At 40.0% G+C, this 258,504-nt stretch overlaps 1 protein-coding gene across 2 annotated transcripts; it reads right to left on the bottom strand.

Annotated features, from left to right (window-relative positions):
* Positions 1 to 15,490: 15,490 nt before the first annotated feature.
* CDH6 (cadherin 6) lies at positions 15,491 to 157,297 on the bottom strand. 2 transcript variants are annotated; one of them, XM_056108955.1, is made up of 12 exons: positions 157,121 to 157,297; positions 79,855 to 80,209; positions 48,378 to 48,672; positions 44,768 to 44,887; positions 42,601 to 42,768; positions 39,777 to 39,964; positions 36,084 to 36,337; positions 28,481 to 28,617; positions 25,472 to 25,593; positions 23,412 to 23,529; positions 23,064 to 23,315; positions 15,491 to 16,209 (listed from the first exon to the last, which is right to left on the bottom strand). In XM_056108955.1, the coding sequence occupies exons 2-12, from the start codon at positions 80,080 to 80,082 to the stop codon at positions 15,716 to 15,718; spliced, it is 2,376 nt and encodes a 791-aa protein (XP_055964930.1). In that variant the 5' UTR covers positions 80,083 to 80,209; positions 157,121 to 157,297; the 3' UTR covers positions 15,491 to 15,715. The 2 variants fall into 2 exon arrangements, with proteins under 2 accessions (XP_055964930.1, XP_055964931.1); XM_056108956.1 differs by lacking the exon at positions 157,121 to 157,297 and adding an exon at positions 156,780 to 156,883.
* Positions 157,298 to 258,504: the final 101,207 nt, after the last annotated feature.

Raw genomic sequence — 258,504 nt, 5'->3', positions numbered from 1 at the left:
ACAACTTGAGGCCTGTCTTTCAAATATGGGCACATTTTAGTCTACTCAATATAATTTAGGGGAGACCTCTTAAGTTTTGAATGCCGGGAAAGAAAGATGGCGGCCGCATGGGAGCCTGGTGGAGAGCAGGTCTGAGCCGGGGGTGGGGCGCGACTGAAACCTCATGGGACGGGGGGGGGGGGGGGGGGTCCATGGCTTTCCTATACGCAAACAGTGAGAGAGAAGAAAGCTACATGAAAAAACAATCCCATTCACAATTGTGCCCCAGAAAATCAAGTACCTAGGAATCAGCTTAACTAAGGAAGTAAAGGACCTGTACAAAGAAAACTACAAAACGCTACTTCAGGAAATAAAAGAGGACATGAGGAAATGGAAAGATATCCCCTGCTCATGGGTCGGGAGACTTAACATTGTCAAAATGGCAATACTACCGAAAGCATTGTATAAATTCAATGCAATCCCTATAAGGATACCCATGACATTCTTCAAAGAAATGGAGCAAACACTCCTGAAATTTATATGGAACAATAAGCCCCCACGAATAGCTAAAGCAATTCTTGGGAAAAAGAAAATGGGAGGAATCAACCTCCCTAACTTTAAACTCTACTACAAAGCAGTAATAATTAAAACAGCATGGTACTGGAACAAAGGCAGAACTGCAGACCAATGGAACAGGGTTGAATACACTGACATCTCTCCTAAATCATATGCTCATCTAATCTTTGATAAAGGTGCAAGTAATGTGAAGTGGAGTAAGGAAAGCCTCTTTAACAAATTGTGCTGGCATCACTGGACGGCTACATGCAAAAAAATGGGCTCAGAACTCTGCCTAACACCATGTACAAAAGTAACATCAAAATGGATTAAAGACCTCAACATCAGACCAGAAACCATAAGGTACATTGAAGACAAAGTTGGCAAAACCCTCCATGACATTGAAACTAATGGTATCTTCAAAGATGCCACGCCACTGGCCGAGCAAGTGAAAACAGAGATAGATAAATGGGACTATCTTAAACTAAGAAGCTTCTGCACCTCCAAAGAAACAGTGACCAAAATACAAAGACAGTCTACAGAATGGGAAAGGATATTCGCTGAATACACATCCGACAAGGGGTTGATACCAAGGATATACAAAATACTGGTTGAACTCCACAAGAAGAAAACATCTAACCCCATAAAAAAATGGGGCAATGAAATGAACAGAAACTTTCTCAAAGAAGAAATCTGAATGGCAAAAAGCACATGAGAAAATGCTCTACATCATTAATCATCAGGGAGATGCAGATGAAAACCACAATGAGATACCATCTCACACCTCAGAGACTGGCCCACATTCAAAAGAACAAAAGCAACCGATGCTGGCGTGGATGTGGCAAGAAAGGGACATTCCTTCACTGTTGGTGGGAATGTTGACTGGTTCAGCCCTTCTGGAAAACAGTATAAATGATTCTCAAAAAATTAGAAATTGAGCTCCTATTTGACCCAGCAGTACCACTCCTGGGAATATATTCCAGAGAGGCAAAAATGTATAGTCGAAGTGACATCTGCACTTGTTTGTTCATTGCAGCCCTCTTTACAATAGCCAGAAACTGGAAGAAACCTGAATGCCCAAGAACAGATGACTGGTTAAAGAAACTTTGGTACATCTACACAATGGAGTACTATGTAGCTCTTAGAAAAGATGAAGTCATGAAATTTACATACAAGTGGTACAACATGGAAAGTATCATGCTAAGCGATATGATTCAGAAAGAGAGGGATAGACATAGAAAGATTGCATTCATTTGGGGGATATAAAGTAACAAAGTATGAGATTAATACCCAAGAATAGCTGAGATCAGCACCAGGAGGATTATTCCATAGCTTAGAGGTCAGCCGGGCATCTTAGGGGAAAGGGCAGCTCAGATCGAGAAGGGAGCACCAAATAAAGGGTGTTTGGAGGATCCTCCCAGGAGGGGAGATGCATGTCGAAAGTAGACTATGGACTGAACATGTTTGCCACTCAAAGCCTCTTTTGCAGACCACAACACCCAAAAGGAGAGAGAGAACACAAGGGATTGCCCTGCCACAGAGGCAGGGTGGTAAGCGGGGGATGGGGGTGGGGGGATATTATCCATGGTGGTGGAAAATGGGCACTGGTGGAGGGATGGGTATTTGATCATTGTATAATCGAAACCCAAGCACAAGAAATTGTAAATCTACAACTGTACCTCATTGTGTTTCACTAATAAAAAAAGGTAAATGTAAAAGGTAAAGGCCCTCCCGTTGATCGTCGATTTGCTCGAGCGGGCCCAGTAACGTCTCCATTAGAGACTTTGTTGTTACTGTGTTTGGCATATCGAATACTCTTGGTAGCTTGCCGGGCTCTCCGAGAGGGGCAGAGGAATCGAACTCGGATCGGCCATGTTGGCCACTTGTAAGGCGAACGCCCTACCGCTGTGCTATTGCTCCAGCCCTGACTAATAATAATAATAATAAAGAATGCCTTGCAGTGTGGCAGTTCATAAAATAGTCCTGATTAGTTCAGAATGGGACAAGAAATTTGCACTTCAGAGAAGAATCCCAGTGAGGTTTCAGAGTTTGTTGGGGTGGAGAGTCCTGCTCAGGAAATCATGCCTTAGACAACTTGTCCCCTTACCTTCTCTCATTCAAGAACTGTGAAAATTTCGCTACCATTTGATGAATGACTTTTTTCCCCCCATTTTTTAATAATTTTATTTATCGAATCACTGTGAGAGCAGTTACAACGCTTTCGGGTTTAAGTCTTGGTCATTACAATGAAATAGCTGTACCTTCACCAGTGCCCATTCTCCACCACCCAAAACCCCAGTATACCCCCATCCCACACCCTCCCCCTACCTGTGGGGCAGACGATTTCCACATTACTCTCTCTCTACTTCGATTACAGTCAATATTTTGACACCAGATCCACCATTATTATTTGAGATTTTACCCCAACATTCAGATCTGCTGAAAAGGCAACAGTAGACAATTTGTTTTCTATTCCTGGTTAAGAATAACATATGATGTCGCATGGCTGCAGTAGTGGCTGCGTGATTTTGAAATTCCAAAATTTTAACACTTAAATTTGGAGGGATTTCTGCCAAAACCTGCTGAGTTCTGAGATTTGTTCCTGAGTCTCTGGGATCATGACCGTTCAGCAGCTTGATCAGGATCCAGAGAGGCTGTTTGTGGGCGGTGACTTGAGGTCTCATTGGGATGGGGAGGTAAGGGCCGGCTCCACCTCCATCCCATGAGGCCCCATGCGTCTCATTACTGCGGGCCCAAACCTGACTGTCCAATGGCCTCTTGTGGATGGCAGCCACCGAGCTGCCAAGGGGGAGCAGGCAGAGGGATACCACCCTTTCCCCCCTGGGGTAGCCGGGCAACAGTAACCTACTGTGGGGTCTGGATGCATTTCTGCCAAAAGCCACTGGGTTTCAAGATTTGTTTCTGAGTCTCTGGGATCATGGCCATTAAGCAGCTTGATCAGGAGCCATAGAGGCCATTCATGAGATGTGACTCGGGGTCTCATTGGGGTGGGGAGGAAAGGGCTGACTCCACCCCCATCCCTTGAGGCCCCACATGTCTCGTCACTGGGGGCCCAAACCTGACTGTCCAGTGGCCTCTGGAGGATGGTGACCACCGGACCGCCAGGGGGAACAGCCAAGGCACAAAACCTATTCTTACCTGGGTTGTCCCAGTGCCGGTAACCTACTGCAGGGACTGGAAGCATTTCTGCCAAAAGCCATTGGGTTTCGAGATTTGTTTCTGAGTCTCTGGGATCATGGCCGTTAAGCAGTTTGATCAGGAACCAAAGAGGCCATGCCTCCCATTATATAGATGAGCCTGAGGTGGTTTGTGGGTGTGTCTCCCACATACCTAACTTTTGGCTGTTTACGTTCCTTGGTCAACTTTGCCCCAAGTTTTTGGGGTCTGGCCAAAGGCACACCAGCAATTTTGAGGTATCTGGACATCTGAAGGCGCCATCAAGCTGCTGATGCACTTGCCTCACAGGTACAGATTGGCCTGCTGGCGGCACCATACCCCTTTAATGAGTTTTAAGGTCGATAGATTTACTGGGGTTAAAAGGTAGTCAAACTGTCTCGATTTAACATTTTTGTTGTTTAGTATTTATTAAACATATATTCAATTTGGATTTTCTGGCAGTTGAAATAGGAGGCGCAGGCAAACTTGATGCATGAGTGCTTGATGGTTCAGGTTGAAGAGTGCTTCGGAGGCCATCTTTTCCTCCATCATCTTTAGACTCCTCCAGGCTTCCTCTTGTCTCTGGTCTCTGCCGTTGTCTTCTCTTCGGTCTCTGGCTCTCTCTGTCTCCTGGTCTCTAGCCTGTTGTTATCTTCTGCTTCAGTCTCCTGCCTCTATCTTCCTCCTGTTCTTTTTCTTTCTCTGCCCCTATATCAATTTAGACATGTAACTAGATGGTCGCTATTAAGAGGGGAAGGTGAGACACAATCTCAGCCTCAACACAAGATCCCTCTATCTCTTTAAACTCCCCATCTCCACTAATATGGCAGGAAGGCAACTCTAATCGTCATCGACCGGGCCAAATGCTCAAATGCTCATGGGTGGGACTGAAGGGAGTACCCTGTTCAGATGCTTGGTGACTGTGTTTTAGAATGCCTCTAGTTCATGAGGCGAACCCGGTGTCTTGAACAGCAGGAGAACCCACACTTGCCTGATCATCACTGCTCTCATTCAAGCCATATCATGGCCAACTGCCAAGTCCTTCAGTCTGAGCTCAGATCATCAAGCAGAGATAACCTCCCTTGCATGCCTTCCATGCCTGGGCTGGAGTGATAGCACAGTGGGTAGGGTGTTTGCCTTGCAAGCTGCTGATCTGGGTTTGATTCCTCAGGCAAGCTACCAAGAGTATCCCACCTGCATTGCAGAGCCTGGCAAGCTCCTTGTGGCGTATTCAATATGCCAACAGGTCTCACAATGGAGATGTTACTGGTGCCTGCTTGAGCAAATTAATGAACAACGGCAGGACAGTGCTACAGTGCTATATTCAATTTGAATTCCTTTTTTTTGGTTTTTTTTGGGATTTTCAAGTTTTTCACATAAATATAGTCCCAGTCCAGAAAACACTTTGTCATGATCTTGATTTACGGTGAAGGCAAAGTATTTTACACATAAAGTAAGGAATAACATACTCATGCCATGGAGATGTTCAGAATTCACTGAAGGCTGACACAACCTGATATATGTTTGACATGTTTTAATGACATAAATAAATACTTTTTATAATGCTCAAGATAGTAAAGTATAAGAAAATTATAAGTTGGCATTGAGTTTGAAATAGTGACATTGTGAGGTAAGCTCTTTTAGCTCTTTTTGAATATGCCCAAGCCATAAAACAGGAAAGAATTGGGTATCTTAAGATTTTAACCCTGATCTTCTGAGAATGAAAGATAACAGACATGAAATATTCACACTGAAAAACTTTAGTGTCTTTTTTTCAGGAGGGCAGGGAGCAGAGAGGAGGGTGGGTGAAGGTAGTTACCTGATATTTTCTGGAATCTGTCTTCTCCTTCCTCCCTCAGCAGGTTAGCTCTGAGCTTCCAGAACTTCATCCTCATCCTAACTTTGATGTGCCCTTAGTAAGGGAGTTAGATGGGACTTCAGTGAAAAGTGGGAGAAGAAACATTCAAGTTGACCATTTGTGGTTCACGGGAGGAGTCAGAATTCAAGACAGAAATTCAGTTTAGTTGCAGGAAATATGGAAGACACTTCTAGTTTGTATAACAAGATCTGTTAAGTGACTTTATATAACAAGATCTGTTATACAACTCTCCAGTCTGTCTGGCAGTTTTGTTTCCCAGAAAGTCAGACATGGTATTATTGGATGGGGCACTTAAGAGGGTGTAAGTCTCCCTTCTTCCTCTCAGACCTGGAGTCTGAGTCATGACGAGAAATCCTGCTTTTCCTTCTCCTCCACCTATGAGAGCCCTCTCACCCTCTTCATTGTACACATATGCTCTTAGCAGGAAAGGATAAAACTTACCTATGACAGGATGTTTAAGGTATTGAGGTCTAGGTGGTTATTATAATGAGAGTTTTTGCAATCTTGGGTGGAATTTTGTGTATCTGGCAATGGTTTTTCTTTGGGATCATTGCTCCCAATTCATAATAGAAATCTGTTGGGTAATTGGGGTTAATAGGAAGGATTTTATTTTTCAGGCTCTTTTTTCCCTTCACTGAACATTAGCTAGTGATTTTAGAGAAAGGTACATCTCTGACATCTTTGGAGGAGTCTAACTCCATCTCAATTGGTATCAAGGGGGAAAACAATAATTCCCCCCCCCCCCCATAATTCTCTCAAATGATGAGCTTGGACTCTGAACACAAAGGGAGAAAATGTGGGTTCAGCAGTAGGATTTTAGAGCTTATGTTGAAAGAAAGTTTAATTTTAATTCCTGTGTTGTGGACCTAAGAACAAATGACCCTACTTTCCTTGTGAAATGGGAACAATACATCCTATTGTACAGGGATTTTCTGGGAGTGATAGTAAGTCATATAAGTGATAGTTCTAAAGTGCTATATAAAAGTAAGGTATTATTATCAGGCAGCAAAGCAAAGTTAAAAGCTTTAATAAAATCTATCCCTTACCAACTATATGGAGACATTTTCTAACCAATGTGCAAACAAGACATATTTGCCGTTAAAAGTTAAGTTTTTGAGACTAAATGGCTCAGGAAGCAATAAAGATGATCTAATATGTCAAGGGAGACATTTTTTAAAAGAATAAGTATATTATAGGGGGAGGTAGGAGACAATATCGTTTTTTAAAGAGCCATATCTATTCATTGCATATTTGGAGAATTGAATTCAGGAATATGAGACCCAGAGAAGTGCTCTTAGACCTATAAAAGAATTGGGTTCAGTACAAAACGTTTAGCCAAGCAAACTAAGGTTAAAAATGGGAGATTCAATTGCAGAAGTCTTTTAGGGAATGGAATGAACACAGCAAGATTTCTGTCTCCTTTATTTCTGTGTCCCCATCTCCTTCCTGCTCCATAGTAGGCTTTCAAATGAGTAAGTCAGACTGAATTGTAAAGATTCAAGAATATCTCTGAAGGGGGAGACATCTGCCACCCTAGACTTAATATTGGAATTGTTCAAACCAAGTGATACGTGTTTGCTGGTTTAGATTTAGGAAATGAAGATGTAAGTTAATTATAATGGTAGGCGGAGGCCCGTTGTTTCCTTAATTCGACTTCTCATTTGTTTTTGTGCTAGATCCAGTGGTACTCTGGGCTTACTCCTGGTTCTGTGCTCAGGGGTCACTATTGGTGGAACTTGGGGATATATGTGGTGCTGGGGATCAAATTTGGGTTGGCTACTTGCAAAGCAAGTGTCTTAATCCCTTTACTATCTCTTTGCACCAATTATTCCGTTTTTTAAAATGATCTCAAGACTGTAGTGTTCTCCCCCAAATGCCCACAGTGAGCGGTGTATGAAATTTAGAATGAAAGCCGATCTTTCCCTAGAGAACTTTATTTCAGGTTTGGGATGGAAAAATTTGGGAGGACAACATTTTTCTGTGTTTGGTGACTGTTGGAGTATTTTTTGTTAGGGATTTTATTGTGACGTACAGGAACTCCATGAGACAATTGATCAACATGTCTTATGGTGTTGGGTTTGGGGAAGGTAGACACACACTTCTTAGAGAGATTTTCAACTTGAACTTAAATTTCCTTCCTTCCTTCCTTCCTTCCTTCCTTCCTTCCTTCCTTCCTTCCTTCCTTTCTTCCTTCTTTCCCCCTCTCTTTCTTTCTCGGTTTCTCTCTCTCTTTCTTTCTTTCTTTCTTTCTTTCTTTGGTGTTGGGGATCAAACCTGGGTTGACGTTATGCAAGGCAAACACACTACCCCCTCTACTATCACACCAGCCTCTAAATGACTTCTTACCTCCTCTTTTGATTCACATTCTCATGATTATTATGATACAAGACTCAATAGGGTCACTGATATTGAGGAGAATTGGGAAAGACACTGTAAGATTCACTGAACCTTTATGATGTAGTTACGTTTGCTATATTTTGATATTCATGGACTTGTCCATCTGTATCTCCCATCCTCTGTGCCCATAGAGTTGCGTTCTGAACCTTAGGAATTCCTCCTAAGAGGAACTGGAGAGATAGTAGAGGGGTTATACTTGCCTTGCAAGTGACTCACCATGGCTGAATCCCCAACACCATATATAGTCTTCTGAGCTCACACAGATGTAATATCTGATCATAGAGCCCGGAGTAAACCCTGAGCACCTCTGGGTGTGGTCCACAGATCCCCCTTCCCTCGCCCCCAACCCAGAAAGGAATTTCTCATAAGATCATCCACTTGTTCTTTTCCTCTGCTGCTTTAGAACCTGGAGCCCCCAGAATGTACCACAAGAGAGAAAGATCATGACATACTGAACTTGAAAAGAATTTTGGATTTTTTTTTCTGTTGCAGCAGCTAGAGTGAATTGTGCTAATCCATATCAACAATTATTATGGGATATGGATTATTATGGTGATGGGAAAGGGCTTGACCTATCTAAACACAGAAGGCAGTTTTCTGAACTTATTTCTGACACAGTACATAGGTTTTCTGCACTCCTTTAGGGCAGGAGGTTGCAGCATTTTTCTGTGTAATCATTGCAGATTTTAATTCCTTTTTTCCTTTTTTTTTCTTTTGCACAAAAGTAGCATGTGACTAATATGTGACATTTTCTTTTAAAACAGTGTGGTATTACTTACACAATGGTGTGCCGATTGTGTGGTGAAACCAGGTGGTTACTGCAGACCATTTGCCCGGGGGTGGTACAGAGCTGGCCCTGGGCTGCGGAGTGCAGGGGGGTGGGAAGGTCTGGTGGGGAGAGCGCACCGTGGACATGGTTGCACAATGAATAGATTTTTCCAAGGGTGCATTGCTATGGGTTGATATTCCATATTTTTCTGTTTCCAACCAAGTGAACTTCAATCCACAGGGCAAAAACCATAAACAGAGTAGCAAGAAGAACCAGGCTTCTTTTGGGCATTGGTGATGTACTTTTCCAAGTGTAGCCACTTGCAAGGAACCTCAACTGGGACCTGGGCCACTGCTTATGTATCTGTCTTTTCTCTCTTTCCCTGACTACTCTTTTGGATCTCCCTCTCTCACCACCCCAATGATGTCTAAATGCACAGCCCATGCAGACAGAAATGCCTCCTTTTTCTGAGCACTTGCATCTGTCCTTCTCTGCTGCAGCTTTTCTGACTCTGGAGCATTTGCAGAGGAGGAAAATACATCAGTCTGGCTTTTGGATGACTATGGCATAGCACACAGCTGAGCACCTGATGTGCACTGAACAAGTGGATGAAAAAAGGAAATCCACTTTGTGAGGCCATGAATTATCCTAGCTAAAAAACAAACAAGCAAACAAACAAACAAACAAACAAAAAAACAACAAAAAACCAAATGGCTGCCACTATAGAAATAGGAGGCAGCTTAGGAAGGAACATGTAGGTAAAATTTTAGAGCTCAGGAAAGACAGCAAACATTCTCATAGTATCCAGAATGTTGGGTGGGTTTTATTCTTTCTTCGTCTGGTCTGGCTCTCATATGTTTTTGTTCTTTTGATTCTCAAGTCAGAGATACATAAATAATTGCCTTTGTGAAAGCAAAATCAAGAAAGGAGATTTGGGCTGGGCAAAAATATAGAGCTATCCTTCGTTTCTAGTCTAAAGCAATTACAGTGAGGATGAACAGCTTTTTTCTCCATATAGCAAGTCCAGAAATAATAGCTGTATTCTGAAGGTCCCAGTTAAAAGTATGCAGGGAAGATTCCGATGATTTATATTACGGCTGGGAAGTATTGTGCTCAAGCTAATTATTGCAGAGTAAGTTGGCTTTCATGAACTGAGAAGCTAAAATAGAAGATCCAAAAAGACAAAGTGTATGAACACGTTATTTCATTCTTTGTTTTTGGGTCACACTTGGTGGTGTGGTGCTCAGGGCTTACTCCTGACTTGGTGCTCAGGGGTCACCACTGGTGGTGCTCAGGGACCGTATGTGGTACTGGGGATCTAACCCGAATTAGCCACAGCCTTATCTGCTGTACTATCTCTCTAGTCCCTCAACATGTATATATATTTTAGATCTCTGATTATAAACAAGAGTTTGAGAAAATTGGAAAAAAAAACAAGTTAGAAAAAAAAGTTTATTAAGTAATATCATATAAATAACTTGTTACAAAAATTGATTTGCAAAAGGCATATTGACTCTTGGTGAGAAATCACTTTTTTAAATTGCATTCTTTTTTTATTTTTCCAAATGTATACGTCTAAGAAAACAAAAGAAAGAAAAAGAAGCCATTTCAAAGAGTGTATTTGCCATTTGACTACAACCAGGAGCTGAAAGATAATTGGGTCAACACTGTTCTTGCAATACAGAAAACTTGTTTGTGGAAACTGTGAAATGATGAAAACCTCCTTCACTACACATATATGGGATGGAAGGTGGGTGGTGATCATTTCCGGCAGATGTTCTCCATGCCAAAGATGCCAGTGAGATGGAGTAAACTGCTCTCTCATCTGAGCACTCCAGCCAGTAAATCTTCAAGAGATGGCATCCACTTCAATTTGTACTTGGGAGTATTTTTAATTAAAAACAATCAATACCCCAAAGCTTTTATTTTCTGGGTTTCAAATCACAAATCACAGTAGAAGAATGTCAAACTGCCTTCGCCTGGTACTACTGAAGACACATGTAGCACTATGAGAAGGCCTTTTCTTATAATGCAGTTTACTTTCAGAGCCATGAACGTCATCATGAATGAAACAGTACAGTGGTCTGGAAGTGGTCCTTGGTTTCTTCTGAACAGTTTTACTTAATGCTACGCAGCACTCCTCCCAAATGCCCAGTAAGCCTCTGCATTGAATTCCTTAATAAACACTAAACTAAAAGATCATAGAAAACAAAAAGTGTAAAGAAGGTGCCTCTAAGACATATTTACACAAATAGCATAGTCTCCCAAGAAAGACCAGGATCTCATTATAGTGGAATGTTTTTTTCCACAACGCTGGGTCCATGCCTCATTTGTCAAATTAACCCCATTTGAGGAAAAACTTGAGTTTGTGGTCCATGGATTTAAAAAAAAAAGAATTAAGCAACTTGTAAAAGCTCTTTAGGAATTAATCTAATAACCCATTGGCTTCTTGGCTAAGTGCTTCAGTCCTGTCTGAAACCCAGTGGGTAATAGGTTTTGTTTCCATCTGACCTCCTCTCGCACTTTCATCTGCCGGCTCACGTTCGCCCCAAATTAAAAAATGAAAATGCATCATCAATAAGGAATTACAAAATGGGGAGTAGATTAAAGATGGCAATGCTTAAATTAAATTGACGATGCGGAGACCATAAACTTCTGGCTTTAAAAATGAGCTATTTCTCTATTAACTTTTAGCAAGTGTGTGAACCAAGGCATTTTCTTTCCAAGGAGGTATCGCTCCACGTATTATATAGGGTCGAGGCTATGGGATTTTCAGTCAAGTTCCCCATCCTCCATGGAGATGCCAAAGGCAGATTTAAAATGCTGTAATAGCTACTGAAATTTGGAGGAGACCACAATTCTATATTTTCTAAGAAAAGAAAACTGCTTTTCAGACCTTAGGAAATTGTTCATCTTCCTAAAGATTTACACTCTAAATCTTAACCTTTCTGCTCTCTTAATCTGATATAGAAGGCTGGATTGTCACATTATCATAAATAGGGAAGGGTGCTTGGATTTTTTTTATCTGCTGTCACAATTCAAAAAATATTTTATCTAAATAAACCCCCCAAAATAAAATTATACTAAAGCAATCCTTTTCAAGAGGCTACTTTTCCAAAATAGTAGAGATCATGGCTTTTAAGAGAGTTCTTTCAACATAATCACAGTACTTTAAAACTAGTGACTATCGTTAAAAAAATTATTTGGTGTTTTGGTTCCTGGGCAAAATGCACTTAGAAGTACCTGATTTCAAAAGTTACTTTAGGCTCAGAAATCAACTCTGTTCTTTCCTTTCATCTGCTTACATTTTACAGTCTTCAAGAGAAGAGAATCAAAGACCATCCAGCCGTTATCTGTACATTACTATATCTCCAAGGAAGTATTCATTTCAAGGCAAAACATTTTACATAAGGTATTATTAAACAAATCAGGACAACTAAAATTTATGTACTTAAAAATGAAATTAATGAAAACAACCTAAAGTTAATTTGCTCCTAAAACAGAATAAACTCTTTAAAACTTTATGTACAATTCTTTGGGAGCTGAAGATGAATACTAAACCACAAATTTTAACACCAAGTTAAAATTGAATCAGCAGGTTTGTTCCATCTGAAAATGGAGTCAATTTGAATCAAAGTCTCCCTTCATACACTTCAACTATAATTTGCTTAGCAAATTATGGTAATAAATGCTAAGAAAGCTCTGAAACAATATATATTTACTATTCCCAGGTCTCCTCTCTTGTGGTTCTGTGGAACCACCTTCACTTCTTCCCCGATTTGATTAAGATATGTATATATATATATACATATATTTTATTTGGCAACAGATTTTTCCAGGTCTTTCAAGGAGAATGTGGCCATGAAAGAAAGGGCTTTCAATTTATGTGCAATTTAGGTTAGTGTTTGAAAGTGTTTCAGCTTATTTAAGGGAACATCTTGCAAAAAGTACCTCCCTAGAATAGAGGGCTAAACATATCAGAAATGCTCCCGAAATTCTTGAAATAACTCACAAAAGCAGTCTGCTTATACCTGATAAATTTTAGTTTCTTAGCAAACACTAAAGTTTTACCTCTTCCAAATTTCCTTTCATTTTTCTCATCACTGACATCTAATATTAGGACAGAGCTATATGAAAGCTGAAAGAAAACTGATTTTCTTTTCCAGGAGTCATTCATGTTGACCTGGATCCTTGGCCTCATATCTTACTGGTGGAATGATATGAGACCAGACAGATGATGGATTTGTGGCTCTAATTATTTCCATGAGGTCAGAGTCTTAGTTGCAGGAAAATATTACTATGCCTTCAAATTTAGAAGATCCTAGTGCTAAATATTCCAGCTATAGTCAGAAATGATTTAATTTCTTAGATTCACTTCATCAGATTTTGTGGTAAGAGATTAAACAGTTATTTCAACATTTAATCATATCAACCTGTTCTTAGTACACTGAACCATCTTCAAGTTGGGATAAAATACCGTGCCAATTATAGTTCAAATAGCCCACTACAGAATCACTGGCTTTCGCTTATGAGGAGAGAGTAAACCTTACCCTTAACATTGGAAATTGCTAGCACCAACCCTCAGACATTCCAATTAGTGCCTGCAGTTCAAAGGGAAGATTTCTGATGATACCCTTCTTTTACAGGACTATCTTTCTTGATTAAACTTGTTACATGACTTGAAACATAAGGATAGAGAGCTCCTTAATTTTACAGTAAACCATGTGGTTAAGGTGCTGTTCTATTGCTCTACATACTATTTCTTATGAACTTTACTAAGCTATCTTTTCTCAATACCTATCCGTGACTATGGTATCATGAACTCATTACAGTGACACCTTTCTGCATTTTTTTCTTGATGATGTGTGTGCGTGTGTGCATGCATGTGTGCGTGTGTGTGTGTGTGTGTGTGTGTGTGTGTAAAACCAGCAAAGAAAACCCTGAAAACAGGAATTGATCCAAACACAAAATACTTGTTGGTTTATAGGGAAATCCATTACAAGATAGGAGACCATTCAGGAAACACATGGAATAATAGAATTGTAAAATTTTTTCACTCTAATTCAGGAATCCAAAAAAACTACACTTCTTTTATTTGAAAGGTGCTGTCATTACTTCTTGGGTATAGGCCTACTGAATACACCACTAAACAATAGTATATTTCCAGATAGAAAATATGTGCTGATGTGACAGTACCCCCCAAATGGAAATGACACTAAGATTATCTGTAGAAAATTAACATTGATTGAAAATAAATCCCTAAGACTAATAATTGAAGTCAGCATATTCTTAAGTACATATTGTATATACACCAAGACTGCTTTTTTTCTTTTTTTCTTTTTTTTTGACGTTTCAAAAAACAAGGATGTTTTTATAACAGTACTTTGGAAAATTCTGATGACTGTACAATGTAAGATTCTAATGATAAAAATCATTAGAACAGTCATATGAAATAAATGCTTTCAACTTGCCAAAAGGATTAGCTCAGTTCAGTTGGGTCCTCTGGATAATAACTATGAGGCTAATTGCATAATTAGAGAAAGAACAGATTGGATGGGTTGTACATTACTTTTCTGTCATAGTTTGAGATCATTACTTTTTCAGTAGTTCAGAGATAAGGATAGTGGGGATGTCAAGGAAACAGTTAAAGCAATGAAAAATGATGCTGCTTTGGAAAGTCAACCATCATTTTAATTACAATCTTGTTGAGGGGATTTCCTTTTCCCTGTTTAAACATCTTCTGAACACCTAACACATAGACTTTCATCATTTCTATCCTAGCATGTTATATCAATTTAGGAATGTTTCCGAATGTGAAGGTTAGGGTATCAAGTTCAAATGGTTGGCTCTTTCTTACCTTCCCATCAATTCCCAGGGTGGGATTTGAATTTTACTTAAAATCAACTTTTGCTAATGCAACTTAATGTGTAGGAAGGATCTGAAGAATATGTATGATTGTACTCCATATTGCTATTTTCAAGTATATTAGAATAATATTGACAACTAGAGACAAAGGACTTAAATTTTTGTCTTGGTATAGTTACTTCAAGAACTTTTAAAGAATTAAGACTTATTTGTAATTTGCCCCTGAATGGCAGGCATCATTTCAAATAATCCATCCATTTGTTGGCTCAAACTTAGAAATGTCAATATCTTTATAAAAACATAATTAGTTGTTTTCCCTTTTCCTATATACAGTACAAGGGACAACTGTGACATGTCTAATAAAGAATCAATTATGAGTTGGTGGCAAGGAATGATATCCTTTTATGGGGGTGAGTGTTTAAAGCCCCCAGTTAATTATCTTTTAAACAGGAAACGTGGATGAATCTGATATCATTTTGAGTAGTCCTGGGAGCAGAAAAAGTTCTTGAAGAACAATCAGCCTGGGCAAATGTTACTCTTAATCCTTCGTGACAGAAACACACACCCATACACAGGGTTCATTATCTCTTGGTAAGTTCATATGCCACGAATACCTTCCCAGGGCTCCTTCCCTCCTCTCTTTAACTAGGAACTCGATAATTTCCCCCCTCCCCCCGCAAATTCTGGAAGCACAATCCCTCATCCATGAGCTAGTGAAATGTACAGCCAGAGCCCAATGCATCAACGGGGAGGAAAAAAAAAAAAAGACCGGTCGGGTGGGATGGAGCCTGAGAACCAGGGGAAAGAAAGGTTGATGCTCCCGGCCACCTCCCCACTCCACACACACACGGGGGTTGGGGGGCGGGGGGACACCAGGGGACTGTGACATGGGTCAACAGGATGCACTAAAAAATAAACCTTTGCCTCTTGGAAGCTCATAAAAGTGTACTAGAAAAAAGTCTCTAACATCGACTCCACACGACGGCAGCCAGGGACTTCTGCGATGGGGCGGCACAGCGCACCCAGTGGGTAAATAGAGTCACAGAGGTCAGCGTCGAATCGGAATTGGGGTGGGGGTCGGCGAAGGCCACCGATTAGGACTCCTTGTCGCTGTCCCCGCCGCCGTACATGTCGGCGAGCTTCTTGAAGCGCGGGCCCCAGTCGCTCAGGTAGTCGTAGTCTTGGTCGCCGTCGGTGGTGACCGAGTCCAGCGAGCTCAGGGACTCGGCCACCGAGCCGGTGCCCTCGTAGGCGTAGGTGGCCAAGGAGTCGTAGGGCGGCGCCGTGGGGTCCGCGTCGTTCTCCTTGAGCCGCTGGGTGATGAAGTCTCGCACGTCGGTGTTTTCGCGGGTGCCGGCGGGAGTCCGGCGTGGCAGGAAAAGGGTCTCGGGGACAATGTCCCGGCGCAGTTTGCCGTCCTCGATGGCCTCGGGGTTGCGCAGGGTGCCGATGTCGAAGGCCTGCGTGTCCTCCTCGCCGCCGCCCTCGTCGTTGTAGCTGACGATGTTGTCGCGGATGTCCTCTTTGGAGATGATCAGGGGCTCCTTCTTGCGCTGCCGCCGGAGCGCGGCGAACAGCACCACGGTCACTGCGGGGACACGGAGCACGGGACGGGGACGTGAGCGTGCGACGCGGAGCACGGGAAGGGGATGCGCGACAGGGAGGACGGGAAGGGGATGCGCGACAGGGAAGACAGGAAGGGGATGCGGGACACGGAGCATGGGAAGAGGATGCGACACAGAGGGTGGGAAGAGGATGCATGACACGAGGACGGGAAGGGACGTGAGCACCTGACGCTGAGCATGGGAAGGGGACGTGAGCGCACGACGCGGAGCACGGGATGGGGACGTGAGCACGCGACGCGGAGCACGGGAAGGGGATGCGTGACATGGAGGACGGGAAGGGGACGTGAGCGCGCGACACGGACCACGGGAAGAAGATGCGTGACAGGGAGGATGGGAAGGGGATGCGCGACAGGGAAGACAGGAAGGGGATGCGGGACACGGAGCATGGGAAGAGGATGCGACACAGAGGGCGGGAAGAGGATGCATGACACGAGGACGGGAAGGGGACGTGAGCGCGCGACGCGGAGCACGGGAAGGGGATGCGCGACCGGGAGGACGGGAAGGGGTTGCGCGACAGGGAAGACAGGAAGGGGATGCGGGACACGGAGCATGGGAAGAGGATGCGACACAGAGGGCGGGAAGAGGATGCATGACACGAGGACGGGAAGGGGACGTGAGCGCGCGACGCGGAGCATGGGAAGGGGATGCGCGACACGGAGCACGGGACGGGGACGTGAGCGCGCTACGCGGAGCACGGGAAGGGGATGCGGGACACGGAACATGGGAAGAGGATGCGACACAGAGGGCGGGAAGAGGATGCATGACACGAGGACGGGAAGGGGACGTGAGCACGTGACGCTGAGCATGGGAAGGGGACGTGAGCGTGCGTCGCGGAGCATGGAAAGGGATGCGCAACACAGAGGACGGGAAGGGGACATGAACACGCAACACGGATGGAGCACGGGAAGGGGATGCCTGACACGAGGATGGGAAGGGGACGTGAACGTGCATGGCTCAGCTCCTGGGAGCAGCCGGCAATGCTGGCTCAGGTTTGATTTTTTTGGGGGGTCAGGTCACACCCTGCCAGTGCTCAGAGCTTAGTCCTAGAAGGGGGAGGGGACCTTAAGCAGTGCAGGGGACTAGACCCAGTGTGCCTGCAAGCAGGGAGACAGCCTTCACCCCAATGCAATTTTCCAAGCTCACTAAGTCTTCTAAGTTCAAGAAGTTCAACTAAATTACTCAGTCTTCCAAGTTCACTAAGGCTTTCAAGTTCACTAAGGCTCCCAAGTTCACTAAGGCTCTCAAGTTCACTAAGGCTCCCAAGTTCACTAAGGCTTTCAATTTACTAAGGCTCCCAAGTTCACTAAGGTTTCCAAGTTCACCAAGCAAACTGCAGACTCAACAGGGTTGCTTTCAGGATGCTCAGGATCAAACCTGGATCCCCAAGACTGAAAAGTTACCAGTTAAAGGGAGGATAAAACATCCTTCTACTTTGTCACTAGTTTTGTTTTCTTCCTTCCTTCCTTCCTTCCTTCCTTCCTTCCTTCCTTCCTTCCTTCCTTCCTTCCTTCCTTCCTTCCCTCCCTCCCTCCCTCCCTCCCTCCCTCCCTCCCTCCCTCCCTCCCTCTCTCTCTCTCTCTCTCTCTCTCTCTTTCTTTCTTTCTTTCTTTCTTTCTTTCTTTCTTTCTTTCTTTCTTTCTTTCTCTCTCTCTCCCTCCCACCCACCTCTTCACTCCTTCCTTCACCTCCTTCCTTCCTTCCTTCCTTCCTTCCTTCCTTCCTTCCTTCCTTCCTTCCTTCCCTTTTTGGCTTTGAAATGGCAAACTAGTTTCAAGGTAAGGAAATATATAATACAGTCACCAAGAAAAAAAAGTTTCGCCACCGTGAGGTAGGCAGCAAGAGTGCCAATTATGCTGAACACCTAAAATGCTCCGAATCTGCTTATAAGCACAAGGCTGGCACCTTCGGGGATGTGTTGAAGGCTTTGCATAACTTCACATCTAAAATAACTTTTGCACTATGCTTTCTTTTTTCCCTGAGAGAAGTGTAAAAGTTTAAAACCCAAAGTAGAGACGTTTGCATACCTTTCTTACGCTTAAGGAAATGGCAGTGCAGTTAATACCCAGAGAGGCTCTGTTAGCATTCAGAAAGTCATTTGGACTTCAAGATCAGCCAGTTTGAAGGCTATGCAAGAATGCACATGTAGAAATTATTTATGATAAAAAACCCCTTTTTTGCGGGGGGGGGGGGGTTGAGCCAAACAAGCACAGATAACTGGGAACTTAAAAATTAAAGGTTCACATTTTGTAAGTTTGTTTCCAGGTTTATTTATTTATTTTGCCCTTCAAACTGAAATTAGAGGGAAAACAGGAATTATGTCTAAATAGCTCCGGAAGTTTCTCACAACTCATTGTATGGAACATGCCTGGCTACCTGTGGAGAAAAACACCTATAAATATGGATATATGGCTGGGAAAATATAAATATAGCCACAGCTTGGAGAAAAACCCAGCCATCCAAGGAAAAAAGTACTTTATTAAAACGGTTTTGTCCAGGAGTTTATTACAGAAAGCACTAGTAATAGCACTATGGTCTCTCGTCTATAAATAACATGGTCCCATTTTTATGAGCCATAAAACTTGAATTGTTGCAATAATAATTACAGAATAATAGCTGTTGGTGGCTATCTCTACCTGTATAATAGTGGACATGCACCCTCACATGCCTATATATTATAGTAAACATTTAAATATTAATAGTATTGATAATACTGAAAATAAACGCCTGGTCAAGATCCTTGGTGGTAGGATGGTGGTGATGGTGGTGATGGTAAAGAGAGACAGAGAAGAAACAATATGTAATAATCAGGAAATGATTAAAAGGATATATTATATTATTTAATCATTTAATTAAAATGATTAAAAAGTGCAATGAAAGCAAGCAAAAGTAAAGCAGAGTGAGAATGCCTCTCATGTTTGAGGGGAATTTTTTATTAGGGGAGAATGCTTCACAGAGAAACAAGAAGTGATCTGGATGGGGGAGGGAGAGAGAGAGCAAGAGAGAGAGACTGAGAGAGATTGAGAGGGAGAGAGAAAGACTGAGAGAGAGGTTGAGAGAGGGAAGAGAGAGGAGAGAGAGAGAATGAGAATGGAGAGAGGTTGAGAGAGGGAAGAGAGAGGAGAGAGAGAGAATGAGAATGGAGAGAGGTTGAGAGAGGGAAGAGAGAGGAGAGAGAGAATGAGAATGGAGAGAGATAGAGAGAGAGAGAGAGAGAGAGAGAGAGAGAGAGAGAGAGAGAGAGAGAGAATGAGAATGCCTGGAGCTTCTGTGAGGCTCCGTGAATAGATCACCTGGAGGAGAAGAGTGGGGAGGGTGAAGGCTTGTGGGCTGAAGAATTTTGTCCACCTTCACTCACTATGGGGTGTGGTGTGGCTGGGTGGAAGATGACAAAACTTTGAGCAAAGGGATGCTTATAGTCTATCTTTTACGCCACTGGTTCCTGGTGTGACCCATGATAGATCTGTCTGATACTGAGACAAATTTAAGGACAGCCTTTGGGAATTTGAAACCATATTGAAGCCTCTACTTCTCAAAAAAAAAATAATGCTGATGCATATGGGATTTTTTGCATCCTTTAAGACAAGAGCACAGGTTTTTACGCTTTACAACTCTTCCTGTAGGTTACCGATGTCTTTTGGTTTTAGTTCTGTCATATACGGAAGTGCAACTGAGAGAGTGCGTGTTCAGCAATGGAAAGGCATTTCATCACCCCTTGATACTACAGTTATCACCTCCATACCTTATTAGCATAATGCACGCATATCTGTTTTTTTTTCTTTTTGGGTCACACCCGGCCATGCACAGGGGTTACTCCTGGCTCTGCACTCAGGAGTTAGTCCTGGTGGTGCTCAGGGGACCATATGGGATCGCTGGGAATAGAACCCGGGTCGGCCACGTGCAAGGCAAACACCCTACCTGCTGTGCTATCTCTCCAGCTCTAATGCACACATATCTGAACAGAATGTTTCAGTCCACTTTTTGGGAGGGCAGGTTGGGCCATACCTGGCAGTGCTCAGGAGTTACTCCTGGCTCTGCACTCATGAATTACTCCTGGTAGTGCTTGGCAGACCATACGAGATGCCTGGGATTGAATCTGAGATGGCTCCTGCGAAGCAAACGCACTTCCCACTGTACTGTCTCTCTGCCCCTGAACGGAATTTCTTGAGAGTTTCGCAGGCAATAGAGTTTGTCAGCGAGATCTTTCCCTGAAGTTGAGAAAACTGAAAATGTGAGTCCCCTGAGAAAGGAATGTACTGATGAGATTAATGTTCTTAGTACCTGAACCAATCCTACTCCCTACCTTGGGAGGTGGGTGCCCAAGGACAGTAGCAACAATTTTTTTGTGATAATAGTGGTGGTAATAGTATGGACAAATTGTGCTAAAATCTTTCATAAAACTAGAAAATAACAAGGCATCTAAGATCAGCAGACAAGAGTTCATGTAAATAATTTCACCTTTTGAAGTCTTCTATGAAAGACAAGTAATCCTAGCATGCCCGGTGTTCTGGTTGTGAAAGTTTTGTGAACTTTCTTGTGCACAGACACACAAGAGATAGTTGTTTATTCTTTTTTCTTAATTTTTGTTATTTTTGCAGGTTTTTTTTTTTTTGGTAAATAAATCGGCAACACAAAACAATAGAGACCTCCGTTACACTTTTCACACTCTAGACTTCTTTCTATTTTGACAGGGTTTGCCTCAAGCTTTATTCCCACTTTCTTTGTTGTCTCATTTTTGTCATGTTTATTTTTTGGGCCACACCTGGTAGTTCTCAGGACTTACTCCTAGCACTGTGCTCAGGGATTAATCCTAGCAGTGCTTAGGAGATCATATGTGGTGCCGGATATCAAACTGGGGTCAGTTATGTGCAAGGCCTTACTGGTTGTACTATCTTACCAACAACCTATGTTCTCTCATAATCATCTCAGATTCTCTTTGAGCCTGCAAGCTACCTTGCATCAAATGGGCTTGAAAGCACTGAGGCTGGGGAAAGAAGACCTGGGCTGAGGATGTCATTCTACCATTTTAAACAGTGGGATTTGGCTCTGTGATCTCACATCTTGGAGTCCCAGTTTTACATTGAACCAGCTGATAAACATAAACCAGATGGTTCTGAGGATTAAGTGAGAATGACATGTACAAAATATTTTGCCCTGTGTCTAGCCCATGAGGCAGGCCTAAAAAAAGGTTAAATACCATTTCTTCCTTTTAAAAAAATTAGACATGGAGTTCTGAAGAGATTAGATGTGGGAGGAACTCAGCCAAGTGAACTCTCTGCAGGAGGTCATGGAGAGGGAAGGTGAAGGGAGGCAGCTGGAAGGAAGAATGGGGAGGAAAAATGGAGATTCCAAGAGAAAGAAAGAGGCTTCTGGGAGAGGAGGGTTGATTCTCCTAGGGAGCTCAGGGAATTCTACCTGAACGAAGCACTTGCAATCCACCCCTTCTAAAAATATAATCTTTTCTGATGGAAAAGAATACTCATATCCTTCTCTTCCCAATTTTTTTTACAGACTCACACTGTTGGAGACACTGATTTGTATTTGCATACTGTCAGTTTTTATTTTTCTGCCTCTCCTAAAATACTTGCTCCACATCTTAGTTGACAAAGAGAATTACAGTTCTGTGGTGGCGCTTCAACGCTTCTGTTATAATTAGCAAAGTTGGTCCAGATTGTGAAGCTCTGGAGCAGGGATCCCAAGGCATTCTCCTCTTGGAGGAATGTGGGTTTTCCATTCAATGTCACTCTCCCTCAAGTCACTCTATTGTCAGTATTTGAAGAGAAGCTTGCCACTATAGTATAATCAAGGTTCATTTTACCTTTCTTTCTCTTCCTCCCCAACAAAATGTTTAAGTTGGGTACAAACTTAATACCTTAAGTTAAACTTTAAGTAAAAGTACAGACTTTGCTTTGATTGTTGGAAGGGTTGCATTAGTTAACATCTGGTTTCTTAGTTCACAATATGGGGCAGGAGTAGTTGTTGAGTTCACACCCTGGACCTGATTGGTTGGGAGTCAAAATTCTCATGGGACTCACTGTAGACCTGGATTTTTTTTTCTTTTACTACAGGAATGCCTTCTAGGTTTGATAGATTTTCTTTGTCACAGCAGTTATTGAGAGTCTGAGAAATAATAGGGTAATCTGATAGCAATGCTAAAAAGATGCTTATTTAAATGGTCAGATAAAAATATGTTTGCTGGGCTCAAGAAAACTTCATAGCTTTTGATTTTACTACAGGAGAGAGAAAATGAAATCTACTAGCTGGGACTCTTTAACCTTGACCTTTGTCCAAAGGGCCTTCACCATCTACTCCAGCTAGAATGACTTCCACTCTTTAAAATTTAACAGCATTTGCCCAGTTAAATATTAATGCAGGAAATGAAAAGGGCATATTGACAGGACCCTCGAATTCCCCCAAGGGTCACTCCCAGTGTGATAGACAAAAGACTCTGGGTCAAAGGATTTCCCCCTAGTATGGGCAAGTTTCACACCAGTTTGCTTTCCAAAGCCAGTTTTTTTTTTCTTTTTGTGTCACACCCATTGATGCTCAGGGGTACTCCTGGCTCTAAGCTCAGGAGTGCTGTACTCCTGGCGGTACTTGTGGAACCATATGGGATACTGGGGACTGACCCGGGGTCGGCTGTGTGCCAAGGCAAACACCCTCCTCGCTGTACTCTGGTCCCCAAACCAATTTTGAGCCCAGGGGAGTTCATGGTTGACTAACCTTGACTCTCAACCCTGGAAACTCAGCTCCCCTCGCTCCAGCTGTCTGCTTTAAGTAATGGGGGAAGGGAAGGCGAGAGCGATGGGGCAGCAGTTACCTAGTAAGGTGATGATGCACAGGAGGATGGCCACCAGAGCTCCTGTGCTCAGCCCTGTGGGGTGCACGAGGGCCTCAGCATGGCAGGACTGCATGTTGCCATGGTGGTCGCATGCGCACACCCTGACGGTCACTGTCCCTGTGCTGCTTTGGACGGGGTAGTCATTGTCTGAAATGACCACGGGCAGCAGATAGGTGCTCATCTCGTGTCTGTTGTAGCCATTCCTGCGGGTCAAGATGCCGGCTGTGTTGTCTGAAATGGGAAAGCAGAGGGGTGTGTCAGTTGTGATGGGGACAGAAAGCCAGAGCAGGGGGGAGGTGATGAGGGAGGAAGATGATGGTCCTTTACCTTTGTTATCTCGAATGGTAAAGTTGGTGCCACTGGCAGCTTCGGGGGCCAGAGAGAAGGAGAACTGGTGTCCACTGTAAGGATCATCCTTGTCAACAGCTCTCAGGGTCTGAATCAGCTGCAAGCAAAATCATAAAGTCTTGCTCACTCACAAGGGCACCTTCTAGTGTTGTAGGAAATTTCCAGACTCAATTGGATGCAAGGGATTGAACCTGGGTTGGCCACATGCAAGGAAGGTGCCCTACACACTGAACTATCTCTCTAGCCCTGATGACTGCTCATTTTATTTATTTATTAAAAAATTGAGTCCTAGTGAGATACACAGTTACAAGGTTTTTCATGATTGAGTTTTAGTTATATAATGTTCCAACACTCATCCCTTCACAGTGTACATTTCCCACCACCAACGTCCCCAGTTGCCCGCCTCCCCACCCCTGCCACTCACCTCTGGCAGACACTATTCCTCTCTCTCTCTCTCTCTCTCTCCTCCCTCCCTTCCTCTCTCTCTACCTCTCTTCCTCTCTCTCTCTCTTCTTTTAGGTAGTATGGTTTGCAATACAGATACTGAAAGGTTATCACGTCTATCACTTTACCTACTTTCAATACTCAGTTCTTGTCCAGAGTGATCATTTCTAATTATTATTGTCATACTGATTCCTTCTCCTCCATCCTAACTGCCCTTTGCCCTCTACACACTGTGGCAAGATCCAACTAATGACCCGTTTTCCTGGCTTTGGGCATTATTCTCATATGACTTTTTTAAATATCCTGCAAATGAATCAATGATTTCTCATTTTAATCAAAAAGGCAAGGGAGCTTCTAAAGTACTTGCAGCAAATCCCTCTAGCAAGGGACTAACTGACTCATGCATGAGCTTGGCTCACACTTAGCGCTAGGAAGTGTCCTTTATTCTGTGGGAGAGTCAGCATGTCCCTGGCTTCTTTTCATTGGATGCCAGTAGCACCTTCTTTCTAATGGCACTCAAACATGTTCCAGGCATTGTCAAATGTCCTTTGGGTGGGGTCGGGAGCGGGTAGAGGGAGACAGTCCCAGGTGAGAAACACTGCCCTGGAGCAGAGTTCACAAATCTTGCAGTGATCTATGACAACACTGCAACAGAGAGACTTGTAGGCATGCCTTGGGGACAGCCTGTTTGGGAACGCAATCTTGGCATCTCCAGATGCCATATAGGAGCCAAAAAGCAGAAAAGAAAATCTGTTTATAAAACACATAACTCCAGCTTCCCACTTTAACATGTATTTGAATAGTGCACTTCTATTTTGATGAACTGTGACATACTGTTTATATCACTGGCAGAAAAGACCTATTTCAGGTGGGAGCAAATGTGTACAATGGGGGAAACATTCATGAATTTATAGAACTCGGACAGATGGGCAATGTAAATAAGCAGAACTATGAATTACAGGCAGTTGTAAAATAGCTGCTAGTTATTACTTTCCAGCATATTGGGTGATTGAAATGATCTGCTCACCAATAAGGAGGAGATTAATCTATTTGACCCCTGTTTGTTTGTTTGGGGGCCACACCTGGCTGTGTTCAGGGCTTACTCCTGGGCTCTGCACTCAGAGATGGCTGTTGATGGGCTCTGGGGACCCTGTGCAGTGCTGGGTCGGCTGTGGGAAAGCCTTAGCCATTGCAGTATCTCTCCAGCCCTAGGACTCGGTCACGGTCACGGTCCTCCCGTTGTTCATCGATTTGCTCGAGCGGGCCCAGTAACGTCTCCATCATGAGACTTGTTGTTACTGTGTTTGGCATATCGAATACGTCACAGGTAGCTTGCCAGGCTCTGCCGAGAACTCATCTATTTTAATGAAAACTTAAGACTGATTTTAAGTCAGATTGTCTAGGTTTTTTTTTTTTAAACTGTTCTCTTAAGCAAGTTTAACATTCATCCTGGTTCTAATTTATAGTGCTAATTTGCTTAGCATTCACTTCATTGATAACTGACAGCTAGCCCTCAGCTGTGTCCGTCATCGTCCCAATTACTGCAAGATCTAAATTAATCTGACTGAATTAATTTACTCTCTTATGAAACTCACCTGGTCTGCTTTTGCTTTTTCACAGACAAAAGTTTCATAGAATTCAGCAAATTCTGGGGCATTGTCATTGACATCAAGAACTTTAATATAGAGAGGTACTCGGCTGCTTTGCTTGGGGTTATCTGAAACATGCCACAAGAAAGGAAGACATTTGTATGTTGATCACCGATTTCCCCTTTTGACAATGCTCAGTCCTTTCCCATTCATCACAAATTCCCCAAGGCTGCTAACACCCAGCATGAAGTGCCCATGTAGTGACATACTGAAAAGCAGAGTTAGATTGTTTGGGGCTGCTGGGGTTGGATACACCAGATGGTAGTATCTAGGAAACCAAGCACCTTGTATTGGTAAAAGATTAGTATATAGTAAATCTCATTGTAACACAAAATAAGGAAAAGAAAGAGGCCTTTTAGGGTAATGATAGCAGGCAGATGGAAAGATAACGTTTAAAAGGGGAATGATGAATGATTGGAAATTGGTCTTAGTTCTTTCAGTGTGGAGCTGGGCACTGCATGCTAAGCATTTGGTTTATCTTCTTGATTAATGCTTATACACTTTGGTAATGTTGTTAACCCCCCCCTCCCCACCACCATTTTATGGATGAGGAAACAACCAAGGCCCAGAGAAGTTACACCATTTATTCATGTTCACAGAGAGGGTAAGGAGTGGAGCTTAGATTCAAACGTGGACCTGTCTGGCTCTAAAGCCCAGGCTATTCGTCTAGGGTAATGATGGAGATAAGTCATTGATGAAGACCTGAGATAAATCAAGTATTTGAGTTCTCTTCCATGATCATTTATTGCCTGTTGCTGTGAGGAAGACAGATATCTTGTCTAAGAATCAGGAGTAGGAATCTCTTTACTTCAGATTTCTTTATTTACTTTGTTCCTCTGTCTGTTCATTCACTCCATAAGTTCTTAGTGAGTGTGTAATATCTGAATAAACACTTGACACTCTTTGGGGTGCAGGGGATTTGGCAAAGATCTTGGTTTTTGGAGCAGGGGCCTAATAGGGAAGTGGCAAATTAATTCCATAAGTATCTGCCTGCTAGTGAATGCTAGGAAGAAATTAAATCAGGGAAAAAAGCTAGAAAGAGGGGGATATGATACTTAGAATGGTTGATCAGAGATGGCGTCTATGAGAAGGTTCCATTAGTATGGAGACACGCATCAAGAGCAGGATGAAACCATGTCAAGAGCACAGACTCTTGAGGAGAAAACAGCCTTGTGAGCACCCTGGGGGGAGGGAGAGCTGTTTGTACACAAGCTTTCAGTCTTCTTACAGCAATGGCCACTGAGAAATTTGGGCAGTGTTGTACCTAAGTTCCTTGTCATCAAATATTTGGCTCATGGAGCGATAGCACAGCGGTAGGGCGTTCGCCTTACAAGCGGCCAACATGGCCGACCCAAGTTCGATTCCTCCGCCCCTCTCGGAGAGCCCGGCAAGCTACCGAGAGTATTCGATATGCCAGACACAGTAACAACAAAGTCTCCAATGGAGACGTTACTGGGCCCGCTCGAGCAAATCGATGATCAACGGGAGGGCCTTTACCTTTTACCTTATTATTTTTCTACACTTAGAGCTGCTGCTGATGATGTTTTAGAAGGTCATTATCAGGAGCATTTTCAAACACAATCACAAAAACAGGAAAATTTGAAAACACGAATTTTTAGGCACAAAGTTGACGCTATTGATGAAATGTCTATTTCGTTAAAAATAAAATGTGAAGGCATTATAAAAATGTTTTCTGCCCAACCCCCCAGTGGGATATAATTTTGGAATTTTAAAGTAGTTAAGTATGCTCTGAAGTTGGTACCTATTGTATAGTTTTACTTTACATTCTGAAGAGCAAATTTTACCTAAATTATTAATAATGAGGAGTTTTTCTCATTACCAGAAAGTGACAGTTTGTTTTGCCCAGGTTGCTTTTTTATTAAAAGAAATTATTTCACTCAGTGTCTTCCAGATACTCTTGAGATATGGTGACAAAGAATATTACAGTAATATGGCATTCTACATGGAATATTTTATGCTAGATATTAAGATAAGCTGAAAATGTTTGAAATTTAAAATAAAAAACAAGAAACCTAAAACCTGCACTATACTTTATAAGCCTACTTTTCAACAATTAAATATTATTTAAAGATTCTTTGCCTTGAGATACTCAGGTCTACACGTTGCACTTACACTGCATAATTTCACTGTTTGAAATCACTGCATCTGAGATGGGCTTTGGACACTTTTTCCTTTGCCTTAAATTTCATGGGCTCACCATAAACATAATGTTTATATAATTTTTATAAAACAACAAACTTACATATCATATATAATTATTTTATATGTAACATTAAGGTAATGCTACAGATGATAATATAAGTACATATACTTATAAGTTGATTATATAAATATAATATGCATGATTTTTTGTAAAAATAGTGTTTATATTATCACAGAAAAGGTGAAATTCTAAAGTCATTAAAGTGTTTTTAACAGAATTTTCTGTAAAAGGCTTTTCGTCAAGTTTTTTTTTTCTGTAAAAATGTTAAAGTTCTAATTCTTTAATGCTTTTCAAAATAGAAATTCAATAGAAAGCTGCAAAATGAAGAGCCAAGATTTCTAAAGAACTTTACGTATTTGAATATACCTGGTCCCTCTCCCCCTACTTCAGTGTCTGAATCTGAGCCCACTTCTTTTCACAGTTTTTCTGTAATATTGTGATAAAAATGCTTTGGGGAATCAAATAAGTACCAACAAGTACCAGTTCAACCCTTGTTGTGAGAGGCATTTTTATTTCATTGTTTCTAAACTGTAGAATTTCTCCTCACTTAGGAAAGCCTCTGCATTTATGAATGAATCAATGCATGTCTAGAAGAAACATCGCTGCGGGAGCATTACAAGCCTCTTGCCCTCAATCTGTGTTGAGAGGCCTCATGAATGCATGGCGATGAGTTTTGGCTCTGGAGACTCCCCTGTCAGCTGGGAATAGCAGGGACATGAGGTTGCACTTACTGATCTCTGTTGCTATCACTGTAATATTGTGCCAGAGCACTGTTTCACGGTCAAGAAGTTTTGATGTGAAAATGGAACCATTTGCAGAATCTATGTTGAATATTCTGTCCATGTCTGTGTGTCGATCAACAGAATACCTGAAAAGGCAGGGGACAGTTTAGAAATGGGTGCTCTGGATTTTCTGTCCTCACATCCTCAAATTATTCCCAGAATATGTGTTTAATGAAATGTTTTTCTTACCTGGTTATGTATATTTGTGTATCTTTAACTTTATGTTAAACAAAACATTCAGAGAAATTTCTTTATTACCACTGTGGTCTTAACGGTAAACCGCCAGGGGCTGGAGAGATGGGCAGTGGGAAGGGCGCTTGCCTTGCATGGGGACAACCTGGGTTCAATCCCTGGCATCCCATACAGTCACCTGAGCACTGCCAGGAGTAATTCCTAAGTGCAGAACCAGGAGTAATCTCTGAGCACTACTGGATGTGCCCCCCGAACAAAACCAAAACAAAATAATAATAAACCCACTAGCCATGCTGAATAGTTTTGAACCTCAACACTAACGTCTGTTTAGTTTATTATGAAGGGCGTTTCTAGGCTACTCCCAGCCCAGTGCTTGGGTGTCACTCCTGGTGATGCTCAGGACACCATGTGGTGCTGGAAATCGAACCTGAATCCCCCACATGCAAAGCATGAGCTCATTCCTGTGAGTCATTTCCCTAGTTCACAAAGGGTTTTTTTTTTCATTTTGCTTTGTTTTTAATGTGCAAGTTGGATCAAATTATTTTAGCAGTTGTTATATTTTAATTCAGAAAATTTAGAACTTTTGCTTGTGTGTCATAAAGGAGTGTTGCAAGCTATTTTTTCTTTAGCTAGTGTTTCTTTCTATATTTTTAGGCCATACTAAGCAATGCTAACTCTTGTCTGTGTGCAAGGGAACATGTGGTACCGAAAATAGAAGGCACATGAAGGCAAATGTCTTAACTCCAGCACTATCTTTCTGGCCCTTGTCACACATTTTCTTTAAAATCAGTGTGTGTGTGTGTGTGTGTGTGTGCGTGTGTTAAATAAACCAAAAGGTGGCTGGTGTGGTTGAGGCAGGAGAAGAAGCTTGGAAACAAGCTTGGGGAGAGATACAGGGATGGGCTAGCCACCGTCAGGATTTAGTCTATGTGCACCATGATTCTTAGTAGGGGAGGATCCCTTTGTAATTCATACTGAACATTGTCACTGGTTGAATGGAAGAGAATGCTTGGATGATCCCAAATTGTTAAAGGAAAATAAAGAATAAGGTTTGAGGACAATCACAACTCTGGGTTTGATATGCTGAGACTCAGTTGCCTAAGGTATTTAGTTTGAAGTTCAAGATAAAGTTCTGGAGGACTAGGTGACCTCTGTTTCCTATTTGACTTCTAGGAGGAGAATGTCCCATAACGGAGAGTCATATACTTAGGGCAGATTCTTTTGAAAATCAATAGAACAGACCCCATAGGGACTAGATGAGACCCAGAACAGAATAGGAACGTGCTAAATATGTAAAATGGAGGGGTGGGAGAATGAAAGAAAAACCAAGAGAACAAGAGGCAGCTTAGAAACCAGAGAAGGGCAATGCCTCACACGCTGGAGTTAGTGACAGAAAATTAGACACTGAGAAATGTTATCTTCTCTTTAAAATTACGACTAGATTTTGGAATAGCTACATCGGGGAAAATGTGCACACTGTCTTGTGAGGTAGCAGTAAGGACAGTGGAGAGAAAACTCAGAAATTTACATATGAAAATCATTAGGAACAAAAAAGAGAAAACTCAGAAATTTACATATGAAGGTCATTAGGAACAACCCCCCCCTTGCCCCATTGTATTGGACTCCCCAATTTTTTTTTTATTATAGTAGGAAGTTTTTAAGATGTCACTTTAGTAGAAATATAATTTAAGTGAATGACCTAACTAGTCATATGCATGTGGAATTCTAATGGCTGCACTAATTAAAAATAAAATAAACCCTGGTTACTAACCTGCTATAAAGCACAATGCCTAAGATCCTATTGCAATTAATTACTGTTTCAAAATATGGCTAGTGAATTATAATAAGCAATGTATTTCATCTTCACAAAATCTATTTTTATCATCTAGTGGGGATCTATGTAAAATGGATACTTCATTATTGTAAGCTATTTAAACTGGACTTTAAAGAGATTTAGTGAAACTCACTATGGATATCAACTTGGGTTATATCAATTTCAATATCATTTTGAATTAGGAGTTTAGTTGCAACATTATGAAATCTAGTATCTTATTATCAAAAGGGTTGAAACAGATTAAACAGCTATTGTTTTTGTTGTTTATGTCAGGAATCCACATATATTAAGAACTTAGCTGCTTTAAGCTTTCTTGAACATTCTTTTTCATTCTTAATTTGTGAATGATAAATGTGTGTAGCTTACAATTTACCAAATCCAAAGCTTAATATTTATAGCCTCCATAATAAATTTACAAATATGAAAAAGTAATATTTTTCCTCATAAAATGTCATATTTATTTATTTATCAATTTACTCCTGGCTCTGAGCTCAGGGACCATTGCCGATGGCAACTGGGTGCTGGCAATTGAGTCCTGGTCAGCAACATGCAAGGCAGATGCCCTATCCACTGCACTATATCTTCAGTCCATGCTTTTGATAGAAAGCAGCTATTTAGAAAATAGCTAGATTGAACACATCTTATTTTTTGAATGGAGATCTTAAGCATTGATTGGAAAACCTAAGATTTCTGCACTATTTAAGAAAGATGCTTACATACAAAGTCTTACTGATTTGTTGTTAGTTAAAAATTTTTTTCAACTTGAGAGTGAGCAAGAGAGGGAAATGGAGAGAGCGACAAAGAGAGTGAAAGTGAGAGCAAGAGCGAGAGAGAGAGAGAGAGAGAGAGAGAGAGGGAGGGAGAGAGAGAGAGAAGAAAAGTGCCTGTTGTAGAGGCAGACTTGGGGTGGGGGGTGGCAGTGGAAGTAGGGAAACTGGGGATATTGGTGACGGGAAATGTACACTGGTGAAGAGACGGGTGTTGGAATATTGTATGACTGAAACCCAATCATGAATAACTTTGTAACTCCTTATCTCATGGTGATTTAATAAAAATATATTTTCAATTTGTAGAAGACTATTTGCCATCCAGACACAATAATTATAATCATAACTGATAAGGAACAAAATAATCAATCCCACTATGATTACAGCAAAGCATTCTACTATGTAGCTCTTTCTTTTTTGCTCCAAAATTTTTATTGTATTCCATGATTCAATAATTTGTCTTCTAATGTATCTTCAAGTCAAGAAGATTTGTTGCTCAGGAAAGAAGTGTGTTTGCAAGTAAATTTTTCACAATATGTACTCAGTGATATTTTACAAGACTGTTAGAAATCAAAAGTCATTTGTGATAAAGTTTTGGAAGGAATTTGTTTTACGTGATAAATGAGATAAAGATTTGTGTCTGCATAATAATAAATCAATGTTTTGTATGCACAGACTTTCTAGTTTTAATTGTGCACTTAGCATGCAATCTAACACCTCACTGGTATTTTTTTCTTTTTATTTATTTATTTAGGTTTTTGTTTTTTTTTCCCCTCACACTTTACTCAAACACTGTGATTTACAAAGTTGTTAATGATGATTAGTTACAAGCACTTAATATTCTAACAGCAATGCCACCACCATTGTTATCATCCCTCTAATGTCATAGTCCCCATTTTTCCAATCACCCCAATAGTAGGCCCCCAATAATTTATTTTAGATTTCTTTTTACCACTAAATGGCTAACAGAATGATCAAAAAGTATTTCCACAAGAGAAAATTTGTGAAAATTGTTGTATCTTACCATAGGGACATTAAGTCCTTGTCGGAGGGTTTCCTAAGCTATTATTTCAAGAAAAGCATTCTGTGTTAATTTTTTTTTAGTCAAGACTGGTTGGCTTCTATGTTACAATCCCATCCAATCTGGTGTGACACCTCATTATTGATATTTATGTCTTGAATAACAAAAAACTACATATGGAAGTATTTTCTTCATGTAAGTTCCATTTTATCATATAAAAGAATTCAGTGAAGGATGAATTCATATAATAATATGAATATATATTATTGTATATGTCTAATTCTCTAACCTATAGCAATTTCTGGAACCTGTACATGCCAAGGGAAAGTTGGCATAATAACATTTCAAAATTAGCTGACAGTAAACCCAATCTGTCAGCTAACGACTTCCTTTAATAAAACATGAAATTGTGCAATGGATAAAACTGATATTTGGTATAAAAAATGTAAAACAGACTTAATAAGGTATTCTAAGTTACCAGCAGATATGATTAGTCTCAGTTGAAAACACGTTGGCCCATCAAAGAGAAAACCGAAGCTATTATCGGTAAACTTTTAGCCTTAACAATTTTATGTATTTATTTGGGGGAGGTTTTGGCCTGCCTAGTTGGTCGTGCCCAGGGGCTACTCCTGGCTCTGTGTGCAGAAGTTGTCCTTGGCAGTACTAGGATGGTAGGGGATCATGTGGTGTTGGGAATCAAACTGAGGCAGGCCATTCACAAGGCAAGTGTCTTAATCCCTATTCTATCTGGCTGGCCCGCATTAACGTTTTTTTAAGTGTTTTATAGGGTTTTTTTTTTTCAGATAGAGCAAAATTTAAAGTGAGACAAGAGTTGTGACAATATTTAAAATTATTTGTGTTGGGCTGGAAAGAGGCTCAGGGGTTAAAGTGTTTGCTTTGCATGTGATGAATCCAAGTTTGATCCACAGCATATATGATCCCCCAAGCATTGTCAGGTTATTCCTGAGCACAGAACTGGGAGTACCCCTTGAGCAATACCAATTGTGGTCCCCAACCCCCGCCTCTCCCAAAATCATTTGTTATATACATGATGATCATAACTAATTTTCCTCATTCTTTTTTCCTAATTAAGAATATGAAACATATATGAAGTGACATATGATCCTTGGAACTCACATGTGGTTACTTTGGGTTGATCACTGTCTAGATTGAGACTGATAACACAACAGAGTCTCTAATCCTAGTGATTTAAAATTACTTCCCCAAAATAAGCCAGATAGTTTTGTGTTTTAGATGCGGGACTTGCTGGTTTCATATTAACAAAGGGTTTGATAACTTAAAAAGAAAATGACTACTTTGAATCCTCAAACTATTATAGTTTTTATTAAGGAGCCATGATATATGATATATGAAGTTATTCATAGCTGAGTCTCAGGCATATAATATTCTAATAAAATTCCACCAGCCATGTCAACTTCCCTCTGCCAGTGTCCCTGGGTTCTCCTATCCCCCAGCCTGCCTCCTTGACAGACACATTTTTAAATTTGGTTGTTGTAGTTTGGATATCCTACTTTCAAGTGTTGCTAGTTCTGTGGTTTAGACTATATACATATACTGTGTCTTTACCCCACCTATGTACCCAACGCCTCTGTCCTTGTCTCTTCTTACTTCCCCCCTTGATTCTTTTCCTTTCCTGTCCTTCTCTTCCTTGTATTATAAAGTTTCAAACTCTTTTAAAAAATTCCATTTAATTCTATTTAATTGACATATTAAAAATATATTTCTGGCAGAATATATATTTATAAAAATATATTCTGGTGGAATTTTATTAGAATATTGTATGCCTGAGACTCATCTATGAATAACTTCATATATCATATTATCATGGCTCCTTAATAAAAACTTTAATAGTCTGAGGATTCAAAGTAGCCATGTTTTTCATAATAGAGTGTCACCTAGACAATGTTCCAACACACACCTTCCATCAGAGTGTGCACCTCCCTCTGGGCATTTGCTTCAGAATTTCCTTCCATCCACATCCTTCCTGCTCCATCCCCCATCTTTAAACTCTTTTATCTGCTGTAGAAGTGTTTGTACTGCAAACTATTTGATTGGTTCTTGTCTACACTCTTATTACTACTCCCCCTCTTTTTTTTCCTTTTTGGGCTATACCAGGCAGTGCTCAGTGGTTACTCCTGGCTCTGCACTCAGGAATTACTCCTGGAAGTACACAAAGGACCCTAAGGGATGCTGGGATAGAACCTGGGTTGACTGCAAGCAAGGCAAGCACCTTACCCTGGTTATAGTTATAGTTTTTATAACTATTACTCTGGCCCCATTACTCCCACTCTTACTCTCCAAGCTTCCTTGCTCTGACTGCTTCCACATGGTAAGGAAGCTCGGCGATCAGATCTTACCTTTCTTTCCCTCTCTTCTTAGGACATTTTCCCCTCCTGGACATCTGCATGCTTCATCCCTCCATGTCCTTAAAATCCTTCCTACCAACAAAACCAAGTCTGACTACAAACAATTGCACAATGAATGCTCTGCTTCTACACTCTTACTGCTTACGGTTTATTTTCAGCTGACACCTTCAAAAGTGTTTGCTGGTTTCTGTGTGCCCCAATTAGAATGTAAGTGCCATGAGATCAGGACTTCTGCTGTAGCCCTGAAAGCCTTGGGCATGCTTCCACATGGTAAGTGTCCCCATGAGACGCTCCATGAATTTACATTTGTGGAACTATGTTTGGATTTATTTTGAATTTAAATATGAATTATATTTACATTTCAATGTGAATTTAAATGGGTAGATCGACTGGCAAGAATCCTGCCAGCTACTCAATTCGCCTACTTTAGACACGGAGAAGTCACATGATGCTGTTCTAGTTTGGCGTTTGGCTCATCTAGTCAATGAAACTGTGGGCTAAAAGCTGGAAACAGAGTCTAGAACAGGGAATCATTCTTGAGCTCAAAGAGTAATGAGGCTTTCTTGTGATATGATTTACCTCTGAAGAGTAAGGAGAGTCCCAGGGAAATAGAGCTTGCTTACACAGTATAAATTAAGGTTCAGCTTTATTAATTTCCCAGTACTATACAGGCATAGACCATAAAATAGTTCTTGTTTCTATCCTCATCTGCAAAAGAAAAAAATTTACTTATCCCAATAGAGCATAATTCTGCCTCTCACTGTTCTTGAAAAGTTCGTCTACACTTGAGAAACAGCCTCTCAAGCCCTGTGCCTTATTTGTTAAAAACCACAGTGCTTCCTCTGATAAATCTGAGTGTAAAACACTCATGGCCATTTGGTCTCAGAACATCCTATGCGAGTAGTAAACGCTCCAGCTTTTCCCACCGTGTTCCCTGTCTCCCCTCAACAGCAATTTGTGGTTTTTAGGTTTATGCTGCTGCTAAGCTAATGTTTATGCTGAGCAAGGAGAATAAAGGTGTTATATAGAGTAGCTTTTCAGGAAAACATAACTGTGTAATTGGAACAAAAGGACTCATTTTTTTTCTTTCCATTTTTGAGAGGTGTAGGGGCAGTTTGGGCCACACCCAGAGGTGTTTATGAGCTAGTCCTGGCTCTGTGCTCATGTGTGACCCCTGTCAGTACTGTGGGACCATACGTGGCCCCAGAAAATCAAACCAGGATTGCCTACATTGCTACAGCCTTAGCTCCTGTACTATCTCTCAGGACCCAAAGTATTCATTTTCTAATGTGCAGACAAAAATTTAAATGTCAAACTTCTGAAGTTTAACATGTCACTGAATTCCACTTACTTGACAGGGTTCCGGGCAGCATCTGGGTCTTGGGCGGCGACGGAGCCAACGGTTGTGTTGATCTGAGCATCTTCTCTTATCTGCAGGACGTAGACCAGTTTGCTGAAGATGGGCGGCTCATCCACATCCTCCACATTGATTCGAACAGTGGCGGAATCTTTGAATGGACCCAGGTAGAGGAAGCGGGGTTCCACGTGAGGGTTGGTGGCCTCCACTTTGAGGTTGTACACTTTCTTCTTTTCAAAGTCCAGGAGCTTGAAGGAGGGAGAAGAAATGGATGTATTTAAGGCAGTTGAGTTAGAAAAAACCAGAGATGAACTGTCTCTTGTGCAAATCACTGTGTGAGAAAGCTCTGCACAGCTTTGAGAACTCGCTGCACAGAAGCATGGTGTGGAAAGGCACGTTCAGATGCACATTCAGATCCAAGTTCAGATGCAACACAGTCCCGATGAAAATGTGGTTGAAATAAGCCCTTTGCTGCCTTGAAAGGGACAGAGGTGTCAGGTCTAAAAGACAGGACAGGGAACTGGGAATGCCTTCTGTTACAGACTCCTTCGTTAAAGAATCCTTTGAACTGATCACAGGGGACTGTGCAAATAGCTGAATATTTTCAGTGCTCCCCAAAGTGGGTGATACTGCCCCAAATTGGGGTAATAGAAGGGCCCAGAATGGCTGTTATTAACCTTGGGGTGCAACTGTGGAGAGCAGGGGGTGCTATCTGTATGTTAAGGCACTGTCCTCTCATTGTCCATCTATTTGCTTGAGCAGGCCCAGTAATGTCTCCATTTTGAGACTGGTTACTGTGTTTGGCATATTGAATACGTCACGGGTAGCTTGCCAGGCGTTGCTGTGTGAGTGAGATACTCTCAGTAGCTTGCCGGGCTCTCCAAGAGGGGCGGAGGAATCGAACCTAACTCAGCCAGGCCGGCCATGTGCAAGGCAAACGCCCTACCGCAGTGCTATCACTCCAGCCCTGTTTGTTAAAAGTGGTAGATGTTTCAGGGGGCACTATTTACTAATTTTTTTCTAAAACGAGTGGCTGACCAAATTTATTCTGAAACCTCTAACATAGATTACTCTGTCAGTTGTGGTTACCTTTTAACTGATCACTTCCAGGTGGGAAGAGCTAGAGGAATGAGCTCAAAGAACTGAAGCATCTCCCTGGCATGCCCAAGGCCCCAAGTTTGACCCCTGGTACTTCATATTCCTCTGAATTTTGCCATGTGTGGCCTTGGTGACCTCTCAGAACCACTGGTCCTGTGTAGCATCTCACTGCCAAGTCTGGCTTGGGTTGGGAAGCATTGTCAGGAGTAGTGCCTGGAACCCCTGCACAGGAGGAACTCACAAAAAATATGAGCACTTGGGTCATTCAAATTCATCAGTATCTGGACCCCAGTTGTATTATTAAGCCAGAATATCCAGGAATGGGGATAAGAAGCTCTATATCAACCACTGTCCCTGCACCAGCGATCCATGGTACAGCTGGAATCAAGAACCACAGAATTGCTTGGGGATATCCATTTCCTCATTCAGATAAAAATCAATGAAGACATTGTTTTTCTCTTTTGGACCTGGTGTGATAAAATATTCCAAATTAATATCTTGATGAAGGCACTGAGCTAATTAATTGCCAAAGAAAGTAGGAATGATCATTATTGTCAGAGGTCTTTAGGAAAAGGATCTCTATTTGTGACACACAGAGAACCCAAATGCTTCTTGCTGACTTGGAGTTTTAGATGATAATATGACAAGACTCACTAGAAACACAATTAATCAAGATGATAGTGAATGCGATTTTGTCGGTGAGGCAAAATTTCAGCTCGAATCTGATAAGGCACCAAGAAAATTAAAAAGGTTAATGCACTCTAATGGGCACCTTAATGATATTAGAGTATAAAGCATCAGTCTCAGTGTCACTCAGACAAGTTTTATGGTGATTCTAGATATTAAGACACGGAACCCAACACTGAAGAAAAATTTCTTGTCGTTTCTATCCACCTGTACTCATATTTACTGGCAAACCGCAGCATTCTGAGAGAGGAAATATTACACTGTACACGGGGAAAAGAAAATCATTTAAAACTCTAGCCAGAATGAATATATTGTTAGCTTTGATGCATGGAGATTATTGATTTTTATTGGCTTAGTGCTTTTCACACATTTGCATACTGATCTGTGGTATTTTATTTGAGGAGAATACAGAGTTAGTTAGCAATTAGGGGAAAATAGGAATTTAGAACATAAAAACTTTTTTATTACTATGTTCCAGTAACTAGTGAAGGAACTCATAACTCCTGAGTTTATTTTTTGTGTTGCCTCCCTAATTCAGGTCTTTTGTTTTTATTTTTGGGCCACACCTGGAAATACTCAGGGATTATTCCTGGCTTTGCGCTCTGGGCATTACTCAGGGGACCATATGGACTGCGGGTCAGCCAGGTGAAAGGAAAGCATGTTACCTGCTGTACTGTCTCTCTGATCCCTCTTATTCAGGTCTTTTAAACCACTGTTTGTATTATACTTTTCCTTCAAAGCTTTTATTTTTAAAATTTGTTGTCAGATTATACTGGTTTATTTGCTTCCTTGTCCCACTGTCTCTCCACTTTCCCAGAGTGGAAAACTTTTTTTATTTTTTGCTTTGGGTCACATCTAGTGGTGCTCAGGGCTTACTCCTGCTTAAGGGTTATTCTTGGCTGTGCTTGGGGGACCGTTTGTGGTACCTGACAGCAAATCAAGGTCCTCAGCATAAAAGGCGAGTGCCCTAACCCTACTATTATCTCTCTGGCCTCAAGATGAAAGTTTTATGAAAGCACAGAAATTCTGCTGAAGGTACCATTCTATCTCCAGAATAGAGTCAGATGTTATTTATTTTAAAATTTATATTATTTACTTTATGTGCTTCTTAAAGGTAAGGTAAAGGCCCTCCCGTTGATCGTCGATTTGCTCGAGCGGGCCCAGTAACGTCTCCATTGGAGACTTTGTTGTTACTGTGTCTGGCATATCGAATACTCTCGGTAGCTTGCCGGGCTCTCCGAGAGGGGCGGAGGAATCGAACTCGGGTCGGCCATGTTGGCCGCTTGTAAGGCGAACGCCCTACCTTACCCTACCGGAGTATTCATATAGGAGGCTCTTAATAAATTTTTTTGGAGGATTTCACATTATGTGGTGCTTGGGGCTTATCTTGGCTCTGTGGTCAGGGATGACTACTCTCAGTTGTTAGAAGGACCATATGCAGTGCCAGGAACTGAACAGGGGTCAGCCGCGTTTAAGGCAAGCTCCCCACGGCTGTACTATCTCTTTGCCTACTCCACCTCCCGACCGTAATAAATCTTTGTGGCAAGTAGCCCACGGATGAATGCATAAGAATATATAGCGTTACTAAAAGATAAAGGAGACCACACTGTAACGAGGGGATCTAAGAATAAGTGAGGACAAGAATCTAAAGCACCTATGAGGGCTCCAGGTTACTTGGGAAGCAGAGAAAAGTTCCCATGTTGGGGATGGGGCCTGGTACAGCAGGTAGGCTGGCAGCTGACCCCTGTGCAATCCTTGCAGATGGTCCCTCTGAGCACCACCAGAAGTGATCCCTAAGCACAGATCCAGGAGTAAGCCCAGAAACCATCCATCCAACCAACCAACCTATCAAAAAAAGAAAGTACACATGTTCATTCATTTGGCTTTAACAAGAGCTGTTACCTTTTTGACCCTTATGATGCCTTCCTGGGTATCCTGGTCAGTGACCACGTCGAACATGTCAAGCCCCTCGCCCTCAGTGATGCTGTACTCAATCTCAGCGTTCTCCCCGACGTCAGCATCGCTGGCTTTGATCCTGCCGATGGGCGTACCGGGTGCAGAGGATTCCGGGGTTTTAAACTGGTATGTGCCTAGGAATCAGCAGACAGAGGGGAGTCGCGCACAGACTCCAGTGCCCTCTATCACGATCAGAACAAAATGCATTTCCTAATGGATCCGGCAGACACTGACGCAAGCCCAGGCAGATTGATGGTTTCCTTCTTGTCACGCCCTGTGCGCCGGCCGCTAGTTGGCCGCTAGGCGCGTGATGGGTAAGAATATTTCTTTGTGACCTGTCCCTTTGCAAAACGAAAACACTTTTCTTGTCTTGTAAATAGGCTTTAAAGTTTATAGCGTGGTTGGGAGGAAGGCAGCCATAGAGGAGGGCACATGAGGTCTCAAAGCCCCTTGTTAACATAGTCTACCCGACAGACTAGGAAAGAATCTAATGTGAACTGTGACCTGCAGCCAATTACCAGGTATCTTTCAAAGAGTTCTTCCTGACATTGCTAGTTACAATGTCAGGAAGGGAAAATAAATTAGTGCAATTTGGAGAATGTATCCAAATAGACGTTCTGTCACTCACACTGAGTTCGCAGATCTACTAGTTTGGGAGGAACTAAGAAAACACATTGAAAGAGAGAAATCTCTTATTTCCCCCCCCCCCCTTTTGATAATTCTTCCTTTCAGATTTCATTACAGTATTTTTTTTTCTAAGCAGAGGTTTCTCCCACTCTTGTATTTATACTAGTAATTCAAACCTGTATTTCAGTAGATGAGAAACCATTATTAACATTTTTAGTGTAAGCCACGGAATCTCATTAATTTTTTTAATTTAAAAGAATCTATCTGTATTTCATAAATATACATTTTTAAGAAAAGTGTCTTCATGTTGCAAAACCGGTTGAAGGCAACTCCATGAGAGTTTCTATATAGATCTGCCAGATCAGCATGTCCTCAGCATAAAAAATAAAAGAGAGAGAGAGAGAGAGAGAGAGAGAGAGAGACAGAGACAGAGAGAGAGACAGAGAGTAGTGAAAGTAGCAAATAAGGCTGGTATGTGACTGACCCAAGTTTGATCCCTGGCACTGCATATGATCCCCCAGACCAAAGCAGGGAGATGATTTTTTTTTTAAAGAAATGAAAGAAAGGAAAAAAATGTGAAAAGGAAAACAAACTTATTGGTTTGGAAAAACAGTATGACACAGCTAAAGTCAAGTTCATTTAATAATATGAAGAAACCTCAGTTTTGGCTGCACACTTGATAAAATGATAAAACAGATCAAGTTTTTCGCTAGAGGTGCTCTTCCCCTCCTTTGCTTTTTCTACATAATTCAGTGAGAGTCACAGGCTACCCAAGGAGAGAGGAGAATAAGGAAGGTCCCAGAGGCACAGGAGTGATGAATCCTTTTCCTACCCTTCCCCAGCGCATCTGCAGACAGAAAAGGAGGTTCTGGGGTAAAGTGTTGGTGAGCTGATATTTTCATCTCAGGCCTCTGTGAGGGGAATTCTTGGGGGTCAGGAAACCTTCCTTTGATTCATTAAATCAGACCTCATTAGCTATTCTGTTTTGCATTTAGCTAACTGTGATTAAGTACTTGAAAAAATAAGGAAAATTGAATTATTTCCTGTAGCTTCATGTGTATCTCCATTATTAATTAAAGCACTCTATTAGCTGACTGCTTAAAAAAATAAAAAAAAAACCAACAATGCCATGATTGGTGTGTTTCCTGTTTACTGATGGACAGAAAGGATTGGGGGAATTTTATTTGAAGACCACGGCCAGAAAGGAATTCTGTTTCTGGAACTAAAATCACATCAAAACCAGTAATGCTATTGCAAGGGGCCAGCGCACTGCGTGATGCAAATGGGCATTTGAAAATGTTTTCCTTCTTTTTCCCTCCTATCTTATCATGAGAGTTAATTACTTTGGAGATGACTTTCGGTATCTCAATTAACCATAATGTATAAAACCATTTATACTACCAAATGGATTAAATACATAGTTATTTCCACAGTTGTATTTTTAGAAACAATAAAATGATAAATCCTCCCCTTACAAAGCTTTGTGAGGATTTAAAAGAGATTACATGCCTGATTAAATTCACAAAATATAAAGTTAAATTCTTCCTAACAAATAGCAGCAGACTTGTATACATATGTTCTGCACAAGCAAATTTATGCCTGTAGTAGTCATTTTAATAAAGGGAAATTAAACAAAGCTATTGCATTTATGGCAGTAACATTAGAATCGCTCAGCTAATTACCAGTATAGAAGCACAATATTCACATTTGTTGAATATAAATGTTAACATTATAATTATTATTATTATTATTTTGATGGAGCTAGGGGTGGAACTCAGGATGTACTCATGTAAGGCACGTGCTTTGCTGTTAAACCACATCTTCAGCCACAGTCCACTAATTTTTTTCAATGGGGAGGCCCATTTAGTAGTGCTTAAGGCTTACTCCTGGCTCTGTGCTCAAGGATCACTCCTGGAGGGGCACTGGGGACCTTAGGGGATTGAAGATGGAACCCTGGTTGGGCCATGTGCAAGGAAAACGCCCTCCCCACTGTACTATTGTGCTGATTCTATCCCACTCATTTTTAATAAAAGTGCTTATTTTTTTCCCTACGTTCATTGATTTTGACAATAAAGGAGGATATCATCATTCTTAATGTGCCAATTAGAGCCCAGAGAAAAGCCATTCAATTAGCTGTTCTTACTCTGGGGAAACCGAGGGGGGTTGTCATTGACATCTGTCAGCGTGATGTTCACGGTGGTGGTTCCGGATAAGCCTCCCATCTGGCCGCCCATGTCCTTGGCCTGGATCACCACTTGGTATTGCTCCCTGTTTTCTCGATCCATGCTGAGCAATGCTGTCTTGATGATACCTATGGATAACAAAATTCAGAAGTGGAAAGTGAGGACTTAAAAAGGTTTATGGTGTCATTTGTTTATGCAAACAGGTTATCACCCACAATAGGTGGGACATGAGGTTGATGTCATAAAGAACCTTTGTACTAGAAAAACTTTCAACCCTACTCGGGATAGAGAGAGTTAAACAACGCACCTATATTATCAGTCTTAATAAGTCCACATAAAAATCTGCTAGGGTATTGGGAATACCAAGTGTAGGAGATGACACAGCAGAATAGAATTTGGCATGTGGTACAGTGGATTGCTACTGTAACTGCTTAATAAAAGACATTGAGGCATACTATGGGGGAAATTGTTAGCTTGAATTGGCTCTTAAGCTTTACTTTACTGAAGTGACTAATTGCTCAGCAAATATACCCTTCATTATGAATGTTCTGAGAGTTTTCTTAACCATAAAATGATATGGTCTTAAGAAAACATGGGATCAGTTCCCTCATAATTAGCGCTTTTTATATCATTCTAGAGAAGTCTTTTTCCTCCAGTTGATGTGAATGTTAGTTCAATTGGCCTCATCAGTGACCAACATTTTTTAAATTAGGTTAACTTCTTTATTTAGCAAGTTATAAATAATGAGTTAAAGGAAGTATTAAAAGTTTGCCTAATCTCTATGTCAGATTTATGCTTAAAGTTCTTTTATACTTAACATTCTTTCAAAAATCACTGAGAAGTATTTCTAACTTTATCTGGTAGCACATTCCAGTGCTTAATAATAATGAAGCTGAAAATATCTTTTGATTTTTAACAAGAATACCTGAAACAACAGGTCATTTTTATTCTCATAGTTCTGACTTCAGTGCAAGAACTGCTGCTTTCTGTTCTTCAAATAACAGTATTTTTCTATTCCAACACAGGAAATCACCTTAACCTTTTGTCTTTTAAGCTGAATAATTCTAATTTTTCAATCTCATTGTGTTTTCAACTTAACATTTTCATTCTCCTTGGGATCTTTTCCAAGTTCATTGGCTTCAACATACCAATTTTCAACTGAAGATAGTGACTTAGAAGGGTTTCTGTTTCTACTAGCAGTAATGGGATATTAAAAAAATGTATTGAAGAAACTTACTCCGATATGATTGCTACAATATGTATAGAATTTACTATACAGTGTAAACAATACCTACTAAAAATTCATCATTAGATACTCTATAACTTTTTGGAGAGAGTATAAAAATGAGATATTGAAAAAGACAATTAAGACAATTAATTTTAAGGTTGTATCAGTTAGGAGGGATTTCACAATGAAGTGATAATAAACACTATACATCTCTGACTTATTATAGCCATCTACTGGAAACTCATATCAACTTTTGTTTTCATTCATGATCATTTTGGCAAAAGGATGGGAACATGACAGATTATGGACCAGGCCTGAAGGTTCTGCTTGGAAGTGAGCCATATCAATATTACATTGACCAATACAAGTCCCACTGCCACCACCTTGTTTCAGAACAGAGTAGAGAGCTGCAATCTTGTTAATTATACTAAAAAATAATAAAAATATTCATAAACAATACTGCTGGTTTCAGAAGGGCTTGGTCTTTTAAATTTAGCTCAAACTAAAAGAAAAAATAAAGTTCATGCATAATCTTTCTGAGTGTAAAGGTAAAGGTAAAGGCCCTCCCGTTGATCGTCGATTTGCTCGAGCGGGCCCAGTAACGTCTCCATTGGAGACTTTGTTGTTACTGTGTCTGGCATATCGAGTACTCTCGGTAGCTTGCCAGGCTCTCCGATTCTGAGTGTACCCTTCATAAACATGGTGGATGAAAGAACCACAGTCTGATTTCTTGATTAAAATGATCTGGATGTCATGTTTACAAATATATCATAGTGTTTGGCAGACAACTCTGAAAAATTTCAATCACACTAATTGTTTTTCCTTAGAAAATATGCTAGCTCAGTTGAGCATGTCTATTAAAATTACAAATTGAAAAAAGATTAAAAAGGAATTCTAACCAGTTTCTGATTCAACTGAAAAATAGGGTTGCCCCTGTAGGATGCTATAGACAACTTTAGCACTGTTTCCGTAGGTTGGATCATCAGCATCAGTTGCAGTGACTTGGACCACAAAGGTGCCTGTAATGACAGAAACATGAAAACAAATTAAGGGTCTACCGTGGATCTTTGCTATCATATTTAAAGAAAAAGCATGATGTTACTTGTATACAATTTTATCAAGGTAAGGGAAGAAGAACTTGAGTAAGATACCAGGTTACTTTGGGTTCCTCACTCTGAAAGAAAAAATATGATCAATACTGGTAAATTATAGAAAAGATAAAGGAGGAACAAGGGTACGGGCATGGTTCTGTAATCTCCAAGAGAGATTTGACTAAACTCTTCCTAATACGATTCTTTCAAGTGATATGGTCTCAATCGGTTGGATCGATTTGGGGGAGGTTGTCAAATTAGCATTTTGCTGGAAATTATAGATTATAGATTTTCTTTCTCCGGACCTATAATGTGCTGATGTGTAAACTGTGGAAGCAGCAGTAACACTATCACCTCAGTTATGCCAACTTGAGAACAAAGAGAAATAGGAAATAAAGCTAGGGAGAACTAGTTTCTGTAGACTTTTCCATAGACTTTTTGATTAATGTGGCCAATAAGTACGTAGATTTTTTTAAACTAATTTGAGCTGGGTTTTTGTTGCTTAAAAAAAAAAGCATTAGCAATAGAAACATTTATATGATAATTAGAAGAGGTTGAAAGATCTTTAAAAAGGCAATTTTGAATTAAATAATCATTTGGAAGAGGAGAACATATATATCTGGAATCTATAATTCCAAAGATTATTAAAATTATGTATAATAAAGGTTATGATGGTCTGGGTCAGCTTTTTTTGGTTTGGGTTTGGTTTGGGGGCTCTACCTGGCTGTGCTCAGGGATTACATCTGGCTCTGTGCCCAGAGATCTCTCCTAGAGGTGCCTGGGAGACCATATCCTGTACAGGGATCAAACTGGGGTTTGTCTCATGCAAGACATGGACTTATCCTCTGTACTATCTCTCTGGACCCTACATCAGCATTCCTAGCTTAAGGACCATAGTCATGAAGTGAACTTCAAAGTATTTTTAACTTCATTAATTCTATAGAAATCTTATGCCTGTGTTATCATGTATATCTCATAGATGTGTCATAAATTTTATCTGATTCCCAAAGGATTCAGACCCTAACATTAAGATCATTTTGGGGGCTGACTTATGATATTCAGATCAGGTCAACACTAAGAATACTGCCAGAGTTTTCTCTCTATGAAAACAGTAGGGAAATTATATTTAGCAAACATTAAGAATTTTTAAATTGCTTTTGAATTGCTAATCTCTTCCATTTTATTTAAAAAATACTTTGTGGGGCTTGGATGCTTTCATTGTACCATTTTAATATATAAGATTGAACATCTTATAATTTGACAAAGAAGTGGGAGAATGAAATTATCATATTATAGAAAAGCGATTGCTAACAGTAGACGTCTCATTTGACACCTGTACAAAATTGGAATGTTTTTTAGAGTATGATGACCTAAAGGTTTTGAGCACTTCTTTGTTACCCAATAGTATACACTGGGAGTCTGTTTCTGGTTTCTCACCTCAACTCTGTGTTCACTCTTGGATATGGACATCTATTTATTTATTTATTTATTTATAGATATGGAACTAGAGGAGCAGAGATATGAAGTCATTTACCAAGGGCAATCTTGCTCCATATTAATTGAGCTAATTACAAATTCAGGTCAGTGTGACACTAAAGTCCATTTATATCACACTGTTATTGTCCTACTCCCTTTAATTTGTTTAAGATATCTTTGTGTACCATTATAATGCTATGTTAATAAAAAAAATAATGATTAATAGGAACATAATTGTGCCTGTGTTCCTCTCTTCAAGACTTGTCAGTTAGCAATTCCTCGACACTGACATTTAGATTTTAATTCTATAATGGCTTCAAAAGTGTACGGCCCCATTCATTGAGGGTACAGTGACAATTTTCACATGTAGTTAGTTCTGGTAATACCTTCCTTCCTTCATTCTTTTCCCTTTAAACACCTACTGGAAAAAATCCTAATACATTTTTACCTTAAGAGAATTCTAATCTGGGGGGCTGAAAGGACAGCACAGAGGTTGTCTTACATGCAACAGGGATCCCAGTTTGATCCCTGGCATCATGTGTTTCAATTCCCTGATGCCCTCACCTTTGCACTCCCCCCAACCCTGCCCACCACACACACACACACACACACACACACACACACACACAATTCAGTCAGAGACTGGAGAGCTCAAACTCAGTGGACTGGAGTACATGCTGTGCATGCAGGAGACCAGGGTTCAATTTCCATACCTCACGGTTACCAAGCACAGAACAGGGGTAGCTCTTGAGCACCACCAGGTATGATCCCCAAATTGAAATTGAAAACAAAGAAGGACCTTTTCTTTGGTGATGGTTTATGATTTTTCAAATATAACTTGAAAAGCCTAAATTAAAAAGTGACCTCAAGTAATAAAGTGAGCAACTTCAAGGGAGAAGTTCCAATGTTTGACAATCATTGCTTTCATTATTTTCTAAGTCTTGGAAGTGTGCACTGAAATGTCTCTAATTCACAGGAGATTTTTTTTTATTATGCCATTTAACTTTTAAATTTGATATAGGTAAAAATAAAAATAAACCCTTAAATAGTGGTTTTAAACTTGTCATGAAAGCCTTTAAATGTGTCTAAGAGTGATGCCAGTGGAAGTTTTTTTTCTTAATTTAAATTCTTCTTACCTTCTCCCAATCTAAACAAATTAAATGCACATATATTACTTTTAAAATTGGAAGAAAATTATGCACAGAACACCATATTAATGTCATGAAAGCCTCTTAATTCCTGCCAATTAGTAAAAGATATATCCCCTAGGCCAGTGGGTTTCAACCTTTGCACACCTGCGGCTTCAATCCAAGGACAAACTGTTGAAAACCACTTCCCTAGATGTCATTTGCATATTATTTATGGATTTTGGAAAAAAACTTTTCTCTGACTCTTTCCCCCTAAATTAAACAAATAATTAAAGCAAGTGTTAACTGTTATTACTTATAGTCTGGACCATAAATTCAGACTTATCTTCTACTGGGAAGCGCCTGATCATGACTCAATAAGAATATGGCGGAGAGAAGCACAAAAGACTTTTAACCCAAGCATCATGGGCAGTCAGATCAGGAACAGACATAGATGGCCTTCTTCTCACTCTCACTGACTAATCATTATTCGAGAAAATACTGCTTTAGTTTTCTATTGCAGGCTGGGTACTGAGTGTGAATCTAGAGACTCTCACATGTGTGGTTGTGCTCTATGATTGGGCCACATCCCCGGTCTGGATGGTGTCTTCTTAAAAATTGTAAGAATGGATAACATTGGGAGATATGCATGCATTCCCCCCAAAAGGTGCCCATGTGCAGTTCAAAATATGATTCAGCAATTTGCATCTAAATTCATTAAGTTCGGTACGTTTCATTTATAGAACATTTAAAAAAATTATTCATTTTCAGTATTAGAGAAGAAACCCAAGTGGCTGAAACCCTCGGTCACTCACCCACATCAGACATCTCGGGGACCGTGGCTGTGTAAACCTCCTTGGTGAATATAGGCTCATTGTCATTGATGTCATGGATCTTGATGATGAATTCAGATTCAGGCTCCACGGGTTTTCCTGTTCGTCTGTTTATAGCTTGAGCTCGAAGGATATAAACAGGTTTTTCTTCCCTGTCCAGTCTCTTAGTGGCCTGTATGTCCCCTGTGTTTTCATTGATAATGAAGAGATCTCCTGCTCCATCTCCTGAAAGGATATATTTAAGTGATCCATCTCCTCTATCTTGGTCTGAATGTAACTAGTGTAGAAAAAAAAATTAAAAAGGTAAAAGTCAAGCATGTGATCCTAAACTGCTTTTGTCTTTATGATGCACGGTACTTTAACTTTCATTCAATCTTTTCTAAGGAGTACAAGTACTTGTTTGTTTCACTACTTGCTTAAATCCTCAACAGAAAACGCCGTTCATTAATAAATGTTTCTTATGATTAGAGAGCATTTCAAAACCAAAACGGAGTTTGGAGAAAATGCAGTATTCCCTATTTTGAAAAAGGGAAGAATGGAAAACCAGACTAGAGCAATAGGAAGCTGCACAAAGATTTTTTTTGGGGGGAGGGTTCTTTTTTGGCCCACACTCAGAAGTTGCTTATGGTTTATTTCAGGCTCTGTGCTCAGGAGTGAGCCCTGACCCTACTTTGTGGAGCACATATAGTGTTAGGGATTCAAGCACAGGTTGGTTGCAATGGAAACCAAGTGCTTTATCTCCTGTGCCATCCTTCTGACCCAGCCGGTGGATATTTTCACTTGACTGGAATGAAACTATTTTCCCCTACTGATAAATCCTTGTCATCACTTTTGTATACACAGACATTGTAGAGAGTTTATGTTACTGAGATGCAGATTTTGGTGTTTGAGTCAGACTTAAATCCAGTCTGCTATTAAACTTCAGAGTCTTGATAAAGATTCTTAGGAAAGCTAGTCCTTGAGTCCAATATAAAGGAGCTCATACTTTTTTGAGGGAAAAGGGTAAATCTGATATTTTTAATTTATTTATGAAAATCAATGAGGAGCATTTGCAAAACAGCTTATGTATTGTTATGGAAAATGCCTTGAAACTCTCCCCAACCCCCATTCCCACCCCAAACACACACACACACACACACACACACACACACACACACACACACACACTCACACACTCCTTGGGATTAGATAATTTATAAAGTGACTTGGAATAAGAACATTCGACTTGCTTTCGCCTCAGCTGCTTGGAGCTCCTTCCCTAAAAACTATAAGCAGTGTCTCTGTTGGTCTTGAGCCACCAAACTATGGAACTACTGGGAAAGACTGGCCTTGGAATTTCACACATCACTAGCAAGCTGTATGCTTGGGTATCAGGTATCAAACCTATTGGAGTGGATCAGCGTACTATACTTTCTATAAAGTTTGGACAGAATAGAAAGCAGTGAAGGGCTGGGCCAAGATCAGGTGTGTGAGATTTTTGCCCTGATTGACTGATTGCAGCCAAGTGTGACTTTCATTTTGAAAGGGAATGTAGGTTTAGGTGGACAGGATGTTTGCAAGCTCATTACAATTTATATGAGAGAAATGTAGGAGGCTAAGCAGAAGAAAGAGTGACCAGCCTGGTTGATGGAGGCAAACAAAGAGGAGACATTAAGGGGCCATCTATTTCTCTCTCCATCACTCTAGTCTCCTGTCAGCCAGGGAGGACTCAGTTACCACACTCTTCTCACCACCTGCGGGCCTCCAGGAACACTACTGGCTGCTTCCCTGTTCTGGTAAGAAGGGACAGTTATAGACATCGCTGCTACTTTGTACAGGCGGAATTTATCACAATATGTTTGCATCTGCTGTATGTTTGTATAGTTTCAGGTTTTATATGTTATTGATTACAATTTGGTAGATTATCTTGGGGGTGGGCTGGAGCAATAGCACAGCGGGTAGGGCGTTTGCCTTGCACGCAGCCAACATGACCGACCCGAGTTTGATTCCTCCGCCCCTCTCGGAGAGCCCGGCAAGCTACCGAGAGTATCTCACCCGCACGGCAGAGCCTGGCAAGCTCCCCGTGACGTATTCAATATGCCAAACACAGTAACAACAAGTCTCATGATGGAGACATTACTGGGCCCGCTCAAGCAAGTCAAAGAACAATGGGAGGACTGTAATTTTGGGGGTCTGGGAATGCTACAAAATTTACATATATATTAATGGTACTATCTTCTTTGATTTACCCCATTTCAGTTTCTGAAAAGGTTTCATAAGGATGCTGTACATTCAGAGAGCCGGGAAACCTGTAGTGGGATCCCCACTCTTGACATTCGTTAGCAGAAGCCCTGATGAATGAAATTAACCGTCAGACACCAGGTCAAGGATTGAATTCAGTGAAGACAACATTGAAACAGGTGAGCCTAATGGGAAAACTTGACCACGTTTTATTACTTGGAAAATCTAAAGATGACTTTCATGGACTCCTGCTGTTTCTTTGTTCTATTTCCCCCACTGCAGTCACGTTTTTGAAGGCATCACATAGGTCTTTGGATAAGCTATTAAACCACCTTCTTAAGGCATGTTTTTAATTGAGGAGACTTCCTTACGCCTATTGTATCAGCCACATAGTTTTAGAAAGGAGACTGTTAATCTTTTCCTTATCAAAACTCGATCTAAACAGAGTATGGGCTTTGTTAGGAGGACTGCCACATAGCAAACAAAAACAACTGAGGTCAGTAAGTCAACTTTGGTGTCCTCTTGATTGATACTGTGTGGAATGCTCACTGTCTATAAACTCTTTTGATAATAGAATTTGGGCAAAGGGTAACTTCAAAAGCCATTTGACCCAGCCTTTCTAAAAGTGTTTAGCTTAGAATTTAATATCTATATAAAATTTCACATCCTACTTCTTCCTATAGAAAGAATGATAATATATAGAAAAGATCTATATCGCTGGAGCGATAGCACAGCAGGTAGGGCGTTCGCCTTACAAGCGGCCAACATGGCCGACCCGAGTTCGATTCCTCCGCCCCTCTCGGAGAGCCCGGCAAGCTACCGAGAGTATTGGATATGCCAGACACAGTAACAACAAAGTCTCCAATGGAGACGTTACTGGGCCCGCTCGAGCTCGAGCATATATTATCATTTTATCATTATCATTTTTATATATATCGTTTTATATAGAAAAGAATGTTTTCTATATATTATATACATATGTACATATATATGATACCTCTCTACCGATGAGTGTATTGAAAGTTTTGAGTGCTTAGAGTTCTACATTTTACTTAATTTTGGTGTAGCTTTCTTGTGGCTTTCCTGCACTTGCTTGTATAAAGAATATTTTGGGGTGTGGCCTATATTGATATTCCCCAGAACAGTTTCATGAGACACTCACTTTGGGTAACATGAGTTGTTTGGCTTCATCTTAAGTGAGTCTAGAAAATAAAAATTCCAGTGTATGTACAGTTTGCAAAATCACAATGTTTATATGAAGCAGTCAGACCTAAGAATTCTTTGAGCTTAACAAAAGACTTCCTAGATGATGTGGTACAGTGCCCTGGGCTTCAAAGACAGGGAAACTGTGTCCAATATCCCACCACTAATACTAGGTACCAGCAGAGTCTGAGGAAGGGAATATTATTCACACAATTAGTAGTCTTGAAAGCAATTTGGCAGAAATAATGGAAGATGAATGGGAACAGGGAGGAAATTGCTTAGAAGTGAGACAAATGCAATAAGAAATGTCAAACAAGAGCACTCCATGATTTGTGTAATATGATATGCTAAGGAAACGTTGAAACCATGATTACATGGAAAGAGCCACTGGGGAAAGTTTAACTCTCCATCGTCAGATTCTAATGACCGAGGAGAGCTCTTAAAAAGCTATTTCATTAACTCATGAGGAAAGGAACCAAAGTCTCTGCCCATCAGACCCGAGCTCCGGGGCAGCCATGGGTAGGGGCCTGGCACAGGGCCGAGTGCAGCACACCGATAAGTCCTCAGAATGCATTGGGCTGGGTCTCTTTCACCAAAGGTAAGATCAGAGTCAATTAACCTCCTCAACACCGGATCCTTATCAGTGAAATAGGACCAGAGAGTGGCAGGATGATATGAAAGCTGTCATGAAAATCTTATCAGATTCCAAATACACACATCTCTATGGAAATGGGCAGGAGGAGCATGCTGTGTGTTTTATAAATGATAAAGTGCCTTCCACCTTCAAGACACTGTTACTCAGATCAGTTCTTTGATCATCATAAGCTTGTTTTTTTTTTCCCTCTTGTTTTGACTTTGAGAACTTTGTTGCGAGGACTCAGAAAACCCAATTTTCCAAACACCCGGTATCTCTAAGGTAAAATCTGTTATCAAAAGCTAGTATTCTTCTACAGGGTGGCAAGTGCTGTCACCCCACGTGATTTATTATATTCTGTATTCCACTAGATTATAGACTCCCCTTGGCCAGTTCCTTCATCACTTTCAATACGTAATTGTTGCACACTTAGTAGGTGAATACCACAGCTGGTCACAAGATTTATTCAGGTAAAAGTAATCAGAAACTTATTTTTAGCTGTCAGGCGAGACCATTTTGATGACTTATAGAGCAAAAACCCGAGACAATATAAAAGGGCAGCAGAGACGCCCACTAAAAGTGTGAACAGGGATTGCTGTGCCCATCCCTATTCTGATCTATCAGTATTTGAAAACAAGTGGGAGAATGCATCTCCTCACTCGGGTATTGTCTGATAATAAAACAATTTAACCTCATCCTGCTGAAGTGCAGTGTCTGCTGATAAAAGTATGGCGCAGAACTCTCTAGGAACCTTTGTGGGGTTTTTCTTACGCTCCTGTCCTCCATTAAAACTCCCCTGGGGCCAATTTTTTTCTCTTTCTCTTTTTGGGGAAAAGAGGAAACATAAGACATCGTTGCTAGAGAAAGTTGTGACAGTCAGACATTAGGGGTTTATTGAGCACTTAGATTTTAATTGGATTTTTTCTTTTGTGATGTCATTCATCATGGCCACTGTAAAAGGCAGAAGTTAAACAACAACAAATCAAAGGTTGTAGGCAGCCCCAGGCTTGTTTTTACTAATTTCAGTTTAATGTCGCTGTTCCATTAAGTGTAATCATCTGCTTCACTTTTAATGATTCACCATCAAGTAAAAATTAGCCTCTTCCCTCTGAAAGTCACATCTTTTTTGTTTTTGTTTTGTTTTTTGTTTTGTTGGGGTGGCTCAGTGCTCCTGGCTCTGTGCTTAGAATTCACTTTTGGTGGGGCCCTGGGGACTATAGTGTGGTGCCAGGGATTGAATCCTGGTCTGTCATGTGTAAGACAAGGCCCTTACCTGCTACTTATTCTCTCTACAGCTTCTTGAAAATTACATTTTATCTGGGGCAGGCAGAACTTTTCAAATTACAGAACCTGTAGCATTTTGTTCCAAAAGAAGTGTTTGGTCTTTGTTGGCTTTTCTGTTATTATTTTTCTGTTTTAAATTTTGTTAAGTTTTTTTTTTTTATTTGAATGAAGTCCATTGGTGAGAAGGGAGATTTGGGATTGTAGACAAGGATCCATGGAAGTTGTTATCTAAAGAATGCCAGAATCTTTTCATTCCCCTTGCCAATTCTTTGTGCACAGGGATAGCTCTTGGAGGGGTTCAAAAATACTATACTATATAGGGTGCCAAGGATTGAACTCAGAGGGCCACATGCAAGACAGGCAAACACCCCTGCCACTTGCTGCTGCTGCTTCTCCTTCTTCTCCTTCTTCTCCTTCTTCTCCTCCTTCTCCTTCTCCTTCTCCTTCTCCTTCTTCTTCTTCTTTCTTCTTTTTTTTTGGCTATTTGGGTCACACCTGGTGATGCTCAGGGCTTACTCCTGGCTCTACACTGAGGAATTACTCCAGGTAGTGCTCAGGGGGACCACATGGGATGCTGGGGATCAAACACGGGATGCAAGAAAAACACCCTGCCCACTGTACTATCCGTCCAGCTCACTTGCCAATTCTTGACTTTGATTCTAATGAAAAAGTTAATACCAACTGTACATTTTTCTAGTGATTTGTGAGGCTGCCCTGTTCCTCCTGTGACCTACATATGACAGACTCACTATCTGAGCCAGTAATCCAACTGAATTTGAGCATATGCTTCATTGTGTTACAGGCTAAACAAAAACGTAGCTGTATGGCACAAACTAGAAATTACCACAAAAATCCAAAAGGAGCTCAGGGAGAGGATCGTGTTGCTATAGATACTCATAGAGTATCTCATAGAGTAGAGCACACATTGTAAATACTCATAGAGTAGAGCACACATTGTAACATGGGCCATTAAGAAGTGTACTTGTGTCCTCCCCCAAAACAAAATAAATGCTCTCCCCCACCCCACAAGTGGGGCTGAGTACAGTGAGTAGAGCATCTGCTTTGCACGTGGTTGCAATGTGGTTTCAATTCCCATGTGGTCTCCTGAGCCTTGCCAGGCATGGTTCTTGAACACAGAGCCAAAAGTGAAGCCTGAGCACTGCTGGGTGTGGCAAAAACTAGGAAACAAACAAGAATTATACTTGTATGACTTCAAGGCATCATAGGGAGATGATAGGACAGCTGTGGGGGAAAGAGGTTGACTGGCTGGCATTGAAGGAGAAAGACTAGAGTTACTGCAGAGAGCAGGGACACGTTTCCCATGAGGAAAGCAAACCTGCAATCAGGCGAGGGTGAATGGAGAATGCACTGAATTTAATACATATGTATTTAAATCTGTATCTATCCACATATATTATGTATGTATTAGCATTATGTATACATAATGCTAATAAATAACTTAAAGATTGTGAAGACGGAAGAGGTTATTGAGTCAAGTTTGTGCAGACTTGCTTGAAGCATGTGGCAAATGCCAGAAGTAGATTCTTTTGGCGGTGTTAGGGTCAGACAAATAAAATTTCTTTTAATACAATTTTATGTGATTTAGTATGCAGTTTTAAAATGTTAATAATATAGCGAAAGTTAGCTAATTTATAGCTGATGGCTTGTTTTAGAAATGAAAACACAGATGGCAGAATATTTGAGTGGGAAGTTATTACCTGTTTCTTTGATTCCTCTATCATAGAAATGTCTGCCTGGGCATGCCACTCCTCAGCCATGTGATCAAGTTTCAAGTTTTCACCAAGGAACATGTGTGATTGTGAGAAGAGCAACTTGAATGTTATTGGCTTAGAGGGAATGACTCCTCTCTCTTTTTTTTCCAGAGTTTTTTTTTCTTTGGGTTTATTTATTTATTTTTTCTTTTTGGGTCACACTCAGTGATGCTCAGATTACTCCTGGCTTTGCACTCAGGAATCACTTTTGGTGGTGCTCAGGGGACCATATGGGATGCCGAGAATCAAACCTGAGTTGGCTGCATGCAAGGCAAATATCCTACCAGCTGTACTATTGCTCTGGCCTAATTTTTTATTAATTAATGAACAAATTAATTAACTTTTGCTGTTTTAAGCATGCCTGGTGATGCTCAGGGGTTACTCCTGGCACAGCACTCAGGAATGACTCCTGTAGTGCTTAGGGGACCATATGGGATGCCGGGGATTGAACCCTGGTCAGCCATGTGCAAGGTAAATGCCCTCCTCACTGTAATATAGCTCCCCATACTTTCTTAAAAATGCTTTCTATCTGGTTTTTATTTTATTATTTATCTATTGATTTTCTTTTTGAGTCACACCCAGTGATGCTCAGGGGTTTCTCCTAGCTTTGTACTCAGGAATTACTCTTGGCAGTTCTTTTGGTAGCATCTAGGATGCCAGGGATTGAATCCTGGTTGACTGTGCACAAGGTGAGTGCCCTCCCCACTGTACTATCACTCAGGCCCCGAATTGGCTTGCTCTTGATGAGTGGTTTTCAGCTGTCAATCCACAGGTAAATATATGTTGAAAAATAGTGCTTGAGGTGATTTTCACTATCTCTTTCTCTATTTTGTTTGTTGGGAGGGGCCACACCTGATGGTGCTCAAGACATACTCTTGGCTCTGCGCTCAGGGGATCATATAAGCACCAGGATTTGAACCAGAGTAGACCATATGTTAACATTTAACCCCTGTACTGTCTCCTCAGATTTTTTCTTTCCTTTGTTGGGAAAGCTGTGATGTAAGGAAAGAAGTGAGCTGGTTTCACCAGCTGAGGAAGACAGGCTTTCTTTCAGAGAGAAGGCAGAACCACTGGGTTCCACAATAAATTCATATCTGACATGTGCTGGGAAAGACAAAATAGAAGTACCTTATCATAGTCATTGTGTTTGTGAGCTTTCTCTCTCATAGCATTTCTGCTTTTACCCTAACTCAGTGGTTCTCCAACTATAGATAGTCCCTGCATCAGCAGCATTGTACCATCTAGGAACAAGTTAGAAGTATTAATTACTTAACTCCAGAGTAAGAAGTTCAATTTTTTTTTTTTTTTGCTTTTGGGACAGACCTGGCGATGCACAAGGGTTACTCCTGGCCTGCACTCAGGAGTTACTCCTGGCGGTGTTCAGGGGACCATATGGGATGCTGGGAATCGAACCCGGGTCGGCCGCGTGCAAGGCAAATGCCCTACCTGCTGTGCTATCTCTCCAGCCCCAAGAAGTTCAAATTTTGTCCAGTGATTTTTGTTTCAAAAAGTCCTTTGGGATAGAGACAGTGAGTAAGGAGGAAACTGCCTGCCGCAGAGGCAGGGGTTGGGATGAGGTGGGGGTGCTGGAGAGATACTGGGGACATTGGTGGTGGAGAATATATACTGGTAGAGGGATGGGTGTTTGATCATTGTATGACTGAAACTCGATCATGAAAGCTTTGTAACTGTATCTCATGGTGATTCAGTAAAAAAAAAAATTAAAAAGAAAGAATTAGAAAACAATTTGAGGAGCAATCAAAGAGCATTTGTAGTTTTAGCATTGACGCTAAGGTTAAGGTAGGACACAAAACCATTTCTGTGTGGGCATATTTACTGCCAATAAGCAAACATGTTAATGATGCAAAACTCATTATTTAACAGACCTTTGTAAATAGGATAAAAAAAAATTAGAACAAATATTCTGGCTGATCCTGGAGTCTTCAGCCTGAAACTAATTTACTAAATGTGTGTAAGACAAAACTAAAGTTTTCTAAACCTTGATTTTTAAATTGATGATTATAGTACATTTATTGAAAACAAGAAGTCCTTTGGGTCATTGTGATGAGAGCCTGAGTTTGGAACGCCTGATACAACTACAACCCTAATGCTTATCTAATACAACCCTAATGGTTACTAATACAACCCTAATGGTTACTAATACAACCCTAATGCTTAACTAATATAACCCTAATGGTTAAGCACATGGACTTGGTCAAAGGAAAGAATTGTGCACCAACGCAGGTCATGTATTACTACTGTATAACTTTGGAAAGCTTTGCTAATTTCTCCTAAGTGTTAGATTACCCATTCATAGAGTTAGGATAATAATACTAGTTTATAGGTACTTTGTTCCAAAAATTTAAATAATGTATGCAAAGTACTTATCAAAAAAGCTTAGCTCAGAGAAACACTTCAATAAGTAATTCTTGCTCATAAACATGAAATATTCAGAAGGCGGATTTGGAATGTGGAAAGATTTGGGTTTGAATTCTGACTTTCCTGTTCATCAGCTAAGTTAATTAAATTCTTATCATTTCATTCCATTATCTATAAGATAGATGTCACAGTGAGTAACCTTGCGGATCATTTCTCCCTATTTGCCCACAAATGTACCCCTGAGACCTTAGCTTCTTGTGTGTTCCCTGAATGAGATCATCTAGCTATTTGCAGGGATTCCACTATTACCTACATGCCAGGATGCCCAGATCTATATGAACCTCAGGGTGAATCATTTTCTTGAGAGCCAGAGTCAAAGGTACTATTATTTCCAGGCAAGTCTCTAAAAATCTTACACTCAATATTTCCCTTAATGACCTTGTCATTTTTTCTCCTCTGCTAATGCCCCTTCACTGTAAAGACCATCAGAGAATCATTCCAGAGGTTCCCAAACTTATTGGCATGTAAGGCTGCTCCCCCAAGATCACTCAGCACCTCTGGAAGGTTATCGCTCACTTTGGGAGCCTCCCCTCCACCGTTACCCCCCAATTCTACCTCTTACGTATATCTAGTCCTATCTTTCTTCCTCCCTGTTTCAAGCCCCACCATATTTGGTTAAGTCTATTAGGAAATCTTCCTAGAAACACTTCAACTTTATTTTCAGGCTATTTATTTTTCATAGCTAGACCAATTCAAGACCAATACTGACTTGGAAAAGTCATTCTCTTCTAATGAAATGCCTCAGCGTCTTCTCTGTAGTCCTGGGATTGAAGCCCCATCCCTCTTCTTTCAAGAAGTCCACCCATCTCTGTCCCTCTCTCTTCATCCACCACCATTCTCTCCTTACACTGCTTGTCCTACTGGGTTTTACTAGCACATGTTCTTGAAGGTACAAAGACAGTTTCAAAGTGAGTCCTTCTCTGGTGAGTTTTCCTTGTCACAAAATCTTCACAAACATCTTCACCTGATTAATTTATCTTTTCTGGCAAGTAAATCTTCCATAAAGTCTAAGTCTAGATTGCCTCTGTTAGCCATCAGAGCATTCTATTTTACATTTTTGATCACTCTTTTATAGATTTTTTCCAAACTACATTGAAAATTTCTAAGGCACTGAACAGGTCTGGTTTCCTTCTGTATTCTCAGGACCTGACATAGAGGCACATTTTAGATTCTTTAATCATTAATAATTGAAGGGAATGTTGCAAAGACAAAGCTGGGTAAAAATAGTAATAGTCAATGAGGCTTATGGCAATTAGAAGACTACAATTTGGTGGTCTCCATCCCCATTCTCGCTTGACTTTAGGATAACTTTACACATCAAAGATAAGCTCTTAATGTTGCCAGGCCAGTTAGCAATTACTCCCGGACACCAGACCCCTGGTCTACTCTGAGCCATCAGAAGGAAAAATTTAAGTTATGATAAAAAGTTTTTCCTTAGTAACCCACTTATCCTGATACTGTAAAGTAGCCAAATGGGTTTATTAAAAAGACCAGTAAAGTCATTGGTAGATTGACTTCAAAAGATCATTATAAGTATAGTTGATACTGGGTTAGAAGTTACCTGTTAAGAGTGCAGAAGTTGCAAGATTTTTTTTTCAAATATTCGATTACAGAAACAAATGGAAAAATGAATGGAAAACACTCCATTTCACAGAAACACTGTTCCATAAATAAAAATAATTTAACTGTCAGCCAAGACCATTTTAAAACACTTATTGGCCTGCAAAGCTGTATAAGGCAATGAATAAAAAGCATCTAATATCTGCCTTCCACAAGCTTGCAATTTAAGTTTGGAAATACTGAGTCATATAAAAAAGATAAAGTAAAAGCAAAAATTAGGTACGTGAGTTAGTGTTTTTTTTTGTTTGATTGTTTTTTTTTTTAATAACAAAGACAAGAAAAACTAAAGATAGCACAGAAGGAATGTTTGAATTAGATGAGGTAGAACCAGGCAGGGTGCTAGCTCTGCTGGTGCAGGAAGACTTCTTGGAGAAGTTTAGGTCACGATGGGAGAAAAGCAACTTAGGAAGCAGTGTGAGTGAGTGGCTTGGTGTCAAGTCTCTGTGTGGGAGAGACCAGAGGAGGCCTTGAGTATGTGCCTGGGGTAATAAAAGCAATAAAGTCAGCTGAAATAGAAACACTCCTCCCCTGTGGTTGGAGGGTCACATATTTTTTTTTAAAAGCTGCACTTAAATGCTCAAGGGAATTCGTTCCCTTCCTTATTATTACTGCTTGAATGTAGCATATCCCTCTAGCTTTAATCCCATTGAGTCATAGGAACTCAATATTAGGTTGACTAGAGAGTCAATAATTTAGTACAATCCAATGAACCCTGCCTGATGCAATGCTACACTTGCTTTAGGTAACTCTTTTAGATAGTTCCGGTCTTTCTGGCTTTTGTTTTTGCTCCCCTAATCCAGTGCAGTATGACACCTTGGTGTACAAAGGGGCAAAATTTCTCTGTGCCATATGGTCTAACAAAGGAAATTCAGGAGCTTATGTAGCCAAAGACAGTCCTTGTCCTGCCCTTTGGTCTGCTGGCATATCGCTCTCATCTATTTCTATCCTCTGTGGCATCTGTGGTTTTGGCAGGGAATTATGGTCTTAGTTCTCCAGGGGCCAAGTGATTCCCTATGTCCAGTTCCTGCTGCTCTCCCATCCCCCTGGATAAATCACCATGACTCAATTGTCTTTGGCACATGTGGTGCCAGTTATAGGACTGCTTCGTCCTTGATAGGAACTATCCATCCTTTTCTTGCTTGAAGAACACAAGGGGTTCCTGGGAGCTGAGAGGGGCTTCTCCCTCATCCCAGGATTGCCTCCAAGGGAAATGGGCCAAACTCCCTCTTTCACTCCACCTGCACACTTGTCATGGCTTCTCCTGGTACTTCAGATCCTGTGTCAGGGCAGTAGAAATATTTGCAGAGATACACAAAGCTATGTGTATATTTGGGATTGCGGGGGGAGGGTGGCACGGAGGGGTTTGAGCCATATCTGGCAGTGCTCAAGGGTAGCTCCTAGCGATGACAGAAGGACCATGCCATGCTAGGAAAGGAACCTGGAGCCCCAGGTACAGCATGCGATTCGTCCTGTGAACCATCTCCCCAGCCCCGGTATGTATGTTTATTTATTTATTTATTTAAATTTAAAATTTTTTTTTATTGAGTCACAGTGAGATAAAGTTACAAAGATTCCATGTTTGAGTTTCAGTCTGTATGTATGTTTAATAGCTGGGGATATGCAGTTGCTCCCCTGGTTTCAGAAATACTCTCCCATTTTTGAGGGAGAAAGATCCAACTTCCACTATAAAACCAGACATAACAGCTTTGGGAACATAACCTGCATCCCAGAAGTTAGCATTCACAGTTTCTGACAACTTCATTTATAAAGGAGATCAAAGACTTCTCCCTAGTTGGCCAGTCTCCTTCTTGATCAGTCAGTTGACTCTAAAGAATCCAGAAAAATCACACTGACAAAACCTTGAATTTGGCTGCCTCTCTCAGATAATCTTTTCATGAGTCATTTGAAAAAGAGATCTATTTTAAGGGCTGGGGGGGCTATCTATCTTAAAAGGCTGGAACAATGCTTAGGCCTGAGTTCAGTCCCCATTACTGCGTGGCCCCCTTGAGCTCTGCTCGGATCCCTTATTGCTAGGCTGAGCACGGAGTCATCAGGTGTGCCAGTTTCACTGGGAGTCAACCCACAGCCCCCAGACTTCCTGAGTACTGGTTGGAAGCCATCTCAACTGCATTTTTTAAATTTGTTTTGTTTTATTAGTGAAGCACCATGAGGTACAGTTGTAGATTTACAAATCTTTGTGCTTGGGTTTCGGTCATACAATGATCAAATACCCATCCCTCCACCAGTGCCCATTTTCCACCGCCATGGATAATATCCCCCCCTCCCCCCTCCCACCCTGCCTCTGTGGCAGGGCATTCCCTTTTGTTCTCTCTCTCCTTTTGGGTGTTGTGGTCTGCAAAAGAGGCATTGAGTGGCAAACATGTTCAGTCCATAGTCTACTCTCAACATGCATCTCCCCTCCTGGGAGGATCCTCCAAACACCCTTTATTTGGTGCTCCCTTCTCTATCTGAACTGCCCTTTCCCCTAGAATACCCGGCTGGCCTCTAAGCTATGGAGTAATCCTCCTGGTTCAACTGCATTTATTTAATCCGATACAAATAATTCGATTTTTATAATGCTGCAATGTTTTGTATTTTAATTCTCTTATATGCGTCATCATTGGGCAACTGGTCTGGCTGGGATTTGGGAACATAATAGCAGATATTTATTAAGCCTCTGCTGTTAGTCAGGCCATGTGTGCCATGTGTGGGGCTATTTACATGGATTATATAGTTTGTTACTCATCCTGGCCTTTTCCCCATTGGCAATCTTTGAGGGGGAAACTGAGAGAAGGCGAGAGGTAAGTAACTCAGTATCACAACGTCAACAGGGGTAAAATTTGAATACAGGCAGTCTGTTTCCATTATTAGCTCTGCTAACCACAGCAGAAGTGTTTTGTTTTTAATGTGAAAAGCAAGATTCAATGTTTTCTATGAGGTATTATTTCTTCCTTTTAAAGATTTAAATTTAAAAAAATGCATATAACTTGATTAACGCATCATGGTTTACAAAGTTGTTCACAGTAGAGTTTCAGGCATACAATGTTCCAACACTAATCTCACACCCGGCTGTGTGACCTTCCCTCCACCAGCGTCCCAGGTTATCTCCTATCCCCCAGCCTGCTTCCTTGATAGGAACATTTTTAAGTAATTCATTGTAGTTTGGGTCTCATTCTTGCAGTGTTATTGCTCTCAAAATATTGACATTCAGCTCTGGGAGACTTCCTTAAAGAATTACTAATATTTAGCAACAATATCTTTTATTATATTTTTATTTTTTGGGGGGGGATGTAGACTATACCCAGAGATATTTAGGGTTTGTTCTTGATTCTGTGCTCAGGGATCACTCCTGGCAAGGCTTGGGGGCTATACAGGGTGCTGGTGATCAAGCCAGGTCAACCACATGCAAGGCAAACTCCCTACCCACTGTACTATTGCATTGGCCCCAATCTGCAACAATATTTTTAAATGTCAAGTTACAAGTTACAAAGCTATATCAAATCTGGGATTTTTCTACTCTCTAGGCATTTGGTACTGGATGACTCTTGCACTGTATTATGTCTCTGCATCTGTCTGTCTGTCTATATGTTTGTCTCTCTATTCCATTTTTAAGCCTTCTTTTTGCTAATTGTGTACCTTGTAAAATTTGAAATAATAGTCAAATAATGCCACAAAGGCATTTTCAGAGATCCCTTAAGACCCCGCCCAATCCCATCTCATAGCTTTTGTTCGATTTAATAACCACCGAAACAATCCTCCTGTTATGGGGAAGGGAATTTTTGACAAAGTGCTAAAAGCAAAAGAATTTTAAATCTAAACTCAGGAGAAAAGCATTAATTCCCTTGACATTTCTCTTTTACACTCAATACCTTGAAGTTACTGTCAAAAGTTCCAGAGGAAGTATTAAATGAACAAAACTTTAGTGCTTAATAGTTGTCGTTGGCAGAATCAAGGCTTTGCCAAAGAACTCAGTGTCCTAATTCCCAGATCTAGGGATTCTGTTACCTTACATGGCAAAAAAAGACTTTGTGGTATAGTTTTGATAAAGACTTTTGAGTAGAGATTAGCCTGGATTCTCCAGGTCAACCTAAATGTCATCACCATGAATCTTGATCCTTAGATGAGAAAGATGGGGTGAGTGAGAATCAGAGAGAGCAAATGCCGTGATGCAGTGGTGGGGCGTGGAGAGGAGGAGTAGATGATGCTGTGTTCTTTGCTGCCAACTTTGAAGATGGAGAACGGGGAGGTGCACAGGTGCTTAAGAAGCTGGAACAGCAAGGGTCGGACCATCCCCCTTATGCCCACAGAACAATATCTTACAGGTACCTAGATTGAGTCAGGCACGATGCATTTTAGACTTCTGACTCCCAGAACTGAGATAATTTGTACTGTTTTAAGCCAATAAATTGTGGTGATTCATGGCAGCAGCAACAGGAAAGTAAGTAAGGAATTAGTTTTAAGGTTTGGAATTCAAAGTCCTTCAAGAATTCCAGCAAAGGGGGAAGGAAATGAACCCTTGGTAGCATTTACTGTGGGTTAGGTGCTTTAGGAATGCTTTGTGTATTATTACATCAATTAATTCTCATAATGACCTAGAGAGATAATCTTAATCCCCTCTTCCCTCCCCATCCCCACACACTTTTTCAGAGAATCAAACTTTAGGTAGGTTGAGTGACTAACCCAGTGTCAAGAAGGGTACCGACATTTGCCAAACTCCAAAGCACAGACTTATTCACATTGGACCATACTACCTAATAGTTCTCCCCAAGATGATGGTAAACAACATTTCTGGATTTGGTATATTTATTATATTAGATCTCGGACTAGGTTATTTGCAAACTCTATTGGCACAAATGATACAGACTCTAATAGATGTTATTGTTCATTTGGGATTTTTCAATTAAACAAATGCCTTTTGGCTTATTCACTGCATGAAGTTATTTCCCCAAAAAGGCATTGTTTACTGCCTCTGTTTGGCACTGGAAGTCCAGGGACCTTGGCAGACTGCGACATTACTCTCGACTCCTGCTTAGTCTAACATTTTCATTTTCGAAAATCCAGTGGTAAATCAAGCTGAGAGGCAGATACCCAGTCCAAAACTGATTTAGGAGGGCATTGCAACTCACCAGTTACAATCCTACCTTTTTGCCTTACAGTGTCTTCATCAATTATAGACACACACACACACACACACACACACACACACACACTATCCCAGCCTTTCTCTCTCTCTTGCTCTCTGATACAATTTTGAAAGTGTCTCTCAATAAATAAATGCAGACATTTGAGTAATAAATGATTCAAATGGCAGAATTCTTTTTGGGGGGAGGGTGATTTCTGGGCCACACAGTGGTAGTGCTCAGGGCTTACTTCTGACTCTGAACTCAGAGATCTCTCCTGGCAGGGCTCAGGGTACCATATGTGGTGCCAGGGATTGAATTCTGGTCAGCAATGTAAAAGACAGTCACCGTCACCCCCGTACTAATCTTTCCAGCATCCAGATGGAACAAATTTGAAAAATTATGTTTTTCACTAGCCAATGGGCTATTCCTACTCAGAGATTTTCTTCAAAGACAATAAAAGCTATTGAAAATAATATTATGTTGACACTTAGGATCTAAAACCTGAACACTATATAAGGGAGTCAGTAGTTTTCTTGAGGGAAGGACTGTTAATGACTCAGATTAATAATTTTCAAGCATCTGTATGTGATCAAGAAATGATTAAATTGAATATCTATGACCTATTCCTATCATCTAGGTAGCCACGATGAACAATTTTAGGAAAGAGCATGAATACCTTCATTCCTTCTGATTGCTTGGAAACCGGCTAATAACTTCAAAAATAGTTTTACTTAAATTTAGAGAAATGTGAGAGAAGAGAAAGAGAGAGAAATGTATTCAAGACAAATGCAGGCTTTTTCAGACGGAGTAAGTATCTCAGATGCAAGTCAGTCTCTGAAGTGGAGAATGCAGTACCAACGAATAACTCAGAAATAATGGTAACAGTTCCCCCAGTCTTTAATATTTTGCTGTAAGAGAACTTATGGTCAAACATCCACCAGTAACAAGAGGAACTGGTGTTCAGATGACCTTGCTGCAGAGTTAGGGATGCTAATGCCTCTTCTCATAGAACCCCAGCTCCCAAGCAGGGGTGTGCTGGCTTCCTTGGCTCATCATGCGTGCAAGTCTCTCTGCTACATTACTGATTGATAGAAGGGAAGAATTGGAGATCTGGCCTGTGGCAAATGTGCTGACTCCTACCCCAGCATCAGCACGTGTCTAGCCAAGGTTCTGTGGTCTCTCCGCACTTGGGGGAACTCAGCGCCCTCCCACTTGCAGGCACCTAACACTCTTTTGGGAGAGTTCTGATATGACCCTTCCAGGAAGGCTTATTCCCAGGAGCAAGGCAGCGACTGAACAATATGCGACAGTACCAGCAGCTCCTTATTACCCGCTTTCTGCAGTGAATCTCTGCCAACAAATACAAGTCAGCAACACAGCACATCTGGGATGACTTGTCACCTACTTAAGGGGTGATGTCATGGATTTTCTGTCATGTCCCTTCCCATCCCGTGCCCTCCTTGGCTTTAGAAGTGACGTGTATTGCTATAAGGATTCCATGTTTCCACTGTGGGATCCCAGGATATTCCAAGAGGGCCACAAACAAAAATGACATAAATGAGAGACCAAAGCTTGAGACTAAGGAGCCAACCAGCAGAACCGGGGGTCACAGGAAGGAAATGAAGTCAGAAGGGGGCCACAGTTGGATAAAGGCTGAGGAATGCTTTCTAGAGGAGGCAAAGCTAAGTCTAGCACTGCCACTCAGCACAATCACTTATTTTCTTCATTATTTTGATTCAGTGTTAAAATTTCCCTTTAAGAGGCAGTGGGTTTATGATACATAACATCTTGAATACAAGGCTTAATACATTTTCTTCCCTTATCCTTTTTACATATAGCATATAGTGAGATGGGTAGACAGGATATTCAAGGTACACATGGAACAAGGAAGTAATTTCTTATAATCTGTCATCTTTACTTGATTTTTAAGAGGAAAGTTCCCTTCTAGCAGGGTATTTGTCCTCCTGAGGAACAAAGAAATATTCCCACACTATAGATTAAGTGAGGAAATGAGCCGATTCTTCTGTTCCGCAATTTATGGCAAGTGCAGAACATGCCAAAATTTTGCATAACTATTTTAAAGCAGCATTCTCTTTGTATCTCCTCGTTAATGTTCTTCTTCTGGATTGTACTCATAACATAAATAGTAAAAAGGAAGTGAGATGAGATTATTTTCCCCCAAATGATTATTTTTCCTGCAAGCACTCAAAATATGTTGATTAAAAGAAAATATAGTTGGTAGGAAAAAAGAATTAGTCATTACATGAAATTTTTCTCTCTGTATTATCACACTTTTCTCTATAGTTGATTTTTTTGTGATTCATTGCAATCAACATTCTCAAGTGTTAAATGATTCCTCTTTTACTGAACACTTGAATTTTCTGTACCATAGAGTGCCTTAAGAGTTTTGAGAAAAACAAATTTGTTCTTTCTAATCAATTTTGGCTTTTCTTTACTTTGTTTCAAAGTTGATTCTAGTGAGCTTTAAATATCTGATTTTCATTTAAAAAAATCTTAAAGGAATAAACTATGTCTAGCAGTAATTGTTATATATATATATGTATATATATACACACTTTTTATCTGGTTAATTTATGTACATGCAACTATGTTGTCCTTTGTTTCTCTGGCTCATGCTAAGAAAACTTAATTTTTCTCCTAAGCATCAAAAATATTTGAGTCATCTTAATGTGAACTTTCCAGAAGATTAGGGACAGAAACATTTGTTGTTATTTTAGTAAGTTTGGTCTAGATGGTTCTATTTCATATATATTTGAACCTTAGACACTTTGGATTTTCACTTGTCAACCCAACGACACAAAACACTATCAGTGAGTATAAATACTGAGCCACACACACTAATAAATGATCAGTTTTTGGATAATATTTAATTTTTTATCTCTTATGGTTATTACAGCTTAATTTAAGAGATATTTGACTATTTCCAATGTGTGCAATCTGTGCTTGGCACCTTTGGGAATGCAAAGATAAGCAGTATGTATTGTCTAGGATGGACTATTGCAAAGAAACAAGCGTTCAAAGGTTTAAAATCAATATCTAAAGTACTAATTGAAAGAGCAGCCCTGAGACCCAGTATAAAACATTACTCACATATTGGAGTCAAAGTTCAACCTTAAGTAAGAAATTAATTATTTTTCTCTTGAAAGAGTGAAGCATAGAGGGTGATTATACAATTAAACTGAGAGTAATTTTTTTATCCCTCCTCCCTTCCACCCTCCTCCACACTAACCAAGAGTAATTTTTTTCGACAATAAACCTTTGGTTCAATAATATAAGATCATGCTATTACTTCCAATTTAATAAAGATGGTGCCAACTTCAAACCTAAGCGTAATGTATGCCTTAAAGGCAATAGTCAATTTTAGAACTACTGGCTACATTAAGCTTTTAATTGAAAAATAAAACCTGACAGACTCTTGACATTTCACAGCAACTTAAGTAACATACAAATGCTGAACTATGGTGCAAAGTGATGTTTTAAAATGAAATGATAAATGACTGTGATAGATGCATCTACATAGTTAGCCGGGTGTCCACTAAAGTGAAGAGCTATACACATTTTATTTTTGGCCTGCTTGGAATAATGAAGAAAGCTGCATACTTGTGTATATTTTCAGCCTCATGAATTGCTGTCAATTTGTTGTATTTGTAGCTGCCTTGCTACTTGGACACTAGCTTCTGACCCCAAATACTAGACTTCAGAGAAGGCAACTGAACCCCGACTCATCCCATGACACCTCTGGTCCTCTCTTCTTACCACATTCCTGGTTTTTTGAAGCTCACTTGAGAGCTGGTCCCTTCTTTCTGTGTACTGCCCTAATCTTAGTATCTTCTTGGGGACTTTGAGCATATCACAGACCTGGTACTCAGTGTCTTCATAGTCCCATCGATCTCAAAAACTTGCCTGCTACCTTCACTACTGAAGAATGGGAAATCTTGAAGGGACAGAGAGAGGTTAGGACCTGGCCTGGTGTGACCCAGTCACAGTGTGGCTGAGCTCAAACACAGCCATGCCACCTCCCCCTCCCAACCTCACACTCTGTTTCACTGTTGAGTCAATAAAAAGCATTTTCTTTTCAAATCTATTGGAAAATGCCGTATCTGAGATAATGCCTTGCATTGCCTTCTTAACTCCAATGTTGGGTCCCTCTAGTCAGCATGACATCCCACCTCCAGAGTGACATTTCAAGCCTGATCTGTCTCTCAGGAGGACCTTCTGGTCTTCAGAAGCACCACATTGCACCTAAAATGTTATTCACAGATCACACACATGCGTATACATGTTTAGTCTTTTAAAATGCATCTCTTTTTGTGGGCATAACACGCTCTGTGAGTGACAGATTGGAAGGCACTCTAAATATATTTTTTATAATTTTTTAATTTTATTTTCATAAGGTTGTTCACATTATAAATATTTTCTGTGTGAGATATTTGGCCTGTAACTTTTATTCTAATTCTAGGTCATTTAATTCCCAATTGGATTCTTCACACAGGACTTCTAGAACACTTGTTACTTTTAATTATTTATTAATAATGTCAATAAGAAAAAAATCTTTCTCATTTCTTTATAGGGAATACTACACTCCCCTTCACCATTTTTTGTTTGTTTTGGGGTCACATTCAGTGGTGCTTAGGGCTTACTCCTGGCTATGAACTCAAGGATTACTCCTGGCCGTGCAATCACCATAGGGGAAGCCAGAGACTGAACCTAGTTCGGCCACCTGCAAGGCAAATGCCCTGTCCACTGTACTGAATGGAAAGAAATTTGCCAAGAATACAGATATATCTTACATGCTCATTAGGATTTTGTCACAATGTAATCTTCATAACTGATGACACAGAGACTTGTAGGAAGTAGGGCTAGCTATCAGCAACCTGTATCTGCACAAAAAGAATGACCTCTATGATGTTCCAAAGACACTTAGCACTTGTAGCACTGTCATCCCGTTGTTCATCGATTTTCTTGCATGGGCACCAGTAATGTCTTCATTGTGAGACTTGTTGTTACTGTTTTTGGCATATTGAATATGCCACGGGTAGCTTACTAGGCTTTGCCGTGTGGGCAGGATACTCTGGGTAGCTTGCGGGGCTCTTCTGGAGGGGCAGAGGAATCAAACTTGGGTCGGCCACATGAAAGGCAAACACCCTCTAGGGGTAAAGGCAGCTCAGATAGAAAAGTGAGCACCAAATAAAGGGTGCTGGGAAGATCTGCCCAGGATGGGAGATGCATGCTGAAAGTATACTATAGACCTAACAAGATTGCTACCCAAAACCTCTTTTGCAAACCACAGCACCCAAAAGGAGAGAGAGAACAAAAGGGAGTACCCTGCCACAGAGGCAGGGTGGGATGGGGGTTGGAGGGTGGGAGGGATGCTGGGATTGGTGGGGGTGGAGAATGGGCACTGGTGGAGGGATGGGTACTTGATCATTGTATAACTGAAACCCAAGCACAAAAATTTGTTAGTCTACAACTGTACCTCGTGGTGTTTCACTAATAAAAAATTTAAAAAAAAAAAGAAAGGCAAACACCCTACCTGCTGTGCTATCGCTCCAGCACAATGACACTTAAACTAAACATATTAACATTATTTCTAAATATGGTAAAGATGACTAAAGGCAGGACTCCTATCTATTTATTTTTTTGGTAGAAAAGGGTAGGAGCATAAGAAAAATGACTCTTGGGGGGCTTCCCAAGCAACACTCAGGGGATTTGTGACCACATCCATGATGCCTGGACCATTGGGCCAGATTACTCAAGGCTAGGGCCTGGCAATAAGGGACACATCTGGCAGTGACTGGGGACCTTTAAGGCTACAACCGGCAGTGCTCAGGAGATCATGTAATGTTGGGGAATCAAACGTGGGGTCTTTGGCACGCAAAGCATCTCTCTGTCTCTGAGCTATCTTCTCTAACCTAAGGAAGACATCTTTTGATTTGGTTTAGTACAACGAGGTGTTCTAAAACTTCGAGTAATAATTATGAATTGCAATAGATTCTGTACTTCTCACATATAAAATAATATCCTGATGCTGTCATTTACAGGCATGGAAATGAGCAAAACCAGTGGGATATGAACCTATTGGCTGTTGGTTACCGATATGTCATTGTATTTTAAAATCTGTGATCTGAAATAAAAATTATTCAAAATGAGAATTAGGGATTCTGATCTTAAAGGAGATCTAAATAAGATATTGGCATTCTGTTGATTTATATTCCCATCTGCCATGGCAGAACCATAATATTATAACTAATGAGCTCTGGTGTGGATCAAGTATTCAGATGGTTAAAAATCATGCAAATAAGTTTGGGTAATAAGAAAGATTGATGTCAGTGAGATAGATTTGAAAGGATTTGCTTGCACAAGCAGAGAGAGTATCTATGTCTGACCTTCCAACAACCTCTAGCTCTTCCACACATGCAACATGGAGGCAAAAGAGCTCAGTGGGAGCAGAAAGGATCTGAACCCTTAACTCCTTTTTATTCACTTTGATCCTCCTATTTTATTCAACAAATTGAATTACAAGCAAGAGGATATAGGATTCCGCAACTGTAATGATTTGAGAGTTGGAGGTTTCAGAACTTTCTCCTTGTTCTGGCTTTTTCTATTTTCCTCTGCTTGCATGATCCGGGCAACTGAACAGTTGCCTGTGGGTGTATGACCAAGGTCAGACATTCTAAATGCTCTCACGTGGCTATCTGTGCAGAGAGCGGGCTCAGGGTGTCCAAGACCCAGAATTGCTGTTACTCACAGAGCCATACTCTTCACATCCAATGTAAAGAAGCTTTTGTCACTGAGAAATGGAAATCAGTTGGATGAGGTTGGAGACGAAATGAGGATTACTGCTAATATTGGCAGCTGGGAAGTTACTTCTCGAAACCTTTTTTTAAAAAAAAGTACATGCAAGGCGCAATTCTCTTAAATACACTAATCAGTTGAAATATATAATGTTAAGTGGCTGAGCATTAAATTTAAATGATGAAGAAGAAAGATGTGCCCAAGGCACTTGCTCTGACTCAGGGAGAAAAGATTATTGCAGGTCACTGAACCAGAACAGAAGTTTAGAGAAGGTTATCAGGGGAAATAAAAAGAAGACACTTTTTCATCATGATGACCAAAAAAGACTACTAATTGCATATCTAATTTTAAAATGCTCACACGGAACTATTTTGAATATCACTGATGTGGTCGGGAAATTAAAATCAAGAAAAAAGCAAAAGGAACAATGCAAACATATTTGTGTGGCTTTTTAATAGGGAACTTAAAAACATCTCTCTCCTCTTGGGTTTCACTCAGCAGGTTCTCAGCAGGTATTTAGGGGATTGAAGAAGGAAATCACAAAATGTCAAACATGTGCTGGAAATAGAAGATACCACTGAAATGTAGGGAAGGATGAGAAGCAAGCAGCAAGGATGTTAGACAGGAGAGGATGGATGACCTTTAGCTGTTTGAAACCCTGGGCTGAAATATCTGACTGCTCGGAGCCTTAGTTTCCTCATCTGTGAAAAAGATAGAAGTTCCTAACTAAGCATCTGGATCTGCGAAAATCCTTCCAGCAGTGTGGAGCAAAACTGGGAACACTGGCTATTTGCTGTCACAGAGCTTCAATCTGAAGTGACAGTGAGTTTCTGAATCACCCATTGCATTAGCTGCAGGAGGGTTCCATTCTTAAACTCTCTTCAGGAAAAAAAATGAAAAGGAATATAAGAAAGCAATGTTTCAACGACAGCATCTTTTAAATGGTCTTTCAGAATGGATAAAATATTGCTTTGTGTTAGCTGAGTTTGCCTCACATAATTATAACAACAAATAACTGTTCATCCCTAATTTTAAAGGTGTAGATGGCGGGCAACTTTTATTTTTATGGGCTGTGAAAACATTACTGTCTAATTATCCCGAGACTAGTGGCTTCCTTGAATTGGATAATCATTAATTTTAAAGACTCAAGAGAAAGGCATATTAGCGAGATCTGTACATTAGGACCTCAACTAGAAGCTAAGTTTTAAGGATAGTTTTAAAAAGCATTATCCGTTTGGAGTAAAGCTCCCCAAAGGAAAACCAGCACCAACTTCCAAAAAGGCTGACATCAGAAAATATCTATAAAAATAGGCAGTTTTGGTCTGGGAAGTGGCTCAAAGGGCTTGGGGTGTATGCTTTGTAAGCAGCAAGCCTGGGTTCAATTCCTGCACCATACAGTCCCCTGAGAACCGGAAATGACCCTGAGCAAATTTTTAGCAGTATCCCCTGAGTACTACTGGGTACTCTCCAAAAGCCAAAACCCCCAAATATGCAGCTGCGCAAGTGCCTTAAAACATGTCTCTGCTATACTGCTAAAAATAGAAGCATCTCGAATGCTAATGGAGAGGAGTCTGGTGTGTGTATACAGTGTGGGGAAGGAGAGAATCAAACGAAGCAAGGGAATTAAGTGTTGCTGTGGGCTGTTTATTGATCGCGTGCAAATCAGTGTGTATGTGGAGATTTTACATATGTTAATCTTTGTACTAATGAATATCCATGTCAAAAATGTAATTTATCTCCCTACCTATTTTTATTTTAATTGAGCTTATGCTGAGACAAATCACTGCTGGCAGTTCTTTGTTGTAGAATGTTGGTGGGAGGGCCACAGGGTTTTCAGAAAATATGGAGGCTTCCCTTTTCCTACGAAGTATTTTTAAGCCTGAGTATATATATTTTTATATATAATTAAGTTGGTGTTGTAAAAGATCAAATAATCTCCTAACTTTATGAGTGGTGACATACTCTCTTGATTGTTCAATTTCAAAAATCTTGGATCGATTCTCCAGGCAACTCTCCTTTGGCTTCTGTATCCCATTACTTGGGAAGTTCCAATAATTCTCCCTCTGCAGTGTATGCTAGCACCTGCTCCTTTTTTCACACCTGTTTCCAACATCATTATGTCCTGCACTAGGTGATGCTGAAGGCTGAGGCCAGTTGGCCTCTCACCTTTATATTTCCATAATACTTGCCACACATTTGTAATTATTGCCCTAGAGCGGTGGATCTTAAATTTTGCCACAAAGGAGAATCATAATCGCTTAATTAAAAGTCGACAAAAATCAGAATCTATGGGGAGATGAGACCTGCCCAGAGGGGAGGTCGTTTTAAAAGCAAGGAAATTCTGAAAGTAGAGTTTTGGGGCCAGGCTGATAATACAGTGACTAGGGCAATTGCCTGGTAGGTAGCTGATCCTGATTTGATCCTTAATGTACCATGTGCTCCTCCTGTCAGGAGTGATCCCTAAGCTCAGGGAGAGGAGTAAGCCCTGAACACTCCTGGGTGCAGCCCCCAAATACTGTTCCCCACACAAAAAAGCAGAGCTAGGGAGTTAGTACAAGGGTTAAGGGTGTGTGCATTTCACACACCTTGGTTTGAATCTCTGACATGGCATATGGTCCCCTGAGGACCAATGAGTACAGTCAGGAATAGCCCCTGAAAAGCTTCTAGGTATTCAACCCAATATCCATCCTCCTTTTCCTCAGAATGTCCCAAATATTAATGTACCTATAGTTCACCTGGGGCTTTAGGTGAAACATATTCAGTCAGTAGTTCTCAGGTGGGACCCTGGATTCTGCATTTCTGACATGGGCTTGTGCTAACCTAGCTCAACATTATCCCCAAATGGTCACGTCACTTAGAAGAACAATCATATTCTATTACTTACTTTGGAGCGATAGCACAGTGGGTAGGGCGTCTGCCTTGCATGGAGCCAACATGGCCGACCCAAGTTCGATTCCTCCGCCCCTCTCGGAGAGCCCGGCAAGCTACCGAGAGTATTTGATATGCCAGACACAGTGACAACAAAGTCTCCAATGGAGACGTTACTGGGCCCGCTCAAGCAAATCGATGATCAACGGGAGGGCCTTTACTTACTTTTACTTTACTTTGTGTCTGTATCTGTAACTGAAGAACTTGCCTCCCAGTACAGGACACTCCCCCAGAGGTGGCCACTGTTGGAGGGATTAGTGGCCTCCCTTCCTATTTGCTGTGAAGGCCTCCTCCCCCTTGCCATGTCCGTCCATCTGTGTGCATCTTAGTGATGACTCACTGAGTCAAAAAAGAGGAGGGAAGCTGCCATTGTGGTCATTGCTTGTGCTTTGTATTAAAATACGATCTCACTTTGGACCCTAGACGGCTTTTATTCCTCTTTGTTTTGGGGCCGTACCTGGCAATGCCAGGGGCACCATACAGTGCTGGGTATGGAAGCTGGACTCCTATATGCAAAACACATGCTCAGCTTGTTGAGCTGTCTCTCCTGCCCCTCCACACTGTTTTCTTCTATTTCCCTGATGCTCATTGGATCTTAGAAACCATCTCTTTCTGCATCCAATAAACCCATGCTTCAACCCCCACTCACACACGAATCACTGGCATCCTGTTGACTGAGCTCAATTTAATGAGCTTTTAGTTCTTTTAGTTCTAATGGTTCGACTGCATTTCTTTTCAGAGCCACTTTTGTTTCATGTACCAATCAAACTCTTTAGTTTCAGGCCCAAAGGATCAGCTATTATTTAGTAGGGCTAACAGCACAAAGTTAGCACTTTTGATCCCTTTATAAACCAATCCTTCCATGGCTGCATAGTTCTGAGAGGGCAGTGAAGGAATCTGAGGTTCATAGACAACCATGGCACCACAACGTATTTTTAAATTTTTGAAGGAAAGGTAGCAACATTTAAGCCCCTTCAGAAGCCTTGTGAATTGCTAACTGAAGATAGTTGATCATGCCCACAATAGGTGGCAGAACATTCCTTTCATGGTGTCTTATTTATAAAACTGTGCTTTGCACCATCCTTGTGATAGAAAGCAAGAACAGCACTGTCACTGTAGCACTATCCTCCCATTGTTCATCGATTTGCTCGAGCGGGCACCAGTAGTGTCTCACAATAAATTGTGAGACTTCCTGTTTGCCATGCAGGTGAGATACTCTCAGTAACTTGCTGGGCTCTCAGAGAGGGGTGGAGGAATTGAACTTGGGTCCGTAGCGTGCAAGGCAAACTCCCTACTCACTGTGCTATCGCTCCAGCCCAGAAAGCAAGAATAGGGGAAAGAATTAATGTGGAAAAGGAAATATGAGAGAAGCATCCAGTCAGAGAAACTGAGCAACTTCCACGAGATAGAGACATTTCATGAAGTAACTGGTTATTTAAGAATAAAATAGTTTACATTCTTCCCACCCTGCTGAGACCACAAGTTGCCCCCCATGAGCGGCTCTCTGGCAAGGCCATGGCCCCAGAGGAACATGGACATAATTCGGAATCCAGAAGCTTTTGGCAGAAATATGAATGGACTATGCATTAAGCTACGGCACCGTACCCCGCTGGGAGGGAAAGGATGTCTGTCTCTTCTGCCACCACCCCAACCCCCGGGTGGCATGGTGGTCGCTACCTCAGAGCTTATTGGATAGCCAGATATGAGTTGGCAGTGACACGGCAACTGTAGCCTCATGGGATGGGGACAGAACCGGCACATCCTTCCTGCCCTGCCCCCAAAAGCCTCTGTCACGGCCATGGACCCAGAGTCACACAAACCAATCTCAGAACTGTACGGCTTTTGGCAGAAATCCCTCCAGAATTAATTAGTAAAATATCAGAAATCCAAAATCACATGGCCGCAATAGCTGTGACCATCATATGGTCTTCATAACCAGCAATAGAAAACAAATTATTTCACGATGCCTTTTCAGCAGGTCTGATTGTTGGGGTAAAATTCCAAATAATAATGGTGCATCATTTGTCGAAATAATAAATGTAATCAAAGTAGAGAGAGAGTTAAGTAGAAATCATCTGCTTTACAGGCATGAGGAGGGATGGGAGGAGGTATATTGGGGTTCTTGGTGGTGGAAAATATGCATTGGTGAAGGGATGGGTATTTGATCATTGTATGACTGAGACTTAAACCTGAAAGTTTTGTAACTGTTCTCACGGTGATTCAATAAATAAATTAAATTAAAAAAAAGAATAAGAGTTGCTTTTTTTAACACCCCCTCCCCCACCCATCTCCCCCCCCAATGATACACTCTTTTTGTCAATTTCTCCTCTATTAGAACACAGATGCTTATTAAGTTGTCTGGACCTCACTATTTATTAGGTGCAGTTGTTAGGTATTTCCTTTGGCCTAAGGGTACTGTAAAATAATTACCAAGATGTTAAGGGCACTGTGAATGGATAGGATACTGGAGCCTCTGCTATAGTCTAACCATTTCTCTTTTTTTTTCTTTTATAAAGATTTCTTGACTTTGTGGAGCTGGGTATCTGAATCATCTCATCAAATTTTATTACAGGTATATTAATGGACCAACTTATTGATACATTCTTATAAAATAATTGGGTTTTTAAGAAATATTATTGACCAACCCCAGTGGTTCTCATTACTCCTGGCTCTGTGCTCAGGGATCATTCCTGGTGCTCCTCAGGAAATCATATTTGGTGCCAGAGATCGAACTGGAGTGAGTTTCATGCAAGGATAGCAGCTTAAACCTTCTTGTACTTTCTCTTTGGGCCATGAATCTATTTCTTTTCTTCTAAATTTTATTTGAGGCACTGTAATTTACAGTCCTGTTTAATTTGGTTTATTTTTTAATTGTGATTGTACAATTCCCACCCTTTGTCTGGTGATAAAACACAACTGGTAAGTGGACTTGGGAAGGGGCTGTATCAGTAGCACAGAAGCTCCCCCAGGTGTACAGAGCAGACTTCCCTGACCCTTCTCCCCAGCTCTTCTTCCTTTCCGTTTTGTACCTTCACGCAGTAAGGGAGCTGCAGAGGAGCTAGCCCAGGGAGATCACTGCACTGGCCAATAAAATGCCCCAGTCCACTGGGTCCAGCTGAACTTGATTATGAAGGGATGCTACCATGCTCTTCATTTCCCACCTACTGGCATATCCTACAGTTACACCTCCTTTGCTCCTTGAAATGATAGGAAAAAATTCACTATTCCATTTCAGTATTGTATTATGGGTAGATTTAATGGAGTCAATTTGATATTATTATTTTTTTTTCACCAAGGATAGTCATGTCTTTGGTGGTGGTGGTGCTCTCAAACAGTGCTCAGAGGGCCTGAAACTCTCTTCCGGTGATTCTAGGCCAACCAGGTTGATGGTTCAATATGAGAGTCAAGGACATTGTGCTGCTAAGGCTCTTTAGTGGGAAAGGGGCCGAGATGTAGAGGGATGGGCTCCAAGGTTATAGCCCTCAGGGGACTATGTGGTACTGAGGATAGAACTGGGGTTAGCTGGACTCTGGTCACAAGAATAATAACATCCTTGGGTACCAGATTCTAGTTCCTGTCACCAACAAACTATATAGTGCCACCCCATGGGGTAGCACTGTACCTGTGTTTCTGGACAGAGACATGGAAAACTGGGATGGTTAATAACCAGCCTGGGTCATACAACAACAATGCTACCGCACAGTGATAAAGACTGGGAACTGCTTGAGTCTTCAGCTTGATTTTCCCCGATGGCCACATCCCTGATCACTGTTTGAACTGTGAAATACTCTGCTACAGTTTTGTCCATTGTTGCGTCTAGCATCTGAAATATCCTGGACCTTTCTTTAAACACATGAGGTAGATTTTGATGCATAAAGACCTCACAACTTGAGAAGAAAGGCAGAGTCAAGACAGGGCAATTTAAATCCAGCACGTTTTAAGATGTATGTGTTAGATCTAAATTGTATTGTAGAAAGTACGTTTGAGACTGAGATTATTATTATTATTATTATTATCATTATCACTATACAACAATTGCACTATTGATGTAGTGCTATTCAGTTCTTACCGAGGAAAAGAGTAAGTGGACTGTCTGTTTTCAGCAGTTCCACACTGTGAATTTCACAGCAAATACAAGGCTGAATCCTTGGGGATCTGTGTTGATGTTCACCCCTTCACTGAATACTTCCTCTCTTACTTTATACCACATCAATAATTCACTTCATTGGAATGATGCCTAGTTACCTCAACCTAACCCAGGGAGAGCTTTTCTTCATTTTGAGTGCTAAATACTTAAAGAAAATATTGGCATGTTGCTATTCAGGGATATTTGATCACTGATTGAAGTGTGATCACGTAGGCTCTAAACCCTGCAAAATTCATGCTCTATGCTTGCTAGATATTTTAAAATATTTAAAAATTATCATTCTAATCATAAAGACATTTTATCACTTATCACATTCACTCCTGGTTTGTTAAAGGATGTATAACCATTATTTTTCTTATCAGTACATATCATGAAGTGCAAAATCTGAAAAGAACTAACTTGTATTCCTGTTCCTTTTTTTGTTTTTAAATATCTTTGCGGTATGCAGATACTCTGCAACAAGATTGTAGCTGGTGATAAAATTTCAGTGAAACCCACGATGACAATATAACCAAGCTATTTCCCTGACTCAGCTCCAGTAATCTGCGAGGGTAATATAATAAACAATGCTTCTTCAATCTACTTCCTCCAGTACTTAAAATGGTCAGATGATATTTGGAAGAAGCCCCTTTACATAACCATTTTTTCTCTTTTGTGAACCTTGTCACAATAAAATCACCAGCTTCTGATGCCTGATTCTTGCCTGCTTTCTTGAGACCAAACAGAACAATAGCAATGGCAGTAATTACCAAATATAAGGTAAGAGGAAGGTTAGGACACAGGACTGTCTCCCTCTGGGCAGAGACTAGATGGCACTGTTAGGAACAGAGTTCAGAAACAGTCCATTTGAACCTGGCCAAAGCACTACAACTGAGAACATTTGCTTTCAGAATGTAAAAGAAACTTTCCCTTCCTTACTCCTTAATCTCAATTCTTGTTTTTTATCTATCCTACATTATAGAATAGCTGGACCACATTTCAAAAGCCAAAGTAAAAATTAAAGGATTTATGATAATCCTATGTGGATGGTTGTGGGCGTTTCATCTGCAGTGGGAGCATTTTTCTCTTTCTTCATGGCAGTGCTAACATTTCTCAGCTTCTTGCCTAGTCTTCTCTCCGAAACTACTTGAATAAACAGCAGCAATAGTTTTAGCAGCTAAGCAACAATTCTTACAGTATTGGGGAAGAGTTCACATCCTTTCCCTCAATTAATTAGAAGTAACTTGCTCAGGCTTTTACAACCACAATGTCAAAGTGCCCCATGCAGTCCTACCTTGCCCACATACTGATACTCGGATCCTGTGTATTCCTCCAGGAGAAAGAACTGATTCCACATCCAGCTCCTTTTGGAACGGGTCAGCTCATTTTTGCTGTGTCCAGAGAGCTCCAGGACCCTTTTCTTGGCCTGGAAACCACTAGTCCTTTTAGACAACGTTGCTGAGAAAGTTGGGTAGGGTTGACCAACCCAAAAGAGGAGCAAGAAGTAGCGGTAAGTTCTCATTGTGATGCACAGTTCAGGCCTGGGGAGCAAGCGTCCTCTCTTGGAAGTGCCTCTCCTTCACTGCCCTGGATCCCGTCTCATTCCTCCTCTCATGCGGAATGTTCTTTGCTTGGCTCTCGGAGGGTATCTGGAAAGAATAAGAACATATCCAGCATTTTTAGAGATGCTTAAAATTCAGTGTTAGAACAGAGATGCTTCAGAGAAACAGGACAGCAATTTGAATAGCACAAGAAGAATAAATTGGCCATTGGGTTTGAGATGAGGAAAAGGGTCTCTCAGAGAAGCTATGGGGAAGGCACGTGTGGGATAGGGAATGGCTGCTTTCCTGCCCCTTTGCTATCGCCTGGAAAATCCTTTTTTTAAAGTAATAGCAGTACTGGAGGTCGGCATGGTAGAGAGGATTGTTGTCATCACCTCTATTTTCCACCTCTGAGTACACAGACGGAGATCTGGCTGGAAGTCTGAGCTTGAGTTTCTGATCCTGTAGGCACATCTATCCTCATGTCAAGGGCAAGGCAAAGAAGACCACTGACAGTTGCAATTCAGTTCCACAGTTAGGTGGATAATGCTTGGCATTTGCTAAAATAAGTTTGAATACCTGTGATAGATATATAGGCAAAAGCCAAGGTGAAATGAATATGTTCTACAGATTCCTGGCTTTGGAGCTGTGCTGTGATAGATTGGTGTGGGTCAATTAAGGTTGGAAAAGTATCCTCCTCAGCATGCATATTAGCATACTGAAGTTTTTGAAGTGAATTTTCTGCATGAAAATAAGCCTGCATTTAACCCACTATTTCTCTCAAATTGCCCAGGTAACTTCATTTCCTCATCAGATGACCTAATAACCTACAGTGTTAATGAACAAATGGTGGAATTTGTATCTATCAGACTATTAAAAATCGAGAGAAGCAATTCTATGAAAATTTCTGCATCAACTCCAGGATTTTGATCTCTAAATTTTAGTTGTATCAAAAGCAATCAAGCATCTATATTAACACTGGTCAGTTACCATGTAATTTTCACTGATGCATTAGCGATCTCTGGTTCATAATGAGTGCAATCTTCAGAAAAACCAGCTGTTTTTAGTTTTTACAGTTGTGTGTAATGAGTTTTTGTGACCAGTATTAATTTTCAAGAATATAATGTGACATTAAAATAAATTCTTCAGATCAGTCTGACTGCCAAAGATGCTGCAAGTTGGTTTGCCACTTTATGTAATTAAGGTAACGCATGCCTCTATCTCCATCCTAAACATTTTCACTTTTCTGGGTGGAAGGTGAGGGAGGGAAAGGGGAGAAAAAATCTAACAAATGATTAATGTTCCTCTTTGGTTATTGGAAAAATATTTCCTTAACTAGTACCATCCCCCAAATGAAGTGCTTTGTAATGTAGAACGTAATAGTAAACTGAACAGTATAGTCACTCTAAAGGCACAAAAAAGATCTGTTCTCTTTTCTCCTGTGATTCTATTACGTGAACATACGTGTGACCTTTGAAACCCCAGCCATGAGTTAATTATACCCCCCTAACATGTGCATGTGCAAAAGCTTCCTACTGGCACATAAGTGAAATATTTCGCAGTGTTCAGCATTTTAAAACCTTGATTCCATTATTATGCATCTTCTTGACAGCAGTCTGGGGAAGTTGAAAATTCCACAGGTGAGTAAATTAGTACTGTGACAATTAGTCATGCTGGAAAAATGCCAGGCGACAGTATAGTTGTCGCAAAGTGGCCTGGGTTCAGCTGTGAAATGACTGATGCTCAATTAGGTACCAGGGCTGCCTCTGTCCGCCTGGGACGGCCTGGGAAGAGCATATGGAGAAAAGCCCTCGAAAGACACGGATTCATTTTCCCCAGTAAGATTGCACAGAGGTTGATTCTGCGGCAATTACATTTTTCTTAATTTCCCACATTCTCCATTATTTGCATAGACAAATCCTGCAGTGAAGAATTACACGTCTGTTACCACACACTCTGGGAGGACCCCATGGTGCTGCCAGGAAGAGGGAGGCAGAGAATGGAGGTGTCAGCTGTTTAAAAGGCAGACTTCCAAAGGCCATTTGAAAAGAAAAATCGATCCCTGTGGGTGTTGTGTGCAAACTCGACAAGCTGTTGCCACTTGAATATTAAATATTAGTTCTTTTTAATATCACAGATACCAAAATGTCAAGTATTTAAATTTTTTTGTGTGCATGTGCTTAGTTGGTAATGAGCTTTTAAAGTGATGCAAATTTAAACAGTACTTCCAAGTGTGCAAGAATAACTGGTTTTGTTATAACCCCAATCTTTTTTCTTATCAACTTGGCAGTGTGGGTCCTTATTAAATACTCAATATGTAAAATTACTAAAATTACCATGATGTAGTTATATTTGGTGGTTGGTTTTAGAAGGATAGATTTCTTGTGAATTCTACAATTAGAAAACCTCTTGTAAACTCTATAAACTATTGAGTGTATAACTTAGCATACGATGATCCATGATAGAGCCAGAATGCCTGGGTTTGAATTCAGTCTCTGCCATTAGTTTGTATAAACCTGGAGAATTTGCTTTATTTTATTAAGCTAATGCCTTAGTCTCTTCTTCTATGAATGTGGATAATTATAGCAAGTAAATACATGTAAGAATTTATAAATAAATCATTACATGCATACAACATTGCCTGGCACTTACCAGCACTGTATAGGCATTTAAGTATTAACTGTAATAATTATTATTATCACTACTATTTTTGTTACTATTTCCTTTGCATATAAAGACTTTGATTAGAACACACTGTAAAGTCTAAAACATAACATTATTCCCTCTTAGGCTTAAGTAGGCTTAGGTACTTATTCTATTTTTCCAGAAGCATTTCCAAACAAGTCAAACTCGTCTAGAATTGAAGAAAAGCATTTTTAAAATCAGAATCAGAAAACAGTCACCTTGCTAATTGTTTTCCTTTGTGTGGACTTGAATTCAGGACTTCATAGGCAGAGTGCAGAGACAGACAAGTCAGATGATACCTGTGCTTTCTCCCGAGCATCTTGATGCCAGCATGAAGAATCTGGGCCCATAAAGCAGGGCAGTTCACTGGCGCAGGACTCAGTCATCAGCACCCTATACAGATATGCTGCTCATTTGGCACTGTTCTGGGCCCACCAAGTCTGCACCCAGAGGTGCTTATGGGAGCTACGCAGTAATGGATATTGAATTTGGGGTTCTGTTGCATGCACTCCAGTTCTTTGAGCTATCTCTCCAGTCTCTATGTGAAGGTTTTAAAAAGCCATCTCCACTTTGTTCAGGTTAAAAAAAAGAGCAGAAATTCAGAATTCTTATCAACACAGTGATTTTGCCCTTGTGAAAATGGTATTGGACCAACATGCTTTCTTCTTTTTCTTTCTTTCTTTCTTTTTTTAATTTTGGTTGGGGCCGTGTGTGTTACATATGGTGGTGCTCAGGGTTTACTCCTGGTTCTGTGCTTAGCGATCACTTGTAGTGGGGCTCAAGGGACCATATGGGTTATTGGGGATTGAATCCGGGTCAGCCAATTGCAAGGCAAGCCCCCTACCTGCTGCTTATCTCTCCAGTCCCAACCTTCTTAAAATAAATATACTGTTATTTTGTTTTGTTTTGTTTGGAGTCACATCCTGCAATGTTCAAAGGTTCAATCCCTGGCTCAGCACTCTGGAATTACTCTTGTGATACTCAGAACCATATGGGAGCCAGGGATTGAACCCAGGTTGGCTGTGCGCTAAGCAAGCACCATACTGGCTATAGCAACTCTCTGCCCCTACTGTTATTCTAATATTTTATTGGGTAGAGATTTGATGGAGTTAAAATGAATACCATACATATTTTAGATTTTAATATAAAAACATGAAGGCTTCAAGCATGGCCTTGGATACAAAACACCAGGAAATTAAGCTCCTAACTGGCTACAAGTTAAGTAAAGAAAGGAAAAGACCCAACTTTGAGGAAGAAGGGAAAGCTGACTACTAAGCAATTAAAACACAGGAGAAGCCCAGGGTAGTTTTGAGGAATCACATGTGCTGCTCTTTTTGTAGATGTCTGAAAGTCAACCAAAAGGTCAAAAAAGGGTATACGTGGGCACTGGATTTTAGGAGAGAAGGCACGGCTCTTCAGTGAGGAAAAGTTTAATAGTGGCAGAGAAAGAATATAAGCCCGTGTTGACTTGTGTATCTTTCTGTCCCTATGTCCTTCAGGCATGAAGAGTAAATCAGAAACATTCAAACTCTCTTTAAGAATAAAAGCTGCAGGATCTAGGAATGTAGCTCAGAGATAGAATACATTTCTGGCAAGTATGAGGCCCTGGGTTTGTCCCCTGAACTTGCCACAGCTCCAAGTGTGAAGCCTGGTGTCCCATTAAGAGCAATCCCACCTGGGCACTCTATCACCACAAAGGATAAAAGCTGAACTGCTTAATTGCAACCTAATGACAGCATGGATAAGTAAGTAAGTAAAAGTAAAGGCCCTCCCGTTGATCATCGATTTGCTCGAGCGGGCCCAGTAACATCTCCATTGGAGACTTTGTTGTTACTGTGTCTGGCATATCGAATACGTCACGGGTAGCTTGCCAGGCTCTGTGCAGGCGAGATACTCTCGGTAGCTTGCCGGGCTCTCCGACAGCATGGATAGAAATAATTATTTAAATGATCAAAAAAAATTTTTTTATTGGAATCTGGGTTCATGGGAAATTTCAATTTATTAATTGGTAAATGTTTGTATATGATGATTTCTTATATGAAAATATGATTGATCCAAAAAATAGTTTGAATGTTTGCAGAAGTCTGCTTTTAATGATAGGTAGAAGGTAATTAAGAGCTCATGGGCCGTAAGACAAGGTCTTCATTGCATTGATAATTACATATTTTGAAAACAAACTTTTGGGGGCGAGTTGGAAGCCTCTGTGAGTTTATACTTGGTCTTCACAAGAGTACATAGTCAAATCCATCTTTTATTTTATGCTTACTATTTAGGAGGAACCTGGGCCTCATTAATTCAGGGTCTACCAATTTAGAATGTGTGATAATTAATGCAGAAGCTGGCCTGAAGTTTTCTTTTTTGATTAGCAAACTCTTTTCCCCTAGATTATTGCAAACTAATAATGTAAAAATATTTCAGAGGGATATATAGAATGAGAAGACAGACTATAGTTTCTGAAAGTTCCCTAGAGTATTCTGAAAGCACCTTTTATTTGCAAATAATTAATATGATAATTAGAAAACTTCTCTATGGATTGAACTGCTTCTCCGGTGACTTATCTTTGATAACGATCTGAATGATTCAACTGTTTTATCTGGTTTGGAGATACTGATTCTATTATAATGTTTACAGACAAACAAATAAGCAAATGTTAGGCAGATTTAAAAGCAACATAAATGCTTTAAAGTTTTAGAATTTGAACTTAGAAAACATTTGTTTGGCACTTTTGATTAATTCTAATCCATGCACTATTACTACAATATTATCTAGGCTTACTAATTAAATCAAGCACATTCATTCTTTGGTATGCAGAACCTTAACTTTGGCAGGGAAAGCACAGTAAGTATTCAAAATACTACAATTCAAATACTTAATGCTACATTAAGGGGAAAACCTACCTACATCATTTAACAGAGTAGAGATACTTTAAAATCTATTATGACATTGTTTTTTTCCCCAAAGAATGGTGTTGTATATGAATTCTCTAGCAGTTTACTGCATGATGTTGCCCACACAAAACATTTTTAAAAGTATTGTCCAACGAACAAGTCATGCTGACCTATTGGCATAACCCAATTAACAATGCAGTCTCTTTTTTCCCCACATACATATTATAACCCTTACTAATTTTTGGTACATTTTGTCATATGACGTCATTAACAATGTCAGAGACCTAGTTATTTACCATCATTTACCATCTTTCATGACCTCACTGATCTCCAGTTTGGACACTGAAATTGCTCTACCTTCACACTGTCTTGGGAGCAATAAGGGAAGTGGATGGCATTCAGCCATGATAGCACTGCACGGTAGCACTGTCCTCCCGTTGTTCATCGATTTGCTCTAGTGGGCCCAGTAACGTCTCCATTGTGACACTTGTTGCTGTGTTTAGCATATCGAATACATCATGGGTAGCTTGCCAGGCTTTGCCGTGCAGGTGAGATACTCTCGGTAGCTTGCCAGGCTCTCTGAGAGGGGCGGAGGAATCGGACCTGGGCCGACCAGATCAGCTGTGTGCAAGGCAAACACCCTACCCACTGTGCTATTGCTCCAGCCCCTAGCCACAGCCATTATAATCTAGCAAATTTGAGAGGGAGAACTCTGATAAGCAGGAGGAATGAAACGGAGTGAAGCCAAAGGGACACATGTCTTCCGACATGCAATCTTTCCAAAATACGCGATACTTATTTGGAGGGAAGAATTTTCTGGTCAATTAAGTTTGTTCAAGATCCATTTTCGAATCACCTGAGAAACTTGGGTTTGAATATGCTGCCACCTGTTGAGAATAAAAATAAGTCGAGAGAACGTGGCTGAGATGCTAGCAGTGGTGACATAAAGAGGGAGCCAATTTAAAATTTGGGGGGTAGCACTTGCCCAGGAAGTCTTCATTTCTAAACCTCCATTTCATTTTTCTGTAAATGTCAAAGTCACTGTTGAGTAAAATTGGTTCCGTTTCGTGTGTGTAATGAACTCCACTGAAACGTGTCAAACAGCTCTGGCATCTCCTACCATGTAACACTTCTCTTGTGCCAATGAATCATTATGGTAACAGCCATCCAGTGATGCCTGAATATTTTTTTATTTTTTTGTAAATGTTTATATTTGTGGATAATATGCCAATCTGTTTGCAAACGGATGTATTTCCAGATGAAGCTTTTTCAACAGCATTATCCTCCTTCTAAAATCATATTCCACACATGGCATTAATGATGATAAAATCAAACGTGTTAGAGCAAAGAAGATGGTGTTTTCTGTGTAGTTGAGGTTCAAAGAATTATTTGTGGATTTAAAATACTCACTTAGGATGAACAAAATAAACCACCCGAACCGGCAACAAACAACCTCTATGCCAGAGGATAAAGATGAAGTTCTTTTCCAATTTGTTTGGGAAAACCCAAACTATTTCACCAGGTGTGAAGGAGTCTTAACATATGGTTACTGACATTTTCAGGCCAACTATGTGTCTAGGTAAGAGTTTCAGCCATGCCCAACACTAGCTGGGCAACTTGGGAACCAAATCATGCCTCAATTGCTCTGTCTATAAAATGGGTTGATAGGAGTACTAATGGCCTCTTAAGCTGCCTGGGAGGTTAAATGCAAGAATATATGTGAGGTCTTTGTTATTATTAACATATTATGATGGCACAACTAGTTTATGTGAAAGAAAGTTTTAGCTGGGGGATAATGTGTCAACTATCCTAGGTCCACAGTTTGTTTCTCAACCATTTTTCGCTTAACATTTTATAATTAAGAAACAAGTCTGTGGCTAGCCTGGAAAGATTAGTCCATGCCCATTTATGGATCAAAACACAACTCGAGAAGTCTGGTTTATTTTTATCTGAGGCTTGGGGGAGGAGGAATTGCCACCCAGAGCAAGGCCAGCAGCTGGCATCCTCCTTCCTGTTCCTCTCCCCCAACCTTGTGTTTAATTGCCATTTAGTTGTAATTCGTGACATCATGGTCACTGATCTTCTCAGACCTTCTTGCTTCATTCCTTTATGTATATTGCTTGAGTGCTGTAGACAACAGTTCTTACTCAAAAGATTTACCTGTGTGAAAGGAAGATGTAGAAGAGAAAGCAGTTTATACCTTTAATTAGCAATTCATGGTATTGAAGCAGATCTGTGGCAAAGAATATGTTTAGGTGACATATGACTCTGGGAGTTACAGGAATTGTTTGGGACTCCTACCTATTTAAGACCACGGAACTTGAACAAGATTGAAGGATATCCAAACACACTAGCACATTAGTCTGAGCGATTTCCATGAATCTTGTTCTTCCTTCAATAGCTTAGTGAAAAGGCAGCTTGAAAGTACTTCTGGGAGTTGTGGACCAGCAGGAGACGAGAGGCTAGTCATGGGTGCCTGGAGTTCAAATCCAGATCTCATATTATTAAGAGAAAGGAATCACATGGGCAGGCTGACCATGAAGTCATTGTAAAACTTGGCACGCCACAGAGACCTTGACATCTCCCAGTTTCCTCAAGTGTAATGAGGAGTTGGAGGTGCCGGGTTTATTTGTGCTGCTCCAATGTCAGTCTTTGATCAATCTGAAGTTAAAGGCATAAATCGTAATGCTAGTGAAACTTGCCATGCCCCGTCTCTGAACTCTGTGTGCTGGACACGGGTTCACTTAGCATAGTGCAAATGTCTTTGTACTTCCCATGACAGTCCTGTGCGTTGGATGAAATCCTACTGTTTCTGCAAGTGTTAAATGGACACGTGGAGAGTTTGAGTGATTTGTTCAAGGAGGTGCAGTGGTGGTGTCGGGAGGCCAGATCCCAGCTTGAATCTCACCCTCGGGAGCCCCCTCATCTGAGCAGTAGAGGCAGTCTGCTGCCCCCAATAAATGCCAAAAAGTGCTGATAGTGCTGTGACCTCAGACTTGGGTCTTTAGGACTACCTTAGATATATAACAGTATAGACCTCTGGGCATAGAAAATAAAAGCCACAAAGCTATTTTCTCAGAAAGAATAGCAAAAAAGAGTTTCATCTGTCCCAGACCAAAACCACTATAAACATCTAAGTTTTAAGCCAAAGAGATAGTTTACGTCCTTGCCTTGAACACTAGTCAATTCCATTTCAACACCCTCTGCATGGCAGATAGTCCCCTGCGGCATGCCTGGAGAGAGCCCTGAGCACTGGTGGGGTGTGGCCCCCCAAACCAACAAAACAAAACACCAATCTAAGTCTTAACCAACAATCCTTTGGACACTGACCTTATCCACGAGAGCTTTAAAGATAAGAAACACAGCTTTCTTGGCCTGAGGATGCATAGTCAACAGACTTTGTATGGAACCAACTAATCCAGACCCTCCTTTGCCACCATGTTTACAGCCTCAGCTGTTGTTGGCTTCTGGAAATAGCATCTAGCCTTTCTTGACTCTGATTTCCAGTAAAAATTCAAACAAATTTATTACTGGGTTTCTAAACCCCCAGAGAATTGGAGGACTTGGGGTGTCAGGAGGGCCAGAGGCTGGAATATCAGAATAAAACAGAAGGTGGTGACACAAGTCAGGCAAAACAAAACTCCAAACAGCAGCAGAACAAAAGGCTGAGGGACAAAGTCAGGGGCTGGCCTTGGGGTTAGGGAGATACTGTAGGTCACTGTAGGTCAACATTAGCAACAGAAATGAATACCTGGGTGAGGCACCAGTGACTGAATGTAAGAGTGGCTGAATGAATGTTCTGAGCAGTGAGCCTGGGACAACTTTCCTGCAACTGAGAGCATCATCACACTGCAATGCAGCATTTGGAGTTCTGAGTGATAGCTTTGAATCATTCGGTAAAGGTCCAAGCTCTCAACTGTGTGATTTGAGAAGGTCCAGGTGGCTTGGTAGAATAAATTTGAGCAGGAGAACTTGGAAGATGCATTAGTATTTGGAAGAGTGAGGTTTTCCATGTCACTCTCTTTTGTCTCTTTTACTGTCCATGTTATCTCAGGCAGGAGACGAGATCTCCCTGAGCTTTGGTTTCTCTGGTTTGGTATCTTTGGAGTGGTGCATTGTGGTTCAAAGCATGCCAGAGTCAGTTTGAAAAGAGCTCAGTAGGAGTTAAGTGGATGGGCTTGCTAATAAGTAAACCCCAGCACCAGGTAGGGGCCCCTTGGAATCTAGGGTTATAGTTAATTTTGGCCAGAGAGATAGTATTGCCTTGCATGTGGCCAACCCCAATTTGATCCGGGGCACCATCTTTGATCTCTTGAAAGTCAACAGTTGTGACCCCTGAGTAGCTAAGCCAGGAGTGGCCCTTGATCACCACTAGGGCTGACCACCTCCCTCCATCCCCCTTTCCATAGAGCAGAGGTGGTTGCTATCTCCAGCTTGCAGCCTTCAATTAATTCTACAGAACAGTTCCTGTGGGCTTGATCTCCCGTTCCCATCACTGGCCAGAGCAGGCACAGAACCCAGAAGGCTGAAGAAAGTGATCAGAGGGATCTGTTTTAATCCACACTAATTAAAAGTGATCATGAGAGACATCAGTGATCCTCAGAGCCAGTAAATCACTTATTAATTACTGACAATTCTTGTATTTAAAGCTCTGCTTTTAGGGGAGTTGTTCACAGCTGCACTAAAAGGAGAAAAGGATGAATAATTTAAAGGTGGGGAGTTTGGAGCTTTCCTTAAAATATCTTTCATTTCAGGTCAATCAATGCGTTATGAGCAAAACAAATTCTTTTCTTCCTCCAAAATCCTTCTTTCATCCTCTCCCCCAAAGTTCCCTCCATATACATACATACATACATAAACACACACACACACACACACACACACACAGAAATGTGGATGCATTTCAGGTTTTTTTTTTAATGTGCTTTGCTATTTGCCTGTTAGCATGGAAAAACTTCTATGACTATAGTCATTGGAAAAATACTATTTATAGAGGTGTCACCTGTACACTAAGTTATAATAGGAAACAAACAGTTGAACAACCCTTGATGTTTGGATAGCTTCATTCATCGAAAAGGTTTTATGTAACACTTTATTTGTACAAGAGTCATAACCCAAATTAGATGCGTCTCAAAATATCCTGGTGTAATAGCTAGAAGAAATTTAATTTAATAAATAATGTAGAACAACTTAAAGGGATATTACAGCAGTTGAAGGTTTCTTCCCTGAGACTAATGACAGTGGAAAGAGTCCTGGGAAGTTGGGAACATCTAAACTAATTCAGACTAATGTTAACTGACCACCAAAGTAAACCTGTGCTTGACAGAAAGGCAGTGTGCTTGGATGGGTTGTTGGCATTTTTTTTTTTATCAATTCTCATTGCATTCATTTAAAAACTTTAATTAGAACCTCTTTTTACTGGAGTCAAATTGCACATAAAATATCATGCAAAACATTTTAAAAGGGAATTTTAATTATACCACTAAAGAAATGCCCTTGTTCAATGTTTACTAAACACTTGCCAGAACAAGTTAATTAATACATGTTTAAGTAAGTGAACGAAGAAAGGACCCTCCCCCCCGCCAAAAAAAAAAAAACACTCCAAAAAACCAACCCACATTCATTTTTGTCAAATTTTCTTGCTTTGTCAGAGAAGTTCAATTTCTAATTTAACAACCGCACTGTTGCAGCATACGTGTGTAATTATAAACAATGGGGCACCGAGCACAGTGAAGGGCAGCAGAAAGCTAATTCCCACTGCAAGTGTTGTTCAAAATAATTGTGCATTGTTATTTGATGTTCTTAGGTCATCAAATTAAGGTCTTTGCAATTTCTTCCACAGAGTCCATGGGAGATTAGACTGTTCAGATGTTTGTCTTTTGGAAGGTCAATAATATGGCCTTTTAATTATTTAAAGCAATAGAAGTACTTTTTAATAGCAGGAGCATGGTGTGTAAGAGGAAAAAATAGAATAACATCAAGTTTTTCATCCTGTTTCTCATATGCCACCAACCTTTGGACAATCTCTGTAGAATCCCTGTTTTCCCACCTATTAATGTAAACAACGATTGCTATTTTAGTAAGGACAGCTATGGCTATTGGAAAGTAGTCAGAAGTCACAGGGAGAACAAAATAAAATCAATTTTTTTATGTGAAGTGCATCACTTTTAGCAGAAATAAACAAACAGAGGTGGTCAGAGAGAGAGAAAGTGAGAGTGAGTAAGTGAGTGAGCAAGAGAGAGAGAGAGAGAGAGAGAGAGAGAGAGAGAGAGAGAACATGGAGGAGCTTACCATGAATGTGACTGACCCCAGTTTGAGCCCTCTGCCACATGCTGTCACTTCATCCTCCAGCACAGAGCTGGTAGTAGCCCCAGAGCACTGCCAGGAATAGAGAAGCATGTCCCCCAATATCCCACTCCCACTCCCCAAAGAGAGAGAAATAATTGAAAATTATTTTGAATCTTTTGTATGAAAACAGACACAACACATTAATGATGATTACTGCTATTAAGTGAGAATTATCCTCTGTACTTTGTTTATTTGTTTGTTTTGGTTTTTGATTTTTGGCCACAACTGGCAGTGCTCAGGACTTACCCCTGGCTCTGCTCAGGGATAACTACAGACTGGGCTCATATGTGGTGCCGGCAACCAAACCTAGGTCAGCTCTGTGAAAGGCAAATGCCTTAACCTCTGGGCTATTTCTTTGTTTAATTCTTAGTCTAAGAATTAGTCTCTTAGGCTTAGAATTAGTCTCTTAAACAGCATAACCTACACAAGTCCTATTATAGTTTGTTCACATACTCCTGAAACTTGCCGGTTTTAGTGAGTAAGCCTCAAGTGGTTTATTATAACAGTTAAATATGATAGTATATGTAAAACACCCCTACCCACTAAGCAAACAATCAAGAGTAATTAGTACTCCTTTTGATTTCATTGCTGACCAAGAGTGGGTACTGTGCACTGCACTGCACTGTCCTCCCAGTGTTCACTGATTTGCTCGAGCAGGCCCAGTAACGTCTCCACTGTGAGACTTGTTGTTACTGTGTTTGGCATATTGAATACGTCACAGGTAGCTTGCCAGGCTCTGCCGTGCGAGCGAGATAGTCTCGGTAGCTGCTGGGCTCTCCAAGAGGGGCATAGGAGTTAAACCAGGTCGACCGCATGCAAGGCAAACACCTTACCCACTGGGCTATTGCTCCAGCCCGGGTCTGTGCAGTGAAAGAATATCACATATTTGCATCCATTACTTTTAGTATAAAGTTTAGTATACAGCTCAGAAGATATCAAAAGAGGAAGCCTTCTTAAAAAACAAAAAGCAACTCCTGTTCCTCAGCAATCGCCTTGCATGTGCGAGTCCATGGAATTAATGCCCAGCCCTGTCCCGTATCCCTGAAGATGAACCCCCTTAGCTGGACCACACAAGTGTGATCCCTTTCATTAACAGTAACAGCAAAACCCAAACAAAAAAGAAAGAACATTTCCCTCCACATATTATTTTTCTTTAAGCTCTGTACCTTAGAAAAGGCATGTTTGGTACTTATTCATGATCTTGCTCTTTAATCTTAACTGGCAGATAAATGGAATTTCCTAATGCATTTCCCTAATAAAACAAGAACTTGAAGTGCCAGCAGTTTTGCACACCTACCAATTATGAAATGAGTTTCTGTGGATATTAAAACTAAGCCAAAATATAGCTTTGTTCTATAAACTACTGTCAAAATCAGGTATAGTTTCCTTTGGAGCCTCAAAAATTATTTAGCAGTTGATTCATGAGCTTTAATGTAACAATTATTGTTATCATGATTTTTTTAACCAAAACACAGAAAAAAATTTTTATAAATAATTATTTCTTTTTCTTAGGGACTCAATACATGTATATACTCAGGTGCACACATGTGTGCATGCACCACACACTCATACACTCCCCCCCCCCCCCCCCACACACACACGAAAACATCTTTAAAGCATCTTTGAGAATCAAATATTTCTGACAGCCTGGCTTTAGTAGTGGCAGTCCTGTCAGTGATGTAGAATTCCTGCCAGGTGATAGTAAATTAAAGTCAGGTATCTATGGCCATAAAGATCCATTTCCCATTTCTTTAACAACAGCAAAATTTTCGATTAATTGAATCTCGGCCAAGTACAAATAATGCCAGAAGTGCAATACTTGGTGTTTCAGGTCATAGGGAGCCATTAATTCAGATGCAAAGGATCATTATTTAAGGCCTTAAAGACAGATTTTTGTCCCAGAATTTTTTTGATTGGTAGCACTGTAGCACTGTCCTCCCGTTCATCGATTTGCTCGAGTGGGCACCAGTAACATCTCTATTGTGAGACTTGTTACTGTATTTTGGCATATCGAATACATCACGGGGTAGCTTGCCAGGCTTTGCTGTGAGGGTGGAATACTCTCAGTAGCTTGCTGGGCTCTCCGAGAGGGGTGGAGGAATCAAACCCAGGTTGGCCGCGTGCAAGGCAAACACCCTACCCACTGTGCTATTGCTCCAGCAGTTTCAGCTTTAAGGGGAAAGTGGGACTTAGATACAAGCTTTATATGGCTTGCGCTGGGATTTTTAATAAAGTTTTTAAGTGTCATTTTTCCAAATGACAATCAAAATGATCTGACTTCAGGATTTTTATTTGTAGGGTTAAAACTCCTTTGCTTTTCATGTTATCTGTATGGTTAGGGAACACCAAATGAATGATTTCCCATTGGAGAGATAAAGGAAAGAGACTGATTTTTTAAAAAAATGATTAAAGCCACCAGATGTGAAACTTGTAAACTATGACCTAACTTATGTAGAATTTTTCTCAACTTGTGCGCCCAGAGTCAAAAGAAATGAATTATTTTCAAGAGACAAGGTACAATCCTTCATCATGCCTGGATTTTTTTGCAGTGTAATTTTTGTGTCTGTGTATGTTTTACTTTCTGGAATGTAGGTCTTTCTTCACATTGCTTTATGGTGGTTGAGTTCAAGCAAGAAGAATTCTGAGAAAAAGATCAGTACACTTGTTAGCCTCCAATTTATCATCCACCTATACAAGATTTAATGGTTGTGTTAACCTGGAGTCTCAAGAATAATTACAGTCTAAAACAAGTCCTTAAAGAAAGAGATAAAATGAACCATATAAAAAGGGGAGGCCATCATGAAACAGAAATTGTCTGAGCAAGGGAACTTTCATCGTGTTGAGTAAGTCCTTTACTATGGGATTCTTTTTAAAATTAAGGTGCCTGGTAAGTTGGATGAAAATAAAAAATGTATGATTAGCAGGGAGAACCTTGGCCTAGAATAGTTGAATCTGAGTGGAAAAAGGACAGAGAGGTGTTTTACTTCCTTCAAGTCATTACCAGTTTTAGTTCACAGAGAAATTATTTCAAATACTTTCTTTGAAATACTGCTTTGAGGTCTACTTTTAATTTGAACAGTTAAATATCATATTCATGCCAACTTTTTTTTTCTTGTTTTAATACCATTAGGAAGAAAGCCTCCCAGGCCAGAGTGAATAGTGTAATTGCTTAAAAGAAGAAATATATCACATACATATTTAATAGAAACCTTTAAAACAATCTTCCTATTTGGTCAGGCACCTGTGTTTATATAAGACACGATTTTACTTTTAAAAAAATCTACAAGAAATCATATGGAAATAGCTCTAAGGATGAGACTTGAGTAAATAACCCAATTGCAGCTCTTTCTTGGAATCCTAGTTGTCTGGTCTATAGGTCAGTTTTGTTTATTTTAAATTTTTTTACTGAGGTATCATGATTTACAAAATTATTCTTAGTTGAATTTTAGGTTACAATTTCCCAATACCAGTCCCATCACCAGTGTCAACTTCTCTCTACCAATGTCTTCAGTTTCCCTTCCACTCCCCACTTCCTAGATTGCCTCTTTGATTAGCTTTTTTTTTCTTTTTGGGTCACACCCGGCAATGCACAGGGGTTACTCCTGGCTCTGTACTCAGGAATCACCCCTGGTGGGGCTCAGGGGGACCATATGGGATGCTGGGAATCAAACCCAGGTCGACCACGTGCAAGGCAAACACTCTACCCGCTGTGCTATTGCTCCAGCCCCTGATTAGCATATTTTTAAGTTTGGTGTTGTAATTTGGATCTCATGCTTTCAGTGTTGTTGGTTCTGTGATTCAGATATGTAGACAGACCACATCTCTATACCACCAATGTGTTCATGGCCCCAGCCCTCTGTCCCCTACCCCTGTTACCTCCCATCTGTCTCTTCTTACTCGGGTTCCTTGCATTCCTTGTCCTGTTATTTTGTATGCCGCAGAGAAGTGAGATCATCTGGTATTTGTCTTTCTGTGTCTGTGCAGGTCAATTTTAGTGGGATTCTTAATTTACTAATACAATTAAAGTCAGCCACACTCTAAATCTAAAAAACTGCTAGGAGTTACACAGAGATCATCACAATACTTCGGCCATAAACTCTGTAAGTGAGGTACTTTGAACTTCTCCATGTCTTAAAATGCTCCCAACCTCTGTAAAAGTATTTGTTTTCACGAAATGTTAAATAAAAAAAATAGAATGAATCCACTCCTTCTCACAGCGCAACAGATTGCTGTCGGCATGCTCATCATTTCCCACCGCTTATCACTAAAGAGAAATGATGCCCGCACTTTATCTGTTTGATGAGAGGTTGTTATTGCAATTGCCCTGTGCGGCACCACACCACCTGCCATAGCGTTGCTGGCTGTTTTCCTCCTGTCCAAAGCAATTCCTTCCAGTTGGTGTGGGACAGTCTACCAGTATGCCACCAGATGGGAGAGCCAGGACTTTCCAGTGAAAAGAAGGGGATTTGGAACCAACGAGATACTGGTTAATGTCTTTATTTACTAGATGACTTTGGACACTTTATGTGGAACCTCTTAAAATTTTAACCCTTTCACAAATTTCTTTTGTTCTGGGCCCACACCTGGTGGTATTTGGGGCTTACTCCTGGCTCTGTGCTCACGGATCACACCTGGCAGTGCTCAGGAGATATATGGGATGACGGGGATTGAACCCAGGTCAGCTGCTTGCCAGGTCAGTGCCCAGCCCACAGGATTATCTCTCCAGCCTGTAATCCTTTCACTTTTAAATTGAGGATGATTGTTTTCAGGTTCTGGGGGGTAAAATGGAGACTGCATGATGGGGAGAAAGGAGTTGATAAAGATTTTATTAGGTCTTTTTGGTATGTGTGATGAATTTGTTGTATGTGTGATGAGTTAGGTGAATTGATGGCATTTGAGTTGCTCCCCCACCCCCATTGTGAATATACAGATATAGTAATTAACTGGCCCTCACAATTATTTGCAAAAATGTTTCAAGTAAAGATCACTGGGAAATATGAAGGTAAGACCCAATGTGTGGAATTTATTGGTGTTTGAATTTATCTTCAATATATCTGCATAGAAGGTGTGCTATCCAAAATATAGATTTTAAAGAATTTATTACACAAATCATTTATGCTGGCCTCTCAAGTCTCCTTGAAAACCTGATATGCTGGTACTATTGCTCTGTCTGGTTGCCAGTAGCATGTCGGTGCTGAGAACCATCAGGATGTATTGAGCCCAAACAGCAGACAGTTTAGACTTCTAGAAACTGTGCTTTCTAGTACCTGTATAGATGGAGGATGGAACATTCTCTCTCTCTCACTGTCTCTCTCTCTCTTTCTCTCTCTCTCATTCCAAAAGGAAACAGACCTAACACATATTTTGCATGTAGTATGTCCAGTTTTGATTTCTGGCACCTCAGGTCTCCATCCCCAGTGTTGTAACCTCCAAACACAGGGTCAGGAGTGTTCTCTGAGCATTCCTAATGCGACCTCTCAAACAAAAACAACAACAATGTATAGTCGAAGTGACATCTGCACTTGTTTGTTCATTGCAGCACTCTTTACAATAGCCAGAAACTGGAAGAAACCTGAATGCCCAAGAACAGATGACTGGTTAAAGAAACTTTGGTACATCTACACAATGGAGTACTATGTAGCTGTTAGAAAAGATGAAGTCATGAAATTTACATACAAGTGGTACAATATGGAAAGTATCATGCTAAGCGAAATGAGTCAGAAAGAGGTACAATATGGAAAGTATCATGCTAAGCGAAATGAGTCAGAAAGAGAGGGATAGACATAGAAAGATTGCATTCATCTGGGGGATATAAAGTAACAAAGTATGAGATTAATACCCAAGAATAGCTGAGATCAGCACCAGGATGATTACTCCATAACTTAGAGGCCAGCCGGGTATCCTAGAGGAAAGGGCAGTTCAGATAGAGAAGGGAGCACCAAATAAAGGATGTTTGGAGGACCCTCCCAGGAGGGGAGATGCATGTCGAAAGTAGACTATGGACTGAACATGTTTGCCACTCAATGCCTCTTTTGCAGACCACAACACCCAAACGGAGAGAGAGAACACAGGGGATTGCCCTGCCACAGAGGCAGGGGGGGATGGGGGGATGGGGGTGGGAGGGATATTATCCATGGTGGTGAAAAACGGGCACTGGTGGAGGGATGGGTATCTGATCATTGTATAATTGAAACCCAAGCACAAAAAATTATAAATCTACAACTGTAAAAAAAATAAAAATAAAAATAAAAACAACAACAACAACAACAAAAGGAAGCAGGAGAAGGGAGACATCATTACCTTTTTAATTTCAATTTTTAGCTATTTTGGCTGAGAAAGGAAGTTCAGTGGGGCTGGAGGTAAGGGATGCAATAAACAACTTCTTAAGTCTTTGTGAAAAAGAAAAAAACTGAAGTAGTTTATTAAATGGTAAAGCATTTGCTGCTCTGTGTCCCCACGGATCCCTGTTTTAGAAATCCATTAAGAAAATATTAAGATAGCCCCAGAGTCAGAAGGAGTGCTTTAGAAATTAGGGCACAAGTTAAGGAGAAATTGAATTGCATCTCACGAATCTTGGGAAACATGTGTAACTTGGCAGATTCAATGAGAAGAAAGATGAAAGCATGTTTCGGGAGGCTGGACTATGTTGATGACTTTATTTGCTTGTATGTAAATCAGGATGATAGTAAAGCCTTATTTATTATATAAATAAATAATCCATGATCAATGCCATCATTACAGGCATTGTTTATCGATTTTTCATCACTCTGCTAGCTTATACAACTCTCTAACTTAAAAATAAAATTCCAAAGAAGTGTTCCTTGCTCATCAGCCCTGCAGGCTGGGTCACAGAGGTTGAGGTTTGCTAATTTAGGATATTGCTTGTTAATATGGCAGCATTCTCGCCAATAAAGTAGATTTGAGACTGGAAGGAAAAGCAAAAGAAGAAGACGAAAGACAAGCTCGATGATGATCTATTTTTAACTGGGGAAAGGACTGAACTCAAAATGTAGATTTAGCTCCCACTTTGCTCATTTATTTAGTTGTCCATGGGTCCTGGTCTTCGTCAGTTCCTAGATGAACTAGCTCTTTTCAATTAGGAAGTTAGACTCTGTCTTGCGTGGGAAATGATCTGGCCTCCAAACTACATTGAGTATAACTTTGCCTCTGCCCCTGGGGCTTGCTTTTTGCTGCAAGTCTGTAATAGGGACAGACATATTTCCTCAGTTTTCTCCCTACCACACTCCCCAAACTCCCTATCCCCTTCCCGTTTAGTCTCCTGGTGCTGCCCAACGGCCCACTCCCCCATTAATGTCAAAGTAGTTAAGTAGGAAGGTCGAGGTAATAGGCAACTGTTAATATTTTCTGGGCCTGTAAACTCCTTTAAGTCAATGTTGGTGGTTCAAGTATAGAAAATGAATTTTCCTCTTTAGGTGTTCTTACTCTTGCCACTCTTCTACACTTGCCCTTTTTTCTAGGTGTCTGATGTTATTCAGAATGGCAGAAGGGGATTCCTTCCCAAGCTCTGGGACTCCTTCAATGAGCCTCAAACATCCCCTTGACAGTTCTCTTTTGGCCTAGAGTGTTCCTAGGAAATATCCATCTAAATTCTGGCCAAGTATAGTAAGGCAGACTGCCCCTGCTCTGTCGCCTAGTGAACCCTTTTCTTGCTGATACCTCTGTTCAGATCCTGCATCCTCTCACTCTAGCGGGAGTCAGAAACTCCTGCTCCACTTTGTCTTCCAACTCCTACCCCTCATTTCTCAGTTCTCCACAGTCCCATAGATGGCAACTCCCTTAATACTGCAGTTTCTGTCATGAACAGCCCCCCTTACAGAGGAGGGGTGAGTCCTTCCACAGAGATGCCACTAAAAGCCAAGAAGGAAACCCCTACCCCTCTAGAAACTGAAGCCGAAACAAAAGCTCTGAAGACTCAGAAAGCCATGCTGAAAGGTGCTCACAGTCACATAGAAAGAATCACATCACCATGCATGTCAAAAGTGGACTATGGACTGAACATGTTTGCCACTCAATGCCTCTTTTGCAGACCACAACACCCAAAAGGAGAGAGAGAACACAAGGGATTGCCCTGCCACAGAGGCAGTGTGGGATGGGGGAGATGGGGGTGGGAGGGATATTATCCATGGTGGTGGAAAATGGGCACTGGTGGAGGGATGGGTATTTGATCATTGTATAATCGAAACCCAAACACAAAAAATTGTAAATCTACAACTGTACCTCATGGTGTTTCATTAATAAAAAAAAAGAATCACATCACCCACCATCCAGTGGCCTGAGACTCTGAAGCCAAGAAGGGCACCCTTGTGTCTTCAGAAGACTGACCTAAAGAGAAACAAGCTTGACCACTCTGCTGGCCTCTGGTTCCCTCTGACACTGAGTTAGCCACAAAGAAGATAGAAGACAACTAAACACTTGTGTTCATGGTTGGCATCAAAGCCATAAGCATCAGATTAAAGAGGCCATGAACTTCTGCTCAGTGATGTTAGCATGACAAAGGCCCATGGCCTGATCAGACCTGATGGGTGGATGGAGAGAAGGAGGCACCTGTCAGTTGGCTCTTGACTAAGATGTCTTGGATGTTTCCAACAAAATTGGGATCAGCTAATAATCAAACATCTTAATAGTCTAAATTCTCAATGCATCTTTTTTTTAATCCATAAAAGAAACAAAAACAAAGGACGATGAGAGATGGGCAACAACAGAGATCTTCCTTCAATGATATCAGCTCAAAATCCTTCGTTTTCTTCTTTTCACTTGGAGGTGGTGGACCTTCCGCCATTCATCCATTCAGCATATGGTGGGAGCTGAAAGCTCGTTCCTCATATTGTGCTGGCTACTCCATCTTAAAAACTTTTTATTTCAGCCTTATGATACTGAAGTCTGGTTTAATTCAGTTAGGAGAAACGAGCCAACTCTCCATGCTAACTGAAATTGAAAAGTAGATAAACATGGCGCCCAAATTAAATCACGGCACTGTGTTTCGTTTCTCTGGCAGGTAACTTAGCACTGCAAGTTTGATTTGACCATAAAAACAAGTCTGCACAAAATCAGACCGAAACTGTCATAAAAAGAAATGAACTTTAAAATGGTATCAAGATCACATCATGAACTCTTTCTTTAAAAGAACTATTTACCGGCATTGGGCCAACCCCAGAAGTGAAGTCTGAAGCACACGGTTTCTTTGTACAGTGTTATGCGATGTCTCAGATTATGCTGCGCAGAAAGTGGATAAAGATACGGGTCGATTTTAAAGTGATAAAGTAGGGTCCCCCTCCTGAGCATGAGATGTGTTTCCCTTAGAGGGCCTAACTGGTCTTGATGTGCCTGGCAGCCTCTTGGGGTCAGCCTTCCTGGAGTCTGTGAGCACTAGACACCAGCATGACTCCCAGGAGAGAAATCGTCCTCAGGGAAGCAACTGTCAGGCAGACAAGCTTGAACCTATAATGAAGCCTCAGTTGTCACACCAGAGGGACAATTCTGAGCACAGCATGATGCTGCCATTTGAATCTGTCCCCTACGGGACTCAGGTTGGAGTCCCAGGGAGAGAGGGAGGTGCAAAAAGAAACTTAAGGAGCTATTTTCACTGAAGTCTTTGGAGACACGAAAGCTTTAGGTGACCTGAATATCTCAAAAGCCCAGTCCCTCCTTGTTGCTCACTGACTAAGGATTCCTTCTCTGTCAGTGGAGACTGATGCAGTCTTGCTCGAGGATGGCCTCATCAGTTGTGATTGTCTTTCTATCAAGGGGCCTGATTTTTCTTACTACCCAACGTTACATAATCAATCCTCATTGTTTCTTGAATATAGTGGTAATGCATTTGCCTTGCACGTGACCTACCCAGCCAACCCAGGTTCGACTCTTCCACCCCTCTTGGAGAGCCTGGCAAGCTACTGAGAGTATCTCGCCTACATGGCAAAGCCTGGCAAGCTCCCCGTGACATATTCGATATGCCAAACACAGTAACAAGTCTCACAATGGAGACGTTACTGGGCCCGCTTGAGCAAATTGATGAACAACGGGAGGATAGTACAGTGCAGTGCAGTGCAGCAGATTTCAGGGGGTTCAGGTTCAGAATTAGACCCTCCTCCTCAAAGAAGGCGCTCATAGGAGAAAAATGCAAGATTTTGAGAAGTGCGTGTTGAAATGGTTCAACGGCGTTACACGAGTTAGGGAGGAACACAGCTTTAGATTGGTCATATTTGCTCTTCCTACTGTTCCTGGCTAGTTGCTTCCTTTGTTGACTCTAAACTGACCTCATCTGTGACCTACCTTGAAGGAAGTTGAGAGTTAGAGACTTTCTGGTGGAACATAGCAGAAGGAATTGAGAGATCGGGGGGGGGGGGGGTAGGAAGTTGAGGTAGATTTATCCTTTATGTTAAGAAAATATACCAGCATCTTGCAAAGTACCAGAATAGTTCTTTGAAGTTGGTAATGAATTTGGTGACATTGTCATAATAATTGCTCCCAGGATGGTAGGAGAAAGTGAATTCAAGAGTCAAGGTGGAATAGGACACCTTGACAGACACCTGGCCTAATGAGGTGATCTAAGACGAGAGAACAAAGAGGTCTCTGGTGGCTGCTAATGGATCACGGGGTTCCTATAGGGGACTGGTGTAGGCAGTCTAATAGGGCCTTCTCCATTAGAAGTTGTGAAAAACTCTAGATTTGGTGAGCAGAGTCATCCTATAGAGAGGGCAGACCATTAACCAAATTCTCCTGAGACAATTCTAGATATGTAACTGTGAATGAAGAAGATGAAATTTTCTTCATAGACCTTTAAATCTTTAAGCTCAAACCCTTAATACACTCAGCCTGCTCCAAGGGACTAGTTATTTACCAGAGTTACTATCTATAAGGAAAGATATTCAATCCTAAATAACTGATGGTAGAATGTCTCTGGGACTCCATTGGTGGTATGGTATTAGTTTAGTATACTTGAGGGATTTCTAGAAACTTCTACTGGATTCTTAATTATAACACTTGCAGTCCAGTAATCAGGACATAAAGATTGTGTTCCTGGGTTTATCTATTCAAACAGTAGTTAATAACTGCATTAAATGGTCACATAAATATTGGTTCTAAACAGGATAATCTTGGCCTTAGACACAGAAGTTGTATAGACACAGCAGTTGTATGCTGGTCACAATGGGGATTTCGGGAAGTCAAAGGGAAACTAGAATTGTGGGTCAAGTTCACCTCTGGGAAGACCAAAGGGCCCTGAAACCCAGCAAAATACACTCGAACTTCTCAGTGTGGGGTGGTAAAATTGACCTGCTCTGAAAGAGGATTATAGGTAAGGAGAGTTTACTTACTTGAGATTAAATCAAGAATAAATTGGAGAATCATGTTCAGTTATGACTCATACACTCTCCAAAATCCAAATAAGTTCTCTTCATTCTGTAGAGAAGACTAAGCAGCAATCTGGTGAATTTATTTTTCTCTTTGTGTGTGTGTGTGTGTGTGTAAGGGGGGTCCAAGTGGTATTCCAGGGGGTCCTGTGTATCTCCCTGTGATTCTCAGCCAACCGGACTGTTGTTTCAGAACAAGGTCCAAGGATGTGCTGATCCTCAGGCTCTGCAGTGTCTGGGATTACCTGGGGTATTTAGGGCAGTTCCCAGGGCACCTAGGATTGCACCTGGTGATGCTCAGGGCACCATGGATTTCTGAGGCTTGAACTGCTGTTGGTTGCATGCAAGGCTTGTGCCTTAACTCTTGTACGGGCTCTCTGGTCTGTTGTGGGTCATTTCTATTAGTTCCTTTTCTTTCTGAAATAGATAATTCTTCTTTTTTTTGCAGCAACTATTTTCTTTCCTTATTTCTTTTTTTTTATGTAGGAGTACTGCTATTTATTCAGCCACCAATTTGCTGATTGAATCGGGCATGAACTCCACCTTACTTTTTTTCCCCATTTTTTAAAAACTTTATTTATTGAATCACTGTGAGAGCAGTCACAAAGCTTTTGGGTTTAAGGCTTGGTCATACAATGAAACACCCGTACCTTCACCAGTGCCCATTCTCCACCCCCAAAAACCCCAGTATACCCCCACCCCACATCCTCCCCTTACCTGTGGAGCAGATGATTTCCACATTACTCTCTCTCTACTTTGATCACATTCAATATTTTGACACCAGACCCACCATTATTATTTGGGATTTTATACCAACACTCAGATCTGCTGAAAAGGCAACAGTAGACAATTTGTTTTCTATTGCTGGTAATGAATAACATATGATGTTGCGTGGCTGCAGCAGAGGCAGCTCGATTTTGAAATTCTGAAATTTTAACAATTAAACCTGGAGGGTTTTCTGCCAAAACCTGCTGGGTTCTGAGATTTGTTTCTGAGTCTCTTAGATCATGGCCATTAAGCAGCTTGATCAGGAGCCAGAAAGGCCGTTCATGGGCGATGACTCGGGGTCTTGTTGGGACGGGGAGGAAAGGGCCGGCTTCACCCCCATCACGTGGCGCCCTGCGTTTCTCATCACTGAGGGCCCAAACCTGACTGTCCAATGGCCTCTGGAGGATGGCAGCCATCAATCCGCCAAGGGGGAGCAGGTGGAGGGATAGCACCCTTTCCCCCCCTGGGGTGGCCTGGCAACAGTAACCTGCTGCAGGGTCCAGACGCATTCTGCCAAAAGCCACTGGGTTTCAAGATTTGTTTCTGAGTCTCTGGGATCATGGCCATTAAGCAGCCTGATCAGGAGTCAGAGAGGCTGTTCATGGGCAATGACTCGGGGTCTTGTTGGTACAGGGAGTAAAGGGTCAGCTCTACCCCCATCCTGTGAGGGCCCACGTGTCTCATCATTGTGGGCCCAAACCTGACTATCCGGTGACCTCTGGAGGATGGTGACCACTGGGCCGCCAGAGGGAACAGGCCAAGGCACAAAACCTATTCCCACATGGGGTGGCCCAGCACCAGTAAACTACAGCAGGGACTGGAAGCATTTCTGCCAAATCTGCTGGGTTCCGTGATTTGTTTCTGAGTCTCTGGGATCATGGCCATTAAACGGCTTGATCAGGAGTCAGAGAGGCCGTTTGTTGGTGGTGACTTGGGGTCTCATTGGGGTGGGAGGGAAAGGGCCAGCCCCACACCCATCCCGTAGGCCCCACATTTCTTGTCACTGAGGGCCCAAACCTGATTGTCCAATGACCTCTGGAGGATGGCGGCCATCGAGCCTCCAAGGGGGAGCAGACGGAGGGACAGCACCCTTTCTCCCCTGGGGTGGCCTGGCGACAGTAACCTACTGTGGGGTCCGGACACATTTCTGCCAAAAACCGCTGGGTTTCAAGATTTTTTTCTGAGTCTCTGGGATTATGGCCCTTAAGCAGCTTGATCAGGAGCCAGAGAGGCCGTTCGTGGGCAGCGACTTGGGGTTTCATTGGATTGGGGAGCAAAGAGCTGGCTCCACCCTATCCCATGAGGCCCCATGTGTCTCGTCACTGTGGGCCCAAACCTGACTGTCCAGTGGCCTCTGGAGGATGGCAGCCACCGGGCCGCCAGGGAGAAGAGGCCAAGGCATGAAACCTATTCCCACCTGGGGTGGCCCAGCACTTGTAAACTACTGCAGGGACAGGACACATTTCCGCCAAAAGCCGATGGGTTTCAAGGTTTGTTTCTGAGTTTCTGGGATCATGGTCATTAAGCAGTTCAATCAGGAACCAGGGAGGCCATGCCTCCAATTATATAGCTGAGTTGAAGGTGGTTTGTGGGTGTGTCTCCCACATACCTAACTTTTGGCCATTTACTTTCTTGGTAAATTTGCCTGAAGTTTTTGGGGTCTGGCCAAAGGCACAGCAGCAATTTTGGGGTATCTGGAAGTCTGAAGGCACCATCAGGCTGCTGATGCCCTCGCCTCACAGGTACAGATTGACCTGCTGGTGGCACCATACCCCCAGTAGAAACTTGTTCTTGATAAAGTTACCCTAAATACCATACTCTACCACCAACTGGTTTCCACTGCTGTATTTATTATGTAGTGAGCTGTCCAACATTGTTTCTGAACAAGAAAGTTCTTTTACAGTAAAACAAAGTAAAGCAGTGCTTGAATGCCCAAAGGATTCTCTGAATTTCACTATATATTGCATTCTCTTCTCTTAAAGACTGTGCTGGCTCACTGAAAACTCAGTTACAACAACAGTTGGAGACAACGCGATGTGGTTGGATTATTGTCCCATAGGGTGCTCTGATCTTGTGAATAACATATGGTGCAATTTCTCCATAGACAATTCCAGGGGAGAGAATGGCAACCCTCATTATTACCTTAAAATCTCACTTGTAAACATTTTGTTTCAATCCCATAGTTTTTGGTTTTGTTAGTTAAAGACACAAAAGAAAATGATTCCACTTGGGGACATAACAGTGGCTCCATTGAATTGAATGTTGTGATGACCACCTGGTTGTTGGGCTCTGTCTAACAGTATTATGTGCTACTTGCAAGCCTAGCCTATAAAACTGTGTAATATCCTGCACTCTCTTTCCTCAGTGGTGGAGAACTCCAGCTTTATAGAAGAGTGTGGACTTTTAAGTAGGAGGAATGGGGGTTATCACAAGGCTACTATTATCAACCAAGGGTCACCTTTTGGGGCTTTATTTAAAAGAGAAATATATTCTGGGTGAAACCACTAAAATTCTGAGTTATATCAACTCATCACAAGTCCCTTGGAAGAATAATTTCCCCCATGAGTCTGTGTCACCTTTCAGAAAAGCACCTGACCATAAGCCATCATATCCATATTCAGTTTTAAGAAGGATGCTTTCTGGATGAGGGAAAACAGATAGCAGGATATCCAAACACAAGATTGATGGAGTGTGAGCTACAGTGATGCTCTAACTGTAGAAAAATCTTGAGTCAGTGAAACTCAAAAACTCATACTTAGTTTGCACATTGGCATTTTCTTGGACTGCCTACCACATGGACAGTGTTCCTGGCCAAAGAACACCATGACCTGTGAGCTTCATCTATCTTACTCTATTCTGTACCTGGATCCAGAACCAGATATTTGGTGGGAAGGAGAGGATGGAGACAGTCTGCCTCTCATGCAAGTTCCTGGGACTGTGACCTGCTGAAACCACAGAAATGAGAGAGCTTGAACGCAGAGTTGATATTGGAACTTCAGTCGGATAAGATTAGACAGGACTGAGAAAACAGAAATGCAACTAGAACAATAGGAACTTTGCCTGAGATGATATTTATAGAGTAGAAAAGAGATTTAGGAGAGCATGAAAGCATTCAGAGGTAAAGAAGGATAATTTTATGTTGTTCAACTCTTAAACACAACTTAACATGGCTCTGATGTCACACACACAACTTTTCATCAGGTTGTCACAGGAGCACAGAGAATAATTGGAATAAATTGTAGCATTATGTTTTCTAATTGAGGGAGAAATCAATTCTTATTAATAAATAAACATGGCTATGTTTCTTCTTAGCTGTTGGTGGGTTATTTGAGGGAGGTTCCTGAGGAGGATAGGGGACCAAGTCATTATAAAGTATCCTAGTTTCTGTTCCAAGAATGACCTAAAGAGTCTTGTGGTGTCCTCCCAATAATTTGTCTCTAAGTGAAGGTCAAGGTGCCCCAGGAGATAAGGCTGGTAAAATGTTTCCCATCTGGGATTCTAAGAGAACCAACCTTTCTGCTTCCTGGTATATCACAATTGTGTCTAACTTCTTTCTCTCATAGAAATAAATATACAAAAGTGTGTTATATCGAATCTTGTTACATGGTATGGTCCTAGATGCTCTTAAAGAATAAAATTTCTGTGATCAAATAACTGAGGCAAAGCAGAACAACAAGAGGAAGTAGTTATTTGTTCACCGTGGAACTTCTTATTATAGGCACTAGGATGTGGAAGTGAGTGGTGGGACATAGGACTCAGAGAGCAGAATTTCACAGACTTCTAAGCCTCTTTTTATCCCATATTGTCTCAGAGGACTGAGTGCTCCTCAGCTCATACTTTTAGGCTTGCTCATCCCACTCTTTTGTGAAGACATTCACAAGTAATGAATGAATGTGAAGAGAGACAGTGAAATTCTATTCATTTCAAATGGTGTTTCTCAACAAGGGGGCATAAACGCACCCTCAAGCATCTCCAGGATATTCCATGAGGACCACAGGTAAAATCATGCAAACAGGTGGGTATGGGATGGGGGGATGAGAATCAAGGTCAGCCAGTAAGAGGGAATCATGGCACAGGAAGGAAACAATGTAAGAAGAGGACCAGTTGGAAAATTATTGAGAAACCTTGATCTAAGAGATCAAGGTCATCTCTTGATCATCTCTTGATCTAAGAGATCATTTTAAAAATTACCTGTGCTAAAATTACATGCATTTTCCTGGACCCTTGATTCGTCAGCCTGGTAAGACAGGATGCAGACTCATTCCAGTGCCAAAAAAGGAATGGATACTTCTGTGAAGCTTAGATCACTTTTGTGGCAGGAGAATTAAAATAAAACAATACTATGCTTTTGCATTGTCAGTCTTTCGCTTTTCACAACATTCACTGCTTTTAGCTTATCTACGTGGATAAGAGAAGCAGCTCCTTGTAAGTCAGACACATGTTATAATCAAGGAAATTACCAAATTTACCCAGCAGTGATCAGGGCATACTCCTGGCTCCTGACCCAGGAATCATTCCTGGCAGGCACAAGGGACCTTATGTGGTGTCAGGGTTCAAACCTAGGTCTAGTAACGTGCAGGGCAAGCCAATTACCCACAGTACTATCTCTCTGGCTCCCTAAAGTTGAGTTTCTTAAACGTTTATGAAAATTAGTTTCTATATGCTTCTGAGAGTTCTCCTTTATACTATTTTTACATCTTTGTGTCAGTGGTTTCCAAGGAACTCAATTTTATTTTTAAAAACATTTAAAAAGTATCAGTCCATACATAATCTTCCACTGAAAGAGTATGGATGAGAAATATGGATTTGGTTATCATCTAATGTGTGTGAGTAATAACAAAATCAATGCCCATTATTCATAAATTAAATAAGGTCTGAATTTGAAGCCAGGAATGCTAGTTTCTCTTTCTTCTGAGTTGCTAATAAGTTCTTTGGCCATTGGCAAGCTTCTTCACTTTCATAGGCCTCAGTTTCTTCAACTGTAAAATAAGAAAGCTCAAGACAATCCTCTAGGGACTTTTCAAGCTATAAAATTCTATGACTCTCATACTATTCTTTTCAACTTTCCAATTTAGCAGATTTCATATGTATCTGTCATTGCAGTGCCCCGCAGAGGAACAGTTATGATTTCTAGAATCACACATCCATCGGCTGCGGGAATAGATGACTAACTGGAATACATACCCTATTATTTTATCAAAGATGAACCCAGTATCATTCTTCAAGCCATCGGTCAAAAGTATGTTTAGTCATTTGACTATTTAAGTGTGTCGATTTTATTGCTAAATATATATCTATATAAAAAGAGATGTCTGACCCCAAATTCAGACTTTTAACTGGTGACCATCCTTCTATGCAACCCCCTCCCCCCAAAAATAATAGAGCAAAGGCACAGAAAAGAGGTAACAATTTCTAGAGCAGCCACTAGCTCCAAAATAACTGATGTGTTAACCTGATAAATATCTGAAATGTTGCTAGTCTCAATTGAAATGCAGAAAAAGTACATATCAGATTTTTGAGGAGTTGATACATAAAAATACGTATATCATTAGCAGTTGAAATATTCTTTATATGTTGTAACGGCAATAGTTAAGCAATGTGAGCCTTGACAAAACAGGTGATCACTTTTGTAAGTACTCAGGGGACCACATGTGGTGTAGAGAATCAAACCTGGGTCATCTGTGTACAAGGCAAAGTGCCTTAACCCCTATGCTCTCTCTTGGGTCCTGATCTCAATGACTTCCTCTTTCTTTTAAAAGTATGGCTAATAGAAAATGAAATATTAAATATGTGGCTCTTTCCATATTTCTAGTAGGCTGTCCTAGGAGATGATGTCACTGTTAAAGCAAGTAAAGAAGCTTTAGAAATCAACATTCAATCTTGCTTATCCCTGTTGAAGCCTTCAGCAAGTTAAGAATCTATAAACTTTTAAGTAAGCTCTGTTCTAAAATTTAATGTCACTTCCTTCAATTAGAATGAGTTTTTCTGTTAAGAAACATGTTTTTGAAAGACTTATTAGTTTTCCAGCTCAGCTCTAAACTTTATTGAACCTTGCTACGATGTCACTGCAGATAAGCAACACACATATTAGAAAACAATGCTATTGAAGTTATAATAGTTTAACGAAAGAACATTAAAAATCTCTTTTTGTATTTTGATTATACTTGAGTCAATTCTATTCCACTGAAAGAGGACTATGAGGTGATGAAAAATTTCAGTGGGAACCTTCAGAGGAAGTTGGGCCATTTTCAAACATGTAACATCCTCAGTGTCTATTATCTCATCCAAATGTATGCTTCACAATCCTATTTGGACGGAAGTGATTCTTTTACTGCCTTCTTGCTTATCACCAGCATAACCCTGATTGTTTTGATCGTATACAGTAAAAACAAAAGAGAAAGAGACTCGGGGGCTTCTAAGAAGCTACAGAAGCTGCTTACACTTGCACCACAGGCAATAGAAGGATCAGAAATAGATGGGGTTGGAGGGGGAGGGGCACATGTCTTGTGACTTAAAACCCATCAGACTTTGCTGCCTCTCCTGCATCAACTCCCAGAGAAAATATTAAGAAGAAAGGCAGTGAATGGAAGAACACAATTGGAAGCATGAAATATAGTTCCCATGCGAAGAAATACTGCCGGGCGGGGGGAGGGAGGGGACCAACCCCATTCTTCTACCTCTGTTTCAGGAATAAAAACATCAATTTTTAATTATATGGGTAAGGTGGACTAGAGGTCAGCCTGTCAAAATTGCTGAGTTCAGGACTGGAGATGAAATACAGAGAGCGACTCAACTTCTTACTGTGTCAGAGGAACGCACAGCATTCTTGAAGAGAAAGGCTGGATTCCCTCTGCCTGCCACTTTCTCTGGCCCCTAGGTGTTAGGACAATAGTGAAATAGCTAACGAGTAGCTACAATTTATTCTGTACATTCTGGGGTGCCAGCCAGTGGTGATGAATCATGCGGCTTTCCTCATCTGCAGAAACAGCCACAATTTCAGGGGCACAGTTTAGTTCAGATTCTATATCTTCGGCAGCCAGATAGGGGCTCCTTTATTTTTGCTCGGTGCAAACACAGACCCTAAACCTAGCATGCAATTCATTCTTTTTCAAATGCTATGCCTCCCGTGGCTAACCGTTTATTAAACATGATTCCTTCAGCTTACCTACTTTGTTCAGCTGTCTTAAATCCTCTCCGGAACAAGGCAAGATTTAAATAAACAAACTGTGTTCATTCATTCTTAAACACACTATCTTGTCAAACAGCTATTTTTGCCCCCACTGTCTTACAAATATATGATGGCTAAATGGCAATGTCGTCTTAAAAGTGCAAATCCGGGTGGATTTTTCTCTTAAAAGCAGATAAATTTTGCTCTTTTCCATCTTATCAGCATGACTTAACGGTCCTCCCTGAGCTTCAGAAATCACATCGAGTAAGGCAATCACGATGATGAAAGGCGCACAAGGAAAGAGAACAAAGTGCTGGGACCCTTTTTCCATTCAGACACTGAGCGCCGATATCAACGTAAAGTCCCAATTCCAGGGCCCTGGTTTCCAAATTCTGCTAATCAGAACAGGTTCATAGCCAGCACACTCAAGTTCAGCTAGAGGACAAAATGATGCGAGAAGGTGGCAGTTGGGTGAGGGGAATCCCCTTCAGCTGAGTTTTCTTTCTGTCTCCCACAGTGTCCCAGTAGATTACACACAGCAGGGCCAGTCGGCGGAGTTGGAGGGGATTTAATGGTGTTTATGGTTGGGTCAGAGGATGGAGTAATGGACGCAGCCAGAGTTGATCACGTGACCCAGCCCCCACGGGGAGGTGTACCCCTAAGAATGAAATAGATCAGACAGAAATTTGCCTCTGATTTTTATGCTTCGCTCCCCTTTCATTCACACTGTGTTCACATCATTTCCTAATTAGGGGAGTGTATTATGATTCTTCAGAGGTTCATTAGAAACTGCAACTGGAATAAAGTTGTGTGATTTGTTTTAGTGAAAGACACCTTGATTGAGGTGGGTGGTAAACTGTAAAGTACAAAGAGGATAATTGGTGTGAGTGCTCTCATTTAGTGACGGCTTCGCATTTTCCTATTAATTTTCTGTGATTAAAGAAGATTACTCACATTTAGCCAACTGACTATAGGAGAGAAAAATCATTTGCCAAAGTATAAAATTGCTATTTATGCCTAAATCATTAAGAAATTTATACTGCAGAATAAAATGTTAGATATTTTTAGGCAGCTGATTCTTACTCAAACACGTATAAAATTGTCTATTGTTCCAAACATGGATGGCAAGAATACATTTTTTTTCTTTTTGGGTCACACCCAGCGATGCACATGGGTTACTCCTGGCTCTGCACTCAGGAGTTACTCCTGACTGTGCTCAGGGGACCATATGGGATGCTGGGAATCGAACCCGGGCCGGCTGCATGCAAGGCAAATGCCCTACCCGCTGTGCTATCTCTCCAGCCCAAGAATACATTTTTAAGCAGTTGAAGCAAATAAAACTGGGACTATCAATCCTGTTTGTATAAACAATAGGGATATGTTAATACAAATAAGTTGAACTAATGACCCAAATGACTGCTGTAAACTTCTGATACAAGATAAAAAATGCCAAAAATATTAGACGGTTATTTTATAATACATTTATAAAACATATATGTTGTTTGTTTGTTTGGGGGCCACACCTGTTGATACTCAGGGGTAACTCTTGGCTGTGTACTCAGGAATTATTACTGGAGGTGCTTGGGGAACTACATGGAATCTGGAAATTAAACCCAGGTCAGCTGCATGCAAGGCAAGCACCCTACCTGCTTTACTATCACAGTATATTTCATAATTTTCTAATTTTCTAGAATGTGATTTATTAGAGTATATTAAATTCTTGGCTTTTATTTCAAGTTAAAAAGAGAGAATATGCTTAATGAGGTTGTCTTTCGATCGTTCCCTCAAAAGAAATTTTAGTCATTTATATTTTGCTACATCTTACAGTGCTCAGGACATACTCTTGTCTCTGGGCTCATGGATCACCCCTGAAAGTGCTTAGGGAGCAATATGTGTGCTATTAGACGCCAAACCTGGGTCAGCCGCATACAAAGCAAGTGCTCTCACCCCTGCACTATTGCTCCAGCCCCCAAAGAAGAATTTTTTAAAATTGGCATTTATTGTTAGAAATAAACCACCCATATGAGGTTTGTTTTTCTAAGACGAAGTGTTTATACAATCAGTTATGCATAACTGAACCCCCATCCTCCAGTCTTGCTTACAGAAAAATCGTATGGCTAGTTAGTTTTTACTATCACTACAGCAAAGTGGAGAAAGCAGAGTAAGGAAGAATGGTAGAAATCAATTAGAGGGAAACTCTCAATGTATGACAACGGTGGATGGCAATAAAACTGTCGAATCAGTAATGAAATCATAGGACAATATTTTCTTACAAATATATGGGTATAGGGAATCCACTCAAAACACAAAGTTATTCTTTTGTTATTGTTGGCTCTGATATACTAAGTTGAATGAAAAAGTGGAATTTTTCTAATTTGAAGCTTGGAACAGTCATGCAGACTAGGAGAAATAAGACGTGGAAATCTGTCACTGTCCTCCCGTTGTTCATCGATTTGCTCGAGCGGGCCCAGTAACGTCTCCATCATGAGACTTCTTGTTACTGTGTTTGGCATGTCGAATATGTCAAGGGTAGCTTGCCAGGCTCTGCTGTTCTGGCAAGATACTCTTGGTAGCCTGCCGGGCTCTCCGAGAGGGGTGGAGGAATCGAACTCGGGTCGGCCATGTTGGAGATGTGGAAATATGGTGTCACAAAATAATTCTTGAACCACCAAGAAAGAAATGATTCAAATATATCATTTTTTAAAAAATTTATTTATTTATTTATTTGTTTATTTGCTTTTTGGTTCATACCCAGTGATGCACAGGGATTACTCCTGACTCATGTACTCAGGAATTATTCCTGGTGATGCTTGGGGGACCATATGGGATGCTGGGAATCGAACCTGGGTCGGCCGTATTCAAGGCAAACACCCTACCTGCTGTGCTATCACTCCAGGCCCGCAAATATATCATTTTAACTGAGTGGGGTGGTTAAGATATTTTATTCTGTCCCATGTTTCTGAGACTGTACAAATCATGCAGTCTCTCCTGAGTCTAAACATATTGCAACAATCCATTCTTCAAAGAGCCCCTTACTTTTTAAAAAAATTTTTATCAGTGAAACACCATGAGGTACAGTTGTAGACTTACAAATTTTTGTGCTTGGTTTTCAGTTATACAATGATCAAGTACCCATCCCTCCACCAGTGCCCATTTTCCATCACCACTGATCCCAGTATCCCTCCCAACCCCCATTTCCCCCACTCCACCCTGCCTCTGTGGTAGGGCATTCCCTTTTGTTCTCTCTCTCCATGTGGGAGCTTCTTTATCCTTCACCCTTGCCCCCCATATTCTGAAAAGGCCTTGGTATTGCATGCATGTGTAGAACAGCATGCTTGGGTTTAAGATGCTTCAAGTTACTTAAGTCAGCAGAGCAAGTAAAGGATTGCTACAAATCTTCAAATCCATAATGAGTTTATACAGTTGTCCATATGTTACACAGAAAGCAGATATATAGAGATAGATAGATGTATATCTACAAACACAGATCTCTGTATATGCACATAGGTATATGTATATATATCTATATACACAGATCTCTACCTATGCACATAAGGTGCATATAAGTCCATGTCTATGTAAATTTAGATGTCTAGTTTGCTTAATACTTCCTAGGACAAGAGGCCTCGGAGGAGGTCTGGAGCCTAGAGAAGAATCTTGTCTATCTAGAGACATGGGGTAGAATGTCACACTGGTGAAGCACTTGCTCATTGCACCTTAAAAGCGTGGCACAAAGGCCTTTGAGTTTGAAGTCGACAGCATAGATTTTGTTCCAAGCTCTTCTATGGTCAGCTCCATCACCTTCTAAAAGTCCCCCTTTCTGCATCGGTACAGTGAGCATTACAGAACTACCTGCTATGGAGGAACTGCTGATAGGAGTGATGACTTAATATCTGTAAAACTTGCAGAAGAGTTGCTGGCACAGAGTACACAGTGAAAGTGCTCTGTGGGTACTCCTTTTATAATTTACCCAACCACTAGCTTTTATGAGGAAGGGGCATACCTCTGGCTGTGCTCAGGGCTTATTGCTGGTTCTATATTTATGGATCCCTCCTGGGGGGTGTTTAGGAGACCAGATAGGATACTCGGGATTGAACCCGGATCAGCTGCATGCAAAGCAAGCACCCTATCTGCTGTACTGTCTCTCCAGCCTCCCAACCACTGGCATTTTCTCCAAATGAATGGAATATTTTGTTTTAATTAATTGCAATTTGCAGGCCCATGGATCAAACCAGTCATCAACAAGCCTGACTGTATCATTGTTTTGTTTTACTCAGTTTCTTGTCATTTATTTTTGGATGCTTTCAAGCCTTGAGAGGAGACAGCACTTCTTTGTGACGTATGACCATGAAATGTTTCGACCCCCAGAGAAGATGCAGCCCAATACCTTTCCTAGATGTTAAGGGTGAATTAAACATGTGCCCACTTGAGGGAGCTCCAAGATTTCTTCAAAATCCTTGGCTTTCCAGCCCTGGGGCACTGGGTTGGGGGTCACGAACCTTGGGGAAGGAAACGTTCAACAATCTAATACATTGGGAGAAAGTGTCCAGTAGTAAAATGAATAATTATTTTACTCTTTCCCAGTTATGTATTTAATTGAGAGGAACAGGAATACCTTTCTTTTTTTTTGAGAACTTCAAGTGGCTCAGCTGGAAGCACAGGAATTAGCATAAAGTGAAATATTTATGGGAGCCTAATACTGTTTAAGACTCATTTTCTCCTTGCCTTAAGACAAGAAGTCAAATTAACCATTTCTAATTAAAGAGTTAGAAACAAAGTAGTGCGAGACCAGAAGTGGAAGTTAAATGGTAATGTCTAAGTCGTGAAGTGTGAAAAAGTCATTGGACACAGAGGTCAAGAATGCGAAGCGATGAAACAATCCCTGTCCAGCAAGAGAAACAAATCAAGACATTTGTAAAGAAATAGAATTGTTAAAAAAAAAGAAATAGAATTATCGAAGGACTGGAGTGATAGCACAGCAGGTACAGTGTTTGCCTTCCATGTGGCGACCCGGGTTCATTTCCTCTGTTCCTCTCGGAGAGCCCAATAAGCTACCAAGAGTATTCGTCTGCACAGCAAAGCCTGGCAAGCTCCCTGTGGCATATTTGATATGCCAAAAAGAGTAACAACAAGTCTCACAATGGAGACGTTACTGGTGCCTGCTTGAGCAAATCAATGAACAATGGGACAACAGGGCTACAGTGATAGTGCTACAGAATTATTGGAGGCTTACTATTAGTATTTTCTAAATGAATATTTTCCTCTTAGGGCAGAATTCTAAAACTGGAAAGGATCAAGCTCCCGTGGATCTCTAGGCTAGAAGTCTGGATACAAAGGATACCTATATATCACCTCCAAAATAAGCTGCGATTTTTTTAAACTTGATTCATCAGAATTCTGATCCAAAGGTACAGCAACCCATTAACTGTACCAAAAAAGAAAAAAATTCCTCGAGTCCAGGAAGCACAATCTCAGAGGCTTTAAAACACAGCATTTCCTGATTCCTAGCCAGAAGCATAATGTTTGTTTCAAGTTTCCATTTTATGCACAGACTTTAATCATGAATATTGAGTCTGAATATTTGACCCCTCCATCACTCTAGATGGAAGTCATCAAAAGATGAAAATCAGGCAGTAGATACTGTCACAGAGGCCAGGAAAATATTACAGGAGATTGTGTTCTTTCTGCAAGTGACAACTATAATTAAAATAAAATAATGTGATGAGCAGTAAATTAAAAAAAATCTTTCATTCTTAGTTTGGGAAATCTCTGACAGTTGTTTCTTTATTAATTAACATATGCTATTTTTACCGAGTGGTACACTATACTCTTAAGCTACTTTCGTATGCATCTGAAATTTCCCTTTAACAAGATCTTGATTTTTGACTAAACTGAATGGATTTGTTGTGCTGCTTGAAAACAGAATCAGGATTATCCTGCAGATGGTTTTTAGAGTCAATTTTATTTTGCTTTTCATTTATTTCTACCTTTGTTTTCTCATGGAGCAGTTGTTTCTTTTTGCTTTGTCCGTCATTTTCTTCTTCTGTTCTTTGTAAGTACATTACGTCATGGTCTTAAATACCTTCTGTTGCTTTCTTACACATGAAATAAGATATGCGCCTGTCGAGAAAGCCTATTCCCTCTTTAAAAATAAATTGGAAGTGTATTTTAATGGTGTTTAACATAAAGAGTTCCAATACATACTCACGGAGACTTTCTCTGGTGAGTGAGCGGAAATGAGCCAGGACTTTCGGAGATTTTCTGTCGGTAATGGCTCCACATTACAGTCTGCGCAGCCTGTGAACGTGAGTCTGTCATTCCTTGGTGTATTCCGTAGATGTCTTTTTTGGAGCAGTCATCAAGAAAGGACTTTCTCCCCAAGTATACGGAGATGGTCTTTGAATTTGCAATGGTAGATCCTAAGGTGGGTGTAATGGTCAAATACACAAGTCCCAGGCACCTTTAACTCTCTGCTAAATGGGGACTTGGGGACTTTCTGTACCAAAGAGAAAGAAAATTCAAAATTCTCTTCAACTGAGTAGGATCATTGATTTTTGTTTCTGTTTTTTTTTCAAATGATGCTCCTCTGAGCTGCTCTATTACAAAGTTATTCTTGATTGAGTTTCAGTCATACAGTGTTCTAACAACTGTCTCTTCAGCAATTTACACTTTTTGCCACCAGTGTCCCTAGTTTCATTCCCACTTCTTACCCCTCTGCTGCCTCCATGATAGACATTTTGCTTCTCCTCCTCACCCTTTTTCCTTTTAGACACTGTGGTTGGCAGTATTGTTACTGACAGGGTATCATTGTTATTGCACCTTTGTTGTTAAGAAATGACAACTCGGTGGCAGAGATAGTATCAGCCAATTAAACTCCTGTACAGTATTCAAAGGATATGGAAGATAGAGTTTAATTATGAAACAGATGACACTTCTCAATCTTAATTGTCATACCATGATCCAAGTCAAGGACCTGTTAATCACCAATCAGGAAATGGATACCAAAGACCTCCTCCCCCTTTTTTAATTATCAAGGGCAAAAATCATCTAACCGTAATTATACTGCACCTATTATCCAAATCAGAACAACAGCAGAAACTTCTCTTATCTCATGAAACATTAAGTGCTGGGAAATGTTTATTTAGTTACTATGATTTCAGGCAATTGGGAATTCTTTGTCTCTATTGGTAGACTTTTTTCCTAAGAAATTCTTAGGTGAAACTCTGGAGTTTCTTTAATTCTTGTATCTATTTTCAGCGGTATAATTCTTTTCATATAAAAAAATTAACCACACTTACTGGTTTAGCCAATAATATCAAGGGAACTAGAGACCTATAACAGCTTCCAAATTGGCACCAGCTATGCAGTTGTAAGAGCCAAGCTGCCTTAACAACTTGTTACAAATGCTTAAGAGCTCCAGAGAGAAAATATTTTCCTGAGCCTACAGTTCCTCATCTGTTTTGCTTTTCCACAAACTTCAGAAAGATAATGGGCAATATGCCTCGTTTCCGATGCACTAAACTACTTTGGCCAAACATTTCTTTTCTAACCGGTGTGGTGACCAGAATTACAGAACAAGAGTTTTATATTTAGGATAGAAATATGCAGGGTTTTGAGTCAAAGCACTAGGTTCCTATTCTTTGTTTGGTCCCTTCTTCCTTTACCACGGAGCAAGTTTCTTAACCTTAATCTCTTAATTTCTGATGACTGGAGAGAGCTCAGGGGTTGTAGGTTACATTAAATGACATGGCTGAGGCAAGTCTGTAGCCTTGAAAATGCCATAAGATTGCCTGTTTATATTATATGAGATGAAGCTGTGGCGTCAGAAAGAACTTTTTCCATAAAGAACTAGCTTCAAGTGAACAATTTCTAAGGGTCTGTCCTTATGTTTGCATTTTTATGCTCTATGAGAGGTGTGAGCTTTCTCCTTTAGGGGAATGAAGAAGCAATAAAAAAGATTAAATGACAAGCCTCAGATCATATAGTTAGGTTACTAGTAAAGCTAGAGTGGGAATCTAGGGCTAGTTCATCCTGTGCTCATGTTTTCTATTCTTCAAGTTTGCAATTCAGGTGACTTCAGCTTCTTGGACTGATAATGCACCCACTTCCTGGGACAGAGAATCTGTTGTTGGCACAATAACAACTTTCTATAGATGTTCATGCTCTAATCTCTGGGATCTATGATTGTGTCCATTTATATGGCAAAAAGGACTTTGCAGATGTGATCAAATATCTTGAGATGGACACGTATTTTGTATTATCTATGTAGACCTAGTATCATCATGACAGTCCTTAAAAGATGATCAAAAGAGCTGTGAAGATAAAGAAAAATCAGCAATAAAGAGACATTTGAAGATGCTATACTATTATTTTTGAAGATGGAGGAAAGGGACATGAGTTATAGAATACCTCTGAGTGCATTCTAGAAGTTCAAAAAACCAAAGACTGGGTCTCTGAAATAAACATGGTCCCGGGCCAGAGCAATAGTATAGTGGGTAGGGCATTTGCATCATTGGCATCAAACCTGGGTTTGATCATTGGCATCCCAGATGGTTCCTTGAGCCCTCTAGTAATTCCTGAACATAGATCCAGGAGTAACTCTGGAGAAGCACTGGGTGTGACCCCCAAACAAACCCAAACCCAAATGAACATAGCCCAACTAACGTAATTTTAGCATTGTCAGACTTCTGACCCATGAAGCTATGAAAGAATACGTTTGTCTTTTTCCAAGTCACTAAGTTGTGGAAATTTGTGACAGCAAAGGATCATGAACACAGGAGTTTTGTCTTGTCTAGGGTTCTCAGGCTTTTTTTTCAATCCAGTTGGAGGGCAAAATTCCTTATAAAGGAGGTGGAATGGTTCTAGCTGCTGGGTCAAGAGCTACACTTGCTTTTTTAGAGAAACAATGCGGAGCCTAGAGGTCACAGAGATGGATAAATTCTTTAGAAAACTGTGAGCTGTACTAAATGGTGAAAATAAAGAGATTGTTCAGCTCTTATGCACTGCAAGAGGTCTACATTCTAGAACCCCAGGAAAGAGAAAGTGTTTCAGTCCCAGAAAACATACAACAATGACTTTCTCATGGGAAAGCATGGACCCCCCCAAATATGTATATTTAGTTGTGATATTCATGCATATTTGTATACCTATTCAGCATAGGGTATTGAGAAAATAAAAATATATACATAAAAGTATATATGATTACAAATAGGAAGTTTATAGTTTTCTTCCCAATCCCCGGTGGATATTTTTCTACTCTTCAGGGAGTGGTGTAACAACAGAAAGAAGCTTTGGGGAAATGTGGTTGAACAGGTCAAGATTTGAACAGGTCAAGATTGTCCTCTTTGTACTTTTACTTTTCATGTATTTTTTCTAATTTAATTTAAGAAAAAAATATGGAGTAGGAAAAGGCATGGAGAAGAAACCTTCACTCTCTCTTCTCTCATTGTTGATGGTAACCTAAGGATAGATCTCAAATTCCATTTTTTTTTTTTGGCAAGGCTTAGTCCTGGTTCTGCACTCAGGCCTTATTCCTGGTGGGGTGTGGAAGACCATATGGAGTGTTGGGGATCAAAACTGGGTTAGCTGCATGTAAGGCAAGTGCCTTACTTGCTATACTATCTCTTAAGGTGAGATTAGGAAGTGTGAGGAGACTTCCCGTTTCCTTAAACAATCCAAAAGATCCTCTTTATTCCCACTTGATTTGCAGGTGTATAACTGCAAAATCCTTAACTAGCTTAATGCATGTATCTGTCTGCCTATAAGGAGCATTATGGGATTTATCAGTTCTCATCTTTCTTCTTCAGAGGATTTATTTTCCACAATGTGACCCCATACAATTTCTGAAAATACTGAAAATAATGAGTTTGTATCACTAGCTTATTTTTAAAAAGCATCTCACTAGTTCAAAAGGAGTTTGGCCCAAAGACTGTCCTTCCGTTAGCCTCCCTGCCAGAAGGAGCAGGTCCCGGAGGTGGGCACAGCTTGAAAAAGTAAAGTGGGACTAGGAGGAGAACCAGACTTTGGTCTCATGTTCTTCTCCTTGCTGTGTGAGCATAGGTGGTTGCACAGCCTCTCTGAGTCTCGTTTTCATTTTATAAGGGAGACATCTGATTGGAAGCAATGATCATTTAAATGCTTTCCTAAATACTCCTAGTTTATGCCCAGCTTATGATTTACTATTTTGTTGTTGTTATTTTGGGGCCATACTCCAAGGTGCTCAGGGCTTACTCCTGGCTCTTCACTTAGGGATCACACCTGGTGGGCTCAGGGGACCTTATGGGATGCTGGGAATTGAACCCAGGTTGGCAGTATGCAAGGCAAAAGCTCTGTCTGCTGTACTATTGCTCTGGCCCCTCCATTTTATTTTTCTATAAAACAAGAATACTTCTCACACTCTTCTCTTCAGTGGGCTAATTCACTATATTGAAGCTGACATTTTACTAAGCTTTGAGGAAAACTTGCTTTATGATTGTAAATGATTGGGACAGAACTTAGCATTCTCTGTCTCTTGTGCTAATTATATAGATATCTGGACTAAGGTAAATGAAGTTTGTAGTGTAAATTATGAGTCATGCAACATCAGAAGAGTTAGTTAACGTACAGTACTCAGGAATGTGGAGAGATTCATCCATACTCATCCCGTGCAGAATCCGAGGGAACACCTGATTACATAACACAGTTGCTATGGTGTAAGGCTGGACGAGGCAGTGGGGATGTGTCTGTTGCAGTAATAATAGCACAAAGCCCAAGGATACATTGCTCATACCCTTCTGACTAGAAGGATGATGTGAGCCCTGTGTTTTATGCAGTCTGTCCTATAAATACAAGGCCCAGAGTCATTTATTTAGCAAAACAGAGCAGTTAGAATAGAAATCAGACCATATAAAGGCATGATTACCAGAGAAGCATTTACTTCAATCAGGGCTTCACAGTCCCAGCCATGGACACTTTGGGTCAGAAAGTGCTGAGCTGTGGGGATGTCTGTGAACTGTCGTATGTGTAGCTGCCTCCCTGGATTCTCTCCACGAGACACCAGTAGAACGTCCCAACAGCCCCAACTGTTGGAAGCCATGGCTTCCTGCTCCCCGGGACCACATTGTCCTGACTTGAGAGTCACTTTCTTACAGTGGTTAGTTCCACAATACTAGGAATTATTATTATTGTTGTTTTAAAGTCATAAATAAATTGGTTTTATATTGATTTATTAAAATTATTTTGCAATTCATCTGTTAATTTTTGTCTTTGGTTTTAGTTTAGGTAATGTGGTCACAACAGTGTTTATAGTATTGACGTACCTAGTGATGTAGCACAGCACCTCCACCAGTGTGGCCATGACCTTCTACCACTGTATCTGTCACCTCTGGGCCAATCTTCATTCTCCCTCGTATGTCCCCCCATTGTTTGCTAATCAGTTTTATGATCCATGATAAGGATTTGTCATTGTTCAAAACTGTCTGTTTGCTTGTTTTTTTTTCTTTTCTATTTTCCACAGATATGTAAGATCATCTGTTATTTATTCTCCTCCCTCTGAGTTAGTTCACTTAACATGATCCCCATCTGGGGGCCAGAGCAATAGTATTGTGGGTAGGACAAGGTAGGACATGATGCACAATCCCGGTCCTCCTGTTGTTCATCGATTTGCTCGAGCGGGCCCAGTAACGTCTCCATTGGAGACTTTGTTGTTACTGTGTTTGGCATATCGAATACGTCACGGGGAGCTTGCCAGGCTCTGCTGTGCGGGTGAGATACTCTCGGTAGCTTGCCAGGCTCTCCGAGAGGGGCGGAGGAATCGAACTCGGGTTGGCCATGTTGGCTGCGTGCAAGGCAAACGCCCTGACGCTGTGCTATCGCTCCAGCCCCATGATGTACAATATGCAATACTATCCTAGATACTACATGCAGTAGCATTGCAGGTAGGGCTCTTGGCTGACCTGGGTTGCATCTCCAGCATCCTCCGAGTTCCACCAGGAGTGATGTCTGAGCATAGAGCTAGGAATAAGCCTGGAGAACTGCTGAGTGTGACCCTAAAGCCAGAACCAAAGCCGAAACCATGATTCCCTCCAACAGTGGATTGGACTGAAATGAAAATACTGTGAGAATATGCATTATGTTTATAAAGACTAAAAGTGAAAGTTGGAGAGGTTAAAACTTGTATCTGGATACTCAGATTGTCACTCTACTTTTTGCCATGCACTTGACCCTAGATAATTCACTTAGTCTCAAAGTGAAGTTCTCTTGTGAGATAGGGATAATCATCACACATTGAACAACTCATCGTGAAGATTATTTCAGCTACTGTCTGACTGTTGTGATATCAGGCCCACTGAAACAGTAAATGTTGATAATTATTCTTTCATTACTATTTAGCACCACTGCCCTCACCATCACTATCATCATTATTGATAGATCATGGCTTGTACAGCACTGAATTATTTCTCAATTATTATAGAATTATTTCTCAACTATAGAATTCAATTATTTCTCAATTGAAAACAAAAAAAAAAATAGCTCTTTGCAAAACCAGAGTTTCCACTCCTTGATAAGATTTCAGATTTCAACCTTCTAAGTGAAAAGCTCATCAAAACACCCTTCTCTTTTTTCTTTTGACTCACTTATTCATTAGTAATCATTATATTGGACACAGTTAAATATGCATTTCATCCAGATATGCCCACAGGGAACTCAATGCAACATATACCACTGAATCCAAAATGTAATGTTAATGAAAATTAATGAAAGACAAATCATTCCATAGCACACTAATTAGTTTTTTAAGAATTAAATCACTGAGAGCAGCACATTCTACAAATAATTACAAAAAAGAATAAAATAAGAATCTCATTAAACTATTTAAACAAAGTCCTGGATTTATAAAACTCCTAAGTTCCACATAAGAGAGCACAAGTATGTTTCCCAGAAGGAGGGATAACGTTACAAAGCTTCCGTTTTTCTGAAATCCTAATTTTATTAGCAGCAAAGTAATTAATTTTTTGTGACAACAAATTCTTCAAGGAGAAATAAATACTAAGTCATAGCAATGTGAGCAAAGAAGCTAACGAAAGGGGGATGAAAATGCATCAAGGAAGCCTTAAGAGCAAGTTTTATCCCTCACTATGAAACTATGTCCTTAAAATCTAGTTCATTTTCTAAAGGGCTTCTAAACAAATCTCCACTACTCAAAAGATAAAGATGGTATCAGTGAGCTTGCAGTAAAGTCAACTGGGAAAGAAAATGAGAGGTTTTTAAAAAAATCAGTTATTGAAAGATAGAATAGAGGTTGAGGGAGTGAAAGAGATTCCTTAAAAATAATTGTGTGTGTGTGTGTGAGAGAGAGAGAGAGGGAGAGAGAAAGGGTGGGGAGATGGGGGAGAGGGAGAAAGAGAGATGAAATGGCAGAATAACAAAGGACTTCATTAAATTAAAAAATCAGAACTTTGCAATAGAATACGCTCTCTAATAGCTAATGATAATGATATTAATCAGGAAGATGCACATGTTAATAAAAATAGGAGATGACTTAAAATTTGTATTAGATTGGCTTAGTTTAATTTTTGCCACATGCAGTTAATGATTATAGGCTTTATGGAGTTAGATAGCCTTTGATTTATGGTAAAGAGCCACAATTAATAATTGTTCCACCTGAAGAAAGTGTCTGAATTTTTTTCCATCTCAGTGTTCTCATCTGTATAATGAATCTGAATATTTATAAATTTGTATCTTATAAGTTTTGAGAGGATTAAGAGATAAACATATACTAACATTTTAGCATTGAACCTGACATCAAGAAGATGATTCATATAGTGATTCTGACTCATCAGAAGAAAAAGACTTTCATATTAAGCCCAATTTAATATACCCTTTTGGAATGTCTTTTAATTAAAGAATTTCCTGTAGAATTATCTCAGGACAAATAAAACTATACAAAGTCTGATATGAATAACGAATAGAAAAATAAAACATTTACCATACTTATATCTAATTTACTTCCTCTGATTTATGTTCAGGGCTAACTTTTATACCCATATCAATCACTTTTACAAGCTGGCAAAATTAAATTCTTAGAGTAAGGAAAATTGATTTTAAAGAATGTTCACTTGAGGTCAGAGTTTGTTCTATATCATATCAAAAACTATGTATTTCAATATTAAGCACCCTGAGGAGTAGTGAATATACCTATTCAAAAATAGTTTTGGGGGACATTTTATGGTGCAAGGAGCTTTACAGAGAATATGATTTAAGAACTCATTCTTAAAAGAGTCACCAGGAAAAGGTATTTCAGGCTTGTATTGAATAGATTAGTAGGGAATCTGAGGAATAGTACAACAAATAGGGCATCAGTCTTGCATGGAGCCGACCCAGATTCAATCCCCCAGCACCTCAAGTAGTCCCCTGAGCATGGTCAGGAGTGATACCTGAGCACAGTCAAGAGTAAGCCCAGATCACAGATGGGTATAGCTCCAAACCCAAAAAGATTTAGAAAAGAAAATGTTAACAGGTAAATGAAAGGTAAGTGAACTCACTAGCAATTCCTGTCTGGCAGCCGGCATGCCTGGTGATTTTGCAAATGGTACCTCATATCACTCACCCAATAACTCTAGAAATTTCCTTCCTATTTTTATATATGGAGAAAACAAAAAGAATTTTAAGTAACTAGAGTAAATCCCTGTTTCAAGACTCATGGCTAGTAAAGACCAATTTGGAAGTTAATTATAGGATATTCTGTAGCCCAAGCTTTCTCTATCACATTATGCTACTTTATCCTAACAGCCCTTCTACCAGTACTCCAAACACCAACAGTCATATCAATGAACTAAACAACCTGACTAAATCTGCTTACGCAAACTTTTTATAGGAGAAATAACCTTCTAAAAAATAACTTCCTTTTAAAAAAATTGAATCACTGTGAGATGCATAATTACAAAATTCTTTATGATTGAGTTTCAGTCATATAATGTTCTAACACTCATCTCTTCACCATGTAACATTTCTCACCACCAATGTCCCCAGTTTTCCTCCTTCTGGCTTCCACTCCCAGCCCGCCTTTATGGCAATCAATTCTCTCTCTCTCTCTCTTTCTCCTTTTAGGCACTGTGGTTTACAATACTGTTACTAAAAGGGTATCATTTATAGAGAGATGACCTTTGTTCTATTTCATAGGTGAACAAATAATAAAAATATATCAGTGTGATGGGGTCAACCAGTCCACATGTGCTAGCAAGGGCTGAGTTAGCTTTTCTGATGTCTCCAGATTCTTTCCATCTGTCTTTGATGACAACTCTCTCGGTATATTTAATAAAAATGTTTAATAAAGGTCAATGAAAATATATTCAAAAGGTAAAAATCAATGAGAAGAGTTTTCTGAGAATAAGGAAGACAATTTGAAAATTCTATGACATGGAGATTGTAGGCATTGAATTTTTTCAGAATAAAATTTAAGTTGGTTTCAGATGCCCTCATGTGTATGGGCTGAGTACTCGGCCAATAAATTAACAGGCTTCTGACTTTGGCGCACAAAATCAACACTATTGGTAAGGGAGAAGAAGACTATTGATTCAATCTATATAACCAGAAGTTATTCCTTTGGAAAGGGTTGGAATGTTTGAAGAGTGAGCAAGGAGAGATTCAGAACATCCCTGCAGTTGAATAACTGCACAGTTCATGTGCAGCCAACTGAGCTGGGGCATAATGAACAACTAGAACAACTATTAAATGGGACTCTGTTCAAGGCCTACAGTTTATATGAGAAACCACCGAGTTTTCATTTAAATATCACCCCTGGTATCCTGCAGGACCCAGCCTACGTGATATTTCAGGCGAGACAGCATAAGGTTTTAGCCAAAGGAAAGGAGTTTAGATTTTACGAATGATGTCCTATGAATAAAGACTCCTTTGATGCTTCAACAGGATTGTGTGCTTTCCCTTCAGCCCTGATCCACCTTCTTCTTGGTGCCATCTTCCTATCTCCCCACGCTGGGTTTGGTTTCCTTCTGTCTCATCTTGTAGGTTGGAGAACAAAATAGCACTGTTTCAAGGAATCCTTTGATGACTTTCCTCTCTGAATCTATGTTTCCCCAGTTTTTTTCTTTCATTACACTGAGGGATGGAGGTCGGGGGGACACCGTCATAGCACGTGTTCTAATTTTAAAATAACTTATTGGGGCTGGGGGCTGGAGTGATAGCATAGCAGGTAGGGCGTTTGCCTTACATGAGGCCGACCCAGGTTCAATTTCTCCGCCCCTTTCTGAGAGCCCGGCAAGCTACCGAGAGTACTCTGGCCGAATGGCAAAGCCTGGCAAGCTCCCTGTGGCATATTTGATATGCCAAAAACAGTAACAGCAAGTCTCACAATGGAAACATTACTGGTGCCCACTTGAGCAAATCCATGAACAATGGGATGACAGTGCTACAGTGCGGTGCATTGGGGCAGGAGCAATAGCACAGAGGGTAGTGGGTTTGCCTTGCATGCAACCGACGACCTGGGTTGGATTCCCAGCCTCCCATATGGTCCCCTGAGCACTGCCACGAGTAATTCCTGAGTGCAAAGCCCTGTGCATTGCCGGGTGTGACCCAAAAAGCAATAAATAAATAAAATAACTTATTTCTTGAATATTTTTATCTACTTATTATATTCATTTGCTCGCCATTTTCTTTCTTTCTCTTCCACACTCTACATTTCTCAAAAGCAGGAACTTTATGTCTGTTACCTACCAGAGGATGCTTATTACCTAGCTCTGTAGTGCTAAGCAGTGCTTTATAATGAAGTGAATAAATGAAGTGAACAAATAAATGAATGAACACAGAATTTGGCCACCTTCACTTTAATCATATATATTACCTCTCTTAGATAATATGAAATCCAAGGAATGTGACAGAAATGTGTTTAGGAGGTTGAAGTATTCTAAACACTTAAAAATGGATTTAATATATCTTTTGGAGTTGGTCCTGCTTCCTGAGTTTTATGTTAAAAAAATCAGCATGTGCTTTGATGTTGGCAATATGGATAACATTGTCTCATTAATTCAAAAAATGAGAAGAATCCAGTGAGTTTGTAGAACTCTTGATACTAGGGTCACAATTCTGACCTGACCCTTTGTTGTTTTTCAGTAGAGTTGAACTGTTATAGAAAATAAAAAGAACCGCTTTTAATTGTGGATGTTTGCAAAGAAAGAATACAGTGATTTAATCACTCAGATGGAATAAGACTAATCTATGCAAAAACAAGAGATTTAAGATAATATTTACATACATTTGCTTTTTCCTATTTAAGAGTTAAGTGTTACAAGCATGCGCAAAAATAAATGAGAGCTAAGTATTCATGAGAGTTTTTGGTTCTTTGTTCGGACTTTGGGTAAGAATAATATGGACCACACAGATCCTGATGCTTAAAAGAAATGTGGAGTTTAACTGAGGTTCAGCTTTAAAAAAATTCTGCTTACTCATTTACTAAACAAATATTGACCAAATTCTTACTATGACCTGGGTATTATTCCAAGTGCTGGGGATTCAACAGTGAAAAAAGATAGAACAGGTGTTTTATCTCAAAGAATGTGTTCTTTTGTTTGTTTTCAGTCATACCTGACAGTGCTCTGGGGCTAGTCTGGGCTGGATGCTTTGTGCTCACTCCCAGCAACGGTTGTGGAAATACGCAGTGCTGGGATTGAACATGGGCTAGCTATGAGCAAACTATGGGCTCAGCTCACCCTGCTGAGTCCCGAGGCCCAGCCCACTATGCTCTCTCTCTCAGCCTCAAGGGGAAAAGAGGGAGGAACGAAGTTACCTATAAATACAGAGCACTGTGCACTAAACGGGGTAGAAAAAGGGAGTGCAGGCCAGTGCAGTAAAGGTAAAGGTAAAGGCCCTCCTGTTGATCGTCGATTTGCTCGAGCGGGCCCAGTAACGTCTCCATTGGAGACTTTGTTGTTACTGTGTCTGGCATATCGAATACTCTCGGTAGCTTGCCGGGCTCTCCGAGAGGGGCGGAGGAATCGAACTCGGGTCGGCCATGTTGGCCACTTGTAAGGCGAACGCCCTACCCGCTGTGCTATCGCTCCAGCCCAGTGCAGTCCACTGCAGTAGGGAGCACAAAAGCAATAGATGCAGCTAAGTCATCACACTCACCTTTAACTCTTACAGATGGCTCTATGTGTAGGGCCTGAATTTCAGCGAAGCAGCAGAGAGAAATTAGTAGACAAGTGTGATGATATCTGAGGTTTTGGCAAACAGAAATGATGGTTAGGACTTTGGTTCTGGCAGCAGAGAGAGAATCAAAGATTCTTGTCTATCTCGGAAGCAGATGTAGTTAAACATGAGTGGGGCTAACCAAAGGGAACTTAGTCTAATCGATGGAGAGCTTGAGTGAATAGGGAAAGTGGGAGTTACCTATTTAGGAATTTCCTATCAAAATAAATGGGGGGTGGGTGTAATTTCTTTAAAACAACCCCCAAAGCCCTCTTTGCTTTTTCTCATATCTACAACTTATACCAGTAAAATAGGTTCTTTGTTAAATGGATGAAATTGCAGCACATTTGGAATTACCTTCCCATGTTTTTCTTTAATTAACTATAAATCTTTAAGACGTGTGAGATAATCCTCTTCTAGGTACAGTTTTCTTTTAGCTACAATTTAAAAGACAACAATTAGGTATTGTGAACTTTTTCTTGTTTTTGCGAATTTTTCTACTTATATCTAATTGCTTCATTGGATAATATATTACAATTAAACTAAAAATAGTAATGGGTACAAAAATATATTGCAGGTATTTTTTTTACTTCATATGTCTAAGATTGTAAATGTTCTGCAGTTTAAAATGTATTATAAGCATAATATTACCGAGTATTTTGGTTATAAGTACGAATTATGAAAGAATATCCACTTGACATAAAAAGAGTAATATGGGGGAAATTGTTTAAACAAAATTACTGTGCATTTAAAAATAAAAATAATACAATTCATCAGTAAATTTCATATGCAAAAATGAACTTTAAAGACTTTAAGGACTGGGGAAAAATGCCTTCTCTACTTAGGCAAACTCTGCAATGCTTAATTCCAGTGTCATCTATACTTACACTCAATTTACATCTGTAATTTGGCAGGGAGTGATTAGATCTATCTAAAGAGTAGACTTAGACACCATATCCTAAATCCAAAGTTAATTAAAATATTAGCTAAAGAGAAGTAAAGCTGGGACTGGACTTGAATTTCTTTACTTGCTGCTGGGGAATCTGATAGTGTCACCTGTGAACAACTCTGGGTTGCTGAATTATGCTCAGACCTACGTCATTTGCTCTTTCTCCTGACCTTCACCTTGTCACTTAAGCAGCCAGTCTTTTTGGGTGAGAGAGGGTATCTTGTTATCATAACATCCCAAACATCTGGCCTAGACACTTTCTCTCTCTCTCTCTCTCTCTGTGTGTGTGTGTGTGTGTGTGTGTGTGTGTGTGTGTGTGTGTATGTGTGTGTGTTGGGCCAGGGGTGTGGTTTGAGGCCACACTTGGCAGCACTCAGTGCTATGCTATTCTTGGAGATGTGTGTGTGTGTGTGTGTGTGTGTGTGTGTGTGTGTGTGTGTGTACTGCTCAGAGGGCTGGAGCGATAGCACAGTGGGTAGAGCATTTGCCTTGCACGAAGCTGACCTGGCCGATCTGGGTTCGATTCCTCCACTCCTCTCGGAGAGCCCAGCAAGCTACCAAGAGTATCTCGCCCGCACAGCAAAGCCTGGCAAGCTACCCGTGATGTATTCAATATGCCAAACACAGTAACAAGTGTCACAATGGAGACAGTACTGGGCCTGCTTGAGCAAATCAATGAACAATGGGAGGACAGTGACAGTGACAGTGATACTGCTCAGGAGTCATCCCATGCAGTACTTGTGGGGACCATATGTGATGCCAAGGACTGAACTGGGATCAAGGCAAGCCCTTAAACACTATTGAAGTTGCACATTTAATAGTTCTTGAAGTACTGATGCATACAATTCACTCAACTCAGGCTGGATTGAGAAATTGTTCTTTGCAGAAACATCCATTACCTTCCCTCACAGAAAAGAATTTCAGGAGGTCAGGAGGTGACAAATAGTGAATAAAATGTTTATTTGGAAAATGAGGGGAAAGAGGCCTGAATGGTTTTTGGCAGATAGTTATGTATGAATATTTTTTTATAATTGCCTTGGTCCTGAATTTTTTACACAAATAGGAGTTAAGCCAACCTTTCCTAGGGAAAAGCACAGAATTTCTTGTGGCATATTCTTGTGTTCTTAATGCAGCCTTTTTTTCCCTTATATTCCTTGGGGACCCTACTCCTAGGGATCCAGGCTTGCTCTGGGCCTGAAATTCTATTTCTCAATGGCTTTCCAGACTCCTAAGATGGTTCTTTGTCTCAGAAGCTTCTTCACATGCCTTTGGACTTGTATACATTCCAAATAGTATTTTTCCCAACATATATTAGCAGCGTCCCTCTTACTCTCTGTCTACAACCTCATGGTTCTCCTGGGATGAGAACTTTTATAAGAACTTTTGGTATAAATACTGATTCTAAGTTTGGTGTTGCTGGAACAATTTGTTTATTAAGGGGTATTGCTGACTTTTCCTCTAAGAGGTCAGTAAAGATTTTATCTTTGTAGAACATGATGCCACTCGTGTATGTTGCAATCACTTAACTCTGCTATTATAGTGCAAAAGCAGCCATAGGTAAGATGCAGACCATTTATTACAATAAAAATTTATGGGCACTAAAATTTGAATTTTACATAATGACCATGAAATAGGATTCTTTTGCACTTTTCCAGCCATTTAAAAATATGGAAACCCTTCTTATCTTGTGGCACATTAAATAAATGAGCAGTGGGTGGATCTGCTTAGAGAACTTTATTAGATTGGCAAGCTTTGGATTAAAAGCAAGAATATACTACTTTTTCCCAAGAGCTTGCTGTAATGCAGTTGTGCGATCAAATCAACAAAATAAGTTTAGAAGCTATCTCATATATGTATTCAAAAAATTACAAGATCTCAACTCAGCTGCCAGTAATAAAGATATATTACTATCTGCATAAATGAATGAGTTAAATCAGGTGTAATCAGCTACCAGTCTACAGAAATTTCTTGTCAGTCCCACAAAAAAGGTATTGCTGCTTAACTATGCGGGATCATCTAGAGGTGCTATTATAAATTTAACATACTTTCATATATCACTGATCACTGTCCTCCCGTTGTTCATCGATTTGCACGAACGGACCCAGTAACATTGTGAGACTTGTTGTTACTGTGTTGGGCATACCGAATACATCACAAGCAGCTTGCCAGGCTTTGCCATGTGGGTGAGATAGTCTCGGTAGCTTGCTGGGCTCTCCCAGAAGGGCGGAGGAATTTAGCCTGGGTCAGTCGGGTTAGCTGCGTGCAAGGCAAACACCCTACTGCTGTACCATCACTCCAGCCCACTTTCATATATAGTTTTATTATAAATAACTTATTTCTGCCTTAGAAGTCCCTGAGATAGTTTTGTTTTCAACGATCTGCAGGTATAAAACATGTAAAAAATGAGTTTATGCTCATTTAAAAAATGTAGTAGACTGCCCAATAGAAATGGAAAACATAAACATTTAAGTATAAACACTTTCCCATTTCTAGTGTAGGAGGGCAGAGATTTTGAAAAAAAATAAAAACTCTAACTTGGTTTTTTAATGGTAACTGAGTTTTATGGATACAGCTGTTATCAGGAAAAATAGGTTTTAGGCCATGCTTTTCTTCACTCCTATTTGGAGTTTCTTCCTCCACTATTGAATTGAATGATACAGGTGTGATTTTATAATGGGAACTGACTGACTTCCTTATAAAATGTGTGTTTGTGTGTGTATGTATTTGTTTGTGTGTGGTCATGCACTCACTAGCACATACAACTAGAAGGACTCACGAATTATGATTTTACTTGCACAAAAGAACTGATCTCTCAACCATCATCATCAAGTAAATCTAAGCAGTCAAGACTTACTGAGTACCTCCTGAGAACCAAGAACCATGTCATGACCTTACAAGTTTTTCTCATTATTTTTCCTCACAGAAATCTAAAGAGGTAGGACACTGGGAAAATGAGTGATGGAGTGAGTGGTTCCAGGTCACGTGGCTGATGAGAATCCAGACGAGGGTCCTGCAAGCACTCAGCACCCAACACTCTTTAAATATGGTGGCCACATTAAAAATCATCCTTTTGGAATGAGAGTTGGTTTTTATGAATATCATATATACAATTCTCAATTTATCTAACTTAACTAGAGTGACATTCTCTCAGGATTCATCTTTAAAGCATGGATTTGCTGGGGCTGGAGCGATAGCACAGCGGATAGGGAGTTTGCCTTGAATGCGATCAACCCAAGTTCGATTCCAGGCATCCCATATGGTCCCCTGAGCACCACCAGGAGTAATTCCTGAAAGCAGAGCCAGGAGGAACCCCTGAGCATTGCCGGTGTGACCCAAAAAGCAAAAAATAAATAAACGAATAAATATAAAGCATGGATTTGCTTCATCAGCAACTATTTCACATGGTAGAACTGAAGACCCAGGCTAGTTGGTTTTAAATTTTCTATTATCGAAATATTGGTAATTCCCTCATATCTATGACTTTCACTATGCTCTTTTAAAAAGTTATTACTCAGGTATCATGGTTTACAGTAGTTTTAGTGTTTATGCTTTGATTTTTTTAATTTAATTTTTATTAGTGAAACACCATAAGTCTATAGTTGTAGACTTACAAACTTTCATGCTTGGGTTTCAATTATGCCCATTCTCCACCACCAAATGATCCCAGTAACTGTCCCACCCCACCCCCACCCCATCCTTCCAAAATTTCTCTACCACCATCACCAACTGCCAAAATTCTTCTGCCTCTGTCCTCAGGTACCCTCTAGTTTCCCCATTGCCCCCCCACCCCAGACCCCTGCTTGATCATCGCATTCTATTGTCAGAGTCCAAGGGTTTGTTTTCATTGGATGTTATTTATATACCGCATATGAGGAAGCTCATCTGGAAGTTTCCTGCTGCATTCTTAAAGGCATGGCCTTTACGAACACATAATACGTACATGTTTTGAACTATTTCAGAGATCCAGTGTGAAAACCTCTTTAAAACACAGATTTAACAATTTTCATATCCACAACAATTTATTAGAGTTCAGAAAATCAAGTATTTGATTCTATGTGAATCTGCATTTAAAGCATTAGAAAATTCACATATATTTCCAACAAGAAATAAAGTATTATAGGAAATGTTACTGACTCATTGATTGGTATTCACTAAAGTATTTGTGATTGTACTCAAAATATATTAAAGTTAATGGTGAACATTATTCAAAAGAATAGGGATAATTAAAATAGAAAGGAGTTTACAGTTCTCATTTTTTGCCAATATATCCCAAATTGGGTAAGCTCTCTCCTTAGCAGCAGGATGATACATTTAATTGTAGCAAGTAGATACAAAACAAAAAACAATTAAATGCCTATGTGTGCTGTGATTCATTCCAGTGGGATTTGATAAGTGAGTTAATATGAACTGAAATGCTCTTTTACATCAAAGTTTCAACATTCTGAAGTTAGACATTTTGAAGGTAACAAATGTGAGGAAAACCACAGTATAAAGTAATTCAAAGTTGGCAGTTCATATGAGGTTTCAAAACTTTACTAGGACAAGCTCACATTTTGTCATTAATTTCAGGTCAAGATTTATCGGCAATCAGTAAATAAAGGCTTACAGAAATGTGGTTCCATTGCCAAATGCCTTAGCTTCAAATGTGATTTTCCCCCAATGTGATTTATTTGAGCCACAACACGATTTCTTTCTGATCCTGAGCATATGGGCCTATGCTAATAGGAAATGGTGTCTTAGAAAGGTTGTTTTTTTTGTTTTCTGCAGGGAGCAATCATCCTTTGCCCTATATGCGATATGTGACACAGATCTCTCTGTACAGCAGCCACTCGCCTTATCCCAAATCCCTAGTTGGAGGTCAGGGCTGAAATCAGAAATCACTACTCTTGGGTGTCAGAAGGAAACTTAATTAATGCCTTTTACATATATCGGGAGGATACTTAGTTCCCTTTAAGAGGTATGAAAACGGCCTGCCGAACTGAATCCTGAAAAAAACGTTTGAAACAAGAGGAGTTTAGTTCTTTGACATGCCCCTGCGACCTCTTTCTGAAATCCCCAGCCCTGCCTGGAGCTCTCAGCCTCTCGCCAGCCTTCTGTCCATTTATGATTTTTTAAAGACACAGATTCCATTCTAGTCCTCGAGGTAAGCCATGATCCTTTGAAGATAGGCTTTCCTCAAGGGTGCGGGTCCAAGAGCCGGGAAGGTCAGAGAAGAGAGGTACCAAAGAGCAGCATTTGGACTTGCTCCCAGGGAGCTGTGGTGATTGCTGCAGAGCCGGTGGGCAGAAGCTGGGAACTCTTCCTGTGAACTGGTGCTGAAATATTTAGCATCGTTTCCTAGGGAGAATTGGCAGTTGCTTGCCAGGACGGAATGTTATGTCAGTACAGGTGTCAGAGAAGGAGAGAGGTTTCTGCGGGAAATAATTGGCAAGTCAGATGGAGCTGGGGAAGGAGATGGGTGCTGGGAGAGAAGCCAGGTGCTATTCAGAAATGGCCTGAACTGGAATTCTCCAGCAGCCTTATCCTCCAGCTTTGTTGAGAGCACATCCTTGTCCCCCGTCCCCAAGTTCTATACAAGAGGAAAAGAGGAAAACAGCTTCAAAAGGCTTTGACAACTTTGAAAGGCTGTTAAAGAGACAAACAATCACCTTTTGCATAAACCTGTTTGCCATGGAGCTCAGGATCAGGCCAGACTTTCATTCACTTAACAATCTGTGGTTGGCCTCAACCACCCCCACTTAGCTAAGGTGCCTCAGTTTTCTGGGGGAGCGTCACACAGGAGGATTAAGCTGAGCCCTCTTAAAGCTTGCAGTAAAAGCCGCCCCTCTCCACCAAAGTCAGCTCAGGACTGTTTTGAAATGAATGTGCTACAATTTTATTTCTGTGCTTTTCACTCTTGGGGTTCTAACCTTCTTTCTTGTCTAATCATGCAGTGAAAAAGCCTGCATCCATGTTTTCAGATTTGGGGGTGTGGGGTGTGTGAATGCATCCTCTAAAGATCCTTTGGAGTACTTTCTGGTTCCTAGTGAAGAGAATAAGAATTCTGCACGTTATTGTTTTCAGCATAACAGTATGTGATAAGGAAGCCATCAATGAGAATGAAAAAGTAAATGAGTGACCAGAAATGTATCTATGACTACGGAGAGGATAGGAGTGGTGTTTAACAGGCCGGTGTTCAGGGGATAGAAAAATTGCTCCACTCAGGTGGTGGCCTTGGATTCTAGAATTTCAGAATCTGGAAGTGCTTATGGTAGTGGAGCTCTGTGTGTGTGTGTGTGTGTGTGTGTGTGTGTGTGTGTGCTCACGCACATGTACACGCGCTCATGTGGGTGCATGCATATACATGTCTCTATGAGCACTCTTCTGTGAGCACCAGGAGTCAGCTGGGGTAATTGATTGCTTTCCTCTGACCATCACCAGCAGGACAAAGGCAGGCCCAGACACTAAAGTGCAGCAGCACAGAATCTGCAGCTACCATTTTTACTCCTATTTTGGCTGCCATCAATTCACACCAAATAAGGAGCACCATTCGGGGGGGAGTTGCAGATTTTCTGGGGAATGGTGCTGAAGAGGTTCTGAAGAAATTCTGAATTTCAGCCATATTCGGCACATTCATTGTGTCAGCCAAAACACGTTTCCGAGAGTTGAGTTACGGGCAGATTGCCCCCAGTGGCACATTCCACTGGTGACATAAAAAATGTTGTGCTTCATTCCAATTAGTGAAATTAAAAGAAAAAGAGCTTGCAGCCTGTTAAAAATACTCAAGACCTACAACTTGATGGAAAATTGGAAGAAATCATCAGAACCAGCCCAGCGGCAGCCATGGAAGCAGCTGACACTTTGGGGGTGCTTCGTCTGTGCTCCGCACTGTACTGAAGTTCTTTTGAGCAAGATCCTAGTTATTATTGTACAGTCAAAATTGCAGGAGTCCCCCAAGGTCATGGTCTGCTCCTCAAGGTCATGGTCTGTTTAGCTGGGAAGCCACATCCACACATCCCTTTGGGGACTCTCCATCGTGCTGAAAAGCAAGTCACTTGAAGAGCATTTTTAATTTAATTAAATTTTTTTTGATGGTGAGATACACACTGCTGTGCCTAGGTATAGTCCTGGCTCAGTGCTTAGGGATCATTTCTGGTGGTGCTGGGTGAACCACATATGATGTGGGGTTGGTGGCATGCAACTGAACTTTGGGTTGCTTGACTGCATGCAGCTAAACCTTTTGAATTATCGCTGTCTCTTGCCCCAGAGAGTTTTGAGGACATAATGCCTCTTGTCTTTACAATTCACACCAACTCAACTCCTCATTAGATAGGAAGCCTTTGAAGTTTCCTGGCCCTTACCCCCAAATGGGTAAGTTAAAAAGAAAGAAAGAGAGAAAGAGAGAAAGAGCGGAAGAACGAAAGAGAGAAAGAGCGAAAGAATGAAAGAAAGAAAGAAGGAAAGAAAGAAAGAAAGAAAGAAAGAAAGAAAGAAAGAAAAGAAAGAAAGGTCAAACAAGACACCCAAATGTTACATTTTCACTGCATTGAACTCACCCCCTTTGGGAAGGTGAGGTCTAATGAAAGACCCATTAAATTAGGGAAAAGAGTCCAACATTTTCTACTTTATCCCAGGGTATTTGAGGTGCGTCCTCCTGCCTGGATCACATCACATTCACATGCATGCATTGCTGAAAAAGAAAGAGAAAGCAACCCCATAAACAAACGCTCTTGGTGATCTAAAGAGGCAGAACTCAGTTGGGTTTTCATTCTATATTTTGTAATCTTTTTTTATATTGTTTGCAGTGGGATTTAGATAAATATCTGCATTTCCGCTTGTTTGCCTTTCAAATCAAACCTGAAAGAACAACAACTTTCTGCAAAGAAAGATTTGGTATATTTTTAGTAATAAAGGAACAAGGACATTGTTTTGGGTTTTAATTCGAAATTCATTTTTCTTTTGGGGAGTGGCACATACAGCCGTGCTCAGGGCTGTTCCTGTTGTCATGCTGAGGAGTCACTCTTGGTGGTGCTGAAAATTGGGGTGCAGGTGGTAGACACAGTGTTGGGAATTGAACCCGGGACCCCTGCATGCAAGGCATGCACTCCAGCCCTCTGAGCCATCTCTGCAGCCCTTTGTTGCTATTTTAAAAAGCAATTTTCAAAGGTTTCTTATGCTCCCGTGGTTAGGAGAGTGCTGAAGGCAAAACCGTTGCTTCAGAAAATACTTGAGAACATGATAGAAAAGCTAAACCCCAAGCCAAACTCCACTGAGAGCAAAGGAGGTGCTCACATGGCACCATGTCCTTTGAGTCTCTTAAGGTTACTCTCCAAATGAGACTTGAGAACAAAACGAAATTATATTTTTCTTCCAGCTAGTTAAGTCTCAAATCCCTTGAGGGGAAAAATGTTTTCTTTTTTGGACAGTGATGTATTTCTAGTCCGTTTATTCCCCAAACAAATACACCAACACCCCACTTCACACTGAGAGTAAAATCAAAGCTAGGAACAGAGGTCTTTCCAATGGCTGCTTACTCTCTAGTGCCAGGCTGCAGGGAACCTTTAGCCCACATGAATCTCATCTTGGATTAACTCTAACGCTCTAGTTTAGTCAACTAAATCCCATGTCACTCCTTCTGTATTTAATACCTGGATTCTTCTTTAGAGAAAGAGTGACTCAGTGCTCTCGTTATACACAGCATCCATTGACTGCATACATTCCTTTCTCACCCTTTTTTCCTGATAGAATCCCAGTTTTTCTCAGCTCTCTTCCTTACTCTACACAGAGACACACAGTCATAAACACAAACACACATAGCCTATCCAAGGTATGGATCTCTAGTTTAAATCACGATCACGATCACGACCATCCTGTTATTCGTCGATTGCCTCGAGCAGGCCCCAGTAACGTCTCCTTCGTCCTAGCCCTGAGATTTTTTAAAAAGTGCCATATTCAAGGCTATTTCAGAGTTAGGAGAATGAGTCCCATCATTGTTACTGGTATTTGGCATATTGGGTACACCACGGGGAGTTTGCCAGACTCTGCCGTGTGGGCAGGTTACATTTGGTAGCCTGCCAGTTTGTCCAAAGTAGGAATGAGATAATAAGATGTCATAATAAGATGTCACATGGCTGCAAATGTGGCCACTGCGCTTCCAAGAGCTGGGTTTTATAGTCTCTGGGTCTTGGCTGTTGATGGGATTACACGACGCCAGGGGGCCAGTTGGTGGGTGTGACCCCTGCCTACTGGAATTTGGAGGATCTGGGTGAAGGATGCTCAGCCCTGATCCGAGCAGGCTTGGAGATCTCAGCCCCGGGACCCGCATGCCTTTGTTCCTCTGCTGGTACCTTCATGCGTGTGGAGAGTGGTTTCAGCATGGTGGTGGTTGGTTCTGGAGGTCTTCAGCTGCCGGAGCCCTGGTCGGGGCAGGAAGGGAAACTCAACCTGCTCCCTCCAAGGGGTCCTGGCGAGGACAGCCAAGTGCGGGGGCAGGAGACTCTGCGGAGTTCTCTTCTGGGAGCTGGGTTTTATAGTCTCTGGGTCTTGGCCGTTGATGGGATTACATGACACCAGGGGGCCAGTTGGTGGGTGTGACCCCTGCCTACTGGAATTTGGAGGATCTGGGTGGAGGATGATCAGCCCCAATCAGAGCAGGCTTGGAGATCTTTAGTTTAAATACACCAGTTAATGCCTAGAATATCCTAGCAATAAATAATGTGGCATTATGGTTTGAGCTAGACAATTGGATCAGAGGCAGTGAACATTATGATGTTTGGGAATCATGGATGATGAGAATAGTGGATTCTTGCTCTTTTCTCTGTTAGACCAGGGCTTCTTCATCTTTTTCCACTTATATGAGTAGAAAAGTCACCTGAGAAATGTATATGTGATCCCAGGTATACAGGTATATACGACGGGTATATAAATCAAGCATTCACTATTAACAAATTATAAATATATTTTAGCCTTCTCCCAGCTGACCCATGTTTGATCCATGGCACTACGTAAACACTGCCAGGAATGATCCCCGAGCAAAGAATCAGGAATAAACCCAAACAGAGATGGCACCAAAAGAACAACAACAAAGAAATAATTCAAAAAGTAAAATTAAAAGGTCTTTTGGTGGCTTCCATATTCAGTTACACGACCCTATGTGGGTTGGTGACCCACAGTCCCCTGCAAGTCTGAGGCAGCTCACTAGGTGAATGACTGGTGATGGAGAAGGTAGAGGGAGAGATGGAAAGACCTGAATTTTATTTATTTATTTTTTAATCACAACACTCTTCTATGGATCCTTTGGAAACGGCTTTCCTATGAACTAAATCTTATGTAAAATATAATTTTATTTATTTATTAATCCACTTTGAAATGGGATTTCCTCTTATTCATGGCCCAAAGCATCCTAATATACAGGACGAAATCACTTAATGAAAGAGCAAAAGGCAATCAGATATTTAGGATGCTGAACAGGAATTGCTGTAGCTCACTTTTCTGATCATCTTTCTTCTGTTAATAGGCTTACATACTGGCTTTGCCTCTCCCCCCACTAGCCTAATCACTCCTGAAAAATCCTTTATTCTTTTCTTCTAGCTTTGGTGATGTGAAATGTGGGAGAGGACAGCCCTGGACAGTTCAGGTTACTTGTGTTAATGAGAGATGCTGCTGATTGGAATGTGTCAATCACAGGAATAGTGCAAAGGCAGAAAATAAATGTTGGGAATTGCTGTTCCAATTTTTCCCAAACCCGGAAGTTCTGTTCCTTCCCCCTAGAAGTTATAGTTTATCATATGGTGAGAGTTATAGTTTATCAATTGGTATAAACATTTGCCAGAATGTACCCAGACCCTATTCCAGTCTAGGAAATCCACTTATGCAAAACCAAACTAATTTCTAAGCTATTGATTGATATGTATAAAATTCTCTTTGTACCTTTGACTTCAGACTGATGGATAGCACATTTGATGGAGGAAGTATAAAGAACTTCATCCAAATCTCTCCCACTTCATCTCATAACCTCACAAAACATTTGGCATGCTCAGATAGCGCTGGGCTGAACTGCATATTTCATTGCCAAGCAATATTCATGAGGATCCTATTCCATGCACTGACTGCCACTTAAGGAATGAAGCAGGACTACATAATCAGTTGAATTTAATTCAATCTCTTTTGTTCAGCCACGTTCAAGGTTATAACAAGGTATGTAGAATCCAGTACCAGACTGCCTATAGAACTTCAAGAAACATTTCCAGGGTTGGAATTTAGTGGGGGGGAATGATCTTGCTCATAAAACATGTACATAAGTGTATTCCACAGATTGTTTTGCAGATTCAGTTTGATGTACTACTGTGGGTGGATAATAAACTAAAAGATAACCAAGGTTTATCATACTAGTCCACACCAAAGAGAGAAAATATACAGCTACAGTTTTCCACCTGAACACATAAATAAAAAATGTAAACAATTCTATGCCTGGGGGTATAATAAACTTAAAAAAGCAAGTTTTAGATAAAAATTTGCAAATAAAAAAACTGAAGGATAGCATTAGAAAGCATATCTGTTACAGGGTCTGCAGCCTTATTTTAGACATTTGGCCAAAGGCACCTCGGTCATCCTGGGATATCTCCCTTTGGCTGGGATCTCCTTTTGTTTAGATGGTCTCTGAGATTGGCCTAGAGTATCTTGCCCCTTAAGTGTACTCCTACAATGTGTTCAAAGGGAATTTGATTATAAGGAAAGAAAAGTAATATAACACATGACTAATGTAGAGGCATGTAAACCTAGCCTCCAGTTTCATAATGAACATCTTTCACTTGTTCCTTCAAGAGTCATCAAATGTGTTTTTGCCTATTGTCAAAAATGGTGCTGAGCCTTAAGGTAAGAGTAAGACTCAGAGGCTTCCTTCTCTAGATGCTTATGGATGAGATGTCAGCAAGCATGTACAGACTTTGAAAAGATGTGTTTATCGTTGAAGAGGGGGAGCTGAGTAAAGGCTAATATTAGAGGACGGATGGATTCTGCAATAAGAAATCTACGCCTAGAGCTGGAGCGATGGTATAGGGCACTAGCAAGGCATTTGCCATGCATGTGGTAGACCTGGGTTCGATTCCTGGCATCCTGTATGGTTCCTTCAGCACTATCAGGAGTAATTCCTGAGTACAGAGCCAGGAATAACCCTTGAGCATCACTGGGTATGACTCAAAAGCAAACAAAACAAAACAAAACAAAAAAACCAATCAAACAACAACAACAACAAGTAAACAAGAAAGAAATCTAAACCTAGAGCAGGACACCTAAGTGGAAGTCAGGCAGAGCTTCCTGGTGAAGTGAATTCTTGACCTTTATTTCCTGCAGATTCCAAAAGACCTCTTGGTCTAGTGAGGCTAAGTGTGGGAACAGGAAGTAAGCAACCTGGGTGGCTGTTTGGCGGGCACACTAGCTGAGGATCAGTACTGCAATCAAGTATCACACATTAAACTCTAACTTAGCAGTGGTAGTCAAATCCATGACTAAGAACACATTGTTCTCCCAAAATATATTACTTGGTTGCATCTGTAAAATGGCAATTTCTAACAGAGATACTTCACACTATATGCATACTGTAACCACTATAAGCAATTTGACATCAAATTAGGTCATTTCCCATGGTACCCAGTACAATGCCTGAACAAAAGCGTTAATTAGGAGACAGAGAGATAATACCAGGATTAAGGTATTTGTCATGCATGTGGGGAACCTGGGTTTAATCCCTCACACCACTTAGGATCTGCTGAGCACTGACAGGAGTCATCCCTGAGAAAGGAGTCAGAAGGAGTCACTGATCACCATTCGATGTGACCCCAATACCCCAAAAGTAAGTAAATAATTTTAAAGTGTTTGCTGTTGAATCAAATTGAAATCCCATTGCATAACTCTTTAATTTTAGAACATCTATGTATATAAAATTGCTATTTTTGCTGAGATACATTTCTACTGATTAGTATATGTGGAACTTATTGCTGCATGGAAAACTGAAGAACTTGTAAGGATTTGTAAAAGAAACATCATGAAAATATTCTGATGCATTCCATCAAAAATAAAACTTAAGCTTTTGGTAGTTCTAAACTTTTTGGTTCTTTCTAAGCTGGGGCAAGAGGTCAAAAGTCAAACTTGAGCACGAATAAAGATCTGGCAAATCATAATGTGGCCTGAAACTTAAGTCTAATTTTTGATTAACTATGAGGGAAGATAAAAATGTATTCAACTCTGTTGTGCTATTCATTATCTACAAAGCTGGCACTATTGGCCTGTTATTGATAGATTAATAGGCATTTTAACAATGCTGTCTTCGTTCCCTGTTTTCAAGTTCTGGCTCCATGCTCATAAAGTCCATTATAATCCCAAGGTTATAAAGATACATATCTCTAAATGTTGACTAGTAAAGTTACAGTTTTATTTGGTAGTAATAAATCTTTAATCCACAGGGATTTATTTTGTTTAGAGGTTGAAGAAAGAATCAACTATTTCCCCAAAGCTGCTAGTGTATGTTTGTCTTGTCACCTTCTGTCTCTCCAGCATTGGGCACAGGACACCCTCAATAAATATTGTAGAATGAATAAATTAATGAATGATAAATTTGAGCTTTCCAAATACTCTTGCCAGGTTCCCCTTGGGACCAATCGTAAGTGATTGCAAGACTGACTCAAATTAAAGTGAAGAGCTGGGAAGAAAGCTAAAAGGCTTTTGTGAAGCTGATATTTGCTGCTGTGGGCTATCATTAATTGACCTAACTTGCTAGGAGACTATACTGATAAATTCATTGAGACATGGGAAAGGTGTGGTACTGTTTTATTTCTAATTATATTTTGAGTCCTGAGGAATGTATACATGTGACATATGCCTATCCCTACACCCTTGGCATGTTGAGATTAGAGATACGCTTTAATTATCTACTTCTATCCATCCATCAACTATCCCAGTATATATGTAAATGTATACATACATATGAAGCAATAGAAAGCGTAAGAGTTTATTAGTTAAGAGTGTGGGATCTAGGGCTAGCGAGATAGTACAGGAGTTAAGGTACTTGCCTTGCATCCCACAGATTCTGGTTCAATCCTGAGCACCCAATATGATCCCTTAAGGTCCCTCCACAACCCCCCCCCCCCCCCATCAACTGGGATTTTTTTTTTTTTGGCTTTTTTGGGTCACAACCTTGGCGATGCACAGGGATTACTCCTGGCTCTGCACTCAGGAATTACCCCTGGCGGTACTCAGGGGACCATATGGGATGCTGGGAATCAAACCCAGATTGGCCATGTGCAAGGCAAACGCCCTACCCGCTGTGCTATTGCTCCAGCCCCTGACCGGGATGACTTCTGAGTAGAGAGCTAAGAATAGCCTCTGGTCACTGCTAGCTGTGGCCCTCATTGCCTCCCAACAACCAAAAAAAAGTATGGGTATCAAGATTTCAAAATTTAATTCTATCTTTGAAAAGTGTGAGCTGTGTGATCTTGGACAAATTGCTTAATTGTTCTGCCCTCCCAGTTTCCTTTTTAAAATCAGGAAGGAGAGCAGTGTTTGGTTCAGATCATTGTTGCAAACACTACAATCATATAAGCCAGGCAGTGCCTAGATTATTATATAAGTGCTATGTGTCTAAACCTTTATTTACTCTTCCAAACATTTTTTTGGAGTTTTGTTCCTTAAGTCAGAATGAATAAAAAAATATTCTGGAAAGAACATATGAGGTTATTTGACTGAGAATGAGAAAAAGCCATGGAGGCAAAAAAAGAAAGAAAGAAAGAAAGAAAGAAAGAAAGAAAGAAAGAAGCAATTGCTTTTATGGATTATAGAAAATTAGAGAGAAATATCCAGATACTAAAACTGTCAAAAAAAAAAAACTCAGGACAATGTTTCATTTAGGTTTGGTCTCTAAATAATAAAAAATATTGAAAGGGTAAACTCAGAAGTACTTCTTATTTTCAAACACAAATTAAGAATTGAAAAATCAAAGTGACAGTCCACTGCTAATCTGTTTAGGAAGGCATGAATTGTTAATCAGACCTCAGGCAGCATTGTTTCATACCAAGTTTAATAAAAAGTCCGCCTGGAGGAAGGAACGGTTTGGTGGCCTGATTTTGAAACCTGGGGAAACTCCAGCTCCAAGCACAGCCCCGCCAGCTCTCAGGACACCACCGACAGGACTTGCTTTGAACTGAGCGTCTTGAAAGGAGTCACAAGGATTAGCACAGGATGGAAAAGTTTTATTTTTTTTTCACTGGCACGAATGAATTGGAAAAGGAACGAAGTTGGAAAAAATGATCGATGAGCTTGCGTGTAAAGAATTTCATCCAGGTAATATTTCTGAAGTCCTCACTATTTGCCTCTTTGGGTTAGTGCCACCTTCATCTTAAAATTGTGAACCTCACAGGAGAAGTGTTATTTCATTGCTGTTGGGGGCAAGGGGGGGGAATAGGAGGTCGCACCCGGGGTGATGCTCAGGGCTTACTCAGGGATCACACCTGGTGGTCTTCAGCGAGCCATGTTTGGTGTTGGGAACTCAAATTGGGGTTGTCTGTGTGCACAGTAAGGGTCTTAACCCCATTTTTCTCTACTCTTGTTAACATGGATCTATCTATTCTATAGGGCATTTTATTGCATTAGAATCAGGTGAACATTTCAGTAGAGACTCAAATAAGCCTTTTCCCAAAAGTCTTGGCAGTGTCTCAGTTTCAGGAGCACTTGTCAATCAGGTGAAATGCAACCTGGAAGTTTCACAAACAGAACACCTCCTGAGTAGTCAGAGCCTCGTGGCTGCTTCCTTGGATGGTTCAGTTAAACACTCATCCCAAGCTTCATTCCTTACTCTAGTCTTCATGACGGCATGAATACTAGTGTGTATTTCTTCTTCTTCTTTTTTTTTTTACCACACCCCGCAGTGCTTGGAGGCTATTTCCAGCTATGTGCTCAGGGATCACTGCTGTTGGTACTCAGGGTCCCACTATGCAGTGCTGGGGACTGAATCAAGCTTGACTGCAGGCACGGCAAATACCTTAAACCCGGACCATTTCTTTAGTTCCTAATACATACTCCTTAATTACAAAACAGGGCAAGGTAGGCTTTTTTGTTTTCTCTAACCAGTCACCATAAAAAGATGATCTCAGAGAGGGAGAAAAAAAAACCCAACCTATTTAAAATCCACTTTAATTTCATGATAAATTAGGACACAAACATAGTCTTTCATAACATTTGGAACACTCAAGAGTGCAAAGCAAACTTTCTTGTTCCTTAGTGCTCAATTAATCTTGCATAGGTTCCAAAAACATCTCCTTTCTCTGTGCTCTATAAAAATCGTTCCTGGCATCACATTCAATTCAGTCACGAGAGCATATGACTTTTATGTTGCTTTTAGCTTAACTTAATTTTTTTTCCACATCAGGCAGTGCTCAGGGCTTACTCATTGGCTCTGTGCTCAGCGATCACTCCTGGTGAGGCTGGGGCGGTCGGGTGGTGAGGTGGCATATGAGATGTTGGGAATCAAACTCAGTTTGGCCACGTGTAAGACAATCACCTTATCTGCTGTGCTATCACCCCTTCCCCATCAACTTAACTTTTAAATAATGTGGCTGTCTTGTTTTATGTTCTGCCGGTGCAATTATTTTCCTAGTCCCCACCCCCATTTTTCTGAGGCCAACTCTCTACTGCAACAATCTCTGATTTAAATTCATTTTTTAAAAATAACAAAACATTAAGTAAATACTTGTTTAAATTCAAGGGTTATTTTATTTGTTTTAGAAAAAAATAAATCATGGTGCTATCTGGAAAGGCATTTTGGACAGTGGCATCTGAGAATTAAAAGCAAACTTGTGAGAGAAAAGGAAGCATTGTGAATAAAACATTTAAAAATATGGGACCTGTCTTTGGCATGCACTTGCTTCAAAGGTGCATGAACCTGCAGATAAATATTCTTTTCTGAATGCAAAAATTATTGCAGAGCCATCCTTTGTGGATCTGGAGGTTTCAGTTTACCTCGTCTGGATGACACTAATCAGGAAGTGACCCCTACATTCTGCTGCTTTAATTAGGGTCTGCCCCCCACATATCTTATTTTGATAAAAAGGCTGATCTGAGTCAGAAAAGGAATGACACTCTAACACTGATATTTATCGCAAAGCCTCCTTCCTAGAATTGATTCTTTATGAAACACGGATGAAATCCCAACTAGGTACTTTTAAACAAGTTGTGTAATATGCAACTAATTGCTGGAGATACAGTAGCTTGAGTTGGTTCAAATTAGGGTTCAGGAGTAATATAACATTCCTGGTGTATATTATCATTTTGCATTGGCGATTACTTAGTCTGACCACATAGTTTTGATCTGTATTAAATTAGAACCTGTTGCTAAGGAGAGCTTAGAATATTTTAGTTGAATGTGAAATTGAGTCGTTTCAAACATTTTATAAAATTGAAGATAGTAGATTAACAGAACTTTTTTTTTTCTTCTTGAAATCTTGCAAAGGAGATTCAGGCTTTGCAGTGAAAAATATAAGCTCATTTTCATGGTGCAAGTCTGCACTATTAAGCTAGAAAACAATTGCTTTTTGAAGTAAAAATGAAATCCTTAACATATATACCTTAGACAACTTGTGCTTGCTCACAATTACATAAAGTTCACTTTTAGGAAAAAAGATATCCCTTTTATATCTAGAAGCGGTGAGCTGGATTTTCTTTCACTTATCAAATTAGATAAGAGCATGCAACTTTTTTGTTTTCCACTAAATAACCGATTCTATCAGCCGTTCTTGAGACCCTTTGGCTTGAGAAGTACAGCATGGGATGGCAGTGCCAGAAACATGCTGCATTTATAATGTCACTTACTGTGAATTAGTTTTTGGTTGTTCTGTGTACAGGAAATTTTTGCCATGCCAGATTTTTCAGGATTCTTACATTCAGTTACAGGACCCCATACTGGGGTCATTACAACCGGCAGTTTAAGGAGTCAGGCACTGCTCAGTCAAATAGGGAATCTTATTGTCTATTGTCTATGACACATTCTGCCCAAGTCTATTTTTAATTTATCTTTATTATAGTGGTGGTGTGGGGAGGACTCTATCACAGTTCTCGGAGAGTCTGGGGACTGCTTCCAGTGAGAGTTTATGCCACCAACACCAGATGACTCGATGCTTGAGTTGTAGACGCAGTGGCAGTCACCAGAGTGATCGTCTGTGTTGTTTGCTGTCTCCAGGCTGTGTCTGTGGGAGTGAACCTGGGGCCTTATACACAAAGGCCTTATACACAAAACAAGAGCTCTTGCTCCCTGAATTACCTTCCCTTCCCTTTAAAGGATCTGTGACCATCCTTACAAAGTCTGAGTCGACTAACCATTACTATGAACCTCCACATTTTAAATGAAGGGATCCAAGGATTTGATTGGGTTGCTATTGTTTAGGCTCTGAAATGTTTTATATAACATTAGGATTCCTATTTCTCTTTGTTAATCCAAATCAGAAAGAAGAAACTAGGTCAATCATTTTTCAACATGATGTTATTCATTATCTGACCCAGTGGTCCTCAGACTTTTGGATTTCATGGAACATTAGCTGTTCTTTCTCTCTCTCCTTTACTAATAGTGGAAGCTGACATTGACTTCCCAGGTCTTAATTTTGTCAAGTTAGACCAGGGGGAATCTCTCTGTACACCATCGTGGAAGAATTGACATTTTAGATACAAAGAAGTATGAAGGTCAGTGTCTGAAACCTAATTGAGTAAATTGAGATTGATGAAAACAATAGATTGTCATCATTTTTTCATATCTGACCACTAACCAATCAAGTTTATTTTTTCTTCAAAGATTCTGGGTATCCTGGAAAATCAGTGATTTAGAAAAAAGCCTAGTCAAAACTGCTTTCAAGCTATTCCAAGCAAAACAAAAACCTAAATTTAATCACACCCCTCCAAAGTAATGGTTAAGAATTTGGAGGAAAATTTAATTCCCCTCTGCAATAGGATGTCAAAGGTATGGCATGTCTTTATTTTCTTTATTTTCTCCATGATTTTCTGCTCCATCAAAGTGAATTCATAGTAATTGTATTGCAGACTTAAATTGGTCGTTTTTAGTTTGGGGAGCATCTCTAGTGCTGTAGGAGGGCTAGTCTCAGGGATCTTACTCCTGGCTGGGCTCAGGGGACCCTGTTTTGATTCCAGGAACCAAACAGTGTTGGCCACATGTAAGGCATATGCCTCTTAATCCATATACTATCTGCTATCTTCCTTTGATTTTTAATGACATAATTTAGTAGAGATGATAAAAAAAATAACACTCAACCATTTGGCCAAGTTATAGAAGAGAGAGGCCAAGAGAATTTAATGTATCTCTGGACAGTCTCACCATCACTCTGCTCTGTGATCTTAAACGGAAATGATGGGTGTTGGGTCATCATTTCTACTATGTCTCATGTTCTTGACTATGTTTTTAATTTATCAAACTGTTCTTAAACACTGGATTAATGACATGATTCTCTGAATGTGACATTGCCTTGCACATGGCTGGCCCAAGTTTGACCCCCAACACCACTTGTGGTCTCCTACCACTTATGGTCTCCCAAACACTGCCAGGAGTAATCCCTGAGCACAGAAACAGGAGTAAGTCTGAGCACAGCTGGGTATGGCCCAAAACTAGAGGGGCAAAATGAAAAATGGCATATCAATGTCAACCATATATATTACATATATTGTTAAAGGACTACTTGCCCTCTCTCCATCTCTCTATCTTCTGCACTTACTACCTCCACCCCTCCCTTCCTTAATCCTTTTAAAATTTCCTTTACTCTTTTGTTTGTTGAAATTTTACTTGGTAAGAAATATCTGAACAAATACTGAATTGAAATGGTAATGAAGTAACAAATTGTGGGCACAAAGGAAACCATTATTTTTACTCATTAGACAAGGATGCATAGAAACAGTACTCAGCGCTACCCCCCAGTACTGTGCCCAAACTCATTAGAGTTTGTCATGCACAGAGAAAGGACTGGGCACTGGGACACTGAGATGGCCCCTGTCAAGGAAATGAAGAGCTGTCATTTGCAGTCACCTTTCTGAAGTACTTTGTTTGACATGAGGCATGCTCTGAAGGCGGGAGGAGGTGATTTTATACTTATAAAAGGTGCCATTATTATGCTTAGACAAATGGCCCACATGATCCTTTCGATTACAATTATCAACTTTAATGCCTGTGTATAAGTGACTTTTCAAAAATGAGTAACCCACAAACATTTTTCACAGCATTAAAACCTATACCACTCCGGTCAACATAAATCACATTATTCCTATGTCTTCTGCATCACTCTGTATCACTCTGAAGTCACACTTTTATTTCTAAGACATTACAAGTGTTTGTTAACAGCACGTTCATTAAGTGCTTTAGCCCAAACAGAAATTCCCTAGAAATTCAAATCAAAAAAGGACTAAGGGGAAAGAAGCCTATCATTTTCCATTTGGCTTATGGAATTATTCACATATAGGAGGCATGCTACTTATTTAGAAGAGTGTGCTATGTAGAAAAGCTCAGTAAAGATTAATTTGATATTTATAATTGCTGTCAAATGACAAATGACAAATAAGTGTCATTATTTGCTGCATTTATACAAATTCTGAGCCTTTTGTATTTTTATTTCTTTGCCTTTTATTTTTATAGGGATGAGCTGTCTTGTAATTGTCATTTATTATTATTTAGCACCACATATAGGATCGAAATGGGTGGTTTGGTTTCTATAATTATTGTATACTTGGGTTGCAAGGACAGCAGTCTATCTATTGAGAATGCAGAGAAATAATAGATGGGGAAAAAATCACTATGCTTCTAAAGTACATATGATAGATGAGAGAAAGAGAGAAAGAGACAGACAGAGACAGAGAAACACAGAGAGAGACAGAGAGAGAAGAATTAAGTTACATGCCTTACATTTCCTGATTATAGTTAAAATCCCCAGCACTATGTATATGAAACCCCCATCCCCCAGTACTATCAGAGGTCACTTCTGAGCACAGAGCTGGGAATAGCCCCCTGAGCACACCCAAGTGTGGTCCCAAAGCAAAATAAAACCCCAAATCAAAAGCAACAAACAAAATGGTATCTGTATTATATATTTGGATTGTACACCAACATTGCCAAAACAAACAGAAAAGTTCATATTCTTCAAAGCATTAAGAAAACTTGATTCTTTGGTTCTCATGGAAGTTCAGATCACTTCAAAGAAATGCACTTGTCTGGTTATTTTATGATTCATGTAGGATCATTCTTTTGAGATGGTGACTTTTTAAAGATAATTTTCAAATTTGTATTCCACTGTAGAGAGCTGTAGTGTTTACAAACATGCTAATGATGCAATCATGTGTATAAAGTTGCCTTTAATAGCAGCAGCATTTACAAAGTGGAAAGCCACCCTGTGTAAAAATGGCAATTTTGCTCCTGTTTTCCTCTTATGTAAAAACCCATCTCCTTATCACTTTCATTTTATTTACTTTGACACCTCCTCAATTTAATTTTTCCTAGCTGTTTTCCATTCCACTAACTTCCATTCCTCTCGAACGTCTTTTAGGCAGATCTTCTAATTTAGCAACTCAAGGAGAGAGTAAAACATAACAGTACTAGAGCTGGAACTCCAGTACAACTGGTAGGGCACTTGCCTTGCATGAGATTAACCGGGTTCAATTCCTAATATCCCATCTGGTCCCCGGAGCCCACCTGGAGTGATCCCTGAGTGCAGAGCAAGGAGTAAGCCCTGAGTCCTGTTGTGGCCTCCAAACAATAATAGACAACAACAAAACAACAGTGCTCTTTCACATGATGAAGCTTGAAGATAAATGATACCCTATAATGGCCAATTCTGTGTCCCTCAACTTCTTCCTAACTTGTCCTCTTCCAGAAGAGACCTCTGTATGCAGAAAGGAGGAAAGGTTTGGGACCACACTGCTCATTTATACTCACATCAAATTTAATAGTAACATTCTGCCTTTAATTAAACTCTTACTCTCATAAATCTCAGCAAGGTGATTTGATTAACAGAGGAAATGAGCACCCAGCAGTGTTGGTGGAAAGATATTCAACAGATGATGCATGGTAAAATAATCAAATCATCTGTGGCTAGGAGGTCCCATTACCCTTGGACATGTATCTCACCCTACAGTTATGTCCATGTGCTTAGAGTCTTTATTCTTTGTTAGGAGAGTAAAAAAATTTCTAGGACAGTTAGTTGGGTGTTGAAGGTCTAAAATCTTCAGGGCTGTGTCTGGCCCTCTTTGACCCAATATTTTTGACTTTAAGGAGCTTTAATCCGTTTAATTTTTGTAGTAATGAAGGTGGATTAACTTTTTGAAGTGTTTTTGTACTTTCTGCTCTTTACATATCTTCTTACTTGATGAATGACAGGGTTACAAAGACTTTTTGCATTTAGTTCTATCGCTAATTAGGAAGATTCTGGTTTCTCAGATGACTGCTTTGAAAAGATTGCTCGCCTTAGGAAGAGGAACTTTGAAAAAACTGGGCCCAGTTAATCCACCTAGAAGAAAGCTTGAGTGAAAAATTTACTTAGATTGAGGAAAGTGTCTCAACCTCTCAACACCAAAATAAAATAAAATAAAAATTGGACTAAGGGAAAGAATGAAAAGGGGGAAAAGTCATCTCAAGCTTTATATTTCTGCATACTTTCTCTCATATTATTGGAACAGTCTCATAGCTGGGAGCTCTCTCTCTCTCTCTCTCTCTCTCTCTCTCTGTGTGTCTGCGCGCTCGCACACATGTGCGCATGTACGCAGGTGAGTTTAATTTTCTTCTTTCAGTAGTTTTCTTGTTAGCAAATTTGTGAGTCTTTGTACTGAGAATCATTATTCAGAGCAAAAAAATTTAAACCAGAGAAGGTTTATATTATCTCCATTTTCACCTTTTTGTGAAGCAAATGAGATACCTTCAGTAGCTAGACTGAAACACTATTTTTTAAAATGTGCAGTTCAGACTGAGTCACTTCTCATTATTTTTCTAAGACCCTAAGTCTGATGGCCCCCTAAAGAATGGGCTGCCGTGACTAAGCCAGCAGCACAAGGCAATGGGCCCATCGGATGTTATCTCATTTGGAACACATTTCCAACTCAACAACAGATTTTTAAATGGGAAGTTGAAACTTGCTGGCTGTCAGCAGAAGAGACCAATTCATCCCCACAAAATTTAGCTGCCTTGAAGTTCCAGCTGGGGTTTTGTAAGGAAAGTAGGTCCTGACAAAGGAGGTTGTGACATGTCAAAGAGAAACATTTGAAGAACATCCTCCCAGAGTAAGGGCGATAATACCTCCAAGCATCTTCTGGGCTTCCTGGTGTTCTTCGGAATGGGGAAGGCCTCTCAATGAAAAGCTTCTAGCTTACTCTCACTTTGGAGTGCTCATAGACTTTGCAGTGCTCATAGACCTCTGAAAGTATGATTGACATTGGGTTCTGTGAATATTTCTTTAGTGCTGGGGGTTCTTTTACATGGAACGTTTGGATGTTCCAAATGTCATGACTATAATGCCAGTACCATTGCTGGGTAAATTAGGACAGATAAAGTAGTCTTAAAGAGGCCAGCAGGATGGGAAAATTTTATACTCGGACATGGTAAATTCTTCATGCATTGGCCGCTACTTTCACTGGGGATCACTGAGAAGTTATTAGGTGTGTAGATTCCCTAAAAACAGTGCAAAGTGCTCTCAGATTTCTTAAAGCAGAAGAACTACACAAATGCTAGCAAGAAACAGGGTTTTTCACTTAACTTTCATATCCGGGTGATGCTTAGAGAATAAGGAGCATGACTTAGGAGGATAAGCCTTTGTACTTTGATTTTAGATAACAGAGTAACGATTGCAGTGGAATGACAAAAGAGAAATGCACGGAGAGACCCACTAGAGGTCCCTTCCAACTTAACCGAAGTTTCCATAGTTGAAAAGATGCAGCCTTAGTTGGCATACACCACTGCAGAGTAAGTGAAGGCCAGAAGGGGGAGAAAGCCATGGCCAATACCTTAGGAAAGTACCTGGTTTCACTCAGAATATTTGCCACATTTTATCTTCCTTCACAATCCTTAGGTGGGAAAATCACTCAATGGGTCCTAGGTTGGATATTCAGAACTTGTTCTAATTGATGGATACATTTGCCATGGGAAGCCTCTGGATGCCCTGGAAAATGTCTTTGTGCTTTCTAGAAATACTGGCTATTTCAAGTATCTCTAAGCAGTACTTTTTTTTTCTTAAAAAGGAAGAGTGCATCAGCGTACATTTTCACTTGCAAAGCTGATGGAAGTTGTGGGTGGAGGAGGTGAAGCATACGTTTTCTGATAGTCGGCAACTTGGTCGAAAGTGATTTCGTTTCTATATATTATCTTTGCAGAGTTAGCATGAAGCAATGTAATTGCAATAAATTGATGTAAAAGCCAGGTAGTAAAGGGACTAAGAGTCCCTATAGAGATACCAGCCTGTCACTTACTATAATGGCAGCTAAAGATAATTGTAGAGAAGAACAGTTGAACTAAAGCATTGCCACTTTCCTACAGAATGTGCTCTGCTGCTGCTGAAGAAATTGGTTACTTCCTCTGCTTCCAAAATATGCAAGAATTATTATGATGGGTAGAAGAAAAAAAATTTTACCCCTCACCAATACTTTTTAAAGTCAGACACACCAAAGCACAAAATGGGGTGAGATGCAGCCCTGTTTGAAATTTCCCAGTACATTCTTAAATTTCTTACATTCTTTAAGTTTCTGAGCTCTGCATTGCAAAACTGGCCTCCGGCATAAACTTTGCCCTCCTCCTATGACATCTTGAAGACATCTGCTTGATCCTATCCCCCTTGATTCCACCCGACTTGTTTTCTAGCTCTCTAGAATAGCAAAACAGAACCAGGCCCGCCACTTCTCTTCCACTGAGGATGCTTCAGCTAAACTGCCTCCAGTTTATGCCTCCAGATTGATTTCTCCTAGAGTAGAATCTGAATGTTTCCTTTTCAGGCAAAGGTTCAGCCAGAAAAGCAAGGAAACTAGCATGCTCCACCATCCCTGGCCTAGGAAGATGTTATTCAGTCTTAGAGGAACAGTGCATTAACCAGGTACATCTCCCTGCCTTCCTGTTCCATCTTGCGGAGGAGGAGTTTGCACCCCTAGGGTAATAACCGCTTTGAAAGCCCATATTTGGCCAGTCAACCCTCCAGTGCAACCAGCCAGGGACATACACCAGCCACTCAGCAACATCCTTGCCTGAGAAATCACTTCTTGCCCACATTATGTGCATCGGTACCCAGTGCTGGCAGCGATGACTGATGGCACAGGCGGATGCATCTCTAGAAGTGTGAATAAAATAATGAAAATACCTTCTACGCACCCCCCCCCCCCCCCCCCCCCCGCCAACCAAGAGAGAGAGAAATGTAGGCTCTTCCGGATGATTAAACTTCCCTCTTTCTTGAACGATCTCAGTAAACTGAGGGGAACAGCCCCTTGCACGAGAAGGGACCTGCATGTAACTCCCCATAAAATATGGATTTTATTGCAGCAGTGACAACACTTCTCAGCACCGCGCTGACCTCGCCAGCATCTCCCGGCTGGAGATCTCCAATAACTCTTTGCAGAAGAACCTCTAACTGTGGAAGTCACCGCCGCTTCCCCGACCGCTGCAGTGCACACCACCACGCGCCCTTCCGTTCCATTCCAGGACCCCCGCGCGGGAGAGGCTCCACTTTTTTTCCTGCCTCGGACCCCTGTAAAACCCAGGCGCACTCGCGGCTCTGCTGTCCAGCCAGTTCTGGGAAGGGACGTTCCCCCTGCCCGAACCGTGCCCGCCCCGCCGAGTCGGAGCACCAGCGGGCTGCCTCTTGCACAGGACTTTTTTCCCTGGGCGCTGTGTTCCGTTTTCCGAGTCCGAGGTTGCACTTTTCCTTGCAACCTTAGCATTTCTGCCCTCTGGCAAGCCCGCAGCCGTGGCTGGGAACCGAGCGAGCTAGTAACAGTTTTCTCCCTGCCAAATCATCGCCATCTCAAGTTTGCCTTTCTCGGGGGAGTAGGACATGCGGGAGTTTTCCAAGCCCCTCAGATAGACGATCGGGAAGCCAAGAACTAAATAAAACTCAGCGGAGGCAGTTCACCGCACCCGACCCTCGCGATTGTGGGCAGGTGGAAAGCGACCAAGCCCCCTGCCCCCCGCCCCCCAACCTCCAAACGGTTCGCACCAACGCCCTGCTCCTGGACCAGCCAACTTTGCAAATGCCGGCGCTCGCTCGCGGGCAGCCTCCGCGAGAGCAAGAGAGCAAGGCAGTCGTGCCTCCCACCGTGCCCCCCACAATGGATCTGATCGTCTTACCGGGAGGCGGAGGCGCTGCGCCCCGTTTCCCTGCGAGGCGGCGGCGCCCGTCCTGGCCGGCGGCAGCAGCAGCGCCGCCCGGCGCAGCCGGACCCGCGCGCCCGCCCGCCCGCCCGAGCCTGGCTCGCAGGGCTTGAGCATCCCTCCCCGCTCCGCGTGCGGTACCCGCGGGTGCACGGGGCGCTGCCTCTGATTGGCTTGCATCCCCGCGATCGAATGAAGGGGAGGATAGAAAAGAAGAAGAAGAAGAAGAAGCCGAAAAGAAAGAAAAGAAAAGAAAAGAAAAAAAAAAGCAAAGGAAAGGCATCCTGCACCGTCGCCACCGGGAGACCCAGACCCACCTCCGTTCGCCTTCCTGCGCCCGGGGGGACCCCGCGACCCGGCCCGACTGCTCTTGCTTCCGCCGCTGCCGCTGCGGTGGCCGCTGGTGGCGTTCTCGCTGCCGAGGCTGGAACTGCAGCTCTCGGGATGGGAAGGTTACGGGCTCGGGAGAGCTGGCTCTTGTGGGCACACACTGATTTGCAAGTGAATGAAGTGGGAGGGAGCAAAGAGAGGAGGACTTTGTTAGGGAGGCCGGCCCCCACCCGCCCCCTCCCCTTGACAGAATGACTCCCTGTGTTTGAAGTCCGGAGCGATTCGCTCCCTGCAACAGTCCCTCAGCCCCAGGCTTTTCTCTTCCTTTCTTCTTATTTATTTATTTATCTATTTATTTATTTTTGCGGGGGAGGGGCGGATGGGGGGGCTTGGTGGGGGGAAGGGAGGTGGCGCGTTAAGAAATACTCGGAACTTGTGTGACTCCGTCTGTTCCCCCTTTTGATACTCTCCAAATGCACCTTGTGCTATTCTCAGCCACGGCTGGATGTTCTTCCTTTAAAGCGCGAGCAATTACAATTCCCGGGGACCCAGTACCTCGGCGCACTATCACTTGGCCAGCTTCCTAATATTGCAGGAAAAACACGCACACGCCTTCAAAAACAAACAACCGCACCAAAAAAAAAAAAAAAAAAACCCGGTCTCCTGAGCTAGGGACACCGTTGGTGTTTCTTCACAGCGTAAACAGGCCATCTACGGGCGCAAGCCTAGATGCGTACCTGTCCCTTGTCCTTCCAGGAACACCGATTTTTTTCTTTTTTCCCTTTCTTTCTTTCTTTCTTTCTTTCTTTCTTTCTTTCTTTCTTTCTTCCTTCCTTCCTTCCTTCCTTCCTTCCTTCCTTCCTTCCTTCCTTCCTTCCTTCCTTTCCTTGCATGACCCTGTGATCTCTGTTACTATTACAGAATGAATAACCCCAGAATGTGGGAACACAGAATTGTGTTTCCCGGGGCTCGCAGAAACTACTTGGAATCCAAACTCTTCAAGCCCGCCAATGACTTGGGTCTGATGCCATCTTTCTAAGTGAGTTGGTAGAAGACGATACCAAAGACTCGCAAAGTTAGGGGAAGTGGGGGGGGGGGGCGGCGATAATGATATTCAAGATCTTCTGAACACGGTCAGATCTTTCAGGAAAGTTCCTGAAGTAGGACAGTGTCCAAGTTAAACTCTGGTACATACTGCTGTGTGAACAGCTATGTTTACAGTTACAAAGGATTCGTTTCCAACATTGAAAACTCGAGCTGCAAAAATCTTAAGCATGTCCAAAGTATGATTCAATGAGTAATGGTTTTCTACACAGAGATGTAGACAGGATGGAGCCTGGCAATGTTGTATTAGGAAAAGACAATCTAATTAGCACAGTGATTGCACCCAGGGTCAGTGACAGCTCAAACCAGCTGCCTATGAATACTGCAAGTTCCCAAGATCTCTCCTGCCTGGGGCTCTGTAAAATACTCCAGGCGCCTTGGCTTTGGAATGGTTAAATCTGTTGGAGGTTGGTCTCCTTCCCAACTGGGCCCTTACTAGAAAATCTTTTGTTTCTCCCATAGAAGTTCAGGCATTTAAATAAAGCCTAAATCAAAGTATTTCCTCCAGGCAGGCAGTGCTTCAAAGAAGTGTGCATGGAATGGTTTTAGCACAGATGTTCCACACATGGAAAATGCAAAGACTTTGAATTTATCTCATGAAAAAAAAAAAAGCCTTCCTCTAATGAAGAATCACCATCGACTTACAAAAAAAGCCTGAACATTTTTTCTCCATGTGGCTATTGGAACTCACGAGCAGAAAGACAGGCCAGAAAGCTGCTTCTCATTCTCAGGCCTTTCCTTGGGTTATGAATTTCTTCTGCCTTTTGTTGGAAATTCTAGCACCTCTGTTTGTATGGCCCTTTACTGCTTACAAAGTCCTTTTGTAGACATTTGTTTACTTCTTATTTCATCTCAGTGATGTGATTCCCCCCACCCCCTTCCTGATTAGGACAGAGGAAACAGGTTAATGAAGAGATCATACAGGCTAAGTAACATGTTCAAGGCAATACAACTCTGAAGTAGAAATATTGCCCGTAAAACCAGGTGCATGTACAAATATATTACAAAATAATACAACTGGTCTCATTCAACTGGTCTCATTCATTTTTTTGTCAGGTGAATGAGACCAGTTGAATGAGACCAGTTGTCAACTGGTCTCATTCACCTGACAAAATATATAGTTTGAAATAATAAATTTATAATACCTAAGTATGCCAATTTAGATGACACATTTCAAGACTTCCAATATCAGATTGGGTTATTTTATTATTTTTGGCAGTGTCAAGAAATTGAACTTTAGGCTTACACATTTAAGGCACATATTCTGCCACTGAGCCACTTCTTCGACCCAAGTTGAACAGTTTTTTTTTCTTTTTGATTTGTTTTTTTTTTTTTTGTCACGTCAACAGTGACAAAAAAAACTTATTTCTGGCTCTGTGCTCAGGAATAACTCCTGCTGGTGCTCAGGGGACCATACAGGGTGTTGGAGCTTGAAGCAGGCACAGCTGCATGCAAGGCGAGTGCCTTAACTCCTGTACTATTGCTCTGGCTTCCCAAGTTGAATTATTTTTATGGTAAAAATGGGCTAAGAGTAAAGTTGATGTTCTACCCATTGAGCCAGTTAATATCTCACAAAGGAAATCTCTAATTGTTTGCAATATACTATTCTTCAAACCCCATTAAGTCTCATATAAAAGGTGATTAAAACAACTGCTTTTATTAAGAGTGGACAATCAATTTGCTTCTGAACAGTTCAAGTGACAGGCATTAAATTACATGAAGGATCTCACATTTTATACTGAAAAGGGTTTTTGTTTGATTTTTGAGAATTTCCAGTAACATTTACCACAGTAATTATTAATTTCAATTACACAATTGAGGTAAATGTTCAGAATGATTTTATCTTCATCTTTGAGATAAAGGACTGATGGTCAGGTCACTCAGTTAAATGGTTACCAGGAGTCATATAATACAGTTTTCAGTTCATTCCCTGGCACACACACCAAAACACTGGCAAGTAACAAAGCTAATTAGTTAATCAAAGGAGTCGGTTTTTGCTCTCATCCAGTAGAGTCTTCTTGTGAAACGCAACAGTAGATATACTGCGGGGCTTCTGGAAAGTTCTGACATCTGCAGGCTGCTAGCCCTGCTCTCTGCTCCCTGGGCTTCTTGGTGCTCTTTTGTCTCCCTTTACAATGGCCTCTTCTGCCCCCTTCAGTCCATAGGACACAGAATCACTGGAAGTTCTAGAACCTACCTGTTAAAGTCAGAACCATTTCCAATTCTTGGGAAGCAGCTTGGAAAGCTGGTCTTGCCCTCCACTGGCCTGATGTCAGGGTGGGCAGCAGGAAAAGACTCCTGGGATCTAGATGAGGAGGAATAAACAGTACAGTGTCCTTTCATGGTGAATAATTTGGTACAGCTGAAGTGTCTTATCAGTTTTTAGGCCACTTTACTATTTTTCTATGCTTCTGTGAAAACTACTTGCACAATCTTCTGCCGCCTCCTCCGCCTCCTCCTCCTCCTCCTCCTCCTCCTCCTCCTCCTCCTCCTCCTCCTCCTCCTCCTCCTATTCCTCTTCCTTCTTCTCCTCATCTCTTTTCCCTCATCTCCCTCTCCTCTTCCTCTTCCTCTTCCTCTTCTCCCGCTCCTCCTTGTCCTCCTCTTCCTCCTCTCTCTCCCTCCTCATTCCCTTCCCCTCCTTTCCTTTTTCCTTCCTTCCTTCCTTCCTTCCTTCCTTCCTTCCTTCCTTCCTTCCTTCCTTCCTTCCTTCCTTCCTTCTTATTCTCTGCCTCCCCACCATTACAAGGAATCTTAACTTTGTTGAGAGATTTTTCAACATTCACTAAGTCTCTCTTCAGATGATTAAGAGGTTGTCTTATCCTTATAAGGGGGATGTATAGAAATAAATAATTGCCCATTCTCTGACTTTCTTTACAATAATATACATATGTCCTTTATGCAATGATTATCTGATGAAAAAATTTTCATGATCCTCAGAAATTATTCTTGATTAGAAGATAGAGATTTCTAAAATCATGTTCCTTGTTAAGAATCATGGTCTGATGTCTTTGATTTATCATTCTAAATATTCTACCAAAAATTCTACCCCAATGTGTTACTGTCATAAAAAGTGCACATATTACAATTCTTAGTCATCATGATGTACGTAAGTGAACATATTTTAACTGAAGAATAAATACCCACTGCCCTACACACACACACACACACACACATACACTCACACATACAGAGTGTTTAAGGGATAAGAAAGGTTTAACCACTCTTGATATTATTGAAATGAAACAATGGAGACAGGAAACCTCTCTGGAATTCCCCTTTTGTGAGAGTCATAGACATCTCAATATAAACTAAAATAAATTCACACAAGTTTCATATGCTTGTCCAGGTTTTCTAATCCTGGGAGAGTTTCCAATTGTGTATTTAAAATGGTTTGGATCCCAAGATGCATTAAGACATTTCTCTATTGATCATTGTATTTGACTCATCACTCTAGGTAGAATACAGTAGCCAAAGGATTTCCAAATGAGATAAATGCATAGCAGCAAAATATTATTACCTACATGAGGGCATTTTAGGACTTTAGGAATTTTGTAGAGTATATTGAATTTTTGCTGTAATCTTTTAATGTTTTAGTCACTGTTTTGTAGTAAAACCTAAATTTTTCAGGTCAGGAATATCCAACTGTAGTTTGGTAGACTGTGCTATGGTATAAAGGTATTGGTCTTGTTTCAGAAAAAACAGGTCATTGGGGGATGTCTAATGTATTACTTCATTTTTTTTTTCTTTTTGGCTCACGCCCAGTGATGCTTAAGAGTTATTCCTGGCTCTGCATTCAAGAACTATTCCTGGTGGTGCTGGGAAAACCCTATGGGCTGCTGGAGATTGAACTGGGTTGGCCACATGCAAGGCAAACACCTTACCCATTGCTGTACTATTGCTCCGGCCCTTAGTTCATTCTCTTAATAAAGGTAAAGGTAAAGGTAAAGGCCCTCCCGTTGATCATCGATTTGCTCGAGTGGGCCCAGTAACGTCTCCATTGGAGACTTTATTGTTACTGTGTCTGGCATATCCAATACTCTCGGTAGCTTGCCGGGCTCTCCGAGAGGGGCGGAGGAATCGAACTCGGGTCGGCCATGTTGGCCGCGTGCAAGGCAAACGCCCTACCTGCTGTGCTATCGCTCCAGCCCTGGGCTGGAGCGATAGCACAGCGGGTAGGGCGTCTGCCTTAATAAAATAATTGGTATATTTCAAAACATACATCCATAGGGAAAAATGATTTCCTTCTTTCATCAGTTTTTCTTTGCAAGGTTAGAAGCATTGGGGTGGGGGCGGGAGGAGAATTGGAGAGTGGGGTGAAAATGACAATAAAATAGAAAATTCCTAAAAATATTTGAAGAATTTTATATATTGTGAGACCATCAGAATTTGAAAAAATTGCAATAAAAAGACAAAGATAATATGAAGAAGAAAAGAAGATTGAGTTCTATATAGATTATGTTGCTTATACCACTTATGTAAGCATAAACTTGAAATGAACCAGATTTTACCTAGAGCCTTTTGTTCTTTAGATACTGTGCTTGAAAATGTTCTTCTTTTCCTCTTCTCTTGTGTTTCCGTAGCCCTTTGTAAAATGCTTATAACTCTTTAAGGAGACCTTATGTTTACATTTAGAATTATAGAAGGTAGAACATTTATCTGTTTTTAATCTTACTTGAATACTTGAAAAATACTTAAATCCACTCGGTACTTGAAAAAAATATGTGGTTCATCCATATACAAATAAGTAAAGACCTGATAAACTAGAATGACATTAGTACACAGAACTTGGAGATGATTGATAGACTTAAGATAGTGTTCATGAGATAAAGTTTGTAAAAGTGTAAAATAGAGAGTTTCCATTGGCTATGAAAACTCTTCAATTACTTAATGAATTGTCCTTATTGGTGGAAAGCACTGGGTTTCAGTATGATAGAAGCTCCAATTAGTATCAACTGATGAAGCCTCTGAAAGATACAGCATTTTGTGTATTCTAAGACACCTATCTTTTCGTTTTGTAACATCTCTGAAACTTTGATGTCTTGTACAATTGACATGTCAAGAAAGCATCATATCACAGAATAATTTGCAGTTGTCTCTTCTTGGTGACACAAAGTAACGGTGCAAGTTGCTACCATTGGCTTCTTAGATCTGATGACATGCAGATGGTTGACTTCAGCTCAACATATGGAAGAATTTTCAAACTATTAGTGCTGTTCAAGATGAAAAGTGCTGGCAGCTTTGGGATAGAGAAGAGTCCCATCCCTGAAGGGATTAAATCAAAGGCTGGACAAACACATGTTAGAAATGAGCTCAAGCATCAGATCTGAGATCAAATGATCTTTTACATTTGTCAAATTGAACTTAAATCTTGATCAAGTTCTTTTACTTTTGTACATGAGAAAATAGGTTAAGCATTTTGTCCAAAGTCACACATCTCAAAAGATGCAGAGACTAGTTTATCCATACCTCTCATTTTACCAATCAGAAACCACTTTCTTTTGCTTTGTATCCTTTTTCTTGGCTTGGAACATAAAAAATAGATACATCTGATATTTTTGATAAGAACTATAACAAATTACTGCATGAATCCCGTGTGCTAGGTATATGTCCTCTCTGTGAATTATCTTGTTTAATCCATCTGGAAGCCTTTGCATTAGGTAATATTATTCTTGATTACAAATGATGAAGCTAAAAATAGAAAATAAAATAATTTTATAACACAGAAAGTTTGAAAGGAATTGCTGTATTTTTGTTTGCTTATTTTATTTTGGGGCTAAACCCTGTGGTTCATGGGCGTTACTCCTGGTTCTGGGCTTGGATATCACTCTGAAGCAGTACTCAGGGGACCATGTTGTGCCAGGGATTAAACCTAGGCCGCCTGTGTACAAAGCATGTGCTCACCTGTTGAGATATCTCTCGGGCCCAGTTGCAGTACTTTTAACCATTACATAAGGGATTATAGACTTATGTGGTTTACTGTGGAATTTATATGAATGGTGTGAAGATAAAAATCTTTTGGAGTCTGAAATCTCAAAGTCTAGGATAAACATTTTTTTATATTCTAGTACTATCATCTTTATTACATATTTTGAGACACCTGTATAATGGCTTTGGTTCTGTGTTGCATTTATGTCCAAATCAAACCTGCAATAGTTTTGAATTTTAGAACTAGCAGAAAACTTACTGATACATTAAGTGATTTGCCTCTCAATTCCAGAAAATTCTATCTTATTCTCTGCTTTGTCTCTACCTTATCTGTACCTACTTCTACTCTATTTGTATTTGGAGACACATAGAAGTTGAGAAAAAATCTGTTCAATTTATTTCCTAGACTAAATTTCATGTTAATTGTGGGAGCTTGACTGTTGGTAGAGTTAAATCTTACTGGACATTACTTGGAGAGCTGTTTGGACTCATTTTGTTCACTTGGACTCAAGTCCAAGCCTGCTCGGTTCGGGGCTGAGCATCCTCCACCCAGATCCTCCACTTTCCAGTAGGCAGGGGCCACACGCAGCAACTGTTCCCTGGCGCCGTTTAATCCCATCAACAGCCAGAGACTATAAAACCCAGCTCCTGGAAGCCTGTGGCTGCAAATGCGGCCGCACAACATCTTATTATCTCATTCTTACTTTGGACAACCTGGCAGGCTACCAAGTGTGACCTGCCCACACGGCAGAGTTGGCAAATCCCTGTGGTGTACCCAGTATGCCAAATACCAGTAACAATGATGGGTCTCATTCTTCTAACCCTGAAAGAGCCTTGAATATGGCACTTTTTAAAATCTCAGGGCTAGGGCGAAGGAAGCGTTACTGGTGCCTGCTAGAGGCAAAGGACAAAAAAAATCATTATTCAGGATGGACTCACAAAAATCATTCCTCAGAAACAAGTCCATCATTGAATGTACAGGTAGGATTATTGGTCGCAACTGAGATGTTTGCTCCAGGAAAATGGTATTTTCTATCTCTCTTGGAAATAAAGAGAAGTGGAAAAATGAACCGTTGAAGCGCCAAATAAGAAAATTCAAAGAACCCAGTCCTATTTATCATCATATTAGAAACTGTAGCACTGTGGCACTGCTTTCCTGTTGTTTATACATTTGCTAGAGCGGGCACTAGTAACATCTCCATTTGTCCCTGTTGCATGCTAGTGTAGCCCAATGGCATCTGCTTGCTCCAGGAACACAAAGTGAGACTTGTTGTTACTGTTTTTTTGGCATATCAAATACGCCATGGGTAGCTTGCCAGGCTCTCCTGTGTGAGTGGGATACTCTCAGTAGCTTGCCGGGCTCTCTGAGAGAGAGACAGAGGAATCGAATCCGGGTCAACCATGTGCAAGGCGAACGCCCTACCTGCTGTGCTATCACTATAGCCCATATTAGAAACATTAAGAAATATTTTTATATGCTGACAATTTACTGGAAAAAAGTGATCTTGGCCAACCCTTTAGTCTATTGCCTTTGTTTCTTTGTAAAATTTTAGGCATTGGAATAGTTTTTTACCCCTGTGATTATTCTGAGTCTTTCCTTTATTTATTGCTACTTTGTGTATGGCCACTAGGGGGACAACAGAAAAGCTTTTTTTTTTGGAAACCATGACCCTTTTTCTAATTTGTAATGGTCTTGAACCCCCACAGGGGAAACCAGTATTTTCTTAATGAGATACTGAATATTTTTAAATGCCTTTTTAGTAATTGATATTAAACTGTGACATGAACTGGCACATCTTTGTAAAATTTGAGGATGGTTATTACTAATTTTACTATTCCTAAAGCCGGTGAAGTCCTTTTTAAGTACAACACTTTATCTCTGTGCATATCGCCATATAGGAAATTTTACTAACCCCATTATGAGCCTTTTAAAAAAAGTGTCACAAACTATGGTATTCTGGAAGGCCCATCAAGACACACAATGGCTATTTTGAAAAACTTTAGTGGTTCTCAAAATTGGTAATAATTAGTATTTTCAGAAGCTGAGGGAACGCATATAAGAAATTTTTAGTCGTAGAGTTAAAGGGAACTTTTATGGGTTTTTTTGGCTGAAAAAGGTTGGTATTACATATTATTCTTGAAAAGAAATTTTAGTTCGACATTTATTGACCACATATTAGGTACCTGACAATGTATCAAAAGCTGATGTTGACATTAAACAACTGTAAAATAGCTGACCCATACATCACTGTATCACTGTCATCCTGTTGTTCATCGATTTCCTCGAGCAGGCACCAGTAATGTCTCCTTAGTCCTAGCCCTGAGATTTTAGAAAGTGCCACATTCGAGGCTCTTTCAGGGTCAGGAGAATGAGATCCATCATTGTTACTGGGTTTTGGCATATTAAATAAGTCACAGGGAGTTTGCCAGACTCTGCCGTGTGGGCAGGCTACTTTTGGTAGCCTGCCAGGTTCTCCAGAGTAAGAACTAGATAAGAACATACATAAACATACATACATAAACGGAGATTTAGCTTCATTACAATGTCTATAGTCCAGCGAGGGTCTGTCCACCAAGCACTCATGTCAGAGCCTCACACTTTCCTCTACTCACCATATCCTGCCCCAAGGCAATAGCCTAGATACCCAGTCCTGGTTGTTCAATACTGTATCTTCATCACTGCTTTACATGCTTATCATAGTACTCTTTGGTAGACGGTGCATGGGGTATTAGCCTTCGTAGTTTCAGGCAGGGCAGGTAAATTCTGAAGGATTAAGAATCCCAAGCAGGAACCTCCTGTTAGATTTTGACAGAGTGCACTGAGCCACAAGATTTTATTAGAACCAAAAGTTGAAGAAGGGATGAAGATTTCTACATCCAGAGCTTTTGTTGGCTTTGAGAAACTGATGCTTAAGTTTCTCTCAGTTAAGGGCATGATCCAAAAAATCTCAGAAAGCTTAAAACTTTCCTGTTTTGAACATCAATAATCTCTCCATTTATCAAGTGCCTATTATGTGCTTATTACAGTCAGTGCTTTATAAATTGCCTTGCAGATTCTCTGAGACAACTTTCTGAGGTCAATATTCATCTCATTTTACAGATGAGGAACATGTACCTTGGAGAGATTAAATAACTTCTCCAAGGTCATGCAGTCTGCAAAGGGTCAGATCTGAACCAAAACTTCAGCATAATTTGAACTCAAGATGCTTAATGAAATTCAAGGTTTGTTTGTAATAGTTGTGGGGAAACTTTCTAATTCTTAGATATAACTGGGGCCCATGAATCTGGTGAGGCAAGATGCCCATGGTTTTATGTCGACATGGGTGCTGGAGGAGAGAAGTCATTTGCTAGTCTCTCCTGTTTGTTTTGCACAATCTGATCAATTGCAGCGAGGAATCAGTCAATGCTCTTCTGTCCTACACCAGCCTGGGGCTGTTACTTGGGAGAGACTCACACTGAACAATGACTCAAGGGCTTGAAACCTCAATTCTGACCACTGACAACAGCTGGCTAACCCTAGTGATGTGCTCTCTAACCCAGTTTTGGCTAGTGGCATCTTCCTGACCCCCACCACCATGATCCCCACCACAGAGACATCTTTTTGTTTTAGCTCGTTTTCAGACCACATGTGATGGTGCTTAGAAGCCACTCCTGTCTGTGCTCAGGGGACTGAATGCAGTGCTGAGGATTGAAGTGGGGTTGACTGCCTGCAAAGAGAGTGCCTTAACACTGCTACTATCTCTCCAGGTCCCAACCCAGACATTTATTTATTTATTTATTTATTTATTTATTTATGGCCACACCTGGAAGTGCTCATAGCTTACTCCTGGCTCTGCACTCAGGGATCACTCCTGCTTGTGCTGAGGGGACCATGAGGGATGCCAGAGATCTATCCTGGGTCAGCCACATGCACGGCAAGTACTCTGTCCACTGTTCCGTCATTGTGGCCCCATCAACTCAGATTTTTTTTTAATATTTTTAAATGAATCTCTGTGAGATATAGTTATAGACTTATAAACTTTCATGATTACATTTCAGTCATATAATGATCAAGTACCCATCCCTCCACCAGTGCCCATTCTGCACCAACAATGTTCCCAGTATCCCTCCCGCCCCCCCACCCCATTTCCCACCCCCGCCCCCACCCCACCCCCACCCCCACCTCTGTGGCAGGCACATTTCCTTTCTCTCTCTCTCTCTCTCTCTCTCTCTCTCTCTCTCTCTCTCTCTCTCTCTCCTCTTGGGTGTTATGGTTTGCAGTACAGGTAGTAAGTGGCCATCATGTGTTGTCTATAGTCTACTTTCAGCCCTCATCTCCCATCCTAAGCGAGCCCTTCAAGCATCATTCAGTTACCCTTCTCTGTCTCAGCTGCCTTTAGCCCTAGCATGTGAGGCTGGCTTCCAAGCCATGGAGCAATCCTTCTGGCCCTTTTCTCTACTATCCTTGGGTGTTAGTCTCCCATTCTGTTACTTTATATTCCACAAATGAGTGCAGTCATTCTATGGATGCAGACATTAAAAAAAAAAAGATGTATCACGGTATATCACGGTCCTCCCGTTGTTCATTGATTTGCTCGAGCGGGCCCAATAACGTCTCCGTCATGAGACTTGTTGTTACTGTGTCTGGCATATCGAATACATCACGGGGAGCTTGCCAGGCTCTGCCATGCGGGCGAGATACTCTCGGTAGCTTGCCGGGCTCTCCGAGAGGGGCAGAGGAATCGAACTCGGGTCGGCCATGTTGGCCGCTTGTAAGGCAAAGGCCCTACCGCTGTGCTATCGCTCCCTTTTATTGCCATTTGAATATGGTACTTGTTGCAAGTGGATGGATAGGTGAACAAAGCTGGCTTCTCATCAGTCCCATCACTCCATCTGAGAGGCTGCTGAAGAACTAAAGAAGGGGAAGAACCTGGCCAGAGTGAAAATACAGCCCGCAGGACGCTGCCTTGCATGCCGCTTACCTAGGTTCAATTCCCAGCACGACACATGGTCTCAAGCCTCCCCAGGCATGATCCCTGAGTACAGATCCAGGATTAAGGCCTGAGCACTGCTGGGTGTGGTGCCCCACCTCCAGAAAAGGAAAAAAGGGAAGGGGGAAGATCAGATGGATGACGTGGCAGTTGGGGCTGGGGCTGGAGCACATGATGAAGTATAGATGAAGCTTTGGGTCCAATTGCACTACATCTGCCATCCCCCTAACATCTGTAGAGCATGAGGAGTCTTCTTTAAAATGCTTCATTTGAAATAAGTAGTGATGCACAAAAAATTCAACCAACAAATAATATGATGTTAATGATGTTATAGGCCCCTGCATTACTTCTTCTTTTTTTTTTTTTTTTTTTGGTCTGTGACAGCTCATCCAAAGTTTATGAGCACTTTGGATAAGAGCATGCAAATTATATTGTGTGCTCAAAAAACAGTAGTAGAGTTTTCTATGTTTTGTAAAGAGGTAATTTCTTTTTTTTAGTTTTGTTTACTTGGTGGAAGAGGGGTGTGGAGTGGCTGTCAATCTTCCATACTCGGGGCTTACTCCTGACTCTGTGCTCAGAATTCACTTCTGGTGATGGTTAGGGGACCACATGTTATACCAGGGTTGACTGCATGTAAGGCAAGTGCTTTAGCCCTGTTCTATCTCTCTGCCCCCAGCATTTGCTATTTTTATTTGTACATTTATTTTTATTTATTTATTTTTCTTTTTGGGTCACACCTGGCCATGCACAGGGGTTACACCTGGCCCTGCACTCAGGAATTACCCCTTGCGGTGCTCAGGGGACCATATGGGATGCTGGGAATCAAACCTGGTTCAGCTGTGTGCAAGGCAAATGCCCAACCCACTGTGTTGTTGCTCCAGCCTCTTGTACATTTATTTTTAAGATCATATAGCCTTTATCTAGCATTGTTGAAACTACCTGAAGTAGCATTTTTGTCTGAAAATGAGTAGATTGTTGAAATGTGACTTGTTTCGTGCTTGGTGTCATTAGAGACAAGCTTGTTGAGCCTATTCCTGCAGTCAGTTCTTTAATGTAAAAATTTAAATGTGGCAACATGATTGGGTGAGCTTGAATTATTGACGCGAACATTGCAAGACTGCAGGTAACAGACATTCTAGGTGGACTCATTCTTTCCACCCTGTCTTTCTCCCCTTTTTCTGCCCTCTGCTTGGAGCATCTGGGTCGCCTCCCAAAAGAAGCTGATTATATGATTGTGGTGCCAAAGAAAAATACTGACTGTAGTTCCAGCTAAGCCATTTTGGGGACAATATTTTATCCCACTAGCATTCATATGGCTTGTGATTACAAACACACCGAGTTTGAAAAGATTGATTAAACACGCACCTATCCAGCATCCTTTTGCATTTCTAAATGAAAATCATTACAATAAGCAATTGAAAATAGCCCGAGAGCACAGAGCCTGTTCAATGAGACCTCTGAATTCCCCTATTTTTTTTTCTGGAGCACGTTTTTATAGAGGAAACCGTGGGAGAAATATTACTTAGTTCACACCTCCTTTGAATGCCTCTGCATGTTGCTGCCTCTGTGGCGTTTGACTAAAAAGTTGCAGCGACTTCAGTGAGATTTTGTGATAAGCTGAACTCCTCACAGCTTGATCCCTTCCTGACTTTGTAGTGAAAACCACTGTTGTTGAGTGGAACACAGGTGGCTAGTTGCTCTGCTGGACGAGGCATTGACCCAACTGCCTCGTGTTTATCTCTCACTGCCTACTGGCTCCATCTGATCATCCTTCTGATGTGGGGAGCAGCGGGGGGGTGGGGAGAAGATTGGGGGTTGATACCTAAAAATGGAGCTTAGAGATGTGTCTCTTTGCACAGAGAGAGCAATTCTCCTGGTCTGTGGTTCACCCTCTCGAAGTTGTGCCTGATGCAAAGATGTTCCCAGGTTTTAGAGGCTGGTCTCTGGGGATGTGGCAGCCTGCCAGGATGCCATCAGTTTAGACTAATGATTGCACAGAATTCTCATGAAGCAGATGGCTACTAACCACAATATTAATATTATTTTGCTTTGTACATTTAGGGGAAAAATCATTTCCACAGTTGCATAGGAAAACCTCGTTTGGATTTTATAAAGAATGATCAGCCACAGAAATAACATGCTGTCAGGACCCGTTTTATATGCTTTCATTATCAGTGACAAATTGTGATATTAATTCTATAGCAAATTTGTGCTGGGGGTTTTAGTATTTCTTGCAACCATTTCCTATCTCTGCAGAGCTAACTGTAGAATAAAATGCTATGAATTTTACCTTGGAGGGATCGACAGCTGGATTTAAATGTTACCTCGGTAATTTGCTTTGAGACACTATTGTTTATAAACTCGAACAGGGCATAGTCTCCGACAGGATGCTGGATGAGGTGAAGGCTGAATATGATTGCTTAGATAACCCAGGACACAGAAATGCTTCTGCCTGGCTTGGCTTTGGCCCTGACCCCCCCCACCCCCACCCCATTACGTAGTCCAAACAGAAGAGATATTTCTGTGTGAATTAGTCGGATAATTAATTTGGTGTTCAGCTTTGCTTTGCTTATGCCACTCATCTTTATGTGTCTTGGGGAGGGTTGATAGTGACAGTTGGGTTCATCTAGATGGAAGGACTGTGCTGTGGTCTGAATAATTCAGCCATAGGGTACCAATCAGAATTTTATTTTGATCAGTGTTTCAGACCTTCTATGATGCTGTTTTTTTTTCTGGATAAGTCACAAATAGAGTTGTGTCAGGAATGCCCAATTTTAGGGCACGAGAGCATTTAGCATGACTTTGCCCCAAGCCTGAGAATTATACACATGTAGAAAATGAGAATAAATATTTTCAATGTAGCATCACATTATAATTTCTGTAAGTTCCAGATGTGCATTATTGAAAAATCAGTGTCTTCACTTACCATATTGAGTTTTACCACCAAATCTTTCATTCAATCCTTCATCATAGAAGCCCTTTTGACTTAATTTTCCCACCCACCTTTCCCCTTCCTAATACTTTTCTTATGCCTGGGGAATTGTTAAAACATAATGTAAAAGAAACGAGGGAAAAGGAATAGGTATTTTTGGATTTAATAAACTAATAAGAAACTTAAAATTATAAAAGGACAGGAAGTGACTGATGGATAATGGAACAGAAAAATCCCATCTTTTCATGGAAAAGATTGGAATGAAGACTATAGTTGATTCCACCTAGAGGTCTACTTTGAACTCTTGGCCATTCAATTCTAAATCCTAAAGAAGAAAAAGTAAGACTTACCTAGTACCCAAGTGACTGTTTCCTAGCAAACCATCCTTAATTAAATTTGACTTGTAGTTTTTGAATACTTAGCAGTTTTGCAGCAATATATTAGAAGGTTGGGAGGTGCCATGATGTTAGATAGAAGTTTAATGACAGTGGAAGTGACAGCTGACCTTGAATGAAAGGAGAACAACAATGATTACAAAACTTCAGACATTAAGGGCAGTCCTGCTGGAAACAATGATGAATCCTCCCTTAAATGACTCTGTAGGTCAAGAGAAGTTGAATTCTAGTCACTTTCTCTCGGAAAGCTAGTAATAATTTTATGAAGCTGAGGAATGAGTTCTTGGAGAACTTTTGCTCCTAAAAAAATGGACTTTAACAATTTGGAAATTCCCTGAATGTGGAATAGTGGCTTTCCAGAGATACAGTTCACAAGCTGTCTTTGCATTTGAGTTAAGTCATATCAAATAGAATGACCCAATCCATCCATTTCTGGGTACTACTGATTCAAGGAATCCTGCTGTGGGTCAAATGCCTGAATTGGTATTCAGATTGGGATAAAAAATTATTCACTTGGAGATTTATTCTTTTGAACCTTAAAGGCATATTCATTTTGACAAAGCTGTTAAAATGAAAATGCCTATAGTTCAAGTAACTATGACCTGGTAATCCATGGGTATGGCCTTATTAGGTTAGTTGGGCATCTGTATACTCTGAGAATTTTATGCACGGTGAGCACTTATCCATCTCTCAAACTTAAACTCTCTCTATACTTTGGATACTTAGAAAAATACTTTAAAGGCAAAATTACTCAGTTAATTTCAAGTCTACATAACAATTACCCTCGGTATTTTTTATCTTCCCATGGAAAGAATACTTTTAACATTGATATGTAAAAATTTTTATTCATGTACTTACTCAATACTGAGTTGATTAGCTACTATTTTTGATGATATTAAAAGACCCCTGAGTTAATAATACAACTACAATTGCAAGCATTCACACACACACAAGCTGCCATCATGGCCGACCCGAGTTCGATTCCTCCGCCCCTCTTGGAGAGCCCGGCAAGCTACCGAGAGTATTTGATATGCCAGACACAGTAACAACAAAGTCTCCAATGGAGATGTTACTGGGCCTGCTCGAGCAAATTGATGATCAATGGGAGGGCCTTTACCTTTACCTTTACCTTTACCACACACACATATATTTTTGACATGCAGAGAGAACTTGAGGATGGTTGACAATGTTAGTCTAGGAGATAACAAAAATACATGATACATTTACATGTATTAATGCCATCACTGTCACTGTCGCTGTCATCCCATTGTTCATTGATTTACTTGAGTGGGTGCCAGTAACCTCTCCAATCATCCCAGCCTTGAGATTTTAGCAGCCTCTCCTTACTCATCTTTCTCAACACTGCCATATTGAAGGCTCTTTCAGGGTCAGGGGAGTGAGACCCGTTATTGTTACTACTTTTGGCATATCGAATACGCCACAGGTAGCTTGCCAGGCTCTGCTGTGTATTAATGCATAGGATTCATTAATACTACTAACAAGTTCTTACACAGAAAACTGGGATTCTGTGTGTAATATCGATGGAGGAGAGACAGAGTTTGCAGAAGGGGGCTATGGAGAAGCTGTGGCTATAGTGTGTGGAAAACAAGAGCAGTCTTGGCATCATGACTGCAGAGAGCTCCAACGAGAAATATGCTCTACCAACCTCAGTTTCAAACAGAAAAATATTTTGTAGGAGAATTACTTATTGAAGATCAATTATCCAGACAATTTTGTCTGTGATAGTTCCAGTGCATGCCTGTTACACTCGTTTAATTATTGAAAGCGCCTTATTTTGCTATCAAAAGTGTTTTGGTTTTCAGGATAAACAGATACACCATCATACTACTTAATTTTGAGGGAAATGGAAGAAAAAATATGAAGCCCTTTTGTTTTTTGCCACATCTGGTGATACTCAGGGGTTATCCCTGGCTTTGCACTCAAGAATTACTCCCGGTAGTGCTCATGGGACCATAAATGATGTTGGAGATCGAATCCAGGTCAGACGTATGCCATATCTGCTGTACAATTGCCCTGAAGCCCATTTTGAACTGATAATTCAAAGATAACACACCTCAAAACTTCTTATTTCCTTACAGGTGAAATAATAAAAACACACCAGACAGTCATAAGTCTAGTTTTCTACCTAGTAAAGGAATGACATCAAACCCAACAGCAACTTTAACCTTCTCCCATGACTGCTTTTACGTTTTATGGAGCCACCTCTGTTCACCGCGGAATTGATAATAACTAGGCAAAGAAGAACATCTTGGTTGAGAAATGCAGAAAGAAACAATGTTGTGCCGCTGAGTTTATGTCCAATAGTGCATCAGTCAGATCAGAGAGAGAAAGTGAAGTCCTGTGCATCTGTCCAGAGGAATGTTACTGCTTCCAAACTCTCCGCCTTCTATGTCTGGCCCAACTACTATTCCTCCCCAGACAGCCCACCCCACATTTATAGCTGAGGAGGTTATTGGAATGAATTTATCATCCTTTGGTAGTCATTGACACGGACTGCAATGGACAGTAAATTTTGTATACTCTTTATGAATGGGTCTGAAAGGCAGTTTCGGAATTTTTCAAAGTGCCTTTTGGGGGCAATATTCATTATACCAGGGACATATCCTTAGAAACCTGGAGAACATGAAGTTCCATCTCTCAGTAGTTAGACAAGAGTTGCTTTTTGATTGTTTCTGGTCTTAAAAATATCTGCTAGGAAGCTTTATTTTGACTCTTTTATAAAGCCTTGCCTTACTTTACCGTTGGTTCTTGGGATAAGTTGTTGTATAGATTTACCTCATGATGAAGGCAATTTAGATCTTTCTGGACATTGTGCTCACTTAATTAATTTCTTGCTTTTTATCTAATATCTTTCTTTATGTTTTCTTTTTGTCCCTATCATGAATTATTATCAAGGGAATTTTGGTGGTCAAACATGAGAATTCTATAAGGCACTGTAAAAGCAACTAGTAGACACAGGATTGTTGTAGGAGGGTACATTAAATATGAAAAAAAGAGAGAAAAAGGAGTACTTAACTTTGTTTTTCAGAACAAAATAGTGGTTACCAGAAGGGAGGGGGAGAAATTATGTGAAAGGGGTCCATTGAATGGTGATGGAATGAGATGAGTTTTGGTGTTAAACTTAAAGCCACTTGGATGTGTATTTATAGGAATGCACAAACACCAGAGAACTCTGTATCACTGTATCTCTGTCATCCCATTGTTCATTGATTTACTCAAGTGAGTGCCAGTATCATCTCCATTCGTCCCAGCCCTGAGATTTTAGAAGCCTGTCCTTACTCGTCCTTCCCAGTGCTGCCATATTGGAGGCTCTTTCAGGGTCAGGGGAATGAGACCTGTTATTGTTACAGTTTTTGGCGTATCAAATATGACATGGGTAGCTTGCCAGGCTCTATGTGCCAGAGAACTCTATAATGCTATAAACCAGTGCTACTTCAATGGAATAAAACAACTTGAGTCAAGGAATCTATCCTTAGACCCCCAATATCATAATGTCAATATGAAGAGAGTAGTGGGTTGACCAAATAGTCCAGAAAGCATAAGAGAGGATGAGTCCTCTTCAAAAATGATATAGTGATGGGGGGGGTATTTGGTGATTAGAACCCTGGTTCTAGCTCCCAGCATCCCTTCCAATTGTAACAAGTTTCTGAATATCAGTATTGGTTGCTTTACTGTGAAGAGTTTTGCTGACTCTAATCAGGCTGATGTGAAAATCAGAGGAATCAACCTCCGGAAAGAAGCTTAGAAAAGTCACCGACACATTAGGAGCACTCAGTAAGTGCTAGTTCTATAAAAACACTCCTGGATATTGGTTTTTACTGTGATTCCCTCCCTACAGCTGGATGCTTGATGCGAGAAAACATTGCTGAGATAGGAATGACTAAGCTGAGCCAGGACTGGCAGAAGGATAGCCGCGTCACACTAGATGGATTTGCCTGTGACACAGGCTGTATTTGTCTTTAATGCAGTATGTATTCTCAGTTGTCTAGTTTGCCATCACAATTCCCACTTGGTCAAAGAAAAAGACAAGAAAACTGAAGGATTATCACAAAAAATGGTACAGTTATGACCCAAATCTAGATGTCTATTAGGGAATATCAATTGGTCCTGAAACAATTTTCTCCTTTTGATGATGAGTGTTGGAAATGCGGAGAGTACCTTATTGCTTCTTGGTCACTTTAACTGTCTGTAAGTGTGGTGTTAGTGGTGTTAGTACTGGAAAGAGAGAATTACCTCTTTACAGTGGTGGTAAATCATGCCATGTATTTGGTCTGTGAAAAAAATTCCCTTTATCTTCCGAAATTTAACATTTTGAGAATTGATTATGCAAACAAACAGCCCTTCCTACCACCCCTACCCCCATACCTCAGTTTCTATTATCAATTTTCAGTAAACTAACCTTTCTTAAATGTATTTATGGCTTTTCTAGGGATAAAGGACTTTTAAGGCATGGTCCCAAACTTCAAAAAAAACATAATCTAGCTTATAAATAAACATGTATGTGTGCTTTTGAGTACGGAACTGTTGAATATCATCACCACTCCAGTTTGATAAAACAGAAATAAATACTCCCAACTCATTTTTGTTACATGATCCCATAGCACAACCCTTTTCTTTCTTGTCTTGTCTTAAGGTGTTGACTTCATATTCAGTGTTGTACGTTACAACAAACATTGCCGACTCATCACTCTCCACTTCATTCTTGACTAAAAAGAAAATACGCTGCTACCTATTGCTTTATTATTTGCCCTGCTATTATCTACATTTTTAAAAAATTTTTATTAGTGAAACACCATGAGGTACAGTTGAGGATTTACAATTTTTTATGCTTGGGTTTCGATTATACAATGATCAAATACCCGTCCCTCCACCAGTGCCCATTTTCCACCACCATGAATAATATCTCTCCCACCCCCATCCCCCCCATCCCACCCTGCCTCTGTGGCAGGGCATTCCCATTTTATACCCAACATTTTTCTTAAGAATCTCTCACCTTGATTTATCTGTAGTTTTAGAATTATCATTTATTATGTAATTTAGGTAGCTTTAAGAGTGCTAAAGTTTATGATATAAATATACAAAATTATTACCTCACCACCACCAAAGTGCCCCTGACCCTCTACCAATGCCATTACATCATTTTTTAGTCTAGTTTCTTTCTGTTCCCCCATCCCAATTTTGTAATTGTTCCTGAGTTCTAATGTCAAGGGTTTGCCATTGCTTGTTACTGTCTATTCTCTTATTTTTCAACATCTTCTTTACAAAATTTGAGGTCATTTTTATATAAGGTACCTGTTATGGTCTCTTGGCCATAGGAAGTGATCAATGAAAGTTAATGCAACTTATTAATGTATTCATTCTCTGTTTTGCAGTTTCAAATCATTCTTTTCAATCACATACCATAGTCAAGTTCATTTCCATTTTATGCATTTATTCTTACATTATGGAAGATGAAAATGAAAATGTAAAACACTAGGAGGAGGGTCATCTCTCTCTCCTAGGACAGGAACACAGGCTCGAGTAATATATTCTGTGGAGCAAGAATAAAAACAATAAATGTCCTGAATATATTCCCCATTAAGCAGGTAAAATTATTTTCCTATTTTCATAGCTTTGTGTTTGAAGCTTTGTATTTCATTTAGAGTGTAAATTCTATGCTCTGTTCAGTAGATGCTGCTTCTTGTCTTGAGCAATGGTTACCATAAGGCTATTTTTTACTTCGCATGTAATGTGTTCCTGATACACAAACGAAAGCTTTCTTTTAGTTAACTTGCTCACTGCTTTTCTTGCTGGGGCAGTATTTTAAAGCCTTGAAAAACCTCAGGTTATAGTATTATTTGTATAGTCTTTAAAGATACTACTTCTCTATGTAACTTCTGGTTGTTCCTTTGAATTTAGTTTGATAAAAATATGGCATGGTTATGTTAGATTTTTCTTTCTTTGTGTAATATAAACTTTTTTGTCATTGAATATTTTTATTCTCTTGGAATATTAATCACATTAGATCATTTCTATAGGAACACTCCTTTGAGATGAACTCAGCAAGTAGTAAACAGAGTGCTATATTTAGATTTATTAATTTTTTTTTCATTTTTGGGCCACACCTGGTAGTGCTCAGGGCCTACTCCTAGCTTTATGCTCAGGGATCACTCCTGGCAAGGCTCAGGTAACCAAAGGGATGCCAGGCATAGAACTTGGGTCAGCCACATGCAAGGCAAGCGTCCTACCCACTGGACCATCACTTCAGCCCCAGTATGCTACATTTCAAAGAGTTGATTGGTCATATGAACATAAATATAATGGAGAAAATGCCATCAATTCCTTAGGGTATCTAGTGCTAAGGGATTATGATATGCTGAAAATCATCAGGCCCTTTCTCCCTAGCTCCCAAACACACACACACACACAACACACACACACATACACACACACACACACACACACACACCCCTCATCATGCTATTGTCCTTATTTGCTTCTTCAGGTACCTCTGCTTGTCTGCTCTGGATGGTGTATTCACAGCTGATAAACTCATGTTTTGACCTTTCTATTATAGCATTTCCTGGGGAGATCAGAAAACCACTAATTATTATTTTATCTGAACTTGTAATAAATAAGATGATCTCATACAATTTTACCAGAGATAAAATCTATTTGTATTTTAAAAATACAATCAATCTAAAGGAGTAATGATGAAGATAGATGATAAATACTTACTCTCTACTTCAAAACTTGTTCTCTATTCAGGATTAAATATTAATTCTAACTCTAAAAAAATCTCAGAAGATTTTGTAGTTTGCTTTTACCTAGAGGACTGGTTTATCTTCATTTGTGTTGGTTGGCAGAAAAACCCAATGCCCAGGAAGATGAAACACTGGTAGATATTCCTCAGGAATGGCTCAGAAAATGTTTCCCATTCAGACTTCATATTTTATTTAGAAGCACAGCCAGTATTCAAAATATATACTCTCCTGGGGTCTGAAACTCTTAAGGATTCTATTATTTTATCAACAAACATCTTATACTGTCCAGTCTGGATAGAAAATTAACCAATTCATTGAACTTTGGTCTTGGTCTGAAGAAGCAAAAAAGGGCCAGTTATAAAAGTTTTGTAACTTGGACCTTTGAATATTACAGCCCTCTGTCTTTTTAAAGATAGCCATGGAAGGCTTTTAAACTCTGAGTTCTTTTTCTATTTATGTGAGGAAAGCTGTGTAAATTCCAAACTAACAGAGATAGAAGAAAAATAAGGATTACCTGTGATTTGTGCTTCTGCACTCAGCACAGTAAATCATGATGCATCCAATAAGACAAATTAGAATGAGAAGGCAGGAGACATAAAAGATATCTATACATTCTGTCTATGTGATGTTTTCTGTATCTGTGACATAGACCTGTATTTAGAAGAGAACTTATAAATCATCTCAGAGGATATTGGCTTTAATGCAATGTCCGTATGGGTGACCAGTTGGCATGGCAATGATAGATGGACTTTCACCACTGGGTCCAGTGGTTCAAATGTAGTTCCCTTTGGCAGTGACTAAAAGTCTTTATGATCGAGCAATTGTTCAGCGACCTGGATGAAATGAATTGGTCTCCTTCTGGTGAATAGCTGTCCATGTCACAAGACTGGAATGTAACTGGTACTAATTGTCTCCCTGGTTGATAGTTTCAGAAACAGGGTTAAAGAGGTCATAAGGAAGGGTGACGAAATGCTCTATCTTTTCACACCAATGCTCATTTATTGAGCTCATTGCACTAGGTCATCTTGGCAGAGAGAAGAAAACTATTCATTGTTGCAACCTGAGTTTAACTGAATCTGTCTTAAATGACATGTCTTCAATTCTCTTGATTATATCTGAATAAAATTCTTATACATATCAAATTTAACCTAATACCTTCACCCCTGGAAGTGAGAGACAAAAGCAAATGCAGCACTGGATAAAAAGCTTTTTAAGATAATAGATGTTTCTCCTCATTGAGAGAAAATTTTGAAAAATTCATGGAATTAGCTTCACATTTTCTTTATAATTATATCTGCCTGAGTTAGGGGATTGATTTCCTTCATCAATGCTTGTCCTTTAGGAGATATTAGAATTTTTTAAAATTAAAAATTGCTCTATATGAAATGAAATACAGAAGTATTGACTCTGGGAAGGAAAGAGGGGAAGAATTACTAATTTACTAAATGGATATAAAATATAATTTGATCCCAATCAGCATCCAAAAAGTTTATTTTAAAGTTCATAGTGATTATTTGCAAAATAATTAATACTAATGAGGTATTCACAATAATATTGAAAATGATAGTTATTATAATAAAGCATTTATGAGATTGGACGTTAAATAGACAAGCAGACCAATGGAATCCAATTGGGCAGTGTGTGTGTATAAATATCTATATATATATATATATCTCCCACATATGGAGATTTGGTGTTTCTTAAGTATGATATTTCAAATCTGTGAGATGTTTGGACAATTGAGAAATCAAAAGCAAACAGATTTCCCTCTCATACCATATATAAAAGATAAACTACAGATGGATCAAAAATCTATTTATAATGATGAGAATATTTGAAGATGTTGTTTGTAAGTTTGGAGTGGTACTCAGATTTGAGATACAAAACCAGAACATACAAGGAAAGTACCTTGGGAAAATTATAGTACATTAATGTTCTAAATTCTGGAAAGGGCAAAGTATTTAAGTCAAAATACAAATGGAAATTATAGAAGTCTTTGTACCACTTAAACAGATGTGTGTAACAAATTTTCTAATATTTAAATAATCTCTACTGTAGCGTGAACAAATATTAACCATTTAATAGAAAAGTTGGTAAAGATTCATTGAAAAGGTTATTAAGAGCTACAGAACTGGAAAAGGCAGGTAAATACAAAAACTTTTTCAACTTATGTACTGATTGGAGGACTAAAAATTAAAACTGGATACCCTTTTTTGGCTATTAGATCAGAACAATATAAAGCAAATTGAAAACATTTCAGATTATACTATGTCATAAAAATGACCTTTTCACACTCTATAGCATTAATGAGAATTCATAAAACCTTTGAACATTAGTTAGGTAATAGTGATTAAAACTTGAATGCATTGTTCCTCTAACCTACATATATTATTTTGTGGAATTACACCTATGATTCAAAAGAAGATGTTTGCATCAGTCACAAACATGAATATCCATTCATAAGAAAATGGTGGAATGAATCGCATATCTTTACAGTGGATTTTATATAACCATGAAAGGGAATGGGGTAGAGTAATATGTACCAATATATTTATTTCTGTTGTGTTGTGAATGAATATGTTGTGAATGAATGTGTACTACAATATGTTTTAGTATGATGACAATTTCATCTTTGCTACCCATAAACAAAATAAAATGAACCAGCGACTTTGTTCTAGATATCAACTCATCAAAGGACTCCATTTAGAGTTTAAAGAGGTGGCCGTAAAGGAGATTCCCATATGTGAACACTCAAAACCTCATACAAACAGAAAATACAGTCATAGTGACAATAATTCAAATTCCATTTAGAACTGGCTTTGTGCATAGCCCTTTTATATAGCATTGTAGCAGTCACTAAATTTAGCTGGCTTACTTTTTACTCATACTACAAGTGTTTTGATGCTTCAAACTAAAGGCAGGTCATAAATATATACTTCCTCTATAATAAGACAGGGAGCCAATCTAAGAAACGTGCTCGAAATAAACCAGTAAACCTAGATTTATGTTTTAGAAACTGGCCAAAATGGGTAGCAAATTGTGCTTGAGGAACAGATACCTACTGTGTGAAAATCTTTTTCAAAGTTATAGGTGCTAGGTCCAGGAGCACATAGCACTGTAATGTTGAGAAGCTTTATCTCGTTCTATTGGATGAAAATATACAAGTTCTGGGTTGGAAACTTGATAGAGTACAAGTCCCCTCTTCAGCCATAATGTGTTAAATCCTTTAGTTTTAGGTATACATCCTGAACTCCAGGGGACCCTATGCGACATTAGAAGTCATTTACTTCAGGATACTTTTTATGCTTTCAACTTCTTTTTATTCTTCTGCTGTGATATTACTTGGTTTGAGCTTTACCAAAGTTCTCCTAGTGTCTGTGTGAAACCATGGCAAAGAGGGTTTCTTGGCATCTCTTATCTTCATGGTCTTGGTATAGGGTGACAGGCAGCCTTGGGCCTGGTACCTGGATGGTAGCGTCTGCTGTGCCCATTGGTTCTTCTCCACTGTGTGGCCTGATGGCAAGGCAGTGGGGGGCCTGTGTGAGACCCAATCCAAGAGACGGTGCTACCCCCATGAGCGGCAGCAGGGACTCAGCATCACTGGCCTCATGATTTGTGGGGGAGGGTATCTTTCCCCAAACCCCCAGCTGCTCCAACTCCAAAGTGATGACAATTCTTTAGTGTGTGTTTCTATGTTTATTTCCACATAGTATAGGAAGTATTGAGAAATAGATGACTCCAATCGTTGGAAGTAGCTAGAAGCTGAAATCAGTTGAAAGGGTGAGAAACTGAGGTGGGACTTTTATTGCCCTGTTTTACTTGCAGTGTTTCCTTCTTAACTTTAAGAGGAGGAGGATAGAGGTTGTTGTGTGAATTTGAACATTTGGGGTATTTTTTTTGTTTGTTTGGTTGGATTTGGACCACAGTGGGTGGTGCTTGGAGCTTATTCCTGGCTCTGCATTCAGGAATCACTTCTGGTGGTGCTTGCGGGACTTTGCAGGGTGCTGAGGAGCAAACTCGGGTTGACTGTGTGCAATGCAGCACCTTATCTGCTATATCTTCTTTCAACCCTAGTGGTGGACTTTTTAATGAGATAGGTTTGTACCTGCTTATATGACCATATAAGATACATGCTCTTATCAACTCATCAGGCGAAGGCAGAGATGGCTGCTCACCAAAGGGGCAACTCAGACCTGGCTAAGGAAGACATTCTGAGTGAACAAAGTGCCAACATGGTTTTGAAGGAGCCTCAGACTGGAACGGGGTAAAGCAAAGTTACTATTCAAGGCCTGTTTTGAAAATGCTTGCCTTCTGTCAATGAATCTTAATTTCTGAGTTATTTGTTTTTCCATTCCTATTTTGATCAATGCATAGCATTTACCATAAACTAAATCAAAGTATCAGCTTTGTATAGTGATTGTCAATGGGGAAAAAAGTTAAAAATTTTTTTTTTTTTTTTGCTTTTTGGGTCACACCTGGCGATGCACAGGGGTTACTCCTGGCTCTGCACTCAGGAGATACTCCTGGCGGTGCTCATGGGACCATATGGGATGTTGGGAATCGAACCTGGGTCAGCCGTGTACAAGGCAAACGCCCTACCCACTGTGCTATCTCTCCAGGCCCCTCAAAAGTTAAATTATTAAAAAAAGTCTTTTGAAAAGTTTCGGGGCCACATCCAGTAGTGCTCAGTGCTTACTCCTAGCTCTGTCCTCAGAGACCTGTCATGGCAGTGCTCAGGGGACCATAGATGGTGCTGGACTTTGAACTGGGTCAGTCCTGTAGAGGCCAACCACCTCCCTCACATTTGGGTTTTTAATGCAGTGTCTGATCACTTGTGTAGATCTGTTTGTTTGTTTGTTTTTTGTTTTGGGGTCACACTCAGAGACTCTCAGGGCTTACTCTTAGCTCTATACTCAGATCAGTCCTGTAGGCTCTGGGGACCATCTGACAGGCTGGGGATCGAACCCATGACAGCTATGTGCAAGGCAAGTTCCCGACCTGCGGTGCTATCTCTTGGGCTCTACTTGTGAAGGTCTTTTTAGTAGGAAAATCATTTCTTTTCTTTCCTTCTCTTCCTTCCTTCCTAAAATAGATTTTGTAGTTCACATTGCCAACTTGATATTGAAATTAAGAAGAAAATCTACAGTCCTCACAAACAAAGGAATATGGTAAAATTACAATCATTAAATTAAAAAACTTTTTTTTCATATTAATGTTTTTATGATACAGCATGGTAATACGTCTTCTGATTTCTTAGATTAAGGAATTACTTTCCTAAGTGTTAATTTGTTTTAAAAACACTTTCTCTTCATTCTTACTTCCTTTTCTCTCACATAACATTTTCCTAATTATGGACTTTTGGAATGGGTTTATTCTTCGCAAAAGCAATCTACATCAAACTAGACATTTATATTTTTGATACTTGATTACTTTTTTTTAAAATCATGAACAGTATCCTAATTTATAGTTAAGATGTTAAGGTGATTTCTCCCATATGGAAGATATTTTACTGCCAGATTGTGTGTGAACTTTTCTTCTGTTTATATCAAAAATTATAGTGCCTTCTGAGAAATACTTTTGTTATTATAGAGGAAAATATAAAGTTAAATATTTAATTTAAGTGACCAGCAGTGGGGAGTGATTATGGCATATGCCCCAAATAAAGTCAGTAATGCAACATAGAAGGAAAAAAATCATGGGGTTCCATTTCCCTGAAATGATGCTTTTTTGACTTGTCAATCTTTTCAAGCTTCTTTAGAATTTTAATTCTGTAATAATTCTTGGCTTTCCTAAAGTAAAATAAAAACAATTACTTCTTACCTTTCCTATAATTGCTACTGCTCTTTATGCCTGAAGGGTGGAGAATGATAAAGAGGAGTTCCCATCTGGTGGCAGAACAGATCCTGAAAGAACTTACCTATTAAGGAGAAGTTTTAAGGAAACTTAAAATAGCTCACTTATTAAAAAGAAGTTTCAAGGAAAAAGAAAGGTCTCACATTGACCTCTGATCTCTTGATCTTTCCTCCAAAAAAAAATGAGAGAGAGAAATCAGACAGGCAAAATGCTAGCGAATCAAGGCATAAAACACATTCACCCATAATAAGATATTTGTATACAAATTTTTATATACAAAAGGAAAAACTAGCCTTTTTAAAAGCGATTAGGAGATAATTTCCTGAGATTTAGTACTGGTAATTCAGATTCTAGGCAGGAGGGTCCTTGATGTTAGCTTTGGAAGTAGGACAGTTTTTTGGGTGAGAAATCAAGAGGGATGAAAAAGGCACAAAATTGTTGGAATAACATTAAAGTGATCCCGCCGAGTGGACTTGGGATAAAAATAATTTATGTGTGGTTTAGTCATGAAATGATGCGAACATTATTTTAAGTGGAAAGGAATGTGGTAAACTCTGTGAAAGCATTTTGATCCTAACTAAGGAAGCACAGAGAGAAACCTGGTGTCAAAGGTGGTTTCAGCTGACTACCACTCACCAGGAGCTCTCCCTCAGCACAGCACCCCCAACATTTAATCCGGATGTAATAACATGGGTATTTGGAGAAGGAAGCAGCTAAGAGCAAAGAAGTGGCTTCTACCTGACAAACGATGACACACCCCTTCCATATTCTTGTATGTACCCAGGAACTGGGCACCATTGTTGTGTTTCTGCCTTTACTGGGCAGGAAATGATGTCTTTGATTTAGAACATGTGTTTTTAATGATGCTGCCATTGAGCCAAAGATGTTATTACGAAGCAAGAGAGATAAAATGGTGTTATTGTATCGACAGCTCTCGGTAATGGATAATAAGGCCTTCACTTGACTTCCTTCAACAAACAAGGACTTGAGGCTGTCAATGAGGTTATAAATAAAATTTTAATCATGTGGAATTGTCAGCCCGAATTCCAGTATCAGACATTAGTGAAATTTGTGGTAAAGATGTAATTTGCATATGGGAATTCAAGTATATTCTATTTATTTTTGTTATAAATAGGAATAGTTTTAGAGAAAGATTTCTTCTTTGCAAACAAAATGATCTTTTAGATGACATATGAACACACGTGCACGAGAGTCAGGCTTTCTTCAGACTATATTATAAATTATAAATGTAAATCATGTCATACATTTTCTGATAAGAAAGGAAATATGAATTGCTTAGGCAGTCTATTAAAATTCAAATGGAAATATTTGAATTTAAGATATTCAAGATCATCAGTTTCAGTTCAAAATTAAAATAGGTTTTTGTATTCTGTGAAAGTAAAGTCACTGTAAAAGTAAAGTTCCTGTCTTTCCCCTTGCCATGGTTAAAATGCAAAGCAAAAGCACAAGTTCAGAGTAGTTGGTATTTCTAGAAAGGTAGAGTTCTTAGAAAAGGGAGAACAGAATTTGAAAATTCTCTCTTCTTTGGTTTTATTCAAATCTGCTAAAATTTGTAAGCAGTTAAGATGTCCTTCAATAGGCAAATAGATAAACCAGAGCAAGTCTACGGAATGAGCTTATTATTCAGTGATAGAAAGCAAATTGGGAAACTTAAATGTACGTTACTAAGTGAAAGAAGGTCTGAAATATCTGCACTCCGATGATGACTCCTATTTGATGCACCTAGAGATACATAATTATAGAGACTGAAAAAAATCAGTGGTTTCTAAGAATTAGGGTGATGGTAGCATAGGAGTTATAGTGGAGCGATAAGTGAACAGAGATTTTTATATAGGAGATTTTTAGGGCACGGAATTTATTCTGTATGACACCATGACTGTGGATATGTGACATTATAGATTAAAAAAATCCATACAATGTACAACACAAAGCATAAAATCTAATGTAAATGGTGGACTTTGGTAACATGTCAGAGCAGATTCATCAATTGTAAAAAATGTACTATGGTAATGCAAAATGTTGATAATAGGGGGAAATTGTGTGTGTGTATGCGTGTGTGTATGTGTGTGAGAGAGAGATAGAGAGAGAAACAGAGACAGAAAGAAAGAGACAGCAGAGACAGACAGAGAGACAGAGAGAGGCAGTTACACGGGAATATGGAAACTCTGAATTCTTCATAAGTTTAAAGCTTCTCTATAAAAAGTATATGCATTAAAATATTTCAAAATTAGAGTTTGAAATATAATGTTTTATCCTTTTTAATTCCATATGATAATGATTACCGTAAACATCAAGGAATATGGGAGAACTCTCTTTGGCATATTAACAAATCAAAGTACTTAGGACTCTGAAGGAGACTAATATACTGTACCAGAAAGTAACTTTCATTTTTTTGTTTGTTTTGGGTCAAGCCTTGAAATGCTCAGGTGCTATTCCTGGCTCTATACACAGGAGTGACCACTGGAAGTGTTTGCTGGACAATATGTAGTCGTGGGTGTCTAACTGGGGTCAGCTGCTTCCAGGGCAAGTGCCTTAACCCCTGTACTATTTCTCTGATCCCTCAAGAGTAACTTTATATTGTTTCCTTTCTGTTCTTGGGGGACAATAGTAAGTAAGGATATGTTTGTTTGACAAATCTGTGCTATGTGAGGCAAAAATGGGTTGGGCAGGAAAGAGGCTTATATCTTCCATAGGCAAATAGAAAGACACTGTATTAAAAAAGAATTCTTTCTTTCATATTTAGTTTTTAAAGCAAAGGAAGATGAGAAAACTAGGAAAAAAACTTAGGACACTGTAGCACTGTCCTCCAGTTGTTCATCGATTTGCTCGAGCGGGCCCAGTAACATTGTGAGACTTGTTACTGTGTTTGGCATATCGAATACGTCACGTGTAGTTCTATTCCTTACATGGACGACTTATTAAAGCTTCCTGCTTCTCAATCTCTGTATTATATAAAGTGATTATTATCTGTATTATCAGTAATTCCTGCCTCCTAGTTTTGTTTTGAGAAATTATAGAAATTAAAGATAGCTAGATCAGGGGCATTTTCTTGGTGAGCACTCAATTAATGTTTTTTTAATCACTGAATTTTCCATTTATGTGAAATAAATTTGTAATATATTAGGTACTACAATAAATAACATCAGATATAGCAATATAAAATTTGAATAAAGGTGCAATTTACTTTTTCAAATAATTCTGGTAAATGAACATAAAGCAGTACTTTCCTCTATGTAATTGCATGTATAGAGGCTATTATAGAACAATATAACCTCAATTTGATATTTCAATTCACAGCTACTGTCCTATATACTGTGTACTTAATTCTGACAATAACCCTGTAGGGTAGAGATCAAAGGCCTGGCTACATATAAAGGAAAAAAATGGTTCAGAATTACTTAGTTAAATCCCCAAGATCACATAATGGGCTAATGCCAAGTTTAATGCCCATCTCTTAATTTTAAGTCAGAAGCTGCCTTTTATGTAGTATTGTCACTTTAAGAGTTCTGTTTTTAAATTGCTGTTATTGTTTTGGGTCCATAGCCAGCAGCACTTAGGATTTCCTCAAGACTCTTGACTTCAGGGATCATTTCTGGTGGTGCCTGGGTTGAATTTGCATTTGTATGTAAGACAAGTGCTGATCTTCTATATTAACTCTCTGACTCAATGTTTATATTCTTGAGTTTCCTGGTCATATGCTTTATTGTAGCATTGTCCTCCTGTTGTTCACTGATTTGCTCAAGCAGGCACCAGTAACGTCTCCATTGTGAGACTTGTTGTTACTGTTTTTGGCATATCGAATGCGCCATGCGGAGCTTGCCAAGCTCTGCCATGCGATTGGGATACTTTCTCCGAGAGGGACAGAGGAATCGAACCAGGGTCGGTCATGTACAAGGCAAACATCCTACCTACTATGCTATTGCTCCAGCCCCCACTTAAATAGTCATATGCTTTTATTAGTATTCATAAATGCATGTTCATTACCAATCATATGCACAGTATCATGAATTCTTGAGTTGAGATTATGGTATCATATGGGGTGAATTTTAAAATTATGTTAGGAAGAATAATATGGTATATGCACATAAATAATACATGTTTATTTCAGTATTTACCTGCTTTCTTTATGTGACTATATATGATTAACAATAGACTCTAGAACAGTGCTTCTCAAATTTTAATATATATTTGTATTTACATATGTATTTAGGACTGAGATTTTGTAGTTTAAGCAAAATCCCAAGTGATACCACATATCATTTATACATATGTGTGACTGTGTACTTTTGTGTGTAAGTATGTGTGAGTATGCATGTATGTGCATATTTGTGTTACAGGTGGCTTCTTTAAAAATAGCAAGTAAATTATGTAGAACTATGAAAGAAACTAATTATGGAAATAAATTCAATGTGTCTTAAAAAGATAGGAAATAAGACTCAGTTAAAATTGATCACAAGATTTGGGGAAATATGAGACACACTAGTACCCTTTATCAAAATTGTGTACCAATCCATAGATCACTCATTACCCTAACTGTTGAGGTGGGGGCATGGATAAATACCTTCAGTTGGACACCTCATTAAGGATAGTCTCCATAAAACTCTGAGACATATATGGAGTAGTGTTTTTAGCCATGATGTTCGGAGTTCTGGAGTCTCTCAGATGAACATGTCTCAAAAACCATCAGGATTAGTCTTAGAACGTTGGTTGTCTTTCTTCTTGTATGTCCATATTGACTTTCCATTTGGCTCCAGGTATATAAGGATGAAGTAGTGATCACATGAACTTGGGCTTGATGTGCGAGGGAGATGTCTAAAGCAAGTGTCCTCTGTAATGATTTTACAGTGTCCAGTGAGTTGGAGCTGATCCGAATGCATCCCAAGGCCAAGGTGCTATCTCGGAATACTTAAATCAGGGACACATTTTATATCAAGTTTACTAGGCTGAATAACAATAAAATTTGCAGAGGGATAATCATTTTTTTTCTGGGATGACTGCCTATAGTGTGCACCTAATTGTCAGCTTAGTTATTCTTCCAGAAAGCTGCCCCAAGTAACCGCAGGTCTCCTTGTTTTAGAATGATCTTCACAGTATTCCTTGATGATGTCATCTACTTGTGGTGGTGTTATAACAATTGTATGTCTCCTATTATGCCTTTCCTATGCAAGTCACTGTGGTATTTTTGTTTGTTTGGGGGCCACACCGACAGTGCTTAGGGATCACTCCTGGTACAGTTTAGAGAACTGTATGGGATGCAGGGGGATTTAACCTGTGTTGGCCATGTGTAAGGCAAGCTTCTTACTCACTGTGATATCTCTCCAGCTCCAAGTCACGGTGTTGTTTAGAGATAGGAAGTGCCTGATTTACCCACAAGCTGTAAAGTCTGACTGAGGTCTCAGATGGCGCCTTTGGACAGAGAGTTTTTGGGGTCTCTCAAGTGAGTTAGAGATTAAAAATGGACATAACCTCCCATCAAGGTGGCTTGCTGACTAGCTTCTAAGTCTAGAGGCTACCAATTTAGTTGATATAATTGTATCTGGACCTTGATTTTAGAAGAAATTACTGAAAATTGTCAATTCAGTCTTGACTGTTTGTTCATCTCATTTGTGGCATTTATTCTATGAAATGATAAACATTTTGGGAAAGGGAAGGGAAAGACCTTCGGAGGTGGGTATTTATATGGGATACACAGGAACTTCTGTTTATGATGAACTTCTTGATCAGGGAAGATTGCAAGTAAATTGCAGTCACCCTCTCATATCAGGGGATAAAAGACCTGCTGGTCAGCTAAATTTAAGGTACTTGCAATAGTTTGGCAGAACCTCATACTGGCATATCCTTTGTAAGGTTTAAGGCATGGACTTTCTGTGATTCTTCCCGGCTTTATGATGCTCTCTTTCCAAGTTACTTAATTGTATCTCTCCCCCAACAGTCATAAAATGATTTCTTCAGGAAGTTATAACTACGTTTTCCATTTCTTGCCTCTAGACATTTCGTCAGAAAGTTTAAGGTTTAAAAGCAGATTTTTACAAAACTGAGAATGATCCCAAATGTCCTGAACTTGGCTCATGGAACCACTGTGTTGTATTTATGGAGGTCATTATCTTTATGGTCTAAGGTCATTAGAGCACAGTGATCATTATTCTTAGGAGCTAAGCCCATGTCAGTCTAACAAAAGGAGTTAGGCAGTGGAACCAGAATCAGGTTTGGATCCTCTTACATTTACTTTGGTTGGGCTTTTACCCAAAGAGAGTATAAAACAGATTGGCCTAAGGATACTGTTAGGAGAAATGATAATACATCATTCCCAGGAATGGTCATGAAAGAATCCTGCATTTCCATAATAGGTCTATGTAAATCCCACTGCTCCTTATCATCCAGAGGTAGTTATTTATTGTTTTGTATTGCTCCACTATTATTTGTATATTTTATATAGGCCATGCTGGACAGTTAAAATCTCTCTACATGTCTGTATTTTTCCTATATCACAGTGAGTTCTCTCAGGAATGGAATTCTGACTTTTGCTTTTGTTATTCCTTGAACACTTGGCCTTATAGAGGTCTTTCAAAAAAATGTTTCTTAACCAGAGCAGAATTGTGAAAGATGAACTAGGGTAATACTATTCAAATTAACTGTGAATTGTGTAATATACCCAGAGTCTGATTAAAGGGAAATGATTATTGATTAGTTATATGAAGAGAAAATAATAGATTTGGTGATAAATATTGCCCATTTCTTTAAAAATTCTATAATTGTGTATCACTTCAGAAAAATTCAATAAAAGTCTCGGAGATGTATGTTTCCCATGGTATTTTTTCCATTGCATTAAACGATTTAGCAATGTTTTGACATTTAATAGCTATCTATAGAATTATTTGATTGGATTATATTAATTTTTTGGTCTTAATGATGCTTATCAAGTTAGTTCATTAAAGTAAAAAACATCAGACTCAATTCAACATGCCTGCCTGAGATGAATGATAACTTCACAAAACTATTGAAAAAAAGTCAAACACTTAATAAAATTAGAATAGATTTCTTGACTCTATTCAGGTATCTTGTCTGGCAACAGTGGGGGAAAGCACTGGCTTAAGTGCAGATGTGCTTAGTACTTGGAGAAATTGGGCAACTCAGTTTTCTGAACTGCAACATAAAGAGGGTGGTAGTGGGGCTGGAGCGATAGCACATTGAGTAGGGTGTTTGCCTTGCACACAGCCGACCAGGGTTCTATTCCCAGCATCCCATATGGTTCCCGAGCACTGCCAGGAGTAATTCCTGAGTACATGAGCCAGGAGTAATCCCTGCACATTGCCGGGTGTGACCCAAAAAGCAAAAAAAGAAAGAAAGAAAAAAAAAGGAGAGTGGTAGCAGGGAAGAGTGGCCGAGTAGTCTCCAAAAGGCTTGGGAAAGGACTTGTCTTAATCCTTGGTGACACAGTGGCAGTCTCCTTACTAACTTTCAAGTCTGCTTGACTGCCTGTTTACCTACCCTTCCTTTTCCTCTCATTTCTCTGAATGAATTCCTCAGGAAGTAGAGTTAAAACTTGCATTGACAGACATTCCAATCTTTGGTTTTTATGGCAGAGAATGTATAAAGAATGTATTCACAAATGTCCAGCTTCCAGATCACGTCCTCTGTCCTTTGTGCATGTCCTAAGTGAACTTTGCTCCAGACATATTAGCCTAGGGCAGGGTGTTTAAAAGAGAAGATTCCAAGAAAGACACAAGATCTAGGAAAGGGCAGTAATCGTTCATTTCCTCTTAAGAGCCTATTTTAGTCAAATATATTTCATTTACACCCGTATTTTTTCCTAAGAATGTTAGAATCCCTAGTTTTATTTTTGTTGTGAATACAAATTTCCTTTTGTCTCCTTAAAGTTTTAAACATGGGTAACCTTTAGAGGCAAAAAAAAAATACACTTACTGGGAACAACTTGTCAGCAGGACTGCTTGAGTTTTTATTTTCTGGAATTTGAGACAACATTATTGATATTATAGATCTATTGAATTAGACTCAGTTACAATTTCCTACAATGCGAAAACCCTAATTTTGTTAAGCAAAGTTTTACCCCTCTTGTGCTTGCTTCAATCATCATTATTTTCTGGGAAGTACTCACTGACTGCTGGTACATTATTAGAATAACATATCACATATATTATGGTTGTGTTTATATTGTATAGTTATCTGGCCTTTCTTTGACCTGTGGAGAAAATATGGAAGTTATATTTATGTACCTCATTTTACCCATTAGTGTCAAGTACTAGTGTCATTTGAAACTTTAGTAGGGTTGCTTAACTTTAATAGGAACATGAAAGATAAATTGATGTAATGGTCTCATTTTTGAACAATAATTTCTCTTCCTAAAATCATATTCAGGCTTTTCTCATTTTGTACTAGTGTTCTAAGTTATCCTTTCTGGTACTCTGATCTTAGTGGACATCTTACAGATATAGGTGTATCTTACAGAAACATTTCTTCTATTAGGTCCTTTACAGAAAGTAGGGTTCTTTAAAACCTCCTTTAAAGGAAGTCATAGACTACTAGACCTTTTTGGAATGGTAATACAACTTCCCTGGCCAGCCTGACACTTGGTACACACTCAATGGCTTCTGATTAACTGGAAGAAGTCAGCCTGAAGGTGATTCTAACACTGGGATGCTGAGGTCTGCTTTCAGCCACTTCTTGTTAAATTCATGTATCAATGATGAGTGTGAATACATAGAATATAAGCTTATCATATTTGCAAATGACCCAAGGCTGAGATGTAGAGCAACTATATTAGATGTCAGAATCAGGATTTGAAAACATTTTGACAGCCTTCCTTTAACTGGATGAAATTTAGTAGGGAGAAGGGTAAAGACCCATCTTAAAAATAAGAGCCCAAACAAATAGAAGTCAATCTCCAAACACAAACAACTGTTTGTAAAAGATTTTTCAGAAAGTGCTAGTAATAGTCACATATTCTAATGGCATTGCAGATTTAGTTGAAGACTAAGAGGAACTAAGTGTGTGTTACACTCAGCACTGGTCACACCCCCATCTGAAGTCTGGTGTGAAATTCTGGGTTCCATATTTTCAGAGAGAAAGAGAGACAGAGAAATCTGAATGTAGGTAGAGAACAAGATCTCAAATTAATGCTGTGAAACATACATTTTTCTATAAGAAAAAAATCAGAAGAAATAGGATGGTGTTATTTTAATAGTTGTAAATGCCATCCTGAGGAAAAGAGATTTGTCTGAAACGGCATGTTTTTAAGGGTTTGACTAACATTAGTATTTGAAAGAGGGAAAACAACTTTGGTTGAGTCTAAGGGGAAAACTTTAGCCAGCTACTAATTAAGCCACGAGTTGTCCAAGAAAATACTGACTCACCTTATTTCTTTCTAAAAGGTGGGAAGATCCAACAAGAAAAGGATGCATGAAAATAACAATGATAAATACACCTATTAAAATGACTTAAAGCCCAAACACTGACAACACCAAATGCTTAGGAGGGCTGGAGCAACACATGGGCTCAGTCACTTTTGGTGGGAATGCAAAATGATAAAACCATATTGGAAGGCAGTTTGACGGTTTCTTAAAAATGAAATGTATTGATCATACATATAACACAGCAACAGTGTTCCTTATATTTACTCAAATGGATTGAAAATTTATGCCCACACAAAAACACATGCTCAAATGTTTATAGCAGCTCTATACATAATTACCCAAACTCAGAAGCAACCAAGATGTCCTTTAGAAGATGAATTGATAAACAAACTGTGTTGCTTCTAGACAATAAAAAAATATTTGGTGATTAAAAAGAAATAGGTTGTCAAGTCATGGAAAGATGTGGACAAACTTTAAATAGATATTATTAAGTGAAGGAAATCAGTCTGTAAGGGTTACACACTGTATGATTCCAATTTTATAACAATCTGGAAGAGAAATCTAGTAACATTAAAGAGATTGGGAGGAGGAGGTTCAAGAGTCAAGAGTATGGAATGGGTAGGAGGAGCAAGAGATCTTCAGAAACCATTATTCTGTACATTATAATGGTATATGCATATCAATATATATTTAGAAAGTCCGTAGTATGCACAACAGCAGGAGTGAGACCCAGTGTAAATTCTTTTGAGCAATAATGATGAACTGATGTAGATTCATAATCACAAGTGCAGCCTACTAATACAAGATGTTAGCAATAAGGGGCACTGGGTTGGGAATGATGGCGTATATGGGAACTGTTTATAGTTTCTATAAATCTTGAGCTTTTCTTACAAAAAGAGTGCATGACAGTAGTCAGTCATAGCATAAAAACTAGGATCAACTTGGATGATGCTTCTTCTAGTGCCTGTAGTAAGGCTTAGTAGAGTGTACTATGGACAAAAAGCTGACTTTGGCATAAGAAGGCAAACAAGTTGAATCAGGCCCAGGGGCAGTTGGGAAATCATAGTCCAGAGCTCCAATAAACACTGGAGGAGTTTATAAGGTAGCCTATAGGGCATCAAGTGACGAAAATCCTGCAAGATAGAAAATGATAACAAACAAGCCTAATAAATGATCACAGCTGCAGGACTCTTGTGGGGACCAATTGATTCAAGGGCAGAGGGTCTGCCAGCTGTCTATTGGGGAATTAATAATTATTTGATGATCAAATCTATTTTATTATTTTTTTTGGCCTTTTAAGCAGTACTCAGGAGGTATGGGGGGCCACTTCTGATGATATTCAGCCAAGTAGGCTTGATTGTTTAAGGCTTGATTCCAGTGACATGCTATTCAGGCTGCAGCAATGCTGGGGACCACTAGGGTCACTCTGGTGGTGCTTAAGACTCACAAGGGCTATGAGAACATGTAGTACCAAGGATCAAACTGTGGGACTATGCGTGCAAGGCATGCACTTTATCCCTTTGAGCTCTCTTCCTAACTGGCACTTTCTGGGAATGCTACTCACGTGCACCTGCAAATATGTGCATATGCATATCTATGTATTTACATACATAATGTATATATACACACATCACTGTATGTACACACATACAGGCACGTTTACAGACAATTATATATGCACACGAATTTTGATACTGATAAGAATTAATAAGAACATAAAATAGGTCTTTGAGATGGAAAATGGCACTGGCAGAGTGAAAGAGGATAAACGTTATCTGGGGTGGTCAGGCAAGGTCTCTGGAGGACAACACGGAGCTGATACCTGGAAGATATTCAAAGACAGTATCACTAAGATGAAGCTGAAAAGATAGCACTGAGAGAAAACACATGGCCATGCACTTAATTGCTAATCTATTCATTCTCTCCTCCCTCCCTCCCTCCCTCCCTCCCTCCCTCCCTCCCTCCTTCCCTCCCTCCCTCTCCTTCTTCCCTCTTTCCCTCCCCGCCCCCACCCCTGCCTGTGTGTGTGTGTGTGTTTGTGTGTGTTAAGCAGGTATAAGGGAAAGTAAAACGGTTGCCAAAAAAGGAAAGGTAAGAATAGAAACAAAGCTATTTCAAGAATTAGACCCAGAAATTTTGCAAAAGACTTTTAGAAAAACATGGAACTCTAATATTGAAAAGGAAATTAGATCAGTTTTCAAGAATAATTTCCTGTCTCCTGAAAAAAATTGATGACAGTCAAATTGGAGAAGATAAACAAGATTTGGAATAATTGTTTAGATAAACATATCTTATACTCTAATTTAAAAAATGTCCAAAGGTAAATTACCTGGCACAAATTGTGTAGAACATTCTTGGTGACCCTGGCAAAATTTTTCCTGCTAAAAGAAGTGATGGGGAAAGTTCTGGGACCAAGTGACTGACTAGAAGCCAAGTGAAATGGCCCAGCTGTGCACACCTGGGTTAAGTCTTCTGCTTCTTAGACCCTGAGGAAGATGAGAAGAGGCAAAACAGACTTAGCCATGAAGGCTTTGAAAATATAAGGAAGACAGAAAAATATCAAGGAAGAGAACAGGGAGTAAAGAGAGACTAAGTCGGGCTGGAGCAAGAGCATAGCGGATAGAGTGTTTGCCTTGCACACTACGGATTCAGGTTCAATTCCCAGCATCCTATATGGTGCCTCGAGCACTGCCAGGAGTAATTCCTGAGTGCATGACCCAGGAGTAACCCCTGTGCAATGCCAAGTGTGACCCCAAAAGCAAAACAAAAAAAAAACAAAAAAAAATAGAGTGATAAAATGTTGGACTAATGCAGCAATGAGAATAGAATAGGAAAGAGGAGAGAAAGAGGAAAGTAAAATAGGGACATACTGGTTCCTTATAATTGGATATGGGTTCAATGATTCTGGGCCATAATCTTAATTAAAAGATGTGATTTGGATGTGCCTAGTACAGAGCTGCACATGTCCCCCCTCCTTCCCCCCCTTTTTTTTGCTTTTTGGGTCGGTGGCAAGCAACAGGAGGACTGTGACAGTGACAGTACTTTTTGGGTGACATGCAGTGATACTCAGGGGTTACTCTTGGCTCTGCACTCAGGAGTTACTCTTGACAGTGCTTGAGGGACCGTATGGGATGCTGGGAATTGAACTCGAGTCAGCGACATGCAAGGACACTGTCCTACCCCTGTACTATTGCTCCATCCCCTGCACATGTCTTGCAGAATGTTACTTTTAAGAAATCTACAACTCTGTTTTCATTTAAAGTGTATGGCTCATCTTGCCAAGCCTTTTGTGTGTGTAAGAGAGAGATGCTACCACATCTTTTTGAAAGTCTATTCTTTTTTGTTTGGTGGCTTTCCCAATGCTTGGCTACTATAGAGAAAACCTCGGAGGAAAGGATTGTGTTTGAGAATTGTTGAAAGACTATATCATGTGATCCATAGTGGAACTTCCCCATTGCTTTGATCGTTCCAGAGCTACAACTTGTGTCCAACAATTTCTCTCTCTGTCATACATCTACACAATGAAATTCAGGGAAACCTGTTCAACACAGTGAAATTAAGGAATAATTGAAGATACTTCAGGACCAAAAAAGACTTATTTTGGTATATTTTTAGGACTTTGTACAACACACTGATTAAAAAAAAATTACTGAATCACGGGGGTGGGGGGGAGGGTGTGGGGGGGAGGAGTCTGTAATGTTGTAAAGGGCAGGAGAAGGGAGGAAAGAACAAAGGACTTTTCTCCAATCAAATGCAAATGGAAATGACCGGAAAGATTCTGAAAACAGTCTTTCTCCTGACAATGAACATTTTCATGCAGTGAAATCCATTTTTGAGACTCATTAGCAAATGCTGTGATCTTGCTTATTTTCTATAGCAGCGTCTGGTTATTTCAAATTGATTAGGAGACCTCTGTTGTAGGCAAGCCAATCACTGAGCTACCCCAGGTATTTCTGTAATTGGTTATCATGCTTAATTACAAATGTTTCAGCACAACCAATTTATTCTGCAGCAGATTTTCCTTGCCTTTCCGCTGCCATTCCTGCCAGTGCTGTTTTCTGTTTTCAGGGAGAGAAAGAAGAGGGAGGAAGGGGAAGAGGGAGGACATATTAACCTAGGCATAGTTTGTTTTTAAAAAAATTGACCATATGAATGAATTGATGGATTCATTCAAACTAGCCTACCAATAGTAATATCCAGAATGAAAGACAGGAAAACATGTATGTAGTTGGTAACAGGAGGTCACCTCTTCTTGCAATCGGTTACCCATCTTTTTCTGGTTCTGCTATTTCCATTAGCCGGTGCAGGGAGCTGGAAGTCGAGTTCTCTCATCGCTCTCGTCCTGCCACGGTGCTGGCTGACCTTCATGTATTCAATCCACTCGCTCCTGAGCTCATCAGAAATAAATGGACTAGAATAGAACAGAATATGGGTCTACATCGCACTATTCATCGTCTGGCGGTCCTGAGACCTGGACAAGTAGCTCATTGTGCTGGTGTCCTGGGCTGCAGGCGGCCAGCCCCCATTACATTCTCCACAGTCTCCTCCATAGCCTGGGGCGGTCCAGAGTCTGGTAATGGGAGGTGGGACACTGGCCAGGGCTCTGGCTTTTGCCTCTTGCCTCCTGTCTCAGCTCTTCCAAGAGGATCTATGTGAGCTTTGTAGCCCCCAAGACAGATGACAAGGACCCCAAATGAGATGTCTTATGATTAACATGCAATTCAAGAAAATGTGGAAGTGTTTTTATTTTTACCCAGGCCACCTATGCCAGAGATGACACATCCTCTGGGGAGCCAGAGCCTATTAAGACCTGTGTCCTACCTGTGATGTGACAGATACTTTTGGCACCAAAGCAAAACCTGCCTTACTGCACGCCAACTTTGATTTCTAAGATTTCAAATGTAAAGAGTGTTGTTGTTATCTGAAAACTGAAATCAACCTTTAACTAAAGTGATTTCTAAAACAATTCCTGCTGAAGTGCTAGGGAATTTAGACTGAATCTGGTTTGATCCTCCTTGGTGAAAATTATAGGATATTTATGAGAAATCACCAAGAAGGACTGGCAGCATTTCTGGAATAGTTTAGACTGATTTAGTCACTTGCAAAATGATGGAGATCTAGAGAATTTAAGGGACTTTAATTTTAATTTTGGTTTTGGAGCCGTGCCATGCAGTGCTTGGGGTTAGAGGTACTCTCCCTGTGGTTTGGAGGGACCACGCAGTGCTGGGGATTGGATCTGGGAGAGTAGACTTTTTTGAGCATAGTTAGTGGCAGAGGTGACACCTGAACCCAGCTTTTCTTTATGTGAAGAGCTTTACTGAGAGAAAAAAGTTTCCTATTTTCTAATTCCCCCAGCCTGCAACATCCTTGTGTCAAAATTTTCTCTCCTTCGAGAGTGATTTCATTTTGCTTTTGCTTTAACAATAGACAGGAATTACTGATAATGACACAGAGCATTATAAATGATAAGGAGTGACATTTTTCATTTTTCAATATTTATTTCACAATCTAATGAAACTATTTGATTCTTGAGCATTTGAGTCCACCGAGAAAGCACTTTTCTTCTCCAGCAAAGATCTCTTTTATAGTTCATAGTATTTACCATTCGTAAACTTTTGTAAATCATTATCAAGGGTGAGAATTAATTTTAAGAAAAGTAGCCATTGGCAACATGCACATAAATGTGTGAGAAAAACGTTCCAAATGGAGATTTTATAGTCACTGAAGGAAAAGCTCTTCTGTTATATTAGAGCTGCCAAAAGAATTCAAAACTCGAAAGATCCAAATGACAGCCAAGCAGATTGAAGCTGCTCTTCTCTCAACATTCTCCTTTCTTTATGTATTCAGGGCTTTGCATCAAGAAAACTTATATGCAAGGGGTGCAGAACAGATCCAATTATACAGAGCTCTAGCTAATGTCTGATGCTTTAAGTACGTTTCAGAATTTCTGTAGATCGCTATGGAGTCATCTTTCCATTCCTCAAAGTAATGAGGAGAGCCATGGAATACATTACCCCAAAACTCATGGAAGGAAGTAATTAGCATTCATTACCAGTTTTATTTCAATGGCTAATTGGATGTCACATTCATATATTGAGACCAAGGACTGGTCAGTGGAGTAGCCTGTGCTATAATTTATTGTAGGGCGATGCAGAGAATGGTTGAAAGGCAGCTTTACTGCTCTAAAAAGACTGCAAAAGATTCAAATGCAATTAGATAGTATTGTGATCCATTCAAATCCAGATGTTGACACTGAGGGGAGTTGGTGCTTGACAGTAGAAGGTGCATTGACTGTGGGAGGGGCACCTGTTCACTTGGGGAAGCAGGGAATGAATAAGCATGGGTGAAGGTACTGGTGGGGACATTCATATGTGTACATATAAGCACTCTGATACCTAAAATGGGTCCACAGTGCAAAAACAAAGGTGTGAAAAGTGATAGCACAAGGTTTTACTGAAGTTGATGAACTGGGCAGGTTTCTGGTCTGAATCTGAAGTAGCAGACTCCACCAACCATTGTACGAAATTAACTAGAGGACTACTGAAGTGCATAAAATTAACTGACCTCATCTGAGCTTGCATTGAATCACCACATCAGCTGGAGAGAATAAAAGGATTACGTTTCATTTCTTCACTCCTGGAAGTTTTCTGGAGCCTTCTTACAAGCTTAGACATTATAAAATGAGGTACTTTTGCTTACATAATGGGACCCGAGCCAGAAACAGAAAGCACACTAAAAATAGGAACTTTTCAAAGGATATAATAATAGAATGAAAAAAAAATGTGGGCATAGTATAGGCACAGATGTAAGGGGCTGTGAGTTACCTTGGGGCTAGTAAGGGAAAAATTAGAATGTCTTGATGACTTTGCTCAGTTGGGCAGATGTCTCTCAGAGAAAGAGAGAGAGAGAGAGAGAGAGAGAGAGAGAGAGAGAGAGAGAGAGAGAGAGAGAGAAAGAGAATCAACTGACTGTTAGGGTTCTAGCTAAGTAATTCAAGTGAGCAGTGAGCCTTTAGAAAAAGTGCTGGAGGACTAAGCACTTTCTCTAACACCTTCCTCCATCACATCTCTGGTTGGGGCCCCTCTATTGGAGAACTCACAGAGAACTCACTCTGCAAACACTGGGAAGGGCACTGTCCATTATAGATCAGTGTTTTGTGACTGGATTAGGGTGTCTGAGAGTCAGCAGAAATGTGAGAAGGCAGAGAATGCATGCTTTCATTTCTCTCATTTCACTGAGTGAACAGCCTTAGATGGGCAGTGTAGGACAGGAGTATTAGTAGGAAAAACAGATGCAAGTGTTGGCCAGCTTAAGCAGGGAGGGATATTTAAAGTCTTCAGGAATCCATAGACAAGTAGAAAACCAGGATGGGGGGAGACACCACTGGTTCCTTCTCCTGAGTTTATATCATGGACAGTTGAAGCTGCTTCCTACCCAGGGAATCTTCTGCATCAACCTTTTTCCTGTTTTACCAGCTACTAATTAAAATCTAGGGTGTGTGCTTATAACTGAGTTTTGCCTTCAAATAGGGGTATGAAAGTTTTTCTTCCAATGACTGGATATTTGTGACAACATTCACAGGTCATACAGTACTGGTAATATAGGCCAGGGTGGCAAACAAGAAGCACGTGTGCCTGTCCCGTTATGGACCAGGGCTAGACCACACAATTTTATGGGTCTTATATGACCCATGGGCCAAAAATCTCCATCCATGCTTTAAAAGAAGGTGGTTGAGTAGAGATACACCGGAAGTGCTCAAAGCTTACTCTTGGCTCTGTGTTCAGGGATCACTACTGGAGGGGCTCAGGGGACCATATGGGGTGCCAAAAATTGAATCTGTGTTGGTTGCATGCAAGGCAAGTGCCCTACCCACTGTATTCTCATCATTTTGGCTTGAGAGAAGATTTTCAGAATAGGAATTAGAAAGGAAAAAGGGCAGGAAGCCCATCATTGTATTGGAGGCATGGGATGTCTCCTAAGCAAAATTTCCCATTTTCACATGCTAAGACTATTGGTCATTTCATTTTATACATTGTAAAAATATTTTTCCGGATGACTTGTCTATACTGATATTACCCTCCTTAGTAAAAGGTGCCTGCATTATTAGCTTTCTGTGGAGGGGAAATGCCTCGCACAAGTATTTTCCAGAAAGAAAGATTCACCAACTTAAGGAACTAGGTTCCAGTGACAATGGTCAAAGAGCATGTTGGGTGTCACCATACATAGGCTTTAGGATTTTCATTTGATGGATGAAGATCTGAAGTTCGTGGAATCTAAACACTTGTCAAATTTACAGCTTTGACTGAGAATCAAACCCTAGGGGTAGATTTGGGTTCTCTCCACTGTCAAACGTTTTCTGCACTCTTTCAGGCAATGTGATTTGATTTTCACTTTAGTGATGTTTCTCTTTTTCTTTTTCTAAGACAGCGTTGGGTTTTTATTTTTTGAAAGTGTAAATGATTCTAAAGTTAACTTGGATGAAGATATGTTTGAGAAAAACATCCAAAAAAGAGAAAGGGAATAGTGAGAGAAGATATGCTTTCTGAGCATTAAAGTAGAATGTTGTAGTAATTGAAATAGTGTGCTGTAGGTATGGAGAACACAGATTAATACAGCAGGCTAAAAGTTCAAAGGAAAGATCCACATAGGTATAGTACTTCAGTCTGTGATAAAAATGGAATTTTAATACAAGTGGAAGAAAGGGTAGATAATGAATTTGTTGGGAAAGGCTGACCAGTTGGTGTATAACATTACATCTTACACTAATGGAGTTCCAAAGGCATTACGTGTTTTAATAGGAAAAATAAGAAAGAAAAAAAGAAAATGTGGGTGAATATTTTTACAATCTTAATTTGTGTAAGATGTTCTTAAGTATTCACCAAACACAGGAAAATGGAGTAAACAATTGCTCAATTGGAATATGTATGTAAAGAGTAAAAATTTCTCCATGGTAATAGCAATGTAGACAAAAAGTCATCTGGAAAAATGTTTTCAAAAGTATCTGAAATGGAAGAACCAGTGGTCCTAGTATGTAAAAACAGAAAATTTTGCTAAGTAGACACATCCACCCCTTCAATACAATGGTGGGACTTTGTATTTCCTTTTCCTTTTCTTATTCCTAATCTTAAAATCTTTCTCTGGGCACCAGAATGAGGACAGTTCTGTGGGTAGGGTGCTTGTCTTGCCTTCATCCAAACCTAGCCAGATTGGATCCCTGGTGCCCCAGATGGATCCCAAGCTCCTCCAGCAGTGATTCCTGAGCACAGAGCCCTGAGAAAATTTGTGTGTGTACCCAAAACAAACAGAAAATCTTTCTCTGAATTGAGGTAAAAAAACTCACAGAAGACATGAAAATGTCTGATTAACATATGAAAGGATATTTAATCTCATTTAAAGTAGTCATCAAATTAATTCACATTATGATAAAATTAGCAGAAATTAAAGCAATTAACAATATCCAAGACAGACCAGGTGTGTGTGTGTGTGTGTGTATGTGTGTGTGTGTATATGTGCATGTGTGCACATGCATGTGCATATGCATTTTATATACTGTAGTTGGGGTCAAAATAGATTGAAAGTATTTTGTTTGGCATTTACATATCCAAAATACTAAAGATTCTCTTTGATAAACCAATTCATTTATCAAAATGTTTCAACATTAAATTTAAAAGGTTCATAAATAACACAGGATGAACACTGTACTTTTTTATTTTTAAATCTTTGTGTATTTTTTTATTTTTTTTTAAATTTTTTTAAATCACTGTGAGATAGTTACAAGATTTCATGTTTGGGTTACAATCACACAATGATCAAACACCCATCCCTCCACCAGTGCACATTCCCCACCACCAATATCCCCGGTATACCCCCCTTCTCCCACCCTCCCCCTACCTCCATGGAAGACACGATTCCCCATAATCTCTCTCTATTTTGGGGCATTATGATTTTCAATACAGACCTTGAGAGGTTATCATGTTTGGTCCTTTATCTACTTTCTGCACACATCTCCCATCCCGACCGATTCCTCCAGCCATCTTTTTCTTAGTGACCCCTTCTCTATTCCAGAGGCCCTCTCCCCTTTGCTCATGAGGCAGGATCCCAGCTATGGAGCAATCTATCTGTCCCATGTATCTACTATGTATTGTCATTTTTAATAGAAAAATAGGAAAAGAACTACTAAGTAATCATGAGCAGGGGATAACAAGTAGACATATATGTGTAAAATGGACTGCTTAATCACCAGAAGATAGATATTGATCTATATCAAAAGAAACCTATGGTGTATTTTATTTGAAATATATATTATGACTCCTAAAATTATCACAGCATTTATATAATGCTGTGAGCAATGCATATAATATTTGTTGAAAAATGGCATTTATATTTATTTTCAGTTTTTGAAAGTATGCCCTGGCACTGCTCAGGGCTTACTACCAGCTCTGTGCTCTAGAGTCACTCCTAGCAGTCAAACTGAGGTCAGAAGTATGAAAAGTTAGTGCCTTAACTCCTGTACTATCTCTGTGATCCAAGGCGTCATATTTAGAAATGTCTGAAAGAATATGTTCTACAGTGTAAATTGTGGGACAGAGAGATAATATAGCAAGCAGGGTGCTTGCTTTGTTACTCAGCAGGTTCAATCCCTGGTACTGCATTTGGTTCCCCAAGCTTCACCAAGAGTGATCCCAGAACATAGGTCCAGGAGCAAGCCATGAGCAGTAGAAGACCCCCCTTCCCACCCCTCCACAAAAAATACCAAAAAACCAAACAAACCTTTATAATGTAAGCAGTGACTTTATCTGATAAGTGGTATTTTGAAATCTTGAATAGCCATAGTTTTCCTTTGTCCATTTTATAACTTCTAATCACCTTATGGTAAGTAAGCACTGATAAGCATAATAAAAAGTTATTTTGAAAAAATGACATGAAAGATATATATATATTAAACACATAAATATATATATTAAACAATGCTCAAAGATTGGTTGCTTTATATAGCTTCTCTAATGTAATATGATTGTGTGTGAGAAGCAGAGGAATCAAGAAAGAGACTATAAAAGAATGATGGAGAAGATTTTTTTTTTTGCTTTTTGGGGTCACACCTGGTGATGCTCAGGGGTTACTCCTGGCTCATGCACTCAGGAATTGCTCCTGGCGGTGCTTGGGTGACCATATGGGATGCTGGGAATCGAACCTGTGTCGGCCATGTTGGCTGTGTGCAAGGCAAACGCCTTACTCACTGTGCTATCACTCCATCCCCAGAGAAGATATTTTAATGTTCAGAGGGTATGAAGAGAGGGCAGGAAGGAAGGTAACTACCTTCCTTGATTCTTTTTGCCCAAAGCAGGCTCTAATCTTTTTGTTGATTTGTTTGTTTTGGGGTCACATTTGGAATTACTCAGGGCTCACTCCTGGTTCTGCACTCAGGGATCACTCCTAGAGGGATGTAGGGTACCATACTGGGTGCCAAGGATTGAACCTGGGCTGGTCAAATGCAAGGCAAGTGTCCTACACACAGTACTATGTCTTGACCCTGCAGTCACTATCTTGTTTAAGCTTTCCTGCCTGCTGGTCTGGAAGTACCTGGCTCTCCCTTCTCTTTCATACCCTCAAAGTAAGTTCAGGGGCACAGGCCAGCCAGAAATTAGATGATCTTCCTTGCTCTCTGGATGTTGAGTTTCTGTTAACTCTGGAGCATATAGAAGAACAGTATTGGATGGAAATGGAAGACAATGAGACAAAGGGAAAGATGGCTGGTAGTGGTGAGGGGATGGATTCAGAACTGTCTGAGATATTACCTCAAAGGCCTCAGGCTTTTCCTCATGCCCGAAGGAGTCATTCAAGCCTTTGGAGCCAAAAAAAGAGACTTCAGTTTCCAGGCCCTGGGGCTGGTAGGGCCTTGAGCTTCCCAGTCAGCATAGATTGGTCTGGGTGACTGCAGAGAAAACACCTCTCCATCACTGGAGCGTGCCAGAACCTTCTTTTCATGATCATTGTTTACTCTGAGACTCCACATGGACACAACCTTTTTCTGCTCAGAGCTTCAACACAAGTCTGCCATAAACAGCAGAATTTTCTAGTAGCTTTAGAATGGAATGAGCAGAAGTGGCAGCAGATGGAAGATTGTGGTGGTAAAAGGGCATAACCATATGGCACAGTCAATGTGAACCAAACGGTCCTTCAAACTGGTCTTTAGGATCCCTTTTTCTGCCTACCTTCCTCACAGAGCTCCCCTTCCTTAATTTCTGGAACCCTCACTCCTTCGGTTGCAGAGGCACAAGCTGAAAATAGCATCTTTTAAAGATGGGTTAGTGCATGGAAAGTATCATGCTAAGCGAAATGAGTCAGAAAGAGAGGGATAGACATAGAAAGATTGCATTCATCTGGGGGATATAAAGTAACAAAGTATGAGATTAATACCCAAGAATAGCTGAGATCAGCACCAGGAGGATTACTCCATAACTTAGAGGCCAGCCGGGTATCCTAGAGGAAAGGGCAGTTCAGATAGAGAAGGGAGCACCAAATAAAGGATGTTTGGAGGATCCTCCCAGGAGGGGAGATGCATGTCGAAAGTAGACTATGGACTGAACATGTTTGCCACTCAATGCCTCTTTTGCAGACCACAACACCCAAAAGGAGAGAGAGAACACAGGGGATTGCCCTGCCACAGAGACAGGGGGGTGGGGGGATGGGGGTGGGAGGGATATTATCCATGGTGGTGGAAGATGGGCACTGGTGGAGGGATGGGTATCTGATCATTGTATGATTGAAACCAAAGAAAAAAAATTGTAAATCTACAACTTAAAAAAAAAAATAAAATAAAGGGAAAAAAAAAAAAGATGGGTTAGTGGACAGGTGTTGGAACATTGTAGGACTGAAACTCAGTCATGAAAAACTTTGTAACTGTGTTTGTCATGGTGGTTCAATAGAAAAAGAAAAAAATTAACAAAACAACAAAGACAATTTAATTTTTTTAGTGGAAAGTAAGGGAACACCCAACGTTCCTTGACCAATATGATTCCTCATGTTTTCCTAAATATAGGAGTTGTATTTCCTAGAGATTAGTTTCACTGAATAGAATTGATTTACCCCTCACCCCAATCCCACTGTATAATGTTGAATTGGGACAAACCTTGGGAAGGGTCAGGTTATCCTTGGACTCTTTATTCTATCAGAAGGTCTTTCCTGAATCTCAGTGGACATTCTGTATGCTAGGTTACTTTTGATACCAGTTGGACCTTTATCCTGGGACATAGTATAAAATAAAAGGACCTCAAATTAAGACTGAAGGGGAGAAATAGTTTAAATTTATTCCTAGAGTTCAAAGACTAGAACAGTTTATAGTGATATACTTTAATCTGCTCTTTATTACAGATCAGGAGACACGCCCAACAATTTGGGCGACTCACTCAAAGCCATTTGATTAATGGCCATAAATCTGAGACTGGAATTCAGGTCCTTTGGCAACTGACTGACTTATATTTCCGCTAAAATTATTTTAGTTCTTCCAGGAGGTATTAACACAGCTAAATCATTTATTGATGAAAATTGTATAAAACAGATGCGAACATTAATACAAGATGACTAATAAACTCCCATTTCTCAGGTTTCGTGTTGTCTCTTTGAGAGGGGGTGGGGATGGAATTTTGATTTTTTTCTAGTTCATAAAGTTTAGTTGTTCTTTTTTTAGTCTAAAACATAATATATTTAGGAAAATGTCTTTCCACATGAGAGGACTCTAATACTAAGAAGACAATACAGGTCATTTTCTGACAAGTTGCGTATCTATTTATTAGGAGCTCCAATAACAGAGACCCGATAGTAATCACTATTTTTTCAAAGTATTTTCACATTGTGTATATATGTACACATACATATATATTCTGTCTGTTGGAAGAGATCAAAGGACTGATATTCAAGAGATAAGTTCAAAAGGCAAGTCAGCACTTTGGATCAAGTTTTATCTCTTTGCATATAGGTAACTACACAGCAAGAACAGCAGCAAAGGGATTCACCAAGTGAAAAGAAAGAACATTTGAAGCAGGAGAGAAATAATTTCCGAGCAAGAAGGCTATGTGATGATGGTTCAGCTGGTGATCCATTATGCCTGTTAAGAGGCCAAAGAGAACCGTAGATCTCTGAGGTCCATGGGGGCAGAGGCAGGGGAATAAGATGAAGGGAACACTGGAATAAATGAAATGCCTTAACAGCCGGAAAAGGCTGATGGATGTGCTCTGCACCTTGTAAGACAGAGCTCCCAGCAGGAGAATAAAGAGTGCAACGGAGCAAAGCCTGCTAGAACCACACAGTTAGAGAACTGATCCTCTAATAACCTCCCATTTCAGAAGTTTATAATGTGCTATAAAAACCCCTTGTCTCTAGACTAATCCCTGGCACAACCACACTTAACTGCCTTTTACTGCCGTCGCACAAATCCCCGATTTGCTGTTACTTTCTCTTAAATAGGGCTGGATCTATTTTGAGCATTGCAGGTGCCAAGATGTTTGGTAAAAATTTCCTGTAGAGAATGGATTTGATTTTTAAAATGCAGAAACTGGATTTCAATTCTGAAATTCAAATGCCGGACTAGACACCAAGGACATTTTGATTAAATCATGCCTATGTTCAAGCTATTAATTCCAGCTCGGATGGTGTCTGTAAGATATAGACAACTACTTGAAAAGCAGAGATATTCTGAGTTCTCCAAAGGGTGAAGGTCACCTGAAAACTCACTCTCTTCAGTGGTCTTTGTAACAGAATTTGGGGGAGTACTTACTTTTTATACATAATAGCATTTTCATTTAGGATCAGATGAGAGGAAAGAAAATACTTTATTTCATAGGACTGTGTGTAGGTTCTTAAAAATAGACCCAATCATAGACATTATGTCTGCACGTGAATTTCAAAATGTTAACTCATCAGTCATGAGGTTTTTTTTTTATACTTTCTTTTTGATGGTTTGATTTCAGTGGTAGGTTGCAGCAGAGTGTGATTTACCTATTCTTTATTTCAAAATCAGGCTACCCAGGAATGTGGTTCTATTAAGTGACTGTGTAGTCAGATTGAGTTAGAAATAAGTCATTGTTTCTCCATGTTTTTTTCTCCACAGAATTCTCTGTCATCAGAATCATTTACGTTGAATAAATTGTCATGATCTTTTCACTAATTCCCAACTAGTTTTCTTTTTCTAGGTATATAGGGGTCCCTACAAAGTTAAGAAAAACCAGGGCTACCACCAAAGAAGTAGAACACACTGAAGAAGAAAACACACAGTTATTCAAGTACCAAGAACTTAATGAAGCAATGAATATTTTATATTTTTCTCAGATTTGTTCCCAAAAAGAGGGTCACCTTGATACTTCAGCTACTCTAGCTACTTATTTTCAAAGTGAATTGCTATTCACTTTGGATGTTCTTGTTTAATTTATTTGCAAGTTATAGGCACAACTTCATGCCAATATTTTCAACTCAAAGTTTGAAATTATCCCCTCTTTCTTTTATGAAGAATTTTAGGCCTAAATGTGTAAGAAAAAAGTTACGCCATGGGTGAAAAAAAATCTTATTTTTTTTAACTTTCAGAAGTAGGTTGCGATTTTCTTCTTTCTATTGTCATTAAAAGGTTTAAATGTTTCTTTACTTTTAACTCTATTTTCTTATTTTAGCAGTTTAAGATTGAGAGTGCTGAGAATAGACTAAGAGCAGGATTTCACTTGCACATGGATCCTTTGCAAACATTTTGATTCTGTTTTTAAAACTGAACTCTTCTATTTTGATTTTCTGAATGATGGACAGCTACATTATTTAAAAATAAATCCAAACCTTTCTTGGGGTCTTTTCTGTGCATTCTGAGCCTCATAAGTCAATGGGTACAGTGTTGAAGAATAAATGGACTGCAGTTGCTTCGTCTACCTTTCCCAAGTACTCAATAGTAATCTTGGAACTGAGCTCTCTCTCTCCACTTGGATCACATGGAAAGGGTATGTTAACCAGACTGAGAAATGGTTTCCTAGAGGAAGTCTTTGCTTTGACTCTTGAATAATCAATCTGAGCTGCCAAAGACCAGGGTCTTTTTTTCTTCTTTTTTTCACATGAATTCAAGGCAAAAGGAAATATCAGGGAAAGGTCCTAGAGATAAGAAAATATGGCATCTTCATATAATTGAGTGCACCTTGAAAGCAGGGAAGAGGTGTGCAGGGACTCCTGGTGGTTGCTACAGAGGAGATGAAGACCAGCGGCTAGGAGGGGTTCAGATGGATAATGACCTTACCAGGAGAGATGGACAGGATGGAGGAAGAGGGAAAGATCTCAAGGAGGTAATCAATTGCACATTGTTAGACTAACTGTTTAACATTCTGTATGGGAGCCCTTTGAAGTCTTTAGAATTCATTATGACACCACATGTTTTCCAGGCTTGATCAATGGACAATCTTTCCACCAAAGAGCAATGTTGCTGAGCCTCTTTGGAGCAGGATCTTCCCCACCCACCTTTTATTTATTTATTTATTTATTTAAGTATTTATGTTAATCTTCCATTTTTACATACTTTATTTTCATAAAGTAGTTCACAATAGTTCACTGCAGATAACATTCAAACACCAATCCCACCACTGAGCACCTTCCCACCACAATAAGTTGTGAAGGTTGTTCTATTTCATTCTGGAGCCATTTAAGCCTGTATATAAGAGAATACAAGCAAGTATGTTAAAATCAAACAAGTGGGTGCTACTTTTGGTACATAAGTGGGCTAGAGTATAAAAGGTCGTGTGCTCCAGGAAATTTTACATTGCTCTCTTCTGGGAGTTTTGGCGTATAGTCTCTTGATGTTGGCTGTTGATGAGATTACATGGCACCAGGGACAGTTTGTGGGTGTGACTGCCAAGCTACTGGAAAACTGGAGAGCTGGGGGGAGGAGGCCCAGTCCCGATCTGAGAGGGCTTGGAGATCTGTCACGTCCACCCCCATTATAGAAACGACTTTCTAGTCCTTTGGACTTTCCCTTCCTTCCTTCCCTCCAACCCCCACCAGATTATGATGATCCCACTCTCCCCTGTCAGGGTATTTGCATTTGAGCCTGTATCTCCAGAAAGGGCTTTCCAGGAGGAGATTTTAGGCCCCATGCCAGGCATGAAGAGATGCAAGCTTTCGGCTCAGCTCAAACTAGGCCATGTTAAGTGACTGTGGATGCCAACTTCAAAGACATTTGGTTTGGTGCTTAATGTGCTCTGTTGTGAGAATCTCACCATTCTACCTTCTGAAAGTAAACTAGTATGTGTGGAAGTGTGTTTAGACTTAGCACAGTCACCCTTGTATGATTTTTTTTTCTTTCAGTTTGTGCTTTCAAGAATCAACTAAGAAAGTTCTGTTATTTGATCCTGCTGATGTTCCCTTTCAGACAGCTGCCACCAGCACCGCTTGGCCACTTCCTTTTTATTTCCTATTCCCTTTTAACTGTCTAGCTTACTTTGATATGATTTCGTCTTTCTCTGTAATGGCAATGAGAGAGGATGTTTTTTTTCCCAAGGCCATGGCATGAGATGCCTTTTAATTCATTTTAGGCTTATTACCTTGCAAGTGTGAGTCTGAATTAGGGCTCTGATTGCCTGGCTCCAGCATGTTTTAGACATGTTGAAAGGTAAATGTATGCTCTCTGTGCTCTTGACAGCTGCTTTCTCTGATAGACCTGGTCGTTAGAGCTTTGATTCCTGGGATTGCCACTTTTCTGCCTTGTGACTTTGGATAACCCACATAATCTATCAGCTCACTGCCTTCTTCTTTATAAAACAGTAAAAAGAATATAATTTTTACCTTCCTCAACTCCCAGGGCTGCCGTGAGCTTTCAGCTCAGGTGTGAAAGTTGCTTTGAATCCCATGAATTCTATGCAAGGCTGCTTTTAAAACAGCTTAATACAAAAATGTTGAATAGCGAGCATATTTTGTTTGGGAAAACAATGTGTGTATTTTAAAAATAATATTTCCTTTGCACAGCTACAGTTTAAAGATTTTTTTTTTTTTACTGTGACTTCTGGATCTTATTTTAACACATGATTTAAGAATATGCTGCGGCTTTGACAGTGTTATATATCTTCTCTGGAATCTGTAAGCCTGGGCTATTAATTTGATCCTAGGGAGTAGATCTGGTCTCTAGAGAATATTGCCACCACTTGAAACTGATGTCCTATTAACAATCCACAAAATAAGAATCACGGGTAATGCTGCTATATCATGAAGCAACTGCTCCGGCAGATTATAGCACCTATTTTGCAAAACATTTTTCTTTCTCCATCATTCCCTCTTGGACTGTGCTCAGTTTCCGACTGACCTAATGGTAACTTCTACATAGGATACATTTCTCTATAACTTCCGGGGGAAAAAAACCTCTGCAAGGTTAGCACAAAGACCACAGATTTCTACTGAGTAATATGCCTAATAAAGTACCCTTATATTCATAGTTATAATTCCTAGATATTGCCAATTCTTTCTCTGTCAGATGGTGGCAATTTGCCATCATTTCTTTCAGAGGCCAGGGAGCATATGGCCAGCTCTCCGGATTTGAAAATTCAGAAAATTCACTAATGAAATGATTTTGAACTTACAGAAAATACTTCTTTTCCTCTAAAGCTGTGATTCCAACTCTAGCTTTGTCCTCTCCAGGGTAGCTCCAATCATCCCAGAAAGTGGCATGGCAATTTTAAGACACGATTAATTTTAACTCAGTTTAAATGAAAAACAAATGCATGCCAAATGATGCTATTAAAGAAAGGTTATCCTGATATACGATAAATGCCATTTTTAAACTAAAAAGTTCTCAATTCAATCCATGTTGGTAACTAGCTGGGGACTGTGGTCTGGGTGGTTCCACTGAAAGGATAGCATTATTCTGCAGAAACTTTTCTTTCTGATTTTTCTAACTCAGTCCTGAAATGATCTCAGGAGAGCATATAGGAGGAAACATTACACATTAAATTTGACCTCTGTTTTTTGGTAAAGCTGTTTTATTTGAGCTTTAGATAATTCTCACTGCAGACAATAACAGATATTTTTGTTTTCTATTTTTTCCATTGATAATTGTCAGTTCTTAAATTGGCTGAGAATCCTGACCTGTTGTTATCTACCAACAATTAGAAATAGTCACTTAGCAGCCTCCTAGAAGCCAGTCTAGTAGGAAATATCCATACCTCCCCCACCACCTCACCTCCCACACTTCATTCCTCTTGCTGAGGCAAGATATGGGCTTTCAGTGGTAAACTTAATGCAGTGTGTATATACAGCACTGTAGCACTGTCCTCCCATTGTTCATCGATTTGCTCGAGCGGGCACCAGTAACATCTCCATTGTGAGACTTGTTGTTAGTGTTTTTGGCATATGGAATACACCATGGGGAGCTTGCCAGTCTGCTGTGTGGGTGGGATACTCTGGGTAGCTTGCCGGGCTCTTTGAGAGGGAGGGACAAATCCAACCGGCTCCGCCAACTGCAAGGCAAATTCCCTTCCCACTGTGCAATTGATATTTGAGAGCTCTCTGGAGGTTCTAGCAGGGAAGCGTAGCTACTCTGTATACCTCAGTCCAAGAACGAAGAAGGGGTTTATCTCTTTTTGGGGAAGGACATCCTTTTTGACCAACTGGAACATGCAGCTTCTCTTGGGGAGGGACACACATAGAGAGGCAAGGGAGGAAGCGGCCACCACATGCCTTGCTGGCCAGATCAGCCGAATCAGCACTGGTGGTCAGGATGGTGGATGGCACAGCCAGATCGCCCTCACATCCTGCACATGATTTTTAATGATATGCCCCTGCAAGTTACATTCTGTCATCATGCAACATTATTTCCATTAAAAACAAAGAATTCTTATCCTGTCAATTATTAGTCCTTCAAGGGCAAGGGCATTCTTTATTAATCATGGCAGCCTGGCCATCAGTATTTTTGCACTCTGTCTTGGGATGTTATTGCTGAAGTTTAGTATAATTTTGTTAGATATCAAAAGCATAGCTAGTGCTTTTGTGCTGTGCTTCTACAAGTTCTGTGTCTCGGGTTCTATTATTTCTTTACTTAAAATGCCTCTAGAATCATTTCCAGGTAATTTTTATATTTGTGGTTCACACAAATCTTATATTTATCGCTCCATTTATTTGAAATTAAATGAAAAGTATTTCTTTTTCTTCAATTCATGAATACTTTCTCTAGCCATAGGAAGAAAGTTAACATTTAGATCCCAAGACTATTTAATTCATATTCTGGGCAAATTACGGTGTTTCGATTAGGATCACCTTTTATGAATTGAAGGAAGAGAACTTCGAGGATCTGGAAGAGAACAGAGCAAACAGGACAACATGAAAATGTCTGTGTGGAAAGCGATCTCATCAAGAACACCCCGCTGATTTCACTGTGGAAAGCCCACTGACTTCTGTTGTGTCAAACCAGAGAAACTGAGATTATCTACTCTATAGGCTAGCATTCACCTTGATAAATATAATATAAAAATAGCTTGTGGTGAGGGATGCAGCATAAACCTTGTGCAGAAGTCAGCAGGAGGAGTTGAATCAAGTTCAATACATGCTTACGGTGTATCTCTTATTAATTTCAACACTTGAAATAGATTCTAAAAGGATACCCTTATTTCTAATGTTATTGACCATCTTTCTAACTGATAGATGTTTCTCTGACCAGAAAGATTTTCTTCTCTAAATGGAAGGTTTTAATGAAACTGCTGAGAGGCTGAGAGTTTCCAGGACAGTTCTCTTTAAAGGACTATTTTATCCGGGGTTATCCAGTGTGTGATTTTCATTGATTGAGTATGGCCAGCGCAGGATTCAGATGCAAAACTTTGCTTGTGGTTCTCTATTAGCTTGAACGTTTTGTATATTATATACTATCGTGTATTATAAATGCCCTATATGAGATAATAGGTGAAATATACTCTTCACACCTTTTATAATAACTAGTAACATCAGTGCACCCTGACATCAGATGGACAAAAAGATTTAACATGCTTCAACATTCTAAAGTTCTTCATCCTTTATGGTGATATTTCTCTTTCTTTTCTCTTTACTATTGTCATATAATTCTCTGGAGATTTGATAAACCTTCAAGCTCCTCTATTCTAGTTGAAATGTAACAGGATAAGTAGAAATTAAGAATCACAATTCTTATTTTACTCACCTCACCTAAACGTGTAAGAGTTACGAAGACATTTGGGGTTTCAGATATATTTTTACTTTAAATTCTATATCAAGGAAATTTTAATGTTGATCACAGATGGGACTGTCATATTTATAACTCAATTGTAATTCAGTCATTACTTTGGGGACAGAAAGGCCTCCAGGGAGAATCACACATTTACATGATGTATCCCAAAGCTCAGCTCTGTATTTGTAACTCTGTTTCAACCAAGGGACTGCAAAATCACAGATGACTGGTGAACTCCCTATTGCATGCAACTGAGAAACCTTATGAATTCCATTTTCCACTTATTAAAATTTAATGCTCTAATATTAATAGAGGCGATGAACCAGGTTTTCGCTAAGATTTTCCGATGAAAATCTGAAATTGGATAATACTTGGTTGGCACCCAGCAATATTTTGAATTTGGATCACTCTCACCTTTTGAAAATCTCTACTCTGCTTTCTTCCCTCCATTTCCTTCTTAAACTTTATTTTGTAAACTTGATTGCTCTTGCAAAAATCTCTTGGTGATTTTAGGGTTCAGTTTTCTGTTGTCTCATATACAAACAATTTATATCCTAGTTCATGACTTTTAGTTCTCTCCCCATGATCACTTCTTGCCTACATTACTGCGGTTACCCTCTTACTTGGTCTTCCTAAATTTAATCTCACTTCTTTTCAATTTGTTCTCCAGATTGTTGAGAATGGAAGTCTCATAATGCAAAGCTGTGCAGCTTTCTCCCTTATGACCTTTCAATGTCTTCCCATTGGTTTCAGGATAAAGTCCAAAGACATTAATAATCTTGATAGAATTTGGATTTGAGGTCTGACCATTATTTATGACTGTGTGACCTGACCTAATTACATTTTAGTTTTATTACACAGTCAATTCTTATTATTTGTTGTAGTTGTCTTCTGTGAAGTTGCTGTGAACAATGAAATAGCAAATACTAAAGCAATGGGAACCAGGATGTACTCAATAATAGAGTTCATGTCTTGTATGTTTGAGGTCCTGGGGTTACTTCCTAACTTGACCCTCCCCCCACACCTCAAATACTGGAAAAATACACTAACTTCCAGTGGAATACTGTTAAGTTCTGGTGAACCTCTCATCACAATATTTTCATTAAAACACAAGTAGCCTGATGTTAATGTGTTTTTAAAAGATATCTTATCTAATATATATCATTGACTTAGTAACATTGAAGTCATAGTCAAAGACACTCAAACTCATGCTTAATGAAGTTCATCTAACACATGGATTTTTCTCTGGATAACACAACAAAACATGAAAGTATAGCACTAAATAGATTGCAGGACTCCCCATTACATCGTGAGAGCTGAAATGAAAGGGTTGAGTGTCACTGACAATCTGTATAGGACAGACAGTCAGGAACATACTTCTATGGATTGGTTGAAAATTTTTTGCTATTCAAGGGGTCTAGAGTGATAGTACAGGAGGTAAGGTGCTTATCTTGCCTATGGTCAATACAAGTTAGACTACCTGGTATTTCATACGGTTTCTTAAGCATTGCCAGGGGTCACTCCTAGTCAGAGAACTAGGAATAGCCCTTGAGCACCACCAGGTGTTGCTCTCAATTCTCCTGTCACCATCACTGTCACTGTCCTCCCGTTGTTCATCCATTTGCTTGAGCGGGCACAAGTAATGTTTCCATTGTGAGACTTGTTGTTACTGTTTTTGACATATTGAATACATCATGGGTAACTTGCCAGGCTTTGCCGTGGGGGCGAGGTACTCTCGGTAGCTTTCTGGGCTTTTTGAGAAGGGCAAAGGAATCAAACCTGGGTCGGCCAGGTGCAAGGCAAATGACCTACCTGCTGTGCTATCTATCCAGCCCCTCAAACCTCCTAAAACATTTTATTTTTACTGTTCAGTATATGTCTTATGGAAATGCCATGAGTTTAATTTCAGGACACCAAACAAATTTTATTCAACAGGAAAATTTATGTATAAGAAGTTTATGAATAATAGGTATCTGTACATAAAAATGAGTATATCAATAGCAGACATTTAGTTTCCTTTGATGGTTGGTATGTACTTCGTTGGCCAATTTCTAATTTGAAAGAGTAGTGTTACTGCTTTCTATGTGGCTTTGTGTTCAGAGATATGACCCTGCCTTAAGTCCTATTAATTCATACCACCTACATAAATCAGTTGGCCCAAAATTTTAGGGGTAGGCATGTGACCCAGTGAAGCTAATGTGATATGGGACCAAGGATGGTGACCTGCAAAACTTCTTGAGAGATGTGGCTAAAGAAATGGTACAGGGGTTATGGCACTTGCCTTACATATAGTTTGATCCTAGTTCAATCCCTAGTCCTACTTATGATCACCTCAGTAGCCCCAGGGGTGATCCCTGAGAATAGAGGCAGGAGTAAGTTCTTAGCACAGATAGCTTGGCCCAAACACTCCCTGCCACCCACATATACACCACACACATACACACACATGCACACACAAAAATGCACACACACATGCACGCACATAATTCTGTGTTTAGCTGAACAACAGACTACAGAGATTCTATCTCTGAAATCATAAAGACAAAGCCCATATGCTGAGTATGGCTCAAAACTCAAAACTTTTGAGAAAAATCTGGCCTTTTGAGGACAATGGACAACCAAACTAACAAATGAAGGTATTCTTGATAAGCGAGATAATAGATCTTCAGAGTAACTTTTGCTTACAAGTTATTTGCAACATTAAACATCATAAATAGTATGCTTTGTTTTTCAGTGTTTTTTTTACATGGCTTTTGTTAAGAATAAATGAGTGAAAAATATATAAATATACATATATTTACACATGCCATCTGCTATTTGGTTGAGACTTTATAAAACTTACTTTCACTATTATATTTTTAGGTATAGAAAGAGTATATAAGTTAACAATTGAACTACCTAATATTTGTCATAGCTACTTTAAATAATGATAAGAGCTGACTCATGACCTTATAAAATATTTTGTTTGAATATTCTTGCTTAGAATCACAAATTCTTTAACTTGTTTTCCTTGTGGCCATTTGTAACGTAATCATTCAGATATCTATAACAAAAGACATGCTTCAAATTGAATTATCACATTATCACATTATAAAATTATTACATCATCTACGTGGTCATTTTATCAGATGGTTGAGTAGAGGAGGCTATGTTGCAGGCGACTGTGTGAATTTTCCAAATGAAGAATAGAGCTTTGAAAATTTGAAGTTTTCTATGTATAAGAAAGAGATGAGAGTACCAAATGAAGGGTGTTGTGAGGGCCCTCCCAGGGTGGGAGAAGCATGCTAAAAGTAGTCGATAGACCAAACATGATTGCCACTCAAAGCCTCTCTTGCAAAACACAGTACCCAAAAGAAGAGAGAACAAGGGGGAATACCCTGCCACAGAGGCAGGATGGGACGGGGGGGATGGGAAGGGGGATGCTGGGACCCGTGGTAATGGATGACGGGCACTGGTGGAGGGATGGGCACTTGATCATTGTATAACTGAAACCCAAGCACAAAATTTGTAAGCCTATAACTATACCTCATGGTTTTTCACTAATAAAAAAAGAAAAAAAAGAGTTAATTAACAAAAAAAACAAAGAAAGAGATGAGGGGACTCATTCTCAGTCCTTGTTCACTCATTGAAATATTAAGTCTTTCCAACAATCAAAGCATGGGCTGGATTAGAAAGTGTTTTAGAGTATATGCATCATGCCTTTAACATGGAGATTGGCAGACCTTAAAGTTTGGGAGACTTCATGGTATTTTTCAAATATCACTGTATTGTCAGAGCTTCCAAGACAAAATTTTATAAAGCTCTCAATAAATGCTTTTAAAACTGGTTTTTTAGGAGTCCCCAGTGTCCTCCTTACGTTCAGGTAGGACTATTTGCTAAAAGAATTTATGACTTTCTAATCCACTCAATTTTTAAAACAGTTTGGATGACTCTGTGTTCTAGTATTTACTCAAGTTCACACATTTTTCTGTTAATTACACTGCCCTGAACCATCTAAGAAGTATCATTCGTTGTCCAATATGATCTGATGCTCGGTAACTTTGTGACATTGTCATATCTCATGGTTCATCGGTGATAAGCATTTGGTGTCTGTCCTTGTGATGTTACGTTCTGGAAAGGCTGGTGAAGCCATGTCATTCTGCAGCAATTCGCAATGCTGTCACCTCTTGTGAATGGACACCGAGACCTCAAGCTAGTGCTCTTTCACTTCTAAATAATTTCTTGGTGATCTTTCTCAGCTTTTGACAAGTAGTCTCACATACAACAATTTTTTTTCTTACAGTTTATGCATTTGAGCATTTAGAATAAAATCATTTACTCTCTTTGCTAGAGATAGCATTGAATTTCCTTTTACCATTGAAGTCTAATATTTCCATTTACTCTGTTACTTTTTCTCAAAGTCCATTTCAATCAATGAGACACAGGAGTTGTGTGTCATACTATTCCCTATAGATCATCTGCAATAAAAACAAAAATTTCTAAGCAGACCTCACTCAGTCATAATAAAATTAACATAAAGCATCAATTCAAAGGGTTTCAGGGTACTGTATAAATGTAAATGTTATTACTATTACTGTTAATTACTCTTTTAAGCCCCAAGACTGTCATAAAACTCACTATAATAAAAACAATTTGTTGTTGCTTTTCAAATAAATGAAAGTAATACATCCCTTGCAATACGCAATGGGGACTTGAGAGATAGTGCAGAAGGTAAGACGCTTGTTTTGCATGCTGCTGACCCTTGAGTAGATTCATCCCTGTGCTACGTATTTTCTTGATCCCCATCACAGAGCCAGGTCTAAGCCCTGAATACCAGTAGATATGACCCAAGAACCAAAAAATCTAAAATAAACGAAAATACATAAGACCCGTATTTTCCTTTTTAATATAGGAGTAGCACTGTAGAACTGTAGCACTGTCCTCTCATTGTTTATCGATTTGCTCGAGCGGGCACCAATAACGTCTCCATTGTGAAACTTGTTACTGTTTTTGGCATGTCAAATACATCACAGGTAGCTTGCCAGGATTTGCGCTATGGGCAGGATACTCTCAGTAGCTTGCCGGGCTCTCCAAGAGGGAGAATCGAACCTGGGTCAGCCGCATGCAAGGCAAACGCCCTACCCACTGTGCTATTGCTCAGCTATTTATTCAGCCATTGATTAAGCTGATTGAATTGGGCGTGAACTCCACATTGCTTTATTTTTTATTTTAAATGTTAATTTTAATATTATTATTATTATTTGATCACTGTGAGATACAGTTACAAAGCTTTCCTGTTTGAGTTTCAGTCATACAATGATCGATCACCCAACTCTCCACCAGTGCACATCTTCCACACCAAGAACCCCAGTATCCGCCCCATCCCCCTATTCACTGCCTCTATGGCAGACGATCTCCCCCATACTCTCTTTTGTAATGCTAGTTCTCAATAGCATAAGATGCCACATGGCTGCAAGAGTGGCTGTGTGCTCCTGGAACTACAAAATTCCAGATAATTAGGGTCTGGAGAAATCTCTGCAGCAAGCTGCTTGGTTTGGAGATTCTTTTGTATATCTCTGGATCATGGCTGTCAAGGAGCTTAAGGAGCAGCTGGAGGCAGTTTGTGGGTATGACCACCAGGGTCCTATGGGGATGGGTGATGAGAAGGACTGGCCCATTCCATATCCCTTGAGGCCTGGAGTTTGCTGTCACTGAAACTGTGTACCTGCACTTCTCATGGGGTTCTGGAAGTTGGGGACTGCAGGGGTTTTTAGGAGGCAGGTGGAGGAACGATGCCTATCCCTGTCTGAGGCACCCTGGTGAAGTGGGCCTGGCTTAAAATTTGGAGACATCTCTACAGCAAGCTGCTTGGTTTGGGGATTCTTTTGTGTGTTTCTGTATCATGACCCTCGTTTCCATCTTTTCTAAAGAAATAAACTATTGGCATATGCCCTGCAGGACGTGTCTGCTCACCCACAGTGTACCTCGTCACTGGCCCTAACTGTGGTTTTTGATCTCTTTCGAGATTTATGAGTCTCTGAAATAAGGCCAATAAATGAGCTTGTATAGCTGAGCTGGAGGTGGTTTGTGGGTGTGGCTTTTACATACCTAACTTTTGGCCACTTGATTTCTTGGTAAATTTGGCCCCAAGTTGTTGGGGTCTGGCTAAGGGCACAGTGGCAATTTTGGGGTATCAGGAAGTCTAAAGGCACCATCAGGCTGCTGATGCACTCGCCCCACAGGTACAGGTTGACCTGCTGGCAGTAACATACCCATAAGACCTGTATTTTGAAATGAAAAGTTGGTTGTCTTTTTGTATTTTTTAATAGAGTTTCATGGAGTATTTTACTTGTGATATTTTGTCTAAACCTGTTATAATGCTAGTTAACTGTTGGCTAACTAAAGAATGTTGTATTCACATTTAGGTACATGTTTTTCTACAAGATGGTATCTTCATAAGGATTAGTCAGACTCTTTGTATTCGGTATTTATGAAAAACCCTTAACATTTCAATGGACTCACATCAGAAAGTTTCTTACTTGGGTTACACATTCACAATGAGTTGAGGGAGAGGAGGTGGTATTTATTAGGAACAAAAGCCAAGTGGTGGCTTAATTTGGACATAAACTTCTCAAGGAAAGAGGAAAATAAATTCTAAAACTTTTCTTGAGAAGTAACAGATTTTCTTTGTGCTTTCTTTGGTCTAATGAAGTCACGAGACAAATTTCAATAGGGCCGGCAGGAGGTATAACCTTCCACAGAATGGAGGATGGATAGCACCAATGTGCTTCATTGTTGTTATGAGAACTAGAAATGCAATTGAAATGGCAAATCATGAGCTATCACCTAAAACTCTATTTGTCAAATGCAAAAACAGCTTTTACTTTTGGGGGGTGGTTTAAATTTAGGGTCACACTCAGTGGTGCCCAAGGCCCATTCTTGGTTTATTGTTTGCAGGTCGTTCCCCATGGCATGTAGCCCTCTGAGCTATCTCCTTGGCAAACAACTTTTCCTTTAATTTATTTTGTGTTTGGAAGCTGGTTATTTTCATTGGGGAGACAAAAGGGAATATTTATTTTGGAAACCCTCAAGCAGTGTTTAGATGATCTGGCAGCCACTTCCAGTGATACCCAGACAACTGGGTTAGAAGGTTTAATGCAGTGATGCTCCCTGCAGTGCCAGGAATCACCAGGGCTGCCCTGGTGGTGCTCAGAGGCCTCTGGACTGGTATACAGCTGTAGTCTAACTAGGGATTTGAACTGTGGTCTTGAATACACCAAGCATCTGCTGCTGTCTGTGCTCTCTGCCTTTCTCCTTTAAGGGAAGTATGAAGACAGGAGCTTCAGCTATGACAAGCTACCGAGTTGTCCCACTTGGATATTTCTTCAGAGGTATCAATAATGTTGAATTCTATTGGCAATGCATGAATTATTGCCTATATGATTGGAGATTTCTGTGCATTGAATGGTTTGCTCTGCTCATATGTGTAAATGATCAAATGTCGACTTCCCTTTCTCTCTAGATATTGGTATCTATTGCTTTTAAGGTCTGTAATGAGTAGTAACGTCTCCATTGGAGACTTTGTTGTTACTGTGTCTGGCATATCGAATACTCTCGGTAGCTTGCCGGGCTCTCCGAGAGGGGCGGAGGAATCGAACTCGGGTCGGCCATGTTGGCCGCTTGTAAGGCGAACGCCCTACCTGCTGTGCTAATGAGTAGTAAAATCATTCATGGTTATAGCAGCTTCAGACCCAGCCTCCTCCCCTATCACAGTCTCCCTGTGTATTCTCTTGGATCTTTTTGAAAGGCACACTTTTGTTTTCTTTTTCTTTTCTTGCTTATGAAATGAGTGCACATTAAAATAAATTATAACAACACAAAAAATATCACACCACTTTAAGCATTTTGAATAATTGCTTTGATGTACTCATGTTTTTCCATTGGTACCAGTCAAGTCACTGACAGATCACTAAAATTACAAAAACAAGAAAGAAATGAAAGTGGAAAGAACCACCACAATAGTTTTCAGGGCTACAGGTGAGAGTGGTTTTGTGAGGAAGGGACCTTAATGACTCTGGGTAAAAGATAGTTTTACTGGTCTGACTCACATCACAAAGGCTATTTTTGAAATTGGTTTAGGGCAAGCTATCAGCAAGTAAAATAATTTTTCATTGAGCATGAATTAAAAATATTAACTGTGGGCATATGCCTTTTATGAGCAAAAGTTTAGCATTAAAATGACCAATATGCCAAGTGGAAAGTAATGCTCTTAATGGAAGTATAATGAGTAGTGAGGTCAAGAAATGGATGTACTCTAAATTATTTTCTTAATAAAGAACAGACCTTTATTCCCTACATTTCTTTTAATTTCAACAATAAAGATTTTTAAGCAGTAGACAAAGGGGCCTAGGGTAGACTTCAATTTTATGAAATGTCATCAAAAGACTTTGTGGAAAAGTTTCAAATAGTTCTATCAGCCCCCGCCCCCCCCGCCCCCCCCCCCCAAAAAAAAGCGCTGTATTTGTTTTCAGGGACTTTGAAGGTGGGTCATTGTTCTCTTTTGTTCCTTCCCTATTTGTTTATGGTTCCTACGTCTGGCTGTTCTCTCCTGACTACTCACAACTGGTGCTGGCCAGGCTCCATCCAAGTTGGTAATCTCTAGGACCAAGGGGCTACAGCAGAGTTGAGTCGCTCTCTGTTCGCAGCATGGAAGAAACAGGAAATGAGTCGGGGTGAGTCTTACTAAGCTGAAAAAATGAATTAGACACACTCCTAAATAGACTCAGAAAGAATGGGCACAAGAAAGGGAGAAGGGATAGATGAAAGGTTGCTTGGCATTCCTCAGCACTATTGCCTGTATTGTCCCTTCTCAGAATTCCAGGTTTACCTTCAGTTCCATTCACTGAAAAAGGGCCAGTACATCAAAACATCACCTTCTAGGAACATTTTCATTATTTCTATTTGTTTGGTCTTAAAAATTTGCTTCAATCATTTCAGTTCTGAGAGGAAAGAAACACTGAAAAGAAAAATTAGTGAGCTTGGCCAGACCAAGCATTTCACACTTAAAAATTTGGGAGAGGAAACTGCGAATTGCTCTAACCTCTGAGACACTATCCTTTATACTGTTCGTTGTGAACTTGGGCCTCTCCATCCAACATCAGGTCTATGAAAGCATAAATTGCTACAATTGAGCTGTAAGCTTTATGGCTTTAAATTCTATCATTATTTTGTCAAGACAAGAAAAGCAAATTTTAACTCCTGGGTTGGGGAGGGGGCAGGAACCAACAAAAATGACAAATTCTGAACAGTACTTTCTGCTGGCCTGCAAGCTATTCCTATGTATTGGTCGTTTTTATACCTTTTAAAAAAAAGAATTAAAGATTCTGAAAGCTTAAAACAATGCAAGCTATGCAGTTCCTCCTGATTTTTGTTTATTTTCAACCTTATTTGCAAAGACTATTTAGTCAGCTACTTTCAAATCCTCTTTAGATATATAGTTTTATTTCAGAAATTATAAAAAAAAACAAAACATTCTCAGAAAAGTATAGAATCTACAAGAAAGTGAGAATGTAGACTTAACAACAATATTTAGGAAAAAAAAGATGTGAGATAAGAGGAATTACCACTCCCTACTTTCTACCTCTTACCTCCTACTCTCCTATGGTCTGATTAGGGTATCTAAGTTGGAGAATTATATTAGTTATTTTATCTTCAATTTTGGTTTTGGGGCCACACCACAAGTGCTTGGGGGTTACTCCTGTCTCTGTGTTCATGGCTTGCGTAGGGGACCATGTACTGCCAGGGAATCCAACCAGTATCTTCTACATGCAAACCATACCCTCTAACACTTTGAAACAAGTGAGAATTTGTTTTTTCTTTTTTGTGTGTTTTGACTTATTGGTCCTCAAGGTATACTTTTGGCTCTGCTTTCAGGGGTCACTCGTAGCTTGGGGGACCACATGTGATGCCCAGGATTGAACTTGGGTTGGCCACCTATAAGGGAGGCATCTTACCAGCCCCCCCCCATCTCTCCAGCCCTTCAGGAGAAGATTTTTGTGGCAAATATACTTTATCTTAGTCTCTTCTTCCTTCCCTATTCTCCTTCTCTAGAATGCCAGTTGTTAGAGATTCATGCAGGGAAAGAAATTGATAAACAAGCTGTAGGCAACTATTAATCACCTTAACAGAAAATATTTCTGGACACAGTAGAGACACAGGCCTCCAGGGAATGTTCCCACGAGGAACATGACCCTATTTGGGGTGAATAGAATTAGTGCCTCCAGTCACACTCCTCTAATAAGCTTATATTTTATTGTCTGTACTTAATATTTAATAAGGCAGGCTGACCACCCTATATTTCATTCTTTGACATGAGTTCTAATATAATTTAAGTGACTATTACCCATTTCTAAGCAAAATTGCCACATTTTGGGACTAGAGGTAATGTAAGGATATTGGTGGAGCGTAGAGGACACATTGAGATGTTGAGGTGTGTGGGACATCAAAACCATAATCCCTAGTACTGCTGTAAACATGTTACCTAAACTATACTAATATAACTAAAATTAGAGTACAGATCATTTTCAGGCACCGTAGTTCTACTTCTGTTGTGCAAAAAGTCAAAAGTCGTGAATAGAATTTTAATTTAAAAAATATGACCACAAGCATGCTGAAAGTAGACTATAGACCAAACATGATTGCCACTTAATGCCTCTCTTGCAAAACACAGGACCCAAAGGAAGAGAGAGAGAATAAGGGGGAATGCCCTGCCACAGAGGCAGGGTGGAATGGGGGGATGGGGGGAGGGAGGAATGCTGGGACCCGTGGTGGTGGAGGATGGGCACTGGTGGAGGGATGGGTACTTGATCATTGTATAACCGAAACCCAAACACAAAAATTTGTAAGTCTATAACTGTACCTCATGGTGTTTCACTAATAAAAAAATTTAAAAAATATGACCACATTTTAATTATTGAGCAGTGCTTTACAAACTTCTGCTTCCACCGCAATCAAGCTTCCAGAGGAATGAGTAAAGCAGGGTTGCGTTTCACTGTGTACATTTCTCAGCTCCAATGGATTATCTGTCCTTAAAAGGTTTAAAAGATTTTTTTCTTTTTGTTTCTTACCTTTCTGGTTGAGAATTTTATCTAGTATTTACACACGTCTGTGTTTACTCTTTCTAATTGTGAGTCAGGTTGAACACATGAAAAATCAGACAAATGCATGCACAGGATCCTCAAGACATAGAAAGCACTTGTTTTCCTTAGGAGATAACCTGGTTAGTGATTTCAGGACTCCAATACAATGGTTGACCGCACAGCAAGTTTCAGCACCATCGCTTTCCAAAGGCCCTCAAAGTGCAGAACTTTTAGAAGATGAAAACAGATCTGTAGTATCAAAAGGTATTTTGATGATCAGTCAATGCATTGCATAGAGATTGTAGGATTGTGTGTCATTATCTTTATTCTGTTTCCTGATGCTTTGTTGATAGGATTTTAAGAGATCAATTAAATGTATGTTTCCTTTATTTTGTTAATGTATATTTCACATGAACACAATAGATTTGCTGTGTACTTGGGTTCGAACTCTAGGGAATCTGAAGATTATCTTAGGCAAAGGACTTTCAAAGTGCTCTGGATATTAATGTGTGTAATAATGGAGATGTTGCTGGGCCCTCTCGAGCAAATCAATGAACAACTGGAGGACAGTGCTACCAGTGCTACCAATCTTGTAAGTTGGAAGAAATAAGGAAGCTAGCAAGAAAAACCAGCTTTCTTTGGAGACAATGCACTGAATCTTGCTTTAATTTGCTCCTGGAGTTTTTGCCATGTTTTGGAGTTTCTGCATGTTTGTGATATAGGTAAGATACGATTACAAAAACATCTTTTAATTATTTCTCCAAAGCAGGATTTCTGCTTCACATTATATCATAAATTTTGGTCTCTGTAAAAGCTTAAATAGTCTTAAAATCACAAAAATATTGCATGTTAGTATTTACTAAAGGTTTGCTATCTTCCATTAAAAAATCTGGAGCAAAAAGTGCTTAACAATTCAGAACCTGGCTCTCAATTTTCAAAGGTAATACTGTACACATAGAATATGCCCCAGCAAAATCTGAGGTAAAATCCTATGGCCAAACAGATTGATATTTTCCCAGAAAACTTATGTGTATTCAAAATAGGCTAGCGACTATATATATACATATATAATTTATTTTTATTTTTTAAACCTATCTTCAACTTAGTCATATTCTTTTTTTACCAAAATTTGTCAAAGTTCCTGAAATTGTCACAACTTTTGTCTTTGGGAATTTTACATAAAGGGTCAGAGTTCTACATAGATTTTGTTTTTTTGTTTTAAACATTTATTAGTAAAGGGAAGCATTGTACAAGTGGTTTAAAACTTTAAATGAGGGCAGGGGAGATGGTGCAAAGGCCTAGAACACATATTTTATATGCAAGAGACCTGGCTGTGGTTCCAGCACCCCCTGGTTCCCCCAAGCACTGCTACATGTGACCCCCAAAACAAGTCAGAGCAAAATAAAATAAAACAAAACATATATATATAGTTAATTATTGTAATATTTAAAAAAATAAAGCCTGGCAAGCTACCTGTGACGTATTCGATATGCCAAAAACAGTAATGACAAGTCTCACACTTTGTTGTGATACGTTACTGGTGCCCACTCGAGCAAATCGATGAACAACAGGAGGACAGTGCTACAGTGCTACAGTGACTTGGCTAGCTGATATTTTAATGCTGACATAAAGACAATAATGTATTATTGGTAGGAGTTTATCTGACACAGAGTCAGAATTTGCTTTCAATAATAAAAAAGAGATCAAGTTGTACATTAAAATTTTGACAAATTTTTGTTAGAAATATTAATTGCTGGGATACTTGTAACACACAGCATCACTCCATTTCATCTTGCCTCCTCTAGGGCTTTTTCTTCTGTAACTACTTTCTTTATTTCTTGGGTCATTTAGGATCACTTAGCCTTTTTTGAGCATTCATTTAAACCTCTGAACTTATTTTGGGTGGATTATTCTGTTTCAAAGAAAATCTGCCACAAGATTTAAAAATTTGCAATTTCAGATGAGTATGGCAATAAAACAGATGCATCTCAGAATTGATGATAAACTATAGGTAGAGTTTCCAAAAGAGTTTTAGACAAGTCATTTGAATGGGCATTCCTTAAATTCAGCATTCACATTGCAAGCACAGAAAGGTCAGACAAAAATCAGAATTTGGGTTTTTTTTTTCTTTTTGAAAAGAATAGCCCAGATGAGGTGAAACTTTTCCTTCCTCTATTGCTTCTCAAGTGTGAGAGCATTTCAAATAGACTACTTGGAGGACATGATGATATTATTATGAAGGCAAGGTGGGTAACCATCCACAGAAAGTCTTACCAGGCAGAGTTGGGATGGTAGAGAAAAAAACAAAGTGAGGAAAATTGGCTTCCCTTTAATTTCTAAATTTATTCTCAGGATTTGTCTAGGAAAAAGTGCGTGAGTATCTCTTGTTGGTTCCTGGGAGGCTGAAGTGAGAAATATCTTCTTCAGGACCACTGTTGATTTGACCTAATAAGCTCATTAGGGACTGAAAAGACGTCAACTGTCAAGAAGCCAGAGATGGCCTGAGGAAAGATGAAGGAAAAACAAGAACAGAGCATATCTGGTCAAAGGAAATGCAGGTGAGAGCACATGAGTAAAGAGGAGAATCTAGGAACCATGAGAAAGTGCCACTGAACAATTTTAACACCCATCCAACCCACGGGCACAAAGGCTGCTTAGGACAGAAGCAGTCCCATGTGCCCTTTCCTCCAACCCTTTTCGTCCTTCTGTCTCCTTCTCCTTTCCTCACAGCCAGAGGGTAGAGACAGAAAGAAGAAGACAAAAGAAAAAAAAGGAACTCATTTTATTTCACAAATCATATATATTTATATATTATACATATATTTGCTTTGATGCCACACCCAGCAGTTCTCAGGACTTACTCTGCACTCACGGATCAGACTTCCCCCAGCGCCCCCACTTTATTTGTTCATGATTTGTTACAGGCATTCAATATTACAACACCAAATCCTACCACCTTCCCCCACCATTGTTTCCATTTTCCCAACTAAGCCTGCCTCAAGCCTGCCCCTGGAGCAGGCCCACAATAATCTATTGTATATTTCTTGTTGCACAGCAGAGCCTGGCAAGCTACCCGCGGAGTATTCAATATGCCAAAAAACAGTAACAATAATGGGTCTCACTCCCCTGATCTTGAAAGAGCCCCCAATATGGCAGCATTGGGAAAGACGAGTAAGGAGAGGCTGCTAAAATCTCAGCGCTGAGACAAATGGAGACATTACTGGTGCCCGCCCCAGTAAACTGATGAACAACTGGATGATAGTGATACAGTGATACAGTGATATTGCTTGTTACCACTAAATGGACAATGGGATGATCAAAAATATTTCCTTAGAAGAAAGTTTGTGAAAATTGTTGTATCTCAACATGGGAGCATTAAGTCCTTGTCTCCGGATTTACTGTGCTGTTGTTGCAAGTCTTCTGTGTTGCTTTTGTTAGTCGAGATTGGTTGTCTTCTCTGTTCAGTCCCATCCATTCTGGCACACCACTACCGAGATGTCTGTGTTACAGAGTTTGGAGATGTTGCTCCAGAGAATCCAGAATACTTATCTGGGCAGTTTGGCCAGACACGTGACAGTGGCTTTGGAGTGTGGGAGCTGATCTGCTTCACTCCAACATCTCCCTGGAGATGTCTACTGGGAACGGGTATCTGAGAAATTATTGCAGCTAGTTGATCTTTTTTGAGATTTATGTATGAGTCCCTGGAACAAGGCCAGTAGATGAGCTTACATGATGGCAGCAGTCGGGCATGGGCATGGCTGCTGGGACTTCTAGAAGTATGGGGAGGTGGGGGGGGGGGAGATTGCCCATACAGACTCTGAGAAGGGCTGGAGTTTTCAGTCTAAAGGACTAAGGAGTCACTCTTGGTGGCATACAGGGGACTATTTGCAGTGCCAGAGCACCTTGTTGCATGCATGGCAAGTGCCTTAACCACTGTATTATCTCTCCAATCCCTTCCCAGAATTTTTTGTGTTATCCTGAGAGCCTATAGAACACTGTTTCTATAAACATTATAGAATTTCAGATTAGATCTCTAACTATACATTTTCTTTAAGCCCATAATTTTCATGTGTTTGCTGTGAGTGAAATAGGAGGCTTTAACTCTGACATGGCATTGGACAATCTAATTCCCAAAATATGATTCTATTTTGTGACTTAAGATGGAGTTTAGTATTACTAGGAATTAGAAAAATGGCAGGATACCCAAATATTTTGCTCAGGGAAAGGAAAAGAAGGTAACCATAGACTAGAATTTACGTGAGGTAAAAAGAAATGGGATCAGGATTATTTCTCCCTTCTCAGTTTTTTTTTTGTCAATTAATGTCAATTATTATTTCTGCTCTCTCTGTTTCCTTTCACTTTTCTATTTCTCTGTGGAAACAAAACTCTGCTTTCTTGAGCAAGTTTTTGCCAGACCTCTGTTCTTCCCTCCTATCTTTTGTTGATAATCTAATGCCCTCAAAACTGGTCCTCTCACTACTCCAGGAAAATGGGTCTCAAATATGAACAGAGACCTTTCAATAACCAAATCTAACACACATACACACACTCTCTCACACCACACACACACACACACACACTTTTTGATTCGAACTCAATCTTAGCAGAATATAACCTTGCTGATTATGCTATTTTGAAAACTACTTTCTCCTCTTGTATTGTGACATGTCTTAACTTTTATTTTTCTCTTGTGATGTCATTGTAGCCCCCTATTGATTGCTCTGTTTCTCACTTATGTGTTGGAGTGTGATCAAGCTGAAAGATGGTTCTGCTTCTTCTCTTCATGCCATGCAACTCATTTTAACTCCTGTTTTGAGTCAATGCTAGCCTGAGGACCCCTAGGTTGCTATTACCAGCTACTAGCTTTCTTGTAAGCTATGGACTATGTGTTTAACTTTTTCCTTGGTCATATTGCTACTATTTAGCTGTTTAATGGGTGACAAGGAGCTAACATATTATAATTTAGTTTTCATTCAAATGTATTTCCTCCCCTTTGATGAACACAATCAACTCTATTCCCTTGCTTTTTTATGCACCAAACCTAAGAATTGTTATTGACTTCCATCTATATTCTATACCTTATATTCTATACCCAAGTCATTGTTAGGAGTTTCTGTTTCAATATTCACTGTGATTGTAGAATCTATGTGGTACTGGAATTAGGTGCATATGAGACTATCACTAACTAAAGTGTAAACTACAGTATTTCAAACCAAAAAGTTGAGAAAAAAATCTATCTCTACTGTACAATTAGGTAAAACTTGGTGAGGAGTAAAGTTCTTAGGGAATTATGTCAGCTTTATGAAAAAGAGAGTCAGGACAGGACTGGAACTCTCTTTTGTTACCGCCGTAACCTGAAGCCTTACTCAACAAGCATCACCACAATTTGTGTTCTGGGTAGACCTGCCTCCTCTTGTTCCCGACATACACCAAGCCCTCTCCTGACTCAAGGCCTTTGCATTTGTTGGACTTTCTGTCTAGACATTTTCTTGTTTGTATATTGATTCACTTGTTTATTCTTCTTTCTTGTACCCTTTCGCTAGAATACGACATATATTCTCTTTTCTGGTTAGCCCTATCATTCCAGCAGCAATAAAATACCAGTTACAGTAATAAGCTTCATACATATGTATACATATAAAATATATATATAGTGATTGAATGAAAGACTATATTTATTCAAGATTGTATATATACACATATAGATACATACGTAATTACATATACATACACATATATATACACAAATCTATATATATTATTGATTGAATGAAAGATCATATATTGTATTACAATAGGAAAACAAATCATGCTGTTATAGAAAGTGCACCAAGGGGGCCAATGTTAAGTCCTTAGTTCTGGTCCAGCCACTTTGAGGAAGTCAGTGAAAACAATTTTTTCCATGTATTTTTCCCTTACTCTCAAACATGCAGCTTGTTGTGTCCATTAAACAAAAACAAATGACAGTGCGTAGAAATAAAAATGTAGGACATTTATTTCCACATTGAGCTCACTACAGCAAAAAGCACTCATAATTTCAAACAAATGGTCTCTCTTCAGTAACAGTACCCTTTTGATAAAATTTCACACCACAGGAAATCCATTACAGTAAATATCTGTTCCAATGTCTGTCCATTTAGCAATAATTCTCTTTATACTTGATGCCTCTTCCCTGATGAACTGTCCCCGAGACCCTCCCCTCTTTCCCTCTGAGATTTCAGTTTAAACTCTGCTCTGAGTCCTTGCTGTTGTCATGGCAGCCTTGCTAATTTTGCTTATATATTTTCCCCCTATTTTCCCACAACCTTTGAAAAGACCAAGCTAAATATGTGCCAAAGGCTATTTCAGACTTAATGTTGTCGGCATGAAAATATTTCTTTTCTTAGCCTCTTGAAAAATGTTAAATGGTTGTCTCAACGTCATTGATTGAGACTATTTGTTTATTCCCAGAGCTGAAAGTTAAGGCCATTCTATTTTGATAGACCTATTTATTTAAAACACGCATGAAATCAAAGACATCTCATACAGTATGCAGGGAACGCTGTTCAACCCAAGTAATCCCAAAGTAAATAATTTATTGGATTACCCAGTAAATTGAGAAATGAAAGTAGGATTTGGGTGTATTTGGTCTTCATTTTTTTCTTTTTAATTACTTCATAAGCACCTGAATTGTGTGAGTTTAGAAGACAACAAAGCCTTATTAAAAAAAAAACTGTAGTGACCTTAAATGGGAAGACTAGATTCTAGCATAGCCATGATATAGAATCAGAGACTCCATCACTGCAGCCACATTGCCAAAGCTTTGCCAATAAACAGTTATGTGGCTACAAGAAAGTCATTTTAACTCCCTGTGTTCCAGTTTCTTCTTATATAAAAGATGGGGGAAAATCCCAGGTTTCTTCTGACTCAAATATTGGGCCATTCTCCTCTAGAATCCACCAAAAATTTTATAGGAGGGAGGCAAGGCAAAGGAGGCTTAGAAAGGGCTGAGAGACTATAATTCAGAACTTTATGTAACTCAGGATGGCCTTCCTTTTTTTTTTTTTATCAAACACTTCCTTTCAAACTGATAAAATGTCATTTCATTTCATTGTATTTTAGTTTACAGGAAACAGGCCACAGATCATGCACCAAGTTTATATTACTCTTGTGTGTAAGAGTGTACAATGGAGATTGGTGTTTCTTGGGCTTGTCTTTTCAGTGGGTTTTGTGGGGTTCAAAACTAACAATGGTTTTTTTTTGCAGTCAATTACAAATACAACTCCATAAACCAGTTGTGCATGAACCTATGTTTTCCTGGAATTCAAGCTCTTCCTTTGCTAAGTCCTGTTAAACAGTGCTTTGTATATTTACTTTTTGTGAGAAAAATCCCAATCTTTTACTCTTTTGGATTAAAAAAAAAGGAATAGGGTAAGAAAATATGTAGGAAGGAACTTGTTAACTATTTTTTGGCTTTTTGAGTACACTCAGTGATGCTCAGGAATTACTCCTGGATCTGCACTCAGGCATCTCTCCTGGCAGTGCTCAGGGGACCATATGGACTGCAGGGGATCGAATCCAGGTCAATCATAGGCAAGGCAAATGCCCTACATGCTATCTCCCTGGTCCCTGGAAGGATCTTGTTAAGCAATAAAGCTGGCAAGAAATGCTAGAAGTGGTATGCCGTACACAGACCAACTAATAACCACTTGTTTCAGTGGATTTAAACATCTAGTCAGGTCAATAGAGAAATCCCACTTAGATGGAGTGCACAAAATCACAGAAACTGGTTTACCAGCTCCCAGCATACTTCAATAAGGAAATCCCTGGAAATGTTAGGCAGGTAGTTAAAACAACATTAAAAATACCAGATTTATAGAGCTCAAGATAAAAAGTAGTGCGTGATTATAATATGACCAGCTGGGGGGCCAGAGCTAAGTGCAATGTGTAGGGCACTTGAGTTATACTTGCTGACTTGAGTTAGACCCCCAGTGTCCCATATGGTTCCCTGAGCATGGCCAGGAATGATACCTGAGTTTAGAGCTAGGAGTAAGGCCTAGGTACCGCAGGGTGAGTTTCCCCATACCTCCAAACAAAACAAACTATGACCAGGTGGGCCTCAATTAACTTGTGGGTAAAGATTCAGTACAGATTAATATAGGGAACATAGACACTGGCAATAGATACCTGGCCTAAGAAACAGTCCTGCTTAGAGAGTCAAATAATTTGAAATGGCCACATGCACAAAATGTACCTTGTTGCCACTCTCAGCGAAAGCATATCAGAGGAACTGGCTCATTAATTTGACCTATTATGGCATTTCTTGTGTTCTTACATTCCTATGACCTCCTTGAAGGCTCATTTGGCCTTGAAGCACCACAAGGTGAAAGAAAAAAACCCTCAAAATTAATCAGGAAGTTAGAAGAGTGCTTTCACACAGCCTTAGCAAATTGAAAGCTTATCCTTGAAAGAGCCTTTACCTGAATCTTTTTTCCCTGTGACAGCGGCAAAGGGGAAGGAAAGGGATTGGGGAAATTACTCCCAGAAACTCAGTTTCTTCCCTCGTTCTTGTCTTTCAGCCAGGGACTGCAAAAGCTTGAGTCCAAATATTTAGATAGTCTTAGATGAAGGAATACAAGTTTACTCATTCCCTAGAGCTTCATGGTAAGGGCTGATTAACTGGACACAATGAACGAGTCAACTGTCTGTCATTGCTAGCAAGAAAATCAAAAGTGACTCAGCCTCAGGAAAGCAGATCCACATGAAGCAATGAAGAAAGTGCAAAGTGCATTTTGATTTTAAGGCGTGTTCTCTTGAATTCATATGAGCTAATGAAAGCGATTAGTTACCTAAGTATGAATACTTTGACATATATCTAAGGTGCATCACATTTCATAAAGAAGTAGGATGGGAGGGCCATAGATGAGACTAAATCTGTTTTGATGAAAGATATTGGTCTGCAAACTGTTTTGCCAGAAGGGGAACACTGACTTCTAGTGCAGTTGATTCGTTCACCTATTTGTTATGTCTGAAAAATTAATGCTTGTTCTGCAAATATAAACCTGCCTGTAAGTGAAAGCCGCCCTGCCAAGAATGTTTGAGTCATTAGAAGAATCACTATAGTGGTTTTCCTGTCCTTCCTGCGTGGCTGAATTTCCTTAATGACCAATTCATTGTGTGTCCTCAAGCATGACACCTGAAAAGCTGTGATCTCTTTAATGAAGGATCCATTAGTCTTTCAAGAATGTGAACATGTGAAGTTGAAAAACCCATTCAGTAAGATATCTCCCTTGAAAGAGTGCTCCTCACGCTGCAAAGCACATTTATACACTCGATAACTTCATGCATGTTGAATTGAGCCGGATGGGGTTGGAAGTCACGTGAGCTGACCCCGAGAAGAATGGTGGGTACTTGGCTAACTAAACACTTCCATTTTCATAGAATTACTAAAATGCCTCTTTCAATTCACATTTTTGCAGAGCAGAGCATTCTTTCTTAGAACATGAGGCATAGTGTGGTTCTTTTTGGGGAGTTCTTTGAATGTTGGCAGTTCTCTCTGTCCAAGATCCTACTCGCATCGACAGTCTAACCGTGCTGTCTTGTTTCATGTCCTTTGTCAAACCATCCTTCTGGTGTCATTAGAAGTGAGTCCCATGAGACAAATCCAAGAGTGACCCCGAAGTATTACCTCTTTGTCTAGTCACACAGCCACTTCATGTTTACATGTCTATTCAAAGGTCTTTTTGTTCGAGCTTCTAATATTCAGCATCTCCTCTGCAGAATCTAGAAAAAAACAGATGTAATTATAAAACACAAACTAGCTTGGCTTGGCACATTAACACAGTAATAGGAAACAGGAGGTTTTCAATACAAAAAAAATAGGTTTTTGCTCTTATTTCACATATTTAAGAATAATGCAATATATCAGGAATTAATTTTAAGGGAGTCAAGTGTGATTCATCACTATTAAGTCACTTCTACCAAGTAAAATAACTCGATCTACTTTCTATATCATGGAAGGAGAAATAAAATATATTTCATTTTAACACAGAAACACAATTTTATCCCACAGTATAATTGGATTAGTGATATAGGAAGGCATCTCATAATAGGGTTTTATTGTATTTTCCCCTAAAGTTGCATAATCAGTATGAGCTTCCATAGAAACACTTACCTGCACAATCATTTGAATAGTTAGTTCTTGAAGTAAATTTCAAAGTTGCCACTGAACATGTTTCCCTGGGAGATTTCATTCCAGTATTAATTTTATAGAATTAAATAGTTTAGTGCTGATTAGTTGACATGTATTGGAGTTTTTAAAAAGTTTAGTAGGCAAAGATTTGGTCTCCAAACCCATTTCTCTAAGTCAAAGGGAGTTAAACCTAATGGTTGTGATGGCACGACAGGTGAAATCACTATAAATACCTGATTATCAGGGTATAGCCGGAGCTGAACACTCTCTGATGCAGATGCCTGGGCCTCCTTGGAACCCTGCAGAGGGCCTGTTCACTCCTCCATGAAGGGCTATGGAATTTCCTGAGGGAAAAATGCCTGGTGAGGAAAGGAGAAAGGCAGTCAGGCTTGACCCAATAACAAGGGCAATCTTCAGAAGGAACCAGGGATTTTGAGTGCAGGAGGAAGTTGGCTGTTTTGAAGCTGATTTGTTTTCCAGTCTGGACCCTGGTGGATAACTACCTGTGGTGCTGAGTCCTATGGAGTGTGAGTAAGGAGCCTTGGTGGGCGTGAGAGGAAGGCCAGTTTGCAATGAATGCTGAAAGAACTGACTAAGGATTATCTCTATTTCATTTTTTTTCTTTTTGGGTCACACCCGGAGATGCACGGGGGTTACTCCTGGCTCTTCACTCAGGAATTACTCCTGGAAGTGCTCAGGGAACCATATGGGATGCTGGGAATTGAAGCTGGGTCAGCCGTGTGCAAGGCAAATGCCCTACCTGCTGTACTATATTGCCCCCAGTTTTGCTTTTGCTACTAACCCAAGTAGATGGAACACCAAAAGTACAAAGCAGAATGTCTACTCACTTTTTCCAAAACCCAAACCTAAATGAGATACTCCTAAAATAAAAGAAGGCTAAATACAACAGCACCATTCTGATTTCACTGACTGCTAAGGGGTCCAGAAATATGTTGTGTGTGAAACTGAGGGGACAAGTGGGAAGGGATGTTCTTAGCAGAAATGGATCACAGTGTTATAGGATTTAGGGGAAGAGGTCACTTGGGGTGAGATGATTCAAGGGGGATGGGGTGGCAGAGGGGAGTAGTGTAGAAAACCAAATTCATCATTGAGGGGATCATTTTCTTTTTTCTTCTTCTACTTTTTTTTCTTTTTTGCTTTTTTGGGTCACACCTGGTGATACACAGAGATTACTCCTGGCTCTGGACTCAGGAATTACTCCTGGTGATGCTCAGGGGACCATATGGGATGCTGGGAATTAAACCCGGGTCAGCCGTGTTCAAGGCAAAAGCCCTACATGCTATGCTATCGCTCCAGCACCTGAGGTAATTTTAATTGTAATTAGTTTTATATTATTTTAGTCCCACACCCAGAGGTGGTCAGGGCTGACTCTTGACTCTACACTCAGAGAACACTGTGTTTTGACGGCCCACATGGGGTGTCCCAAATCAAACTGGGTTGTCCGTATACAAGGCAAGCACCCTGCCCACTGAACTGTCTCTCCAGTCCTGTTGTAGTTATTTTAGGTGGTGATGAGTTGTGTGCTCACTTTCTTTCCTCTAATTTTTGCATAATTAAATTTGGTATTAGTGGTCCAGGTACTCTTTCATAGTTAGTGAGTATAAAGCCCCATTTGTTAATTTTTTTAACATGAATTTGCCTGGTAAAGAAAGCTCAAGCTAAAATAAAAAGGACACCCTACAGAATGTGAGAAAATATTTGCACACCACAAATCAGATAAAGGGCTAATATCTAAGATGTATAAAGCACTCATACAGCTCAACAACAACAAGAAAACTAATAACCCTAGCAAAAGATGAGGAGAGGAAATAGATAGGCACTATGATGCAGAGGACATATAAAGAGCCAGTAGGCATATGAAAATGTGTTCATTGTCCCTTACTATCAGGGAAATGCAAATCAAAATGACAATGTGATATCATCTCACACCAGTGAGAATGGCTTATATCAAAAAGACTGGAAATAATCAGTGTTGCTAAGGGATGTAGTGAAAAAGAAAAGTTCATTCACTATCAGTAGGAATGTTATCTGGATCAACCTCAATGGTAGAAATTTCTCAAAACAGTAAGAGGAATACTCCCATATAACCCAGCAATTCTGCTTTTTGGCATCTATCCCCCCAAAACACTGATTCATAAAAGATACAATTTCACCGACGTGCTTGATATGATAGCCAAGATACACAAACAACCTTTATGTCCAGCAGTAGATGAATGGATAAAAAAAATCATGGGTAACTAACACCCAAGAATGACCGAGATTAGTACCAGGAATTTTACTCCATGACTTGGAGGCCAACCACACATACTAGGGGAAAAGGGAGCTCAGATAAAGAGGGGAACACCAAATAAAGGTGTTGGGAGGATCCTCCCAGGATGGGAGAAGCATGCTGAAAGTAGACTATAGACCGAACATGATTGCCACTCAATGTTTCTTTTGCAAACCACAACACCCAAAAGGAGAGAGAGAACAGAGGGGAATGCCCTGCCACAGAGGCAGGGTGGGACGAGGGGGTTGGGGGGTGGGAGGGATACTGGGATCTGTGGTGGTGGGAAATGGGCACTGGTGGAGGGATGGGTATTTGATCATTGTATAATTGTAACCCAAGCACAAAACTGTGTAAGTCTGCAACTGTACCTCGTGATGTCCCACTATTAAAAAAATTTTTAATAAAAAAAATCATGTGTATATGCGCACAATGGAATACTACTCAGCTGTAAGAAAAGATGAAATCTTGTAGTTCACTGCAGTGTGGGTGAAACTGAAGGGTATCATGTTCAGCGAAATAAGTCAGAAGGAGAAGAACAAATACTGGATAATATCACTCATCCAGATATCTTTGCTGTATAGAGACAAAATAAAAGAATAGAGAGTACTGAACAATGGCAAATGTTGACCTTGGATTACAAAACTCAGATTTTGTGATGGGGAGGAGGGGGAAGCTGTGCAGTGAATAAAGAGAGAAATGAAGAGGCAAACTAGAGGTGACAAGGAACGTGGTAGAGGGTCTTGGGCACTTGGGTGGTGATGAATTGCAATCAGTTATAAATCAATACCATAAATATTAAGGGATTTGCCTATTTATAATCACTCCTTCCTTTCTGTATTGGAATGTTATAAATGCTTTACCACCTACAGGGCAAGAATATATATATATATTCTGACTTGTAGTGTGTACAATATAAGGTTGGTTTGAATTGTCCCTCCCCCCAATTATTTGGATAAAAATGATTTATTCAGAAATAAAATAATAGGAAAGAGGACAACCAGGGTAGTGTGTTCATAGCAAAAATCCCATGCAGTTCCCTAGTCTAAGTCTAACTACTCCTTCTTTAGACAGCCTTTGTAGACTAATTGCCCCTGAGTTCCACCAGAGGCAGAAACAGTGGGAGACATAAGGCATTCTGGGTGCAGCAGTTTATTGATTTATAAGACAGTGTTCACACGCTCTTTTTCTAGCCTTAAAACCTCAATTAAATTGGGTACTGAAAATGATTGTTCGCAGACTCCTTCCTCTCCTGAGTTCCCCACTATTTAATCCAGAATCCTCCTTAATGCATGATTTCACAGTACTGCCAATCTTGATTCTAGGAGCATCTTTTGTTTAGGGAACTGTTCTTTGCATTGGTAGTATGTTTAGCAACTTCTTAGCCACCTCTACCTACCTGATGTTTGTAACAAACTTCATACACCTCCAATCCAGTTGTTGCAATTAAAAAAAGGTCACTAGACATTGCAGCAGCAGCGAGACAAAAATGGCTTCAGGCTGGGAACCAATGCTCTAATATAACAGTGTACTAATGTGAAATTAAGAACTTGAAGAAAATACTGTTAGTAGAATGGATCATAAAGTTATTAAAATAATATTTCTCTGCATTTTTTGCTTCATTAAAAACTAAGATGTAACTGACATAACATTAATTTTAGGTGTATAACTAATGATAATATATTAAGATATATCACAAAATAATCACTGCAGTAGTCTGCCTAAGAGAAGCCATGATAGTTAAAAGAATTTTTTCTTGTTATGAGTTTTTCAAGATTTATTCTGTAAGCCACGTTGCATATATAATGTAGCATTGTTAGCTATTGTTAGCCACATTGTACATTTCATCCCACCTATGACTTTGATTTTATTATGGGAAGTGTGTATCTTTGACTATTTTTACCCATTTCGCCCAACCTCCCACCAAGAACCATAGATGTCACAAATGATGAGGTTTCTTTTTTATGGCTGAATAATATATTTTATGTATATATTATGCATATAACTCTTATTTGCACATACAACATTCTCTTTTCTCATTCATGTACAGAGGGACACAGTTTTCTTCATATATTGACAATTAATAAATAATGCAGCCATGTACATAGGGTACATAGATTGTTTCAAGTTAGTATTTTCACTGACTTTTCTTCTGACAAATACCCAGAACTGGAAATGTTAGATCACGTGACAATTCTTTTAAAACATTTTTGAGGAAACTCCACTCTGTTTTCCATAGTGGCTGTATTAATTTACATTCCATTGACAGGGCATCAAAGTTCCCTTTTTTCGACATCTTTGTCAACATGTTATTTCCTGCCTTATAACAATAACTATTGTAACAGGTGTGAGGGTTGATTTGCATTTCCCTGATGATTAGTAATACTGAACCCCATTGCATGGATCTGCTGGCTAATTATATTTCTTTCTTGGAAAAATGTCTATGAAAAACTTTTAAAATTAGGTTGGTTTTTGTATAGCTGTTGAAGTTGTATAGTTCCTAAGTTTTGATGCATTTGTGTTTTGATATCATAGATGCTTAAACCTAAAATCAAGAACCAGGGGTTGGAAAGATGGTACAGTTGGTAGGGCATTTGCCTCGCATGGGGCTGGCCCAGATTTGATTTCTGGCACTCTGTATAGTGCCCTGAGCCTAATGGGAGTGGTCCCTAAGCACAGAGCCAGTAGTAGTAAGCCCTAAGCACCATTGCATATGGGCCCCCAAATAGACAAAAATCAAGAACTGTTATTTATAATGATAAGCACAACAACACAGTGAATTCTCTTAGTGCCTCTGTGCAGCTGTATTGTTATAATTTTTCAAATCAAGCTTAGAGGTGTAAAACAACTTGCTCAAAGTCGCACAGTTAGTAATTGGAATTGTAGCATTTAGACCCCCGTCTACTAGGCTGGACTTCAGAGGGTCATTTTATGAATCAGTCATGGCTTTGCAGGGAAAGGTTCACTCCAACTGAATAACTGGAGAGACACTGACTAAATCCTGTTTCCCTTTGAGGACAGAGACAGCAACATGCCCTGTGTAAACACGAGCTTTCAGGCTTTCTGTGGGTCTGAGAGAGCCAGTGGGAGAAGCTGTTTCCTTAACTCAAGAAGGATGGCTATTTGGTGCTTTAGGAAAGAGTGTCTGCCTCAGGCATGGAGAGGAGCTGCTCATTTCATAGCTACCAGGTAGGAAGGCACCTGAGGGAATAGTTAGGGCAAGCATACCCTACCCCCTACTCTTTTGGTTTCAGGCATATGATGTTTCAGCACAAATCCGCTTCACCAGTGTCTGCTTACCTCCACCAACTCCACTAACCCATGGCCCACCCTCCCCTGCCCAAGTCCCCACTTGCCTCCTAGCCATCATCAGCCTGCTTCTATGAGAGGTGCCGTTTCTTTATCTTTTTTATGTAAATATTTGTACTGTGGTTTACTGTGGTTGCCTACAGAGAGTAGGCAACAAATCATAGAGGGAAATATACATATATATATACATATATATATATATATATTATACACCTCTCAGAGAGCCTGGTAAGTTACCGAGAGTATCCTGCCTGCATGGCAGAGCCTGGCAATCTACCTGTGGTGTATTCGATATGCCAAAAACAGTAACAATAACAGGTCTCATTCCCTTGACCCTAAAAGAGCTTCCAATATGGCAGCGTTGGGAAAGACAAGTAAGGAGAGGCTGCTAAAAATCTCAGGGCTGGGATGAATGGAGACATTACTGGCACCTGCTTGAGTAAATCGAGGAACAACAGAATGACAGTGATACAGTGGTTTACAATACCACTACTGCTAGGGTTTCATGGTTTCATACACAACACTTTACTACCTTTCAGCATTACCTCCTCCTCCTCCCTGTTGAAGCCCCCCCACCCCCGCAGTCCCCTCATTGAACAGTCACTCATAAAGATAGGTGGAGAAATCTTCCCCGCCCCCCTAGGAATAATTACATAAACAGAGAGCAGTAACTAGTAGTTTCAATTCCTCAGAGACTGATTGAGGTCATCACAGAGTCGTTGAGAAGACCCAGCGACAGATCTTGGTGTTACAAGAAGGTTTCCTTCAACAGTTTTGTTATCAGTCCTTGGAAGAAGCCAAACAAGCAATAAATCAGGCTAAATCTGACAAGAAATGCAACGTTATATGAATGGTCCTAGGCCTGAAATGATAAAATTTGATCAAGTACTAAAAAAAATAGGCAGAGTGTTTTTTACCTTTGATAAAAGCTTCCTTTAAGGAAATTATATACATCATGGCCTACGAAAACAACATTGCCCCCCCCACCCCCACCCCCTGTTCCTGGAATATAAAAACTCCATTACTGAAATATTGGTGTTTTGAAAACCTTTGGAGGAGAAATTCTTATTAAAATTAATTTCTGTTATAATAAAAGTAAAAGGCAGCCAGCCAAAGTAAGGGCAAAATGAAGTCTTTGCCTTAAGGAAGAGTAGTTTCAGACAATGAAATTTTAGACTAGAAAAGAAAGGAATTAGGATGATTTATTTAATTCAGTAATGAAGCTTAACCCTATAAGCTAAGCAATGGTTTTTTACTGTAACCTAAGGTGCAGAGCCCTCCAACTGTGAAAAATTTAACTGAAATATGTTTTAATTTATAACAAGAAGGTATATCTCCTCATATTGACTAATGAAAGAAGCCCACAAAGACATTTTCAGAGCATAGGTTCATGGTGAGAAATAGACACGGTGCACATTTCAAGGTACTTGTGCAATTAGATTATTTTTTAATGCTTCAAATTTTCTGATACATGGTGTGGAATGGTCTCCCTAGAAAGTTTCCTATAGGAATCTTAAGGCTTTTAATTTCTTTCTTTCTTTTCTTTTTCTTTTTTTTTGACTATATCCAGTGGCCCTGTGTCAGGGATCACTTGTGTTAGGGATTGGGCAGGTCTATCTCTGTGCAAGGCAAGCACCCTAGCCTTCGTACTATTGCTTCAACTCTTCATATAGGCTTTACCTGAGAGGTCTGAGTAGGCCCTCACAACACCTGATACGGTGATAAACTGAGATCAGTAGAAGTTCTGGCACCTCAATAGTAACTGTTTCCATGACCTTAAAATGCCCTGCCACAGAGGCAGGGTGGGGTGGAGGGGGGCGAGATGGGGTGGTGGGAGGGCTACTGGAACCATTAGTGGTGGGGAGTGGGCACTGGTGGAATGATGGGTACTCAATCATTGTATGACTGAGGTGCAAGCACGAAAGTTTGTAAGTCTGTAACTGTACCTCACGGTGATTCACTAAAAAAAAAATTTTAAAAAAAGAAAATATAAACACACAAGGTTTAACCTGTAACAACATGTTAATAATCTTTTCTACAAGAGCTTAATGGATTCATGGTGAAATACAACAATATTCACACATGTTCCTCTAAGAAAATATTTTTTGATCATTTTTAGCAAATTATAACAAGCAATATAAAGTAAATTATTGAGGGACTGCTATAGGGGCAGACTTGAGAGGTGGTTGGGAAAATTGGAAATAATAGTGGTGGGATTGGTGTTGAAATATTGAATGTAATAAATCATGAACAAATTATAAAAATGAATTAATTAAATTTTTTTTAAATGTCGATCACATAGACTTAGGGACAGCTTCACTAATCTGTTGACTGGAAAACCTTACTTTAGGCAGGAAAAATATTTAGAGTAAAAAAATTTATTGTATGAAATCATCTTTCTCTCTCCTTTTAAACTAGGCCCTAACCCAAAGCTTAGCAAGTTTCCCTCAGTTTGGCTCTTTAAAATTGGTGGACAGCTAATCAGTGGCTGAATAAATAGCAGTACTCCTACATAAAAAAAATTGTGGACATATAAATTCTCCAGCCTGTATTATTAAGTTTGGCATTTTTCTTCTACTAAGTCAGTCTGATGTTGATTTGCTTGCTTCTCTGGCCTGAGGTCTGAGAAGAACCCAGCAAGATGGTGGAATTTCCTTTTACATTCTAAGAGCGGCGTTGAAATTGCCAGTAGAGCTCTGAGTGGAGTTAAAGGCAGATTTCCTCTCTAAAATTTAGCTTAATTCAATTCCACAAATATTTTTGAGGGCCTAATGATCACTGGCAGGTCCTTGGCAATACCATCCTGAATTGGAAGAATCATAATTTGACTTGCTAGCTACCTTGGTTAAGGGAGATTTATAGGAACTGGGAAATAGTTCAAAGAGCTGGTGCACAAGATTTGCTTGTAGGAGACCAGATTCATCCAAGCAGGGGCGCTTGTGGGTAGCTCCAGATGAGATCTACCTCCCCTCTAAAAAAAAAATAAAAAACAAAAGTAAAGTCAAGTCAGGATCAAAGTATTTGGATATAGTTAAACATTTTTTTATTTACTAAAAACATTGCTCCCCCCAAATAAACTTTTTGTTTATTTATTTGCTAGGGAGCCACAGTCATTGGTACTAAAGGCTTCTTCCTGCACTCAGGGATTTTGCTTGGTAGATCCTAGGGGACCATTTGTGGTGATGGAGATTTGAACCTGGGTTGATGCAAAGCAAATGCCTTATCTGCTGCACTATTGCCTCACCCTTAACTACATTTTTTTTACTTTCTTTTTTTGTTGGGAAAAGTTTTCAATTAGCCCTGCAAGCTACCAAGAGTATCTCGCCTGTAGGGCAAAGCTTGGCAAGCTACCCGTGACGTATTCAATATGCCAAACACAGTAATAGCAAGTCTCACAATGGAGACGTTACTGGGCCCCCTCGAACAAATTGATGAACAATGGGAGGATAGTGCTACAAGTGCTTTTGTTGTTGATGTTTGTGTTTGCTGATTTTTACTATGTTGTCTCTTTTAATTCTGCAATTTTCTATGGCATTTTTATTTCTTGCCCTATTGTAGTGAGTTCTTTATGAAACCAAGTCTCTTAGATCAGAAATTTATATCCCCAGTCATACCAGAGCACGATACCATTTTCTTTCCCTTCCCCATCTTCTGTTTACGCAATGCTATTTTACCAGACTGTTCTTGGTATGGTTTCATACATAAGCATTCCAGCACCACACCATCCTTAAAAAATAAAAACGTCCCAAGAACAAGCGACATCTGAGACTTTCAGTGGGGAGACAATGCCTCAATTTTAATGGTCCAGATCTTGAAAAAGAATTTAGGAAAGAGAAGTTAAATTTCTTTTCTCCCTGCACTTGCTTTCTTCTTTATTTCTGATGCATTTACGAGGACATGCACATATAACTTTTTATATGCTACCACTTTATCATCACCCTCAGAACTACTACATCATGCATTGTCAACAAGTGATAAAGGTCTAGCCACCGTCACTTCTATTATTGGTTATAGTAATCACTCTCCTGGCTCTCAAATGAGCTTTCTCAATGGCCACCCTGTACTTCACTACATAGAAGTCAGAGTCATAACTGTTTGGATCACAACAAAGGCTTTCTAGAATATTGAAAGAAGATTCAAACCATAGTTTGCTCCCTATACCCTCTTACTCTCATTCTGATCCCCCTCTTGTTCTCCACTCCCTGGGGAACCCTACCTTTTCTCTAGTTTGCTCCAGCAGCCCCTTTTCTCAGTGGTCTAAGTGCTTTCCTCCCATCATATCAAGTCTTCTTCTTGCAGCCACTCAATTCTGGATCATATTGTCTCATTGGGGGCTGGAGCCATAGCAGAGTGGGTAGGGTGCTTGCCTTGCACGTGGTCAACACGGCTGAACCAAGTTCGATTCCTCTGCCCCTCTTGGAGAGCCCGGCAAGCTACCAAGAGTATCTCCCGCATGGCAAAGCCTGGCAAGCTACCCAATATGCCAAACATAGTAACAAGTTCCACAATGTTACTGGGCCTGCTTGAGCAAATCGATGAAAAATGGGAGGAAAGTGACAGTGACAGTGATTGCCTCATTTCGTCACAGCCTGGCAAGCTACCAATGGTGTATTCAGTAACAATAACAGGTCTCATTCCCCTGAACCTGAAAGAGCCTTCGATACAGCAGCATTGGGAAATATGAGTAAGGAGAGGCTGCTCAAATCTCAGGACTGGTGTCGGTCTTCTTCCTATCGCAGGTCAATCATTAATCAAACCCAGGGCTTGGCTTTCCCCATGTACACGCTCCAGGAGTCCTCTAGGACCCTGGGACGCTCAACACCCCTGAGCCTTTACCTGTTTGTTCCCAATGCTGTGCCCGGTATTCTTCCTCCCCCAGGTCAGTCATTACTCGAACCCAGAACTTGGCTTTCCCCATGTATGTGCCTCTAGGACTCTGGGACAGTCTCAATCCATTGCCATTCTTTTTCATCCCCAAGGCTGTGCCCGGTCATCTTCCTCCCCCAGGTTGTACCCCCCACATACACCAGGTACCTGGAGGGGGTGGGGCCTCTTCAGAAGTGAGCATGGCTTGGGAGCCCTAGGTAGTTTACTCATACCCAGAAATCTCATGTAACATCTCAGTCTCCATACCTCCACACCAATATGAAGAAACAACGCAAATCCCCACAAAAAGGGGAGAAAAATGAAAAGAACCCAGAAGTCTCATTAGGTGCTACTCACCTAAGGGATCTCTCTGAGAAAGAATTCAGATATGAAGTAATGAAGATGTGCAATGAACTCAATGAAACAGATATCCAGTAAATTAAAGGAGGACATGAGAGAAACAATTGAGAAAATACAGGAAGAAATGAGAGCAGAAATTGGAAAGCTACACACAGAAATGTCACGAATAAAAGATTCGGTAGATGAAATAAAAAACTCAGTCTGTGCCCTCAACAGTAGAATGGCCACAGGTGAAGACAGAATCAGTGAGCTGGAAGATCAGCTGCAGGAAGCCTACAGGCAACAACAAACAATGGCAAGAGACCTCAAAATAGCTCAACAGCGAATCAGAGTCCTAGGAGATGATTCCAAGAGGAACAACATTAGAATCATTGGAGTACCAGAAGGTCAGGAAAACAATCCCAATGAAAAAGCCATGGTTAAACAAATCATTGCTGAAAAATTCCCAGAGCTGGACAATGCAGCCATTCAGATTCAAGGAGCCCGAAGGGTGCCAGCTAAAAGAGACCCTAACAAAAACACTCCAAGACATATCTTAGTTAGAATGATTGACGCTGCAGATAGAGACACAATACTGCAAACAGCAAGGTAAAAGAAGAAAATCACGTACACAGGAGCACCCCTTAGATTCACAGCAGACCTATCAGAGGAAACCCTCCAAGCCCGAAAGCAATGGTGGGATATGGTGAAAAAAAAATCACTGAAATGAATGCTTCACCAAGAATACTCTATTCGGCTAAACCCTCACTCAAACTTGAAGGAAAGGTACACTATTTTGTGGATAAACAGCAGCACAGGAATTTCAAAACCAAACCTAAAACAAGGGCTAAAGGGGCTACTATAAGACAAGACAAACCCTACAAGCACAACAAACCCTTACAGAAAGATATAACAAAACCCTATAAGAATAATCTCTCTCAATGTCAGTGATCTAAATTCACCAATTAAGAGACACAGAGTAGCAAAATGGATTCAGAGACAGAACCCAACATTGTGCCGCCTACAAGAAACTCATCCGAACAGTCAGAGCAAACACAGACTCAAAGTTAAAGGATGGAAAACAATCTTGCAAGCAAACAGCTACCTCAAAAAAAGCTGGGGTGGCCATGCTAGTATCAAAAAACATCAATTTCAGGTTGAAAAAGATTAGAAGGGACAGAGAGGGCTATTTTATATTTATCAAGGGATACATACAACAGGAAGAAATCACATTCTTAAATGTATACACGGCTAATGAGGGAACAGCTAAATGTTTAAAACAACTGCTAACAGATTTTAAGAAGGGCATTGCTAGCAACACAATAGTAGACAGAGACTTCAACATCGCCTTATCACTTCTGGATAGATCAACAAGAACAAAACTTAGCAAGGAAACATTTGCTTTGAAGGAAGAAATAGGAGAGAGAGGGCTTATAGACCTATACAAGGCTTTATACCCCCCAAAAGAAAGAATACACATTCTTCTCCAGTGCACCCAGAACATTTTCCAAAATAGACCATGTGCTAGGCGACAAAACATACCTCAGCAGAATCAGGAAGATAGAAATAGTTATCAACCATCTTTTCAGACCATGATGCACTGAGAATAGAAGTGAATCACACACAGACACGGAGAACCAAATCAAACACCTGGAAATTAAACAACTCAATGTTGAAAATCGAGTAGGTCAGGAAGGAAGTCAAGGACAAAATCAAAAGATACCTGAAAACAAATGAGAATGAAGACACGAGCTACCAGAACCTATGGGATGCAGCTAAAGCTGTGTTAGGGAAAAATTCATAGCTGCGCAAGCATTTCTCAGGAAGGAAGAAAGGGCCCACATAAACAACTTGACTTCACAGCTTAATATCTTAGAAAAGGACCAATAAAAGGAGCCCAAACCAGGCAGAAGGAAAGAGATCATAAAACTTTGAGCAGAAATCAACGACATGGAAACCCAAAAACAATCTAAAGATCAATGTAACCAAGAGCTGGTTCTGAGAAAATAATCAAGATTGATAAACCACTAGCAACACTCACAAAGAAAGAAAGAAAACCCTAATAAACCGAATCAGAAATGAGAAGGGGGATATCACAACAGAAACCAAAGAAATTCAAAAGATCATCAGAGACTACTTTGAAAGTCTGTATGCCATGAAGCAAGAGGACCTAGAAGAAATGAATAAATTCCTGGATTCCTATAATCTCTCAAGGCTGAATCAAGAAGATCTAGATTACCTGAATAGACCTATTGACATCAAGGAAATTGAAACTAATCAAAAATCTTTCCAAAAACACAAGCCCAGGTCCAGATGGATTCACTAACATAATTTTCCAAACATTTAAAGAGGACCTATTGCCAGTTCTTCTCAAGCTTTTCCAGGAAATTGAAGAAACAGAAACTCTCCCAAACAGTTTCTATGAAGCGTGTCTCTCTAATACCAAAAGGAAACTAAGAAACCACAAAAAAAGAAAACTACAGGCCGATATCCCTGATGAATACGGATGCGAAGATTCTCAACAAAATACTAGCAAATAGAATTCAACAACTCATCCAAAAGATCATGCACCATGACCAAGTGGGATTCATCCTAGGATGCAAGGATGGCTTAACATTAGGAAATCAATCAACATAATCCACCATATCAACAAAAGAAAAAATAAAAACCATATGATCATATCAATAGACGCAGAGAAAGCCTTTCCAAGATCCAGCACCTGTTTATGATGAAAACCCTCGCCAAAATGGGTATAGAAGGGGCTTTCCTCAATATAGTTAAAGTCATCTACCACAAGCCTACAGCAAGCATCATTCTCAATGTGGAAAAACTTAGAGCTTTCCCTCTAAGACCAGGGACGAGACAAGGATGGCTGCTCTTTCTACTTCTTTTCAATATAGTACTGGAAGTACTTGCAATAGCAATTAGGCAAGAAAAAGATTTTAAGGAAATTCAGGTAGGAAAGGAAGAAATCAAGCTCTCACTATTCGCAGATGATATGATACTATACTTAGAGAACCCTAAAACCTCTACCAAGTTTCTCCTAGAAACAATAGACTTGTATAGTAAAGCTGCAGGCTATAATATCAATACCCAAAAGTCCATGGCTTTCCTATATGCAAATAATGAGAGAGAAGAAACTGACATGAAAAAAACAATCTCATTCAAAATTGTGCCCCAGAAAATCAAGTACCTAGGAATAAGTTTAACTAAGGAAGTAAAAGATCTATACAAAGAAAACTACAAAATGCTACTTTAGGAAATAAAAGAGGACACAAAGAAATGGAAAGATATCCCCTGCTCATGGATCGGGAGAATTAACATTGTCAAAATGGCAATGCTTCCCAAAGCATTGTACAAATTCAGTGCGATCCCTATAAGGATACCCATGATATTCTTCAAAGAAATGGAGCAAACACTCCTGAAATTCATATGGAACAAGACCCCACGAATAGCTAAACAATTCTTGGGAAAAAGAAAATGATAGGAATCAATCAACCTCCCTAACTTCAAACTCTACTACAAAGCGGTAGTAATTAAAACAGCATGGTACTGGAACAAAGGCAGAGCTGCAGAGCAACAGAACAGGGTTGAATATACTCACATCTCCCCCAAAACATATGATCATCTAATCTTTGCTAACGGAGCAAGAAATGTGAATTGGAGCAAGAAAGCCTCTTTAACAAATTGTGCTGGAAAAACTGGACAGGTACATGCAAAAATGGACTCAGAACTCTGCCTAACACCATGTACAAAAGTAAGATAAAAATGGATTAAAGACCTCAACATCAGACCGGATTCTATAAGGTACATTGAAGACAAAGTTGGTAAAACCCTCCATGACATTGAAGCTAATGATATCTTCAAAGATGTCACGCCACTGGCCAAGCAAGTGGAAACAGAGATAGATAAATGGGACTATCTTAAACTAAGAAGCTCCTGCACCTCAAAAGAAACAGTGACCAAAATACAACCCATCCAACAAGGGGTTGATATCAAGGATATACAAAGTAATGGTTGAACTCCACAAGAAGAAAACATCTGACCCCATCAAAACATGGGCCAAGGAAATGAATAGAAACTTTCTCAAAGAAGAAATCCAAATGTAAAAAAGGCACGTGAGAAAATGCTCTACATCACTAATCATCAGGAAGATGCAGATCAAAACAACAATGAGTTATCATCTTATACCACAGAGACTGGCCCACATCCAAAAGAACAAAAACAACCGGTGTTGGTGTGGATGTGGCGAGAAAGGAACCCTCCTTAACTGCTGGTGTAGTGCCGATTGTTTCAGCCCTTTTGGAAAATAGTATGGATGATTCTCAAAAAATTAGAAATTGAGCTCCCATTTGACCCAGCTATACCACTCCTGGGAATATATCCCAGAGAGGCAAAAAAGTACAGTCGAAATGACATCTGCACTTCTATGTTCATTGCTGCACTGTTCACAATAGCCAACATTTGGAAAAACCCTGAGTGCCCGAAAACAGATGACTGGTTAAAGAAACCTTGGTACATCTATACAATGGAAAACTATGCCGCTCTTAGAAAAGATGAAGTCATGAAATTTACATACAATTGGTTCTACATGGAAAGTATCATGCTAAGTGAAATGAGCCGGAAAGAGAGGGACAGTCATAGATTGCACTCATCTGGGGAACATAAAGTAACAGAATGGGATTTGAACACCCAAGAGTAATTGAGATAAGTACCAGGAGGTCTGCTCCAGTGCTTTGAAGCCAGTCTCCCATGCTCGGAGAAAAGGCACCTCAGATAGAGAAGGGAACACAAGTAAAAGATGTTTGGAGGACTCGCTCAGGTTGTGAGATGCGTGCTGAAAGTAAACTATAGACCGAACACGATGGCCACTCAAAACCTCTATTGCAAACTACAAAACCCTAAAGGTAAGAGTGAGCAAAAGGGAATGCCCTGACACAGAGGTGCGGTGATGGGGAGGGGGCGGGGTGGAGGTGGGTGGGAGGGCTACTAGGATCATTGGTGGTGGAGAATGGGCACTGGTGGAGGGAGGGGTACTCGATCATTTTATAACTGAATCCAAGCATAAAAGTTTGTAAGTCTACAACTCTACCTCATGGTGTTTCACTAATAAAATAAATAAATAAATAAATAAATAAATAAATAAAATTTCAGGACTGGACAGAATGGAGACATTCCTGGTGCCTGCTTGAGTAAATCAATGAACAATGGGATGTCAGTGTGTCTCATTTGCAGAAAAACTCTCTCCAATGAATCCATCTGAAGTAATCCATAGGACTGTCTTATTATCTCTCTTAATTCTTGTGCTTAGGGATCACCTTCTGGCAGGCTCAGGGTACCCTACGGAGTTCTGGGCATTAAACCCAGGTCAACTTTGCAAGGCAAACACCCTACCCACTGTACCATTGCTCTAGCCCCTACAGTTGTCTGTCTTTCTTCCTTCCTTCCTTCCTTCCTTCCTTCCTTCCTTCCTTCCTTCCTTCCTTCCTTTCTTCCTTCCTTTCTTCTTTTCTTTGCTCCCTCCTTCCTTCCTTCCTTCCTTCCTTCCTTCCTTCCTTCCTTCCTTCCTTCCTTCCTTCCTTCTTTTCTTTGCTCCTTCCTTCCTTCCTTCCTTCCTTCCTTCCTTCCTTCCTTCCTTCCTTCCTTCCTTCCTTCCTTCCTTCTCTTAATGATGTTTTTCCTTTGCTTTTGTCTTGAGGGTAGTGTTGGCTTCATAAATTGTATTTGGAAGAATTTCTTTCTTTTGCGGGGAACAACTTTAGAAGTGTAGACAATAAATTTTTTTTTCAATTTTATGTTTGGTATCTTGTTTGATTTGTAACAAAGGGAGAGTTTTGGTGTTTGTTTCAGTTTCCTGGCCTTTAATTGGTCTACTTAAGTTTGCCTGTTCCCCCTGATTCAGTCTTGATAGGTTATAAGATGCTGAGATATTGGTCGTTTCTTCTGAATTCTCTAACCCACTGGTGCTAAGTTGCTTGTAGTAGCTTTTTATGTTCTTTTGTGATTCTGTGGTATCTCTTGTAATTGCCTCCTTTTCATTTATGAACTGATTTATTAAGGCTGTCTTTGTGAGATAGCCTTTTTCTTTGTGAGTCTAGCTAAGAATTTGTGAATTTTGCTAATGCTTGCAAAGAGCCATGTCTTTTCTAATAATTTTTTGTATTGACTCTTTAAGCTGTTTTATTTATTTTGTCTCTGGTTTTTATTATTCCTATCTCTATGCTTACTTTAGCTTTCATGTGTTCTTTTTTTGTGAGTTAGGAGTGTGTGGTTAGATTATTTTATTTGAGATTTTTCCTTTTTTTTCATATGAGCCTGTTTGCTATGAACTTTGCTCTGAGAACTACTTTTGCAGCATCCCATATGTTCTGACAGCTGTGTCTTCATTTTTGTGTGCTTCCAGGATTAATTCTTTTCTCTATGGTTTTCTTATCAACCCACTGATTAACCAGTAATATGTGTTTAGTCTTTCTTCCTTCCTCCAAGATCATTACATTATCAACACACACATATAACATCTCCTTTATTCATTGTTATTTGGCTACTTTCAGCAAATAAAATACAAGTCATTTGGCTGAAGATGATGCCTGGTTTGTTTAATTATTTTTTCAGGGCCTATGATAATGTTTTCTATGTAGGGATTTCTCAATATATATTTGTCAATTGAGTAATAGTCTTCTTTAGAATAATCTATCTGAAAAACAAGACTATAAGCAAATCATTACAAAGCTAATATAGCTCTAACTCAATTGTTTAATTGTGCCCCCTGTATGAAAGTGATAAAGTATATTTTCCCCTCAATAACACAGAATATCTGCAATGTGCTTCTTATTCTAAGCAGTGAATTTCTAATGACCTTAAATTGAGAGTAATTTGATACCTTTACCATGATAAATCTTGTGCATTTAAGTATCGTACTCAATCACCAACATCAAAACTGATTATTTTATCTTTCCTTCTATCTAATTTTAGTTTCGATCAGAAATAGCTATAATTTTACAATCCTAAAGCCAAATGTTTTAATGATCTCCCTATTTTAGAGAAGTGTATCGAAGAGGTCTGCCCTTGAGTTTGTGGTTCCCTGTAAAGAAGCCAGCAGACACAATTCATGTCCAGGAGCACTTTTTAAAAATTGACTCTAAGTGGCACACTGGAACAGTGGTGGAAGCCAGATATTGGGATGCCTTTTGTCTAATGAGGCTTCTTTTTTAATATTAGATGTTGGAAATATTGCCCAGAAGTGGTGAGGTTAGGATAACAAATTTTGATCTACTCAATGTTCAGGGTGCCTATAAATTGAGGGTTTATTCAAGCAAATATCTCACCCATCCTTATAGGTCTTTATGAAACTGACTCATGTTTTTAAAGTTTCTGTTGGAAAATTAACATGTAATTTTTTTAGAAATTAGTGATTCTTAAATTTTTAAATTCATTATTTAGTCAAAGTAGAGATCCAGGTTCTATGATATTATTTAAACAGTAATAGGATGATTTATAGGATGATTTATTAGTCTGTTATAAAGTCAATTCAGTGCTACTAGCAGGTGATTTTTCTCCCCTATAGAGATACAGTTGAATCACATAGAAAGTATCAGAGGGAATCAGAAATGGTAAAACTTACTACAGTTCCATCAGAAATCATTGTTATAGTACTAGAATTGCTATAGGATTACAGAATACTGTAACATAATATATTATAAAGCATACATGCTATGATTTTATAGTACATATGGCATCATGGTATAAAATACATTGATCATTGTGCATGGAGACTCTAAATATTGATTGAATTGGATTTGGTTTACCACACAAGCAATCAAGATTAATTTAAAGAGAGAATTTCCCCCACGGGCATAAGAACAAGCCCCCCCAAGTAGAGGCAAAATCAAATTTTCACTGAATTCCATGGGATAGAAAGCTACAAAAATATTGAATGTGTAGGAAACTCTAATTCATAATTCCCTAAACATAACCTCATGGTTTGACCTTTGATGATTCAAGCTTGTATAATCATGTTTTTAGTTTCTCAACTAGAAGTTAATTTCCTTGAAGTTGAAGTTGCCATAGATTTGTCTTTGTCTTATAATTCTGACATTGTAGTAGTCACAAAATGTATCTGCCGACTAACCAATTATAAAAGTAAAAGTGTGAGTAAGGAGCAAACATAACCTGTATCATTTTAACTGACCACATAACCCAGTAGCATTGCCCACCATTTCTAACCCACTCTGTCTATAAGTCACATATGTATCAATGTTCTAGTTGTATGCTTTCAAGCGAAGTTTGATTTGAATTTGTTAAAACCAAGACACAAGGTAGTTATTAAATATAAAAGTGCTTAAAAATTCCCAAAAGCTTATCAGCATCAATTCATTTTTCAAGACCCTCAAACCTATGATTCTACTGGGAAAGTGTATCAAATTCTCCTGGCTTGGTTTGTTTTTCTTCATTATGAGAAGGTCAAAACTCAGGAAAGGTAGAAACGGTCTTAAGTTTCCATTTAGATTCCTTTGTCTAACCCACATTTAGGATCAGCTCCTCCTTCACAGTCCAAAATCATTGAGTTAAATTAAACAAGAGATTCCTGAGAAGACGAAGCCAAGCATGACTAACATCCCATCTCAGACACATGTCAAGCTTGGTTAAAAATTAGACTCCCCTTTCTTATTGCCAGGATGGAAAAAAGTCTCTTTTACTAAGACACAGCATGAGGGAGCAGGTCTCTTGTTAGTTTGGAGCAATTTACTTTTGTATTTCTCTTTTGTAGTTCACAGCAGGACCTTTTAGGAGGAATAAAGCAGCTTGGCTCACTCAGCAATCTACCTTTATTGTTTCACAGAAGAGTAGAAGCAAAACATATTTCAATCAGAGGAATTATACCTGAGTGCTCTGTTTCCAGAGCCAACAGAGAAAGCCCTGTTATATTTTAAGGTCAGGGTTGATATTTTCAGAGGAAAATGTTGATGGCAAACTTATAGAGAAATAAAATTCTATACTCTCCTAAGTGAGCTATCTCATTGGATAGTAATCATGAGATAAGGCCAGACATTCCAGAGATTAGCTCCAATAGATAAGATTTCCAGGCTTACAAAGGAAAAGGCATTGCTAGGATACATGGTGACTTGTATGAAACTTGAGTGCCATTGTTTTCTAGAAAGTCACTTTTCTATTGATTGGTGTTAACGAGATGAGGGCCCCCCCACATTGATGGATTATCAAAGTCTGCCTAATCTTTGTTTGTTTGTTTGTTTTTTTACTACTTAATCTTTCCTGTTGCTATGGTTAGAGATAAGTGCAAACTAAATCCTTGTTTCTTCTTTCACTTGACCTTATTCTGATTCATCAAATTGATTCTCTTACACTCTGAACTATGCCAATTATTGTGTCTGTCAAGCCATACATTCATTAGAGTATTGGGGCTAATGGACATGCTCTAAGAGCACATTCATCTTTAGAAATACGGTAAAAGCTAATTCTTTTGGCTCAGCAAAGCTCAGGTTGACATCTTGCCACTCTTTGGCTGCCAGGAATATCTGGTGACTTAATGAAGCAAAGATCTTAAACACACAACTCAGTGGATTATTCAATAGCAAGGTTTGCCCTGGAGTCTGTGAAAAAGGATTAACACTTTCCGTTCTACAAAGGCGCAGGCAATGCATTAAAACATAAGGGGACCACGGCATGGACAAGGCAACAGAAGGATTACACAGTCACTTGTATCTCAAGAGCCCATTGATCTCCCTTTTTGTACGGTATTTAAAAAATAATCTTTTATAGGCTGGTGGTAATGTAACTGGATTATGGAGCCAACGGTCTGTGACTGCTTAAATATTAATTGGGACAGCAATGTCTAAATTAGTACTTCTCAACCCTGACGGCATATTAGAATCACCAAGGGAGCTTTTAATTTTGCCAATGCCCAGTCCCCACCTCTAGAGAAATCACTTTTATTGGTTGGGGAGATGCCCTGGTATCCATATTCCTTATTCTGAATTACATGTATAGCCAGCATTGGGGACCACCACTCAGAAATGCTGGCATAATAGCTTGTTATCAGAGTACTCAACTTTCCAAATTCTCAATGGTGTGGGGCATCTTTTGTTCAAAGAGTAAGCATCCTTTTTTATTCAATTTCTATTACTTTGGCCTTTGACATATGATAACAAATTATGGGATGTGTTGAATGTAACTAAACTATTTTGACCATTTTTAGGAAAACTTTTTCAATTTTTTCCAAATATTCTTGATACAAAATTTATGCTGTAGAAAATTTCTTATTTCTTGCAGAGTCACATTATTTGTTCATTTGAGTAAAACATGCAAAATACATCCAAAGACTCTTTGTCAGTCCTTTAGGCAGGCAAACAAAAATCTTAAAGCCTGATTTGTTTTAGTTCAATTAACTAGAAAGAGGACAATTAACTACTAATTAATTTGTGCCAGAAAAAAAATCAGTGTTACTTTCAGAAATAATGATATACACATGGTATAGAGGTAGCATATGTGTGTGGGTCTGTACACACACACACACACACACACACACACACAAACAAACAACTCACACAAACATATGCTGATAAATGCCTTTCTCTGAACCTATGAATTCTGAATAAATTGCAGTCTTTCTGGGTTTCAAGATTATATAGTCATGGATGAAGTTGGATTGTGTTTGTGGCTGTTTCTCACCTTCTTCTGTGCTTGGCTATTTGCAAAAATAACAAAGGGGCTAGGTGGATAAAGCAGTGATAGGATACTGATATGAT

The sequence above is a fragment of the Sorex fumeus genome, unplaced genomic scaffold, assembly GCF_029834395.1.
Source record: "Sorex fumeus unplaced genomic scaffold, SorFum_2.1 ptg000240l, whole genome shotgun sequence".
Lineage (NCBI taxonomy): Eukaryota > Metazoa > Chordata > Mammalia > Eulipotyphla > Soricidae > Sorex > Sorex fumeus.
This window is presented reverse-complemented; position numbering and strand designations above follow the sequence as displayed.

What these genes read in the sequence shown, in the direction of transcription:
- CDH6 (XM_056108955.1), bottom strand. Translation starts at nt 80,082, where the DNA reads ATGAGAACTTACCGCTACTTCTTGCTCCTCTTTTGGGTTGGTCAACCC. An exon ending in TTCAGTTGAATCAGAAACTG is followed by an intron (nt 42,769 to 44,767) that starts GTTAGAATTCCT and finishes TGTTATCCATAG; the next exon opens with GTATCATCAAGACAGCATTG. An exon ending in GCTGCCCGGAACCCTGTCAA is followed by an intron (nt 28,618 to 36,083) that starts GTAAGTGGAATT and finishes CTGCCTTTTCAG; the next exon opens with GTATTCTGTTGATCGACACA.